This window comes from Pleurodeles waltl, chromosome 4_2, assembly GCF_031143425.1.
Source record: "Pleurodeles waltl isolate 20211129_DDA chromosome 4_2, aPleWal1.hap1.20221129, whole genome shotgun sequence".
Classification (NCBI taxonomy): domain Eukaryota; kingdom Metazoa; phylum Chordata; class Amphibia; order Caudata; family Salamandridae; genus Pleurodeles; species Pleurodeles waltl.
This window is the reverse complement of record NC_090443.1, coordinates 148,363,498-148,599,389: the sequence shown is the minus strand read 5'-3', so window position 1 is coordinate 148,599,389 and position 235,892 is coordinate 148,363,498. Positions and strand designations below refer to the sequence as shown.

Genomic DNA, 235,892 nt, shown 5'->3' with positions numbered 1-235,892 from the left:
TGAGACCAGGGCTGCGGGGTGAAGCGGGGCAGTGCGACGTGCGATGTCCAAAGGTCACAGTGCAGGCAGCGGCGTTGTTGTTGCTGAGGCGCTGTCATCGGTAGGCCCAAGCCAGCGGTGCGGGCGGTACGGTGCTTCGTGACCCTCAGGAGCGGTGTCCACAGGCCACGGTGCAGGCAGGATGCCTGGGGACGACACAAGAGTCGATGGTGCTGGCGTCGGTGGACCGGGGCTGCGGTGCGGGATGGGACGGTGCCTTGTGTACCTCACGAGCGGTGTCCACAGGCCACGGTGCAGGCAGCGGCACCGGTGTCAGCAGGAGCATCGTCATCGGGGATGCCCAGGCTGCGGTGTGAGCAGGCGATGCCGGAGTGCGGGGCCCACAGGTCGCGGTGCGAGCAGCGGCTCGGTCAAGTCGTCCGATGACGGTGTCGGTGAGACCAGGGCCGCGGTGCGAAGCGGGGCAATGCGACTCCGTGTGGCATCGGCAGGTCACGGTGCAGGCCAGCAGCGTTGTTTGCGGCGTCGCAGTGGTTTCTCCTCTTGAACAGCACAAAACACACAGTTCCCATTGCTGCAGGTCGAGGAAACTGAAGTCTTTGGTGTCCCTGAGACTTCCAACAGGAGGCAAGCTCTACTCCAAGCCCTTGGAGAATTTTCTCAAGCAGGACACAGAGCAAAGGTCACCCTTTGCACTCTTTTCAGGTAGAAGCAGCAACTGCAGGCAAGTCCAGCAAAGCAACACAGCAAAGGGACAGTACTCCTCCTTCAGCTTTTCAGCTCTTCTCCTGGCAGGGGTTCCTCTTGATTCATGAAAGATTCTAAAAGACTGGGGTTTTGGGTCTTCTTCTTATACCCAGTTCTACCCTTGCAGTTGGCAAACTTCATAGCAAAGTCTCAAGTGTTTGCAAGATCCTTCCTTGTCCAGGCCAGGCCCCAGACACTCACCAGGGGGTCGGAGACGGCATTGTGAGAGGGCAGGCACAGTCCCTTCAGGTGTGAGTGACCACTCCTCCCCTCCAGCACAGATGGCTAATCAAGATATGCAGGCTACAGCCCAGCCCTCTTTGTGTCACTGTCTAGAGGAGAGGTGTGAACAGCCCACCTGTCAAACAAACCCAGACAGACAATCCACAAACAGGCAGAATCACAGAATGGTATAAGCAAGAAAATGCCTACTTTCTAAAAGTGGTATTTTCAAACAGACAATTTAAAAACCAACTTCACTAAAAGATGTATTTTTAAATTGTGAGTTCAGAGACCCTAAACTCCACATTTTTATCTACTCTCAAAGGGAATCTGCGCTTTAAGGATATTTAAAGGCAGCCCCCATGTTAACCTATGAGAGAGATAGGCCTTGCACAGTGAAAACCGAATTTGGCAGTATTTCACTGTTAGGACATATAAAACACACTAGAATATGTCCTACCTTAAACATACACTGCACCCTGCCCATAGGGCTACCTAGAGCCTAACTTAGGGGTGCCTTACATGTAGTAAAAGGAAGGTTTGAGGCCTGGCAAGTAGGTACACTTGCCAAGTCGAATTGGCAGTTTAAAACTGCACACACAGACACTGTAATGGCAGGTCTGAGTCATGTTTACAGGGCTACTAATGTGGGAGGCACAACCAGTGCTGCAGGCCCACTAGTAGCATTTGACTTACAGGCCCTGGGCAACTCTAGTGCACTTTGCTAGTAAATCAAATATGCCAATCATGGATAAACCAATCAACAGTATAATTTCTATAGGGAGCACTTGCACTTTAGCACTGATTGGCAGTGGTAAAGTGCACAGAGACAATAAACCAGCAAAAACAGACCTCAAAAAATAGAAGGAAGTAGGCAAAAAGTTTGGGGATAACCCTGCAAAAAGGGTCATTTCCAACACTTTTGTTTTTGGTGTGAGGTGGCCGATGGGGGTGCACAGCTTTCTCATAGTGTGGTGCAATCCTCTGCCTGTACTCTGAGACTTAACTCCGTTAACCCTTACCTGGTGTAGTGTCTTGCACTTAATAAAGTGAAGAGTTTCATGATGGGCTCCACGGGCTGTCATTTCTGCAGGTTCAAGCTCATTCTACTCTTACTGAGTGAGTGAAAGACGGATTTATGTTTTACATACTGTGAGTTAATTTCTAGTGTTTTGAAGAAAATGCAGAGCAAAAAAAACATTTATCGTAACAGTAATGAAAAAACCTGGTAGGCCCATAAAAGCCGATTAGTTAGGTGATTATAAGATTTTAAGAATGCACTCATCCCCATAGGCTCAACTTTTATTTCCTTATTTAGTTTTTAGGTTGAGCGTAAGCATACAACCTCTTGTTTATTTGTAAGTATAATTCTTCTGTGGGCTTCCAGCTATTTCATTTGTTAGTTTCAGTGTAATTTAAAAATCCTTGCTTGCTAGTCGTCAGTCATGCCTTTTTGTCCATCCTTCTTTTGTGTGGAAACAGGGACAAACTACTGTATAATTACACTTTGTCCTGTTTATCTGGTCTTTAGGGGACTTTTTTTTACTTTGTTTCCTGCTTCTGTCAAAGGAAGCTTCCCCTTTCATTTGCAGAGAATTCTTCCTCTGAAGTTAGCTGTAAATAAGGCTATAAATCAGTCTGTTATCTTGGTCACATTTGGGGGCATATTTATACTCCGTTTGCGCCGGAATTGCATCGTTTTTTTTGACGCAATTCCGACGCAAAACTAACTCCATATTTATACTTTGGCGTTAGACGCGTCTAGCGCCAAAGTCCATGGAGTTTGAGTCATTTTTTAGCGTGGACACCTATTTTGCGTTAATGATATGCAAGGTAGGCGTTCACGTCTAAAAAATTTACTCCGAGGCATGTGCCGTATTTACACTCCCGGGCAAAATTCACGCCCGGGAGTGGGTGGGTCAAAAAAAATGACATACGGCCGCTTTTGCGCCGTTTTTTAGCGCCTGGAAAAGGCAGGCGTTAAGGGACCTGTGGGCTCTGAAGGAGCCCAGAGGTGCCCTCCCATGCCCCCAGGGACACCCCCTGTCACCCTTGCCCACCCCAGGAGGACACCCAGGGCTGGAGGGACCCATCCCAGGGACATTAAGGTAAGTTCAGGTAAGTCATTTTTTTTTTTTTTTGTGGCATAGGGGGGCCTGATTTGTGCCCCCCTACATGCCACTATGCCCAATGACCATGCCCAGGGGACAGAAGTCCCCTGGGCATGGCCATTGGGCAAGGGGGCATGACTCCTGTCTTTGCTAAGACAGGAGTCATTTCTATGGGGGTTGGGAGTCGGAAAAAATGGCGCAAATCGGGTTGAGGCGAAAAATTTGCCTCAACCTGGCTTGCCCCATTTTTTGACGCCCAAGCCCCATATCCCCCTACGCCGGCGCTGCCTGGTGTACGTCATTTTTTTCCACGCACACCAGGCAGCGCCGGCGGCTAACGCCGGCTAACGTCATTGATTAAATACGGCGCCCGCATGGCGCTTCAGAATGGCGTTAGCCGGCGCTAATTTTTTTGACGCAAAACTGCGTTAGCGCAGTTTTGCGTCAAAAAGTATAAATATGGCCCTTGGTCTTTGAGGGCTCTCTGCACCCTCTCTCAGCTGCCTGGCTCCCGCCCTTCCTTGGCTTGGATTTTCTTTACCAAGTGTGCCTGGCTGAGAGCAAGGGCAGAGGATCGCTTGTAATTGCTTATAGCCTAGGCACCCAGCTCTACCAGGGCTCCGCAATTCTTAGAGACAGTGCCCACTTCTGCTCCATACTGGGGTCCCACTTGCAGCTCCATCAGTGCAACTCAGTTTACACACTCCAAGCCCTCAGCCGTGCCAGTGCCAGGAACCCAAAACACGCTGTCTACCAGAGCACCTCAGTTCTCGCAGTGAGTACACTCTACTGCTCCAGTACTGGGACCTCATGCGCAGCTCCATCAGTGCACCGAAGTTCACACACTCCAAGCTCTCAGCCATGCCGGTGCCAGGAACCCCACACACGCTGTCTTCCAGAGCACCTCAGTTCTCCCAGTCAGTACACTCTGCTGCTCCAGTACTGGGACCTCAGGTGCAATTCCATCAGTGCAATGCATTTCACACCCTTCAAGCCCTCAGCCATGCCAGTGTCAGAAACCCCACACACACTGTCTGCCAAGGCACCTCAGTTCTTACAGAACTGAGGTTCTCACACACACTCCAAGCCCCTCAGCCGTGCCTGTGCCAGAACTCCACACACACTGTCTGCCAGAGCACCTCAGTTCTTACTGTCAGTACACACTGCTGTTCCAGTATTGGGACCTTGGGCGCAGCTCCATCAGTGCACCTCAGTTCACACACTCCAAGCCCCCACACAGTCTGCCAGAGCACCTCAGTTTTTACAGTCAGTACACACTGCTGTTCCAGTACTGAGACCTCAGGTGCAGCTCCATCAGTGCCCCTCAGTTCACACACTCTAAGCCTCTCAGCCGTGCCCATGCCAGTACCCCACACACACTGTCTTCCAGAAACCTCAGTTCTTACAGTCAGTACACACTGCTGTTGTAATACTAGGACCTTGGCCAAAGCTCAATCTGTGCACCTCAGTTCTACTCTGGGGAGGTCACTACCTTTCCTATACTGGGACCCCGTTCACATACAGTTCCTTTACCGTAGCTCAATTCTAATACTCAGTCCCACTGCCAAGCCAATACTAGACCCAAAAGAGCAAAACAAAACTCAGCCAGTGCACCTCAAGTCTAACATCTAACGCCCCTGTTGATGGGAACCACCACAGCTCTGCCAGAATCCATCAATTTTCAACATTCTGTGAATATTACTTCTCAGTATTAAGGCTCACAGACATGGCCTTCAGGACTCCTCGATTCTGTGGTTCAGAGGCAATGCCACTCCCATACTGGGCCCACTCACAGCTTCACCAGAGCACCTCCAGGCTAACACTTTACAACACTGGCACACCATTACTAGGTTCCACACATAGCTCTATTAAGATACCTCACTTCTGACCTTGTGTGCCCATTACTGTTCCAGTACTGCAGCCCACATACAACTATGTCAGTGCACGTCAACCCTAACCTGCAGCGACCCATTATTTCAATACCAGGAATTACACAGTGCTCCGTTTCATATAACTCTCCCGCTGCCTTTCTGTTATTCCAGCAGTGGGCCTGGGCACAGCTCTGTATATTGATGTATTGGGGTTCAAATATAACTCTGCTAATGCACCTCCTGCTGTTCTGCAGTGCCCCCTGCTGTTCCACACTTCTGTTTGAGTACATGGGGGAGCCAATTAAATAAATTCTTAGCTGCCATCTTTATTTGGGAGGATCTGTTTCACCTAACTCACTCAGTTCTTTCCTTTAGTCTGTTTCATCTCAATGTTTCTTTCGCCCCTACTTTTGTCTTTCCAGCTCTTAAAATCCACACATTAACGGTTTGCTCTTTCTTTCAACTGTTTATTTCTACTGCTCTCCCTTTTTTTTATTTCCCTCTTCCTCTTGCTACCTTCTCTTTCAAACCTTCAAAAACTTGGTTATTTCTTTCCTAGTTCCGTTCCTCTCTATTTTATTCATCAGGCATTTATTCTTTCACTATTTTTTCTCTTCCCTTCATTCTTTCTTTGTCTTTTTTATTTGCTCTTTCCTTTGACTCAGTATGCATCATTTCACGTTTTCTTTTTTAGATCTTTCATTCTTCATTTCTGTGGTGATTTTCTTATGTTTATCTGTCAATTCATGTTTTACTATAAACCCCTCTTTTTCTGGGCTGTATGCTGAAGCCAGAAGTTACTTGTCAGGATCCGAAGTGTGAAAGTCGTTTTCCCATTCTGTGTCTGTGGGAAATGTGTAGGTACATACATGCCCTGGTTCTTTCGCCGCTTATTTCTCTTACAATCTTTTTTTTCTCTAATGTTCATTTTTCTCTTTCTTTTCACACTTCTTTCATTAGTTTTTCCTCTTTATCTTTCATTCACTAGCTTCCTTCCCCTTTTTCTTTTGTCTCACACATTTGCTCTATTTCTTCTCTTACTTGTTTTCATTTTCTTATTTTTTTTTTCCCTTCTTTCTTTTATTTCTTTACAATCCCTTCTCTTTCTTACTTTTGTCTGTTGTATTCCATTAACTTCTCTTTTTCTGCCCCATCCGCTTTCTCTCCTCAGGCCTAGTTATCAATGGAGCAAAAGGTGCAGTGGCACCAGGGCACAGACACCAATAGACCTCACTCAACTCTAATTACTGCTGTATTTGCCTACGGAAATTGCAGTCTACCATTTTCCTTTCTTGCTCCAGGGCCCATGACACGCCACTTGTCCTCTCCATCTTTAGTTCCGACTCCCTCTGTCCTTTCACTCTCCAATCTGTCCCAAATTATAATTTTACCGTATTTATCGGCGTATAACATGCACTGGCGTATAACACGCACCTCATTTTAAGAGGACATTTCAGAAAAAAAAAACGTAACATTATATCGGCGTATAACACGCACACATCATTTGCCCCCTATTTTCAGGGAGAAAAAGTGCGTGTTATATGCCGATAAATACGGTATTTATGGTGTTTTGAGCATTACACTCTATTGCCAAAAACGTATTTCTGATAAAGGTTTATATGACGATTGTATATGTTTTGAGATAGAGGAAGAAGGTAAATGGAAGTGCTTTAGTTAAATGCTGGGCCACTGGAATTATATCGCAGGAAAAGGCAAAATTATGAGGCAGAGCTGACCAACTTTTGTGGCAAGAAAAGTCCAGTTATGAATTTACAATGCCAATAGCTCTAACTCAAGAAAATGCGCGACCTATTCCATTGCAAACGCTTGTTTATATTATTTTGGAATCTGCACGCAATAGGGCGACCAGTATTAGGTTTGCATCAATTACTTACCTGGTAATTGCACTACTCTGAGTCCTGTTCCCCCTTCTACTAATTACAAGATTGAGGTAATCCTACCTCACTAGACACCTATTGCATGACCCCCCCAACTGAAAATAAAAAGACCCTTTCCCCCCATCCTCCTGTGTATGCCACATTACCCGACAGAACGCAAAAAACTAACATTTTGGATGACCTGGCCTACGAGGGAGAGAGAGAGGGTAGACCAGGTAGCTGCCCTGCAGATCTCAGTAACGGAAGCCCCCTCAATCTCAGCCCAAGAGGTAGACATGGAACGTGTAGAACGACCCTGCACCCCTACAGGAGAAACCTGATCAGAAGCCTTGTGGGCCAGAGAAATCAATTTCCAAAGACAATGACTCAAAGAGGAAGTGGAAGGCCTCACCCCAGTATATACAGGGCCAAAATTCACAAAGGGAGAACCCCAAAGCCTGATAGGAGCTATCTTATCCAAATACACTAGAAGTGCTCTCCTGAAATCCAGGCAATGCAGCTGCATTTCCTCATCAGAAGCAGGAGACTCAAAAAAGGATGGCAAGATCGACTTCTAGTCCCTATGAAAAGGGGAATCAATCTTAGGAGGAAAGGAGAGAAGAAGCCTCAAAATGATGCGATCATCAAAAATCTGATAAAAAGGGTGTTTGAAAGACAAGGCAGCCAGTTCACCAAATGCCTAGCAGAACAAATAGCCAACAAGAAGAATGTCTTCAGAAACAAAATCCTGAGATCAACAGAATCAAGAGGTTCAAAAAGCGGATCCATCAAAGCTTCCAAATCCAAAGAAAGATCTCAAGAAGGGAAATGCCTACAAGAAGAAGGAAGGACGTTCTTCAACCTGTTGAACAAATGACCATCCAAACCTTCAGGATCGGACAGATTTGTCCAAGAATCCCTAAAGGCCTTAATAGCTGCCCATTGAAGCTTAAGGGTGGCAACCTTCAAACCCAAAGAAGTCCCGCCTTGTAGAAACACCATCACATCAAACAAGTCACAGGAAGTAGGATAAAAAGCCTTACACTGACACCATTTACTGAAGGAACTCCAATGCCTCAAATAAGATTTGTTAGTAGAGGAGCACCATGCAACCTGCAGAGTGGGAGCCAAACTAGCTGGAACCCCTTTAGGCATAAGGCCTAACCTCTTAAACTCCAGGCCACTAACTTTATTCTGGCCAGAACCTCCAACTGCAACACTGGGAACGACAGAGGAGAAGGATTCAGCTGCAACATCAATTCCCTCTCCTTACTCAACTCCACTAGAAGAGGATACAATGAGGAGTGGGGCAGAGCTGGGGCAATCAAAAGAACTGACACCCCGTCCTTCTGCACCCTGAGAAGGAACCGGAGAAGCAGAGGAAAAGGAGGGAAAGCATAAAGAAGACCTAGTGGCCACTTGCAAGATAGAGTGCCGACCTCCATGCCAAACAATCCCTTATCCTTTAGCAAAAGGTCGGCACCTTAGCAGTGGCAGAACTGGCAAAAAGGTCTATTACAGGGACACCCCAATGAGCAGTAATGTCTGCAAACATCTCCTGTTGGAGAAAAAAATCCACAGACAATGGAATCGCCCTGCTGAGACTGTCCACCAGAGTATTGGATACCCCCTGGATGTGAATTGAAGACAGAGCCAACAGACGATACTCTGCCTAATGAAACAACTTGTCCGCAGTCTGTGGCAGAGCATGAGGCCTGGTCACCCCTGCCTCTTCACATAAGCCATGGCCGTACCATTATCTGTCAGAATCAGAACAACCGCCCCTTTTAGAAACCAGGAGAAAGTCAGCACAGACAGCCGGACAGCCTTCAACTCTCTCGAGTTCGAAGATCTCCTGCTCAGAGACTAGGACCAAGAACCCCAGACCTGAAATACCCCCATCCATGCCCCTCAACCTGACAGACTGGCATCTGTTATAATCCTGGGAGAGGGAAGGGAGAGAGGAATACCCTTCAACACATGCTCCTCTTTCACCCACCAATCCAGGTCTCTCTTGACCTAGGGAGAGACAGGAACAGGATAGGACAGAGGATGCCAAACAGGGGACCAAGAAGCCAGGATGTGAGCCATCAGTTTGTGCAAGTCATAGCGAGCCCAGGGGACCAGAAACACAGTCGCTGCCAAATCCCCTTGAACTTGCAGCCAAAGAGCAGCCGTCAGAACAGGCTGGGACAAAATATTCACAATGTGGGCCTTAATCTTTACCACTCTCACGTCCGGCAAGGTGACCAACTCCAAATCTGTATGAAACCTTGCCACAACAAACTGACAGTCTTGTCCAGGAACAAAGCTGGGTTTTGCCAGATTTATAAGAAAACCGTGCCCCCTCAAAATGGGCAGAACCACCTCGGTATGTTCTAGAGGCAATCGCCTCGAAGGAGCATGAGCCAGCCAAATGTCCAGGTAGGTATGAAGGAAGATGCCCTGACAATGCACCAATGCTACCACCAGGGCCAGAATCTTTGTAAACACCCTAGGGGTGGTCTTCAGCCTGCATAGAAACACTGCGAACTGAAAGTTATCCTCTCCTGTCGCAAACCGCAGATACCTTTGATGCCCCAGGTCCATTGGAACATGCAACTAAGCGTCTATAGGATTAATAGAATTAAGATCTATAGGAGTCATAAAGTTGTTGGCGCTTCAGAAGGGAATGATGGCCTGTAACGTGACCATATTGAAATGAACCATCCTGATCCACCTGTTCACCCTTTTCAGATCCACAACAGACCTGAATTTGCTATACATCTTCTGTAAAAGACACAAAATTGAGTAAGTTCCACTTCCTCTTTCTTGCCTTGGCACTGGGACAATAGCCCTTTTCTCCAAAAGGATATGAACCCCATCTAAAAGAGCCTGCCTCCGCACGGATCCCTGGGGACAGGAGTATGGATGGTGCCCCACTCAGGAGGCAGACTGGCAAAGTATATAAGATAGCCGCTTCAAATGATATTCAAGGCCCAATGATCCTTCACATCATTTGTCCATGCCTCCAGAAAAAACAAAAGACTGACCCTACCAGAATGGAATCCATTGGACCATAATTGTCAGGACTTCTGTTGGAGGAAAACTGCTGCCCTTTGTCAACTGTTTCGCAGAAGGCTTCCTGGGCTGGAACTTCCTCCTATGGTCTGAAAATGGCAGTGCATCCTTGTTGGAGGAATGAAAGTACAAAGAAGAAGAAGAAGGCTGATTCCAGAAGCGTGGAGAAGAAAAAGACTTCCCCTTGTATGGCATAGAATGCTTCCTATCTTTGAATGCCTTTGTGATAATGAAATCCAACTATTCTCCAAACTGCATCTTGCCATCAAAAAGGGATTTTCAACAAAGAAGACTTTTCAGAATAGTCTGCCTTCCAGTGTCTCATCCATAAATTTCTTCCTGCCATGGACCCAGTTGCCATGACCGAGTACTTCAACACATCCGAAGACACATCTGCCAAAAACTTTGCCTCCAGTTCCATATGCACCAGTAAATTAGAGCAGTCAGATTCCTCCTGAATAGCAGAGGCCAGTTTCCCAAAGTCAGAAACAAGAGACTGAGCTGCAGAAGCTGAATAAACCCCAGCCTTCAGATTCAGATTAGCAGTGAAAAACGCTTTCTTAAGGGCGCCCTCCAGCTTCTTGTCAGTAGCATTGGAAGGGGAACAATCCTCAGGATTTATGGCTGTACGACTAATGAGAGAAGCCAACATAGCATAACCTTAATGTGATGTGGCAGAGACTCCTCTCCTTCCTCCAGTGAGTACAGTTTCTGTAAAAACCTGGAAACCGAGGAGCGGTCCAAGTCCCTCCATTCTCCAGTAATTAAGTCCTTAATTCTGCCATGAAAAGGCATTGCAAAGACTGAAGGCTTTACATATTGAGGAAACATGCCTTCATCAGCAGCCTGCGAATGAAAAGGAGAAAACCCTATTCTCCCAAATGTACTGCAGAATATCCAGAACCTTGGCTCTGCACACATATTTCCCTGTAGAAGCGGAGGGAATGTCCGCCTCAGAATCTGACGAATCATCAGATGGAGAAGCAACCCTTCCCCCAGAAGAATGACCATTACTGGCCTTGGACTATGGCCTGTCTTTCAGTGTTCTGGCCACAGCTGCCTCAATCAAAGCTTGGATCTCCGCTTCCAAGAGCAATGCTGGAGGTTCAGCCGAACACCTGGACCAGCTACGCCTAGCAGGGATAGGCTCATCAGAGGAATACAAGGCATGTTTCCTTTTAGCAGCACTCTTCCCCATCATCATGACTGAATGCAAGCAGGAAACAAGAGCGTCCCTCTAAATAGGGAGACAAAAAGAAAGGAATCAATCCACATAAAAATAACATAGACACCAATCAAGCAGGCTCTAAGTCATCCCAACCAATCCAGCATGAACACAGCAGGATCAAAAATAGAGAAAAATACCTCATGTGAGGCCCTTACGGACAGATTTACAAGGCCCTAGTGCCTCTTAGTGCTATAATAGCATAATAAAAATTAAAATAAATGTGGCATTCAGGAGGCCATTCTCACTTGCCATATTTACAAAGTAGTGCAATGTTTGCAGTGTGCCACTTTGTAAATACAGTGCATTCATGGTGTCGTAAGGCGGTACAGGGGGCGCAAGAAAAGTGGAGCATCACAGTTAAAGCACCACTTTCTTTTAAATCTGGCCCAGTGCTTAATTTGTGCTTGTTGTTTCCGATGCTGAGCACCGGCACTTATTTCTGAGGGCCGGGGCTTAGTTTTGTGTCTCAAGCATTTACTGCGAGCAAAAGACACATGGGAAAGATGGAGGAAGAGAAAAAAGAAGCGTCAGAAAGGGGAAAAGCAGGAAGCTGCAAGAGTGAGCTGAAGGGGGGGCAGTGACTGTTAATGGATTGAAGAGGCCCGAGGTGGCTTCAGAATTACTCTGCCTCAGTATTATGTGCTCGCAACTTTTAATTGAAGCAGCCGCGTGTTTAAGAGGAGAGCTTTTAGCACCAGCACCTTTTTATTTACAAATTAAGCACTGCTCTGGCCCTTACTGTTTAGAAGCAGTTACTTTTTAGAAGCAGTCAGACGAGGAGCCACGCGTCGTCCCCCCAAGCACTGCTGTAATCTCCACTGCTGAACAGCAGCCACCAGGAATCCTTCGTGACCCGAAAATGCTGCCCCAGTCACCGCGAGCCAGCAAACACCATCTTCCGGCTCAAAGAGGAAAGCAAGCGTAGTACGCACCATGTCGCCTTCCAGCAAGTGCAATCCCAGGGCTGTAATGCCAATCGGCCAGCAGAAATCCATATTGCAAGAAGGATTCATGCAACTACCACATCGTTGAACAGAGAAGCAGCCGCAGCACTGCACATGGCTAATGCAAGGAATTTGTCTGGTAAGACAAAAAAGAACAGGAGGATGGGGGGGGGGGGTCTTTTTATTTTCAGGTGACTGGTCACGTGATAGGTGTCTGGTGAGGCAGGATTGCTCAGTCTTGTATTGAAGGGAAGCGAGAGAGGGGACGATGAGGTAATGCTGGTTGTCCCAGGTCAAGAGAGGAGATGAGACCGTGCTGGATGTCTACTATTTTTTGTTTTTGTTCCCCTCCATCTTTACAAACTGATTGTCCGATAGTGTGCTGTAAAACTCTAAACAGTACTGTAATTGTCCAGTTACCTCACTTTCAAAGATCTTGCTAATAAAGGTGAGTTTGGAGAGTGGTCTCTGGTTATCTAGTTGCATGGTATCAGCTGATGGTTTCTTTAACAAAAGCGTGCACACGTGGTACTTACGTTTGTTGAGAACGACGCCTTTTTGTTGTGGGCCTTTAATGATTTTGGTTACCTCTGTGCTGAGAGTACAGAACCTGAAATTATTGTAGTGAGTAGACAAGGTTGAATTTGGATGTAGAAGGGTTTAAGCTAACCAGCTGCACAGTTCATCAGCTCACATCTCAACACTGCAATAGATTTGGGTCGAGAGGGAATCAAAATGTAATTTCCAAATTCCCAGAATCCTCATGCCACAGCCTGCCTTGTGTAGTAACACTATATGTAAAAGGTGTTAGTATTGCCTATCTTGATACTTCTTTCAGCATCCCTGAAATGATATGCTGAGACTGTTACATGGGGACTTAAGCACTAAACTTAAGTCCATCTAATTTACGGGTTACCTAAAAGAATTATCTGAAGAGGCTAATGTTAACATGTATACTGTGCCATATCATCATCACTGATTTGATTATATATACCCTGTCATATGTCAATCAAATTGTTTCCCATAACTTGCCATGATTTGCCTCACTAAGGCCCACATTACGAGTCTGGCGGTCAGCGTACTGCTGCTGTGGAGTTGGCGGCCGCACCGCTGCAGGCCCAGCGGTGATGACCGCCACATTACAAGTCCCGGAAAGGTACCTGCAGAACACAGGCAAGTTACAGTTCGGCCCACCACAGCAGAAGTGCTGATGCACCAGGCAGCACCCATCTCCAGCCTGGTGGTCAGGCAGCATCCCACGACCATATTATGAGTTTGCACACCGCCAGGATTTCCGGGGCGGAACTACTGCCACCAAAACCCTGGTGGAAACGAACAGGATAAAGGGAATACCAACCTTCAGGAACACAGGCACGTCCATAGGCGGCATGGCACGCGAATTGCAACTCCTTCCAATCCTCTACTTGGCCCTGCAACTCCCAGACCAGCGACGGCGACCACAACACCAACCGTAAGTACAACAGCCTAGTACACACTGGAGGGAACGGACAAAGAACACACACACACAACACACACACACAACATGGGAAGCCATACCCACACACATGCAAACCAACACCTGTACCAAAACACACACACACCCACCAATACCCACAACCACCACACATACATGGAGAATGAAAGCCAAGACTAGGTAGGTAACAACGACACCAACAGTGTAGTGCTTGCCGCATGATAACCATATATATTAAAATATGTGATAAATCGGATGTACATACAGGCCCAAGGGCCAGTCCAAAAACCATGGTGCCCAAGCACACTGGGCACAACATGATGCCCCAACTTGACTTTTGACTGCAAAGTGCAGACCTCCACAAGGCAGGGGCATCAATGGGGAATGCAGACGCCTCAGGGGTGAGGAGGGGTAGAGGCGGGGGTCATTGGGCGTGGAGGGGGGGGTCCTTCCGTCTGGGCCTGGAGGGGTGCCCCTTAGGGGTGCCCTTAGATGGGGGGTCCCTGTGCTTGCCCTTGGATGGTGGAGGCTTAGCAAGGGGCTGCGGTTTGGGCTTGCCCTTGGATGGGGGGGCTTAGCAATGGGCTGCGATTTGGGCTTGCCCTTGAATGAGGGGGGGGCTAACAAGGAGGGGTGGGCATGGGCTTGGCCTTGGAGGTGGAAGGAGTGGGCTTGGCCTTGGAAGAGGAGGGAGTGGGCCTGGGTTTGGCAGCAGGAGCAGTGGACGTGACAGGGGCGGAAGTGGCAGGTGGGGGAGGGGCAGGGGCAGTGGCAGACTGGGATGTGGAATGTTTTTTGGGAACCCATGGGAGGTCACTGGAAAGACGTTTAGGAGTGGAGGGAGTGAGTATGGTTGTGAGGTGTGTGCAAGTGTGCACCATGCGTGCAGGTGCATGGGTGGATGAAATGTGTGTGCTGGGGGACTGTTGGGTAGGTGAGTGTGTGCATTTAGATGTACAGGGAGGAGGTGGGGAGGAGATGCAGGGAGATGGCAGGGGGGAAGTGTGAGTGTATGTTGGGCTGGTGTCTGCAGGTAGGGTGGATGTGCTGCATGCGGGTGTATTGATAGTTGTGGTGCCTGCACCAGTGGTGTATGGGGTGCATGTATAGGGGGCAGGAACAGTGACTGATGTGATGCTGACTGCAGGAGTGAGTGTAGTGTCAACTGTGAGGGGTAGGTCGGTGCAGGGTGTGGATGTTGACATGTCTGCATGAGTGTGTTGAGTGTGTGTGTATGGCGGTGGTAGAGTCTGTGGTGCCTATGTTTGTCATTCTGTCTGTTGATGTGGATGCATGTGGGTCAGTAGGTGTGCCTTGGATGGGTAAGGGAGAGGGAAGTGGGATTAAGAGCAGGTAGCTTGCGGGGGGAACAGAAGAAGAAGGGACACTGGCTGCCGTCAACGAGGAGACCAGAGCCTAAAATGATCTCTGTAGGCCAGACATGGCACCGTGAATGCCTTCCAGGAACGCATTAGTCTGTTGCATCTGGGATGCCAGTCCCTGGATGGCATTCACAATAGTTGTCTGCGCCACAGAGATGGGCCTCAGGAGGTCAATAGCCTCCTCATTGAGGGCAGCAGGGCTGACTGGGGCAGGGGCAGAGGTGCCTGTGGTGTTGGAGATGCCCACCCTCTTGGGTGAGCGGGCACGGGTAACTGGGTGGGGAGCTACAGAGAGGGCAGTGCTGGTATGGGGTGGTTTACAAGGATGGTGCTGGGGTGGTCCCAAATGGGTCCACCACCGCCAGGGATCCGCCATCAGAGGAGGAATCAGAAGATGTAGTGGTTGATCCGGTCTCCCCCATGGCACTTCCCTCACCCTCCGTCCCACTGGTCCCCTTGGCTCCGTTGGTGTCAGCCTCCTGGGTCCCGTTGGCTGCAGCTTCCCCACTCGTCGGTGCCCCTTCTCCTTCACCAGATGATGATGATGCACACAAAGACAGAGTAGGACAGAGAGGGGGGGAGGGAGGGAGGGGAAGAGAGAGGGAGAGAAAAAGAGAGAGAGAGAGAGAGAGAGAGAGAGAGAGAGAGAGAGAGAGAGAGAGAGAGAGAGAGAGAGAGAGAAATTGGTAAATGTCAGCACAACAGTCACAGAGGGTAGTAAATCTGCATTTGATGCCATGCCATGGACACATTTTGCCCATGTATGAACATCCTACTACTTGGTGACACCATGGGGGAAAGAGCAACAATGCACATGTCAACCGCTGATGGTCTAACTGAGGCATATCTCAACATAAGGAGTGTCATACACGCCACACCTGGCCAGTACATGCCCACTACCCATGGCCGTTGTGACACACATGTAAAGGACTGGACACCCAAGAGGATCCTGCATGACTAGTTGGATGGCCTCCTTGGCTAATGTCAAGAAGCACTGTCGCCACTTGGTGCACCCACCCCACCATACATGCAGTGCCAGCCAGCTGACTCAAGCTGACAGATACGCCCCTGGCACAGTGGTTGGCCAGGACCAATCACATTGCCCTGAGACCCCAGCTCTGAAGATCCAGTTGCCATAGGCTGGCAGACAGATCTAGCAAGTAGGTGGGAACACAGAACTTCATTGAGGAGTCTGCCCCACTACCACTGACTGCATGGCATTACTCACACCTGTGAGTTCAATCCTGCCCAGATGGACACAGCCCATAGTGGAATGTTCCCTGAGTTGCAAGTTCAAGTGCTATGTGTGTGCCACACAGGGTTGTTGCATCTGTGCAGCATCCATCCTGGGAGTCTACATTGGGTGGCAGTGCAACATTGTTGTTGGTGGCAGTGGGTGTGGGGCCAGGTCTGATGCTGGGCGATGTGAGGGTGGGACCATTGGGTTGGTATGTGTTGTGTATGTGTGTTGGTACTGGCCATATGTTTTTGGACCTGCCTGGCATATCTGCCCTGGATTCCTGTTCCTACAGTGCATTTGTGTGGAGTTGGCATCTGTGACTCCTACAGTGATTGTTGTCCCTGTCTTGCTGTCCTTTCAGGACAATATTGTGGTGTTCTGTGCTCCCTGCCTGGGCTGCTGCCTCCATTGACACATATGTCCTGCCACTGCCTGCGCCATGATCGACCTCCCAGCATTTTGCTCCCAATGCTGTCACTCTCCCATGAATGTGCTGGGCGTGGGTTACCACTTGTACAGGTATTGGCTGTTCCATACAGACTCATGGGAAATAAACACGTAGACATGGACTGTGCTCAGTTGTCGTTTATTTGTGATATACAAGTGCAAGAGGTGATGAGTGGGGCCATGGCAGCGGAGATCATCAGAATGGTAAGGCCAGCTGTAGATAGTCCAGGTCCAGTCTGCTGGTCATGGGTACATGGTGATATGGCATTGGACAGTCGACATGGTGTCACACACAAGGGATAATTTTCAGGGGAGGGTCACTTCCTGGCGGTGGTTGTAGTCTGGCCATCGTGTCTGGCTGGATGTCTACTTGGGCATCCTCACTTGCGTGCAGGTTCTTCAGCTACAGGGGTAGGGGTGGTGGTGTCCTGCAAGACCTGTGGCGGGCCTCCATACCTCTGGCTGCTGCTGACGTGGAGAGCGGTGATGGGATGTTGCCACTGGTAGGGGCCTGCTGGTGGGTGGTGGACTCACACAGGACACTGGTCAGGTCCTTGAGCACCCCTACAATGGAGACCATGGTTGTATTGGGGGCCTGCCACTGTTGCATGGCCTCCTCATGGTATTGCTCCTACAGCTACTGGGTCTCCTGCATGGTGGTGAGAATCTGGGCCACTGTGTCCAGGGTGTGCTGGTATACACCCAGGACTTGGTTGAGGCCCTCCGGGGCAGTCAGTTGGTGTGGCTGCCCGACCCTTGGGTCACGGTTCCCCTCCCACTATCCCTGGCCCCCTGTGCCCCTGGCACACTGTGCCCACTCCCATTATCAGCAGGGCCGTCATTGTCGGGTGGGTAACCTTGACCCTGGCCGCTGTACTACAGGGCACACCTCTGATTGTTGGGTCCCTGGGGGCACATGTTTGCGGTTAAGGGTCTGGCTGTGGTGTTGTTGCCACATGGGTAGGGTCTTCCAGTGTGTCCAGGGTGGGTGTGCCTTTGGTGGACTGCCTGGTGGCCCCAGATGGCCCAAGCAAGTCATCCTCATCCAGACATCCAGTGGGGCATTCATCCTGGGAGGGCTGCCTGAGCCTGGCATACTTTGCATGGTGTCAGTGGCAGGGGTACCTGTGGATGGATAGGGTAGATGTTAGTTGTGTGACTGTTGTTGTTGTGTCCCTGTTGTGATGCATGCAGTGGCTCAACTTGTTACCCAGTTATAGCAATGACAGCTGCTGCATTGCAGACATTGGTTCGGATTGAATTGTGGGAGCTGTGGTACTTCCACATTGTGCTTGACATCCATGCATTTGGGATGTGGAAGTAAGGACTGTGGGAGTGGATGTTGTGGCATGCAGAGGAGGGGCGTGGGGTGTTTGGGACGGGGTCAGTGGGGTGGGTTGCAGTGGTTCGGAGAGTGGTGGGGAGGCATGCTGGGTATGGGAGGTTGGTGCATTGGGGGGTATTGCTGACTTACCAGTGTCGAGCCCTCTGCTGATGCCAGTCAGGCCCTCTGGATACATGATGTCCAGGTCCTTCCTCTCCCAAGTTGTCAGCTGGAGGGGAGGAGGTGGGGGCCAACCGCCGGTCTTATTAATGGCTATCCTCTGCCTTGACGCCATGGACCGGACCTTCCCCCTGAGGTCGTTCCACTTCTTTCTGAGGTCCTCCCTTGTGCGTGGATATGTGCTGACTGTGTTGACACTGTTGATTTATCCTCTGCCATAACTCCGTCTTTTTGGCTTTTTATGTTTGTTGAACCTGGGCACCCATGAGCCGTGGCTCTACTCTGATGATCTCGCCCACCATGACCTGCAACTCATTGTCGGTGAACCGTGGGTGCTTCTGGTGTGACATGTTGTGGGGTGGGTATGTGTAGTGTGTGTTGGATGCAGTACGGAGTGTGTGATGATGTGGAGGTTTTTGGCTATGTGTGCTGGTGGGCTGTGGTGTTGATTTGTGAAATGTGCGCTGTGTGATGTTTGTTATCTGTGTTTGGGGTATGCTTCTTCTCAACTTTGGCTGTGGCTACTCGGATCTGACGCAAGGGATTGTAGGTGGGTGGGGGGATTCATATGGTGGCGTGGGCAGGTGTCCGTGGTGTGTTTACGGTTGTCAGGTGTGGGTTATTAGAACTGGCCAATGTGGTGTTGGCTACTTTCTGCGATGCCTTTTTGTTCCGCCGCAGTGCGAACTGCCAATGTTTTCTGCTGTGCATGTTCCACTGTTCTGGAGGTTGCCTCATAATATGACGGTTGGAATGAGGTCAGCGTGGCGGGGCCAGCGGTTGATCAGTCACTCTTTCGCCGTGGGCTGACCTGGCGGTGTTGGTTTTGTGTCTGTGTTTGGGCGGTTTGTTTTTTGTGACCCTTAATATGGCAGTCGCTCTACCGCCACCATTGCCGGTATGGTGGCGGCATTTCGCATGACGGTATTGCCCGGAGACCGCCAGGCTCATAATGAGGGCCCAAGTGTAAAACGTGACTGGCTGAAAAAAAGTAGCTCCACACACATCTGGAATGGACCTGTTTTGATTTAGATCTCTATGTTCCAACTACCACCAAAAAGTTAGGATCTGGTTTTGTGAATCATATACACACCTGGTACCCTGCAGAGCCCTCCGATGATCAGCCCTCTCCTGCTTGCTGTGCAACATTTACATTTGTTCCCTGGCCGAGTTACTTGGCCACTATCAAGTCAAATTCCAAACGTATATGGATGATATACAATTTGCCTTCTGATTAGACAATCACCCAGACAGTTCCATCACATGTATGAATTATGTGGTTCACTAAATGAAGAGTGCCAAATGTGTAAACAGAACAACACTGAAATTGTAGTAGTGGGTCACATTAAGCCCAGTGCAATATAGTAAGTGCAAAATGTGTGTAATGTTCTTTAATGTAATTACGCACAATTTTAGGAAGATTATGAGAAACTACGTGTAATTTTGTGAAATGCAGCAATGTCATTTAGCATTATATTTTACCACAAAATGCACCCTCATGTCCAGTTTGGCTACAGTAATACATTTCGCTCAAACAATAATGCCCAAAACACAAATACCATGAACAACAGCTGTTTGTGTTCTGATTAGTGGCCTTTGTGCCACTGCTCCAGCACTCTAATTTTACCGCAAATTGAATGTACTGATGTGGAATAATGGCTACTTTCGTGAATTTTGCATCAGCATTATGAAAATTTACAAAAATTATGGCAGCATAATGGGATTTTCACCCAGGCTTATTCATCAGCCCTAAAGCCTGGAAATTTGCTTTAACTCCCAACTCTCTGTTTGTTCCTATGTCAGCGCTGTAATTAGAGGCATCAAACTCGAGCTCTCCATTCCCTTCAGAGTCCTCCCACTCGTCCAAAATGATCTGGGTGGAGCTGACAAGGGTTCTTGTCTTTGTTTGCCTGCATTACTCAAACACAGGGCTTTAAATTGGATAAAAAAAGTGGAGGGGCTCTAAAAGGGAAGTGTCTATGTAATTGTGGGCATGGCTTAAACAAATAAACTAAATTCCTGTGACTGCCATTGTGTGCTACTTGACAAGTACTTTGGTTCCTCTCTGATCTTTCTGTTATTGTATTCCAAATAAAGAACACAACAACTGACATACACCTCAAACCTTCCTGGACTTTTGACTTTGCAAGTAGTTGTTAGCTGTTCAAGCTAAATGAGTAAAAACAATGATTTTCTTCTAAATAATTAACATTGAATAGGTTTCAATTCTGAAATTGTGAATTGAATTAAACATTACTGAGGCCTGTGGAAGAAGTAGTGGTCTTCAGAGTGTCTCAATCACTCCTGTTATGTTCACTATATGTTAGAAATGTACCCCTTTTTTTGCTGTTTTATATAGCACAAACTCGATCTAAAGGTATTGGAGTGCTTTACATGAGCACCAGTTACGTTACACAAGGACACATTCATTTTTGGTTGGCACAGGGGAGATTAAGTGATTTTCCCAGAATCACAGGAGGTTGAGCTGATGCCAAGACTCGAGCCTCGTTCCCCACCTCCAAAGTTGGCAGCTCTGGTCATTATGCCACATCCTCTGCCCATCCTCTCTCTCCTTTTTCTCTACACCTATCGTCATTGTACATATATATTATACCTCATCTCTTTCCTCTTCAGCAACCCTTTCACTCGCTTCTGAATACACTTCCTCACTCCTCCTTCACGTCACCATTTCCCAAACACACAATGCACCCACTCACCTGTAAGCACTGCATTTTCTTTACTTTCGCCTTGTCAATATTTTCACAACATTGTATCTCCTTCACACACATTTGCACAAGATCACAATTGCAATTGGAATACCTGATCCTTCCTCTATGTGCTCTGCAGAGAGGGCAAGGATTGGATGACCGTGAATTGTGAATACTTTTTGACCCATTAACAGGCACTGTGAGAAACTCACACCTCCTTCATCCTCAACTCCAGAAAACTCATTCATGGCCCATTATAAACAACTGGAGGCGAATCAGTTACAAGTATACACTACACGAAAAAATGCAGAAACACAACATTCCGGAAATAGCTAACACTCTTAGGGAATGCAAGATTAAGCAAAACATATGAAATATATAGCAGAACTAAATCACTAACATGGATTAGTTCAACCTTTTTTACGTTTCTTTGTTCAGAAGTTGACTAGTATTTTTGCCACTAAAATTAAGGACATGAATTTGGGTCCCAGTAGGGACACGTTTCAATCTCCGTTTCAAATTACTACTGGGTCTGGGACTAAGTCCACTTAAAGCCCTTCTGCATCATCACCTAAATGTCCTACCATTGAGAATCTGCACATGCATGCAAAGCCTGCTGATTCAAGCCAAAGACAGATTCCCTCGAGGCCTTCCATTAACTTCCAGTAAAAGCAGGAATCAGATTTAAGGTTCACAAGTCTTACTGGGACAAGGGCCCGGAATACCTGCAAGAACTGACCCCTTACTAAATGTTGCTGGAAACCTGAGGTCATTGTCTGCCCACATTTCCATAAATGGTAATTTAAGAGTGTGAAACACTTGGGCCCATATCTATACTTTTTTAGCGCCGCATTTGCGCCGCTTTTTGACGCAAAAGCAGCACAAACCTCCAAAATACAATTGTTTTTTGTAAGTTTGCGCTGTTTTTGCGACAAAAAGCGGCGCAATTGCGCGCTAAAAAAGTATAATTATGGGCCTTAGATCCTTGAAAGTGCAGGGCCCCAGAATGTGACATGCCTTAAACTCCACCCCAAGATCTAAATCCAACTACCTACATTTCAGGAAACTCCTTAAAACAAACCTTTCCGACCAGTCTTATAAAACAACTAAGAACATCAGCTACCATTGGCACCCATACTATGGAGGGACTCCAACCTTCCTCGCCCATCACTTTTCTATGGACTTACATTCCTTCAACTGCTGTGAAGCATCTGAGAGGACATGTGCATTGTTTTATAAAACTCACAGTAAATAAGTATTTTTACCACAGATACTTGCCATTGCACAAACATCAGTTCTTGCAAACCCCATAATTCAGGTGAATTGCAGTATTCCTGTGAATTATTGATGTGGAAGAAAGAGGAAACTAAATAATGTTTTCCCTTTATAAAAAATAGATAAAATTAATACTATAATGATTTTTCGATTATTTAGTTTATCATCGCATTACTCCTTCTTGATGGCATTGTACACTCTAAACCCGACGTCCCTGATAGGTGTTTTGAAGACTGAAAAAACCAACTCTGTTTGTTGACATATTTATAAAGAGTTGTCAGAGGTGGACAACATTGAAAGGGGTCTCACAGTGATCCCCCTAAGTGTATAAGCTAGCCTTTTTACTCGATCGCCAATCAATACTTGGGACTACAATTCTGGTTTGAAGTGCCAGAACTGTACAAAAAAATCCCTACTTAAGAAAGTACTAAAATGCTATTCTGATAGTAGAAGGTGTTTAACAAATGCTGCTTACATTGAATTGCATTGTAGCATTTCTGTAGTGCTTTTGTTCGTTTGACCAGGCCCAAAGGCGCTTTCTTGATTGTCAAGCCAGTAGTTACTCCATTTGTTGTTCATGGTTGGAAAGAGGGGTTTGGTGACGTGTCCTCACATTACGTATATAAATGCTAGTAGCAAATGCACGTATATATATATATATATATATATATATATACACACACACACACACACATATATATATATATATATATATATATATATATATATATATATATATATATATATATATATATATAATAAAATGATAGTTGGACTAGGCATGCTAAATCCCTCTTCAAATAATGTGTCCAAATGTTGTCCTCGTAGTAGGCACTTCTGTTGCCCAGGGCCTCTCTATTGATAACACCTCCATCTCTTCAGTCAGAAGTGAGGTAATCTGTCATTCTGCCACCAGGCCCATGTCGTAGGCTGATGAGTGCAGACTACTGACACAGTGACCGGGTCAGAGCTTTCCCGAGGCGAGAAAAAATTCAAAAGGTCAGGGTGGTGGAAAGAACCAGGGCGCTATGGATTCGGCTTAAATTTTTATACAAAGTCGGTGGTTTTACCACATAGTAATCCCATCCTCGGAGTAACAGCTGGGACGTAAAATGTATGAAAGCGTACGCGATCTGTGTATACCTTGGCGGCCCACTAGCTGGGGGCGTTCATTTTTTATCTGTTTCATGCCTCTTTAGGGGGATTACGGGCAAGATCCATTTAATGCGTCAATTTGAGAAAACGATAGCTTGCACCTTTGTTCCCACAAAGTTACTTTCCAGCTGTATTGGTGAAATGGATATAATGGAGTGGGGAAACTGCTGGGTTGTCCAGATAAAGTGCCTTCTCGTAGCGTCGGTTAAGATCGTTAGAAGTCAGCCATGACAAATTGCACATAGCACAAGACGTCATAACCATGTCTTGGGGCTAGCTCAAAAGAGCTCATAATATCCGTATGGCCATGCTCGCACATACCTGCAAGAAAAGGTCACCCTCCCTCTATGGTCCAGCAGTCCTGCCTTCTCCAGCCTGGAGCTGACGAGCCCCTTCTCTGTACAGAGACATCCAATCACCTCCAGTTCTGGAAAGCATTACAGACTTGGGGCCTATTGTAGGAAGAGACAGGTTGCAAATAGTTGGTGCAAATTGCGCACCAACTTTTTGTGACTTGTCATTTGTACATGCTGCCTATATATTGATGGGTGTGAAGAGGGTCAAAGAACTACCTTCCTAATGAATCTTAATTAGACAGGCCATTATTTAGGACCCTCTGTGAATTGCTACTGTCACAGGAATCATAGCACGCCAGGGACAGCAGACCTCTATACCTCTGTGTGCGTTCCCAAATGGGAAACATGCTTTTTTTTAAAAGAAGCCTGGGTCCCTTAAAGGGACAGGTTCTACTCTAAAACATGTTTCTTATTTTGGATGACATCCGTGGCAGCATAAAAGGATCCCGCGATATTTGTCTGCTCGCGTCAAGGTCATCCTTTCCAATTTCCAAAGGCGAAGCTGTTCCAACACAATAGCTTCCACTAAGGAAACCAGATACAATCGAAAATTGGTTGTCAGTATCTGAATAAAAGTTTGCGACCACAATTGCACTCGCAAATAGATTGCACTGGGAATAAATATTAGGACGGGATGCCCCTTTCAGGCCCACTCCTAATTGAGGCTTGAAATGAACTGCAGAAACACTTCTGGAAGTCAGGAAGGCATTTCCGACTCACTATAGGGTTAAGTAATTAATACCGGATGCAAACCCTGCGATTTTGCGACCTGCAGGGTTTGCAAGCACAAAAATGCTTTGCACATCAGCCTTAATCAGCCTCGGATTGGCAAGGCAGGCAATCGACCGAGGGCCGATGGACCTCTGGTTCAGGCCCGTTGGTGGGCCGGATTCATGGTGGCCGTCTCAGTCTTATCAAAGGCAGTAGTTAGAGCCTTTACACACACACACACACACACACATTAGGTCAGGTCCCCTTATTGTCAGAGGCAGAGTGACAATGGCTGCTCCGGCTGTCGCAGCATGAGGTGTGCCTGCTCCCTGGCTCCCTCTAGGTGTGACAGAGGCCTCTAGGAGCTGCTGATGGAAAGCCATCACCAGTTTCTTTCCGGGGGACTGGGGAAGGGGAAAGTACTGGCGGGTTGGTGGGGGTTGGTGAGGGCCATTAAGGGGGCCTCAGTTATTTGTGCCTCCCTCACCTGCATTGAATAGGAGTGCAACTCGGGTATATAAACCCATTTTACTTACTCCTTTCATATTTTTAAGGCAAAGAGAAAGGCCAGTCTCTGCTCTAGAGGCAAGAATGTAAAAAATATCTTTATCCAATATACAGATGCACAACCCCTCACTTGCCTTACATAATACATTTAAGTTATTGTATTGTTATCCAGGGCATTGCTATATTTCGTTAATGCCTTGTTCATTTCTGAAGGAGCTTTAGTAATAAAATATATGCCAATGTATGCCATAGGGGGCTCAAAGCGGTCATTGCAAGGTATCTATGTGAAGATATTGCTGTGTTTGAGTGACTATGCTTGTTTGGCCAGAAATTATATACAGAGAGCCTAATTTAAAGGCCCAATGAAAGGAGGAATATGTAGTAATCAGGTTACTGCATACTTTCACATATGCTATGCAGTTTTTATTAAAAAATATGTTTTTTATGAAGCTGTTAATATCACAGTTGTTACATATTCTAAGCATTGTAAATAACAGGTTTTATTGTTCCCAAACTTAACGGTATTTATTTAGGTTCCATTATATGTGGTAACTTATTTAATTACTTATATATGTGGTAGCATTGTAAATAACTGGTTTAACTGTTCTCAAACTTAACGGTATTTAAGTACCGTTATATGTGGTAACTTACTTAGGCCCTCATTACAACATTGGCGGTAAAAGCCGCTTACCGCCGTGCAGAAGGCCGCCAACACACCGCCGCGGAATTTCGCCACAGCTATTATGACCCACGTCTCGGAATCTGCCAAAAGTCAGACACCCACACAAGTCCGCCACACCAAAGGTCAGTGATAAACTGGAGAAAAAAAATAAACGACACCGTCACGCCAACAGAAATATGCCGAAACTATCACGACCAACGAATCCACGCGGCGGTCTTTCAACCGCGGTATTCCATTGGTGGTACACACCGCCGCGCTCAAAATACACACACATTTACAAAACACAGCCACATTGGACGATTCAAAATACACACACCTGAGACACATACACACACCACTCCCACACACCCATTACAATATAAAACACACACCCACATCACCCACAAACCCCCACTACAAAAAATACAGAAAGAAGGCCAGAGAGAGACACCACCAGCAAGTACAACAGCATCCACAGGCACATAACACCATCACCCACACAACTTCCACGCACCTCACACAACACACCACTACATATCACCACACTTATCACCACACACCCCACCTCACACATCACCTACACCACCCCATGGCACGGCAAAGACACCCCAGGTTCTCGGAGGAGGTGCTCAGGGTCATAGTGGAGGAAATCGTCCAGGTAGAGCCACAGCTATTCGGAGCACAGGTGCAGCCCAACTCAATTGCAAGGAAGATGGAGCTATGGCGAAGAATAGTGGACAGGGTCAACGCAGTGGGACAACACCTAAGAAATCGGGAGGACATCAGGAAAAGGTGGAACGACCTACGGGGGAAGGTGCGTTCCGTGGTCTCAAGACACCACCTGGCGGTTCAGCGGACTGGCGGCAGACCCCCACCTCCTCCCCAACAACTAACAACATGGGAGGAGCATGTCTTGGGGATTCTGCATCCTGTGGGCCTCGCAGGAGTAGCTGGAGGAATGGACTCTTGTAAGTCAAAGCTTTACTATTACATCCCCCACCCTACCTGCATGCTATCACATACCCCCACCCTCGCCCTCACCCCCATCACACCAACTCCTCACAAATGTACCAATATCACAAACCACCCATCCCAACACCAAGCCCTGCATGCAACAACAAAGCATGGACACCCATCACTAAAGCATGCACACTGCACATAGCCATACACCCCCCTAAACCATCATCACACAAGCTCCCACACAGGAATGCCAGCACTGGGGTACACGGTCACCCACCATTTGCACACCATGGCACACACAGATGCAATAATCATGCCTTTCCACCCCTGCAGGACCCCTACCCAACGTCACCAGACAGGAGGATCCAGACATGTCCACTTCTCCCACAGAAGAGGCCCACAGTGATGACAGCAGCTCTGTCCAACTGGATCTAGATGACCAGCCCGGACCATTGGGGACCTCTGGACAGTTGGTTCCCCTCACACAATCACAGGCCACCACAGACCTTCCCCCCTCTGGAAACACCAGCACAGCACCCACCCAGCAGGCCCATACCTCCGTCCCCAGGACACGTCAATCAGCTGTGTGTCCACCACTACAGGGAACCCAGGATAACCCACCACGCCAAAAATAACAGGGCCCCGGGAAGCAGTGGCAGTGGGCACACGGTCCAGGGGACGGAGGCGCAGGAACACAGGGGAACTGGGAGGGCTGCCGTGCGACAGGGGGCGGACAGGCCAAGGGAACCCACTCTCCACAAGGCCCTCTCCTCCATCATTGGAGCATACTACCACTCCCAGGAGACGATGGCGACGGTACTGGCCAAGTTTCAGGAGACCCAGCGCATGCAGGAGGAACAGTATTTGGGCTTTAGGGAGGAACTCAGAACCATCAGCTCCACCCTGGGCACCATCGTAGGGGTGCTGAAGGAACTACTCAACACCAGGAGGGACACTGTAGCACTACAAGGGGCCCCTGACAGTAGCATGGATGATGAACTGCCCACCACCTCCGCCGGGGCTAGTGGACAGGACGCCCCGCCACAGGACCACCACACCAGCAACCCACCCCCTGCAGACAGAGAACCACCCCGAAAAGGGTCCCTGAGATCCAGGAACAAGACAGAGAACGATGCCAAGACCCCCGCCAAGAAATGAGGCCACCCTTATTGTCATCCTACTGTCCCACTTTGTCACCCTGTCCATAATTAAACTGCCCCAGCTCCACTTCCTATGCCCATATGGGCAATGCACCTGTGTGACTAATAGACTGGATTCTGCCATGGACACTCCTCCGCCTTCACCCCTTGGCATTTAACTTCCACCTCCAATATTTTGAATTTAAATAAACACACCTAAAGCACAAACTGATCTGGAGTCTGTCTGTGATTTCGAAATATTGTATTTGCAATTACAGTGACAAAAGTTTTTGAAATAGTAATGGCAACATACCTATGTCACACAGCTCTAGTCCATGAGGAATTTAAGCAGATGACACACAGTGGGACCCACATCTGTGAAACCGTAAGGGAAAGTGACAACTCAGTGACCATACACTGGGTGAAAACGACAGACAGGATAGAGGTAGTAGTGTAAAAGTACATGTAGTAGGCAGGATTGTATTTTCACTTGTGTTTCACTGGATATATTGCTGGATCACTAAGTCCCTGTTCTGCATGTCTTCTTCCTCTGCTTCATCCTCATCACTTCCACAGGCTCCACAGCTGCCACAACACCGCCATCTGGACCATCCTCCTGCAGAAAAGGCACCTGTCATCGCAAAGCCAAGTTGTGAAGTATACAGCAGGCCACGATGATCTGGCACAGCCTTCTCTGGTGAGTAGAATAGGGATCTACCTGTCATGTGTAGGCACCTGAACCTGGCCTTCAGGAGGCCGAAGGTCCGCTCGATCACCCTCCTAGTTCGCCCATGGGCCTCATTGTAGCGTTCCTCTGCCCTGGTCCTGGGATTCCTCACTGGGGTCAGTAGCCATGACAGGTTGGGGTACCCAGAGTCACCTGCAAATGGTGAGTGGCAACTGTTAGACACACACTAACCTGTAGGGATAACCCCAGACAACCATTCCCACTGTCTTGCTTCTAGGGGCTCACCTAATAGCCACACACGGTGCCTCTGGAGTTGACCCATCACATAAGGGATGCTGCTATTCCGCAGGATGTAGGCATCATGCACTGAGCCAGGGAACATGGCATTCACATGGGAGATGTACTGGTCTGCCAAACATACCATCTGTACATTCATAGAATGATAACTCTTCCGGTTTCTGTACACCTGTTCACTCCTGTGGGGAGGGACCAAAGCCACATGGGTCCCATAAATGGCACCTATTATGTTGGGGATATGTCCCAGGGCATAGAAATCACCTTTCACTGTAGGCAAATCCTCCACCTGAGGGAAATCGATGTAGCTCCGAATTTGTTTCAGAAGGGCAGACAACACTCTGGACAATACGTTGGAAAACATAGGCTGGGACATCCCTGATGCCATGACCACAGTTGTTTGAAATGATCAACTTGCAAGGAAATGGAGCACTGACAGCACTTGCACTTGAGGGGGATTCCTGTGGGATGGCGGATTGCTGACATCAGGTCTGGCTCCAACTGGGTGCACAGTTCCTGGATTGGGGCACGGTCAAACCTTTAGGTGATTAACAAATGTCGCTCCTCCATTGTCGACAGGTCCACCAATGGTCGGTACACCGGAGGATGCCGCCATCTCCTCACATGTCCCAGCGGACGGTGCCTATGAAGGACAACAGCGAGCACAGAGTCAAACAACTCAGAGGTACGTGCCCACAGTTTACCCAGAACACCAAACATGCACAAAAGGTGGCCTGTATATGTGTTGAGAATAGGCCTAGGTATGTGTGACGCAGTTGAAAATGAGGCCATGTGGGCCCCTGAAATGGCGGCTGCCTGACCTCTAAAGTGAGACAATGGGATGTGAGCTAACTGCGCTGGCGTTGTACACCGTCGCGGTAGGCGGACGGAGACCGCGGCGCAATGCTGCGTTGGTTAACATTGGACCCTATGGGTTCCAGGAGCTAATGACGATCTACGCCGGCGGTGATGGTACACACCGCCGTGGACGTGACTGCCATTTTCTATCACTTCAATCACTCGATACCTGATCTTCGACAGGAGAGGACCTACACTGCAAGTGCTGCTGTGACCTCAGTCTGGAAGAGACAATGGCTTGTGCGTCTGGGGAAAGGGCCCCTGCCTTCACATCGGAGGAGTTGGAGAAGCTCGTTGATGGGGTCCTCCCCCAGTACACGCTACTCTACGGTCCTCCAGACAAACAGGTAAGTACACAGGGAGCATGCTGTATGGGCTATGCCTGTGTACAGAGAGCTGGATGTAAGAAGGAAGGGGGCAGAGTGCTGTGTGCATGTAAGACGGTGAGTGCATGTGCCACATGGCAAGGGTAAGGATGGGGGCCACTCACTTTGACGGTGCAGTTGGTAATGACTTCTCTTCTTCCCCTGTACATTTCATGTAGGTCAGCGCCCACCAGAAGAAAGATATTTGGCGTGCCATCGCCAAGGACGTCCGGACCCTGGGGGTCTACCACAGACGGAGCACCCACTGCCGGAAAAGATGGGAGGACATTCGCCGCTGGAGCAAGAAGATGGCGGAGGCTCAGCTGGGGATGGCCTCCCAATGTGGGGGGTGCCCGTCGAACCATGACCCCCCTGATGTTTAGGATCCTGGCGGTGGCCTACCCGGAGTTGGATGGGCGCTTGAGGGCATCACAGCAGACACAAGGGGGTGAGTACACTCTCATTCAGCTGACTTTGCACGCAGTGGAGGTGTCTGGGTGGGGGAGGAGGGCTGTGGGTTTCCCTAGGCCAGGGCGAGTTCCGTAGGCTAGGCCCCTCTGTAAGGCATGGCCCTGTGGCCCCCCACCCCACCTCTGTAGAGTGCCAAGTACAGCTATTCATGCCCCTGTGTCATCTATGTGTGCAGATCTCGTCCATAGCCTGGGAGGCCATTTCCCAGGAATTGCACTGTGCAGCCCAAGAGCGTGGCGTAGTGCAGGGGGCCTCTGTGTCTGTCTTGTCCGCCAACAGTAGCGGTAATCCATGCACTCAACATGTCTTTCTTCTGTCTCCCCCCCTTTTTTTGGTCTTTCTGTTCTTGTGTGCATCAGCATCATCAGGCGGAGGAGCAGTGGCACCGGAGCACGAGGGAGCTGCATCCCACATGGCCCTGGAGGGCGAGACTACAGAATCGGAATTCACCAGTGGGACGGAGGGCGAGGGGAGCTCCACGGCGGGGACAGGAGCTGACAACAGCGACACGGACTCGTCCTCTGATGGGAGCTCCCTTGTGGTGGCGGCAACATCTGTGCCCCCGCATCTACAGGTACAGCCACCGCCCCCCGCATCTACATGTACAGCCGCCACCCCCTACCAGCACCGCCCTCCCAGCAGCCCCTCAGCCTTCGCCCCGTGCCCGCTCACCCACGAGGGTGGGCATCACCTTCACCCCAGGCACCTCAGGCCCTGCCCCAGTCACCCCTGCTGCCCTCAGTGAGCAGGCCATTGACCTCCTCAGGTCCCTCACTGTTGGGCAGTCTACCATTTTGAATGCCATCCAGGGTTTAGAAAGGCAGTTGCAATAAACTAATGCATTCCTGGAGGGCATTCATTCTGGTCAGGCGGCCCTTTACCGAGCTTTTCAAACTCTGGCCTCAGCACTGATGGCAGCCATTGTCCCCGTCTCTAGCCTCCCCCCTCCAACTTCCTTCACCCAGACCCAATCCCCTGTACCTCTGCCTATCCCAAGCACACCATCAGACCAGCCTGCACACACCTCAACACACAAGGGAAGCTCAGGCAAACATAAGCACCACACATCCCACAGGTACTCACACAAGCAACACACACATGCAGACACACCAACATCCACTGCCTCCACTGTGTCCCCCTCCTCGTTGTCTCCCTCCTGCCTCCCAGTCTCATCTACACTCACACCTGCATGCACTACCTCTACAGCCACTACGTCCCTCACCAGCACACCCACCAGCACACCCTGCTCACGTGCAGTCACCACCCCACCACCATTCACACGTCCCCTGTGTCCTCTCCCAGTGTGTCTGTGATGCCCCCTCCCAAGATACACAAACGCAGGCACATACCCACCCAACAGCCATCCACCTCACGACAGCCTCCAGCGCATGCACCTGCACCCAAAGTCACCAAACGTACACTTCCTACTACCACCACCTCTTCCTCCACTCCCAAACCCCCTCCAGCTACCCGCCCCAGTGTGTCCAAAAGAATTTTCCTGTCCAGCCTTGACCTTTTTCCCACACCTCCCCCACCCCATCCATCTCATAGGTCCTGAAGTAGCACCTCAGCCACAACATCTACGGGACCAGTTGTGCCTGTTGTCACAGGTATGTGGAGTGCTCTGGCCACCAGGACAGCTAGTGTGGTACGGAGCCACAGCACAGCCAGTCCCGCCCCTGTGAAGCATCAGAAGTTGGCCAGTGCCCGGTGGGAGAGGGGGAAGACTCCAGCCACCAAAGCCGCTCCCAGGGGTCCCGGTGGGAGTGTGGAGTCAGCTGTTACACCTCCCAAGGTGGGGAAGGGCCACAAAAAGCCCAGCAAGTCTGGGAAGAGCTGCGCGGCAGAGAAGACCGCCATCATCCCCGCTGCCCAGGAGGCCACCGCCAGCCCAGTTGCCCAGGAGGCCACCGCCAGCCCAGCTGCCCAGGAGGCCACCGCCAGCCCAGCTGCCCAGGAGGCCACCGCCAGCCCCAGCCCAGCTGCCCCGAAGGCCACCACCAGCCCCAGCCCAGCTTCCCAGGAGGCCACCGCCAGCCCCAGCCCAGCTGCCCAGGAGGCCACCGCCAGCACAAGCCCCCCTGGGCCATGAAGGACCGCCAGCACAAGCTACGCTGGGCCATGAAGGACCACCAGCACTAGCACCGCTGAACAGGGCACCGCCAAATCAAGCACCGCTGAACAGGGCACCGCCAAATCAAGCACCGCTGAACAGGGTACCGCCAACTCAAGCAGCGCTAGCCCATGAGCGGCAGGGGCACTGACGCAACTTGGTCCGTCACGGGGTGAGTGATGCACTCTGGGCACCAGTCCCCCTCCAGAACCAGTGGAGACTGTCATCCACTACCTCTGTCCTTCACAGGATGAAGCACTCTGGGCACCAGTCCCCCTCCAGAAACAGTGGAGAGATCCATCCACTACCTCTGTCCTTCACAGGATGAAGCACTCTGGGCACCAGTCCCCCTCCAGAACCAGTGGAGACTGTCATCCACTACCTCTGTCCTTCACAGGATGAAGCACTCTGGGCACCAGTACCCCTCCAGAACCAGTGGAGAGATCCATCCACTACCTCTGTCCTTCACAGGATGAAGCACGCTGGGCACCAGTCCCCCTCCAGAACCAGTGGAGACTGTTATCCACTTGAGAGACTGTGGCTTTGCACTCCCCAGGATATGGCAGTGGGCAACCTACCCACTGTAGAGACTTGTGAGACTGTGGCTTTGCACTCCCCAGGATTGAACAGTGGGCAAACCACCCACTGGAGAGACTTGAGAGACTGTGGCTTTGCACTCCCCAGGATTGAACAGTGGGCAAACCACCCACTGGAGAGACTTGAGAGAATGTGGCTTTGCACTCCCCAGGATTGAACAGTGGGCAAGCCACCCACTGGAGAGACTTGAGAGACTGTGGCTTTGCACTCCCCAGGATTGAACAGTGGGCATTGAGCCCCCTCGTGGATCTGGCGTCGTGCACTCATCCGGCTGAGGTGCCCCCCCTTCCATTCCCCCTGAGGTGCCTGTTGTATTTCTATCTGATGCCCCTGCTGTGTTCTCTCTGTTTTGATCAGGTATTGAGTGTGGGCCTCGCCCATGCATTTTGGGCCCAGTGGTCCACGGACTATAAATGGTGCAATACCTGGACTTGCATTATTGGTGTATATATTTGTTTATAGTGTATATATATTTTTGAGTACTGGATTTTAATATATTACAATGGTTACACTCATTTCCTTTTGTCTTTGCATTCTTCCAGGGGTCTTGGGGGGTGTAACTGTAATGGATCAACATGTATTAGTGTGTGTGTGTTGTAGTGGGTGAGGGTGGGGGTGGGGGTGGGGTGTTGCGTGTGTGTGTCCCTGTTTTTTGCCTCCCCCGTCCCCTGTGTTGTAGGTGCAGTACTCACTGTGGTCTTCGCCGCCGGCGTTCATGCTCCTGGTAGAGGAGCAGGAAGACTATCGCAGGTAGAATTTGGAGTTCCAGTTCCATGGTGTCCTCGTTCCTCGGTGGGTGTGTAGAGGTGAGCGTTTTCCCTTAGGAATTCCTGTTTCCGCCGTGTTTTTATCCACGGTGAATCCGCCCCGGAAAAGGTGGCGGATTGGCCTGTCATAATAGTGTGGGCGGTACATTGTCTCCCGCCTGTCTGTTGGCGGTGACCGCCGCGCTGTTTGTTTGTACCGCCGTGGCGGTCGGAGTGTTAAAGTGGCTGTCTTTGTTGGCAGTTTCCGCCACTGTCGTAATTGCAATTTTTTTACCGCCAGCCTGTTCGCGGTCTTACCGCCGCTTTAACACCATCCGCCAGGGTTGTAATGAGGGCCTTAATTACTTGTAGATGTGGTAACTTAAGTACTATTCAATTTGCTAACTTATTTAGGTATCATCATATATGATAACAGTGAAACCTGCTATGTACCATGCTTGCAAATGGCAGAAAGTGAGACACTGAAGTCTTCATCAAAAAGGAAGCTGGATTTGTCTTTTCCCTATGGATACATACAGGCCCCACCAGAAGCCAGCAGCAAGCAAGAGATAAATTAGTCACTGCTACTCTCCTTTGCCTGCCATGAATTAATTACCGCAGTCAACAGGGAGAGATTGTGGCCTCAGCCCACTTTGAAACTAGGAAAGCAGGTTTGAGTCCCAGCATCAGCTCAACATCCTGTGATTTTGGGTAAATCCTTAACCTGCACGAGCCAAAAAATGAATCTGACCGACTGTAATGTTATCAGGTGCTCATGTAAAGCACTTCAAAGCCTTTGCTCCAATTTCCTGTTATATAAAACTGCATGTATTGGAGGAAAGTGCCACTATTTATTTTATTTATTTTTGCACTTACACACTAACATGATTGTTTTTATTGCAAATTGTTAGTAAAAATAGCAGTAAAACAAAAGTACATCTTTCACCAGTCCCTGAGCATTAGAGTGCCTCTCTTAAGTACTATAAAAATATATATCTAAAAGGCCTGGATGAGAGGAAAGGGCAGTCTAGGTATGTGCCATTAAGGCAAATGTTTGACAACACCTAGCTCCATGATCCGAACCATGCAGTTTATTGCAAAAACTTGCGATCTGCAAATGTGGACCACTTTTTTTTGGCTGTCTAGACCTAATTGTTGCCCCAATCCATTCTTGCCCTCAATTGACTCTTCCCCATCTCTAAACACAAGCCACCGGCCATGATCCATACAAAGATGCACTGCTGTGCTCTTCACACACACTCAGTAACACTTCATACATGAGCATCGTGACATGAGCCACTCCATGTTTGAACCATGTCTCTGAACCTCCCGCTTCTTACCTGGCATCTAACATGTAGGTTAATTTAGAGTCAAACCCAGCCAACCAAATACCTCCGAGAGGACACACAGAAATGTATGAGAATTCGAGCGCTTAGCAGCCTCTTAACTGCATGAAGCACTAGTGCTGCAATACAATGCAAGGCGATAGCTCCTTCCTGCCTATAGTAGCCAACATGGTCATTATTATGATGCAAATTCTGTGTCACGACCAAAAGTGTGGAACACTTTGCCACTGAACTGATTTAGACCACTGAAACATAAATGGTGAAAAGAAATGACATGCTACACATATGGCAAAAGTAGGAAATAACACGCCCAGTTTGACAATTTCAATGTCCCCCTTCTGTAAAGTAATCCAAAAATTGACACAATTGGCAGTTTACCATGGCTGAGTAAGTGCGATCTGTTAATGTCCTGCCTGTTGGTTTTGAATAGAAACGTTTTCTTTGATCACCCTCTTTTGTTACTGGTAGTTGTTATTGGTTTTATGACTACAACAGTGCAAGGAGAGCGGGTCTGGAGTAACGAGCTGCCGACCTCCGAGCTGGGGAACCAGGTTCGGTTCTTGGCATCAGCTTAACATTCTGTGATTCTGGGCAAATCACTTAGGGGGTCATTCCGACCCTGGCGGTCAAAGACCGCCAGGGCCGCAAATGACAGAAGCACCGCCAACAGGCTGGCGGTGCTTCCTAGCCCATTCTGACCGCGGCGGTAAAGCCGCGGTCAGAAAACCGTGGCCGCCGGTTTCCCGCCGGTTTACCCCCGGCTGGGCGAATCCGCCAGGGCAGCGCTGCAAGCAGCGCTGCCTTGGGGATTCTGACCCCCTTCCCGCCAGCCTGTTTCTGGCGGTTTTCACCGCCAGGAAGAGGCTGGTGGGAACGGGTGTCCTTGGGCCCCTGGGGGCCCTGCACTGCCCATGCCACTGGCATGGGCAGTGCAGGGGTCCCCTAACAGGGCCCAGAGCGGCTTTTCACTGTCTGCTTAGCAGACAGTGAAAAGCGCGACGGGTGCAACTGCACCCGTCGCACCGCCGCAACACCGCCGGCTCCGTTCGGAGCCGGCTCCTGTGTTGCGGCCCTCATTCCCGCTGGGCCGGCGGGCGCTAACTTGCTTAGCGCCCGCCGGCCCATCGGGAATGTCTGAATGCGGGAAGCGGTATTTTGGCCGCATGGCGGCCAAATGGCGCTTCCCGCCTGGCCTATGCTTACCAAAATAATGAATATGTCTTTGTGCAATGTAACTGGTGTGCATCTAAAGCACTCCAATACCTTCAGTCGAGCTTGCACTATCTAAAACTGCAAAACAAAAAGGTACTCCTGTGAATTTACATATGATCACATATTTCCAACGAATACAACATATTTGTGATCAGACACGTTCTGAACAGGAAATGAGGTAATGCACGTAAGGTTTTAGAGAGACAGCAAAAGCTATCAATATGAATGGGTGAAACAATTCGACCAAGGGAATATGTTTGGACTCACAGGATTCTGCATCACCCACCCCTGGGAGAAATGCAGTAAATTATTTTTTTGTCCCTTAACTAGCCCACCCATGCAGACAGGGAGGGATCATTTCGGCCCATCCACTTGACCAAAACATAGACAGTGGTGTAGCAAATGTGTCAAGGGTCTCAGTACTCACAAAGAAAATGGCGCACTACCCACAGTTTGGTATAAAAGGACAGCTATAATTGGGTCGAGTCCCTCACGCTGTGTGGTCCTAGTACCTCTGTACTTCCTGTACTATTAACCCAACAATCCAAACAGGATGAGATAGCTGCCGAGATTACCCACCTTCTCCTTCAAGTCCGAGTCAAGGAAGGATTTTACTTGAGCTCTTCAGAATGGATAATGCACTAGTAACATGTGAGCAGAAGGTAGGATCAGCGTTGATGGTAGCATCCACATGTTTTGGACATGGAGCAGGCACTGAGAGTGGATCAACAACCAGTGATTATCAAATGGCAGTCCAAGTCTAGTGGTGATTCCCTAGAACTACCTCCTATGTCTTATCAGCATTCAGATTAAAAAGGTTAGTGGTCATCAAACATGTGACTGGAGCATGACATTCCCATATATTTAAGGCGAATATCAGATTTACAACACGCTGGTGTCTCAGGTATTGAACACCAACAGTGTATTTCAAAACAGTAAACTCAAAAAAGGAATAAAAGCAACTGAGGGCTTAAAGTTAAAGACTCCCCAAAGTGCATAATAATTCATACATTTTGAATGTTCTGTGTTTTTACTTTTTAAAAGAAAAAGTAATTCAGATACAAGAAAAAGTGTAGCCAATGACAAATTGGCACTTTACAAGCACCACTTGAACTAGAACTCTGTGTTAGGTCTCTTAGGCCCATATTTATACCTTTTTAGCGCTGCATTTGCGCCGCTTTATGACGCAAAACAGCGCAAACTTACAAAATACAATTGTATTTTGCAAGTTTGCGCAGCTTTTGCTTAAAAAATATGGGCCTTAGTGTTAAAAAATGCATAGCCCCATCCTATGGCGTTCTTCCTATTGTAATTATCACAGAGTTCTTAAAATAAAGCCCTATCTTTTTTCTTTTCTCAGAGCGTTCACAATGTAAACACCCTTCTTAGTATATTTGTCAAAGACATGAGAATGTCAAAGCTGACTTTCATGGCACTGAGGCAGAGCAGTCCAAGGCTCAACCAGGGAGGAGTTGCAGCCTATAAACTTAGAACTGTACAACACACAAAAATAAAACAAAATGAATCAGTGCCCAGCTAAAGTTTTTTCTTTAAAAGTGAAACATACTTAAATGAAGATGCAACTAAATACTATACTCAAAATGACAGGTGTTTACACGATTTCATGTGGAATTGCAAAGCGAAACGTGTATGGGTCTCAGAGATAAACCAAGATGCAATCACACATCCTAAAAATATCACAGAGTGAAACTAACCCTGCAAATGACATTTGCTCCCATTATCTGCGTTGTACCATCTGGTAATTTGTTTTAATCTTAAAACCCAGCAATGCTTCTGAATATGCCTTTTGAAAAAGAAGAGGCTTTTCACAAGTAAAGTGATTTTTCCTGTAGTCTTTATCCAGTTTTTCAAAATGTAAGATGAGAGGGGTACTGCCTTCTCCATTACATTTATTGGCCAATTTAGCTAATCTGTTGACCTTAGCTTGGAACTAAATAACCATGACTGTCAAAGAATGTTAATGTGAAGAGTAACACAAGGATCATAGAAATGAGATAATCAGGCTGGCATGAACCAGACTCGTGCTGCCTCACCGTGGAATCTCACACTCGTACCATAATGCAGAGTTCCATAAGATCCAGGCGAACAAGGGATCAGGGTGTTGCCAGATTATAAAACACAACCCTCCCCACCAACTAAAACAAATGACCCATACTAAGTAAGCAAAATGCATTGAAAGAAAAAGAGAGGTTTATCAAACATACAATGATAATTACAGATCATATGGAGTAAGGAATAAAACCTAAGCATGTTCAGGATAACCAGCAAACAATAAAAGGCACAAAATCACGTAATGCTGTTTAGACATAATCTTACATTTTCTTGCAACTTCCTGAATGTTCATTCCTAGCACTTAGGCCCTGATTTATACTTTTTGGTGCAAAACTGCACTAACACAGTTTTGCACCAAAACGTTTAGCACCGGCTTGCACCATTTCTGAGCACCAGCTGGGCACCATATTTATGGAATGATGCAAAGGGTAGGCTAGAGTAAAAAAACTGATGTTAGCCAGGTGGGGCTGGTGGTACGGAACAAGGGGGGTTTGCAACAAAAAATGACGTTAGGCATGTTAGAGTGAAAAAAAAATGACTCTAACCAGCGTAGCGTCATTTTTCTGATGCTAAACCATCCATACCACATGACTCCTGTTTTAGAAAAGACAGCAGTCATGCCCACCATCGCAGTGGCCAGCACAGGGGACTAAGGTCCCCTGGGCATGGCCATTGCACCCACTCCCAAGTAGGGGGGGCCCATTCCAGGGCCCCCAATGGCACTTAAAAATATATATATATATATTTACCTGTAATTACCTATACTTACCTGGGATGGGGTCCCCCATCCTCCGCTTTCCCTCTGGTGTGGGTGGTGGTGTCCCTGGGGCCTGGGGAGGGCGCCTGTGGGCTTATTCCTTGGAGTTCCACCATGGAAATAGACCCACAGGTCCCCTAACGTCTGCCTTGACCCAGGTGTTAAATAATGGTGCAAAGCAACGTTTGCACCATTATTTGACCCCACCTCCCCCTTCCTGTGCGTGATTTTTGCACGGGAGGAGAAATAAGGCGCTAGTGCCTTAAAGTCCCTTTTTGCCCGGGAACACCTATCTTGCATCTCATTGACGCAAGATAGTTTTCCGCTGGCAAAAAATGACTAACTCCAATATTTTGGCACTAGACATGTCCAGTGCCAAAATATAAATATGGAGTTAAGTTTGCGCTGGATTTGCGTAAAAAAAATGACACGGATCTGGCGCAAACAGAGCATAAATATGCCCCTTTGTCTCTCTTGACTTCCACATATTCAATTCTACTTTTGTGCACATCATCACATCCCTCACATTTCTTTTCTCTCCATCCTCCAATAAAACCGTATACCTTCTGACCTTAGGAAAAGACCACTTAGATGCCCCTTTCTTCACACCAGTTCCAGTTCTCACTCCCACATAATCATAGACTTTCAGCTTATCGACGATACCACCAACCTATCATGGAACCTGCGAGCAGACGCTAGTTGTCTTTCACGCACAAGTCTCGTTGCCATTGTGGAAGAATGTCAACATGAAGAGTAGCTTAAGGACAAACCTTCATTCATGTAGATATAACATGCCCATTCTAGAAACAGACTCCAACTGCCCTTGTGGAGTCCCACACAAACACAGAATAAGGCAGGAATCCATAAATTGCATGCCACCAACTGATCATGGTGTTGCCAGGTTAAAAAGCACAATAATGACTATGTGGTTTCTGCCTAGAGAGACATATCAAACATTTAAGGAAGAATCAAAGCATACATTTGCATGAACCTTAGATCTCTCACTGGAGAGATCAAGCTTTTTCTGAAGCCAGAGTAGGAAAAGGGACATACATGTTAAACCCCTTATTCTTATATTACACTTATCACAGAGTTCACAGTGGTGAGTCCTCACTCTACTGTATTTGCCAGATAGGTAAAAAGTAAGTCCCTTCAAGAGGTATTTATCCTGGAGTTCACAGTCCATTCCTGCTCTATTTGCCAGTTGTATTTGTAAAACTTCATAGTGTAATACGCATTTTTATTGTATTTGTAATTGTAATTGTATTTATATAGCGCTTGCTGCCCCTGATGAAGCGTCAAAGTGCTTTTCAGCGAGCGAGTAGCACATAACTCCGAAACCCAAGAGGAATTAGTGGTGGATTAGTATAGGGAAATATGAGTACAGTATTAGTATGAGTTAATTTGAGGAGAGGATATGTGAGTTTGTTAGTTGGATTGACTAGAGTAATGGAGGGATAGAGGAGGGAAGAATCCAGAAGTGTTAATTGGGAGTTTAAAGTAATAGGATGAGGCTTGGGATGAGTAATGGAGAAGTGGAGGAAAAAAGAGTCTGTGGAAAGAGGTTGGGGGATCAGAGTAGCAGGAGGGATTTTAGATGAGTCAAAGGTGAGATAAATGAGAGAGAATTTAGTAGGGTTGTTTGGGAGATTATAGTAGTGAACTGAGGTTTGGGGTGAGCTAGATACAGTGAGGAGGGAAGAGCTTAGGCAGGGCTATTTTGGAGATGAAAGTAGTAGAATGGGTTTGGGATTAGTCAGAGTGGGGATGGAGGATAGATTGATAGAGGTATAGGGTGATGGGGAGACCGAGCAAAGCTTTCGAGAGAGTAAAAGTTATATTATTGTTTATTTATCTAATACTTTATTTATATATTTTTTTAATGTAATTATTTATATTTTGAATTTTATTTATAGATTTAATTTAAATAATTTTTATTTATTTTATTCTCTAGTACTGAAGGACTAGATTAATAAATAAATAGATATATAAATACATAGTAATATGTGCAAGGAATGTAATAATGGGTATAACAATATGAAACATAAAGTAGTTTTGTATTAACACAGACTTTCAAGATTGGTAATATTTTATGTTAATGAATAGTGTATTTTAACATTCATTTATCTTTCCTCAGTTTTTCAATAGCGGAATGCTTGTTGTTAAATAGTTAAGATAACATTTGCTCATTGTGATATAAAAAATAAAGCAGGAATTCATAAATATCTACTATAACAACTGATCTAGGAGCTCTGAAATGCCCTATGAACATGTTAAGCTTAGAATAATATACACATAAATATGTATATACATACACACACACATATATATATATATGTGTGTATATATATATATATATATATATGTGTGTGTGTATATATATATATATGTACATATATATAATTCTATATATATATATATATACACCCATACATATATATATATATATATATATATATATATATATATATATATATATATATATATATATTAACCATGAGTAAATATACATTTGTTAAACAGCCTTAAAGATTATGTGTATAATTTATTATTATGAAATAGTAACTATACATATTTCATTCAGAACTATATATATCTAGAATATACACATAATCAGATTATAAATATTTACCAGCACAGGCATATGGAGTACACTGCTGTCTGAATATGGTGGTTATGAATGGAAAGAGCCAACTCTTGAGTAGTCTTCTTATATTTGGAGGTCATGAATTCCATAGTTTGGCTGCTTGAACAGAGAAGGATCTACCACCTATTGTCTTTGTCTTGTATGGTGGTGTTTTAAGGGGGGGTGCTAATCTTGAGTGGAGGTTTCTTTGTTGAATGTATATGGTTATTTTGTTTCTGATGAAAAGCGGTCCTGTTTCATGCATAGCTTTGTGGGTGATACAAAGCAGTTTGAAGGTGGATCTACTAGCAAGAGATTACCGGTGTAGGGCTCTCAAGGCAAGGGAAATGTGGGCTTGTTGCTTTACATGTAATAGTAGCCTGGCAACTGAGTTCTGAATACGTTGTAGTTTTTTCATAATAGATAGAGATGACCCATGGTAGATGCCATTGGCATAATCCAGTTGGATAGTACAAGAGAGATATTAGCCTGCACTTTGTGTGGAAGTCCAAGGTGGGGGAAGATGCGTTCCACTGTCTTTAAGGGATGAAGCTTGATTGTGCTAATTTGTCCACTTGGGTATTCATTGTTAGCTTGGAGTCTATGGTAATTCCAAGGTTTTTAATTTCCTTGGATACTTGAGGAGGTGGTCCGAGATCATCAGGCCAGACGCACAATGGGTTATAATTTTTTGAGTCGCCACATGGGAGTATTTCTGTTTTGAAAGCATTCAGTTTGAGACGGCTCCAAGTCATCCACTGATCAATGGCTCTGAGGCAACTGAATATTTGTGAGTTTTCAATGTCTTTGGGGCATTCCAATTCAACTCACATGCTGCATAGTTGCAGCATGTGAGTTGAAAATCATTGATCAATTCTGGTAATGACATCATGTGGATGTTGACAAGCATAGGTGAAATGGTTGATCCCTGCTTTTGTGAGGTAGGGTTTGGACAAGAAGGGGGAGAATAGATAACATTAGTTCTATTTTGAAGGTAGGATGTGATTCAGTCAAGAGCAGTCCCTTCTATGGTGGCTTCGTGGAGTCTTTGAATTAGGGTGTCATGGTCAACAGTATCAAAGGCAGCTGAGAGGTCCAAGAGAAGTAGTGCAGCAACTCCACTGCGGTTGACTGTGTTCTTACGATTATCACAGATTGCTATGAGTGCCGATTCAGTGCTTCTTCCTGGGTGGAATCCAATTTGGTAGTCTGAAAGTATGGAGTTGTCTTCAATGAATTGTGACATGTGGGCGAATGCTGCTCTTTCTATTTATTTATTTATCTATCTATTGTTTATTTTTTTATCTATCTATTTGTCAGAGAGTTCACAATGCAAAAAAGCATGTTGAATTTGTCAGTGTCCACAATGCATATCACTTCCTGTTGAAGGTGTCAGAAAAGTCACATTGTAAAACCCCTTCATGATTGTACTTGTCAGAGTTCACAACCCTCTCCTTAGTGCGTTTGTCTTTGTGTGCAATGTAGCACCCCTTCCTATTATTTGTCACAGAGTTCGCAATATAAAACACCTTCCTATATAGTTTTAAAAGATGTTCACTGTGTAAAATCCCTTCCTATGGGACTTATTAGACAGTTGACAATGCAAAACCCCTTCCTATTATATTTAAGAACTCTGCTTTAGGAAGTCCCAGAGCTGATAGTAGGGTCCTCTGCCACTATTGTGTCAATGGGGATCTTTCTCCTTTCAGCCACTTCACATCAGCCCCTCAAACAGGGGACCAAGTACCCCTTTTAGCCCTTCAATCTCAGCCTAATGAGACAAATCAGTCCAAAGCTGTCCCAGGAAGGTGACGTGGGTTAAAAAAAAACAATACTCAGCTAAACACAAAAAACAGCAACACCAGAATAACAAAACAAAATCAATGTCCAACCAATGCTTCTTTAAAAGAAAAAAATATTGTAATTAACTCACAACTAAATACTATGGACAAAATTACAAAACGGCAAAACTTTGGAATTACAAATTTAACTCTCTTGTAAAGAAGCCTCACAGAATTACAAGGTGCAAATCAAGTACTCCATTGTATGTTCCCATTATCTGTATGTTGACAGTTATTGAACCAACAGGCTACAACCTTTAAAAAAATGACTCTATGTGGACCACTCCTAATGCTTTTCGGGATCAACAAAGTTAAGCCTAAAAGCTTTAGCAAGTCTTTCATGGTGTAAAATGAGAGACCCTAATGTGTGTGTCACAAATCAATAAAGTAAGCCTATTGACTTTAGTATGATCACTAACAAGACCATGTGGTCTCTACCTAGAGAAAACCATCAGACATTTAAGGCTGACCCAAAGTATACTTTAAGATGGTCATAACGTTTCACTCTGGTAAAAAAATAACATTTAGGTCCATATTTATACTTTTTTAGCACCGTATTTGTGTCATTTATTGACGCAAAACCGGTGCAAACTTGCAAAATATTATTGGATTTTGTAAGATTGTGTCGATTTTGCGTAAAAAAAAGACGCAAATGCAGCGCTAAAAAGTATAAATATGGGCCTTACTGTGGCCAGCCCTAAAAAGGACCTCTATTGTAAATCCTTTTCTATTGCATTTCTAACGCTGATTAAAATGTAAAGCCCCTTCTTCTGGTGTTAGTCAAGGCTTTCGCAATGCAAAACCACTGAGCATTGTATTTGACAAAGGGCTGTAGTGTCAAACCCCTTGCTTTTACTTGAGTTCAGGATATAAAACCCCCTCTTTCTGTATTGGGCGTGGGATTACTTGATACAAACCCCCTTTGTGAGTGTCTTTCACCTGGGGACTGCACGAGAAAATAAAGCTCCTCAGGCCATAACAAAAGGTAACAATCCACCAATTAAGGCCTTCATGCTTTGACATATGCTTTACACAATAAATAACTCAGGCCTACTGCCTTTGTCATAATAAACAGATTAGACCTAGGGCATCAGAGATACCTTTTCCTAATCATACCTATGGCCTTGATCATGGACTTGTTTCAAGACAAATTCAGACTTACTCTGTCTGAAACAGTTTTTTTTAACAGAAGCACAGAAGGTCCACTGAATCAAGTTCCATAAAGAGGACGATAAAAGAACTTCCTCTTGAAGTTCCTTCTGTTGATCACATCAGGTCTGGCAAAAATCGTAAAAATGTTACCTCTATGTGGATCACAAAAAAGACGTTATATTTTATTGTTCTCTAAGTCTCTTTACTGGTCAGAACTTCATTATGCAATATGAAAGTCTTAGACCCGAACATAAAGTAGCAATATATCATCAGCTCCCTGCACCAGTGCTTTTGCAGTGACACAATACAAGGCACTTCATGAAGGTATCTGAAACTACCTAGCTGGAAGCTGCGATTGTTTGGTGGACTACACACACTGAGAAGCCATGACCATCTCCTCCTAGAAACCCCAGCCTTGACGAAATCTAAGTCACCAAACCAATAATTCTCTGGCAATGACCCGCCCGGAGAATGGAACTTCTTACCCCCGAGCATCGGAACCAGTCTGTCCATAAATCATTTCAAACGGTACTGAAACTCTCTCTTGTCAATAGCACTCCTACTGCTGGCCCTAATAGAGGTCCCTGACACCAGGGTTTCCCATCGCTCACATCTGACGCCTGGTGATGTTCTGTGACTGTCAATCTAGAGTACTGACCATCATTCTAGAGTACTGCTATTAGTCTAGAGTACTGACTGTCAGTATAGAGTACTGACCATCATTCTAGACTACTGCTATCAGTCTAGAGTACTGACTGTCAGTCGAGAGTACTGTCAGTCTAGGGCACTGACCATCAATCTAAAGTACTGACTGTCAGTCTAGAGTACTGCCCATCAGTCTAGAGTACAGCCCATCAGTCTAGAGTACTGCCATACATCTGAGGTAGTGACTGTTTACAGGTTTACCATCAGTCTAGAGTACTGCTATCAGTCTATAAAACTGACCGTCAGTCAAGAGTACTGCCCGTCATTCTAGAGTTCTGCTATCAGTCTAGAGCACTAACCGTCAATTAAGATTTCTGACAGATCAGTCTAGAGTACTGCCATCAGTCTAGAGTACTGCTATGATGTAATTATACCCGTATTTCACTCTTGTGATTCCCAGCCTATTTAAAGCGCTCTGCTAACCATCGGTCTTTTTCACGCTACACAAAACTGCCAAAATAAACAGCACGTAAAGCATCACATACAGCGGCGGCTGCCACAAATATCAAGAGGGTACGACAGGGACGGAAAAAAAAAAAAAAAAACACTTACATTTGCCTCCGTCTCCTGCCACCTTGCTCCTCTACTGGTGTCCCAGCATTCACAAGGACACCAACACAGACAGGCTCCTCAGCAATCCTGGCACTGCCTTCAAGCTAAGCCTAGCATGAAAGCAGCATCAAGACTGGTCTGAGCGGCTTGGACTGCCGCTCAGACACTGCCCTGGGGTCTGTGCAGTTTCTTGGAGAAACCTAAGTGCGTATGTGTGTTTGGCCGGCCTGAGACGGCCGGATAAACACACATGCACACCTTGATGCAATCTCTCCTCCTCCCGCCCCCTACATCCCATGGCACAGCCTGTCCCTCTCTTTACACGCTGGCTGAGCCAGCAGATGAAAAATAAAACGATAGTAAGCTGTCCTTTTTTTTCATCTGCTGGCTCTTAGCCAGGGGGCGACGCCCCTCCGCCATTGGGGAGGGGCCGCCCCCTGATCACTTATGCCATTCAAATATACTTAATCAATGACAGAACAAATCATATCAGTGATGGAATGAAAGCACCTTTAATAAAAAGAACTTCTAGACTATTCAAAGGAAAATATTTGCTTAGACGAAGGGGAAATATTTCGCTGTGAAATATTGCCTTTGTAAAAGCACATATTAAAGTTATCAGAGCGTGGGCAGTTCAGAATCTTATACTAGACGAATAATGAGTGAAGAAATGTGCCGCATGATGTGAATATAAAAGAGGAATTCCTTTAGGTTTACAAATTACCATGTCTGGCTAGTCTTCCTTTTAAATTCAAAGCATATTTTGCAGATTTACAGTGGATATACCGAGTTTGGCTGAGATGGGCCCAAGCAGCTGAAACAGTTATCATGAATAAAGTGAAAACCTATGACAAGTGTCTAATGTTATTGTAATCTACATCAGCAATGTATCAGAAAATAAGTTGACGATGAGGACTAGAGAGTCAGCGACATGTATAAATAAGGCCTCAGCATGTAATCCAGATGGCCACCTCTAATCCTCTAATACTGTTTTTCCTAATTGTATGAGGAAAATGAACTTGCTCACCTTGGAGGATCCGGGCGCGTAATCAAGGTGGCCACATCTTGGGGTTCTTCTTCCACCTCCTTTGAGGAGTTGATACAGGACCTCTATAAACTTCATGTTTTGAAGGCATTGCTGCATGTAGAAGCAACTTAGCAAACTGACTCCACCAAAGCTTGTCTTGTACCTGAAATACTATCTACAAAGGCAAAAGGAAGAGGTTTGACAAGTAAATAATTGTGACCACATATTGTCAATGTATGTAGATGTGGAACCTATCTTTTGACGGGCTTGTTAGAGTACAGGTGTGTGACTCAACAGTTATTGTGTTTACATTTGTTCCACTTGAGTGTACCATTCCCACTGCCAGCCTGAGTAGACTGCTCTCCAGATCAGCATTGACTATCTATTAATATAGCTTCGATGGTAAGTCCTAATAGTGTTGCCAAAGTGAACACAAAGTGCAATAGATATCGAAGCCTCTTTAGATTGTTCAGTAGTACTTGGCTGTTTCAAAGGCGGGTGCTTGTGACGTATTTAAGGAGGCATACATTTTAGAGAGTGAGCGTTTATCCGTTTGTCTAGTAATAAGCCATTGTTCGAAAGGCATCAAGGGGCGACTAGCATGTGGGCGTATATTAGGCTGGGTAATCCAATGGCGAATAGCAACATATTGCCAGTGTCCTGAGGAGGGTAGACCATATTCCTGTTGTAGCTGGGAAAATGTCATGAGCCTTGCGTGGTCGAAACAGTCCCCTATTTGTTTACAGTTGTTTTGTTGCCATTGTATGTATGTGTTTCCCTGGCAGGCTTGGGGGAAATCATGATTCCCTATTATTGGAGTTTGGGGGATGATGGGGCTGGCTAGCTCCTTTGCAGATTGAACCTTATCCTAAGTGCCAATAAGGGTTCTAAGAATTGGCACAATATATACTCTAGTAGGTCTATGAGGTTTGGGCAGCCAGGGCACTTTCCAAATATGGATGCCTGCAACTTCTTAGTCGATGAAACACGAATGCTTCTCTGAGCAGGGCTTAGCCCATTCTACCAAGCAGCAGAGCTGTGCTGCCTGATAATAATAGGTAAGATGGGAGATTTCTGTCCTCCCTTTGCTGAGGGGAGATAAGCCTGCTTTTTGGCTATCCATTCTTTCTTGCCTACTCAGATGTAGTTATCTTGGAGACATTGCAGTTTATTTAAGGTGTGCAGGGTAGATCGGGTGTTTTTGAGCAGTGTGTTGTAATTATTCTTGAGAGTCCATGTTGCGGTAGAATTGATTTGGGGACCCAAATATGTCACCCCTTGCTTGGCCCATAGAAAGGGGAAGCTGTGCCTAAGCACGAGTAGGTTAGGTTTAGGAACTGTGCGGTTGAGGATCTGCCATTTCTGCAATTTAACTTTGAACCCAGAGGCTTTCCCAAAGGTGTTCAATTTGCACATTAGAGGAGGCAAGGTTTGAAGAGGGTGTGTCAAGGGTACTATAATGTCATCTGCATACAGCGCACGTTTGTGGTCTCTCCACCCCTACCCCTGGAAATACCGTTTATCTCTGGGTTCATGTGGACACACTATACAAAGGGCTCCATGTACAAGGCAAAAAGGAGCAGCAATTACGGGCAGCCCTGTTGGGTGCCCCGTGCAACATCAAACAATTAAGAGGTTAATCCATTGACACCGACAGCCATCCGGGGACATGTGTAGCTACACCAGATCCAGTTTCTGAACCACTGTCCAGGACCCATCTTGCGAAGTACTGGTTGTAGGTATGGCCAGTGCACCTGGTTGAATGCCTTTTCGGAGTCGACTGATAATTGAAGGGTGGGTATTCGAAGCGTTGAGTTTTGTCTATTAGGTGACAAAGGTGTTTGGGGTTGTCACTGCACCCCACTCAGGTATAAAACCTGTTTGGTCAGGGTCATCTTTGTTCTGCATGTAGGGGGCAAAGCCTGTCACTAGTGTGGAAGTGAAAATGTTTGCATCAACGTTCAGCAACGATATGGGGTGGTAGGTGGAGCGTTGCCTAGAACCCTTGCCAGGCTTAGGTATGACAGTGATGGTGGCCATTTTCACAGTGTCAATGAGTGAGCCGGTGGCCCTAAATGAATTATAGAGGCACGCCAGGGTGGGAGCCAGTGAGGCAGCAAAGAGTTTGTAAAATTCAGATGTGTAGCCTTCCTGTTCCGGTGCCTTGCCCGTTTGTAGCTGGGAGATGGCTGCCAGTACTTCATCTATCTGGATATCCCAGACTAGGTGAGAGGCATCCTGGGATGTAATTTGGTCTAGTGCGGCTTGTAGGTAAGGGGCAGGGTCTTCCTCCTCTAGTGAGTCCGCTGAGTAGAGTGTGGCATAGAAGCGTTAGAAGCCCTGCACAATATGTTAATCCTGAAATAGACAGATGTCCTGCAGTCCTTCAAGTTCAGATACCCGCTGGTGAACAGCCTGGGCACGTAGGTGGTGGGCCAGTAGGCCTCTCGCTTTGTTGTCCCCTGTATAGTATCTCTGCTTGTTACAAATGAGAGAAAATTCTGCTTTGTCCATATCAAGTGCTTTAAGCTGCTTCTTGGCAGTGTTAAGCTGGTGACTCACCTTGTGAGAGCCCGTCTGTTTGTGTGCCTCCTCCAGTTCCTTTACCCATCCCTCTAAACCAGAGTAGCTTTTCTTGTCTATCTCTGTTAAGGCGGGCTGCCACAACTATAAGCCGACCTATAGTCACAGGTTTTAGAGTGTTCCAAAAGAGCACCACCGACGTGCCAGGGGTGCTGTTGGTCTCTAAGAAATCTTTAATGGCATTCTTTACTTCAGTAACAGTAGACTCATGAGCTAGGAGTTTGTGGTTGAGACACCAGGGGCCAGATGTAGCAAAGGGTTTTTCCCATTCTGTGTCATGGGAAAATGTGTTCGTACATATGGCCCCAGATGCGTTAGTGGGAAGTGAGGCCAGGCAGGCATACCCTGAGGCTAATTGGAGAGCGGTGGGCAGCAGAGAAAATGTGTAATCTCTCTCTGTGAGAGTGGCAGCAATGCCATATATTCGAAAGCCCATGGTAATCGATTTGTTGGCGGCCCTGTGGTGTAAGAGCTCCCGTCTGACCTACCCTCTTTACGATCTAGGTTAGTGTCTGGCACCAGGTTGTAACCCCCAATTAAGACATCTGTATCGGTGATGGCCATTACCTGTCCCTCCGCCCTCGTTGACAAAGGACTCTTGGTGCTCTTTCGGAGCATATACAGTAGAGTGGCAAATGTGAATGTATCTGCCTTCACAGTGATGCGGAGGGAAAGGAGTCTGACAGGGATTTCAGCTACCAGTGAGCAGAGTGGGTGGGGCGCCTGTGGCTGTAGTGAGGAGGCATATCTGTAAGAGCATTTGCCTCCACAAAAGGGGAGAAAGGGAATAGCAGGGGTGAGAACAACAATAATTAACATAAATATCACGGTCCCCTCCTGGGATCGTTATGTGTGAGGAGGTAGTGTCCAGGTCGTGGTCGCCAGGTATGATTCAGCATCAGACTATGGGGTTAGGGAGCTCTGACGCTAAAACAGTTTAACTTGTTTGGGGGAAGTGTTTTTTTTATCGTGCCACCATCAGAGGAGGTCATCCATGTTCGTGGTCGCCTTGGGCAGGCCTGCGATTGGGGTGGTGCAGGAGTGTCATTTGTTAGTTGTTGTTGGGTTCCGAGGGAGCCTCCTGATTCTGAAGTCTGCAGGGGAGGGTCGGCCATTCCTAGCGACTCCATTGCTGTAGGTCAACTGTTTCTTTTTCTTTTGGCCTGTGATGAACAGAAGGTGGCCTGCGATGAGAGGCAGGGGGCCTCAGTGTCCGGTGTCCAACAGGTCTGATGCATCTTCTAGAGTGCGTATGATCAAAGTTTCCTTACTCCAGATGAAGGTGAGACAAAAGGAGTGCCCCAATGGTATTTAATTCCCTGTTCCTGTAGCAATTCTGTTGTAGACTGTTGGGAGAGAGGTCTTGATACAGCCATATTTTGGTACCCACGCATTCAATGGTGTTGTGGTCTCGTATAGCTGGCATGATTGCCTCCTTCTGCTTATTGTAGTGCAAGCCAGTCAAGATGTCTTGAGGCATTCCTGGAGATTTAGCAGGTCAGCCAGCTCTATAGGTGCAGTCTAGTATGATGTCCTGAGGTGCATGTTCTGTTACCACGTGGTGAAAGATCTGGCAGATATAGTATTCCAGGTTTCCAGTGTCTGCTTGAAGAGTGACCCCTTTAATTCTAATGTTGGACCCTCTCAATCAGTTTTCAAGTCTTATAGTTGAAGTGTTCCTGTTTTGAAGTTCCAGCAGCTCACGCTGGTAGATGTCCATTTCTTCACGAGAGTCCTCAGTTTTTTCAAGGGCGTCCACCCTCTGACCCAGTTCCCCTAAGTCTCTCGCAACTTGGGTGCACCATGCCAGGGAGCCGTTGAGCATCTCTCTGAGGTGGCTGCTGGTGTCAGATCCACACCATCAGTCGGTAGTGGTCAGCCCCTGTGTTGAAGACGTGCTACACCATCAGTGAGGTCACAAAAGCTCTCCTCTTAAACGCGCAGCTGCTGCAATCAAAAGTGTGAGCACATAATACTGAAGCAGTGTATTCTAAAAGTTCAGGAGAGGCTTCATAGTCAGCCCCCAAAATTAGATCTTCCCCTAGGTCAGGAATTACTCCCACTGAGAGGAACTCTTCTTGTCCTCTCCAATTAACTTGTATTGTAACGACAGGATATATCTTCCTATCTCCATGGACACGGGTGATCAACATGTGGGCATTCAGTACCCATTGTTTGGTTGAACATAGGTTTGTTTAATTACGCTTTGACTGCAACCAGAATCGATGAGTGTCAGTCTTTTTATTTGGTTTACCAATAGAGTTGTTGTGTATCTTGTCATGTTTTGTCCTGACCATAAGACACGTCCCTTGGTCATACCTATTTCCATGGGTTCATCTTGCTCTCTTTTAAGTGGACAGTTTCTCACAATGTGCCCCCACCCGGCACAGTGAAAACATTGGGGTCCCATCGGGAATTCTTTAGCCGGAGCCCAAGAAGAACCGGATTTCTCTGTGATGGGACCCGGTAAAGATTTAAAGGGAAATGTTTTCGGATTAGGTGTTCGAAAGGCGGCCGTGAAGGAATGGAGACTGGAGCCTCTAAAATCGGGGGCTCGTGGTATGCCCATGCTAGTTCGATGGCGGTATTATTATTGAACCCTGGATGTCGACTAATCCAGTTCCTTGACTAGGGTGTTAGGGCGTCTAGGTATTGTTCCAGTACAACTGTTTCAAGCATACCCTCTTTTTGAGGATTCTGTGGGATTTAGCCACTTGCCAGCTGCATAATGGATCCTATAGTAAAGGGTCCGGGGATTTTACTGATGAACCCATTTCGTATGTCGGAACCGCAAAAAGTAGCTCTCTTGTTCGAGAATTGCTTTCTCTATCTCCAGATAAGGAGCTACACCCCCGGGATTTACCGCCTGATAAGCAGCTTGTAGATCACGTGTGAGCAATGGTGCAATGTATTGACCCCATCTATCCGCCGGCCAATTGGCGGAACTAGCAACTCGCATCAAACTTTGTAATGAATGAGTCAGGATCCTCATTTCTTGGTACTTTTGTAGGACGCTACTGGGGACATTAGGGTGTACCCTACTTGTGGCTATTGTCTCAGTTAGTTTTCTAATGGCAGTTTCATGTACTAACTGATTATTAGCAATCATTGTTGCTTGACTTTTTAAGGCCGTTTGTAGTGCCTCACGTTCTTCCTCCGCAAGCAAACTTCTTTTTCCTTTTCTGTCTCTTCTTCCTGCTCATGCTCATGGCAGCCGTGGCGCTTTGAATTGACTTGCTCATTTCAACTGTTTTTCTTTTCATTTTATCAACTGTTTTACTTTTCATTTGCAATTTATATGGCAAGAAAAGTCCAGTTAGGAATTTACACCACTCTAATAGCTCTAACTCGAGCAAACGTTGGACCCATTGCATTTAAATTCTTGTATTTAAATGAAGCAAAAGACATGTAGTCGGGCAACGGGAGTCGGTTCACTCAGCTGTATTTCCGACTCTGAGAGGAAGCGCACACCCCCATACGTTGAAGCCTCAGTAGCAGGGTTTACATGGGAGTAAAGGCAAGATCTAGTAATTGCAGGTGTGCTCACAACTAGAGGCTCTCATTATCCTGGGTTTTCAAAGCAACTGAAAAAAAATGCACTCCGACTTTGAGAAGGAAACGTATGGGAGTGCAGCTATGTCCTATGAACAGAGACCATCTCCAATAAATGTTCTTGGCTGTTTTATCAAATTTCATTGGCTCTTGCTTCACTTAGAGTTATTGGGCGCTGTTACATGTGGCATTCTACTCCCCTGGGTTCTGCTGCTTTTCATCACTGGGCTGTGTGTTGCCAAGCAACCACATGCAGGCCATAACACATAGTTTCACTAATACTCTCCCTACCACTTTACACCCAAGTTTTAGAAATTTGTTGTTTGATTCCAGTAGATTGTGTCATCAAAAATTGTCATCATGTCTTGAGCCTATACAGCAAGCCTGCAGAATGAGGCCGTCGGAACCACAACCCACTGAGAACCGTTTCCGTATCTTGGTACCTCTGAAAGAAGTGTGCTGGTGACTTATGACCCCTTGCTGCAGAGTTCAGCTCTGCTTGTATTATAACTACTTATTGCGTGCATTATTGGACTGGTTAAATGCCTCTATGCTAAAAAAACAAAAAAACACCGGTACCAACCCAGCCCTATCATCCATTGCATTGTTCAGGTAGAAACAGCTGGTTTGATATATTTGAAACAACTCAGAGGTTATGTCATTTTTGCTCGTAAGTACTGTAGATTGTGACAGCCTTTTGTGACATAATGGGCAATACCTGAGTGGTGATGTATTGCCAACGGTATCCCGTTGGCATGGTTTCCTCTGGCACGCAGTGTCATTTTGCTTCTTTGTTGGGTGACTTCCCAGCTCGCACTTATTTCTCCCGTTTGCCATCATTTCGGAATAGGGTCCACAAAAGTTGAAAAATAGCAACGGAAAAAGGTGGAGAATCTTTCTCTTGCAGTGGCAGTATTGTTCTGAAAAGTGTCTGTGCTGTCCTGTCGGAGGAAGATACCGCAGTGGTGCGAGGTTCTTACGCTGCACACTTGTGCATTCGAAATCTGACCAGGGCTACTCTACCTTCTTCAGAGTCCATAATTTGGGATGTAACATTTATTAGAACATTGTAATGTATAGAGCTACACTTGAATATTAAGTAGGTTCCAATGATACGTTGGTTTGTTGTGAGCTTCGTATACATTATTCTACTTCTGTTAAATGCATTGCAGTCCCAGATGATTACAAGACTGACAAAAGTATGCCTGACCGCGACAGACCCCATGATCATCAACCTGCTCGCTTGGGTGTTTGACATTTGGGCTGCACTGTTGTGAGCAGACACTATGAGAGTTGTCTTGTTGCCTCTGTCTCTTCCGCTTCGTCTAGCTGGACTGAGTACAATCTCTGCTAATGTGTACTATTGGCCGTCCCCTGGTATGGGAGGCCCTCTGTCAGTTGTTCTATGCAAAAGAACTCATATTTCTGGTGCGAGCCTGACAGCAACTGCCCACTTCTGGCGTGGACACGAAGGAGGCCTGTCCCACAGACTAGAGTAAACAAAGAAGCTACTGATCTAAAAGTTCATGGTGAAGTATCACTGGCATTATAACATTTGTAGCAGTACAAGGTGCCAGCAGTTTACCTGTTTGACACCATACTATTGGTATTGCTGCAGGGTCCATGCTTCACATGTGAGGAAAACAGCAGGAAGAATGCATTACTGTGATTTAATATCATAATTTATCTCCAGTGTTGATATTTACCTTCCCGTATTGAGGTTTTCGTCTTCCTTTTTAATATAAATAAGGATACTCGATAAATCCATGTCACCAAGGACACGGTGCTCCACTCCTGTTTTTGTTCAACATCCAGTAAAGCAGTCTGCTCTGGCATTGCCTCTTGCTTCACTTAGAGTTATTGGGCGCTGTTACATGTGGCATTCTACTCCCCTGGGTTCTGCTGCTTTTCATCACTGGGCTGTGTGTTGCCAAGCAACCACATGCAGGCCATAACACATACTTTCACTAATACTCTCCCTATCACTTTACACTCAAGTTTTAGAAATTTGTTGTTTGATTCCAGTAGATTGTGTCATCAAAAATTGTCATCATGTCTTGAGCCTAGAACAGCAAGCCTGCAGGCCGCTGGAACCACAACCCACTGAGAACCGATAACGTGGCTTATTCCACACGCGAACCAGCAATAAACAATACTTTGTCGGTCCCGAACATGTCTTCTCGAGCTAGGATGTTGGAAGGTGTGCTTTAAATCGCCCTTGTTGCGTTTTATTGTATTTTTTCCCTTTAGTTGGTGCTTGGCATCAGCAGATCTGTGGTGAGACCCCACAGCTGGGCACTTGGCGAGACGGCTTTCACGCCTTCATTGTGAAACCGATTGGGGCTGCTGGAAAACCTCTTCCTGCTTCAATGAGTAACCACTGGGGGAGTAGTGGAGATGGGTGATATCCAGGGCATCACGTAATCCTCTTTAAAAAATGTTTTTTTTATGACAACTATGTCAAGTTGTAACTGGAAACCCTAAAGTTTTAATGCACCGCGCAGCCTTCACTTGGTCACCCTTGAGTAACAGCTGACCTTTGGAAAGCATGAATTCATTATACTTGAGCTCGATGAATATGCAGTCTTCTATACAAATATCAGAGATGCAATAGTAAGGGAGCACCACAGAATAAAGATGTCTTGTATTTGCACATAAGTCGTCTGCCCTTTTCCCTTCCAGTAGTAACTGCGGCGGCATGATCCTTCTTAGATCGAGCACCAAGCACTCTGACGTGTTGTAATCTATCTGTGGGCTTTTAACCACGTCCACAGCATGCCCATCACTATCACTCGTTCATGGGCTTGCCTTTCAAAAATCCTTTGTTATCATTGGTAAATGCTTCACGCTTGTCCCCCCATGGGGCAGTTTTGTTACCATCTTGGCCGTCGACCCTGTTACATGGCTAATTGCACTTTTGCCGATACATTTGACTGCAAGGGAACTTATTCTTTTGTGGCTCTTCTTCGCGTTCACGCTCGTGGCGGCTGTGGCGCTTTGAATCAGTTTGCTTATGTCAACTGTTTTACTTTTCAGTTCTAATTTAAGTGGAAAAAAAGTTCAATAAGAATTTACAACGCTTATAGCTCTAACTCGAGCAAACGCGAGACCAATTGCATTGAAAATGCTTGTTCCTTTTGGGAGGTAGGGAGGAAGGGGTTCTCACATTCAGGGATGAATGCAGTAGGGCTTAGCAGTTGTAGCTTACCTTTAATATGCTCACAGCTTTAAAAGCACCTGTTCTTTAAGAACGAGGAGGCACAGTATATAAATAGGGGCTTGTAGAGTGTATGATGCACTACACGGTATTAAAAACGAATTCATTCCTTTCTGTTGTTGAGACAATCTCAGTCTTTTTGAAATCTTGCCTGTCAATGCTTGCCTGCATACGGTCTAGGCCTGGCACAAGGATTGTAGCCACTACAGGCATAAGTTTAATGAATCGTTTACAAGATAACTTCCTGTCGCTTCCTGTGATGTCATTGAGCCACATCTTCAAGAGTGGCTTCCTGTGGTGCCATAAATCAACGTTAAGCAGTGCTCACGATTAGAGTTTCTAAAATGTAAGAGCACTGACAGAACTGTAAATGTACATGTTGTGTCCCACCCTGCTCTTTTTCCCCTTCGTTGTGAATATTTTCACATCACAGACGCTAATCAGGGACACCTCATCTCAGTTGCTATCCTCAGTCCTGTTTGCATTGCGTATTTTCATTAGAAGCATATTATGGGTTCGAGAAAACCTGAGGTTTCCAAAATAGATAAGTGCTTTGGGGTATTGACAGCCCCAGCGCTACAATCACACGGGAAAGGGACTTGAGGAGCACTTTGCAAAAACGGGTAAAAGATGTTGGACTCCTTTAAATGTAACTAAAGAACAAGCCTACCAACAGCGTAAGAATGTTCACCATGTGATGCCACGAGGGAGAAGGACAAGGAGTCTCAAGGGGGTGGGGCTATTGGAAAGGGAAGTGCATTGGAGCACCCTCACTGCTTGTGTAACTCACCTACACTATTATAAAGGTGTAAGGGCTGCCTGCCATGTCCTGAGAAAGTCTGAGTAATTTGAGTGTTTTGGATCAGTGCAAAAGGCATACAGACGAGCTCAGCGCCGACTCCATGCAAGGGTTTCAGCTCACCTTCAAGCTCCCCATATGATAAGTAATATCCAGTGGCGGCTTCTCAGCTTGGGTGGAAGAGCATCACCCCCCGCCAGCAGCAGAAGCTGCAAACCTTTCACAAGGAAGGGACATTGCCCCTTCCTTGTGAAAGGGTCTGGGCCATGCGGTGACAAGCAGTGAGGGGAGTGCACTGTGCACTCCCCTCACTGCGCATGTATGTTTTGCCAGCCGTCTCCAGCCGGCCAAACATACATGCGCAGTAGGCTCTCCAGCCCGGCAACGCTGTTACCGGGCTGGAGAGAGCCTGCACAGGCTCACAGTCTGTCTGGGAGTGCCCAGCCAGGTCGCTCCCAGCCAATCCTGATGCTGCTTTGTGCAGCATTAGCCGCAGGGCAGGCTGGGAGCCTGTGCCTGCCTGCAGCCTGAGGAGACGGAGACGGAGGAGAGGAGCAGCAAGAAGGTAAGTTTTTATTTTTATTTTTTTATTTAAATGTATTTACCCCCGCCTCCCCCCAACCCTGCGTGCTACCCGGCCAGTCCCCTGTAACCCTGGCGAGCAGCGACTGGTAATATCTGTCCTCCAGGTGGCCGTGTGAGGTCTGCCCATGTCCTGTGACACAACTCAACACTGTGCAGGTCGGAAACCATAAAAAATGTCAAAAAGTAAGAATGTTCCTGTGGGTGAGAATCACAAGTGGATGACCTGGGGTACCTGAACAAGGGGCCTGGCACTTTGCAGCTGAGCTAGACGCTCAGCTCCCCTCGGTCGTCGGGCAGAAAGGTGCATTATCCACCTTCCCAGCCCAGCAGAGCTTTACCCTTCACGCAGACCCCTCGTTCTTCGGAAAACAGAACAGTCAGCAGATATGGAGATACATCAGTATGCATTTATTGGCCGATTTTACATGTATCAAAGTCTTAAGGTTAAAACCGCATAATTCTTTCAATTGATAGTCCCGGCAAACAGAGGTAGAATTTTACTGTTTGATAAAAATGTTTAATCCAGTCCTCCACCTCCCCCCTCCCCCCAACCAGTGAAATATAATCATTTTAACAGTAGAACCCGACACACGTTGTGGATAAAAAGTCATTTGTCTAGCTGTAAATTGTTCCATATGATCTCATTGTTTTCAATCACATCGTACACCCAACCTGCATTCCTACTGGCATTGCAAAATGTCTAAATACATTTGTTTTTATCTATCTCAAGATCACTTTATTCTGTGGGCCCTATTCACAAGCCTAATTGCAACTTGGATGCACAGAAGGGCTTTTACGCTTCTACATTCTGATTCACAGAACCAGAATAAGTGAGATTAAAAAAAAATCAATACACAAGTTTGGCAGATTTTAAACCGTGATGAATGATGGACAGGAAAGAGTGGTGTTATGGGACATTGGTCATCCACAATTTACAGAATGACCCCAAATGCACACGCTTTTGTGGATTTAAATATATTTGCATGTCTATCCAAGGAGCTGGAAACTCCTCATATTATTGAAAAAAGTTGAAGTATGGGTTTCTAGAGTAGGGAACGCCCTGAAACGTTAGGAAAGTTAGGGATTTTGTTACACAGGGAAAATAAAATAAAACAGTTCCATTTGGAAAAGCACATTTGCACACAACTTAGGAATGACGATTTCCACCTCATGGTAAAGACAAATAAGATAGTATTAGCAAGTAGTAGTACTAAAAATGAATGACATCCATAGATTTCCAAGAGGAAGTGAATCACCAAAAAGCTGGAAATCGGCTGCAAATGTACATATCTGGAGTGAATTTATGACTTTTAAAAGCAGAGTTTGTCAACCCCTATTTGTATACACTAAAGTACAGCTAACACAATAATAAATAGGAATATTTCCTCCGTATGGTTTGCATTATGCAATCAGAAAATGTATCTGCAAAACATTGTGATGGAAATATTTAGCAAATTTTTCTCATTTGGTCTTTGAGAGAAACCGGATTCGGTTAGATGCTTAGAGGATTGTACCAGAAACACAGGCAGAAAACAAACACAGAATTAGTATACCTGTACATGGAACAAAATGAGGCTTTTCACATATACAGTGCTTGTAGCAGCAACAATCATATAGTCGCAAAGTGCACCAAGAAACATTACCACAAATGCAATGTTTGAAGAAAGAAAGATACAGGAAGGAAAATGGATAAGAACGGAGGGAAAGGGAAAAATGACATAAAAAGAAGAGAAAGGAGGTGAAGAACAAAACTCAGGAGGAACAGAGCAGAGGAACACAAGAAAGAAACGACATGTTTAAAATAAAGCAAATAACTGAAGAAGGAAAAATTGAGGGAATGGAACTTTAAGCACGAAAGAGAAAAGGACATCAACGAAAAAAGAACTCTGCAATAAAGCCTTCCCGTTTTTTGTGAAACTTTCACCTGCAACATGCGAGTAAATAGTAGGGCCACAACACTTCCAACCGCAGGGCATTGATTCCTCGTGGTCCACCCTTTATTTCTCAGCATTGAGTCTGTGCAGTAAAGATACTTTGCGGAGATGCTGTCGAGCTGAAGGCTTGTTTGCAAACATAGGTCTTCACAGAGTACAACACTTACATTATTGTGCGTGTATTCTTTCACAGCTTTGCTTTCTTCCAAAATACCATCTTTATTTGTCTCAGATCTTACACCTTTTCCTTCCTGGCATCCACTTGTTTATGAAATAGAGGTGCATAGATACACAAAGCGGGGCTGAGATAGAGAGGGGCACTGACTCCCCCGGTGACACATGGGCGCACCACTGCGTCTCTTCCATAAGAAGTCTCTCGAGTGGCCACGGCACGTGACAGCAGCTTACAGGGGAGGGACTGAGACAGTCCAGCTTGGTTCATATGGAAACAGCCAAAAGATAAGGGTCGACTGACTGTCGAGGCCTAAGTATGGATGGGCCATAAAGCTGCTGAGAAAATAAATCGTGGTAAAACGATTTGTTATGACAAAGGGCACAGAACCTAAGGAAAGACTTATAAAGGGTATGGGTAATACATATACTGCCCAAATCATTATACTGGGACACAATGCAATGAGTTGGGCCCTGTTCTTACTATTGTAAGGATTCTGACATTAGCTGCATGCTGCCGAAGCAATCGCTACTCCTTGATAGAGCCTTGGTGAGTGGTGATCTGGTGCTGAAATTCAACATCTTTTACAGATAGATAGATTGATTTATTTGACTGGAAACAAACTGGTGAAACCCTTTTTTATTATGTAGATGATAGTGAATAGACCCTGAAATATGTCATTAATTTCTAAGAGGTGCTGGTGAATTTGATTTCCTAGTCTGCTACTGCAAGGGTGACGGAAACCTGACACCGTCCTCAATAAACTACCCCCGTGGCCCGCATAGCAACCCGTTCCCTACGCCCCCAGTATCGCGTCCCTTCACAGGACCCATTCCCTATCTCATAAATGTGTGGTAAATTATATCTCGGGCGTCACTTTCCACTTCGGAGCCCATACATTATCGGCGGTAATTTATTTCTTAAAGTGAACTATGTGCTTCTTCACAGCTGCGGCAGATCTAATCGCTAATGAACAGCTCTGTGACGGGAGCGTCTCTACAGTAAGCGATGGCCTACCGAGCGGCTGCGTGGAGGAGCTGCTCAGGAAAGAGGCTGCTCTACTCGGCCCCCATCAATAGGAATGCTGGACCCCTTATCCGATCACGCGCTTGACTCTCGCCCCTCTGCTGGGCGAGCGCTTGTTTCTGGATAATCAAGGCAAATGAGCACTACAAATTCGACACAGAGATCTACATGGTCTCTCAGTTTAGCCTTTTTCGATACTATTAGTCTCCACTTTATGACACAGGCCGCTTTACATATCGTTAATGTTTTTGCATCCGCAGCTTTTTCCGTTGGGAGGTCGTTTAACCGATTCACTGATTTTCCATCAAAAATAACTTTGGTTCCTTTAGCGTTGTTTGAAATGCACGTAAATGGCCTCGACGACATAGCAGGACAAATGGACCAGGCTCACAACTTCATTTACTCCCTGATAAATGCATCAATTAATGTAAAAGGGACCGCTCTGCAGGGTTTGGTGCTTCTACTTCGGTTTGAAAATGGATTTTCCCAAAATACATGTCTTCTCAGCCGAATATGATGATGCACCATGCAGTGTTTCCAAAATGGCCGCCAGAACAGTGTGTGACGTGGCTCAAGGGTTCTTTGGTTATGTGTAAAAGTTTGCTTTCACCCATCTTGTTGCAGGAGAAGTTAGCTTAACGTGATTTGCAAAGGCCAATCTCTGCACCCCACTCCACCTGGACAAATGACTTACAGTCTGACACCGTGAGGTGGTGTTCCTTCTTCAGCAAGTGGCTGGTGCCTGCACTAGCTGCATAGAAGAATCTATATTCTTTTTACCAAGTTCTATCTCGGAAGCTCTTTTAAAAGAGTAAGCTCTACACCGTTTCTTTGGAAAGAGAGATGCCTGCAACACTGTGATTAAAAGAGATGCACATCCTTAGCCATAAATAAAACACATTGCAGGCCTTCTGTGGCTTTCATTGGGAAAAGGTATGTGATTTGTTAACGTCACTTCCAGATTCGGGCTCGTTTGCTCTCACTGAGAATGAGAAAAGTCAGATATGTTGGGTGGCAGAGATAAGCAACAGGGATAGGTTGTGGGTGACCGCTTCTTGAGGGCCTGGCTGGTAGCAGGTATGGGTTTTTTGAGGAGGAAAATTGATAAAAGAGTAATCTATGGTGCTAAGAGACTTTTGGAAAGTAACATGTGCTTGTGTCACACAAGCTTCCTAGGTCAAGGAATGTTGGTGGATGAGGCAGTGTGAGAATAATCTGTGAATTTAGGGAGCTACTAAAAGTGACAGTCGATACTGTCACACATGCAATCCAGGGCATGAGATGGTGGAGTGGTGGGTGAAAAAATAATCTGTGAGTTGGGAGATATTTGGAAAGCGACAGGCTGTAGTGTTGCACATGCCATCCAGGTGAAGGGCTTGGGGTAATAAAAGAAAAGCACCCCAGGGGAAGAATTGTGGCAGAATCAGACAAACATTCCAGGCAGCAAATAGGTGGAGTTTGGAGTCCATTGGAAAGTGACAGGCGGTAGTGTTACACATGCAGTGCAGTTCAGTTCAATGGCCAGGCTGATGAAAAAGAAGCACCCCAGGTGAAGGATTGTGTTAGTGTGAGGCAAATGGTCCTGGTCTCTGAATGGTGAAGTGATGACTGGGAAAGTAATCTATGAGTCTGAGGATCATTGTAAAGTGAAATAAACAATTCAGGACAAGGGCTTGGAAAAGCGTGACACAAACAGGTTAGGTAATGGATGCATGTGGAGGGGGGGGGGAATATAAGTGTTTGAAGTTCTTTGGAAAGTGACCTTGGGTAGAGTCACACCATCTCTGCAGGTCACAAATGGGGCCATAAAAATATCTAAATTGATTGATAACCTGAAGAAGTAGAGAAGGGGTAATGTATTATAGAATTAATGTAGAGCTTGGTGTTCCACACAATGCTGCATCACAAAATCACTCTACTGTTGCAGGCTACTGAAGGCTTGGTATAGTAATCAAGTATGATAGGTACATTTTGGAAAGGGACATGAGGTAGGGTCGACCTAATGCTTCAGGTCATGGGTGGTTGGTGGAGTAATACTTGGAAAGAAACTTGAACTAATGTCAAACTATTACTACACATCAGGGGTGGTGGAAGAGTAATCTTTGGAGATGGACTTGAAGTAGTATCAAGCTCTTCTATTGCACGTGATCAGTGTTAGCAGAGTAATCTTTGGAAACGGTCACCTCTGTTGAGGGTAACCTTTGGGAATAAAGACTGAGGTACTGTCATTGATGCTGGATCACAGAGGTGGGGCGTCACATTCAGTGTTGCCACATGGTGAGGAGGCAGGAGAGGCAGAGTCTGACTTGTCTGAAGATGCAGGATCCTCCTGGCCACTGGGAGGAACCCACTTGAAGGCCTCTCGATCCATCTTCTTCTGCTTCATGCGACGGTTCTGGAACCAGATCTTCACCTGGCTCTCATTGAGCTGCAGGGCCACAGCCACCTCAAGACGTCGCGCACGGGTCAGGTATTTGCTGAAGTGGAACTCCTTCTCCAGCTCGGTCAGCTGCTTGGTGCTAAAATTGGTGCGTTGCACACTCCCACATGGCTCCCCGGGCAGGTGGCAGTCTCCAGCTTTGGCTAAGCAAAGAGTGAAAAAGAAAGATGTCAGTGCCATCTGGACGTATTTCTTTAGAAAAAATGCAGATGTACACATGTTTATGTTTTGATATGAGCATATCACATATTGGGTAATTACAGCATTCAAATCCACCAAGCAGTCAAATACGAGTTTAAATTTATCGGTGACAATGATAACTAAACTAATCGCAGCTTCATTTTTTCACAGAATCCAAAATAAATATGGAAAAAGAGAAAGAAAGTGATTAAAATGCGGACAAATGCAGGAAAAATGTAAAAATAAATAAATATCATAGATCCTGAAGCACCAATTATACTTTGGATTTTATAATGGAGAACTGTTCCATAAAGAGACATGTAGTGCTCAGCGTGAGCTCCGGAAACTGCCCACCAATGTGCAGTAAACCAGCCTTAGCAGGTAAGAAGATACATCGGACTCCCAGCCCTTTCAGTACTTGGCCTCTTTACAGCAAAGGGTATGGGTACATAAGTAACAGTGTTTTTCTACAGCAAAGAAGCACATGAAATGTAAACAATTAACAGTACTGCATCAAGCATGCAACACTCTGGTTGTGAATGGTTACTTTGTGGGATAAGCAAGAAACTAATGTTCAAGAGTTCTTAGTTCCTTGTCTGAAGACACATTTGGTCTCCGTCAGTGCTGTACTGTCCAGTATTGAGTACCTACACTTATTTAATTTGTAGGGGAGAGTACCTGCACTTCTCAGCAGCAATGCCATATATTTAATGTTAGAGTATCAACACTTCTCAGGGGCAAACAGCTACTCTACATACTGAGGGCCTAATTTCCGAGGCCCTTGCGCCACTGGAGTGTCACTTTTAGTGACGCTCTGGTGGAGCAACGCCCTGAGCCAATTTTTGTGGCTTAACGCCACCTTGTAAAAACAGCCCCTTTACACTCATCACTTAGAATGAAAGGGGCGTGGAATGGGTGTTGCTGTGGGCGTGCCACTGCAGCACACATTAAATTTTGACACTGCTTCTAGCATGGCGGAAAAAGGGGAATTACTTTTATTTCTCCTCATTTTTGCTTTTTCTATGTGTGCTGCATTCTGCAGCACATACAAAAACAGCAAAACACCACAAATGATTGTTTATGTGCAGGAAGGTGTCATGCTTGTCCAAAGAGCTTGGGGTATGCAAATACCTTGGCTCTGAGTAACATATATATAATGTAACCCAAAACCATATTATTTATTTTATCAATCTTGGGAGGATGAAACGGGGGTGGACCTGCTAAGGTTGGACTCTGTGACAATGGGCTTAGACACTGTGCCTGCGGTAGATGCATTTGTTTACTGGCCCATCAGACCCATCTGCCATACAAAATACTCGTAAGTCCGGACTTTCACTTAAAAGTACACCAAGTGTGAAACTTTAAGGCATTGTATAATTTCCTAGATTTTTTACAAGAACCATCTGAAGTTCGAGGGAAAAATATTGTGTAGCTTGATGGCTTTTACTGTTTTTCACTGTGGTCAGATCAGAATCACAGGTTATGCTGTTGGTGAGGGTGTAGAAAGGGTCTGTAAGTTAACCCGAGGTGGTGAAGGTCACATAGCTAGACAAGAAAAAGACCAGGAAGCAAGAAGTGGTGTTTAGTTTTTTTTTCCTGCCATGGTACCAAAGGGTTACCCAGAAAATTGAAATACCGCCCACTTTGCTCCAAAAAGCTCTTTTGGCACCAAACAAATGAAGCATGTCATCAGAACCATCCCCAGAGGATCTCTTTTGTTTCTTCCATCCATTCTTTCACACCATTCCATCCATGCTCTGTCTTTCCGCCACTACTATCCTCATCGTCCCTTGTGGACCCTCCCCCCACACCTTTCTAGCATACCGAGAGACAGTCACCTACCCAGACCTACATGAACACAACCTCCCCTTGACAACTTAGACCTACTCCATCTCCTAAACAGTTATGCAGCTTCAAATTCCGCCACCCCTCCTCCTATCTGCCCGCAGCGCCCTCTTTCTACTTTCCCATAGGGGGCTGCCAGATTTCCACTATTATCTTTGACTGCATTAAAACTCACGCACACCACCTCATTGCACGCTTTTTCCCTCCTAACTCTATACAAATCCCAACTAACTTCCCAAATCAGTCATGTCAGAAAGACAACAGCTTCTCCCTGAACTGCATGCTACACAATTGTAGTTCTGCCGTCAAGCATTGTCTTGTGCTATCAGACTCGATCCTGAACCATCACCTTGACATCCTGATCCTCACGGATCGCGGTTCAACACCTCATCTAACCATGCTCTTGACCTTTTTCTTCCTCCCAATTACTCCATTTTGTGGCTCGATGGGGAAGATGGGTACTGTGGAGATCTCGCACTCATTCACTGAAACTCTCAGAAATGCCAAAACCTCCTAACGACTTACTTTCAGTCCTTCAAAAGCATGTCGGTGGAGCTGTTCACATCCATTTCCTCCAACCTCAGATTGAATGTGATTTACAGTCCACTGGGTCAAAACAACACCTTCATCAAGGAATGCATAGAGTTCTTCACCTCCCAACTTTTTAGTTCGGACAACAATATCTTCCTTAGTGACTTCAACATCCACTGGGAAGACATGGGCAATAGTGATGTGGACACTTTTACCTCCTTCCTCAATGCCAGCGATCTCCAAAAGCACTGCCATAAATCTTCACACCACAAAGTGCCATTCCAGATCTGATAATCTCCAATTCCCCCTACCTAAAGACATGCTACCCCCATTACAGTCGACTGGTTTGATCACATGCAGATCCTGTTCTCTCTAACCGGCTCTTGCACCAAAACGTACGGGCAACCCAAGAAAAAAAAATATGATTTAGAGACACATCCAACTTTGACATAGAAGCCATAGCCATCATGGTCCTTCCCACCTTAATTGCAATCATACCCCATTTTGACATGAACAAGGCCACCAACAAGTTCAACTTCTGCATGGAATCCCTTATTGTCAAATGAGCACCACTGAAGTGCAAATTATCCAGACCCAAACCCTGGTTCTCCAAAGGGCTGTATGAAGAATGAAAGCTTGTCAGAAAAGAAGAGAAAGGATGGAGAAAAGCACCATATTTCCTGAGTATGACTAAGCTTCACATAGCGAGAAAACAATACAAAGACCAAATTCTCATAGATAAATCCTCCCACATTAGAGCCCTTGCGAATTCCACAAAGAATAGACCAAAGCGCCTGTCTGAGGTTATTGCACAGTCTACTAAACCTCCCATCAGTTTGGCTCCTAAGCCATCCGTGGCCCGTTGCGATGACTTTGTGAATTTCTTTGATAAAACAGTTAGAGACATCCATATTTCGCTTCCCATCAACGACTCCCTTGAAACAGTTGAATCTCTAGCATGCAAAATCAATACAACAATGCTCATCTTTCTCTCCAATCTCAGAGCAGGACCTACTACGAACTATCTCCAAAATAAAACCATCATCAGGACGCTATTCTAGGATTCATCAGCAAATCTCTTGCCACATACCTACTTCCCCTATTGACCACCTTGGTCAGTTCCTCTCTTAATCAGGGCCTCTTCCCCAAATGACTACAGTGGATCAAATCACTTCACTCTTAAAAAAACAACCTCTTGATCCAGAGAATCTGAACAGTTACTGCCTAGGCTCCAAAATTCCATCTTTAGGCAGTCATCGAAAGCTGCATAGCGTCATAACTAGCCTCACACATCCAAACAAACACCCTCCTACACACTCTCCAATAGCTTTCCGCCAGGGCCACAGTACAAAAACGGTGATCTTCCAGGTAGTTGTTCATTCCCTTTGACTCCTCGATTGCGGCAACTCCGGTTTCCTGGATTTATCTGCCACATTCGACACTGTCAACCAGCATGACCTCCTTCTTGAACTATGCATAGGATGTGGAATCGTCCTCACCTGGTTTTCCTCTTACCTATAAATAACTTCTTTCCGAATTCGAAGATGCAGCAGTATTTTCTTCATCATTTTCTTTCAGGAACAAATAAAGAGCTGCTAAGCTTGATGAAGACGATTAGGAATTAAAACAGGCCACAGCTCGGGCATGCATGGGGTTAACCCGCGGGAGCGCTTTTCTTCTAGAAAAAGGCTTGTTGCGTTAAGCCATCTTTGCGCTTCATCACATTTAAATTAGCAAACATGATTCATTATTAAATGTTCTTCTGCTAATGCCTCCAGTTTGCACCCACCCCCTCCCCTAGAGCCATAAAAGTACATAACCGCGCTGGGTGCAGGGCCCTGGCTAACATAATTCAGAGAACGAAATCCCATCTAGATTTCTACATCAATTAACCCGCGCACGATGAATTGGAGACGGCGTGCTTTATTGGCACCTACAAATAAAACAGTAAATAAGGCCAGAGTGGAGAAATTACGGGCGCCGTTGGAGCTGCGCCTTAAGAAACACTCATAAAATCGCCGCACGGGGTGTGGACAAAGGCGCCTGACCTCTAAATGGCGGCTTCCTGCCGTGGAAATAACTGCTGCTGCGTCGATAAAGAGGAACGTAAGTCCTGCCCTCCAAAATGTTGTGCATTAAAAAGCAATATTATACCTGAGGGCAGTGGTAGAAAATGAATTGACTTTAACTTCCAGACATACGTTGAAAGGTCGTCCCCGGCAGAGATTGTATAATCCTCTATGTGATTGTGAGGGTTCCCTGCTGAGCAATTGTAGGCCGTGCTTTATGTGTCCGGGGCTCCTTGCCCATGACCTAATTTATGCTGATGGTTGCAGGTGGTGGGCAAAGGCGCTCAAGTTTCCCATCCAGAAAAGGACTTTCTTCATCCTGATGACGAGGGTGCTTCCCTGGAAAGCAAGAAGTAATTACTGAAACCTTCTCTGCCTTGGCTCTCAGGCAACTTAACGAGGGAAAACACATTTTACTAAACTATAGAAAACGTGGTGCGAATCTCCTTCTCTTGCATACCAAAGGGCAGCCAGAAGCATCTACAAATACACATGTTCAAGTCCAAAACCGCACATATCAATTCTCTTTCGGACACTGCCAAAAATCACCAAGGACATATGTTTGACATAGTTGAACAGGGTAAGAGCCCCACCACGATTCACCTTGATCAGCCTACAGGGAGTCTCCAAATCCAAATGTAAAATTCTTCACTGAAATGGTCAAATCAATTTAACCTTGATACCTTCCTGCCCTGGCACCCAACTAATGATAATCTAATCACGAAAGCCAAGACATCTTTGTGTCATTTACAGTCTCTTCACAGCATTTGCTTCTCAGGGCCTATACTAATGTCAAACTCCTGAACCACTTCACTGTCACAGTTCTCGGTAGACACTGTAAAGGCTTGGCCAAGCACCTGTTACCGTACTGGACCAACTTGGTGAATTTATTCCATATTGAAGGTGTATTTCACAACAGCTTGAAAAGTGATGAAGCCTCTCCCCTTCTGAAGAAACCCTCTGCAGACTGCAGTGTCCTCATCAATGTCTGCCCCTCATCAGGTCTACTTTTTCAGGGGAAGGTGTTGCTGCTCAATTTACTCACCAAATCCAATAAACAATCTTCTGGGTAATTTTCAATCTGGCTTCAGACAGTGCTTTAGGTCTGAGGCTGCTCTTTTATTCGTTCTTGACAATGCTTTCCACTTTATAAGCTCTGATCACTCCTTCTCGTAGGCCTTTCAGCTGCCTTTTATATAGAAACTATATCACCCTTATTTTTATCATTAACAATTGAAAAGGAATTGCCAGCATATTGTTAAACTGGGTCTCTCCCTCCCTCTAAACTGAACCTAAATGGTGAAAACTGGTGATGCTTTATCTAGCAAAGCCAGCCTGCAGCATGGTGTTCCTTAGCACTTCATACGGTTGCTGACTTTTTTTACTGTCTATCTCTAATCTTTTAGGGCCATCCACAGAAGTTCTGGGTACTGTACCATGAATACACCAACCGTTACCTAGTTCTACATGAAAATAACATATTCAAACAACATTATACCTCCATCAAAAACTCCCACTATCACTCAAAGGTAGATGTCGAGCCATCACCTTGGCGAAACACCTAAAAGACAAGTTTCTGTAATCACACCCAAAAACAAAGCCATCTTATCCTGGATTGACTCTTGTGCCCTAATTGATTGCAAGCCTGCACATTTACAACAACTTTTCCAACCTTTCCAGTTGATACCAGTTTGTTCACATGGGTACCTTCAGGTCCCCAAAGGTCTCTATCACTCGCAGAGTTCCCTAGGGTTCCATACTGTGCCCTGTTATTTTCCACCTCTATGTGGATCAGCTTGGTGCTGTAGTAGCAGATAACTTGTGAACAAAAAGAAAAAGCCTCAGGTCTAAACGTTTTTTGATAATTATATTATTCACAGGAACAAAAACAACTAATTAGTTGATCCTTGTAATATTTCATTCACAGTCATCTTTTAGAAATTATTCATATGGTCATACATAGGTTCAATACACCATAACATACACAGGATAGAAATACACATAATACAGACTTCTTATGTGCATGAAAGGCATTTATAAAAAACATACAGCGCTACAAATACAAGATATATATTACCTACTGGCGGCTACCAGTAGATAGTTATCGTTAGAACCTAGTTTCCATAGAAAAAGCGTTTTTTTGGTTTGCTTATAACTTTGGCACTGTTTGACAAATCTTCACAAAATTATCCCCAAAAAGTGCCCTACTTTGTCTAGTTCTGCATGGGAAGTTTTGGGGTGATCCGTCAAGCAAGGGCCGAGAAAAAGGTGGGTCACCGAATATGTGTTTCCCGTTTTATCTCCCATACAGCCCGAACTGCAGAATGGAATTACACCAAATTTGGCAAAAAGCTAGATCTTGGTCCAGAAAGTGGTGTAAATCCGTTCACTAGTTTCAGAGATATTATAGAAAAAAGAAATATAGACATGGCGGATCCATGGATACTTGTGTCAAAGCAAGGCTCTGATTGGCTGCCCACAACCTGAGAGAAAACTCATGCCCACCATTTTGTTTATCACCTCGTACAGAGGAGGCTATAAAACAGAATAGTGACATAAGAGGTCAGAATAGAGGTATCCTGAACCCATTGGACGGATGGAAGGGTCCCCGAGGGGAGTAATTGCCCCAAAGTTTTGGCTCAGCGCAATCCCCAGTGTAAATCTGCGGCGGATCCATGGATCCAGAGCCCAATGGGAAATATTATTCATCCACTAACACAGTCAGTCACAAACCTCACGTGGGGTTGGGTGCAAGGGGAGACTTTGCAGCACGCGTTAGATGGGCCACAGGCTAGGCCATTTGGCCAACACCCAGCTGCGTTGATAAAAACGTAGAAATTCACAGAAAAAAACAAAGGTTACAGGGAGGTTATAGATAGGAATTAGCATTTAAAAAACCTTAGAAATGTACTAAAAATACCCAAAAGTTGCAGGGACGTTATAGTTAGTTTCAGAATTTACACGCATAAAACCAGCTGTTATAGTTACAGTTATTTGAAGTAACTATAGCATGTGCCCTAAGGTAACTATAACTAGCGCCCTCGCCTTGCACAGCTAGTTACATTACATCATTCATGACATTATCTATGGCTTCATTGATATCATCACTGCAACATTTTCAATAAAATTGTTGATGAGAAAACTGTGCATGGTGGGGGTGCAAGTCATAGTTACCTTAGGGCATGAGTTATAGTTACTTGAGATACCTAGCTAAAACTGCTGAATTTCTGTGATTTTGTGCCTGCAAATTCTGAACCTATCTATAACGTCCCTGTAGCTTTTCGTTTTTTTAATGAATAAAACAAATATATAAAAAAGATATTTGCGATAATGGGCAATTAAATTAATGTCTTTAAAATATTTTTGTTGATAAACCTAAGTCCCAGTTCACAATTTAGAGAATACAAATAGATTATTTGAAGGAATTGCCCATTTGTTCTTTACGCCAAGGGATGAATCAGGGGTAGTTAGTTGGCTGTGTAATTCTGGAAAGCACATTGGTATCCTGTCAACCTTTTTAAAAGGTTTACCTGTTGTTCCTTATCGCCATGTATTGCCCTGGTAGAAGTGTTGACGTGTTTTGATCTGAAATGATTAGAGGGTTTTCTCAGAACAATGAACTGGACTGGCCTGTCACATGAACAAAAGCATCTCGCTTGCTCCTCAATGAATGAAATTGCAAGGGTATACTGTCTGGAGAGGCTTGATCACTTTGCAATGTGGCCTAGCACAACAAATTAACTCACTTTACGTTAATTTCCTTTGGAATACTCTCCCAAGACACATCTCTCAAAGATACTATTCTTTATCTTAAATCAGTTTTTCTTTATGCAGTTCTGGAGAGTTGAAGTATGTTGACCGATAACATGCCCTATGCATAACAAATGCCTAAGTGGTTTGAAAAAGATGTTTCACAGTCCGTGAGGCATCTTATGTGATGCCGCGGACTACTGTGGCGTCCCTTTTGAGGGCCACGAGCAGGCCAGCAGTCTGCGTTTTTGGGGGCACCGGAACTGCCGCAGCCCGTTATTTGATGATTGCCTGGCGTTTTGTGCCACGGTGCGGCGCAGGAGTCAGTCACATTTCAGGTTCTAGGTAGCGCGCGGTCCCAGGCAGCCTCCATGAATTTCTCCTCCCACTTACCTTTCCGTGGGTCCTTTTTCTTTTCTTCTTTTTTCTTCTTTCCTCATGTCTTCTTTCTTCTTAGGTATCCATATGGTCTTCTTCTGTTGTGGTTGTCTTCCCAGCATGCATTGTTTCTTTCCTTTTCTACTTGGTTTTTCTTCCAATTCATTTCTATGTGGCTTTTCCAAATCCAAGATGATGTTGTGCGTTCTTCCTGTTTTGTCACTTCCTGTCTAATGATATTTAAGCACTGCAGTTCCCTCTTTCCTTGCGTTGCGAACACTTCCGTCTTGATGGTGAACCGCGCTGCTGTCTCTAGTTTTTTCTACTCGCTTCATCTTATTTTTCCTGAGGATTTGACTTCTATTTTTTGCCTTTCTTCATTTTTTTTCCTCTTTTTCAGGAGTTCCTGTGATAGAGATTATTTCCCATTACTTGGGTTTTTCCTCTGGGACTCCTTCTGGAGGGTACAGTCTGCCTTGGCATTTTCCAAGTCAGCGGCACCATGGATACTAGAAGAGATCGCCTTTATCTTGGCCAATCCAGAACCAGTAAGAAACTGGGCGTCCTTCCAAGTACTGCAGTCTACAGCGGTAAGAGACATGCATACTGTGACATCCTACGGATTCTGGTATGTTGGAAACTCTTTTCTTTAATGTCATTTTTAGGTCGAGCATGCAAGCGCTCTGACCTGTTGTACTCTACCTGTGGGCTTTTAACCACGCCAACCACACGCCCATCACTATCACTCATTCGTGGGCTTCCCTTTCAAAAATCTTTTGCTGTCATGGGTAAATGCTTTACATTTGTACCTCCTTGGGGCAGTTTGGATACCACCTTAGACATCGACTCTTTTACATGGATATTTGCATGATCGCCGATACGTTTGGCTGCGAGCAAACTTCTTTTTCCTTTTGTGTCTCTCCTTGGCGCTCATGGCTGCCATGGCACTTTGAATTGGCTCGCTTGTGTCTACTGTTTTACTTTTCATTTTCAATTTAAGTGGCAGGAAAAGTCCAGTTAGGAATTTAGAACATTAACAGCTCTAACTCGAGCAAATGCGATAGCCATTGCATTGCAAATGCTTCTTTAAGTTCGTGTTATCTGTCTACTAACAACAGGGATTTTGAAGTTTAGAGTTGCTTGTGTCAGGGGCCATGCAAACGTTTAGCTGAACACTATTAGCAATTAATTGTCATTCCCTGCATTAGGCTCCCTCTCATTTGGGTTCAGGCCCATAAATGTGGTATTGGCAAATAATAGCAATTAAAGGCATCTTCAAAGGGCATATACGTTTGTTAAAGCCATAATTAGAAAGTAATAATGATTAAGTAACATACTGGATATCTGTAGTAAAAACCTGTAGTAGTAACACCCAAGCTCTCCACAGAAACCTCTTAGTAGGTTATTGATGAGTCACAGTAATAGGCAGGTGAACCAGAGGTGGTGATCGCACCCCCGCACATACATGCACATTATTTTATAGCAACGTATAGGATAGTAGGCAGTACTGTGGCCTTTGAGCAAATGATGGTTGGGTAGTTCTTCAATGCACAACACATGTAGTAGTTCCCTGAAACTATTACTATAGGACTCTGTGTCACTAAGAGATGACCTCCGTCTCCACAGTTCATCCCTCTAGTCATTGACTGGCCATCCAAATGATCACTTTCTTGTCCCCCAATATAAGGCTGTCTGCTCGCTTGGAGAAAAATAAGAGGTATCAGGGCTTCTTTTGTATTTATCTGTTATTGTCTTTGCACCAGACATCAACTCATGAAAAAGCATGTGGTAAAATAAATGATATCACAGCCTCTAAAGACTTTACAGGATTTGATGTCTTGTGATCTGTGACACAAAGACATCACAGAAAGTGACATTGATCACTGATGTTCATAGACCTGTCAATAAGTGGAAGACTTAAAAATATCAAATATCTTATTACAGCTCATCTGTCAGTTAGCCACTAATATTTATATCACCTAGTGTGCAGCTATGTCATAGCTACCATATACTCGAATGCAGTTACTATATTGGCAGGTTCAAACTCACATGGTCATTTACTGCACCATTCCAGCTTCAACTGCATACATAAAGCCAACATTTACCTAGACACAGCCTCCAATGCGAAGCCATAGCTTTTCTGACCCAAACATAGGGACAAATGTCCAGCACTCCTTCTAATGCCTGGGACACCACCAACTACTACGAGCACAATATAAAGCCAGGCACAGAATTAAGTGTCCATGAAAGCATCACTAAAACATTGACTCTTAAACCATTATTGCACTGTATAGGTACATAGATCCATAGGTGCAAAAAAAAAAGGGAGCACACTGCCTCACACTCCAGCAAAAAGTTGGCCCCAATGCATCTTGGTAAATGCAGTCAGATTCGTTTCACATTAACAAAAGTAATCAAAGTCTTTCACCTTAGTAGGTGCAGCAAGTGCTGTGTATCTCTGGACACGTGTTTCTGGGTTTCGCCCGTCATCAGCAGAGAGCAGCATATTTTGTGGGGTTGCTTGAAATGCCACCAAACGTCTTCTCAGGTTTATGTACCACTCTGGTGCGCAGGTGCCTCACCAAGGCTCGTCAGCCCGTTAGCTCAAGGGAGCCGTCATTCGACACAGTGCAAAAAAAAAGGGAGCACACTGCCTCACACTCCAGCAAAAAGTTGGCCCCAATGCATCTTGGTAAATGCAGTCAGATTCGTTTCACATTAACAAAAGTAATCAAAGTCTTTCACCTTAGTAGGTGCAGCAAGTGCTGTGTATCTCTGGACACGTGTTTCTGGGTTTCGCCCGTCATCAGCAGAGAGCAGCATATTTTGTGGGGTTGCTTGAAATGCCACCAAACGTCTTCTCAGGTTTATGTACCACTCTGGTGCGCAGGTGCCTCACCAAGGCTCGTCAGCCCGTTAGCTCAAGGGAGCCGTCATTCGACACAGTGCAAAAAAAAGGGAGCACAATGCCTCACACTCCAGCAAAAAGTTGGCCCCAATGCATCTTGGTAAATGCAGTCAGATTTGTTTCACATTAACAAAAGTAATCAAAGTCTTTCACCTTAGTAGGTGCAGCAAGTGCTGTGTATCTCTGGACACGTGTTTCTGGGTTTCGCCTGTCATCAGCAGAGAGCAGCATATTTTGTGGGGTTGCTTGAAATGCCACCAAACGTCTTCTCAGGTTTATGTACCACTCTGGTGCGCAGGTGCCTCACCAAGGCTCGTCAGCCCGTTAGCTCAAGGGAGCCGTCATTCGACACAGTGCAAAAAAAAAAGGGAGCACACTGCCTCACACTCCAGCAAAAAGTTGGCCCCAATGCATCTTGGTAAATGCAGTCAGATTCGTTTCACATTAACAAAAGTAATCAAAGTCTTTCTCCTGCGCACCAGAGTGGTACATAAACCTGAGAAGACGTTTGGTGGCATTTCAAGCAACCCCACAAAATATGCTGCTCTCTGCTGATGATGGGCGAAACCCAGAAACACGTGTCCAGAGATACACAGCACTTGCTGCACCTACTAAGGTGAAAGACTTTGATTACTTTTGTTAATGTGAAACGAATCTGACTGCATTTACCAAGATGCATTGGGGCCAACTTTTTGCTGGAGTGTGAGGCAGTGTGCTCCCTTTTTTTTTGCACTGTGTCGAATGACGGCTCCCTTGAGCTAACGGGCTGACGAGCCTTGGTGAGGCACCTGCGCACCAGAGTGGTACATAAACCTGAGAAGACGTTTGGTGGCATTTCAAGCAACCCCACAAAATATGCTGCTCTCTGCTGATGACGGGCGAAACCCAGAAACACGTGTCCAGAGATACACAGCACTTGCTGCACCTACTAAGGTGAAAGACTTTGATTACTTTTGTTAATTTGAAACGAATCTGACTGCATTTACCAAGATGCATTGGGGCCTACTTTTTGCTGGAGTGTGAGGCAGTGTGCTCCCTTTTTTTTTTGCACTGTGTCGAATGACGGCTCCCTTGAGCTAACGGGCTGACGAGCCTTGGTGAGGCACCTGCGCACCAGAGTGGTAGATAAACTTGAGAAGACGTTTGGTGGCATTTCAAGCAACCCCACAAAATATGCTGCTCTCTGCTGATGACGGGCGAAACCCAGAAACACGTGTCCAGAGATACACAGCACTTGCTGCACCTACTAAGGTGAAAGACTTTGATTACTTTTGTTAATGTGAAACGAATCTGACTGCATTTACCAAGATGCATTGGGGCCAACTTTTTGCTGGAGTGTGAGGCAGTGTGCTCCCTTTTTTTTTGCACTGTGTCGAATGACGGCTCCCTTGAGCTAACGGGCTGACGAGCCTTGGTGAGGCACCTGTGCACCAGAGTGGTACATAAACCTGAGAAGACGTTTGGTGGCATTTCAAGCAACCCCACAAAATATGCTGCTCTCTGCTGATGACGGGCGAAACCCAGAAACACGTGTCCAGAGATACACAACACTTGCTGCACCTACTAAGGTGAAAGACTTTGATTACTTTTGTTAATGTGAAACGAATCTGACTGCATTTACCAAGATGCATTGGGGCCAACTTTTTGCTGGAGTGTGAGGCAGTGTGCTCCCTTTCGGCTCCCTTGAGCTAACGGGCTGACGAGCCTTGGTGAGGCACCTGCGCACCAGAGTGGTACATAAACCTGAGAAGACGTTTGGTGGCATTTCAAGCAACCCCACAAAATATGCTGCTCTCTGCTGATGACGGGCGAAACCCAGAAACACGTGTCCAGAGATACACAGCACTTGCTGCACCTACTAAGGTGAAAGACTTTGATTACTTTTGTTAATGTGAAACGAATCTGACTGCATTTACCAAGATGCATTGGGGCCAACTTTTTGCTGGAGTGTGAGGCAGTGTGCTCCCTTTTTTTTTTGCACTGTGTCGAATGACGGCTCCCTTGAGCTAACGGGCTGACGAGCCTTGGTGAGGCACCTGTGCACCAGAGTGGTACATAAACCTGAGAAGACGTTTGGTGGCATTTCAAGCAACCCCACAAAATATGCTGCTCTCTGCTGATGACGGGCGAAACCCAGAAACACGTGTCCAGAGATACACAACACTTGCTGCACCTACTAAGGTGAAAGACTTTGATTACTTTTGTTAATGTGAAACGAATCTGACTGCATTTACCAAGATGCATTGGGGCCAACTTTTTGCTGGAGTGTGAGGCAGTGTGCTCCCTTTCGGCTCCCTTGAGCTAACGGGCTGACGAGCCTTGGTGAGGCACCTGCGCACCAGAGTGGTACATAAACCTGAGAAGACGTTTGGTGGCATTTCAAGCAACCCCTCAAAATATGCTGCTCTCTGCTGATGACGGGCGAAACCCAGAAACACGTGTCCAGAGATACACAGCACTTGCTGCACCTACTAAGGTGAAAGACTTTGATTACTTTTGTTAATGTGAAACGAATCTGACTGCATTTACCAAGATGCATTGGGGCCAACTTTTTGCTGGAGTGTGAGGCAGTGTGCTCCCTTTTTTTTTTGCACTGTGTCGAATGACGGCTCCCTTGAGCTAACGGGCTGACGAGCCTTGGTGAGGTACCTGCGCACCAGAGTGGTACATAAACTTGAGAAGACGTTTGGTGGCATTTCAAGCAACCCCACAAAATATGCTGCTCTCTGCTGATGACGGGCGAAACCCAGAAACACGTGTCCAGAGATACACAGCACTTGCTGCACCTACTAAGGTGAAAGACTTTGATTACTTTTGTTAATGTGAAACGAATCTGACTGCATTTACCAAGATGCATTGGGGCCAACTTTTTGCTGGAGTGTGAGGCAGTGTGCTCCCTTTTTTTTTGCACTGTGTCGAATGACGGCTCCCTTGAGCTAACGGGCTGACGAGCCTTGATGAGGCACCTGTGCACCAGAGTGGTACATAAACCTGAGAAGACGTTTGGTGGCATTTCAAGCAACCCCACAAAATATGCTGCTCTCTGCTGATGACGGGCGAAACCCAGAAACACGTGTCCAGAGATACACAACACTTGCTGCACCTACTAAGGTGAAAGACTTTGATTACTTTTGTTAATGTGAAACGAATCTGACTGCATTTACCAAGATGCATTGGGGCCAACTTTTTGCTGGAGTGTGAGGCAGTGTGCTCCCTTTCAGCTCCCTTGAGCTAACGGGCTGACGAGCCTTGGTGAGGCACCTGCGCACCAGAGTGGTACATAAACCTGAGAAGACGTTTGGTGGCATTTCAAGCAACCCCACAAAATATGCTGCTCTCTGCTGATGACGGGCGAAACCCAGAAACACGTGTCCAGAGATACACAGCACTTGCTGCACCTACTAAGGTGAAAGACTTTGATTACTTTTGTTAATGTGAAACAAATCTGACTGCATTTACCAAGATGCATTGGGGCCAACTTTTTGCTGGAGTGTGAGGCAGTGTGCTCCCTTTTTTTTTCACTGTGTCGAATGACGGCTCCCTTGAGCTAACGGGCTGACGAGCCTTGGTGAGGCACCTGCGCACCAGAGTGGTACATAAACCTGAGAAGACGTTTGGTGGCATTTCAAGCAACCCCACAAAATATGCTGCTCTCTGCTGATGACGGGCGAAACCCAGAAACACGTGTCCAGAGATACACAGCACTTGCTGCACCTACTAAGGTGAAAGACTTTGATTACTTTTGTTAATGTGAAACGAATCTGACTGCATTTACCAAGATGCATTGGGGCCAACTTTTTGCTGGAGTGTGAGGCAGTGTGCTCCCTTTTTTTTTTTTGCATAGATCCATAGGTACTTCAACATGGACAGACGGGCATATTTTTAATATTTGTTGATTCTGTTTGTGCCTATTGGTAGAGTCTATTCAGTCTTCAGCTCTGACTTTGCGCTTGTTCTCTGTTTAGTTATCTGCATCTGTCTAGGCCTTAATGTTTACTTTGCCCCCTCACCCTCACCACTACTATTCATCCCTTTGTAACACTATATGCAACTCTAACAAACCCACCATTCTGTATGCGACTTTAACAAAACTACCATTTAGGGAAAATGTACACCCTTTCACTTGTCAAGGCTTGTCAGTGCTCAACTTGTACCAATGCAGGTGGAGGACACCAGGACTCATTTTTGGGGACCAGGGCTTATTTTTCGTAATTATATTTTTATCCAGAGCAAGAGAGAGAAAGCAGATAATAGAGCAAAGTAGGAGAGGAACATAGGAAAGCAGTGGCTTGGGTAGAAGGCAGGCATGGAAATGAGCATGTAAGAGTGAGATAACCAGACTGCAAGTCTGAAGGAAAGGGCATTAGTGAGAATCAAGACTGAACCGCTTTGGTGTTTGGTAAGCCCAACATTCCGCAGTGCAAGGCTCTTAGGAAAGACTTTGAGACCCTACACGTATTTAATTAATGTATTTCTTAATTTGTTCACGAATTAAGGATTGCATACATCTACATCATACTAAAATATGCTCAGCTCAACCTGCATTCTATATAATGTTAAACAGTCAAATATATGTATTTATAAATCGAAAACCTAGTGGTGCCATCTGTTGCTTAAATAGTATAAAAAGTATAAGTAGCTGGTGTTACAATCCAATTTAACGGTAACATAGTTTTTGTCTCATATATTTAGTATTTTAAACTAGAGCAGACTTAAATGTTCATATCATTTCGTCCAGATATTGCAGGTTTGGGGTTTTGTGTCTCTGTCGGAGACATATTACCATGTAATTTATAACTGTAGTGATTTGAACAAGTATGAACTAAATCATAGTTAAACGTACTTTAATTAAGATGGTCCGTTTAAAACATGTTATAACACACTGTAAGAATATTGTAGCTAACATATGCATTCCGCTTTTTGTACTGCCTTGTAGTCGGTTTTAAAGTTTTTATAAATTTATATTAACTGGTGCCAATACTTCTCAATTATATGGCAATCATGTTATCAACATCAAAAAGTTGAAAGGCTAAGTTAGCTCTTTATGGATCCAAATATTTTACCCATACTCTTCATCATGGGTGTTAACCAGCTGAGAAGTAGAGTTGGGCTGAACTCGCGGAATTTGACTCTATAGAATTCTGCAGCGTTACAAAAAAAAACAGTGAGACTCTGCAGAGTTCTGCCAATGGGCAGAAGCAGGCACGTTGCGCTGCTCGAGCTATGATTTTTGCCATGAGTGCATTCTGCACTGAGAAATCAGCGCAAACAGCACCCCACAGCATGCCAGAGGGCTTCTACCCAAGCTGATTTTGCTGCAGATTGAGTTAGATTTTCTACTCAAGTGGCAACACTCTGACCACAAAAGTTTGTGATCACCCGTGTTGGAAAAATCCCCCTAGCAACCAAAAATGGGGCTAGGAGGAGATGCCAAATCTTGCTTGTGCTCACTAGGGGATACCAAATCTTGCTCTAGCTCGCCAACTTACCATTTTGGAGGACATGCAAAAAAAAATTCGGCCACATGGCGATCAACGAAAGTTTGTATTTGTTGTATTTCGAAAGCGCATAAGACCAAAAGGTATCGAAGTGCTGGGAGGCAAAGGGCGAGATGAGGCAAACAAAAGCCGACCAGTCCAAACTGACCCCTAAATGGAACTCTACCCACTCCTACAGAGTAAACAACCATGTTTTCCGATGCTTACGAAACACTCAATGAGCCTCCATACTGTGGATATATTTCAGAAGGGAATTCCACAGCCTTCCGGTCGCTACTGAGAAAGCCCGTTCCCTACACCTGCCTTTCTTAGCCCGTGGTATAACCACTGTATATCGTCCAGCTGATCTCAAGGGTCTCCTGGGCACATACCAGTCCACAGCAGCTTTCAGGTAGCACGAACCTCGCGAATGTAGAGCTTTATGCACCAAGCAGAGAGCCTTAAAGGACACACGTTCTTTAATGGGCAGCCAGAGAAAATGATGCAGTCCTTCTGAGATCGAAGAATGTTTGGTAAGTCTCAGAACTAAGCGTGCAGCCAGTTTATTTAAAGAGAGCTGATTGTTATTAAAATACTGTATAGTGGATTACAGTAGTCCGGACAATATGAAATAAGAGCTAGGACCACAGAAACCTTGAGCTTTTTAGGCAACAGGGGTAAGATTTTCTTCCAAATTTGAATCATCCAGAAGTATGAGCTGACTGTTCTGTTCAACTGGGTGTCAAATGTCAAGGCGTTATCAAACAACACACGCAGGTTTTTGGCGAATGGCACAGGTAGCATTAGTTCTCAGGCCACCATTGTTCATTCCAAATTAAACTTTCCCTTCCAAACACCACAATCTCAGTTTTTTCCCCCATTCAATTTCAGCCAGTTCATTTTTATCCAACCACTGACTTCCTGCATACAGGCCCAAAACCTGACTGCTGCCTCATCCAAGTCATCCAAAGTGGAAATGATGATCTGGGTATTGTCCGCAAAGCACGACATCTGGAAACCGAAAGATCATACAAGTTTTGGTATGGGTGCCACATACAGGTTGAATAAGGTCAGGCTCAGGAAAGACCGTTTGGGAATTCCACAGGGATGCTGAAAGGGAGCAACCCTGAAATCACCGCAGCTCATTGTAATCGATCTTTCGTGCAAGAAAGATTCCAGCAGCTTAAGTGCCACATCCTTCAGCCCCACCTGCCCATACCTTTTCACCATCTGAGTTGGAGAGATGGTATCAAAGGCTACCTATAAACCTAGCAGTACCAGGATAGCAGGACCTCCCTGATCCACTTGTCTGCAAATGAAGTTCACAGTGGCAATAAGTGCTGATTCAGTACTGTGATTCTTCCTGAACCCATTCTGTGAGGTGTCAAGGAGATTATGATCAAGGAGAAATGTATCTGAGTCCTGGTTCACATGCTTCTCCAAGATCTTAGCAGAAGCATGTAACAGCGAAATAAGACATGGATTCTTCATGTTGCTGGGGCCCCCCTCAAGTTTCTTTTTCAGCTGAATAACCACAGCTTCCTTCCAGACCTAGGGGGAAACTACAGTCCCCAGTACCTCAGCAAAGGTCTTTTCCAAGGCCTCTGCTATGAGGTCTGGGACTGCCTGCAGGACACTAGGTGGACGAGAGCAGAGTCTTAATCTTAGAAGTGGGCAGCGGAGAGAATCTGCTCAAACCAACAGGTACATGATGTTACGGGGTTGCCCCACCTTCCCTCTGGTTAGGGGCAGAGTCCAAGGGGTCCTCCAAAGGAACAGGGAACTCTGCATGAATCTTCAAGATTTCCTCTTTTAGAAGTTTGTAATTTTGTTACAGAAAACATGAGAATTCTCCACATCTTGGTGCAGCAGCGGAGATAAAAGGGAGAGGACTGTGTTAAAAGCTCCTTTGGAACATTCAGAGAAGCTCTATCAATCAATAGTTTATTCGGTCCAAGTTTAGACCATTTGAGAAATTAAAAATAGTCGTACGTACAGAAGAATAAAAACCATAAACCATCACATAGAAAAAAGACATTAGCAGTTAGTACGCTGCTTATAAAAAAGGTTCATAGAGCTACATAAAAAAGTTTCATAAATAATTAAAACAAAACTTTAAAAATAATGTCTAAATCTTACCCTATGCAAGACGCTAAATGCTAAGATAATGCGAATCAATTGTTAAAAACATATGAACTATTCTAAAACAGATTTATACATAAAATAAGTCATAAAAACTACATACAATAACTCCTATTTGCAAAAGTTAGGGGTCAGCCAATGGAAAAGGGTGCCCTAAGTTGGTCAGTTCTCTTAAGTAAATTGATCAAATAAGTTGCATCTTGCCATTTGTAAAATCATATATGCTAGGGAACTATAAATCACTTCAATTGGGGTAACCCACTAGACAACATGCTCAGAGAAACAGTCCTTTATCCTCAATAGATCACACTAATAATTATATTTAAAATCCCAGACTATTAAAACAGGGTGCTAATCCACTAGCTTCTAGACCATTCTTCAACCAGTGGATTTAGATCTGTAATGATCCTACTGCGAATTGTCCATGCTGCTGCCAAATATTTAGAAACAGAGCTCACTATCAACATGGAAGTGTCATATTTACATATTCTATATACACTGTTTCGGTTTTGTGTGAGCAGTGTTTTGCACAGAGGGATAATCCACTTCCCTCGAGGGCATTTGTACAAAGGACAGAAAAATAGGACATGCTCAGGAGTTTCCTTGCATATATGGCAGTTTATACATTTGTCAGACAGAGGGCTATTGGTTGACCAGCGAGCCGTGAAGCTGTTGACTGCCAATGTTCCGTATCTGAACTGGAGTAGTAAAGAGCGGGCACGGGTTGGTATAGGGAGATCCAGGAAGCTTTCAGGCAAAGGTTCGTGCTTGACCAGTAGAAACTCTGCTGTCAGCCGACCTAACCCATTTGAGCCGAGAGATTCCTCATGGATTTTTCCCCAATATCGGTCTTTGATCAGGAGTCTAGCGTTACCAGGAATCATCTCGGGATTCTCCCAATAATGGGATAAATCCAATTGAACCCAAGCTGCTTTCATCTCCCTTAGCCAACGTACTTTTTCCCATCCATAGCAAGGTGACAATAGTTCCTTAACTGCTGTCCTGAAGGGTTCGAGTTCTTCCGTTTTCCATAGCCTAACCCAGTACAGAAGTGGTCTTAAATATGCTGTATCTTTAATACTATTTAAACCCAGGCCCAGCCTTAGGGGGAGCATCGGCGTGCCCTTCCCTAGTCTGGATATGTGTCTAAGGAAATTATTTTCTTTGATTTGAAGAGTGTCCAGTTGTCTATGAGATCCCCAAAGTTCCGCTCCATATAGGGCAGCGGCACGGATTTGGGCTTTGTAAATTTCTGAGATAAGAGTCAGAGGGGGACTTATTGCAGTGCTAGCCTTACGTCCTATCACTCCACATCTTTGGCTGATGGTTAGTGCCCCTTTCCTTATAGCTGCGTCCCAGCTGCCCTTATCAGATAGTCTAATTCCCAGGTAATCGTATTCCATTACCCTCTCCAGGTGAATTGAATCCATCTTTATATTTGCTCTGAGCTTCTTATTCGGGGCGCTGTATATCATGAGTTTGTTTTTCTTAACATTTATATCTAACCCGTAATCTCTGCAGAATGCACAGAACTGGTTGACCAGATTCTGGATTCCCATGGATGATTTAGACAGGAGGATAGTGTAATCTGCATAGAGTAGACATGGAACTTTAATCCCGGCCAACTTTGGAGAATCATTAGTGCAATTTGCTAAATACTTAATACAGTTATTTATGTATAGAAGAAAAAGGGTAGGGGCCAAAACACACCCCTGTCTGACTCCCCTCTCAATAGCCACTGGTTCTGTTAAATCACCATCCTTACCGCTCCTGATTTGTGCGTAAGTATTCTCGTGTAATCGGGCAATAACTTTCAAGAGACCATGTGGGATACCCATGTTGGCTAATGTCAGCCACAGCTGGTTTCTAGGGACCAGATCAAACGTGGTTCTAAGATCAATAAAAACTACAAAGAGGTTGCCCCCTCCTACTTCCACAGTCTTCTATTTAATTGTTAAAAATCTTAGCACCTGATCTATGGTACTAACTGCTGGCCTAAACCCTGCTTGCAGATCGGAAATGGCATTGGTTTCCAGAATCCATTCTTCTAGACGGGACAAAATTTGCTTTGCAAAAAGTTTTTGGAAGTTGTCGAGTAAGGAGATTGGGCGGTAGTTGGCAGGGTTAGAAGGGCTGCCTTTCTTAAAGATGGGAACTATCTCCACTCCCATCCAGGAGCTCGGGACAGGTGCTCCTGCAGCTACCGCATTGGAAATCAGGTTCAAATATGGGGCCCATATATCTGGGCTCGTCTTGTATAAATCGCCTGGGATTTTATCAAGGCCGGGGGCCTTTCCCCATTTCAGTGAAGCGATCGCAGCCTTGGTTTCTGCCAGGGTAAATTCAATTTTGGGGGTCTCGGTGATCAAGATGTGACTCAATTCCCTGGTAGTAACACCAGTGATCCCAGAATATAATCGGGAAAAGTGATCTGTCCACTCTACGGGGAGTATTGAGGCACCAGGCGAACGATTAGGTTCTTCACCGGCATCAGCCACCAGTTTCCAAAATTTTGAGGTGTCATTTATTTTAGCAGACTCCAAGAGGGAAACCCATCTAGATTCATCCCATCTCCTACGGGCTCTACTTAGTTCCTGTTTATAGTCTTTCCTGGCTTCCCCTATATGGTCTGATTGACCTCCTCTTAAAGCTCTCAATAGTTTGTGCTGTGCTTCCCTGCATGTAGCATTGAACCACCTTGCGTTGCACTTCTTTTGAACTTCTTTTGCAGACTCTTTAGTAAAAAGGTGTTTTAAAGAATTAAATAGTTGTGTGTGGGCTACTATAAGCCCACCACTATCTTCTAAAGGCTGAAGTATACGATCCATGTGATCAGCCAACTGTCTGTACACAGATGCCAAGGTGACTGTGTCGATACTCAGGGATTCCCATCTAACATTTCGTCTATTATTGGACAGTGCGAGCTGTTGCTCGTGGGTCTTGAGACAAGAGACTTCAAGTAGGGGTAATAAATTCCTAAGAGATAAAATCAAAGGCTCATGGTCACTTTCCTCATGTTCTACAATGTTCATGTCAACCATATAGCTCCACAGCCGGATGTCAAGCAAAATATAATCTATCTGGCTCTTCTGTGTTCCACGCCTAAATGTAGGCTGAAGATCAGGGTCCGAGCGGGAACGACCATTACAGGCCCGCAGGCCATGTGCCAGTGTAATATCCACAACCTGATGTGTTAGTCTATTTATTTTTGGTCTTTTGCTTGACACCAGTTGAGGGATACCCCAGTAGGCGTCCTCATCTTTGTATAGTTCCTGGGCCAGCAGGTAGGGTTCAAAAGTGACATTAAAATCTCCTGCAATAAGAATAAAGTGGGAAGGTGATTTACAAGAGAGAAGGCTGTCCAAAATAGTCAATGTGTCAGACTCATATTTACTACCCAGACTCCTATTATAAATATTGATTATTAAAAGTGGTTTCTCAGTGAGGGATGGTATTGATAAACCCATCAAATCGGGGCAACCTAAGTCAATTGTTTCAATCCGACATTTAAGGGAACAGCTAAGCCATATAAGCAGCCCACCTGAGGGTCTCCCTGAATTCACCTTAGTTGCTGGGACCCAGTAACTTTTGTAAACAATTCTGTATTTGGGCTCCAGTGCCCACGTTTCTTGGAAAATACATATTTTATGTTCGTCTATGAATTTGCCCCATTCAGGGTTAATCATTTTATTCTCCAACCCTGCAATATTCCAACTAAGAATGGTATCTGGGCCATCTATTTTGTCTTGGAGAGCTTCAGCCACAAAGTTCTCTCTTGCAAATGGAGTGCCGTGGGGAGATTTTATACCCTTTTCAATCATATCTATACCAGCCTCGTTTGGGTTTCCCACTACAGTATCGCCCAAGATATTTCTTGCCCCGTCTAAATCGGGGGGTGGCGTGAGCAGTTCAAATATCTGAGATGGTGGCGAATATCCATAGTTACTGGGGTCTGTTAAATCCGGGGCTAAATTGGTCTCAATCACCCTGTCCTCCTTGTTTGCTCCCCCAATACGAAATTCCAATCTCTGGTCACAGGAGGAAAACCAGATACTGGTTTCCATCTTAGAAAGATCTGGCTGGGCAAGTGCGGAAATTGACATGGAGTCTCCAGTGTGTGCAAAAGGGGTCTGTTCAGCCTCAGAATTACCTAGCCCTATTTCATGTGTTTCAGTATTTCCAACTATAGGGTATTTCTTATCCCAATTTTTAAAACCTTGAGGCTGAAATGAACTATACACAGTGCTAGCTTTTAGTCAATCAATTTCAGAAAGCGAGAGCGAAAGGGGGCTGCATCTCAGCTGGGGGTCAGGCTGCATCTGCACACTAGTGGGACCTCTAAGTGGCATTATCGCCCCCTTAGTAGCTGGTACAAATTTGTGAGGGTAGAAAGCCTGGAGCCTACATAGAGAGATTACTCCCCCTAGAGGGTTAGATTGGCACACATTCAAGGAAAGCTGTTGGACAAGGGAAGGTGCATTAAAGTTGATAACAATACAGTCCCCCGTGCCGGGGTTCTTGAGTGGACCCACCCAACCCGCCCTCCTCACCATCAATATTGAGGGTATCATATAAAAAGCAAAACTAGCATTTCTATGTAGCCAGTAAATGACCTTATTTTTCAGTTCTGTAAATGATTCGGAAATGTTGGGTTTAAGCTTAGGAACATTCGTGATAACAAGTACATATGGGCAAGCTTCCGGTGGTAGGTGTAAAGTTCTCATGTTGGTTCCTAGATCACTATGCATCCAGTCTGTTGGAGAGTGGGTCTGATCCTTGTGCAGTTTTGTGCCCATATTCTTGGAAGAAGCAATTTCATCAATCCGCCTTGGGAAGAGGGGATCAATCTTAGAGCACTTAGTTTTAGGAGCATTGACCAGTCTAGTAGTTGGAGCCTTCTCTGGTTGATGCAGAGAATCAGGGCAAGATGATTGAGGGTTATGGACCGTGCTTGATGATAGGGGAAGGCTACTGGCACTGTTGACTGGAGGGCATGGGGGAAAATATGGTTTGGAATATTGTGAATCTAGTGAGGAAGAAATGGTCAGCTGTAATGAGCCCGTCAAGTTTCTCCTCGATAGCTAATAGGCGAGTTGTTTTAGGGTATAGCTTTTTAGAGAGCTCATCTCTTATAAAATCTATTATAAAAGCTATGTCTGAGCTGCCGTTGTTAGTAGCTTGGGCAGGTGTACAGTCCTTGGTCCGAGTAGGCACGGCGTGATTGGGGGAGTTCAAAACACGGGCCCATTTATTCTTTAAGTTTACCTCCCCTTGTTTCCTTTTGCCCTTTGAGCTATGCTCTGGGGAGGGTGCAGGCCTATCTGGCAGAGGCTGTGTAGTTTCTGGGGGGTGTGTAACATTATCCAGAGGCTCTGCAGCAGACATTTGGGTGGTTGGAGGTGGAGTTGCCAAGGCAGGCTGAAAAGCGGGTGGGTGAAGAGGTTGTGGAGGAGTTTTCGGTGGGGCCTCCGTCGGTGGAGGGGCAGTTAGACGGCGCTCCACCAATTCGATTTCTTTATCTAATGCCCCTACCGCATTTTGGAGGAAACCATCTAGAGTCTTATTGTTGCCGGCTTTTTCCAGAAGCACCCCCCCCTTCCGTCTACCCATCTTGCTTTGATAAGACACTTTGGTCCAGCCCCAAAATTTGACAGTCTATTTCCATGGATGCTTTTCCTCTCCTGTTCCCACCCTGATTTCGCTCTGCTGAGGCTTTGTTAAGAAAGGCTGAAACACCAGGGGGGCCTAAAGTACTGCTCACCTATGTTGGAAAGGTATCCGGGTGACTAAAGTATATTTGTCCGCTAGTCACCAACCTCGAAAGTCAGGATGAAAATGGTATGGCCCAGCCTGGCCTCCTCCGGTCGCTGACGGGCGCAGGATGGGCCCGCCCTTGGCCCGGGCTTTGCCCGGGCGCGTCCCACAAAGCGGGAGCGCTGATGCAAGTTTTAAAGGGCTCCTGCCCAAAACGAGGGTTTCCGCCTCCTTCCCCCGCCTTCCGTGCGCGTCCCGCGAGGCGGGAGCGCTGATGCAAGTTTTAAAGGGCTCCTGCCCAAAACGAGGGTTTCCGCCTCCTTCCCCCGCCTTCCGTGCGCGTCCCGCGAGGCGGGAGCGCTGATGCAAGTTTTAAAGGGCTCCTGCCCAAAACGAGGGTTTCCGCCTCCTTCCCCCGCCTTCCGTGCGCGTGCTCTAATTTTCTTGGCAAAAAAGCCTGATTTGGCCTCTTTATTTGCAGTTTTGTATTTAGCGGTCATCTCTCTGAGTTTAGGTTTCTCTGCCAGTTTCTATTTCCTCTCCTGTATCCTGCACTGTCTTTGAAGCTCCTTCAGCTCCTCTGAGTACCACGGGCTGAGGGTTTCCCCCCACCTTTGCGTTAATTTTTGTCATGGGGGCTAGCTTCTCCACCGCCGACCTAGGCCATTTATTAAAATTTACCCCAGTGAACCTTTTTCTGACACTCCCAGCTTCTTAAATTTCTCTAGGGCAAGGCCAAGCTCTTTTATTTTAATTTTGCCCCAGTTTCTTCTGCTCTTCTGGGGACTTCGAATATGTCCTGTTGACTGTGTCCCCTGGACCTTGAAGGATACCAGCCTGTGACCCATCCATCCTAGCTGGGAACACTCATGAGTAATACAGACCACTTGACCAGCAAAAATCCCGATAAGTATGTGACTAGCTTCATGAGTTGCCACACTAACTTGTTGGGTGACCAAAGCTGGTCATAAGATCTAAAAACACTCTGGTGTCCTGATTCTGCTCATTCTCTAGGTGCTGATTTAACCTCCCCCCAGAAAAATGAGATTGTTGTGCACAGTGAAAGTCTCCAGTACCTGGTGCAATTTAGAAGTAACTTGTTTTTTAGAACCTGTTGCTCGATAAATCAAGGCTCCTGCCAGCCTGACAACATTCTTAATTTTAATAACAAAATGACCTGCTTCACATCCTTCAATGCCAGTACTGATAGAATCAAGAGTGCAATTCAGCTGCTCCCTAAAATTCATCACTAGGCCACCCCTCCCTACACCTAGTCCTACCCAGCCTCACCACATAATGGTCTGTTGGAGTAGCTATGACGAAGTCAGGCCCTGAGTCCTCCTTAGCCCAAGTTTCGTGACAAACAAACAATCCAGGTGTGTTGAGGCAGTCAACGCACTGATTTCAAGACCATGCTAGATAAGGGGCCGGGCACTGATTAAAGCACACTGAAGGGAGTCAATCCCTTCATGCCCTGCCCTGGTCTTCTTGGGAAACACTATATTAACGGCCGGTGACACCACCTCTCTGAAACCGCCCACCTTCTCATTATGTTTTCCACAATGTCACCTCCTTCCCCACCTCGGGTCGGAAGCTGCCACTCCCTCACACCTTCCCCTGGCCTCCAAATCCATCATCTCTTGCTTGGAATAAGTCTGATCCGTGGACTCCCTGCTGCCATCTGGTCCCTGGACCCGTTTGGGCATAGATGTGCCTTTGATGGGCCTCTGGCAGACCAGTGGAATGTCTGCTGTACGTCCGCATACTGGTGAGCTGACGTGCTGATGTAGGGCTTACTGCCCCCTGCAATTCCCAACCATGACACCATCATTTCTGCGAAAGGGTTCGGGGAGCAAGAAAGAATAGGGGAGCAGTCTGCAGGGTTTTTGATGAGGGGAATGGAGAAGCGGACAGAAATATGTGAAATACATAGGTAGGGTCGCTAGGATTATGCAGCAGTGGAGGACCAAACTATGCCTCAGGGTTGATTAAATTATCCAATGTAAAGCAGCACAGTCTGCGTTCCGCAGTATTATTTCACTTTTTTGTCATTTTAACACAATTAATACTGTCTTGTCAGTATAACCTCATGAGTGCCAGTCTGACACTTGATTGCAGCAATCAGAAACTGTAGAGTGGCGAGGTAACCTTTACAATGGGTTTGCAACCGCGGGACACCACACATAAAGCTCTTTTTTTTAGAAACTGTTAATCTGTTTGATACAGGAACTTTTTTTGGTCGAAATCTGCAAATTATCCAGCAGACTGTGCATTATGTGGCAAGTCCCTTAAATCCATAATTGTGTGGAAAATTTCACTGCCGCTGAATCAGATAATCTCAGTGGCTTTGCATATAATAAACTCGACTCTCCCCCTACTTGCTCTCCATCTTCTTCACCAAAAACCTTGATCTGTTCCATTTTTCTCATGTCTTTTTAGGCTCGAGTCTGGGAGAGCATACAATAGCACATGTGTCTTGCTTGTGAGACTCTGTTGTTAACTAAAAAGAGCTTGGATCCCACACGTTGCTTATGATTTTTTGGCTTACACAGCTCTCTTCTTTAAAGTCTCATAATTCATCACTGCAGGCCCAGCATAATTTCAGTTCCTGTCTGTGGAGCTGGATAGCAAACATTGATTGGTTCAACTAAATAAGCACCCGTCTGCTGCTTCCGACATGATTGAGTTACTTCTATTTAACTTTTAGGGCAGTGCAAACAGTAGGCATGTGTCTGGCAAAAACACGCTCAGCAGGGCAAACAAAATTGAAAAGTTTTGTTTTCTATAGTTAACTTTTTATTTTGCCTAGTCTTCTTTTCTCATTTTGCACGCATGCTTTCTTTTGTTTTTGCTTGAGGGCGGTGTTCTCAAAGATGACAAATAAATTGTTATAAATATTGCAAAGTGACGTTGTTTCTTTCTTATATGTAATTTCCATAATTATGCTTTAACACATAACTGTGCAGTGCACCCCAATCTGCCACGCTCAATCCATTCTGCCCCACTCCAATCCACGTCAATCCACTCAACCTCACCTCACACCAATCCACCCCACTCAATCCAGTTGACCTCAAACTAATCCATTCCACCCCATTCCAAACCATACCACTCGCCCCAATCTACCCCATTCCACCACATTTCAAACCTCCCAAACCACCCCACTCCAATTTACCCCACTCCAATCCTAAACAATCTGCCCCACTCCGAAAAAAACTGCTCTACTGTACTACAAAATTATCTGCCATACTACAATCCCTTACAATCTGCCTCACTCCAATCTGTCCCACACCAATCCAAACCAATCAGCTTCACTCTAATCTAAAGCAATCTGCCCCACTCCACTCTGTTCCACTCCAATCTAAAACAATCTGTCCCACTCCAATCCAAACAGTCTGCCCCACTCCAATCCAAAACAATCTTCCCACTCCAATCTGCCCCACTCAATCTGTCCCACTCAAATCCAAAACAATCAGCTCCACTCCAATGCAAGCCAATTTGCCCCACTCCAATCTGCCCTTTCCAATCCAAAACAATCTGCCCACTCCAGTCCCAATCTGCCCCACTCCAATCTGGCCATGCCAATCCAAAACAATCTGCCCCACTCCAATCTAAAGCAATCTGCCCCTCCAATCTGCCCAACTCCAATCTAAAACAATCTGCCCCCTCCAACCCAAAACACTCCAACCCAAAGCAGACTGCCCCACTCCAATACAAAACATAATGCCCCTTTCTAATCTGCCCCACTCTAATCCAAAACAATCTGTCCTGCTCCAATCTGCCCCAGTCCAATCCAAAACAATCTGCCCCTCTCCCATCCAAACAGTTTGTTCTACTGCAATCCAGAACTGTGTCCCCACTCCATTCTACCCACTCTAATTTACCCCACTTTAATCCCAAACAATCTGCCACACAGCAATCCAAAAAAACCTGCCTCACTTCAATCTAAAACAAATCTGCTCCACTCCAATCTGCCCCACTTCACTCCAATCCTAAATAATTTGCCCTGCTCCAATCCATAACACTATGCCCCTCTCCAATCCAAAACAATCTGCCCCCCTCCAAAATGCCCCACTTCAATCCTAACAGTGTGTCCCAGTCCAATCCCAAACAATCAGCCCCAGTCCAACCCAAAACAATCAGCTCCACTTCAATCTGCCCCACTTCAATCCAAAACAATTTGCTGCATTCCAGTCTGCTCCCTCCAATCCAAAACAATCTGCCGCTCTCTAATCTGTCCCGCTCCAATCCAAAACAATCTGCCCCACTCCAATCTGTCCTACTTCAATCCAGAACAATCTGCCTCACTCCTGTCCAAAACAATCTGCCTCACTCCAATCCAAAACAGTTTGCCACTCCAATCCAAAACAATCTGCCCCACTCCAGTCCAAAACAATCTTTCCCACTCCAGTCCCCCCCACGCCAATTCAAAACAATCTGCCCCACTCCAATCCTAAACAATCAACCCCACTCCAATCTCTCCCACCCAATCCAAAACAATCTGCCCCACTCCATCTGCCTCACTCCAATCTAAAACAATATGCCCACCCCAATCTGTCACCAAGCCAATCCAAAACAATCTGCCCCACTCCACTCTGTCCCACACTAATCCAAAACAACCTGCCCCACTCCAATCTGCCCTACTCTAATCTAAAACTCTCTGCCCACTCCAACCCAAAACAATCTGCCCCAGTCCAATCCAAAACAATCTCTCCACTCCAGTCTGTCCCAGTATAATCCAAAACAATCTGGCCCACTAAAATCTTAAACAATTTCCCTCACTCCAATCCAAAACGATCTGCCCATTCCAATCTGCCCCACTCCAATCCCAAAAATATCTGCCCCATGGCAATCCAAAACAATCTGCGCACACTTCAGTCTAAAACAATCTGCCCCACTCCATTTAGAAAAAATCTGTCCTACTACAGTCCAAAACAATTTGCCCACTCCATTCCAAAATATACTGCCCCACTCCAATCTGTCCCACTCAATCCAAATCAATATGCCCAATTCCAATCCAAAACAATCTGCTCCACTCTAATCTTCCCCACTCCACTCCAGTCCACTCCAATCTGACTCTTTCAGTCCAAAACAATCTGCCCCACTCCAATCTGCCCCACTCAATCCAAAACAAGCTGCCCCAATCCAGTCCAAAGAAATCTGCTGTACTCCAATCTGACCACTTCAATCCAAAACAAACTGCCCTACTCCAATCCAAAACAATTTGCCCTAGTCCTATCTGTCCACTATAATCTGCCCCACTCCAATCTGTCCCATTTCAGTCTGTGCCACTCCAATCCAAAACAATCTGCCCCACTCCAATCTGCCCCATTCCGATCCAAAACAATCTGTCCACTCCAATCTTCCCCAATCCAATGCAAAACAATCTGCCCCACTCCAATCCAAAACAATTTCCCCCACTCCAATCCAAAATAATGTGCCCATTCCAATCTACCCCCACTCCAATCCTCAAAATATTTGCCCCTCGGAAATCCAAAACAATCTGCACACACTTCAGTCTAAAACAATCTGACCACTCCAATCCAAAATAAACTACCCCACTCCAATCTGTCCTGCTCAATCCAACTCAATATGCCCCATTCAAAACCAAAACAATCTGCTCCAATCCAATCTTCCCCACTTTAATCTGCCCCACTCCAGTCCAAAACCAGCTACCCCTCTCCAATCCAAAACCATCTGCCCCACTCAAATCCAAAACAATCGGCCCCACTCCAATCCACTCCAATCTGCCTCATTCCAATCCAAAACAATCTGTCCCACTCTAATCCTAAACAATCGGGCCCACGCAATCCAAAACAAGCTGCCCCAATCCAGTCCAAAGGAATCTGCTGTACTCCAATCTGACCACTCAATCCAAAACAAACTGCCCTACTCCAATCCAAAACAATCTGTCCCACTCTAATCTGCCCCACTCCAATTCAGAAAAATCTGCCCCACTCCAATCTGTCCCATTTCAGTCTGTGCCACTCCAATGCAAAAGAATCTGCCCCACACCAATTTGCCCCACTCCGATCCAAAACAATCTGTCCACCCCAATCTTCCCCAGTTCAATCCAAGACAATCTGCCCTACTCCAATCCAAAACAATTTCCCCCACTCCAATCCAAGACAATGTGCCCATTCCAATCTACCCCACTCCAATCCCAAAAATATCTGCCCCACAGAAATCCAAAAGAATCTGCGCACACTTCAGTCTAAAACAATCTGCCCACTCCAATCCAAAATAAACTGCCCACTCCAATCTGTCCCACTCAATCCAAATCAATAGGCCCCATTCTAATCCAAAAGAATCTGCTTCACTCCAGTCTTCCCCACTTTCATCTGCCCCACTCCAGTCCAAAACAATTAGCCCCACTCCAATCTGCCCCTCTCAATCCAAAATAATCTGCCCTAATCCATTCGAAAGGAATCCTCCGTACTCTAATCTGTTCACTCCACTCCAAAACAACCGGCCATACTCCAATTCAAAACAATTTGCCTCAGTCCAATCTGTCCCACTCTAATCAGTCCCACTCCAATCCAAAACAATCTGCCCCACTCCAAGCTGTCCCATGCCAGTCTGCATCACTCCAATCCAAAACAATCTGCCCCACTCCAATCTGCCCCACTCAATCCAAAACAATCTGCCCCAATCCAATCCGAAGAATCTGCCGGACTTCAATCTGCCCACTCCAATCCAAAACAATCTGCCCTACTTCAATCCAAAACAATGTGCTCTAGTCCAAACTGTCCCACTCCAACCCAGAACAATCTGCCTCACTCTAATCTGTCCCATTTGAGTCTGCCCCTCTCCAATCCAAGACAATCAGCCCCACACCAAACTGCCCCACTCCAATCCAAAACAATCTGCCCCACTTCAATCCTCCCCACTCCAATCCAACGCACTCCAATCCAAAGCTTTCTGACACACTCCTAGCCACTTCACACCACTTCATTGCAATCCACCTCACTCCAACCCACGCACTCCTTTTTCCCCACTGCAAACCACCCCAATTGAACCCACCCCACTCTAGTCCACCCACCCTAATCCACTTCACCCCACTCGTTCACCCCACCCCAATCCACTTCACCCCACTCTAACCTACCACACTCCAATCCACTCCATCCAGTCCACCCCACTCCAGTCCATCCACTCCAGTCCAATCCACCCCACTCAAGTCCAATCCAATCTACCCCAGTACAGTTCATCAAACCCACCCCTGCCCAGTCCAATATGGTCCACCCATCCTAATTCACCCCACTCCAAGCCACCTCATGCCAGTCCAATCCACCCCTCCCCAATGCAATCCAACCCCAATCGAATTTACCCCAGTCTTATCACTCCAGTTCAATCCACCCACCTCAATCCATTATAATGTATTTTACTCCAGTCCACCCCAATCCGATCCACCTCACCCCATTCACCCCACTCCAGTTCACCCCATCCAGTCAGCCCACTCCAATCCACCCCACACCACCCAATCCACCCACTCCATCCAATCCACCCCACTCTACCTCATTCCAACCAACCCCACCCTATTCCAATCCAATCCAGTGGTGTAACAAAGCCCCCTTCAACCTCCCCACCTATGGTGCGGGGCCCTGAGCTCCAGGGAGCCCCCTGAGCACAGTATCCTGGCTGAGTCCGGAGGGGGCCTCCATGTACTTTGCGGGGGGACCCCTAAAATTTTGTTATGCTAAATTTCCAATCCACCAGACTACCTCAATCCACTCCAACTAATTCCACCCTATTCCACCCCACTTCATACCACTCCACTCTATGACACTGCACTCTACGACACTCTCTGCCACTAAACCACTGAACTCTACTTCCCTCTAGATAGCTCTACGACACTCTACACACTCTATGAAACTCTACTCCAACAAATCCACTCTACAACACTACTCTCCTACTGTACTCTATAACACTCCATATCACTGACTTTTAGCCATGCTCAGCTGCAGGCACACTGGTGCACAACATGGCAAAAACACATTGCCAAGCCAGTAACTCTTGTATGGACGAGACCTATTGGCTTTGCCAATGCCTGTTTATTTTAAGGCCTCTAGCGCTTTTAGAATCCTCAACCTCAGAAAATATTACTTATTAAATCATTAATTAATTTTACTGTTCTCAGCAGCCAAAAAAGTATTAGTGTGCTTTTCTGTCAAACAGAAACAAGATACATGTGAAAGGTAAATTACAGAATGAACAAGATTTGGTGTATATCATATATATACACTTCGGGTGGAGCCTCACTCCGGAGTCAGTTTGTGCCACCATAACACTGTTTCAGTCACCTCCCCCCCCCCATTTATTTATCCCTCCGCCGCCTTTGGTTCTCCTACTCACCCTTTGATTCTCCTGTTAGTTCTCTCCTGACCGCACTCAGCACTTTGAAGTGGCCCGAGGGTGACAAAAGAACTACACGAGAAACCAACATGGCACAGCATGGGCGCCCAGGGAATTACCAGAGAAGGGGTTTAGCTATCTTTCAGACGTGTATGTGTATTCTAAGTGCTTTGAACTTTGATGAAAAATATGTCAAACAAATCACAGCTTGCAACAGTTAAGGAGTTGCACAGGGCCTTGGTGGAACTTTCTGGTCATAGGACTGCAACTTCCCGGCCTTCGAAACAATGCTGGGGCGCCCAATCTTCATAGATCCCACGCCTCGTTTTGGAGTCATGTGTTGGTCGTGCGTGCTGATGACGCACGTGTAAATAGAAGCAGCACGTACACCTAGGATAAACATTGCTCTCAAGAAATAGTGTGTGCTTTGAATGGGTGGGGTAGGGCCTAACACAGAGGTTCCGACCATAGTTCAGGTCCGGGGCCACAGTGACAGCTGGGAAAACCAGTTCAAGAGGGTGGCGAACAAACACAAACATGTAAGGACTTGTTGAACTGTGCATAAGGCTCAAAGAAAGTAAGAGAGCTAGTGGGTTTCAAATAAAATACTTACTTAGGCACAGTTCCCACTGTGAGTGAACACCCAAACTCACTCTGAACTAAAACTGGTATGAAACCTTATTAGTCATTATAGGGGCACAAGCACAGGGGGCTCCTGCTCACACCGTGGCACGTGGTCCTTCACCAACATGGTGCATGGAGCTCATATCCCTAGATGGGCGTAAAATTACCAGTTCATGAAACATTAATAAATATTTGTTCTAGTCTTTTATTTAGGACTCGGTAGCCTTAACATGAATAAAACCTACCATAATGCTAGCCCAGCTCTTGAGCTACATATATGCACACAGTACAATTTGAGAACAACCTTTCGCATGTGCGTAAATTCCTTTCATTCATTTAAACATATGCAAATGCACTTTTTTTTAACCAATATGAGCATGCACAGATTGCGAGAAATCATTTATGAATCTGCCCTTTCGTGCTAAAAATTGGTGTTTGGTATTAATAACTTAAATGTATTTATATTGTCAACTACTTGAAGATATGCATAGTGCATATGTTTCTAGGCAGGTGTGAATACTAAAGCACAAGCAATGTGCCGAAATTCAATAGGGTGCTCCGTCTTTCTACGTAAAAATACACATCATCGCGCAATCTGAAGGCTTTCCTTAGTTCTATATGTTAAGTACTATTCTTGGTTATAGGAGTGTAGTGTCGGGAGCCGCCGTTCTTGAATGCCTCGCGCTGTGAATTCTGCCTCGCGCTGTGAATTCTGTGCGCGCACAGAGGTATTTGAGAACGGTGTGGAGAAGGACGGTTATTGAGACGGACTGGGCAGCTGCACTTCTCCCTTCTGCGATATAACTTAAACGAAATAAAGTAATTAGAAAGTCTCTTCAGTGTCAGCAGATTCTTACAATTGGCGACGAGGGAAGTATCGACCCCTACCGTGTTGTTGAACGTCGCGGCATGATGAAGAGCAGCAAATCTTGACAGTTAAGTGCTGGGAGGCACTCACGCTGCAGCTGAAGAACATCTTTCCTGTAAGCTGTTGTGAGTTGGGTGCTGGGCAGCATTTACTGGGCAGCTGATGATCGTCTTCATTGTGTGGGTGTGTACTACTACTGGTACTGCCTCTAACCATTACGTCATTCAATCTCAGCGGCCATTTTGGGATTGGTGATGGTCGGTCACACGTCACTTAAAAGCGGCAGCCATTTTAGATTGGGACAGTTCTGCTGACAGAGGGGCAGCCATTTTAAGTCACACGTGAACAATTTGGAAGACATTTTAAATTGGGACAGTTCATTTAAATTTGAAAATTGGTTTATTAGTAGGTTAACTCATCATTTAAACCATCGTTAATACTGTTAACAGTTATATTAATCTTTAGAAGGGAGACAGTGCAAATACATGGCGGCGAACAACCCTTGGAACCTGTCACCACCACAATCATTTATTCCTGTTGCTGGTACACCAATATTAAAATGGGAAGAATGGAGTGAATATTTCAAGAATTATATTTCTGCCATTGAGGAGGAGGAAGAACTTCCTGCTGAGAAAAAATATAGAATTCTTTTGCATTGTTTAGGACCAGGTGGTCTGAATTTTTTTTAAAATATTAATAAGAAACTTAGGCAAGCTGGTGATGGTGACCTGTATAAGAATGCACTTGAAGACTTGGATAACTATTACAGACCTAGAGTTTGCATAGCTGTGGATCGCTATAAATTTTTTCATCGGAAACAAGGGAAGGAGGAACCAGTGGAGGATTACGTGTCTGCCTTGAAGAATTTAGCAATTAATTGCAGATTTGGCGATTTACATGACGAGCTTATTCGTGATCAGATTGTTATGCAATCATCAAACTCGAACATTCAAGACAATCTGTGGGCCAAAGGAGAAAACTCTTTGCAGGAAGTCATTGATATTGTAAAAAGGGCAGAATTGACGGGAAGGTGTGCGAAAGAAGTTTTAAACGAAAATAGAGGAGAGGAGACCATAATTGCAAGAGTGAAAGGAAAAAAATATAATACAGGTTCTAAAAAGAGAAGTGCAGGAAGAATAGGAATAGAATCTAAGAATTATAAGTCAAATGATAAAAAGAAGTGTTATAGATGTGGCAGTTTTGACCACTTGGCAAATGATAAATTGTGTCCGGCAAAGAAACAGAAATGTTTAAAATGTGGAATTGTAGGTCATTTCCAAAAAGTTTGTCAGAGAAAGGGTGGAGGTAGCAAGATCCTAGATCTTGAAGACACAAACTCTTCAGAGGGTGATGATGATTTGAACATGTGTATTTTGTGTGTAAATTCTTCTGATGAAGACACTATTCTTTGCATGAAACAAGAAGAGAAAAATAGAATGAAAAAACCAAGCTGTGAGATTATACTGGGAGGTGTGACTATGCGCATTGTAGTAGATTCAGGGTCTCCATATACTATTATTAATCAAAATGTGTGGGAGAGGTGTCTCAAGCATATTGTAGGTGAAAAGTTATGCTCACCGGATATAACAATCAAGACTTTTTTAATCAAGACGGTGAAATTATCGAATTGTTAGGCTACAAGGAATTGGAATTCCAGTATAAGGACAGACAAATGACCGGAAAATTGTATATTGCAGTCACAGGTCCTTCCGTTTTGGGATGGATTGATCAGAGGAAATTGGGCATAATATTGGACCCCAATAATCCTGAACCAGTTTTGTCCATTGAAACAGGGTCAGGAATTGGTCAACTAGTTCTGCAAAGATTCTCTAAAGTTTTCACGGGGAAGATTGGAAAAATGAAAGGCTTTATGCACCTCATTCATTTAAAAAAGGATGCGGTACCACAGGTGCATAAAGTAAGAAATATTCCAATTCCCCTAAAAGAAGATGTTAAGCTGCAATTGGGTAAATTACAAGAAGAGAAAGTTATAGAACCCATTGAATCTTCTGAGTGGGTGGCCCCATTGGTCGTGGTAAAAAAAGCTAATGGGGGTTTAAGATTATGCATTGACTTGAGGGAACTTAATAAGAATATACTAGTTGATCAATTTCCCCTACCACATATTAATGAAATGCTATCACGCACTAGAGGAATGAAATGGTTTTCCACTATTGATTTAAAAGCGGCCTATCATCAGGTACGGTTACATCCCAGTTGTAGGGATTTAACTGCTTTCATCACACCTTTTGGTTGTTACAGGTTTCGGCGAGTACCATTTGGCTTGGCGTCTGCAGCAGCCATGTTTCAAAGGTTGATGAACTCAATTCTTGCAGGAATAGATAATACTATGGTATTCCAAGATGATATCCTAGTGATGGGCAGGTCAAAGGATGATCATGATCAGACTTTATTTAAGGTATTGAATACATTGGATGAAAAGGGCCTGACAGCAGAATTTAGTAAATGCAAATTTGCTTGTGACCATGTCAATTATTTAGGACATGTTGTATCTGCTCAGGGAATTAAACCCAAGGAAGAGTTATTGTCCGCAATAAGCAAAGCACCTAATCCTCACAATAAGGATGAGGTCCGTGCTTTTTTGGGTTTAGTGGAATTCTATTCCAAATTTGTTAATAACTTTTCTACGAAAACGTATGATCTAAGGCAACTGCTTAAAGCAAAAAACACGTTTTTGTGGACAGACGCATGTCAAAATGCGTTTGACATGTTGAAAAATGATATTTGCAAAGCTCCACCATTGCAAGGCTTTGATTCTAGTCTTAAGTGTGTTATTACAACTGATGCTAGTTGCAAGGGAATAGGAGCAGTTCTCACTCAAATTAATAAGGAGGGGATTGAAGATACTATTGCTTTTGCCTCACGTTCATTAACTCCTCCAGAGGAGAAGTTTTCAGTTATTGAACGAGAGGCGCTTGCATGTGTATGGGCATTTGAACATTTTAGACAGTATGTGTGGGGTACTACAGTCATATTAAGATGTGACCACAAACCACTGGTGAAAGTTTTAACCACGAAAGGATTGTATAAAGCTTCTCCCAGGCTTGCCAGAATGTCTCTGCGTTTGTTTGATTATAATTATGTGGTACAATACTTACCTGGAGTGAAGAATACGGTTGCAGACTTCTTAAGCCGCATGCCCTTGCCATCTAGCAACAGTGAAGAGTTTCAGAATACCGATGAAAATGGTAAAGATGACATGTGGGTAGCTGTTGTGGAGGAAGGTTTATGTAAAGGTATCATGCGAGATGAGTGGAATACAGAGCAGAATTTGGACGAGGTGATGGAAGAATTGAGTGTCATGATAACTAAAGGGTGGCCGTTAAAGAAAATGATTAATAAAAATGTGTTACCTTTTTGGGAAGTAAGGGATGCATTAACCATAGAAGAAGGTCTATTTTTAAGGAATGGAAAGGTAATACCTCCCTTCACCTTAAGAAGGAAGATTCTTAAGATTTGTCATGAAGGCCATCTAGGCATTGGTAAAACTAAGAATAGAGTGAAACAGTGGTACTGGTGGCCGGGGATAGATAAGGAGGTAGAAAAAATGGTGAGGGATTGCCATGTTTGTGATAATGCAGATAAAACGCATGTAATGTTGAAACCGCCTTTACATCCCATTCCTTCTCCCAACATGTCATGGGAAAGAGTAGGAATTGATGTCATGGGTCCAATTGGTGAAGGTGAAGAGCAAACTTTCCTGTTGGTGCTTGTAGATCACTTTTCCAAGTGGCCAGAGGTTGGTATTGTAAGGAAGGCTGATGTAAGTAGTATCATCAAATTTATGGATAACATTTTTGTAACAGAGGGTTTACCAAAATGTATTGTGTCGGACAATGGAACACAATTTACGTCCTCTGCTTTCCAAGATTATGTGGAAAGAAATGGAATAAAACATCATACTACATCAATTTATCATCCTGCAGGTAATGGTTCTGTAGAAAGGTTTAACCGTGTACTTAAAGGAATGATTCAATGGTCTAATTGCAATCATTTGGTTTGGAAAACAGAGTTATGGAAAACCTTGTGGGCCTTTAGAATTACTGCGTGTAATAGTACCAATGCTAGTCCGTTTGAACTCATGAGGGGTAGAACTCCCATGTCTAAAGATAATGTGGGTTGGCTCAAAGCTGCAAAAAGAGGTGAATGGAGTCCGGAGGAGGTGAAGACAAATATTGAGAAAGCTCAGGATAAATATAAGAAGTATTATGATGACATACACAAGTGTAAGGAGGTGAAGTTGTGTGTTGGAGATGTGGTGAGAGTCAAGAGCAATAAACACATTGTTAAAGGACAAAGTAAGTTATCTTGCCCCATGAGAGTAATCGCTGTATACAATAATTCAGCACAACTTGATGATGGTAAAGTGTGGCATGTATCAGCTTTGTCATTGTGTAAGAGTACCAGAGTTGTCTCAGGAATGGACTCAAGAACGGAGATGCCGAGGAGTCATATGTGGAAAGAATGGTTAGAAGAGAAGAATGAGGGAAGAGAAAAACGTGTTCATCAGTGTCAACATAGAGTGGATTCAGAGAGCACTGATGATCGCCATCTTCCATCAAATGACCTGAGATCATCTAACCATTCCAGAGACTTTAGTGACCTGGAGGGAATAGGCTGTAGGAGTGGAAGATGGAGTAGATTTGGCAGGAGAATTGTAAAACCAAAGAAGTTAAAAGACTATTATTCATAGTAATGTTCTATAGAAATGGGTTATTGGAATGTCCAACTGTTTTAAAGACTATTATTCATAGTAATGTTCTATAGAAATGGGTTATTGGAATGTCCAACTGTTTTATTTATAGATAACGGTTTATTTATAGATATATATAGTGTTTTTTGCTTATATGTTTGTTTGTGAAAAGAGAGAAGATATGTAGTGTCGGGAGCCGCCGTTCTTGAATGCCTCGCGCTGTGAATTCTGCCTCGCGCTGTGAATTCTGTGCGCGCACAGAGGTATTCGAGAACGGTGTGGAGAAGGACGGTTATTGAGACGGACTGGGCAGCTGCACTTCTCCCTTCTGCGATATAACTTAAACGAAATAAAGTAATTAGAAAGTCTCTTCAGTGTCAGCAGATTCTTACAAGGAGTTATTGTATTAGGAACAAATTCTCTATAAGCAGTGACATAAATGAAACCAGGTGAACAAATGTTTCTTTTGAGATATATACACACTCACCATTCAGTGTGGTTTTAGGGATTTTCCTATTTGTGAACACACTACAGAAAAATCAAGGCACAACTCGTATTGTGCTAGGAGCTGCCAGCAGTGGAGGAATGAAGCTCCAGATAGAAAGGATGCTCCATAACAAAGGCAGTGCATCTCCGTATGCCAGGTCGCTTTCAAATTTGCCCGGGAGCTAAAAAAACAAACATTCTAGGTGCTAACCAGTACAGAGGATATTAGATATAATGTCAGATAAACTCAGTATGACGGGCTGTTGTCTGCAGTCTCACAAGTGTGCTGTGGCACTGCTCGGCGCCACAGAGGTCATACTTAAGTATTCCACAAGTGCTTTTGCAAAGGGCTCGTGCCTTGCTGAAGTGTGCCAGAGGTGCTGCTCCAAGTGCTGAGCTTGTTCTCCCGTGTTACTGCAGTGCTGCCTAGACATTTCTGGGGTGGTATTCTAAGTGTCATCAATCATCATACTTTATTCGCTGCATTTCTGCGGTGTAAAAGCACAATCACACAAGTATAGGCATCATTAAAGACACTGAGTTAAAATATAAGGAATACATAAATTGATGTACAAGCATCAGTTCTAACTTTTAAAAAGCAGAAATCCGTCTATGGGATAAAGATAGTCGAAAGATAAAAAAATGTAAGCCATAAGGCCGCTTATATAGGTTATTATATCATAAGATAAATACCAAAGAAACAGAGGCGGCGAAATTCAACTGAGGGCACTACTTCTAACCTTGACACCTGCCAAATGAAATTTGCACCAGTGTAACTGACCAACGGAGACTGCAGCTGTTGAAGAAATAGCAGCGCTGGCTAACAATGCCGTAAATTCAGACTTAAGCAGTGGACACAACAACTGTTTCCTAGGTGTAGGATAGAAAGTACAAAAAACATGATGGCGTATTTGCTTATTCAGGTGGACAGAAGATTTGTGCTGGCTGGCGGACCTCATCGCCCACAAGAACTTCTCTTTCAACCCATGTTTATAGAGGGAAGTACTTGGACAAGAAAACAGCTCTGGCAGCCCAATCCACTCCAACATTAATTTAACATAGGCAAGCCAAGGGATATGTAAGACCCCTGCAAAGGCCAAGCAATCATAAATTACCAAATGGTTCAGTGGCAGAGATTCCCCGGCCCAGATTCCTCGTCATAGCATTGCAGTAAGGGAGCAAGCCTTATCTTATCCTCACTAAATGGCATACAAGTTCCTTATGACTGAAACAGTGGAACATCCGCACGATACTACTAGTAGACTCCTGAAAAGGAATTATGTATATTTTACACTATGGACCTTAAGTTGTGTGTATGCAGCATTTCTTTTGTGCCCATGTTTGGACTGTGTCCCCTTTTGGGGTTGTGCTGTGACAGCACTTATTAACATATATAAGTGCCTGACTTATATGCTTCAGGGCAGAAGATGCCAGCTTGTAAGATGTAACACTGGGATGTGCATCTGCCTTCTGCCTTGGCATGCCAATAAACGTTGGTACCTCAAGACACATTTCATCTGTTCCGGAGCCTTTCCTGGTGTTTGTGTTTTCTTTGCGCCACTCTGGGGAGGGTTGAAAATAGTTTCCTAACATCCACCACGCTCCATATGCCTGCCCCATAACAAGCCACAGAAACTGATTTGGATTCATAAACGAACAGAAACTCTTTTACTGGGGTAATGGCCAGTTTTTTGCTAAAACACTACAACCCTATCAGTCTTTTCCAGCAAAACCGCTCTATTAACCACCATTGGCTCCCATGTCGATATACTATCAAATAACACCCTCAAATAGGAAAAAGTGGGCTTCTCTTCAAATTTGGTATCCTTAATGTGGAAGCGTGGGATTCTCTTAAGGCACTTCCCGGGCCTCATAATAAATGTTTTATTGGGGTTAACCTGAAGATCGAGGTCTTTCATGAAAAAGATCGAGGTCTTTCATTAAACTAACATAATCACCAAATAATCCCTGCAGGGCTCACCCTGTCCTTGCAATTAGTACTGCGTCAACGCATATAGCAGAATCTGCAGGCGGCGAGTTCTCATACGAGGGATATCTCTAGACCTTGCGATAAGAGCTACCTCGATTCTATTCGTGTACAAGGAAAAAAGAAAGGGTGCAAGTAGGCATCCTTGTCTCACGTCATGCCTGATACCAATGTCTTAGTACAACCCTGTCCCCACCATAGCGCACAGATGCTTCAGTCCCTGAATAGAGCTGCCTACTAAAGGTGGTGATTTCTTCCCTCTCAGACATTATGGCCCAAAGCTTTGAGTGGGTAACACAGTCAAAAGCTGCAGACAAGTCCATAAAAGACATGAACACTGTACCTTTCATAATCAGAGAGTATTATAAGATAACCAAACTAAAGTTCACGCAATAGTCGATTGTGCCCATACCCTTCTTAAAACCGTATTATGTGTCAGCAAGAATGTTATTTGTTTCTGCCCACGCACGGAGCAGAAATCGACCCATAATTTTTGCAGTGGAATCCAAAAGTGATATGGGCCTGTAATTCATTGGGAAGGATCTGTTACCTTTTTTGTAGGTTTGGGACAATAACAGATTTATGCTATGTTGCGGGCAACCCAACTTTAGCAAAGCATTGAAAACGTTGGTTAGAAGGGGGGTCCACACCCCCTGGCAGTCCACCGGGACACCAACTGGGCCCAGTGCCTTTCCCCTACAGGACCCCCCTCAAAGCAATATGTACTTTATAAAGGCCAAAAGCCAAGGGCGTAGATGATTTACACACATTTTCCCCATTTTCATCTCAGGTAGAGTACAGGCTATAAAAATGCTCCACCCCCTGCATAACGTGAACGTCCGTGGAAAAGTCAAGCCTCTCTTTAAAATAGGATTGATTCACTACCCTCTAAAAGCTGCACTATCTTTCATTTGGATTACCCTCCTAAGATCGTCCCAAGCCTTCTCCCTAAACTCTATAGCTTGGACCGCCATTGCTAACCAATACTTGACCCGGGCCTGCTTTATCAAGAGATTGTCTCTCGGCTTCATAGGCAAAGGGGACTGGAGTCTGGTTGAGTGTTAGTGCATGCAGAGTTAAACCGCCCCTGACATCCAATTTCGTTGTATTGGCGGGTCTTATGAGCACTGCCCAGATACCCTCTGTAATTTTCCCAAATGCATCCTTAATTAAGCCAGGCTCGCTTCCACATCTGAACCCTAGGAGAAGGCCTGCTCCTTGTCCCGCAATAGGGAGGGCAGGAAATTGGCATTATCCAACCTTGACCATTTAATGGTAAAGCTATTTTTCTTCCCCAGAATGTGCTGATACCCTGTTCTAGTCTGGGGCATCAACGTTCCCATCCGCTTTAGACTGCAGCACAAAGTGGCATGGTCACTAAAGCTGGAAAAAGTGGCCTGGAAGTCTCCCAGGGCTGCACCCACCAGCTCTGCGTCAAATATATAATCAATTGTAGTGGGTTGAGTTCTGCCTGAAAATGTCGAGATGAACCCACCCCTTCCCCTGCTTCGCTCAACATTGTAAGATTATGCTTTACGATTAAGTTATTAAGGGTATTACCATAAGCATCAACCTTAAAATGAATGAAATAATTATTCTGCATTCTGTGAGCCCACAGTTTGATGCCAAGAAAACTGAGCAATAATGTTTGTTAAAGTCTCCCACCCATATAATTTCCAACGGGTTCTGTAGATACCCCTTAAGGCGACTAATGCTATTTTCTAGTGGTTCAATCACTGTATGAGAGGAGCCTCGTCAGGGGGTAGTAAGCGCTATATAAATACTATTACAGTAAATAAATACTAAATACTGTATGAGTGGAGCCATCAAAGACATTGTTATAGTAGCTAATCAACAAAAGATCTCAGTCTAAGTTTAAATCAAATAATGTACATTGAAAATGGGGAGCATCACTAAACTGTCTGATTATTTTCTCCACAAAGGTGTTAGCTACAAACGTAGCCAAGCCTCCCTTTGCCCTGCCTGCCTTAGCGGGACAGGCAGGAATGAAGTATGACTGGTGCCAATCAATAGCATATTAGTCAGTTATCGATGGTTCCTGGAGGCATATAAGTTGGTAGTTTGCAATAATTTCCAGCCATTCAGGCTCCCCCTGTCGCGCCGCGCGGTGCGGCGCGAGCCGAGAGCTCGACTTCTGCCGGGCGTTCGGCTCGGGCCGCGCACCGCGTTATTAAGACGCGGCGCGCCCCCAGCCTCTCTTGCGCGTTTCGAGGCCCCAGATTTGCTTGGGGCCTCGTTCTTCCTTCTGCCTTTCACTGTCCCAGGGGTCTCTGAACCCTCTTACCTGTTTTTCTTCGTTTCTTTGTCCTTCTTCTTTTTTGCAGTCTGTTGTGTGCCTTTCTTTATGTTTTTTCCTCCTTCCCAGATTCCTGTGCTTTCCCAGCATTCCTTGTTCCCTATTCTCTATGGTTCCTCTACTATTCTGTTCTATGTATTGTTTCCCTATCTAAGATGGTGTCCTTTTACTTCCTGTGGGTCACTTCCTGTTTTTTGGTATATAAGGGCTGTGTTTTTCCTCTTTCTTTGCGCTGCAACACTTTCTGCTCAGTTAGTGTCTTCGCTCCTGATTTCCTTGCCTTTTGGTTTTGGATTCAGCATTCTGTGTTTTCTGATTTTTGCTCCTTTTGGATTCCTGTTTGTTTGTTCTTGTTTTTCTCCAGGAGTCTTCCTGTTTGGAGGTTTTTTCCCCTTTTTAAGGGTTTTTTTCCCTCTGGCGCTACTTTCTGAAGGAACTTTCTGTTCTTGGTGTCTCCATTGCCTACAGCACCGTGGCTACCAGAAAGAGTCGCCCCTTTTTGGGCCAAAGCCGAACATTGAAGATTCACGCCACCAGATCTGCAAATTCCAGGCGCAAGCAGCACGTGAGTCGTGACAGATTGCAGCGCCCAACCATTCCGACGTCCTCAAACACCATGGATAATACAGTGGCGGCTGCTGCAGATCCGGAGCAATCTCTGTTGACCACGATTCAGCAACAAGCCCAGGAATTGCAACAACTACGTAATGAAAATGCTGCGTTACGACAGGCTTTGGCCCTCCGCACCAGTGATGTTCCGACAATCTCCGCTTCTACCCCTTGTTTCTCTGGTGAACCAACCAAGCTTCGCGAGTTCTTGGATGCTTTAAAGGTGTATTTTGCCTTCCGACCTACTGAATCAGACAGTCGTGATCTACCTAGACGACATTCTTATTTATTCTAGAAATCCTGAACTCCATACTTCCCATGTTAAACAAGTTCTTCAAAGACTTCGTGATCATCAACTATTTTGCAAACCAGAGAAATGTGAGTTCGACATGACGGAAGTCAAATATCTGGGCTATCATTTAAGTCCCACCGGCATAGCTATGGATCAAGAAAAGGTACAAGCTATCCTAGAGTGGCCTTCTCCTTCTACCATAAAAGAAACACAATGTTTCCTAGGTTTAGCAAACTTCTATCGACAATTCATTCTAGACTTTGCCAGTCAGACTAGCCACATAACTCACACCTTAAAGAAGGACAATTTAAAGAAGGGGTTTGTCTGGACTGAGGCTGCTGAAGCAGCCTTTCAAAGCTTAAAGAGAGCCTTCACCCAAGCCCCCATCTTAAGACATCCAGATACCACCAAGCAATTTATAGTAGTAACTGATGCTTCTGAGAGAGCCATCGGAGCTGTCTTACTCCAACGACAAGAGGATGATGGCCTTGAACATCCTGTTTTCTATTTGTCTCATATCCTTTCCACAGCTGAACAACAATATTCCGTACTTGAAAGGGAATTATTGGCTCTGAAAACAGCCTGCCTTGAGTGGAGACAGTTTCTGATGGGTTCCAAGGAACCATTTGAGGTGAGGACAGACCACCGTAATTTACAATGTTTAAGAAATTTTGTATGCCAGAATAGTCGTCAGGCCCGCTGGGCCTTTTTCTTCAGTCAGTATGATTTTTATATTACATATATTCCAGGATCTCAAAACATTCTGGCTGATGCTCTGTCTCGCCGATATCCAGAGTGTTCTCCTTCCTCATCCCAGTATCTTCTAGAACCCAGTAAGATCATTGGAGTGGCTCAGTCTTTCCTGGAAGAAGTACAACAAGAATACGCCAACCTATCGGACCATGACATAGAGGAACTAAGACCATTATTGTACAAGAAACAAGGATATTTTTATTACCAAGACCTGATATTCCTCCCTACAAACAAGGTGCAAAAGAAAGCATTACAAATGTGCCATGATTCCCCTGTAGCTGGTCACAGAGGCATCAAAGCCACACAAGAACTACTTTCACGATTTTTCTGGTGGCCTACCTGGAGACTGGATGTGGAAAAATACGTTCAGGCCTGTCCCATATGTGCCCAAGTCAAAATACCTCACACCAGACCGGCAGGATTACTACAGCCTTTGCCTGTTCCATCGGCCCCATGGCATACTATCTCTACTGATTTTATGTGTTCGCTCCCACCATCAGCAGGAAACCGGGTTATCATGGTCACAGTGGATTCTTTCACAAAAATGGCTCATTTCACTGGCCTAAAAAAGCTGCCTACTTCTCAAGAACTAAGTCAAATATTCATAGATCATGTCTTCCGTCTCCATGGACTTCCACATACCATAATATCTGATAGAGAACCTCAGTACATCTCCCGATTTTGGAAGCATTTTTGTAAAACCCTGAATATAAATAGAGCCTTGTCTTCAGGGTTCCATCCTCAGACCAACGGACAGACTGAGCGTCTGAACCAAGGACTAGAGCAATATCTTCGATGCTTTTGCAATTCTACCCAAAGTAACTGGAGCACTTACCTCTCTTTAGCTGAGTTTTCCTACAATAACTCAGTCCATAGTGCCTCCAAGGTCACTCCCTTTTTCTGTTCCTATGGTTTTCATCCTACCTCTTTCCCTACTTCTCCACAATCCAACTCTCCTCTACCTGCTATTAACTATTTCTCCAAACGCCTTCTCCAACTCCATAAACTAATTCGATCTAATTTGTTACATACCAAGAGGTATATGAAGAAGGCTGCAGACAAGAGACGTACAACCAATCCAAATTATAATCTGCAAGATAAAGTCTGGCTCTCCTCCAAATTCTTGCCCTCACGTCTCTCTCAAAACAAGTTCACACCTCGTTACTATGGGCCTTTCCGTATTCTCCAGTTGGTCAATCCTGTCACTGTCCGTCTTCACTTACCCCATACATGGAAGATCCATCCGGTTTTTCATGTTTCTCAGCTTAAACCTTATGTGCCTGATCCTTACTCACGTCAGTTTCCTTGTCCACCTCCTGTCCTTGTGGATGATGCTCCTGAATATGAAGTGCAGGAAATTTGTGACTCTCGTCTTTTTCATAAACGACTTCAGTATCTGATTCATTGGAAGGGTTATCCTCTCAGTGAATGTTCATGGGAAGATGCCTCTTCCGTTCACGCTCCTCTCCTGATTCAACGCTTTCACCGTTTATTCCCTCTTAAACCTGGGCCTTCGGGAGGGGGACCTACTGTCGCGCCGCGCGGTGCGGCGCGAGCCGAGAGCTCGACTTCTGCCGGGCGTTCGGCTCGGGCCGCGCACCGCGTTATTAAGACGCGGCGCGCCCCCAGCCTCTCCTGCGCGTTTCGAGGCCCCAGATTTGCTTGGGGCCTCGTTCTTCCTTCTGCCTTTCACTGTCCCAGGGGTCTCTGAACCCTCTTACCTGTTTTTCTTCGTTTCTTTGTCCTTCTTCTTTTTTGCGGTCTGTTGTGTGCCTTTCTTTATGTTTTTTCCTCCTTCCCAGATTCCTGTGCTTTCCCAGCATTCCTTGTTCCCTATTCTCTATGGTTCCTCTACTATTCTGTTCTATGTATTGTTTCCCTATCTAAGATGGTGTCCTTTTACTTCCTGTGGGTCACTTCCTGTTTTTTGGTATATAAGGGCTGTGTTTTTCCTCTTTCTTTGCGCTGCAACACTTTCTGCTCAGTTAGTGTCTTCGCTCCTGATTTCCTTGCCTTTTGGTTTTGGATTCAGCATTCTGTGTTTTCTGATTTTTGCTCCTTTTGGATTCCTGTTTGTTTGTTCTTGTTTTTCTCCAGGAGTCTTCCTGTTTGGAGGTTTTTTCCCCTTTTTAAGGGGTTTTTTCCCTCTGGCGCTTCTTTCTGAAGGGCACGGTCTGTTCTTGGTGTCTCCATTGCCTACAGCACCGTGGCTACCAGAAAGAGTCGCCCCTTTTTGGGCCAAAGCCGAACATTGAAGATTCACGCCACCAGATCTGCAAATTCCAGGCGCAAGCAGCACGTGAGTCGTGACACCCCCATCTTCCTTCCTAGCCCTGCGATATTCCATGATAGAATCTTCACTGGATCCGGTGGAGGGTAAGCTGTTGCACTTGGGCCACATTGGGGCAACTCCTTAGTATTACTGGGAGGAGAGGGCTCAATGAATAGCCTAACAGGCCAGCCAGTAGCTAAAGCATATTTGTTAAGGGAAGCCCTGGAGGGCAGCCAACAGTCCCGTCCTGATTACTTAAACCCAGGTTTCATCTACTCCGCCCACCACTCTGTGCTAAAGGGCACCGGGGTTTATAAAAGAAGCCTAATGGGAGGGCAGTAATAGAAGATGCCTGATTGCGCAGGAGCAATAAAGACTGTGATAAATTGGCCAGGATTGGAAATTACTTAGGTGCCACACCCACCCAATACAAACTCCTAGCCATAAAAAATTATGGTAATACATTATATTCCCGGGCTGGAGCTGCTCAATGGTTTCAGGCTGGCCTGGGCTAAGATGGGGAGCGTTTACCAATACAAGCATGCACGGGTAGATGCTGGGGTAGCTGGAGTCTCGCGTAATCACTACCCTCCCTCTGATCTAGCTCTTCAGTAGGCCCCTTAAACTTACTCAGAGAACAATGAGGCCTGCTTCCCTGACTGCCTTGTTCCTATGAGGCACCCGGCTTGAATGAATAGCTGTGCCCTGGGAACGAGAGTGCATTGCAGCTACACAGGGAATCAAAGGCACTGTAGCCCTCGTCTGCTGGGACTCAATCGCCCCTATCGGAGCCACAGACTTAACCCATTCCTTTCTAGTATAAGGTGCTGGGGGATCGGAATATACACAGGTGCCCCCAGCTTCATGGCTACTGATATCGTCACCGGTTTGCAATCGCTCCCCTAAGGAATCAAAAGGGCGCTTCCCAGTGGAATGACCTACCAAGGACAATAATTTGGCCTCAATATCATCCAGCCGACCTTGCAATGGTTTTAGAAGGAGCTTCATCATTAATTTGGCCCTTGCCAAAGCACATCACAGTTATATACTGAGAGACCGCCCCTGCCGGTGCTGCATCCCCTCAAAGACCCTGAGGTTCAGTAATAGAAGTGGGCCTTTTTCGCGTGGCCCCCCTTCTTCCTTTTTACTGGAGGTTCATTGAACCACGACGTATCCTGCTGTTGAGGGCAGGGACCTTTGTTATGGGAGAGGAAATGAGTGCACCCTAGGTCGAAGGACACTCCACCTGGGCCCTACCCACAGCCGATACACATATTGGAGGGATGTCCACTCCCAAATCCCGTAAGTGACGTTGCTCAGTAAGTGCGATCTCCATGGACAAGACTCCTGTGGCTTGTGACAAAAAGGAGTCTAAAGTTGTGATGGACTCCCTCGCAGAAGCAACAGCTGCAGCCTTTTTTCCCCTCATTATCTGCCAGCACACCACAAGACAAAGAGGCACCTGAATGCAGAATCCACAGGCCAAGAGGGGTGGCCCGGCACAGCCTCTGTCAGAACATGACAGGCTCAGACAAGCCCGCTATTGGCCTGGGCACACGCCCAGGTGCGCCCCGTGGGCAAGGGCCTTAAGGCGCTTGTAGTGCCAACACAGCCTTGACCCTCCTCCTCCTTGCCTGCAATTATGGTGCGGTGGTCTATGGGGGATGAAGTCCCACCCCAGGGATCTGCCACCTTGACTTCTGCTGTGTTGCAGTCCTCTTCAGTGGAGTCTTATGCACTTCACACTCTGTAAATTGGATTGTGACCTACAACCAATAGGGCCCTTTAATATAAGACCAACTTTCTTGGGACTGCTCCATTCTTTCTCCAGAAGTGTTACACCCAACATATTGAGAGGTAGCTGGGAGAGTAAGCCTTCCTTTCTTTTGTGGCTTTGTTTTGGGTCTCCCTCACAGGGAGCTCCCAACCCCATCCACTTTTCCTCATATCACTAAAGGACAAAAACTATGGCTTGATCAGTTGGTGAGGCCTACATAAATGCCAGGAACTGCTTGAAACTGTTGCCAAAGTTAGACCAGTAGAATATACATTGTTGTTGGCAGAACACAGGTAAATACAGGGTAGAAACCAAGGATGTGTGTGACTTTCTTCAGTACAAGAGCCGGGATCTATGATTCCAGTCTTCCAAATCAAGTTGGGGACAGTCTAGGGAAGTCCAACGCCAGGAGAGCTGTATACCGCCTGGAGAAAAGTAGGAACTGTCTGCTGGAACGTTGAGATTGGTGGAGAGTATCCCTCAGATGAAAATACTTCCTTGTGGAGCCATCAGCCCAACTGCCTGTGCAAGGGACCTGGGTTTTAATCTTGCTTGAAAAGCAGAATGTGCCGTTCTGGAAGCGGCTAAATAGCTGTGAGAAAGAGTGTTGAAATGTGCTTGCAGTGAGATGCATTTTAGAAAAGGAGAGGAAAAGAAAGAAATAAGGTCTGCCACATTCTAATGTCCAGTGGGCCCCTGGAAAGTGATGCTGGTTGATGGAGCCAGCCACAAGGATTACGAGGCTGAAAACCCCATGTAAACAAAATAGACATTTGTGTGTTACATCTGCAGTGGACACCCTGGAGTTCATTCCAACCTGCAGCGACATGCAATCCCAAGTGAGATTTACTGTTTAACTTGGGGGATCTGAGTGCCGTCATACTCATTTTTAAAATGCGCCCATAGAGATTTGGGCACTGCTGTCACGTCGGACCAGCCCAGGGGAGTCTCTTGGCATTCCCAGAGTAGCCCTGCGAAGCCACTTCAAAGGATAGCTAGCTCTCAAGGTTGAAAACATCTCACACACGGTGTCGTGAAGCTTTAAAATTTAGATATTTTCCCTTCTTGTTCCCCAGAAGACAAAGCTGCAAGCAGAAGTGTTCCTTTGATCTGGGGGCAACCAAGCAGTAGTGATCAGTCCTCCTCGAGGTTTCCTATGATCAAGTAGAAACAGAGCCCAGAGCTCTCGGGGCTAAGCATTAGTGACCCCATGAGAAGATGGTGTCAGCTTCAAGAGCACCCATGGCTTTACTTATATGAATTATGGGACCCTTAGTCAGGAGCCTGTAACCAAGCATAATTTTACATGTGTTATTCAGCTGAAGTGTTCTTAGGAAAGGTATGAATATTGCTAGTTGTGGTAGTTCTGTGAGATAGACTATGGCGGTCATTCTGACCGCGGCGGGCGGCGGTAGCCGCCCGCCATGCGGTCACCGCCATTTGCCCGCTCCGCGGTCAATAGACCGCGGCGGCCATTCTGGCTTTCCCACTGGGCCGGCGGGCGCCCGCCAAAGGAGCGCCCGCCGGCCCAGTGGGAAAGCCCCTGCAACATAGAAGCCGGCTCCGAATGGAGCCGGCGGTGTTGCAGGGGTGCGACGGGTGCAGTTGCACCCGTCGCGATTTTCACTGTCTGCTAAGCAGACAGTGAAAATCATGCTGGGGCCCTGTTAGGGGGCCCCTGCACTGCCCATGCCAGTGGCATGGGCAGTGCAGGGGCCCCCAGGGGCCCCACAACACCCGTTCCCGCCATCCTGTTCCTCGCGGTAAAAACCGCCAGAAACAGGGTGGTGGGAAGGGGGTCGGAATCCCCATGGCGGCGCTGCTTGCAGCGCCGCCATGGAGTTTCAGCCCTGCCAGGTGTATTCCGGCGGGAAACCGCCGGATCCCCTTTTCTGACCGCGGCTTTACCGCCGCGGTCAGAATGGGCACTGAAGCACCGCCAGCCTGTTGGCGGTGCTTCCGTTGCCCGTCAGAATGAGGCCCTATGTGTGTTTTCCAGACTCTGGCGAATTTTGCAGTCCTGCAGCATTAGCACTGCCACAATCTTCTCCACTGCCAGTGTCTACTGAGGTCTTGGCAGCCACGGAGAAGTTTATGACACCTCATTTTGCTTCTATTAGCTGGGTGCCCTTGCTCCAAAAGTGATGTATAATTGTCCAGTCTGATGAGTGTAGGAAAGTACCATCTTGCCTGGCATGTTACCCCCATATTTCACTGTATATATGTTGTTTTAGTGTATGTGTCACTGGGACCTTGCCAGCCAGGGCCCCAGTGCTCATAAGTGTGCCCTGTACGTGTTACCTGTGTTATGACTAACTGTCTCACTGAGGCTCTGCTAATCAGAACCTCAGTGGTTATGCCCTCTCATTTCTTTCCAAATTGTCAATAACAGGCTAGTGACCAATTTTACCAATTTACATAGGCATACTGGAACACCCTTATAATTCCCTAGTATATGGTACTAAGGTACCCAGGGTATTGGGGTTCCAGGAGATCCCTATGGGCTGCAGCATTTCTTTTGCTACCCATAGGGAGCTCTGACAATTCTTACACAGGCCTGCCACTGCAGCCTGAGTGAAATAACGTCCACGTTATTTCACAGCCATTTACCACTGCACTTAAGCAACTTATAAGTCAGCTATATGTCTAACCTTTACCTGGTAAAGGTTGGGTGCTAAGTTACTTAGTGTGTGGGCACCCTGGCACTAGCCAAGGTGCCCCCACATTGTTCAGGGCAAATTCCCCGGACTTTGTGAGTGCGGGGACACCATTACACGCGTGCACTATACATAGGTCACTACCTATGTATAGCTTCACAATGGTAACTCCGAATATGACCATGTAACATTTCTAAGATCATGGAATTGCCCCCCCCCCCCCCCCAATGCCATCCTGGCATTGGTGAGACAATCCCATGATCCCACGGGTCTCTAGCACAGATCCGGGTACTGCCAAACTACCTTTCCCGGGGTTTCACTGCAGCTGCTGCTGCTGCCAACCCCTCAGACAGGTTTTTGCCCTCCTGGGGTCCAGCCAGGCTTGGCCCAGGAAGGCAGAACAAAGGACTTCCTCAGAGAGAGGGTGTTACACCCTCTCCCTTTGGAAAAAGGTGTCAGGGCTGGGGAGGAGTAGCCTCCCCCAGCCTCTGGAAATGCTTTGATGGGCACAGATGGTGCCCATCTCTGCATAAGCCAGTCTACACCGGTTCAGGGATCCCCCAGCCCTGCTCTGGCGTGAAACTGGACAAAGGAAAGGGGAGTGACCACTCCCCTGACCTGCACCTCCCCTGGGAGGTGCCCAGAGCTCCTCCAGTGTGCTCCAGACCTCTGCCATCTTGGAAACAGAGGTGCTGCTTGCACACTGGACTGCTCTGAGTGGCCAGGGCCAGCAGGTGACGTCAGAGACTCCTTCTGATAGGCTCCTCCAGGTGTTGCTAGCCTATCCTCCCTCCTAGGTAGCCAAACCTCCTTTTCTGGCTATTTAGGGTCTCTGCTTTGGGGAATTCTTAGATAACGAATGCAAGAGCTCATCAGAGCTGCAACAAAGTAGCAAAGACGACTACTGCGACCTTGTAACGCTGATCCTGCCGCCTTCTCAACTGTTTTCTGGTGGTGCATGCTCTGGGGGTAGCCTGCCTCCTTCTTGCACCAGGAGCTCTGAAGAAATCTCCCGTGGGACGACGGAATCTTCCCCCTGCAACCGCAGGCACCAAAGAACTGCATCACCGGTCCTCTGGGTCCCCTCTCAGCACGACGAGCGAGGTCCCTTGAACTCAGCAACTCTGTCCAAGTGACTCCCACAGTCCAGTGACTCTTCAGTCCAAGTTTGGTGTAGGTAAGTCCTTGCCTCCCCACGCTAGACTGCACTGCTGGGTACCACGTGATTTGCAGCTGCTCCGGCTCCTGTGCACTCTTCCAGGATTTCCTTTGTGCACAGCCAAGCCTGGGTCCCCGACATTCTAACCTGCAGTGCACGCCCTCCTGAGTTGTCCTCCGGCGTCGTGGGACCTTCCTTTGTGACTTCAGGTGAGCTCCAGTTCACTCCACTTCGTAGTGCCTGTTCCGGCACTTCTGCGGGTGCTGCTTGCTTCTGAGTGGGCTCTTTGTCTTGCTGGACGCCCCCTCTGTCTCCTCACGCAATTGGCAACATCCTGGTCCCTCCTGGTCCACAGCAGCATCCAAAAACCATAACAGCGACCCTTGCAGCTAGCAAGGCTTGTTTGCGGTCTTTCTGCACGGAAACACCTCTGCAAGCTTCTTCACGACGTGGGACATCCATCCTCCAAAGGAGAAGTTTCTAGCCCTCTTCGTTCTTGCAGAATCCACAGCTTCTACCATCCGGTGGCAGCTTCTTTGCACCCACAGCTGGCATTTCCTGGGCATCTGCCCACTCACGACTTGAGTGTGACTCTTGGACTTGGTCCCCTTGTTCCACAGGTTCTCTCGTCTGGAAATCCATCGTTGTTGCATTGCTGGTGTTGGTCTTCCTTGCAGAATTCCCCTATCACGACTTCTGTGCTCTCTGGGGAACTTAGGTGCACTTTGCACCCATTTTTCAGGGTCTTGGGTTGGGCTATTTTTCTAACCCTCACTGTTTTCTTACAGTCCCAGCGAACCTCTACAAGGTCACATAGGTTTGGGGTCCATACGTTATTCGCATTCCACTTTTGGAGTATATGGTTTGTGTTGCCCCTATACCTATGTGCTCTCATTGCAATCTATTGTGACTTTACATTGCTTGCACTGTTTTCTATTGCTATTACTGCATATTTTTGGTATTGTGTACATATATCTTGTGTATATTTGCTATCCTCATACTCAGGGTACTCACTGACATACTTTGGCATATTGTCATAAAAATAAAGTACCTTTATTTTTAGTATATCTGTGTATTGTGTTTTCTTATGATATTGTGCATATGACACCAGTGGTATAGTAGGAGCTTCACACGTCTCCTAGTTCAGCCTAAGCTGCTCTGCTAAGCTACCTTTTCAATCAGCCTAAGCTGCTAGACACCCCTCTACACTAATAAGGGATACCTGGACCTGGTGCAAGGTGTAAGTACCCCTTGGTACCCACTACAAGCCAGGTCAGCCTCCTACAATGAGGTGGCTCGCTCAGCGCTTCAGGCTTTTAGGCACAGTATAAGAACTTCTGCAGTATTATTAATCAGGAATCCCAGAAACCTCACGGTATGGCTCAGTATTTCCAAAATGATATGAGTGCTCCTCATGATCTCCATACATGAGTCACTGTCTCTTTTTCTTAGCATCTCCAATTCCTCCCTTCTGTGGTACATCAACCTGAGATGTTGGGACATCTTTGTGTTGTCCTTTCACCTGTTACTCATTCCTCAACCCTTTGGGATCATCCCATCACTCTTCACCCCTATTTCGTTTTCAAGTACCCTGTCCAAGTCTTATTATGCAGACACAAATATTTCATTTACTCCTGCACCATTATGGTGTGGTAAAGCACGAAATGGGTCACGTAGAGCCTCCATTTTGGAGTGCACATTTTAACTTAAACTTTCCTTCTGATGGTGACGTTTTACTCGACTTTTCGCTCATGTGATAATATACTGCGAAATCACTGTACATGCAGTATGTTTCTTGTAAGCGTTGCAGTCATCCAGTCCTGACACTCAGTCCAAGGCTAGGCATACAGAACGCAGTGCCCTAGTATTATGATTGTTCGATGGTGACAGCTTCTCACCTGTAGACATATCATCACATCGGGTCTGCTCCTCTGACAGTGCGATATGAAAGGTGCTTGTATTATAAAGAATTGCCTCTGTGCTACAATCAGCGTAGGATCACTTCTGGTTGGATTACCCTGAAATGCGGTGCACTGTGGCCGAGATGCAGCCCTGGCTTCCCGGTAGATCTTATCCTGGTGTGGGAGGTTAGGCTGTCCCAACTGACCTGGGAGAGGGTATTTGCGCTATGCTCTCAATAGTATTGATAGTAACAGATAGAAGTGTACCAACACAATCACATTATCAAGGTTGAACTGTTTATCTTTTTCACCATTTTCGTAATGCTGGTTACCATGCTTTCTCTCATTTGCTTAATAATCACAGCTCATATGTTTTATGCAAGAATACAATTGTTGCGATAAATGTTTGAAAATACATTTTCGTTTCTTTCTTGGGTACCCAGAGAGACAACGAAAGGGTAGATATGTTTCCATGTGTTCCTTGGGAATCTGAGTAGTCATGTTCGAGGTTGGAGATACCATCTAGTACACTAGTATGTTTAGGGGTTTATCTGTGGTACTGTGAATTAACTAGGAACCGTGTCATCACTTCCTGATGGCTTAGGCCGACTGAGTCCTTATACCCTAATGTTTATGTTGACCAGATACACAGTCCTACCTGATTCGTAGGAACCATATGGCATGGCACTACCAAAGTTCTAGGCCATTTACTTATTTAATGGGTCTCCTGAGTAGTCCCTTTTTTCACGTTTATATTGAGACACCTGTGGTGTTGGGGATCCTCCGCAGCTTAATAGAAAACCCCCATTTTAGTATGTAGGTTGTTCAAGCTTGAACCTTTAAAAGTATCACCTCACTATAGTATTCCCTCTCTGAATCCCATTCTTTAAAATGGCGAACGTAATTAACATTCTGGGTAATTGTATAAATGCTGTTACAGCATACTTGGTGCAACAAAGACTCAGTCTCACAAGGGAGATGTTACCTTCTTAGTAGAGATTATGTTTTTTATTCATGGATCATTTTTCATGTATTAGACTCAAATATACAAACATTTCACAAATACGATGAGACTGCAGCACCTAACCAATACAGGCCTTATCAACAATTAGAAATACCATTAACCTATTAGGAACATCATAATTGGATCCAAGACCCATTTCCACATGCAATGCAAAATGCAAGACTGGGTTCTCTCAGCAATGATGGGGCGACCTGGCCAGTCCTAGCCGGTTACACACCATACCCAAATTTGGGACCATTAAATGCTGGTGAACTCCATACCCTATGCACAGGTTTAGACTATATAGACATTTAACACAGTTTTGTACGCAAACATAAACAACTGCCCCAGCGAGGGCTATTCAAGCTGTGCAGTCACAGTTAGCTGTGCCTGCAATTAGCCCTACCACCATGGACACCCACAGAGGGGGAAAGCGGAAGGTGCTTGCCCACTTGGATTTAGGTACAGCCTGGTGTGCAGGCTCATAGTGCAGCGTAACACTATGGCTGCCGTAGTGTTACACTGCCTGCAATAGTATGGCTGCACCCCCTCAAATAACAGTCTGGGATGCCCCCACGTAAAAGATTTCTGCGGGTGCCCATGCCTATCACTATTTAAGCAATTATGGGTATGGTTCCCATCAGACAGGATGAAATTCCGTTCTAGATTGCACAAATAACAAACCAGCTTGAAGCAGTATTTCCCCATAAGGGCCCCCAAAATAAACATAGGATTCTCATCATGAACCTACCATTTGGTATGATTCCCCAGAATGAAGCTTGTGCCACTTGGGGCACTGTCTTTGCTGCCGTATAGACCATAACACAAAGCACACCATCAATAGACGTTTTTCCTAAAGTGCTAAAACAGAATTAAAATGAATACGGGGCTGACCCTTCCCCAGACTTGGGGATGAAATTAATTGGCAACTTTTCTATAGTTTCTTCAATTATATTAAGTAATATTAAAAGGAAGGCAGCAGCACTAGCAGTACACCAACCCCTTGCGCAAGCTTCTGTAGTAGACCAGGAGCGCAAGTTACCAAAAATAATTGTGGACACCTATACCTAGAGGTTGAGATGATTTGGGAGCCAGACCTAACAAGTCGCAGATTAAAGGCAAACTTGAAACAGATATTTCCAAGCAGGCACCTCAGTCTTCTAAAAAATGCTGGGACAAACAAAAAAATAATGACAAAACAAAAACACAGGTTTGATATCCACAACCGGACCCCACTAAAAAGCGTTATAATTTACATAACCATGATACACTCAAACAGCCTGATCGATATTATACGCGTCCTTCTTGTTCTTTTCAGAACTCACCAGACAAACATTCTGAGAGAGGAGGATGACCCAAATGCAGGCATAAAGAGTATAAGAAACCAAAAACAGACTCACAATGCTCAACTGACAGGACAACTCTCAACTGACAAGAAAAGAAACTTCCACAACAAAAACTCCAGTTTAAAAAGAAGAAAGTGGCAGGTACTACAGCCAAATATGCCACACATATTGAGAACGCTTCTTCAGAACAAGACGTGGGCATTGACACTTCTAGACAGTGCAAGAGAGGCCATAATAATTTGCTTGAATCTTCAAGAGTTTCTGGTTTCGAGAGCAGCTAGTAAATTTGCTCAAGCTGAAATACCAGATCAGCGGGTGAGCTTTCCCAACAGACTTTATGAATTGGACATCCAAATTGAGGGTAATATACCACGCACTTTTAAAACGATTCTCTGGGAAAAATTTATATATACTTATGACATTCTCTTGGCTGAGGTAGATTGGCTGCCTTAGTTTGTTAGGAAAGTGCTGAAGGAGAAAATGTGGTATTACCGGCCTCTTTTGTTGAAGCAGTTAAGCGTATACCGAAGATTGGGCTCTTGTACAAGCCCCGGCACTATACAGCCATCATGTACATTGGGATAAGGGTTCCCCCTACCATATAATTATGCTATATGGTCTGGTCCACAAGTGCAACCACAAAATTGTATCAAATATGAAGCAAAAGGTCAAGTGAGGGAAATCCTCTCACAGTTTGAATACCAGGGAGTAATTTAACCCTGTGTCTCCTATGAATAATCCTCTTTTTCCTGTAAAGAAACCAGATCATTCTTATCACAAAGTCTTGGCCAACAGATGTTTAAACAGTCACACACGCACTTTTGCAATTCAAAATTCACACGTATGACTTTAAGGAACAATATAGTTCATAAAAAATATAAAATGACATTGGACATTTTCAATGCTTTTTTTCTGTCAAAATATAGCGCCTGAAAGCTATATTTTGACAGTGAAATTTGACAGTGTTTTCCGCCCTAGGGTCACAGAGATGGTCCAGTCGACCTCTTCAAGGGCATAGGAACAATCCTATATTGCTCACTGCCTTAGTAACATCAGTTTTACAAGAAATTGACACAGAAGCATTGTCCTATGTTGATGACATCTATCTGACGGACAATGACTTGATCACACACTTATCGGGAGTAGATTTCATAGTATTGGGATCTGCCAAATATGGCTACAAATTCAATTTTCAAAAATCAAAAATTGCCTTTCTCAGTGTCCTGTTTTTGAGATATGAGCTGCCCAGTGAAGGCAAACGCCTTGCTCCACATTTCCTGGAGAAATGTGCTCTTTTACAACCACCAAACACTATTAAAAAGCTGCAATCACCGTTAGGCTTTCTGAACATTGGTAGAATATACCTACCAGATTATGCACAATGGACTAAACCTTTGTATGATTTAATTCGCCCATATTTTTCAAGTACATACTGGACATCATAAAAAAGAAAAATACTCAGATCATTGTAAGCTGACATTCTTGCATTCAGACACTTACACACTCAGGTCAACCCAGCCAATTCAGTGATCTGTATAATTGCAGGACTCACTGGCTATACATATATCACCTTCAGTGAGGGCGACACAGTGTGAGAGACATTTATGAACATAGCAAAGTGTCTTAAATTGAACATGACTTTCAATTGAAAGCCAATGAAATTCATGAAGCATACTAGTGGTTGAGAAGAATTTGAGATTTAGTAGAAGTCAAGCTGCCACCGTATTTTGCACAATCTGGAGTCATCCAAGCAGGCTCTTCTTGACTTCCAAGTAGATAATATTTCCTCAATCCAGCCTGGAAATAACCAAAGCCTGGATAACAGTTCTTTGTGCAGAATTAGGGAGACATCCAAAGATTTTCTTAAGCCATTGTGGAATGCCAGAACACATGGCAGCTACCTTGGTAATTTGATGACTCATGGATAAGCTTTCATCAAGCCACACCCCAGATTCCTGACTACTGGAACAGGGCTAAGAACTGTACACATAGCCACAGGCCACAAGTGAGAGCCCCAGAGGTGGGGATGGTTGCCCACCAGTAACATATCAGTCTAATCCTGTTAACTTGAGGGAGTTCGCATTCATTCAGGACAACACTAGAGTGAGGCAATTGTTCAAAGCCTCTCAACGGTGGTTCTCCTGAGATGACAGGGAGACAATAATCTGAGTGTCATCAGCATATGTGAGAAGGGTGAGACCACAGATTTCTACAATGTCCTTAAGTGGTCTTATGTATGCAAGCTAAACATGGTTGGACTGAGAGTGGATACTTGTGGGACCCCCAAAAGAGAAAGGGTGTGGCTCTGAGTGATTCTGATGTGAGTAGGCTTAAAAAGCCTGATCTTGGAAGGAAGAGGCCAACCACAACAGGGCCATATGTTGTTCACCCATGGCCTTCAGTCTTTGAAGTAAAGTGTTGGGGTTGACCGTGTCAAAAACCAGCGGCGGCCATCGAAAATCTCAAGGCGGAGGTGAGGCAACCGGAGAGAAATAATAAAATAATAACTAGCTAATTTTGTCCGAAAAGAGGATGCTCTAGTTGCTCGACATTTTTGGGGGGGCAATCTTTTAAGGCCAACTTGTATTTACTTTATCCTGTACACAAAATGATTTGCGCAAGATTCATTCAGGAGATTTACAAATTCTTTTGTTTTTTCTCAAATAATCATTGAACAAGGGGGCTGGTGGACGGGTTCTATGATGTTTTTTGACCGCAACGGGGATAACAGAGTCAAGTGCAGACCTGATGCAACTCTCAGTGATAGGTGCATCAGGGATTACTGAATTCTACAATGTAGGGCAGTTGTCCTCTAACATGAAATTGAAAGCAGGTGCATTAAGCTTCAGAGGAAGCTAGAGAAACCGAGCTGTACTGCTCCAGGTCAGAATGCACCGAGGATGGCAAGGGAAAAGGGAACTGCAAAATGGTCTGACCAAGATAACGGTGTTGCCTAGACAACCAGCAAAGTCTTTAAATTTGAAAATAAGGGGTCAAGCAGATGACCAGCCTCCTGAGTAGGGACCTTGTTAAAGAGATGAATATCAAGGGCCATAAAGTCCTCAATAAGGGCGGAGGCAGTATTACACTTCCTGTTATCAAAATAAATATCTAAGTCTCCAAGGACTGAGAAAGTAACATATTTTATGATAAATCGGGATGGAGCCTCAGTTATGCTTGAGCTCCACTTGCCTACAGGACCTGGGGGATGATAGATCAAGACCCATGAAAAGGGGAGGTTTTTAGAGAGGGATAGGGAGAAAAGCAAAGCTTCACAGTCTAGGTTGGTGAGGTTGTCAATTTTGCAGACATACTATCATTTTAAAAAAATAGCAATGCCTCCCCCCTTTTTTCTCCATACAGTCCACTCTAAGAACACGATATTCAAAGAGCAAAGCCACTACAATCTCCGGCACCGAGACCTCATTTAACAAAGTTTCAGTTAAAAAGACAGCGTCTGGGCCTATATTTCATTAAAAAATTTAACATTTTGAACGGATGCTTGCCAAATGAGTGACAGTTAATATTAAAACACTTAAGATGAGTAGGGCTGCCTGACTGCATGACCCTACTTACAGAGGGAAAGCGGAAACTTTTAGGTAGGACTTATGGTACTGTACTAGGAATAGGTAGCGCAAAATCAAAGTGTGAACACATTCCCCCAGTGTCAAGGTTCTGAAATGCGAAGGCAAGTCTCTGATATAGTAGGGCGGAGTGCCAACAGCTGTGATGCAGTGCAAGACATCCTACCTGAGGGCAAATGCTCATAGTTCCTGGCCCTTGCTCCTGTTCGGGTGTTGATGGCAGGGCTGGCTTTAGCGCTGGTGGTGCCCTGTGCGACAGTCTTTTTTGGCACCCCCCCCCAACCACATGACCACCTCCTCGGATTCATTCACTACCACCAGGAAAATATGCCCCTGATCAATCCATAGCCCCCCTTTCATATCCATTCATTTATTTTAAAGTGCTTGTAAAGGCTGGCTTTACTAATCCACTCAGCTATCCACATAAAATATAGCTCTGTTCTTTGCAGCAGACACTTTAACCCTCTGTGCTACTTTATGGTGAGTCTAAGCTGCCTAAACAAAACATTTATCTCTCTCCCTAGCAGGAACATTAATCACAAGAGGTATCTTGACATTTTAATCCTGAAAGCTGGACGCACAAGAAACTTTTCAGCAGGTTCTTTTAAATGGCAAGTTTCATAGGTCATTGCTAAACACAGCGTCCCCCTGAGGTCAGCATCCCCCAATCCAGGTCAGCACCAGGTGCGGCAGCACCACTCGCACCACCCGAAAGCCGGCCCTGGTTGAAGGGCACAGACTGGCTTGCTTCTGCACCACGACCGCGAATAAATATGCATACCGGGAGCAAAAGAGAAGCTAAAGGCACTAGAGCGTTAAACGCTCTTGAATGGTGCCCCAAACAAAATCATGGCTCCAATTAAAGTTCTCCCCAACAAAGCGTCAGTTTTTGGCTTTTAATTCCCTAAGCAGCATATACAGATAAAACAGTTTAAAAACACAGGTACGAAGATTATAAGGAGTGCAAAATATGCCCCAATGACCATAACAGTTGCGGTCCAATGCGCTATGGCTGTGAATAGATATGCAGGCCGGGAGCAGAAGAGAGGTTAAGCACACTAGAGCGCTAAATGCCGTAAACAAAATGATGGCACCAATTAAAGTTCTCCCCAAAACAAAGTGTCAGTTTTTGGTTTTTAATTCCCCAAGCAGTACATACGGATAAGACAGTTTAAAAACATAGATACAGCGAATATAAGGATTGCAAAATATGCCCCAGGCACCCTAACAATAGCCTCTTGATCAGTATGATTACATAATACATAGAGATGGTTCAGGTCGTCGTTGGCACTCAACAGCAATATTCTGCCGCTTGCGAAGCAGTATGTGGAGTCATGAAAGCTAGAGTATTTCATTCACAAATAAACTTTACACAGTCTTTAGGAGACTCCACCATCTAGCTGGCTGAATTGAAAGCACTGATTCTGGTACTGGAAAATACAAATCCTGAATTCCCCACATTCATAGTGGGTGATTCATATTACTGTGTCCAGTATTGTAATGAAAATTTGCATTATTGGCACCTGAATGGATTCAGAGACTCCAAAGGGAATACTATCAAGCAAGAACTGCTTTGGGGGAGGAAAGGTGGCGCACCTTAAGCATTACTTGCCACGGTCTAATGTAACTCAAACATTGAATCATCAATATACTGGAATACATGTTGCAGGGAATTCACTGGCTGATGTAGTAGCTGTGATTATACATTCTTGCATGGATGGATGATGACATCATGGCAGCCATCACTGCTTCACGCAGTGGAGCTCCCTTACCTAAAAATATCCAGCAAAATATTTCTATCTGTTAAGTGCTTAAAACATTCCTGATGTTGCATCCCCAGGGTGGGTGATCGAGTGATACCCAAGCAGGACCGCAAGCTAGAATTAATCATAGCAACACATGAGGGGTTAGAGTCTGCACATGCTGGTGTGACCGCTACAGTTTCCTTACTTCAGAAATGCTATTTGTGGCATGTTCTGCACAAGCAGACAAAGCACTATCTCGTCAGTTATGACATTTGTCAGCAAATTAAAGGTTCCACTGCGGCATACCCACCACAAACACCCCCCCCCCATAGTTTCAAATAAACCTTTCCAATGTGTGTTTAGATCTCTGCAGACCCCTGAATTAAGATGGTGCATTTAAATTTATTTTGCTAGCCGAGATTCACGTTCTAGATTTCTATGTGTGTGGCCACAGTGATTGGCTGACGCTGTAAGTCTTACAGGGATAACATGGGAACCCTGGGTGTTGCTGTGCATTATTACTCTCCCTGTCATCCTGAAGGACATTCAATAGTGGAAAGGAAGAAGTCAGGTAATGGTTGGGTTCATCACCTGTATGGAGCCCAGACAGCTTTAAATAATCTGCCTTGAAGATCTATGGGGTCCTCTTTGGCATCCAGATGTAGGTTCCAGGTCTCAATAATCCTGCCACAGTGGCAGCAGGCATGCTTTTTGACATCAATAAATGTTTTGCTGTCTTAGAGGAATCACAAAACTACTGAGATGAGCTCGCGAATTAAACTAACAAACATTCTGCCACTGATGAAGTGAAGGAGCAACCAGCATCTTCTGGCTGGATTCCTAAAGTTGAGGATCTAGTTCGAGAGAAGATTATGGATAAAAAATAGTTTGGCCCATCATACCGAGCACCTGTGCCAGTCCTTGGTATTCAAGGTACCAGATCTGTGATTTTGCCTCTGATTGCTGGCTGTAAAAAATGAAAGCTTTATTTCAATTGACCTAATTAAGCTACACCATTTGGCAGTCCTGCAAGGTAGGTCACGAGAGCTCATGGTTAGTTTCCTGCCTCGTTTCACTTTCCTGAGGAAATCTCTCAACAAGCATAGAGTAATACAAGTATTGCTTCTTCCAGCTGAGGACTTCAGATGCTGAATTTCCACTAATTCCTGTTGCTACTGCTAATACAGGACAGTCTCCAGATATGAGTTTACAGTTTTCAACTGCTGTTTCTAATAATGAAATTGTTTATTACCAACCACCTTTGGAAGATACTACCAATTCTTCCTTTGATATGTGCAAAGAGACCTGTCCTTGGTGAGCATTTCTGCATTTCCTGTCTATGATGGAACTGTGTGGGATAAGGTCCCATTTCATATTTTTGGTCGTACAGAAACATTACAAATATCATATATTTTCAAAATAGCTGTGGACGACATCATTATGCCTGGTGCTATCCCCGATGAATGGGATGTGGAGACTGTAAGAAGCCTGCTTTTGGAATGGAAAGCTACACTATACTTGATTCTGAAAATATATTTGTATTTCAATTCTGCTAATTATGGTGAAATGTTTTGTTATCATCAATATGCTAATCACTATTTACACAAAGCTAGTTCTCCACATGCAGTTTTCAATTACACACAATGGGAACATTGACTGACAGTTTGCATATTTTTCAGGCCACAAACCCATAGACCTGGGTTCTAATTATTATAAGCTTACCCCTTCCCCAGCGAATAAAAACATGCTAACCCAAACTGAATTGATCTATTTAGACTCATTTAATGTCCCAACTAACCCTACAGGGTATGAATATTCGAAAGATGATATTGATTTGAAATCAATTTAGGGAACACATCATTGGCAAGTATAGGGCATTGATGCTGTGTTTGGATCCTGTCTCATACCTAGACAAATTATTTTCCTGAACAGAACAGTTCAACAAACAACATGTATGGGTCTGGCTAAAATGAGGGAAATTACTACACCTAGCGTTCTTCACATTGCACATTTTGACAATTATCATATTTTGCAAAGTACACGGAAGAGCAATTAAATGACATGATTCAGAATGGTACATATAAGTATTTCCATTCCAATAGGTACAGATAGGTGGTTAGTGTGTGCAGTAGACACTAATGTTTGTCATGGACATTTTTTACCTCTTCCTTCAGGTTTTGAGCTTGAAGTCACAACATTAGGGGTAGTCGCAATTTATAGCATAGGGAAATTATGCCAGCAATGGTTATAGCATTGCACATTACCTGCAGTTAAGGAACACCTATCTCTCCTTTTTGATAACATGGATTTACAAGATTTCTTGTTAGGTCCTGGATCACCATGTCCAAAACAATTCCTACATACCAAACATAATGAGATTTGGAAAGTACCTCAGCATGTCGCTGCTGAACGACTAAGACAGATTGACAGGAAAAACTTAGAAAAATCATTAGCTGTTGTGAATAATCATATGACTATGCTGTCAACTTGTATTTATTCACTGAATAACATTATATCATCTGCATTTGATATCATACATAATAATATGTCCCTATTACAGCATGGACAAAACCAATGGAGATCGATTATGCAACTGAGTTGGACAGTCCAGGTTTTTAAAATCAAACTGTGCACCAAGGAAATTTCTGATCACAACAGAGTTGTTTTTGCACTATAATTTAAGAGGCATACAGAAACTGATGGTGAAAAAAGATGCAACCCTTGCCATGTTGAACAATGAGCTTTTACAGAAATTACCCTTTTCAGTTACTGATGTGTGATTGATCCACAGCTTTATATCATTACTAATCTCTAAATTTCATTTTTTTTCTTGTTTGAAATATTTATAAGTAGGCAGATATGAAGGTTTGGGGGACAGTTTTGTTCACAAGTCCTGAGTTTCAACTTTCAATTACAAATGCATGAGACGGGAAACTGAAGTCTTCTATAGCGGAAATGAATGTGAAACTTCATTCGGCCATTCATTACTATGTAAAGAGGTAATATCACATGGAGCATGCAATGCATCCATAGCCAACTTGACCTGTTACCTGGAATGTGCACCAGTCTCCTTGATTCTCCCAGTGCTCCAATTACTCTCAAATAGGAGTTATTTGGTACGAACAACAAAGGTTGTTGTAGGGTGAAACCAGGTGTCCCATATGTGGTGATGCTTTCCAGGGTCGTGACCTGCTGTGACACCCATACACACACAGTTAGGGAAATTACTGTATGGCCTTCCATCCCTATTTTTTGAGTGAAGTTTGATATATTGAAAACGTCAAAAAATATGATACACTGTTCCAGCTAGAAGGAGAGAAAGGATACAAAAAAGAGGGGCCTAAAATTTAGGAGCAAAAAACCTCACACATCCAGAAGGATGTCATGCTTCATCATCGGAATTGCTCCTCGTCAGACCGGCACTGCAATGTCTGACAGGCACCACCCCAAACGGGGGGGCTCTTTGCCGGAGATCTTCTTCAGGACCTAATGACTATGGCCCTCATTACGACCCTGGCGGTTTGTAACCGCCAGGGCCGCGGCACGCGGGAGCACCGCCGACAGGCCGGCGGTGCCCCGCGGGGCATTCTGACCGCGGCGGCTTAGCTGCGGTCAGAGAAGGGAAACCGGCGGTCTCCCGCCGGTTTCCCGCTGCCCCCAAGGAATCCTGCGCCGGCTTGGGGATTCCGACTCCCCCTCCCGCCATCCAGTTCCTGGCGGTTCTCCCGCCGGGAACCGGATGGCGGGAGGGGGAGTCGCGGGGCCCCTGGGGGCCCCTGCAGTGCCCATGCCAACGGCATGGGCACTGCAGGGGCCCCCGTAAGAGGGCCCCAAAATGTATTTCACTGTCTGCCTTGCAGACAGTGAAATACGCGACGGGTGCAGTAGCACCCGTCGCACCTTCCCACTCCGCCGGCTCGATTACGAGCCGGCATCCTCGTGGGAAGGGAGTTTTTCCCTGGGCTGGCGGGCGGTCTTTTGGAGACCGCCCGCCAGCCCAGGGAAAAACTCATAATACCCTCCGCGGTCTTCTGACCGCGGAGCGGTATTATGGAGGGCGGAATCCTGGCGGGCGGCCTCCGACGCCCGCCAGGGTCGTAATGAGGGCCTATGTGTATCTCCTAATCGTGTTTCCCGATGACGGACCCGGGTAGGTTTCCCTCCGGTAGTGGCAGCAATAACAAATTAGTTTCGCGCCTGACCACTGGTCTGTGTGGTCCTATGAAGCGCGCTCCCTAATTGGGATGGGCGACAGTTAGGAATAATATCTTTCCCAGACTAATGTAAGTGATTGGATACTTTTTACTGAGAATTTCAGGTTAATAGCAATCCACACATTTTACGATTAGGAGATACACATAGTCATTAGGTCCTGAAGAAGCGTCACTGGATCCGTATGGACCACAGGGACGCGAAACATGTTGACCCTTGGTAGGGATGGCTTAGAAATTCCCCACCCTTACTTCTCTTTTGGTATAGAGTGATTGATCATTATCTCTGTTTCACTCTTGTGACCACTTTTTAACCTTGGCCTCCATCCCTTATCTGGACTAATAAATTGATTACCCGCTACAGGTTTTGAGAGCCAATTTTAACCCCCTTCGCTTATCTCCTTTCTCTCATACTCACACTTGGGGTCGTGGCATCATCATTCAAAAGATCTCCGGCATAGAGCCCCCCGTTTGGGGTGGTGCCCGTCAGAGATTGCAGTGCCGGTCTGACGAGGAGCAATTCCGATGATGAAGCATGACATCCTTCTGGATGTGTGAGGTTTTTTGCTCCTAAATTTTAGGACCCTCTTTTTTGTATCCTTTCTCTCCTTCTAGCTGGAACAGTGTATCATATTTTTTTACGTATCTATCGGGAGGATATACACTGGACCATTACTCCTCCCTATCCCCTTGTTTATTTGTTTGATATGTTGAGCCTACTGAAAGCCCTATTATTTCAGAAGAATGTTGCTTTAACATCTGCCCTAGAGACCTTTGATCTTTCAGTTGCAAGGTCTTCCTCTAAAGTCCAATCTCTATTGCACACTAACTTGCTGCAGCACTTTGGTGAACTTGTTCCCCGAATATTTAATGCATCAAATACTGAGGGAGTGGTACACTTTTTAAAAACGATTGGGTCAGGCTTTGTAAGCACTTTACAGGACTGTTGCACAATGATACAGTCCTTTCTGGACTCTTTGGTTTCAAGTGTTTTTAGAGACATTCTGATTGATTTATTCTTAGGCTTTGCTATTTTGGTCCTATTTTTGTTGCTCCACAATTGATGATCCACATTGAGGCCAAATGGTGTTGAATCTGACACGTCATGCTGTGCTGTGAATGCATGATACCGTAATTCGGAGAGTCTTCGCAACAGGAACTGAATGTGAACTGGTCTTTGTCCTTTAGACCTGTGTGGTTACAATGTGTACAGCCCGTGTTCCACTACCTTGCCCTGTTGAGCATGCACTCGACTTGTGTCTGAAAGTGCAATTGGTTCAATTTGTGCATATAAATCTGCATGTGACTTCATTGAGGACCTTGAGTGCCATCCTATGAGGCTGTCATTGCTGCTGTATGCACACTATGAGCCATCATTTTGGGTCGATATAAATGCTTCAGCTCCTGGGATCTGGCTCTAACTTTGCATTTACACCATCGACTGTCTTGGCCCCAGCATCTGCTAAGTTGGCTGGATTTGACCATGTTTGTTCATTGGAACTTGCTTCTCAGGCCACGGTGGATCAGTAGTCTGTGGTTGCGGGTTCTTTCCTGGATTCCATTACCTTTGGACATAGATGTATGTTGAGATCCTCTTAGACTTTTGATTCAACCCCTTGTTTTTAAGAAATGTGTTTTATTCATTTTGTTGGCTTAGTATATTTTAATATGTCTTTTGTTTGCTTTTATTATTAAAGGTAATATGATATTTTATATACTTATTTGTTTAATGGCCATACTTTAGGCTAGCTTTTGTGCTTTTATTTTTGTATGAGCGTAGTCTTCCACAGACAAGGGGAAGGTTTTGTAAAGCACAACAGGGCACATTTTAACTTAGCCTTTTCTTCTGATGGTGACGTTTTACTTGACTTTTCACTCTTTCGATAAAGTACTGAGAAATCACTCTACATGCAGCATGTTTCTTGTAAGCATTGCTTCATTCTACTCTGTACACTCCATCCAAGCCTAAGCACACAGAACACAGTGCCCTAGAATTATGATTGTCCGTTGGAGACAGCTCTTCTCTTGCAGACATATCAGTGCATCGGATCAGCACCTCTCACACAGTGCGATATGATAGGTGCTTGTGCTGTAAAAACTGCCCCTGTGCTACATTCAGCAATGGAGCACTTCTGCTGAGCTTATCCCGGAACACAGTGCACTGTGGCCGAGATGCAGCCCTGCCAATTCTGACCTCCATTCTGCAAGGGGCGATAGCCTGCACTACACCAGACTGGCTTCCTAAACCAGGTGTGAGGGTTATGCTATCCCAATTGATCTGGGAGAGCATACACCCGCTATGGTGTGAATAGTGTAGGTAGTAACACATAGGAGTGTACCAACACAATAACCTTATCATGGTTGAACTGTTAATCTTTTTCACCATTTTTGTAATGCTGGTTACCATGTTTTGTCTCATGTGCATAATTATTGCTGCGCATGTCTTTTATGCAAGAATACGATTATTTCAATTAATGTGTGAAAGGACATTTTTGTATCTTTCTTGTGTCTCAACTTGGGTACCCCATTTGACCACAAAAGAGTTATCTGTTTCCACGCTTTCCTTAGGAATCTGAGTAGTCATGTTCGAGTTTGCAGACGCCATCTGGTACCCTGATATGTTTAGGGGTCCTGGTGGGGCACTGGGAGCTTACTAGGAACTGTGTCAATATTTCCTGATGGTATAGGCAGACTGAGTCCATATACCCTAACGTTTATGTTGACCAGATACACAGTCCTACTTGAGTCATAAGAACCATATAATAATGAAATATATCCTACAGGTCAAGCGTAAGCGTGGCATCCATTATTTTTCAAACATGGTCTGTGAATGCTGGACAGCTCCTTGAAGGGTGAGATTCACCAGCCAATGGTGTACCTACTGGTGCTTGCTTTCCTTCTCTGAAGCTTAAAATCTTGTTTAAGTGGTGTATGAAGTTCTGACCCTGCCTCCCTTAAGCATGCCACACAGCTTCCTACAGCCCCTTTCCAGGCATGTTTGGTATGTTTATAGCTTAAGCCAGTATGAAACTTTTGAACAGTAAAATATGTCCATATAAGTTTGATCTTCGACATCTGCATCCAAATTGTTCATGTGGATTTATAAAATATGCATTTCTAATGAAAGTTTTAATTATTAAGAATGCAAACAAGGCTAAAGCTGTTGCCTGTTTGCTACTTATGCAGTACAGTGGTCAAAAGGCATGGCAAAATCCACTGCCTATATGCACATAGCACTTCTGCAGTCTATACTCATCGCTAACTAAGGAATATGTTCCAGGCCTTACCAAAAGTAATACCAGCAGGCACTGAAGGCAGAAACAATGGCACAGAGATGGCTGATGGCCAGGCCCTTCAATTGCTGGAAATGTGTTCAATGAGCCCAAGGCAGTCCTGAACGTTAATCCCTATGCACGAGTTAGCAGGAAATCATGAAATATGTAGTGGTCCAGTGTGTGGTTGAAGACTATGCACTGTATCTTCTGGAACAGGCATGTTCATTTGGCACAGAAGGGTGGGATAGCACGTTCAGGGGGAGGAGTATGTCAATATAGAATATTCCCAGCAGCCACTTCATGTGGGGTAGTGAGTGAGACCAGAAAGGCTCCAGTTTATGCTCAGCAGGCATTAGGAACAGGAAAGTAGGCACTGAGAAGATGGGTAGCTGGTGCTGTGTCAGCCCACTTTACCAAATGGCTCCCTTCACTTTGAAGCGGCAAAGTTGGTTTAAAGTGTGTTTTTTATTTTATTTATTTTGCATATTAACTTTAAAAAACAGCTGTTTATTTTGCCTGTACTTTGGGTGCACAGTTAGATGGTGATTTATTTTTCCTCTCCTTTTTAAAATTATAAAGTATTTTAAGTCACATTATTGTTACCTCTGATTTGAGTTGTTGGTTATTTGGTAATTTCTTAGTGTTGCTAATACTACTACTACTACTACTACTAATAATAATAATAATATATAATAATATGCACGGCACAACTGGAAAAAACATCACTAGTAAAACAGCCACATGAATGCTATTAAAGGTATTTTTTTATTATGGAGGAGATATGAATCCTTACAGAGAAGAATTTCCAATAAAAACATCTGAACAAAGAAGGTACGTTTGTTACCCCATCAAACAATTGTGGATGCGTAGGTAGAGTCGATGATCACAGTTCATTAGTCAATACATGCAAGGAATTAAGTAATAAATAAAAACCCCTAGGTAGTCTGTTTACTTCTTAGTTCTAGATCGCAACTAGGTGAAAGGTCCAAAAAACCTAGCCTGACACGCTCCCACATTTTTCTCAACTTAGAGCAGCTGGGAGGGTTCTGAATTACTTCTTGTTCTAGCTCGCAGAGAGATACAGACTCCTGCTACCAGGATAGAGGACCCTAGGCAGAGGTGCAAGCACTCCCAGGAGTCAGGACAATGGCCTGAACATGAAGGAGGTCACACCTGCCTCCCTCCCAAGAAGGCTAGTGAAGTGGCACATCAAGGCGTTGAACTCTGTAGGGTACACCGCCTCTGATATGCCAGCAGGTTGTCCCCCAGTGGAGGACAAAGCTGTCTCCCTGCCCCCAGGCACATTTGCACCCAGGCAGGGGGGGAAATTAGTTAGGTAGGAGGCGTACATCCCTGGAAGGCTATCCACACCTCTAGGGTGGGCAGCCCAGTCTGTACAGTCAAAGAAGACTTCTGCCATCTTCAAAAGTGGCAAAATAGAGCTTTCTGGGTAAAAGAGGTGCCACATCAGGGGCAAATTAGCCACTGGGGCAAACACCCCTATATGTAGGATTTGAGTGGCTCCCCTGGCACCAGAGCCTCAGATCCGTAATAACTTGGGAAGAAAGGACATGAGAAGACCCACATCGATGACAACAGAACCCTGCACTAACAAAAGGTAGGATACCTTGAACCTGTGGCAACCTCCTGGAACTGCTTGACTGCAGCCAAAGGCAAGACCTGACTCCCTTTGACTGGTGGCACTAGTCCACTGTCCATCGCAGGCAAAAAGCACTCACAGGATCCAAAGATGCGCTGGCTATCGGGCCCTCTGAGGGATCGCCTAAAAGCAGGTGGTCCAGTCCTTTGTGGGAAGTGCAGTCCAGCTCCCTGCTAAGTTACAGTCAGCTACCGTTGTCCCCTGGACCTCGGGAAGGGGCGATAGTTTCTCCTCCACCTTACCAGTGCCAAGGCTTGTTGGTAGCCAGTCCAATCTTCACCACCTTTACTCAACGCTGCAACTCGAGAGCACACTGAAACATCTTCACCCGACTTCAACTGTGGCTTCGTTGTCAAGTTTTTACATCCGCTTCCTCTCCAGCACCATCTCACTGGTAAAACCAGCAACCACAGCTCCTGTTCAGTACCAAGGATACCCAGCACACCTCTGAACCCGAGATGCTGAGACGATTTGGAATTGTTCTGCCTGGTAAATTCTAATTCAGGGGCCCACCCAAGCGTATCCCCAGTGAGCTTCCACAAACTTGACCTGCAAGTGACCAAGGGCCATATGTACGAACACATTTTGCCATTGACACAGAATGGGAAAAACCCTTTGCTACATTTGGCCCCAAGTGTCACAGATACTATTCTCAGCACCCGTGGATCTCACTTTCAGCACTAAGGACAGACAGGACACCTCTGCACCCAGGCCCCAGGAGTCAGGTAAAATTGTTCTGACTGTTGCAGCTTGGTCTTGAGACCCGCACAACCTTAACCACAAGTGTGTTCCTTTGAACTCACCCTAAAAGTGACGGAGTGTCACTAGTATCTTTTCCCATTGACTGGTAAGAAGTGACTGCTTATAAATGCACTGATTTTATTTATTTCTGAGTCATGTAATTTACTTATTGTCCATGTTGGTACTCTGAAATGCTTACCACATGTTCCTCCAGTAAGCCTCCTGCTCCTTGCCACACTACCAGGACTGAGCTAAGGATTTATTATTGTGAATCCGAGGGACCATCTTTGGGGTATTGTGACAGTATTACATAGTGAGGCCTAACCGGCATGACTGCATAATACTCCACTTTCCTACTCAGAGGAATTTACAAGTTAGCAAAAGAGAGGGGTCAAAGTATTTATAAACAGTTTATAAAAGTCTTACAGGATGGATGGAGTCTGGGCCTGCAGCTTTAGCCATTACGATCTGTGTTACAGCTGTATCAATGTCTGCCCTGTTTATGGGGGCATCTAACCCATCCTTCTGTTCTGTCCTGAGTTGCTTAAGTCTCACCACTTCCAAATAGCAGTCAATCATAACTTGAGTGGCTCAACAGTCTTTTTTTTACAGATTAGTATGATATTGATGGAAGACAGATTGTATCTCTGAGCAACCGATGACAATCTTGCCATTAGCTTCCCTTGTGCCCAAAAGGCCAATAAATTACCCATCTCCTCAGTATTCTCGAAAAACAATACACACTCTGCCTGATATTTAAAACATGCATTGTCCCAGATGATCTTGTTAAGCTGCATATGCAGCAGTATTATCTGTCTAAGTATATCTGAGATGCTATCTTGCCTGTTGAGTAACTGTATCGTAATGATGAATCCAACTCCAGTCTAATAAGCCTATCCCATAGATTAGCCTTCTTGGCCCGCTCCTCTTTACCTTTGAGGGTGGTAAAACTGGTAGTCATACCTAAAACCAAAGGCATTCAGGGCATCCCAAACCATTATAGGACTAGCAGACCATATATTTATAGTAATAATTTCACACAAGCAAGACCTCATAAAATGAACCGTAGTCAGGAGCCAACAATAGCTTGTATCGAAAGTCCATCAATGTGGGGATTGTATAGGGACCAAGTGACTTGACTTGAGGAATAGTGATAGAGGGATGTGATCTAAAATAATCCTAGGATTTAAACACAATGGGCAGAAGATTTGGCTGACAAAAACATATCTAAAGGAGAGAATGTGTCATGTGGTATATAATAAAAAGTAAACCCTTGTTCACTACCCTAACAGGCCCGCCAGACATCTTGAAGAGCATGTGTGACCAGAATTTGTTGAATGGCTGCCCTGGATTTTTTCACATGCCCCTGACTGATATTTGCGTATGTTATTGGTGTTGTGGGTGCATAGCCAGGTTAAAATCCCTGCTAATTTTGATTGGATCTGGCCACATGCTCTCTCCAAGAAGAAGATTAAACATTATTGGGTCATCAGTGTTTGGGGCATAGACCACACATAGGGGCTGATTTAAGAGCCCTTAGTACCTCCTTGTGCCACATTTGCATCATTTTTTTACGCTAATGTGGCCCAACGAGGCCAAAATCACGGCGCCAAATTTACAAAGTGGCGCAATGCATGCATTGCGCCACTTTGTAACCCTTTGTGCTACATTCTGCTGTGCCAGACATAATGTATGCAAAGGGGGTGCTCCCCCGGTAGGGAGGCAAAAAAAATGGCACAAAGAAATCTAAAAGATTTCTTTGCGTCATTTATTTCGGCACTTTTAACACTGCTCAGAGCAGTCGTTAAAAAAAGGCATGCCATTGTTTTCAATGGGCCTCAATGGGCTTTTCAGGATTAGCCTCAAAATTATTGATGCTAATCCTGCAAAGCTCCGAACTAGCGTTAAAAATGTAGACGCTAGTTCCCCTAACTTCCACCATGGTGCGCGGTATCTTAGATACGTTGCACATATGGTGGCGTTAGCGGGGACATTAAGGGGCACCAGGAAAGTGGTGCTGCACTGAGTGCAAAACCACTTTTTTTAAATCAGGGCCATTGTGTTAAGTCTAGGTTATCGTTCCCTATACGTGCAGACAGCCATCTTCCTGTCCTATCAAGCTTGACCCGAAGAGCAATCCATTCCCAACCCTTGGAAAGTAATTCCACCTATCTCTTTAGAATGTCTATTCCCAATGTAGAAAAAGTGTGATACACTAAGCTACTCAGCTTATAAAGCTCACTAGTAGTGAGCTGGGCTTCCAGGATGCAGAGACGATGAGGTTTAAGGATACAAAGGGGCATATTTACAAGAAAGTGGCGCATCGGTCTTGATGATCCACTTTTCTTGCGTTCCCCCCTGCCCCACCTAACGACATTATGGTTATGCTGTATTTACAATACAGTGCAACATGGCAGTCATTAGGACAATAGCGTCAAAAGATGTTATGCTCTTATGGCGCTTTGCTTCAATAGCGTCAACAATTATGATGCTAGTGCAGCAAAGCACAGGGAGGGCCATTGATTAAAATGACTGTGTCATTTTAACACCAGCTCTAAGCAGAATATTGTAAATTTCACTGCGCCACTTTTTTCAGGCCTCCCTGCGTCGAAATGCCCCCCTTGCATGCATTATGCCTGGGGCAGCCATAATATGATGCAGTGTTTACAAAGTGGCATGGGAGAAAGGCCTTTTTAACGCTGCCTTAGCATAAAAAAAGTGTGCTAGGGCGGCGCAAGCTGGCGCTAGGGGCATGTAAATATGCTGATATACTTAACCTTGGCAGAGGTACTCATACCATTGCTATTCCAACCAAGAATCTGGATCCCATGGTTGCGACCACGGTCAATATTATCTGTGGTTAGGTGAAAGCCTACTCCTATGCATGATTTCTTGATAAAACTCCACAACCTCATTTAGTACTATATGTCCTCTTTTTAACCTTGTGGAGCCACATTGTCCCACCCAGATTATTTAAACTGACCTGACATCTTTTGAGTCCTCTTTCCTTCCCTACTGACTCAACACACCCAAACCTCCTGCCCCATTCTCGTCCCACCCCACCACCCACGCCCCAACCCATTCCTGCCCTGCTCAGCCGAGTAGGACTTAAAACCTTTGATGTGAAATCACACAAACCTTTCTGCCCCAATTGGATGATTTAGTGACATGGCTGTCATCAAGCCTCCACCTACAGGGTTGCTCAATACTACTAGAAGTGTTAGTATGCTCCCCAAAAAAATATAAGGAGGAAATAAGTGACGCCCAGCGTAAACCCATACACATGTACTGACAAGTGATTTATCCCAAACCAGCATGCTAAAACAGAAGAAGAGAAAGGGAAAATGTGGCCTAGGCAACAAATTGTATTTTTGATTCCTTTTTGTCTTCATTTCTCTTCCCCTTCTTTCCCCCTTTTATTCTTTTTCTTTTCAAAAAACAACAGTACCACTCCCTCTGGGGTCTACCTGTAGTAGGCAAACCAAGTTATAGCATGAAAACACAGATCATTAGATGTGTGGATTTCACACCTTTGCTGGATCTTGACAGTACATCATTTGGTCCTTGAAGCGTATCTTTAGATTGGCAAGCTCCAATAAGGAAGCCATGGCACCTACTTCTGAAGTGATGAGATGCCATTTGCATTCCACAGTCTCTTGACCGAAATTTGATCTCACAAAGAACTCCGCTACACAGGCTTTCACCAGCTTTTAAATGTGGGCCAGCTGAAAATGTGTTGCCTGAACAAAACCTTTCCAACGTATATCAGAATAGTCAATAAATAATTGCCTGCCCTAGCCTTTTTTGGCTTGCAAAATGGGAATCTATGGGCCCACTGTATCTGGCAGTCAATGTCCCAGTCACTGGGTTAGGGCAAAGACTGCTGAAATAGGTGGACAATATAAGGTCTGGGGTCATCCCCCTCGTTCCCCTCTGGGATCCACAGTACGGAAAGGTTATTGTGCGACATCCGTTTTTCAACATCTTCCAGTTTCTGCTGCATGACCTGCAGTCTATCATCATGCTGTTTTATTTGGTTTTTGACACATACTAGACTCGCAGATTGAGATTCAATGTCATTAAGGTGACCGTGGAGAATATCCATGTTTGTAGACATTTTTCGCAATACCACTTAGATTTTCAAATGGGAGGTCTTCAGAGCCAAAACTTATTTTTTGTATTCCTTCCGGTGGAGTTGGAGCAAGTTAAAGATTGATGCAAGGGAAGGGGGTGGTAGGGAGTAGAGCCTAAGTTTGTCTGAATGTCGGGATTTTGCCATCAAGGGGGTAGTAGCTCATTGCACACTCTCAGATGTATCAACATTGTTATCAGGAGACAGGGGAGATGCCCCAGTACATGTCTTTCATAGTGTTTTATTGGTGGGAGTTGGCTCTATCCCCCTGGGAATACCAAAGTAGCTCGTCTTCTTTGATCTTTCTAAACCTTTTGGTACCTTTGAGGTGTCTTTCTGCCATATCAGTATGGGTTGAATCCTTTGTGGGGACTACGGCATTTCTTTCTCCCACCTCACAGAATGGGTGATTTCACACTCACAGTCAGATCACATCATTCATCTGAGCCTGGCTTAAATGTAACGAAACTGTCACTCAGACGGGCCTGAAAAAAAGAAAAAAGCTTCCAGAGCCTCTTGACTTTCATAAGAATCATTAATCCTACAAGCCCCTGAGCACTCACCCCCTCTAGTGGAGTAGTCAGCTGAGATCAACCCACCCCATGAGATCAGTGTCTATCGCAGGCATTGAGGACACCTGGGCAGTACTGTTGCCAGTGCTGACATCCGCCCCAGCCCTGGTATCTGCAAAACCATTAATGTTGGTGGCAGCCTTGGTATTAACTCCCAATGGAGGCACCAGCTGTCTAGACAAAGATACAAGCCACCAGAGTTCTCTTGACAGACGGTTGTGAAGAGTCATTTAAAGATGTAATGGCAGAGGAGAAATCGGAATGAGTGCCTACCTTTGAAACCAGTATTATGAACTCCTGTGCTGGCTCCTCCATAGACCCCAGCCATTGTGACTATCAGCAAGTATGCCCACCGTGTCACAAGCACCACATCTAGTGGGGGTCTCTCCCCCTGCTTGAGACATCTCCAGTGACGCAGACAAATCCGTATTGGTTGACGTCCTATGAGGCTGTTTTGGTGTTTTTGCTCCTTGGATTCCTTGGGCTCCTTTTGCGGTACCCTGGGCTCCATGGGTTGTCCAGGCTCCCTCGCTCACTCAGCTGTCTAGATGAGATAGTGGCGTGGGTGTTCACCACACCCATCAGTGGGCGATCTGCAACGGCCCTTATAGCTGAACGACTCGACTGACCCTCAGGCGGCTGATAAGCATCTTTGCTCAGGCTCAGGCTGCTACATCTCCCACATACATAAGGGGGCCGGCATCCCAGCCTCCGTCTCCCTCCTATGAGTGCACCTCAAGATCGCGAGGAGAGCTAGAGAAACAATCGCTGCCACCCTCGTCTCAATGTCAATACATCCCGTTGAGATATTGAGTGCAAGACTTACAGCCAAAATAGTGAGAGGCCTCAACCGCTCGCTGAACACCTACCCCAGGTAATCTGTTGTGGTTTCACTGGCCAATAGAGGACAGTCAGGTAAGTGTCACGAGAAGTATGACAAGTGGTGAGAGTCTTGCATATGTGAATAACTGTGGGCAAAAGAAGTGCATAGCGGTTCACAATAGACAGGCCATGGTGTTCCTTAATTGAGCATACAAACAACATTCTTCATCCTATCCCCTGAGAGGTGCAGGATGTAGTCAGCCACACGCCGCCATCTTGCCATCATTCAGGTTTTCTTTTTTTCTTTTTACTTTAGTGGGAAATGCTAAACATTTAAAATAAAAAGCTTACAATTACACATCGTGGGCAGGACACAGCTATTGGCTTTGTCAGTGCTTGTTCCATCAACGATTCTGGGAAGAGTTCCATTGCTTTTTGCACAATTAATATTTATTTATGTTCCCTTAAAAAACACTAGTGAAAGTTACATTTTGGTTACAGTGAGAAACCAAAAACCCGCTTACACTTTCAAGTCATACTAAGCTATGCAACCCTTGACTCATTCCCCTGCCAAGAGGTCATGACCTCTCACATGACGGCACTGACAACACCTCAGATAACATCATCAATGGCATCACTGATGACATTGATAAGTAGAGCGTGTGAGGAGTATAATGAATGGCAAAGAGTTTGATCATGAGAAGAATACTCACGAGATGGCCTATACCTCAGATGAACTGAAGGTGACCGAATTTTATGAGCAGTCGATGCTGGGAAGTAAGGGGAAAATTGTAGATATGACTCTGACAAAAGCACAAGCTTAGAAAGCAGTGTGCATGCAGTCCAAGGCGATATCAAGTGAACACTTAACACAAACGGTGCCACCGTTGGTCACTCCTTTCAGCCACCCTCATTTCTTAAAAAACAACTGTGCATGGCCTTTGTCTGTGTGCAACATGGTCGGGATGTAAAATATCTACAGAAGTTGCACAAGTCCTTCGAATAATGTGCCAGGTGGAGAAAGCACTAGAATTGGTTAAGACCGAACTTTGGCCCTAATTTAAGAAAAGTGGTGCTGCATCAAATGCAGAGGCACTTTTATTGCCCCCCTTAGCGACCCCTATTGCCACCATGTGTGCATTGTATTTAATATCCGGCGCATCATGGCACAGGGTAGGGGAAATAGCGACAACATTGTTTAAGCTATTGATATACTGTGCAAGATTAGCACCAAAATGTTGGTGTTAATCCTGCAGAGTACATAGAGGCTTATTAATAGCAATGGTATGCCCCCTTTTAATGCCTGCTCTGTGTAGGCGTTAAAAATAGCCGCTAAAAATGGCACAGTGGAATCTCGTAGATTCCACTGTGCAGTTTTTGCATTCCCCCTGCAGGCATAATGTGGTGCAAGGGGTTACAAAGTGGCGCAATGCATACATTGCGCCACTTTGTAGATATGGCGCGTCGAATTTGGCCTCATTGGGCCACATGAGCATCATAAAAAATTATGCAAATGTGGCGCAAGGAGGCGCTAGGCCCTCGTAAATCTGGGCCTCTCTTCAGAAAACTGAATGTGACAACAGGGCTGTAGCTTCAAAGGGTGTTTGGGTGTTACACCCCCTAATATATGTATTTTCAGATAAATAGTTGGGTACAGGTGCTTTCAGTTGGGTATTGTGAGATGTCAGTAGGATTTCATTTGGAATTTTTTACATAGACACAGACAAAACATACACATGCACTCAACCTCTCTGTTTTGCAAGTCCTCAAAAATATTGGTTACTTTGCACAATACTGTGATTTCTCTCTTAGTAGTCCTACCATTCCTCATTCCTCTACCTTTCCACTGCCCTTAGGCCCCTATCATACAACCTGCTTCTATCTAAACATTATGGGGTTTAATAATAAGTCCCTAGCATCACTTTTAGCTATGCTCCGGTGGCGCTGTGCCATTTTCCATATTTGCAAGGTGGCAAGTGGCTTAATGCCGCCTTGTAAATATGGGCCCCCCAACACAGTTTTCTGTGGCAGGGGGGTGTCCAATGGGTGTTCCATTTTGACACTGCCCGAGATTAACGAGGATTCGTAAACCTGAGGCAGAGCCAAAAACTAATGTCACCCCAAGGGTGGCATTAGCATGGCGCTACGATGAAATGAGTCCCTATATGCCAGCCGGAATGTCGTAAAATCTGGAGCTCACACCCCCCCAGTCTAACTGACCAAGCTACACCCCTGGTGACCCAACAACACTTTGGGCCTCATCTACAAGAAAGTGGCGCAGTGCGGCGCTGCACCAAAATTGGCATTGCTGCGCCACTTCAGAAATGCAGGGATGCGCCATATTTACAAAAACACAGCACACCCATGTGTTTCCCCAAGCACTGGTGCTAAAATTAGGGGAAAGGGCCTTTACTACATGGCCGTAACCACGCAGTCCATAACCACACAAGCGGTACCACTCTTGCCTGAACCACGCACGTGCCTGAACCACGCAAATATGTGGTTAAGGCACCATGCATATGCGTGGTTCATGCACACAGCCAGAACAGCCAGGAGAGGAACACAGTGCCAGGTAAGTGTGGGCGGGATGGGTGGAGGGGGGGTTTAAGGACAGGGTGGGGTCGGAGGTCTTAGAGGGATGGGGCAGTTTTTTGGGGGGTCAGGTTATTTTTAATATTATTAAAGGGGTTGGTGTTAGGGATCAGTGTGAAGAGAGGCCTGGGTAGTTTTTAGAATAGGGCGAGGTAGGTTTTAGGGTTCAGGGCGGGGTGGGGGTGTCAGGGTTGTATTTAGGATAGGGCAGGGTAGGTTTTAGGGTTTAGGGCGGGGGTCGCGGCAGTTTTAAAAATAGGGTGGGATAGGCTTTAGGGCTAGGGGCGGGGGCAGTGTCATTTTTAGGACAGAGCAGGGTAGGTGTTAGAGTTCAGGGTGGGGGGTCCAGGTATTTCTTAGGACAGGGTGGAGTAGTTTTTGGGGTTCAGGGTGGGGCGGGTAGTTTTTAGGACAGAGTGGGGTAAGGTTTAGGACAGGACAGGGTATGTTTTAGGGTTCAGGGTCAGGTGGGTTGGGATAGGTTTTAGGGTTTAGGGTGGGGGCGAGAGGGGTGTTGGGGATACCCTCCTGCACATAATCATTCATGGCATTTTGCTCTTTCTATGTATGTTGCAGATTTCAGCACACATAGAAAAAGCAAAAACGAGGAGAAATAAAAGTATTTCTTCTTGTTGTGCCATGCTAACGCCACCACTGGGGTGGTGTTAACTTTTGGCACTGCCTCAGGTTTACGAATCCTCATAAATCTGGGGCAGCATCAATATGCAATGGGTGTTGCAGTGGAACGCCCACAGCAGCACTCATTGCAATCCCCTTTCATGCAACGTGATGCGTGTAAAGGGACGTATTTACAAAGCAACATTAAGCCACTAAAAGTGGCTTAATGCTGCCTTGTAAATATTGCGCAGGGCATTGCACCACCAGAGCATCGCCCAAAGTGGCAATCTGGTCGCGCAAGGGCCTCATAAGTGAGGCCCTCTGTGTGATTGATTCTGTTGTGAAAGCGTGAAACTGCAGATGTGACATCCCGTAGATCGTGAGTCCACAGAGCCCACCATGCATGCATGGCCTTTGTCAGTGCACAGTGAGGTTTTAGCACAATAGTTTGTCTTTGCCGACACCATGCACTCCTATTTATTTCCTATTACTATGCATGGTGGTGTCAAATGGCTGGGGAAAATGCACATGCCCTTCGACAATGTGCAACAGTTCCATTTTTTACCTTTGAACTCCATAATGGCAGCTTCAAAAATGAAATGCTAAAGTTTTTTAGTCGTGTGCAGATGGGGCTGGGAAGGAGATGGGTCCTTTCACCACATCCTGTGGCCAGGCCCTGTTCCTGACAAACCTTGTTCAATGTCATATTGTATGTGGTTTCATTGATTAGGTCCTTTGAGATGTTAGTGATATCAAGTGCAAGGTCATGAGCGGAGTATGGCATGGTGAGTGACGTCTGTGCAGTTTCACTATTTTCCTTCCCTAAGCAGAGTATAAACATGATTGCGATTGGTGCCCATCATGTTTTCCAGTACCAATTTTCAGTAATGAGTCTCCATATAAAGTCAAAGTAGGCAGACCAAACGTCACTGTGGTCAGAACACATTCAATGTTTGACACCCACTCGCATACACCAGTATGATTGTATGGTTTGAATTTAAAATATTAAAATAGTAATTCGCAAAAAATACACAAATAAGTACACACCAAACAAATATTCAAATTACTAAAGATATAATTATTTTAGATTGAAAAAATAGGCAAATATCGAAAAATATTAATGGGAGGGTCGGTGCTGCATCTCAGTGACAATTTTTTTTATATTTTGTTTTATTTTGGAAAGTTGAATCCCCTGGTCAAATTCTACATTTCCCAAGCGATTTCTATATTTATTTTTTTAGGCACAATAGATCCTAGAAAGCTTTTTCACATAAATGTGGTGGAGAAAGGAGGTAAAAACTTAAGTGCCTCTGATCTCTCCACAGGCCCTCTGTCACATGTATTTCATTTGTTTTATAGCACCTCTCATACCAGTGTAGGGTGTCGGGCTGTTTACATCACACACATACAGAGACAGTGAATCATATGTGTGTAAATCAGTGTATAGAAAATGTTACAGAAGGCAAAGGGGACCACAAGGTGTAGGATTCACATGTCATCCAGACTGGTAGACATTTTCTAAGGGCTTGGTCTGGAGAAGCACAGACTCAGGATTCAGAACATAACATATAGGTTAGTGTTGACTTTAACACTGCGAATGTATTTTTACGCAACCAAACCTTTTTTAGCAGCATCAGGATAACGAAAGACTGAGAAAAAAACATAACTTGTACAATGCAGTTTGCATGCAGCTCTTTGATGGAAGTTCATAGCTCACTGTGCTAGATTACAATTGTAACTGATGAACTGCTCAGTAAAAAAATAATATGTGACAAAACCACTGTGCTATGAACATAAAATATTGTTTTTGTAATATGCATGACTCATGTTCTTTGCAGTAGGCATGTTAACCATCTGTGCTAACTCCGATGAGTTAAAACTGCCACTAGACAAAACTCTGATCTCTCTCCAGCAGGTACAATAATCATCAGAGTTATCTTGGCACTTTTATTTTTGCCCCAAAACTGCTAGATATACAAGGAACTTTGCAGTGCTTTTAAAACTGCTGCACAGATCAAGTAGCAAATATTGAGAGGCCCTTGCTTGAGAAGTGCCTTCCTGCCGATCTAGGCCTTGAGATGGCTGTGGACCCCTGGTAATGTGTCAGACCCCTGGGGGTCCGCGGACCACAGGTTGGGAACTGCTGACATACACAACTCAAAATTCAGTTTATAGATCTAGAATCAGCGAATTGCTGATATTAATCAATATATTCACTCATGTTCCCTCACTTCTTTGGGTAATTTTTTTTAAACAAACTGCGATAAACATCACACACGTTTAAAAGGGGTATATCTTTTGGCCCAGCCCAGACCTGATAGTAAACTCCACAATGTAAATCTCAGAAGTATTGGTTTCACATATGAGGAACTTTTATAAAGTTATGTGATTAATCACGCACCCCATTAATAATGAGGATTGTCTGAGGTAACGAAAAGCACACTAAATGATATTCTGAGTAGGACTGGCTGAAATTTGCAGAGTTACATGAAAACTCCATGACTTTTCACAGAGTTCCGCAAATGGAAGGATATCGGTATGTTGCGTTGCTTGGACTGATTTTTAGTGCTGGGAGCCTGTTCCACACTGAAAAAATCAGCTCAAATAGCACCACAGGGTGCGCCAGAGGGTGCTGCTGCTTGAGATGATTTTGCCGCTGCTTATGTAGATTTTCTACTTGAGCTGCAGCTTTCTTACTATGAACATTTTTGGCTACCTGCAAACACCCACGATGAGAAAATCTTGCCGGGTACCCTCCTAGCACCCAAAAATCGCACTTGGGGATGCCAATTCTCACTTGCAAACTTACCGTTGGCGAGCCACATGCGAGAAAAAACTCCGCCATGTGGCAGTTGGCGGAATTTGGCTTGTAACTTGCAGTGGCCAAAATTCTGCCAATTCAACTGGTGGAGCAGAATTTATCACCCACTCTTAATTCTGAATTACAGTACTGTTGCGTGGTGAGGTACACTGCAGACCAATGAGTAAGAAAAACAATGCATTTATTTAAGAAAGAGTACAGCCTAAAAACTGGCAAAAAGCTTCCCTTACCATTCAGCTCTGACACTCCGTCTTGTGATTGTTAACCTCATAGTTATCCACATTCCACAACAGAGGAGAGAATGTAAGGAAGCTCAGACAGGACATAGATAGAACATAACTCACCTCCCCATTTCCCAAACAAAAAAACAGAAGAAAAGCAAACAGAATATGCAGAAAAGAAAATGAAAGCCCCAAACATCAAGGATAGGTCTGAGAACAAATTATACTTAGAGAATAAATAGACACAAAAATTGTAGAGCTGTGTACAATGATAAAGATTCAATTCATTACATAATCCATGAACATGGAAGGGAGTTTGTAGTTGAGTCCTTTGTGTGAAATGTCTAAACTAGGCTGTTTGAAGCACTCTTAAGTCGGAGATCTTGAATTGTTTGCTTCAACAAAAATACCCCAAATTGGGATCAGATCAGGCCCACCGTGTTGACAAGCACATTCATCACACACATTCATCACTCGTGCACCGTTTCACTGCTGAACATGTGAAAGACTTACAACACTACATTCTATTTAAACTCCACCATCCTGCACTGAGGACCAAACTTCAGTCTTTCTTTTTTCACCTTTGTATCGGACAACTTCACACAAACCAAATCTCCCTTCGCTAAAGAGCAAACTTTGGTTCTTTTTGTCATATTCTACCTTTTCTTACTTTTCTCTGACTAAAAGCAGTTTTCACATGTTCGTTCTTTATGCAGTGGGTAACCTAAAAACATCCCCATCAGAAAAAACCTTTCTCAACTGGCTCTACCATGCAAGACAAAGTAGACCTTGTGTCATTCTTCACGTCATAGCTTTTAAAGGAGAATCTCCAATGATGCTAAAAGGAGTGCTATGATATGCCCACAATATAGTCCAAATGGCATTCTCCTCATCCACACCCTCATAAATTGCACCTTTGACACACTCATTCATACCCTGTTCGCTCTTTCCACCTATCCATTACTTACGAGTGACACATACTGCAACTTTTGTGGTTGATTCCAACACCCACTAAGAATTGCCTCATCTCACCCGATGTGAACTGCCCACTATTGTCAGACACCAACTTTTATAGAAATCCTTCTCTGCCAAAAATATCAGTAAGTAATACGGTCACACTTTAGTACTTGGTTCAAACATAAACCTCACTTCCAACCACTTGCATTGGCTGCCCACCAGAACAAAAGCAAATCACATGTATACGTTCTCCTATGCCGCTTCAGGACAGCCAACTTCACTCATGGGCACATCCTACACTTAGGTCCAATGTCATTTCACATGCATATCATACACTTACCAACCAATCTCTGGACATCTCTGTCCGTTGCAAGCCACCAGTATGTTTGGTGTTTTCCTCAACATTTTCTTATTAGGTGTTATGTCAAGATGCCCCTCATTACTAATATCCAACAGCATATTTAAGAAACTACAAAGTGAAACCAGTTTGTCACTTTTAAATAACAGCCCACTCTGTAATGACAATTCAGCCTGCACTTATTTGTTTGATTGTAGTTCTGTGGAGAGTTTCCCTTGTTTATGCAATCCGTCCCTTGCATACTCCATTATTTTGCTTAAAAGAAAGTCATCAGCAGAGTACCTTCCTCCAATCCTCCTCGCAAGACATTTGTACACCACACACTTGTACAATGCAGTCAATATCTTGCTGGTCGCTTAACTTTCTATCCAGAGTATCACAAGTCTATACAGAGAAGACAAGAGATTCAAACCACCTTCTTGTTTCTTCCCTGGGGTATGTACTCCACATTGAAATAATGCTCTAGCTGTTTGCCACTTAATCTTAATAGACTAAGATGGCCTTGGTGGAGTGAATATTAGTCCCATTCAAGATTTGAACAAGCGGTTTATGGTCTGTGTGCAAAATAAACCTGGTTTGCCACATATATGCTCTGAACGTCTCATATTTTAACATACATGCAAGCATTTCACACTCAGACACTGAACACAACTGTCCTGTGGTCTAGGAGTGCAGGATACAAACATATTGGAAGTATCAAACTCACCTGTCCCTTGGGACACCACAGCTGCTCACATCCACAGTAAAAAAGGATTCCAGGACATGTAAGTGCTAGGCAGAGGGGGCATTGGACATCTTCAACTTAATTTCATTGAAAGCAGGCACTTTTACCCACCACCCACCATCCCACAAATAAACTTGTCATTCTTATTCAATAATCTTTGAAGAGGTTCTGCTTCGGTTACATTTTCACTTAAACTCACACATTCCTAAAAATACCTGGAGTTGTCCCCGATTGTCAGGAATTGCTACCTCTTCAATAAGATTTAATAGGCTGGTCGTGGAGCAATTACCTGACCAGAGATCACATTCCACAGATACTCCACCTCATACACACCAAATTCACCAAATTCACAGCTGTCCTCCCCTCACTATCCTGCAAGCAAAATTAAGGTAGCCCAGCAGTTTCTGAAAGCCAGCATGACAGCATAAGGTCTCTCTGAGTGTTCCTCAGATCCCTTCCCATAGACTAAAATATCATCATGAAACACCAGCACAACACAGAGCCCCTTGGTCAATGCACATCCTTAGTTTGCTATTTTTTTCTTTGTAACAGCTATGGTAGGCAACACAGTGATGATTCAGTGGGATCAAGCTTCTCAAGTAACTTATCTGATTCACCCTTAACAATCCACACACATCTCAATGTATGCTGCATTGATACACTTCCCTCTTTCAGTTTAATCATGTGTAAATCCTTCCAGTTTCTCAAGATTTTGCTAAATAATTATTGAGTTCTGCTCAAGAAGTGCCTCCAACCAGCTGCATGTTCACTCACCTGCCTATCCTCTATCCATAGTATGTGCTAGGCCCATTCTGGTCTCAGAAATCCCTAAAAAAAACCTTGGTTATGCCACCCCAAAATGTTTAGTCTACCAATAGAAACATATGGTTTGTATTGCACCTTATGCCTTCTGAACCTGGCTGTCTTCTCAAATTACCCCTCTAGATTCATCTTAGTGTTATTGTACCATTTGTGACTAATAACAGGGAGATGCAAAGATTGGCATAGTAGTTTTCCCTCAGCAGGGTCTCTTGAAATAAGTGTTATGGTCGAGCCAGAGTTAGTCAATAACTAAACTAAACCACAACACCACTCACTATAAACTATTCGACTGGTTCACTTGATTCTTCATATACATTAACACAAAGAACCAAATTGTTCATGTTGTTCATTAAATTTTCCTCAAACTCGGCCATCACCATATTAACCCTGCCACTCTTCGGATTCATCTTACACACTCTGGCGACCTGGGGAAGTTCTGAATTCCATTCAGATGGTATGAAATGTGATCTCACGCTACATCTACCAAGATGATGGAATGGTAGAAGAAATGGTAACTCAATTTCCTCAAATTTCCATTTTTTTATTTCCTTATCTTTCAACATTTATTTTTATTTCAGCAGGACTGAAATCTATGGCGCTTGTTTGGAACTCAGGGGCTTGAACATTATGTTATGATTTCTATCTGGTTTGTGCTCCAAAATCCTTCTTTTTCAATGCCTTTTCTCAAAATACAGGTTGTACTAAAGTAAACAGTCTAGTGGAAAGATTCCACCAATATTTCAATCCCCCTTGTTAATTTAGTTAAATGTTAAAGCACAACTGTTATAGAAGTACATTTTGTTCTGTTTGTTAAAGGACACCGCTGTAAAGGAGGCAAACACAATTGAAAGCTTTTTAATACCAGAATGATGTTGTCTATCCAGGTTGTCTATTCTTGCAGAATTTCAAAACCACTGATATACATACATCACAAAACATTCATTCAGAAAGAAATATTAGTTGGAATAAATAGGATTCCTTATTTCCAACTTTATTCAAATTAAGCCATTGACAATATCAAGGGAGGCTTCTTAAAATAATGAACTGAATTACGGATATTTAGTTGAGGTTACATCAAATGTGTTGCTTTCAAGACATATATCAGGACTTGTGCAGTGATTGTTAAAATCAGTCACAAAGTTTGCTGAATTACGATTTCTGAAGTCTTATATTGGAGAGGTCGGCACTGGATTGTTAGTTTGGACCACATCTCCATAGGAAATTGATTTTGGGGTTTGAGAATAACTTTTGCACTGTTTGACAAATCTTCATTAAACTTTCCAGAACAATGTCTCATCCACCTCAGGTCCTTCCTGAGGATTTATGGATCCAAAAGCTCAAACGTTGTGATCTGATTGGCTGGCCACAACCTAAAGAAAAAAGATGTGGCCACCTTTTTAGGACTCAGACCCCGTGTCCCATGAAATTTTTAAAAAACATAGTAGTGGGCAAGGCATATGTACACTGTCATCTGGGCCTTGTGAGAGGCTTGTGATCAAATAAAATATTTTTCCACAGTCCATGGAACCAAGGACGCACCACGATACCCATTGCTGCTCCTGTTTAAATTCTTTGGGGAACTGCAGATCCACAGCGTCACACAAAAAAATGAGGAGAGAGGGCATTGCTCAACTATAGGAGTTGGGCACAGGGCCTGACCACTGTCCAGGCTTGGCACTAAACCACAAGCCATTGCACAGTTTTGGTATAGAAAGATGTAGTAATAATCTATTTCTTTATGTTAAAAAATCCATGCTTACTCTGCTTAAAGTGTCACAACCTCCTACACCTGGCTCCGTGCTACATGCTTGGTTTATTGGACATCCCACCTTTTTTTACAAAATGGCTCCTCTTGCGATTACTAGTGGACAGAAAATTATTCTGAAAAGCCCTGGTTATGTTTAGTTTATTTATATTAAGTTTAAGGTGATGGACACTGGTGGCTCTTCAAGACATCCACACTGTTACTTCTTACTGTTTCTCTTCATGCCTTGCCTCCTTTTCACTCTATGTCTTTTGCTACATGTTCTCGACCCATTTTTTTCCTCTTACCCCCTCCTACACACCCTCTAAAGACACTAAACACTAAAAAACTCCATGGGGCATATTTACAAGAAAGTGGCGCATCAGCTCTGACGAGCCACATTTCTTGCGTCACCCTGCGACCCCCTGACATCACCATGGTAGCAATGTATTCACTATACAGCGCACCATGGCGCATGTTAACACAACAGTGTCATAATTTATGATGCAATTGTGGTGCTTTGCTGGATAAGTGCCATAAATTATGGCGCTAGTCCAGCAAAGTTCAGGGAGTCCCATAGGTTATTATGGGAGCGTCACTTTAACGCCTGCCCTGAGCAGGCGTTAAAAATGACACAAAATTGCGCAGTGAAATCTTGTAAATTTCACTGCGCAATTTTTAGGGGCCTCCTTGTGAGGAAACGCCCCCCTTGCATACATTATGCCTGGCGCAAGCATAATATGGCGCAAGGGGTTACGAAGTGGCGCAAATATGGCGCAGGGAACGGCCTCCTTAACACCGCCTTAGCGTAAAACAATTACGCTAGAGAGCCGCTAGGAGGTAGGGTCTTGTAAATATGCCCCTTCGAGTCCTTTGTTTGTGTCTCTGCAACACATCCTCACACACATGTAGAAAGTTCTCGTATGATTATCATTTTAGAACTCTAGTTATGAATGAGCAATGACAGGGGCTTGACCAATAACAGATCTTTTTATTACCCAACTTACATGTATATCAATTAAAGGATAAGTGTATAACAACAAAAGTGTACCTGTGCGCGTGTGTATGGTGTATTTGCACGTGCTTTTGTGTGTATATATGTATGCATGAAGATTTCTCTTGAGAATTTTAAATGTGTGTGTGTCTTAGCTTACATGTATACATGTATACCTATATATACATGTATATAAATACGCATAGATATTATATACAAACACGCGTATATATCCTAAGTTTATTTAGTGGATAATGCTAAACAGGAACCTTGGTGCGTGTGCGCGCGTAGGAACAGTAGCAGCTGTGATCTCCGGGGTGTATCTCAAACACTTGACTTTTGAAGTTATCTCGAAAGCACATCTTAATCTTCAATTAGGTCCTTAAAACCAATTCTCGTAATGCGGGGATTAAGGAGGCACATGATACAGGGCTTTGAGGTGGGGTGTGGGAGGTGGGGGGACTTAACGTATGGTTGGCAAGTAAACTTCCTTTTGGGGAAATGTTGGGCCCGGGGTGGTAGGAAACACGATCACGAAATTCCTTTTTGTTTGGGGGTACTTCCGCTTTAGATTGCCACTCCCTTCCCCAGGCACACACACTTTCTTATAAGTGTTACTCTTTAAAACACACATATATATAACAAACTTGCGGATTGCAACATTATTTTTTCTCCGAAGGAAAGTAGAATAATGTTTGTGTTTCACTAAACTAACTGCTCTTTTTTCGTCAAAGGAAACAGGATTTCGTTAAAATGTGCTACTTTTCTCTGAATTCCCCCTGGAACTTCAGTGTTTGATGCGTTTTCTAACAACAACGTACATTATGTTTTCTTTCTGCGTCTTTCACCCACTTAAACACCTGTGCGTAATAAACTCGTAATTCCGATTCTCTCTCACATATATATTATATACTCTCTCTCTCTCTCTCTCTATATATATATATATATATATATATATATATATATATATATATACACATATATATATATATATATATATATATATATATATATATATATATATACAAACATAGATACAAAGATAGATAGATAGATAGATAGATAGATAGATAGATAGATAGATAGATAGATAGATAGATAGATAGATAGATAGATAGATGCTTGCTATATGAGGTTTCGGACAACCTGAAATCAGGACGAATGAGCTTATGCTCTATATTGTGTGACAGAACATGCAGAACTACGCAGGTCGTATTTTCATTAATTGGTAGGTTTGCCGTCTTATCGACCGGAAAGTTAGTTCGTCTCACCTAGTCTGGGCAGATTCCTTTTCACTCTCATCCAGTCAAAAGTTCGGGCGTCGCTGTGGGTGTCCTGGGAGAAAAACGCCCTCTCATCTTCAGCGGGCAGGAGAAATCCGAAGTGGTCGTGCCCACATCCTGTGTACTGGAAGGCCTGAGGGGCGCCCAGAAGCCCGAGTGCACCAGACGATCGGCAGGCAGGAAAGGCTGGGTTATAGTGGGCGGGTTGGCAAGAGTGGGAACAGCTGGCATGGCTCCTTGAGATGGAGAAGGCAGCGGTGGCACCTGGGTGGGGGGAGCTGTAAGGGGACTTCGGAGCCTGCTGACTGGGTGGTTGCCGCAGGTGGTGTGGGTGGGGTTGGTGAAAATGGAGTGACAGCGGAAGTTGCCTTCCTGTGCTAGAGGCTGCCCATCCTTCTCCTCTGCAGCTGGCACTGTAGGACCTGTGCTGCAGATCCTGCTGCCTGGGCACCCCCTCACTGCCCACCCCTGGGTAGGGGGCACTGCCCTCCCCAGCACACAGCAGGTCCTGGGGGTAAGTGCTCATCCTTGTGGTACCTGCCTTGGCAGCCTCACCCTCGCATGGCCTTGCATCACCCTGTCAAGTTGGACACTTCCTTCGCGAAGCCCACTGAGGGGTGGAGGGTGGGGGTCAGACGCAAAGATGAAATTCGATATATTGGCAGGGCATCACGTGAGCTCCCCCCGGCCAATGGCTTAGGTCCCTTGGCAGGGGCCATGTGATGGGCTAATGGCTGCGATTCCTAACTTTCATACTAAGCTCTCTCGCTTCCACTCAGGAAGCACTCAGGGGAACGTGAGGCAACTGTCTCTGCAACAGATCGCCCCCTTTGCCGGGCTGTGAGGCGCGGGGAGGCATATGCCGGCTCTTTCGGACTGGACCACCGGTGGAGCCCAGAGGTAGGCTCATTCTGAGGGAGACGGGTCTGGCTTCGCTTGCCCGGGTGCTGTTCTGTGTTTGTGGAGAGAGAACGTGTGAGTTTGTGTGAGCGCGTGTGTGTGCTCGCGCGCTCTTAGAATTTGTGTTTGCGGTGCTCTGTGTGCGCAATATCAGAGTTTGTGTGTATAGCGCTGTGCTCTGAGTTACACACTCACACACTGTCATGGAAACAGATCTAGATGACTAGGGGCGTGAGGGTTTGATGGGAGAGCACAAGAAAGTCTCTGAGGGACCATTTCTTAAATACAGCTCGCCTTATTTTTAACTTCCCCATTCATATAGCGCCTAGAGACAACCTTGTATTTTAATGCGTTGTATCAATTGCGTATCGCTGGAGACCCCCATTGGCTCGCTGTTCCAGTTTCACCATTGGACTTTTACTTCAGCTGTCACATTTGGGGGCAATCACGTGCCTGTGACTTTTCCGCTAGAGTCGCAGAGCTCTTACCAGCGGACCCCAGGCTACGCGCTCAGCGCTGAGCACATCTTCTGAGTGCGTATCTGGGGCTGCCCGCAGTGTCCGCGTCCTGTCCGCACGATGCGTGGGGAGAAGGGGCGGCTGTGTGTGCCACCTCCTGTGTGTGTGCCCTGAGACTTGGGTAGAGGACAGCGAACTTTCCGCCCGATCGTCACCAGTGCGTAAGTGGCGAGTTGTGCTAACGATCCTCCGTATCGGTGCTATCTATAGAAAACCCAAGGCGCTCTTTAGCCCTTCATAGGATAAACGCTGCGAGAGCCCCAGCCATGCTGCACCGAGGCGCGCAGTTGTTGCAAACTTCTGCTTTATTTAAAATAACTTTTCTTTCCCTTGTTTGTAGTACAGTGGACGGTGTTTTTGATGCGTGCCCTTAAGTGGTGTGGCTTCATACTTTGCAATAGTGCTGTAAGGTATTTTAAAGCTTAATACTATGTGTACTTGATGTGGCGCAACTTTGCACGCCTAATCGCTTTGAGGCGCTGTTTATATTTTTGTTGTAAATGTGTTTTTTTGGTAAATAATTGTTTATACTGTCTAAAAGTGTTGTTTGTCCTTGGTATGTTTGGGCGTAGCAGAATCCTGCCCCTAGTGCTCTTGCGCCCCCCCAAAAAATACACTCAAATGCACACAAAAATTCCTTTATTTACATCTCTGAGGTGTGCATAATTGTACGCAGGACTTCAAAAAGCTCAAAAATTCAGGCATGCATGCCAATGTGGCTGGTAACAGTAACATTGATACCACAGCAGCGCCTCGATACCCAGGTGTTCCATGTAAAAGGCGTCATTGCTGATCTTTGCCCACCGGAGCACTCACTGATTGTTGTTCTTTCACAGATGAGGCCTTTCAGCTCGCCCCCTTCTTCCCTGGAGGTGCTGTTATTGTCCCACCGTGCCTTCTGCTTTTATGGGGACTTCTCGTGATTAAAGCGGCCTCCGCCAGAGAGCTGCAAGTGTAGTCAGACTGCACACTGCTCCCCCTCACGCATCCATCATCCTGACACGCACACATGGCAGGCTGCGCCTGGCCTCCCTGCTTGCACTGCGGAGCTCAACTTTTAATAGCCAGGCTGAGGCGACGGGGCCTATTAAACCCCCGCATTAACAGATTCATTCACAGGTTTACAGCCTGGGGTTCGTTTGTGAGCACGCTGCCTGCCAAACATGCACATGACAGGAAGTAGTAAGCTTGTACGAGGGAGAAATGACATTCACCAGAGACGGATTTCAGAAAGGGATTTTTTGCCTCAAATAAACATCCATTCATATAGATGGTTGGGTCGCGTTCTTTCTGCGGAGTTATCTCTCTTTTGTGGTGGGTATGCTGGCAGGGAGATGATTGATCTCTCATCTTTCTAATGCCTGTCCCATAGATCACTAGGTTAATGCACATGCAGCAGAGTATGACCACTGACGCTCAGGCGCAGGACCACTATGTGGGCTGCCTGAAACGTCATTTCATTGAAGCTGGTAACATATATCAGTGGGTTTATGCACATGCCGCAGAGCTAAGCTTGGAAACTTAGAGGAAGGGTCTGACTCGGCCTTTCATCCTCCCCCAGTGCCACTAAGCAGAAAGAACAATACAACTGCTGTTCTGCACTAGTAAATTGAGAAACGCTATTCTAAATTACGTATTTATTTATTTGGGATGTTTGTTTAGCGAAGCTTTCACTCGCTTGGCGTGCCCTGGTGCTGCGTAGGCTCTTGCTGACTCATTTTAGACATAATGTATTGCACTGTCTGGGCACACGACTGAAGCAGTGGAGTGTCCCTTCGGTTAGTCTGGCACATGCTAAGTTGTGCCAGCACTCATCTCTACAGGAAGATTTGACGTGGCGTCACACGCGAGGTAACGACTAGTACGTAATCACGTACACTCCAACAGCCAGAGAACATACCCCAGAAATCCGTCTGGCCTGTCATACTGTCTTTAGCTTTGTGACCTTTACAGTCAAGCAGTCCCAGGCTGGCGAGGTCTGGCTTAAGTGCCGGTGCTTGGCTGGGCGCAGGAAAGTGCACGGGTGAATTATTTATAGCCTTTCTGAGTATTTAACTTAACCCCGCGCCGTGAAAAGCAGTCACGTGATGGTTATTTGAATAATAGATGGATGGCAAGGAGTTGAAGAGGGTGGTGGAGGCATGGCCTGCGTGAGTGTGCTTGACGCTGATGGTCAGATGCTTATTCCTTTTTACTGGGGAGGGATGGAGAGGCTCTGTGTCTCATTAGAGACCCTCAGTCAGCCTAGCCCCAAACCCAGTCAGCGTTATCGTCCATTCTTGCTGAGCATGAGCAGGCAGCGCCCCTGAGATCCAGTGGGTTCTGCGGTTTAAGAGGGGTGGGGTAACTGGTGTTCAGTGCAATCTCCGGATAGATCCGTAAGTAGCCTAGTCCCAGCTGTGACTCCTCAGACAAGGAGTAGAAGGCTATTGTGCCTGCTGCGACGCGCCGCTTGGAGCAGCCCTACATAGATGTGTATCTTAGGAGGACGGCTCAGTGGGTTACAGCCTATGTTGCAGAAACCCTACAGTGACACACATTACAACCCTTTTAAGATAGAGTTATAAACTGGCATCAAGAACCTTCGTGCAAACAGCAAGGCATATGTTTAGAGCCTTGGTTTTTTATCCTCAATGTTTTTTTATTCCATGGTTGCTAAAAATGCCTCCCTTGGGCAGTGCCAACTACCTATTAGGAAGTGCTATATACATGGTTATCTGCCATTCTTACAGTGGGCTTATAACTTCCCTGCAAAGCTTAGAAAACTAAAAACCTGCCCCTAAATGATAGTTTCTCTCTCTCCCTCTTGAGTACCTGTGAAGTGACAAGATGATTGTGTCTGCTTTCTGGCATCAAGGTGTCAACGCTCCAGCTAGCCCGCCCAGAAGAAAGACTCTACAATGGACATCTGATGACCCTCCATCGAAGTGTGTACATGGCACCCAGTTGGAACGGAACTTAAGAGGCCCTCCTGCCCTCTGCAGGTAGATGCACTGAATACTAAACATACAAAGTGCCACACAACTGAACACGCCCTGGTGTCTGCATCAGGACAAAGGCTGCATATTTCACTGGCGGGGGGGCTTTTCTGGATAAAAAGAAACTACCGGTTCTGGGATCCGAATGGATCCTCTGCATTTCGAGCACTGGTAGGAGGTTAACTTTATGTACATTCCATATCTTTTCTGTCAGAGGATGGCACACCAGAGGAGAAAACCACTCTAGCCCAATTATTAGATCAGTGTGGCATTCAAGGTCATCAATTCATACTACAGAGGACATTATTTCATAGGCAGAAGGCAGTCACTTCATAGCTTCTTCATAAAATCCTAGAAGACAATCGCTAAAACCCATTCATGCTACAGGGCAGCATCATAGGGAGGAAACAGCCACTACAATCCATTCCTCATTCCACTCAAATGCGAGGATTACTGCCACCAGTCCCTTTCCTACAACAGCGTGTCATCAGGAGGAGGGGGTAATCACAGCCCACTCCTGTTAGAAGATAACTTGTCAAACCAACTTTCCCTGAAATTGACCAAAATATGTCTTGTAACAAAAGTTAGTTTGCAGAATCGTGGTTGCAGTATCAGATGTTTCTATTTGTTTTTCTTCGTTGTACACCAAGTTGAAGATTTCTCCCAGTGCTTAATTTGTAAATAAAGAGGTGCTGGTGCTCAAAGCCCTTCTCTTAAACACGCGGCTGCTGCAATTAAATGTGCGAACATGGAATACTGAGGCAGCTTAATCCCGAAGCCATCTCGGGCCTCTTTAATCCATTTAAAACCACTCCCTGCCCCTTCAGCTCACACTCCCAGCTTTCTGCTTTCTCTCCCACATGTGTCTTTTGCTCGCTGCAAATGCTTGAGGCAGAAGACTAAGCACCGGCCCGCAAAAATAAGTGCCGGTGCTCAGCACGGGAAACAACAAGCACAAATTAAGCACTGATTTCTCCACGAGGTATTCCCTTTTTGCTACGTGAGAGCTAAGGCTATGTTTTTTCCCCCACTGCCCATGCTCAGCAGTGCAGTATGGTCTCCACATCTGTTGTGTGGGCCAGTTGAAAAATCTTTAAAGCAGAGCTCGAGTTCATTTTTAAAAAAATACGTAAGAACCTGATATATATATATTTTTTTTATTAAAGCCACATCGTGGTTTAAAGGTGTTGATGAATGCTGAGAACGTGTTTGACAGAAATCATCAGGGAAGCCTAGTTAAAAATCTTCATAATAAAAGTATTAAGGCCCTGATTTATTCTTTTTAGTGCAAAACTGCACTAACTCAGTTTTGCACCAAAAAGCTTAGCACTGGCTTGCAACATTTCTGTGCACCAGCCGGGCACCATATTTATGGAATGGTACACGTCGGTGTAAAGGATAGGGTAGCTTAAAAAAAAATTACATTTGTCAGGTGGGGCTGGCGGTATGAAAGAAGGGGGTTTTGCACCAAAAAATGACATTAGGCAGGTTAGAGTAAAAAAGAATGACTCTAAGGCCCATATTTATACTTTTTTAGCGCCTCATTTGCGGCATTTTTTGACGTAAAAGCCGCACAAACTTTCAAAATACAATTGTATTTTGTAAGTTTGTGCCACTTTTGAGTAAAAAAAATCACACAAAAGCAGTGCTAAAAAAGTATAAATATGGGCCTAACCTGCTTAGAGTCGTTTTCTGACACAAAACCATCCATTCCACATGACTCCTGTCTTAAAAAAGACAGGAGTCATGCCCACCACCCCAATGGCCAGCACAGGGGACCGTGGTCCCCTGGGCATGGCCACTGCACTGTGTGCCATGTATGGGGCCCCATTTCAGGGCCCACTATGGCACTTTAAAAAATAAAATGCAATGCTTACCTGTACCTACCTGGGATGGAGTCCCCCCATCCTCCGCAGTCCCTCTGGTGTGTGGGGGAGGAGTCCCTGTGGCCTGGGGAGGGCACCTGTGGGCTTATTCCATGGTGCTCCACCATGGAAATAGGCCCACAGGTCCCCTAACGCCTGCCCAAAGCCAAAGCAAGGTTTGCACCATTTTTTGATCCCTACCGTGCACCATTTTTGCATGGGAGTATAAATATGGCGTTAAGGCCACAGAGTCATTTTTTGCAAGGGAACGCCTACCTTAAATCTAAAAAAAATGACTTTAACTCCATAAATTTGGTGCTACATGGGTCTAGCGCCAAACTATAAATATGGAGTTAGTTTTGACCGAATTATAGTAAAATTATGACGCTAATTCAGTGCAAACAGAGTATAATATGCCCCAAAGTAAGTTTATGTAGCACTCCGTACTGCGCTCCTTTGATTTCCAAGCAATATATTAACAAGTGTCGCTATAAACAACTTACTGATGTTCAATTTACAGACCTCAAGGGGCACAAAAAAAAACTGTCATTCTTGCAGCATTCAAACTGGTGGCTTGTTGCCCACTAAGTCGGAGGTGAGCATTTAGCTCACTGAGGCATTCTTCTACCAATGTCTAATTCCTTCATATCCCATATATGCTCCACCCAACATGGTCTCCTCAATCGGTTTTACAAGCCTATCCATCATTAGTCATAATGCTATAATGGGCAATGTGCATCATATCAGCTGTAAGATCAAGACAGTCTGCACATGTCTTAAAATGTACTCCGCTTGCAGGCACTAAAACTGACCATCCCAACCCCCACAATAATAAGGCACCAAGGGCCAGATTTATGGAGCCCTAGCGCCGTTCCAACACCACACTAGCATAATTTTTTAATGCCAATTGATGTTGGAAGGTCAAAAACGGTGCATCATATTTACAAAGTGGCGCAATGCTTGCATGCTTGCGTTGCGCCACTTTGTAACCCTGTGTGCCACATTATGCCTGCGCCAGGCATTATGTATGCTAGGGGAGGGTATTCCGGCGCTAGGGTGGCCATAAAAATGACGAAAAGAAATCTAGAGGATTCCTTCGCACCATTCTTATCGGCATTTTTCCACCCCTGCTAAGTGCAGGTGTTAAACAGAGGCTCTCATTCATTACAATGGGCCTCTGGGTGCTTTGCAGGATTAGCGACATACTTTTTGACGCTAATCTTGCAAAACGCCGGACTAGTGTAAAAAAGTATGACAATAGTCATCCTAACTACTGCCATGGTGCGCCGTATTTTAAAAGGGGCAACCATGGTGGCATTAGGGGGGGCGCTAAGAGGTGCAAGAAAAGTGGCTCTGCACTAGGTGCAGCACCACTTTTAAAAAATCTGCCCCTAACTTTTGAATCATTACCTTTTTTAGAAATAAATAAGTAAATGCAATTTAGTGTGGCTACCCATTGTGAAGTGATCTTAGGGCAGAATCTATCATGAGTTCGAAAATGGAAACAAGCATAGTCAAAACCAATAGGTCCGGCCTTGGGAAATTGGTGTGATGTTATTGTTTTTTTTATTTTTTATTTAGCCATATCACACCAAAATGAAAAACCAAAAAGGAAACACGCTGGCTAAACATGGTGGCCATATGCTTTCAATAAAAAAAAAAAGAAATAAAAATATAATCACCTCTTATAATTGTTTTAGCACAATAAAGGTGCTTCCTAGCAGGCTGGAAAATATGATTTTATTTGCGTAAGGAAAAGGTACTACCGGCTTTAAAATACTGTAATCTGCAGGCATAGGTTTAACACAGCTATTACTAAAAAAACAGGACAAGGAAAAGCTAATGGAAATATTAAGTACTGGGCTCACCAACCCTGCACTGAAGTCTGTGCCTCTTTAGGCAGAAGTGCATATGTGATCACGTAAATGCAGTCTTTAAGAGTGCAAGGGAGCCAGTGTCTGAAAGTGCTAAACCACTGCCCCTTGCTGTATGCTGTGGTGGGCAGAAGCGAGATGTGGATGAGAACTTCACAGGCCAATGGGTTTAGAGTGCTGACCAAAGCCCCTCTTTACATGCACATTTGTATGTGTCTTTTATATGTATTTTTTATTACACGAGGCTAGAGAGATAGCAAAGCAGCCTCAATGCCAAATCCAATAATACCTTGCACTATATTGAATTGAATTGCATTGGAGAGTTATTTATGTACACTTATAATGACTATGCACTAACATCAGGTCAAACCAAAAGAGTTCAAACTATATAGATGACGTGTTTTCCACTTAAGAAAAAATAATGTGGGTTGTCTAATAAATTATTTATTTCTTATAAGATTATAACTGAGGATCGGGGGTATATTCAGTCCGAGAATTTGAGTATGATAGAGAAAGAAATTAGCCTTCTTCCACCAAAATCTTGCTACCCACTTTGGGACTACCATTTACAGGGCAGGAGCAGAGGCAGTTAACCGCTGAACATCTACCAATTTTGAATATGGTAGCAGTTTGCAACTCTCAATTTAAACATACTGGCGCTATCAGATGTCCCTGTGGTGGCTGTGAGACCTGACAACTCTGAGCTGGAAGTAGCCAAAATATAACACAATTTTGAGGGTTTTTTTGGGAGAAAACTAAAGAAAAAGTGCTCCAGGTAAAAGTGTCTGTTTTTTTCCTAAAAATTGCATTCATGAACGGTTTGCTGTACTAAAGTCGTCATCTTCTCATCTTTCAGGGACATGCAGAGCTGAATCAAAATACGTAATTTTGTACCACAGTTTTGGCCTTTTTCTAAGAGGTAGACCATTTTTCCTATTTTTTTGTGGTCTCAATCTACTTCCAGTTTGCAGTGGAAACCAGTGTGAAACAAGTAGGTGATCCAAAAAAGCTATAGATTTCTGAAAAGTAGAAAAATGTCCAAATTTAGCAAGGGGTCATATGAGTAGATCCCTCAAGGTTTTCCAAGGAAAATAATTTTTGAAATAAGGAAATATTGAAAATGTGTTGAAAAAAAGGGCATTTGGTAACAACATTTTTATCTGTAACGTTTTGCCACAATGGGCAGTTTACAAAAGCAATATACTATTACGTCTGCTAGACCCTTCTGGTTGCGCAGATATTTAGGGTCTGTAGGTTCTCCAAGAACCCAAAGTACTCCAAACCACTAACTGAGCTGCACCATGCAATGGTTTTTCATTGAGTACCCAGTAAAGACCAAAACATAAAGTAAAATAGGCAGAGTGAACAATGGGTATCAATGAAACCTATGTATTTCTGAAAAGGCCACAAGATTCAGAGTTAAGTAATAAAGATTTGTACATCTTTGAATTTGTGGGTACCTGTTCAAGCATATCATTTAGAGGGTATTTGCCAAAATGTCACCTTTGTTATACACTAGCTTACATTTAAAAGGTACAAATGCAGCGAAATCCAAATGGTGACAACAAATGTTCTACTATTCTGTGCTCTCACAAGTCCCCCAATAAAAATGTCACCTCACTCGTGTAGGCTTAGTGCCTGTGACAGGAAACAGCCCAAAAAACAACAAGGACGCATCCAATATTTCCACAGAAAACAGACCCTTTCTACCAATGTGCTCTAAATATTGGACCCTGGCTCAGCCAGCACCTAGGGAAAACAAGCCAACCTGTACATTTTTGAAAACTAGACCCCTAAGGGTTTCCAAGGTGGACTGCATTGTGCTGGTCTCACTAGGTTTTTTGACCCAGAGACCGTGGAAAACCTCAACCTTGACTAAAAAACACATTTTCCTCACATTCTGTAATGGAAAGTTGTGGAATCTATGAGGAGCCACAAACTTAAATGCACTTCACATTTCCCTAAGTCTCTGCCTAATGCTTGCAACAGGAAATGACCCAAAATGCAACATTGAAGCATCACATTTTTCCACCAAAAACGGACCTTTTTTTCTCAATGTGGGTGACTCTATATTTTGGACCCTAGCTCAGCCAGCAACTAAGAAACCTAGCCAACCTGTACATTTTCGAAAACTAGACACCTAAGGGTATCCAGGGTGGACTGACTTGCATGGGTCACACCAGGGGTTTTGACACAAAATCCCTTGCAATCTTCAAACTTTCACTAAAAAGAGATGTTTTCCTCACATTCCTGTGCTGGAAAATTCTGGAATCTGTGAGGTGCCATAAACATCCTTCCACGCAGCATTCCCCCAAGTCTTCTGATAAAAATGGTACTTCACTTGTGTTGGTAGGCCTAGTGCCTATGGTAGAAACTGATCAAACCAAGGTCTATGGGAGTCCCATGACAAAGGCTCCCGTTGTCCTATTTTGAGCCATTCCTATAGAGGGCACTAGGCCCAGCCACACAACTGGGGCTTCTATTTGTATTGGCACAAGTAGGGTGTTGCAGATTGGTAGGATTGTTGTGAATATCTGTGCATTCACAAACTTTCCATCACAGAAATGGAAGGTAAATGTGTGATTTGATTCAGAGGTTGACATTTGTGTAGCACTGTGGGTAAGAAAACCTTGTGGGATTCATGCAAGGCTCACCATCCCGGACTTTAAAAAAATGTCTATGGTTCTTAGATTTATGTAGGTGGCGCAACAGCAGGGCCTCAAATACCGCACCTACCCTTATTGCCTATCTTACAACATAGCAATTTAAGGCCTTTTGTGTCCTTTTCTCTTGGGCCATCCACACAAGTGGGGTACCGTACTCTGGAGATATGTGGAAACTCAGGATAGTAGGAAACCTGTGGCTACATGGGAATTCCATGTCTTTCTGTCACAGAAATGTGATGGAAATGGGTGTTGTGTACCAAAGTTTGACGTTTGAAAGGGCTTCTGGCTAATATAACTCGGTGAGAACCACACAAGTCATGAACCTGGACTCCCCTGTCTGTCTAGTTTTAAAAAATGTGCAGCTTTGCCCAGGTGCCAGCTGAGCTAGGACCTAAAATCTACAGTTACCCATAATGAGAAAAACAAAACAAAGGGGTTCTTAGTAAGAGACATCTTATTGCCACAGACATAAACTTGGTACTATTTTCGTTAAGTTAATCCACCACTTTCACTGGTTGGTTTGAAAAATCTTCAGAAAGGATGGCTTCAAAGCACATATACTTATCAAAGTATCTGAATAGTGAAACCAAGACTTCTGAAGGTGAACCATAAAGCCAAGTCAAGGCACCACCCACTTTATGGTCCATTAACACACCATTCATGCACCACACACAAGACTTTCATACCTCCAGACGTGGCACAATCCAACTGATCAGTGGACATATATCAACACACCGCTGCCATGCAAGAGCCCATCACATTCATATTCCACAAGATGGAATCTGTTTGACTACATTTTACCATCTGTCAAGTAACCACCTCCTTCTTTTTTAACATCAGCAAATGCATGCCTAGTGAACCTTTACTAATAGCTCCCATGCTAGACATATGAGGCTCAGAAAGACATGTCTTACATGCATCTTTAGCACACTCAATGTGATAAATCCAACTCCTTCCTGTAGTTGTCTGACGATAAACAACATACGCATTGTATGTTGCTATCTGGAGCATGTGGATACACAGTTTCTTGTACCAAGTGTGAGTTTTATGACTTGCATTGTATGGCTGAAGAACCTGGTCGTTCTTATCCACTCTGCCCATGTACTTGTTTTAATCAAGTATACAGGTGGGCTTGTGAACTTCGACCACCAGACTCCAAACCGTGATGAGGGAAGTGCTCTCATCACGAATTGTAGTGAGCACATACACATCACGCCTGTTCGAAAATTTGACTGTAAGTAGTTAGTTGCAATGCAACTCTGGGATTTCTGGAGCTTCTTACAAACAAGCTCCTGCAGGAATCCGTTGCGTCAACTATGAACTGTACTGCAGGCCACAGTTGCCACCTTTGTACATCTCAATGAACAGCTCTAAACCCGTATAGAAATTGTTCACATAAAGGTTATAACTTTTGCGAAGGAGTGGCTGGACAAACTCCTATACAATCTTTCTGTGACTCCTAGGGTGGGACGGCAACCTACAATCGTCACAGTGGAGTCCTTCCCTGTATATACTCTCAAGCTGTCCACTTTGCCAATAGAGCTGTTACACAGCATGAACAGCTTGATGCTATTGTGAGCTCTTTTGCTTGCACTGTACTGCCTGAACAGCAGCTGCCCTTTGTACAGGATCAAGGACTCATCAATGGCTATATTATTTCCAGGAGGGTACATTTCTGAAAACCTGGCAGACAAATGTTCCACAACAGTCCGAATTTTGAACAGCCTGTCATGGTCTGGATGATCCTGGGCCAATGCAGCAGAATTGTCATCTGGGGCAGGTGGGTAAACAGTTTCTTATACCAAGTCACGCTTATCCACTCCGACCATGTACTTGTTTTAATCAAGTATACCGGTGGGCTAGTGAATTTCGGCCACCAGACCCTAAACCGTGACGAGGGAAGTGCTCTCATCATGAATTGTGGTGAGCACGTACACATCATGCCTGTTCAAGAATTTGACTGCGAGCAGTTAGTTGGAATGGAACTCTGGGATCTCTGGAGCTTCTTACAAACAAGCTCCTGTGGGAATCCGTTGAGTTGACAATGAACTATACTGCAGGCCACAGTGCCATATTTGTACTTCTCAATGAACCGCTCTAAACCCGTATAGAAATCGTTCACATAAAGGTTATAACCTTTGTGAAGGAGTGGCTGGACAAACTCCTATACAATCTTCCTGTGACTCCTAAGGTGGGAAGGCAACCTACAGACTTCACAGTCCTTTCCTGTATATACTCTCAAGCTGTACACTTTGCCAACAGAGCTGGCACACAGCATGTACAGCTTGGTGCCAAAGTGCGCTCTTTCGCTTGCACTGTTCTTCCTGAACAGCAGCTGCCCTTTGTACAGGATCAAGGACCCTTCAATGGATATATTCTTTCCAGGAGTGTAAATCGCTGAAAACCTGGCAGACAAATGTTCCACAACAGTCTGAATTTTGAACAGCTTGTCATGGTCTGGATGGTCCAGGGGCAATGCAGCAGAATTGTTTTTGCAAGGCAGCATGCACTGCAATAGCAAAAACAATCTCTGATCATGTATGGTGGGAAGTTGTGAAATACACAAACTGTGCATGTAGACCAGTAGGACTGTAAGGTTGGTTTCTATACTAACCCCAGTGTGAGCATAAGGCCCAAAAATATCTTCAACTCCTCAAGCGAAGTGGAAGTCCACTGGCATGCCCTAGAACGAGGCCCTAGAGTGTCTCTATGCTCCTTCAGAAATTATTCAGCAAGCAAATTTGTTTGCTGTACAATTTGCTCAAGGAACTCAATATCCAAAAAGAGATTGACACAGTCAATTGGCAACAAGTTGGCTGTGTTGACTTTACATCCAGCATCGCCAGTGAAAGGTGGAATTGGGGCTGAACTAAATTGGGGTCTGTCAAGAGAGCACTCCATCCGTGCTCGCCCCTACATGTGCCTGCTCTCTGAGTTACCCTATCCTGCTATGGTCACTCCACTACACAGACTGTGCTTGTGAAGGAACAGTACGACTGTCCCATGCAATCGCTGGAAGATGAGTTGTCGGATGGAGCTCCACCGACTGAAAAATCACTTCCAGATTCTGCTCCGTTTTCCTGTTCCTCTGATGCTGTTTCAGCATCTGCTATATCTGTCTCTGATCGTGCCTCAGAGCTGACCTCCATAACCTGAGCTGGGGGTGGCAGCAGTCATCTGAGATGCCATCTCTGCTGCTGGTAAAATTGTCCTTCTAAAACACTGTCCTACATAGAAGGTAGATTTGTTGTTCTAAAACAGTTGGTGTGTGTGTGAGTTGTGTGCAACAATACATAAAGAGAAAGTGACCTTATCTTTTCTTTCCTAAAATAGGCAGCTTCTCCAAAGACACTAACCCCCCCCCCAAAAAAACAGTATTACTTCACCTTGCCACATACCCAATATCACAGCAAAACTTTATCACATAATTACAAATCTACCTTTGATCTCAAGATTAAAAGACTTATTTAGAAATATATATGTCCCCCCAAAGAGGGTTGGCCATTTGGCCTGGGGTGAACCCCTACCTACATTGAGGGCAGTGGAACTGATGCACCCTCACTTAAAGGGTTAATATTCCTGTTGCACAGAACAGATTTTTATTTTATGCAGCTAGCTAGGTGGATTATTAAAGCCAGCCTTTAAAACAAATTAAATGTATAAGAATGAAGGGCTATGGAGATATCAGGGACACTTTTTTGGGTGCTACTGAGGGAATCCATACAGGAGGTCATGGGGAAAGGGGCACCAAAAAAGACTGTGATACCAGATGCCATCTGCGCTAAAGCCAGACTTGCCTACATTGCTTTACTTTTGTTTTAAAATGTGTGGCTCCCCTGGGAGCCGATCGCAACCCCCAAGGGGAACCACACATTTTCAAAAAAAGATACAGGCTCACAGGGGGTCCATGCCCAAGAATGCTGACTTTTTACATTTTTTTCTTTTTAAATTGCCCTGAGGGGTGTGATCGCTCCTCCCAGGGGAAAAAAAACCTTTTTAATTTAAAAAATGTATGCCCCCAGGGTGGGGACCAGCCAATGGCATGAAGGCAGACCCCACTACACACCCCTGGGGCCTAGTGGGTTTTCTTGGCAGTGGATTGCAAATCAAATCAAATCATTAGCATTTATAAAGCGCGCTACTCACCCGTGCGGGTCTCAAGGCGCTAGGGACAAAGGGGGTGGTTATCGCTGCTCGAACAGCCAGGTCTTTAGGAGTCTCCGGAAAGCGGAGTGGTCCTGGGTGGTCCTGAGGCTGGTGGGGAGGGAGTTCCAGGTCTTGGCCGCCAGGAAGGAGAAAGATCTCCCACCCGCCGTGGAGCGTCGGATGCGAGGGACGGCGGCGAGTGCGAGGCCAGAGGAGCGGAGGGGGCGGGTGGGGACGTAGAAGTTGAGGCGTCTGTTGAGGTATTCCGGTCCCTTGTCGTGGAGGGCTTTGTGTGCGTGGGTGAGAAGTCGGAAGGTGATCCTTTTGCTGACTGGGAGCCAATGCAGGTGTCTCAGGTGTGCGGAGATGTGGCTGTTGCGGGGTACGTCGAGGATGAGGCGGGCTGAGGCGTTTTGAATGCGTTAGCAGGCGATTTTGGAGTTTGGCGGTGGTCCCAGCGTAGAGGGTGTTGCCGTAGTCCAGGCGGCTCGTGACGAGGGCGTGGGTCACGGTTTTTCTGGTGTCGGCGGGGATCCAGAGGAAGATCTTGCGGAGCATGCGGAGGGTGAGGAAGCAGGCGGAGGACACGGCGTTGACTTGCTTGGTCATGGTGAGAAGGGGGTCCAAGATGAAGCCGAGGTTGCGGGCGTGGTCTGCGGGGGTCGGTGCGGTGCCGGTGCAGTGCGGTAGAGATCCGCAGCCAGGAAACCATTTCAGGAATGCCTCATTTGAAAGAGGACAAGGGTTAGAGATACGGAAGCGATTCTGCACCGCTCTTCTGCTTAAAAAAAAAAGGACTTGTCTGGTGCTGTGCACCTGAGGATACTTTTGATCCCTCACCGGTGTTGGCTAATTGCTAAAAAACACATCAGTGAGGGTGTGCGTGTGTCGGTCATTGGCCAACACACGCACTAAAGGGGTTAAGATCTCTGTGACTAAACTTATCAATATTTCTAATAGCATTTCTAACAGTAATATGTGACATGTATTGCAACTGTGTAAATCCCACTTTGATGTTTTATGACATGTTGCTATTCAGCTAGATTTCACTATGAATGCCCATTCGTGGATAACACTGAGGGCTGGGTCATATTAGTTTATGCAAGAAACTACACTTCTGTAATGTGCAATAATACTGAATATATTAGCAGTGATTAACGAGCATACCAGAAAATCAATTAAGTTAAAGGTGTTCTTATTAACTGCTTTTCTGGGCTTTGGGTTCTCAACGATCTTGTGATTTGCAGGCCATACACAAGTGTCTACAGCCTACACTTAACTCTAGACCAACTTGAAAAAGAGGGCTGTTATGGTATAAGTCATAACAAGGAGGAAGAATTTTGCTACAGTTTTCTTGAATAGAGCACTCAGCAAAACGTGGTGAGGGACGTCTGATAAAATGGCTGCTTCCCTGTAATCACATGCCTGAGACTGAGCATGGTCGCTGGTGGGTGGTCAACACCCTACCTGAGTGGCGCAGGGGCATAAGTAACGTCCAGTGCTCCATGTTAAATAATTGCTTGGCTCAAAGTGTCCCTGAGGAGATTTCTGGGGGGCTGCTGAGTCTAAGGCTACTTAATCTTGATTCTGTCAGTAGTATTGTGCCATACTAAAGGTAAGGAGACTACTGGCTCTAATGTATTACATGTTCTGATGTTTTGTATGTGGCTTTGGTTTTTATGTTGTTATTACTCTTTTAGATTTTATTTTGATGATGTTATTGTGCCGCCTAGCCGCTGTTGGCTATCTCACAAATGAAGTGTAACACAAATCAAATAAATTCTAATAGAAATACACCTTATGTCTCTGTTTTCCTAAACCCAACATTCCCGATCTCTTTCTAGCCCTTGAGAGATATTTTCTATCCATACTGTCTCCCTTTCTCACTATTTTCTTATTTTTCTCTTCAGCCTTCTCTCTCCCTTTTCTGCCTTACTTGCTCCCTTGATGAAAAATAAGTCCCGGCCCCAAAAAATGAGCGCCAGTGTCCACCACCTGCCACCACACACACAAATAAATAGTTTTGCTATTTGGGCACGTTTAAAGCAAGAGACAGAGACCAGATCTTTTGATGGTTGGTAAAGTTTAGTAAAGTTTTTCAGTTTCATTTCAAGGAGTGTTTAACACCACCAATCCCAGCGTAGCATAATTTAGAGGTAGATGACTTAATCACAAGTAGGCACCAATCTGAGGGTATAGTAACCTAGAGTTAGAGAGCTCAATCATAAATGTAGTAGAGCGACACCAAGACGAGAATATTGTACTTTCTAGTTTGATAGCACCAATCCCAAGGATGGTCTAAGACACAAACCAGGTGATACTGGAATTAAGTTTGGTAGACTTAATAGCAAGAAGTATCGATGGCGTAGAACCAATGATAATTTTACTTAGAATTATGAGGGGGTAAAGGACAACACAATCCCCACTGTACACTCATGCATACCAGATGGGATGCAATCTCAAGATAAATGTGGGAAATCCCACTTGTGCAATGTGGCACTCCAGGAGCTATGGTAACACAAAACTCAAAAGGGCCTGATTACAAGTATAAATGTTATTTATGGCACCTGATAAATAACGATACCACGGGGTATGTTATTCATCGGGTGCGACAAATAACACCTATTACGAGTTGGCAGGAAATAACATGCGGGGTTTTGGTGTTTAACACACTAAAATCTGCACCATACAGTAAATGCCCTATGCTTTACCCTGTTACATTTCACCAGATGTGACCTGTCAAAATTAAACGAACGTTGATGTATTTAATGACCCTGATAATTATATGATGTGTTAAATACCTAACAGCTCATAATTCTGACCTGTCCTCAAACAGGGGTTCAGGCAGGGGTCAGTATATCCCGACAAACTCGTAATCAGGGCTAGAGTCAGGTGAGGTAATCCCAAGTAAAATGTCACGGTCTCGTAGACATACTGACCACCAACATCTTCTCAAGATGTATTAACCTGTATTGTTTCGTGTGCATTACCACTTTTTGTAGCATTTCAGTTTTACTATTTAAATCTTGGCAAAAGCACTATAAAAGTTCAACACAGTGAAGGTGAAATGAATAATGTAAATAAAGACCTAATTTAATGAGCATGAGGACATAGCACTATGGAATGATAGCAAGATCCCATGTTTGAGATTACACATTCCAGAGGGTACAGACACATAGAGCCAGATATACTAAAAAGTGGCGCAGTGTGGTGCTGCGCCAAAATTTGCAGCACTGCGTTACTTTAGAAATGTGGGGATGAGCCGTAGTTACAAAAATACAGCGCATCTCTGTTTTTCTTCCTGCACCAGCGCTAAATTTAGATGCCAGGGCAAAATGCAGCACACATAGAAGTAGCAAATTGTTATTTTTGAATGATTGTTTATGTGCAGGAAGGGACACCTGCCTGCACATAAATATTCATTCATGGTCTTTTGCTCTTTCTATGCGTGCTGCAGAATGCAGCACACATGGAAAAAGCAAAAACGAGGAGGAATATAAGTATTCCTCCTCGTTGTGGTGTTAGTTTTTGGCACTGTCACAGATTTACACTTTCTTGTTAATATGGGCAGCGTCAAAAGCAATGGGTGTTGCGATGGAACACCCACAGCGACACCCATTGCACGCCCCTCTGACGCATAAAACTCCATCGGAGGGGCCCAGATTTACAAGGTGGCATTAAGCCACAAAAAGTGGCTTAGCGTCGCTTTGTAAATGTGACGCACTGCACAGCACCACTGGAGTGTCACAAAACGTCACGCTTCGGTGGAGCTAGGGCCTTGAAAATCTGGCACATAGTGCACATGATATAACGAGCCAGTCCTAAAAGGTGTGCTGGCACAAGCTTCAGGAAATGATGACACATCAGGCAAGTGCGAGCTGAGCATCCACCTTGAGCAATCTTGTGCTCATGAGGATATGATGAGGTTTTTGTGATGGCATACTGAGAATATCTGAAGGATACAACCATTGAAGTTTATCTTCAATCAGCTCAGCAATTTTTTCTTGGAAGGAAAACGTTCTGAATTGTTGTTCAAATTCTGTTTTAAAAGCTGCATAATAATTTCAATTGTACGGTATAAATTCTTTAAAATCTTCCAAACGTGATATTCTCCGTTTCTTCTTTTTAGTGGAAATTTCTTAGGAAAACACTTTTGTTTAAGTGATAATAACAATCAGCATGTACATCAAGTGCATGTATATTTTTCTGGTTTGCTGTCTGGTTTTGTCTGCCGCATAAGGTTTTCATGAGCCCTAACTATTTGGACTGCTTATCATCCCCGTTAGAACTTAGGCAGAGTTTGGTGGAAGAACCGCCGTCGTTGGGCCGGGACCTTCACACCCCCAGCTGTTCCAGCCCCACACCTCCTCCCTGCGAGCTACGGAATTCTGATTTACATACCTCGGAAGATGGATCGCCTGATGAAATATTTAAGCCTTGTTTCCTGCCATTGATTTTATGTAAAAACGTCGTGTGAGGAGCCAGGGTGGAATTCATTAGGCCCAGGCCTACTCCTTGCTCCTGGATTCGAGGAGAGGTTGGTCCACAGCCCATCTGGCTCCTTCCTGCAGAGACCGATGAGCAGGGAGGGTTGGCATTGATGATGTTCGAGGGGGGTTCTTAATTAATATTTACAGTGCTCCCTGTGTTTCATTCAGCTGCATTCTCCTGGCCTGTCATCTACAGATGGGCGGTTGACGCGAGCCGCTCGATGAGCGTGGGCACCATGTGTATGCAAAGCATGGCAGTGTACCAGAGAGCGTGACTAGGCCTAATGCATCACGTGTCCCTTGGGACCCTCATGCTCAGCATTTGATAACCTCTCCCCCTTTGGGAAAGCAGAGGGCTTAACATGACCTACACCTATGTTTATTCTTTCCCGAGGTGTCCAGAGGTGGCAAAGGGCAGAGGTCAGCATCTATTAGGTTTGTGCCATGGTCAGAGCGAGCTATCCTGCTGATGTAAAGATCTGCGCAGAAAGTCTTCTCAAGAGGACTCAGTGAAATGCCACGATGCAGGTCATTTGGAGGTCATGATAGGCAACCTGTGGCACACTTTCGCCTACACTCATTCACCCGCTCAGTCACTGAAGCTCTACCATTTCACTCAGACCAACTCACTCGCACACCATCTCATCCACTCGCCTACCCGAACTCTTAATGAGATACCTACCACTGACTACAAACTCATCTGCTGAACCACATGCGTGCCTGTTCACTTACATACTCATACACCCAAACATCAACCAATGTGCTCTCCAATGATTGCTCACTCACATTTCCTAGTAATCCCACACCCAAATTCCCCTACTCACCCATCAAGTCCCTCGCTCATCCATAGACCTTCCCACCCAAATGCATCCCAACCACCTACATATAAGGTCAAAGCCGGCAATACTCTCATCCAGAAACCCACCCAAAAAGCAGCTCACCTTGTCACCATTTCACTGAGCCACACACCCACTCAAGTACGCTGTCACTCTCTTACCCTATAATCATGTCTGAAAGAAAAGGTCCTTATGCCATAACTGCAAATTAGAAGAATTCCTTCATTTAAATACTCGTCAAACGCTAAAAGACAATTATACATGTACTTCATCACTGTGACAGTTCTGACTTCTTGGCAACAATGGTCCAAGTTACAATTCAGAAAAACAAATTTCAATAATTTTCGGCATCATAATGCTTCTGATAATACCTGTGAAGCTGATAAATTAGTAATATTAAGGTAAAAAATTACAGTAGTTGAATTTAGGGTCCAGTCTGTTTCTGAGTACTCTCAAGTTTTGCAAATCAAGGATCTATTCCAAGAATGACAGCATGGTTCATATAGAATTACACTGTGAGATCAATTGGCCAAGTCAAGATCAGAGCTTGTTTCTCTTGGTTTCATTGCCAATATCTAAGCTACTATGTAGGCTCAGAGTGGCCAGCCTAGACCCATGAGTACAGGATCCATGTCGGGAGACTAAGATATCTCTATGAGATGCATGTGCATCAATTCTGCTAAACTGAAATCATTTACTGTAGGGGTCAGCCAGGAAAATCTGCTATGGATTGGTCCTACCTTTACCCACTGGTGTATCATCCCATAAAAAAACAAAATGTTACACCTGTTTTTGCAGCAAAAATAAAGTTAACCCCATAGTCAATTAGTATTTCCAGTCAAGCAGTTCATTACAACACACACAGCAAGGCAAGGACCCTGTTTGTCCACTGGAAAGTCATGGCCTTTCCATTAAATGTATGTTTTGTTGGGGTGGGTGATGGTTCACTGTACTGCCATGTCAGGACATATAGAGAAATGGTGGACAAAAGGATCATACACAAGTGTGCAGTTACACGCAAATCACTGCTCACAATTTTAAGAAGATCATCTTGTCATTCTTGCCTTTAGAAATATTGAAGATTCAAGATCCAACCTGTGGAAGAACTAGTGTTGTGTCCCCATTCCACCAGTTCTGACTTTGTAGGCAACAGAATTCGCTATGGTTGGGTTTTAAAATAAATATTTATAATGGTAAAATAAAACTACAAATTTCAGACGGGAATTTAACAATGGGTAGACAACTAGCATTATATGAAGACACCATCCATGTCTGGTAGATACTGAAATGGAAAACATCTTCTGGATTCATACTAAAGAACAGCAGAACACTACCACTACTGGTCTGAAAGTGGTGGTGGATACAGATTACAGATGCAAATAGTGATATCATCTTGTTCAATCACTATATTGCCCAATTGAATAAACACATAAAAATAAAACATTTTTAAAAGTTACTCTACCACTTACAAACTGTGTTATGTCCTATTGTGACCACTTTTGCTCTGGAAATTATGGTAAATCAAACTAGGACAACCCAGTTCCATTAGGCAACAAACATTGCATAATACAATAACTTGTAGGAAAACATAATTCAGAATATAAAACCTACATCCACCCACATGATACTAATCTGTGTTCTCTGAAATCCTGCACAGCTTTACAGTGATTTTAGGTACCTTTCACACAAGCACTACGACAACAAAACTTTAATACACTTGATTTAGGTCAGTTTTCCCCATATCAGGTGCCTTTGTATATTTAAAAATAATGCAACTAAACCGGTGTCAGGTTTCCCTGATGTTCGCACATTAACCTTTTTGTTAACTGATTCTTTAGCTCTTCCAGTGGTCAGGATATAGCACCATGTAATGCTAAAGCGGACCTACCTAAGATAAGTTTGAATGCCTTGGGACAAGAAAGAACGCAAAATGTTGGGTCACGTTTTTATAGATCATACCTTCAAGTACAGAACGGCAAGAATAGAGCTACCAAGAAGAGATTCAGCCAGTGTGACAAATCTTATAAACAGAGATGCACAGCCTGCAGGAGAGGAGAAAGACAGTTAGTAGGAGGCACCTATGGGTTTAAATAAAGTAGAAGAGCTAATAATATTTCAGTAGTCATGAGCTCTTGAGCAAGGCTCAGTCCAAGACAATTTGGAGGAGGGAGTCTGTAACATTATAAACAAAAGGTGCTAAGAATATTGAACAGTGCTCTAGTGGGATAATTTCCATAAAAAACACTACCACAATGTAAATCGGCTTGCAATGGAGACATCATGAGTAATCGTAGCAGAGCTGGAAACAAGTTGTGTCTATAGTAGTTCATCAGCTTGAGAGATGAGTGTGCTAACTGGGCCTGAATGTTTTGATCTACCATCAGTTTCTACACATTTGATTATTTAAGATGAATCCTACCAGAACTACCTTCTGGTATGGCTTTGGGTGCAGATTTAGGAGCCCCTAGCACCTCCTTGCGCCACATTAGCGTATTTTTTTTTTACACTAACGTGACCCAAGAAGTCCAAAATCACAGCGCCAAATTTACAACGTGGCGCAATGCATACATCGCACCTCTTTGTAACCCTTTGTGCTACATGATGCCTGCGCAAGGCATATAATATATGCAAAGGGGACGTTCCTCGTTAGGGGAGGCCGAAAAAATGGGCGTCATTTATTTTGGAACTTTAAATGCAAAAAGGAGGCACATTATTGTTTACAGTGAACCTCAATGGTCTTTGCAGGATTAGCATCAACATTTTTTACGCTAATCCTGCGTAGCTCTGAACTAGCATCAAAAATTCTGACACTAGTTCCCTAACTACCACCATGGTGTGCCATAATTTAGATACGGTGCACACATGGTGGCGTTAGGGGGACACTAAGGGGCGCAAGAAAAGGCTTTTTTCTTAAATCAAGCACTTAGTATGAGAAAGTGCTAGACAATGATACAAACAATAACCACTTGACAGATTGCCACAGTACCCTGTTGTTGACATAAGCAACTTAACAAATGTTTCCCTGTTTAGTGCAACAACTCTAAATAAAGTCTAATTTATCCCATTGTTTATTTTAAAAGGAGCTATGTGTAGCTACTGTAGCAAAATGCTTAATGCCTAATGCTTAATAGGTTAATAGATATTGCGCCTTAAATAGTGTTCTAACTTAATCATATCAATATTTTTATGACAATGATTCTATTCTATTTTCTTAGTATTTGTCAGACATGCACTTGAGCAAATTGTAAACTTCAGGCACTACAATGGTATATTTAGCTGTCTTTTTTAATTTATCACTAGAATTAAAGGCTATGGGTATTATATCTGAATTTGTGCATTTGTGCTATGACACTAGGGCTCCTATTTATACTTTTTTAGCGCCACATTTACACCGCTTTTTGACGCAAAAACAGCGCAAACTTACAAAATACAATTATATTTTGTAAGTTTGCGCCGCTTTTGCGTCAAAAATTGATGCAAATGCGGCGCTAAAAAAGTCTAAATATGGGCCTAGGTCTTATTTTTACAGTGGAACTCATCTGGCGTTTTAAAAAAAATGAATCTGTGAAATATGAAAATTAATGCTTTTGAATAGGATACAGTTCCAACTGAGAAATTTGTAATTTAAACAAGATGCCATTTTAATTTATAATGTTATGTATATAGATTTGTAAATCTGATGAAAGATATCGTGACCCAATAAAACTGATTTTTCACTAGCACCCCTTCCCGTCAGGGTGTTTTTATTTTTATTCCTGGCTAATCCAAGGGAACAAATTATCAAAGGCAAATTTGATATTGATGCAAATGTAAATAGTCAGTTTATATACCACTTATTAACAGTTTTCTAATCATTTTTCCTGTTTCAGGTAACAGAACTGATGCACACAAAAGCAGTGTGATCTGGCCATGTTCCACAGTTTGATCAAGGTTGGGGAGTCAGGCTTAAAGTCCAAGTCTTGACTATTTCTTCTTCTTCTATTAGGGCCTCATTTCCTTCCCGTGAAGATGGAACCCTGTTACTCTGCTTTTTGATGGCCTTCGACGGGGATTTTAACTTCTCTTGCTGAAATCGTTGAGTAAAAATGGTTAATCTCGAAAAGTAGGACATAATTGAGCTGGTCTGTAGCCAAGCCAAAAAGCAGGGAATTCAGGTAACAAGCTGTTAGCTGTGCCCTTTGGAAGATTCTAAAAGAGTCTCACCGAGCAAGAAAAAGATTATCTACAAAGAGAAGGTAGAATGAAGATCCTTCTCTTGAGGTTACTCAGAAGAGTCTCAATCACTTCTTCGCCATTGTTTTTTTAAGTGTTATATTTACATTTATTATATATCTATGTACATGTCTAGATGTATATATGTACATATATTTGTCTTTTTTATATAGATGCCTTTGTATTCAGTATTTTACACAGTAGCAGTAATGATAATTTTCGCATTGTTTGATGAATCATTTAAAACGTTTCAAAAAGAGAGTTCATGCACCTTAGCTTAGTCCTGGAAAATGTTGTTCTGATCCATCAAGTAGGGGATGAGAAAAAGGTGGGACCTAAGCAATTTAAATAAGAAATATTAGACAGCAATATTGAAAAAAGAGCAGAATAGAATTAGATCAAATTTGGCAGAGAGCAAGATAATTATCCAGAAAGTGTGCTTTCTGTGATTAGATGTAAATTTGCCCAGCTGTTTTAGAGAAATTAAGATTGAAAAAAATAGCCATATCTAGAGCTGCAGGACTCTAACTGGACTCCCACAGGGAAAAACGAACAAAAAATGCATTCTGATTGGCTGGGCCCATGGGACACCTGCTAGACAAAGCAATATGATTGGCAGCCACAAAATGAAGAAAAATGAAAAAAAACGTTGCAGTCACCAATACAGAACTCACAGACTCAGTCCAGAGTACTGACAAATGGAATGATAAAATGTATAAGGGGGCAGTGTAAAGATACCCTGACTCCCTAGCCCTTGGGAAGCAAGAGGGGCCTAGAGGAATCCTCTGTTGGTGCAATTTGTCAAATTATGGAATGTTACCATCTTGCAAGATTCCCATGATAGTCAGCGCTGGCCTTCGTGTGGTCCTGTGGTATTTTTGCAGGAGTCACACAGGAGGACCAACAAATAATGTGAGATGCTGGTCTGTGGCTGGTTGGCATGCTGCCGGGATTGGGCAGAGGCCCTGAAACCAACCATATGGTTGCACAGCAGGTTGTGGCCCAAAACGTATCGTAATAAGATATTACTTTATGTTATAAAAACATAGAAACTCACTCAAAAAATGTCAAAGTGGAAGCATACATAAGTAAGATTTGAACTTAAGTTAAAGAAACCCTTGCAAAGTCACTGAAGAGATTAGAGGTTAATTTTGAGTTGAATGTAAGGCTTCTAATTTAAAAAAAACTACAGTTCTGAAAACAAAGAAACCACTGAAATTCACCAGTTACATATTTTTTATGTTACATATTAATTTTTTCTTCAAAGCACAGGTATCAATGAGCACTGATTATGTTAAGGTTTTGTATAACTTTTATGAATACAGTGTTGATAAAACATTGGACAGCTGTTATGTGGTCTTGAGGCTGCAGCGTTTACTGCATAACTACAGATGTACCAAAGAATTTGGAAATAAAAAAAAACGTTCCTAGCTCCAGTGGTTGAAAATAATCCTGCTAGAGAAAGTGACACATACTTTCCGTTATATTTTTTTCACATTTTGGCTTTTATACCTCTGTATAAATATAAATATATGTGTATCTTTAGGTATGTACATGTATAGCAACATTCCAGCGTACCTAGTACACTGCATTTGACATTCATTTTCCCAGGAAAATTACAATGGTTTTTCTCTCAGGAACATTCTGCACTTGAACTAAGATATATTTAAAAAGAGATCTCATAATTGAAATCCTTTAACCGTCTACCTTGTAACCCACTTTCTGCAAGTACCTTTTACGACCAACTTCTCCTCAGGGAGAGTTAGCGCTATAAAAATGCAGTTACATTTCACCAACTCTTTAGTGGTCGTATATTACGTTTATGACAGCTTAACATTTTCCACTAACACGACTATAGGTCTGAGTAAGAGCATGATTATTCAAAGCGGGGCGCGTATATGGTGAACCCCCACAAGGTCGTAGCTTTCTGGAGTTTTTACAATTTGCGCCCCTATCTTCAACGCCAATAGCGTGCTTGAATGAGCTTAGAAAGTAGGTGTGAAATTATACAAAACAGTTACATGTTTTCAGGAGATACAGGAGAAAGAATTCTCCCGAGTGAAACGTTTTTTTCAAGTTGAGAATAAATTAAAAAAATGCGAGGTACGTTTCCCCTTTAGCCCTAAGCAAAGGTGCTAGGTTTTCCAGTACTCTAGTCGTAGGTATATATATGCATCGAAATGTGTTATTTGTGTTGCTAATCTCCATGAGCAAGAAAGGGATTTTTTGAAAATCTATAAAACCGAGAAACTCTGAAATAGATGATCCTATGAACTTACTATTATGCTCCTTTAGAATCTGGAGTGCGGCCGACCAGTCTACCAGGTCAGTGAGGTCATGGCCTCTGCTGCCCTGGCAAAGGATGCCGCCATGTTATGAGACCCCCGTCTGCCAGGCACGGATCTCTCTCCCTTTACAGCATCCGCTGAATTGGCGGGCGCACGGAGGATAGCCACCCCCTCAGCACCCCGCACTAGTGGCGTTCGGAAGGCAGTGCATCCCTTTTCCTGTATCCCATGAAAATGTGTGGGTATTCAGTACTAATATCCACACTTAACTCAGGCATTTTACTAGCTCTAGAGATACACCTGCAGATGTGGTGTTAAAGGCCGTTGGTATGTAAGAGATGGGTGTTTTGTGCAGCTGTGCATCTGCGTACAGGGATATATGTCTATGTACAAGGGTGTATATCGGAATGTCTGTGAGCAGTGATGTGCAGGTCGGGTGTTTACTGTGGTGCATGCAGCAATGTCTCTCTGAACATGTTTGTTCAACAGTCTGTAGTTATAGTTCTCTACAGCTCTCAAGTGTCCAAGGTCCAGGTGTGAATAGCTCATCAGCCCAGGTTTTTGCTTTACATTCTGGGACCTTTGGTCCTAATTTAGTGATAGCGCCACCCACCGCAGCTGGGGAAAAGTAACTGAGAGCCAATGGGCTCAGGCTCTTAAGCACCACACCACCCGACACGTCAACCAACCTCGACCAGGCCGTCCACAACTTCTCTGCCTGGATCAGCAAATGCACCAACAAAGTCACCACTCTGAAACTGGCAAAAACTAACAGAACACCAAAACAATTCAGCTGCTACACCCCGGAGCCAAGAACCACCAGGCATAGCTGTCTTCTACTCAATAAGCGATGGTGCACCTCCAAAGACCCTTCAGACAGAGCCCCAAACAAAACAGCACTCAAGGACTACCATCGGCACATCAAGGAGGCTAAAACAACAGCCATAACTGACCGCATCAGGGCCACAACCAACACACCAAGGAACTCTTTAAGATCATCAAGGAATTCTCCAACCCAACTGCCACAGAAAAAACAGTGCATCCCTCCCAACCACTCTGTGATTCACTATCTAACTACTTCCACAGAAAGATTGCCAACATCTACAACAACTTTAATCCTCAACCCACATTGATCAGACCCAACAACCTCATCAAACCAGCGTACCTCAGCCCAGCCAAAACCACCTGGTCCTCACTCGACATCCAGACCACCGCTACCACCATGTCCCCCATCCATTCCAGGGCACCTATCGCCCCTTTTCCCCACCATCTCTTCAACCTTGGATCCAACTTAATCAGCTCCGAACAAACCAACTTACCCAACATTTCCATCTCCACAACATCCTTTCCAGATGAACGGAAGCATGCAGACATCAGACCCCTCCTAAGGAAGCCCTCAGCCAACCCCAGTGACCTCAAGAACTGCCGGCCGATCTCTCTCCTCGCATACCCAGCCAAAGTACTTGAGAAGGTTATCAACTGACATCTCACCAACTACGTAGAACGGAACCACCTACTCAATGCATCACAATCAGGTTTCCGGCCCACCTATAGCACAGAGACCGTGCTCATCACCGCAACAGATGACATCAGAACCCGCATGACCAAGGAGAAACAGGGGCTCTGATTCTCCTCAACCTGTCTGCAGTATTTGACATCGTCGCCCACCATATCCTCCTTGACAGACTCCACAACATCAGAATTCAACAACATGCCCTCAAGTGGATTGCCTCTTTCCTCTCAGGACGCACCCAGAACATCCACCTACCTCTGTTCTTATCTGCTCCCAAGATCATCATATGCGGTGTGCCCCAAGGATCATCGCTCAGCCTCATGCTGTTCAATAGCTACATGACCCCCTTGTCGGCCCACGACTCAACATCATCTCCTATGCTGATGACACCCAGCTTGTCCTCTCATTCACAAAAGACCCCTCTAACACCAAAGCCAACTTCTGCAACGCCATGACCGATATAGCCGATTGGATGAGACAGCTGCTTCAAATTGAACTCTGAAAAAACGAGGTACTGATATTTGGAAAGAACACCTCCGCTTGGGACCACAGCTGGACCCACTCCTACGCCGAGGGACCACACTTGTTACCTCTTCTAATCTTGGACAGCCAACTGACCATGAAACAACAAGTCAATGCTGTTGCCTCCTCCTGTTTCCACATCGTCCACATGCTTTGCAAGATCTTCAAATGGATCCCAGTAAACACCGGAAAGACTGTCGCACAAGTCCTCTTCACCAGCTGCCTCGGCTACGGCAACGCACTCTACACCAGCATTCCCTCCCAGCTCCTCAGAAGACTCCACACAATACAGAATGCTGCACCAGACTCATCCTGGACCTCCCCAAGCATACCGTTATCACTCCTCACCTCAAGTAACTCCACTGGCTCCCTGTCCAGAAAAGATGCTGGTTCAAGACACTTACACATGCCCACAAAGCCTTCCACAAACTGGTACTGTCCTATATCAACCACCAGCTGAACCTCCATCTTCCTGTGAGACAGCTGCGCTCCTCTTCACTCTCCCATGGACATTTCCCCCTCATCCATCGCACCTGCAGCAGGGGCGGTGCCTTCTTCTGCGTTGCCACCAAAGCCTGGAATAACTTCCCCATCCACCTCTGAATGGCATCCTCACTAGCAGACTTCACGTGCATACAAGCCTTGTTGCATGTGTGTGTGCTTCTGTCAACGTGGACTTCTGTGTACGTATGAGAAAACCATGTCCGCGGAAATATTTCCAATCTAAAGTAGATTAATAATCAATTTCCAAAGAAAATGCATTTGAAGGAGACTCGGATTTACTCTGTTCTCTACATTTGTGGCCAAAAATCTGTTTTTTCTACAGTTCTCCATGTTCCAGGTAAGTCTTTTGTAAACCCTCTAAGATTTAGCAGAGAAACTGACCGCAGCTCAGATAAATAAATGTTATCTACCCTAAAATCACACACCTTCACGTGAGTAAGCTGAGACTGGAACAAATAACTCTTGTTCCTCAGGGTACCACACAGCAGCCCAATTCAGAAAGCTTTGTTTTCATCAGTACTACTTCCCCACGAAATCCAAGAAAATACCTACGTCAGGAGTAAGTCACACCTAAGTCGGGAGTAAGTCACACTTATTCAAGCCTATGCCTCAAGCCCTCAGTTGTGAGACCAATTTTCCGAATTAGAGTTCATTTTTGGGAACAAAATAATGCACTGAAATAAACCCTATCAGCTTTCACAATTGAAGAAGTGCTTTGCCACTCAGTGCGTGCACGTTTAAAACGAATCGTCTGGTTGTGCAATTGTCCCCGTCTTGGAAGGGAAGTCAGGAAGGATGTGGGAGTTGGCAAGGAGTGGCGGATCGCATGAATTCTTTGTCTACCAGGCTCCCTAGCCCACCACTTACCCCCTTCACTTCTTTGCACTGCTGTATGATTGCAAGTGATTAATTAGCTGTCGAGCCTTGCCTGCCAGTGTGGGTGGGACAGGTGGGGGGCGGTGAGCAGGAAGGGAGGGAAAGTGGACAGCAAGGCTGGAATTCACAGGAGAATTCCAAAAATCTTAATTGCTAATGACCTGGAAGATGCATCCCATACCTGGCACCTGCATGTGTGTTTCCCATCCATCACTCTCAGTGTGCATTTCAAGGAGTGGAGGATATTTTATGGAAGCGTGCGAGGAGTTAGTGGGGGGCTGCCAGGATAAAAAGGCAAAACACAAGTATTCCGGAACTTGCAGAGCTGCTAGCTAATTTCCCCAAATCTCCACCACTCCTGTAAGCTTCCCAGATTTCCTGTTCCCCCTCAGCAGGCATACCATAATATGTCTCCCTTGTAGAGCAGGATGGGTGTCTGTAGCTCCCCTATACTGATATTTTGTGACACTGCCAAACCTTTGCTTACGGGTTCACTGGTTGGTATCCCAGTTGCAATGTCCGTAGGTAAGCGCAGTGATGAAGAGTAATCCGGAACACGAGGTTTTGGGGAAGTGTATTCTGGGTTGAAGAAATTATGCAAAGGGCTAGCAAGTCTATTTGGTTTCTCTGAATTGCAAATGCTAATCTTATTCTGTGTGAGATAGATGTAATTGGATGTAGGAGCCAAATTTATTCTCGACAGACCTCGGGGAGAGTGGAAGGCACAGCCGAGGGAAGGGTGAAGAGCATAGGTTAGTATACAGTGGTCTTCTGAATTGTTGGGGCGCAATTTTGGTGTGCATTCGGGGAGCATTGAATGTTGGTCTACAGGGAGCAGACTCATGCCTGATCCTCTGGATGTCCAAATGAGATAAATTTACATACAATTTAACATAATTGCAGTCACTTGCATAGACAGTGATTATCCTGAAACCCTGGTCTGTCTCGGGCCCTTACAGGGCAAGGTTGGCCAGGCCTGGTGCACAGCACAGGGGCATATGATCACTGATTGATGTCTGTATGTGAATTTCTATAGCGCAAACGTATCCAAAAGGCAGCAAAGCGCTGTACAGGCCAAAGATAAGCATTATGTAAAGGAATGATAGGAGAGTTAGCTGGTGTTTGGGCAATTAATGTATTGTGATGCAGTGTTCTTTAAAGAGGCGCATCTTCCAACTCTTTCTCATACATGATGGTGCTTCCGGACTGAAGTACAAATCAGTTTGGTGGCGAGAAAGGGGACTGGTCATACACCATGATTAGAAGTTTCCATGCAACTGAGAAAGGCATCTTCTTCAGGCAACCCAAATTCAGAAGATGTGATTTGGAACCTTTTTGCTTCAGTACAAATGCTTTTCTGGTTTTGGAAGATTTTTGTGAGAAGGTTTTGTTCACCTTTATCCACTGTACTAGCAACTGGAAGGCAAACTTTGGCAGACAGCAGGGATATCAGTGTGGATTCCAGTTTAGCCTGTTCTAAACCTTCTCAATAGCCACGGCCACTGGAATGATACAGCTGGAACGCACCCAATTATGAGGCAGTGTTGACTGAATTATGCAGCAAGAAAACAAATTATTCAGCAAAATGCTGTCTAGGCAAATGGTTTTCATCTCTCGTGCCAGTCTAACACTCAAAAAGAGCAACAAGTGACCGAGAGGGGACCTGTCAGACCTTGCGAATCGCCTTCCACTGCCTAGTGGCACTTGTCACTATGTTTTTATTAACTTTTGATCCATTTGGGGCATAAGCAATTTTTTGTTAAAATCTGCAAATTATGCATCAGATGATGGATTACGTAGTAAATGTGTCAAATCCATACTTATGTAGAAACATGATAGCTGTAAAATTGCATAATTTTGGTGGCCCTGTGTATAGCATGCTGATACCACCAGGCCCGCTGACTAACTCTTCCTTGCTTGAACCATCCCACTTGTCAGTCCTCCCTCACCAATCCCCTTTCCTCTACATGAAGCTGTAGTCTTGGATGCGCACTATGGATGCTTGGCTTGTGCTTCCATTAATTCGCATAGCACTCCAGAACTGATGGCCTTCCCATATTACCATGAAAGAGCATTCATATGTAGAATTTGCTGTGCTGCAGTAATACTCAGAGTTGACGCTATACAAATGTGAATAACAGATAGATAACTCAATAACATGAAAATAATTCTATTCTGAATAATAATGCTTGGCACAATTGGCCAATACTCTCAGGGTATTATAGAGCAGACTAACATAAATTCCTCACGGTCGGCAAGTTATTGCATGGCATGATGTTGGGATAGGATATGCAATTACGGTAAATCTACTCATTTGAAATCAATGCACATTAATTTGAGTACACCACCTCTGGCACCTCTTCCATTATACACCGGTGGAGTAGTGTCCACAGAGAAGATTTTTTCTCTCTAATTACCCCAAAATAAACTATTGAGAACTTTTACCCAGCATGCTCTCAGGGTAAGCACTCGGGAATCCCTACCTTACTTGGAAATCAGCATGTCTGCCATCAAGATGGGCAGGTGAAGTAAGTGGTTGCATCTGACATCTGAGTTTGGATTCAGGTGACACCAACTCAGGTTCACATTTTCCGAATTGGGCAATATAAAGTTCAGTGCTTAGAAATGTCAAAATTGTGTTATTGAGGCACCTGGAAAAAACCTATGTTTTATTATTATTAATTCTCTTGATGTTCCTTGCATTTTGTCGGAGGAGGCGTTGCCTCCTTTGTTCTGAGCCACTGTCAACTCACAGGAGTGCTGCACCCCCGGCTCTTGCCTTCGGCACCCACTTTGCTGCCATTAGATTCTGAATCATTCTAACCGTTTTTATTTTGTGTCAATACAAATCAATTTTCGTCTGGCACCCCAGGCTCAAAAACATATTGCGGACAGCTGGATACTGACTAGAATGTAGGCATTCTAAAGAGGAGCGGTAAGAAAGGATGAAGTTGTGGAAAGCTTTGATTGCAGAGTTGTTAGGGGGAGTGGAAGAGAGGAGTTAAGATATCTGACATGAGATGCTTTAGGTTTCCCTAGTGATGAAAGCGCTGTCTGCACTACAATTTATTTTGTTACAAGCTCTTTAAAGAAACCACTAGATATTATTGTCTCCTCAAAGCAGGTTTGTGCATCTAGAATGCCGACCTGAAGGATTTGGTGGTGAGCGCTGGGCATGGTGGGGTCATTGAGGTACCAGGCAACACAATGGACAAGAGATCGAGTGTTAGAAGAGTTTTGATGCCTTTCAATTGAACCTACCACTCTTACCCTTGGACGAGATACACTGTCTGAGTCACACAGCCATCAACCTATAAGACCCGTCCCGGCATATTAGGATCCAGTGGTATCGCCAGATTTCTTTTGACCCCCCCTCGGCTACATACACCACACATGGTGGAGAATTCCTTTTATACGACAAAATAGTGCCAAACTCAGCCAACACGTTGGCAGGTTTGCCACCATATACTAAAGGTAAAACAGTGTTCTGACTTAAAGTTCCATTTTGAAACTGAGCTCATTCATTCCTTCTGCTCCGGGTAATTGGGGACCCCTAATCTAAATCATTTTAACATCCAAACCACCCATATTGTTCTGACCACCCAATGGCATTTAGACTTATGTAGCACCTTATTTCCAAGATCATCATCATCAATGGATACTGAACCCAAACATAACACCATACTTTTCCCAATAGAACCAGACCCAATGGACGCTTAGTCAACATCGCCCAATGCATTGACAATTTTTGCATTTAACATCTCTGCACCTCAACACATTTTATCGAAATACATCTTAGTTTTGCATTTATTACACATTCAATCTGTTTGACAACACCGGACATTGCCCAACTCAATATTTCTACCACATCTGAAGGACCCTTAAGCCCTTAGGTCTACTGCCTGCTAATGTTTCTATTATCCTCTTTTTTTCACTCTGCCAGCTACATTCATGCTGTGGCCACTTGGGGGATGTAGTGTTAGCAGAAATATTGCAAGTATGTTGCAATGTTCTAAATACCTGAGGCAACATTAATTGCTTTGTCCAATGCCACGTTCAACCTGGAGTTTTCCTGTTGTTAGTTTTTTTCCACCACCTGATCCCATATCATATCCTCTCAGAGAGCTTTGTAGTCACACGTGGGGGTCAGAACTCTCAGAGGGGTGCACAAAACTTTCAATGGGCTCCCTCAGGATGTTGATGTTTCTTATAAAACCTGTGCCTCTCACTTTTATGAAAGGTGAGTCCAACATTATTGTGCCCATTGACCACATTTCCCTTCCCCAGTGCAGTCTCCTGAGGAAAACGTTTTTGTAATTTTCTGCCTTCGGACCCAGACAATGATTTAGTAAGGAAGATACTTTTTTTGGTAAAGGCATCTGCTTTAAATGCATCTAAATATGCTTTGAATCCTTCTTTTCATTGGTCCCAGTCATTAGCTGATATATCCAGATTGGGCTGGAAAGATGGAGGAACGTACTTCATTATATTGCATAATAGCTACAAAAACAACACTCATCAGTTGAACAGTGCCACACACACTGCACAGAGATGTTTCATTTACTAATGATGGACACCCAGCAGTTTGCTTTCTAACTCACACTAGAATACACGGAGAGCTGTCACAAAAACTGAAATGATCATATGTGCTGTCAAAGTACCTTACAAAGTGTAGACACAGGCTTGAGTAAACAGAAGATTGTCACAAAAAATTAGAAACTGAAGTGCTTGATGTGTGCATCACTGAAATGTTGAAGACCTCTTCCTAATATTGGTGCAACAATGGATACTCTGCAACCCAAGTTCGTGGGGTACACATGCCTGATAGAACAATAAGCAGACATTTGTCTTAAAAGCCCACTGTATGTATGAGGTTTGTGTCACCACAAGGAACACACATGCAAAAGGAACTGAATAAAAGTTATCCAGATTAGTATGTTGCCACTATGAGGTCAGTGCATCACCAGTAGAAGTAATAGGCCCCATGTCAAATTTCAAATGACTCACCTACATCCTCTAATTGATGTGTGCATTAAAGTGAACATACCACGTCGATATGTATAAGCACACTACAATTCCACAGTGCCCTTCTCATGTTTAGAGGCCAACACCATTGACCATGATGCAACACATTGCATCCAACATGTTCACATAAGTACGCGTTACTGTCAGAGTGCATAGAGCCATTTGACATCTATGCTGGAATGCATCCGCATCCCAGCATGCAAGATCTCTAACCATGTGAGGCCACACTGAATTTTAAAGAACTTGGCCCTGATTTATGAAAAGTTAGCGCCACCTTTGCATCATTTTTTGACGCAAAAGTGGCGCAAACTTACAAAATATAGTTATATTTTGTAAGTTTGTGCCACTTTTGTGTAAAAAATTGACACAAAGGCGACGCTAACTTTCATAAATCAGGCCCTCGATTCCCAGAAAGATGGATGCTTCGATCGATGCTGAGACCAGAAAGAGGTGCGCTTCTCCTGGAACAGAATATCTGGCCGTTCCACAGATCTCTTTGCACTAAACACAGCAAAATCAGAAATAGGCGTTGGAGCGCTCTCCTCTGTAAATGGGTTCAAAAACTTTTTCCAGTCACTGCATTTGTAGAGAGAGCTCTTAATTCTACAATTCTTAAATAAACTTTAGCCTCGCAGCACAACCATAGGTAAACACAGGAAGAAACACCAAGAATGATGTTTTACCTCATGTATGGAGTGCCCTGATGGTCACTCCTACAATCACATTGTGATTTTTGTAAACTTCGCTCAACTGAACCCGTTCATTAGCGTTGTATATGTATAGCAACTTTTGTCGTAGATGTTCCTCTAACAATAAAATGTTTCTTTGTAAAACTCTTCATGGCTTCTTAAGGCTGTAGAGAACAGAAGATAAAATACTTTAAAATAAAAATTTAGGGCCTGATTTAGATCTTGGCAGACGGTTTTACTCCGTCACAACGGTGACGTATATCCCATCCACCAAAATATAAATCCCATTATATCCTATGGGATTATATGTCATCGGACGGGATATCCGTCATGGTTGTGATGAAGTAACCCATCTGCCATGATCTAAATCAGTCCCTTAATCTGGTAAAACAAGAAGAACACCAAAAGCAAGGATGCGTGGCTTAAAAATTCATCCCGAATAATTAGGTGAAATATGGAAAATGTTACTCTTCTAGTAAGTGGATGAGGTTTTTCGTGGGAAATTTTCACAAAACAGTTATATTTTAGTTCCTGCAGCCTGGTGCCTGTAGTATATCTGACTGTAGGGAATTGTTTTCCCCACTGTCAGTGTGGGTGGCAAGCCAAAGAGAGAAGCAAATTTCCCTCTGTTAATGCTGCACTGTCAGCCATATACAGATTTCATTAGTATTATGGATTAATACGTACATATTATACTATAGCAAGCACATGTATTTTTTCATATTCGACTATCCCAGAAAAGTAATACTGGAAGGAGATACGGCAGGGTGCTAATAATCCCTAAATCCTCTGTTATAGGATGTTGTACATTTTACTAAAGGTGATTACATTTTATTCTAAAATCATAGGTGTAGTGGTAAGATATGAGGGGGCACATGTACGTACCATTTTTCCTGCATTAAATGGCCCGATTCGCAGAATCGTACCATATGCGACAGGAAAAAAACATTTTGGTATGTACAGAGCCTATTTTGCGATTCGGTAATCTATTTACTGAATCGCAAAATAGGTTTGCGAGTCACAATTAGGAAGGGGTGTTTCCTTCCTAATTGCTAGTCGCAGTGCGATGTAGGATCGTTTTGTGACCGTGAATGCGGTCACAAAACAATCACAGTTAGCACCAGTTTCAAACTTGTGCTAACCCATGGGACCCCTTTGTGAATGGCAGCAAAAATATTTTTTCAGAGCAAACAGTGGTCCCACGGGCTACTACCTGCTCTGAAAAAATGAAAAGAAAGCTTTTCATTTTTGTTTTTGAAATGCATCTCGTTTTGCTTTAAGGAAAACGGGCTGCATTTAAAAAAAAAAACAGCTTTATTTAAAAGCAGTCACAGACATGGTGGTCTGCTGTCTCCAGCAGGCCACCATCCCTGTGAGGGCAGCCATTCCCAATGGGGTAGCAAATTGCGACCTACTTCATAAATATTCATGAGGTAGGTCATTTGCAGCCCCATTGGGAATCGCAAACAGTGTAAAGTACACTGTTGTACATCCTTTTTTGCGACTCGCAGTTTGCGAGTCGCAAAACCGAATCTTTGTACATGTGGCCCGAGATGTATAAACTGCATGGTTACATTGTTTACATATTTTCACTAATCTCTTTGTGGAAATCCATTACACACAGGGTATAATGTGAATTACTTGAAAGATTTGGGAACATGGCTATGAAGTAAACCAGACAAAGATAGAGGATATTTATGAGATCAAAGTTTAAGAAGTGGTTTTAAATATCAGCTGGTTAATGGAAGAGGGAACATATAAGTTAAATAAATACACTTAAGAATCAAACGCCCACTGCTAGCCTCCTTTGCACTTCAAGGCTCATCTCTTCAACCTGGATCTAATCCAAGCTTGTTCCCTGTCTTCTCTATGGATTTGCAAGTATGTATGTGTGTAGTATGTCTGTAGTGCAAGCCTAGTTAAAAAGCCGGGGAGCCCGGTGCTGGGTCAAAAACAAGCATAACAACAGCAGTTGATAGGAGTGGAAGCAGAGTTGTGGACGATGAATCTCTGTTCTTCAAGTGATACAACTCTTACAATGTATTGTTAAGGATCCTGGGGTCCCTGGGCAAGAAATATGTTTAGAGCTTCTATTTGGAAGACGTTTTTCATTTTATTACCCAGTTTTTTCTAACCCAAGTCCTATGTTGCTGAACAATATGTGAATTATACTAAAAATGAAGATACAAAAATAAATAAAAGTGATCCAGAGAGGAAGTTTACTTTCCTAGGGGTGCCATTGGAAGGTGGGGCCCAGGGCAATTGCCAGTGCCTAGTTTGTAAAATAACGATTGCATGTGCCAAAAGCACTGCTTGGAAAGCCCGACCGGTGGTATTAAATGTCAGCATGCAGAATACCAAGGCTGTGTAGTTCTGAATCCATCCCACACCTGTTTAATGCACTATGAGGCACTCCCTCCCCCCTTAACTCTCTCCAGCAGATTCCTGCTTCTAACTTTGTGACAGACATTCCGATTGTTTCTTTCCGTCTTCCCATTTGTGTGTTTTCCCTCTCTTGATCATAGGGTATGCATGAAGAAAAAAAATAAGTGCTGGTCCCATAAAATGAGTGTCAGTGCCCCCCAGCAGTAACCACGAGCTCAAATTAAGCTTTGGCAATTGCCCACTTCGCCAACGCCTTAAAACATATCTGAGCTCATGCAGCCTGTAGTTCATCAGAGCTATAGGTTCTCTTAGCAGTCTGTTCTTAAACCATTTGTGGATATGATTTCTTTTGCGTCAAACTTTTTTTTCAGACAAGGTACAATAGCCATACTCCTCTTCATGGGTATTTGTGCATTAGATGCACATAATTGTATTACCAGGTAATGCCATGATTTTCATGTTCTGGAGTCTCCCAATGAATGTAAATCACCCTTGACCAAGAGGTGGGTAATCTGCTAAAGACCCGAGCCAGACACCTGCTACTATGATCTCCCTAATCCTTTCCACAGATTCTTCCCTCCTCCACCCCCCCTTTACTCTTCCCAAGCCTAAATCCTATTATTATAAACTCCCAATTAACACTTCTGGATTCTTCCCTCCTCCACCCCACCATTACTCCAGTCAATCCAACTAAAAAACTCGCATATCCGCGGCTCAAATTGACTCATAATAATACTAAAACTGTACTCATATTTCCCTATACTAATCCACCAATAATTCTTTTGGGCTCCAGAGTAGCGTGCTACTTGCCGAAAAACGCTTTGACACCTCGTCAGGGGTATTAAGCGCTATATAAATACTATTACAATACAATACACTTACAATACCTGGCTGAGCTCGAGGTCCTTGTGGAATCTCAATCCCAACACAAGCCCTGCTCAAGCCCCCCTCCTTCATCCTCTGCAGCCAGGGTCAGAATGGCCTGTGGCCAGTCTGGCATGTCAGTGTGAGGGCCGGTTTTGTTACTGTTTCTGGGTCTGTTTTGTATATCAAATATAGATCTTGGAAACTTGGCATGGCTGATTGAGGCATTGGAAGAAGAGAAGCAGTCAAATGGTAAACCAGCCTCTGATGATTTTTGTGGGACATGGAGTGCATTATGAAGTCTGACCTCTGCGTTACCTGAAGATGAGTCCACGATATGCAAGAATCCATTGATTCTGGAGAGGTTTGTGCTTATGGCACAGTAAGAAATCACAGAAGTCTCAAATCTCCAGACAGAGTGAGTAGATCATACAGTGTATATATATATATATATATATATATATATATATTAATATATATACAACGACAGTCCAAACCGCTGGATGGAATTGCACCAAGGTGGCAGGTTTTGAGGGTCACAAAAAGGAGAACATATAAAGGGTGATAATATATTTTAGTTACAATATAAATCATTTGTTGATGGTACCATACTAATTATAGGAATTGTGGTGTGTTCAAAGGTGATTTTACCCTGTGAAAAAGCCATCTGCTATGATTTCATGAATCATGTTTGAGAGAAAACAGTTTTCTCATGATTTTCCCATAGAGGTTATGGAATGTGCTCCAGAAGGTAAAATGAGAGCATATTTTCTGTAAATTCTATGTCAGGGCCCGAGACTAGGATTATGCATTCTCTTCTTCACTTTAATCAACAGCAGGTTCAAAGTCAAAGAAAAAACATTTACTACATTTGTCATGAACACACAGTCTTAAGTATCCATAACGACCAATAACCAATCATAGTGCAGTCCCCAATGTATATATGTCCATGACGTTGTTTCCTCTTCCTTCTTCTTCGCTGTAGGAAGATAAATTTCAAGCACTTCTAGTCTTTGTTCGAGTCCATGCTTACGAAAGAGTTGAATCTTTTATTATACTAAATTGACATCCATTGGAATCCACCACACAAACTTTATATATGACCAAGAAGAAGGAAAACGTCAGATTTAGATCATCATCTGTTAAAATGAATCAACACCATATTGAACTACAATCCTCGCCTCCGTGTCCTTAATAGAATGGAAATGTTTCATTGTATGTCAGGACCGGAGATGAGGATTTTGAAGGTTCAAAGCTTACTTACCATGAGCGATGCGGCCTCTATGATAGGTTTAAAGTAAAACCTTTTGAACGTAGACTTGAAGGACCAATCGGAGGATGCTCCGCTGAAATGGCTGACCTGAATGAGTTGACTGTGCAGTATTAACCCAGGTTGTGCTATCTCTGCTAGGAAGTTGATGATGTATGTAACTTCTGCGCCCATGGGATCAAGATGCCTCTCCACACACCAACGCATCCATCATGATCAAGCCGACCACCCCCCCTTTTGCTCACCCCCACCATGGATTGCGATGTGCATCGTACTTAATGTTAAAAAACCCTAGAAATTCACTGAAAAAAGGAAGGTTACAGGGACCTTATAGTTAGGAAATAGAATTAAAAAAAACGTAGACATTCACTAACAAACTAAAGGTCACAGAGACGCTATAGTTAGGTTCAGATTTTACACACGCAAAACCATAGAAATGCACCTGTTATAGTTAAAGTTATTTCAAGTAAACATGTCCTAATTTAACTATACCTCATACCCTCGCCATGCACTGCTAATTACCCCAGTTATTACATCACTAATGACATCTTCTGTGACATCATTGATAATATCACTGTAACATTTGCAGTAAAATTATTGATGAGAAAACTGTGCATGGATAGTGCACCGTCAGTCGTGCACACCTTCTGGGGTGGGGCAGTTAGTCTCTCAATTATGTTGAACAAGCTTTTCTGCAATTCCATTCCTTTCTTACACCTTGTTCCCCTGTATTTGATAAAATCACCCCATCATCAATCACATTGGCCTATGAAATCCTGATCTGCATGGCATAGCATTTCTTTCAAGTACATTTATATCAGAGCACAAACCCACTCGATTTGTATCAATGAGCTTTGCCTATCACCAGATTTTAGAATGGACTCATTGTGTTTAGAAATACCTGTTTAAATCTTTTGTTATGTAAGATGCAACTGCATCATGAACTTATACTCTGACTCACTGTGCTGCAAGCCCTGAAATCTCTTTTGTGCGTCCTCCATATTTGTTCCTAATGCTGCATCTAGGATCTCTCTCAGCAACTCACCAGCCCGTTGCTTTTGATAGCCCCCTACACCCTTTCCTTGTTTCACAACTACAATTAGAATTGAATACCGTCTCAATATATGCCCCCTTGCCATCAATTATATTCTCAAATACTTATTAGGGGGAGCGATCTGCCTAGTGGCTACATCTACACTAAGGGGCTGCGTGACCCAGTGCCTGATGTGGGCATCTTGAAGTCTGTCCTGTTGCGTGACCCTTAACCCCATTTGATAATTTTTTTATGTTTGGCATGGGCTCTGGTGAAAAAGTCCCTTAACAGGAAACATTGACCCCTCTCAATATCTCAAACTTGTTACTATCCATCGCTGGTGTGAGGTGTGGGGTATAATAACCCAGTGAACAGAGAGGAGGGAAAAGTGGTATCTCTTCTTCTAACATAAATCTGGTCCCAAAACTCCAATTGAGTTCTGAAAATTTCAAAGATATATAGGATCCATGGTTGATATTCTTTCTGTATCCTTGAATGACGTTTAGGGATTATCTTGCTATCACTTGTGTCATGTGGAGCTATCTTTTCTCTGACTGCTGTAAGGGCCATTCAACAGTTATGAGTAGTTGTAAGGCATCTTTGGTAAGATATCTGGGCCTACCAACCCCTCCCTTTTCATGTGGATCCAACAATACTTTCTTGTTAAATCAAAATTGCCACAGCACTGATTAATGTAAAAACAAGCTTTCCTGTTGCCTCTGCACTTCTATTGCCTCTGTAAGGACAATTCAACAGTTATGAGTAATTGTAAGGCATCTTTGTAGTGTAAATTATCTGGACATATCAATCCTCCCTTTTCATGTGGATCCAGCAAAACTTTCTTGCTAAATCTAAATTGCTCCAGTACTGACTAGTTTAAATACAAGCTTTTTTATTGCCTCTGCACTTAAAATAGGTTTCGGGAAAGCCTAGCAGGTATAAAGCAGCCAGGACACAATGTTTATTTTTAACAAATTAATACCCTCATGGCATGATATATACATTTGGTCAAGTCCTAAGTTATCTGTCTCGGTAATACTGACCCCTAGATAGCTTATTGATTTTTTACCCAAGTTTATTCGGCTAATCAGTTTAAGATCCCTTTCCCTTGCTCTCCATATTGAGATATGCAGAATCTTAGCTTTGTCTTTGTTCATTTAAAAGCTGATAAGTTCCCAAACTTCTCCAAATAGTGCAGGATCACTGACATTGAATCCTTGGACTCTGTGAGGGAGCTGAGAAAACTGGCCACAAAGAGGTTAATTGTGTGTTCTATGCTCCCAAACTGAATGTCTTTTTTATCAGTGGTTTCCCATATGTGGGTTTCCAGGCAGCAGCAGCCCATCCCTACGGGCTGAGGGGTCACGCCCCCTACCTTTTTCCTGACATGAAGAGTGTCTGTCAGGCTGAACAAAATCAACCTGACAAATACTCTTCTGATTTAAGTCAGGCAGCCAGGAGCTGGACATGGGCTAAATGCGCAGAACTCCATGGCTGCCTGAGCTGAACTGTGCTGAGCAGAGGAAGTCACAGCTCCTGTGGGTGTGACCTCTTCAGCCTGGCAAAGTCCTTTCAAGGCCCACCCCCTCTAGAGGAGGGGGTGCATCACCTATTGCTTGAGACCTGCATGCTTCAGTTTTGAGCCCTGAAGTGCCCTGGGTCGAGTGTCAGATCAGTGACACCTCGTCACAGAATGAGGTGGGGTCAGCAGTCTTACTGACCCCATCCCACTCTGTGACGAGATTGGGACTGCTGCCTTCCCTCATTGGCTGACCATAGGTCAGCCAATGAGGGAAGGTAGACAACAGTCCCAACCCTTCTGAGACCTCTGAGGCTTCCCTATTGGAGCTGCTGCTCTTGAGGTAAGGTTTTTTTAAATGTTCGGGGTGTGCATGCATGTATGAATGTATGTTTATTTGTCAGTGACTGTTGTGAATGGGTGTGTGAGTGCGTATGTGAATGAATGGGTGTGAGTGGGGTGCATGTGTGCAATCTCCCCCTCCCTCATAAAATTAATGACCACCACTGTTACCAGGTGTTCTAATGCAAGGGCAATGAGGTTCGGTGGCTCGTTTCCTTCTGAAGCCTCAGCAAATCTTGAGCAATGCCACCTCCAGGAACTCCTAGTGCATGCTAATGAATACTCTTTTTGCATCCAAAGCCATGGGGAGAGCTGACACACCTCTCCACCAAGCTTTTCCCTCCAGATGGGCAACTTTACAATTGTTATCTCAGTCTTGTCTTCGCTCCACAAAGTCTACCTGGTCTTTGTGCAATAGGTCTGGTAAGATCCTGTCTAATCTATGCATGAGCACCTTGATAAAAACTTGTAGTCAGTTTTTACCAATGTAAAGGGACAATATGACTTACATAATCAAGGTAATTTCTTGCTTTGAGAATAAGCATGTCAGGAGCCTCTTGCATAGTGGCATACCCCCATTTTTCCTGAGAAGGCGTTAACTAGATTAGTGTAGGCTCCAATAAGGAGGTTTGCAAATTCCCAGTAAAAATCAGCCATAAGCTTTTCTGAACATTGGGCCTTATTCAGTTGCTCTGACTTAATGGCCACTAGTATTTTGTGTGCTTCGATAGGCTTATACAGCTCCTTTCTCCACTGGCGAATGAGATAGTTTACTGATACACTAAGAAATGCCTCATTTTGGTGCTATTGGTATTTTCTACATTGCAACCTGCCTGTGGAATGAGAGAAAGAGATGCTTCTTCCCCTCCTCGCCTGTTACTGAGGAACCATCAAGAACCTGCAGTATTGCCATGCATGATCTGGATCGCTGCACCTTCAACTTAATGGTCAGTAGCATGTCCATGTTGTCAATTTTATATAGAAAGTTTGTTTCAAGCAAAGAAGGGCACCTCCTGCTTTATTAATTCTTACTGTTTGACACTGGCCCTAAATTGTTGCAATCTGAATAGCCTGTTTCTGAAAGGGCTCTTGTTTCTTTCACATGCACTGCCTCATACAACTCCTTTTGTAGCTCATTCTCAGCAGGCTCTTTCTCATTTTTCATTACAGCTGTTAGGACTATGAACGCTCCCCAAAGTGTTGCTTTATATGCATCCCATTGTATTTTAGAGGATATGCTCCAATGGTCGTTTTTTTCAATGTAGTTTTGATCCGCTGACCCAATTCTGATCTATTGGCTGATTGTTTAAGCACCATTTGTGTACAATCTCCAACCCTTAATATATTTGCTTCCTTTCCCCCTCGGTTCCAGCTCTAGGTGGGCGTGAACTGAATTCGTACCTCCTGCTAATGGTAGGTTTGTTGTACTTTGATACTGAGTGGTTCACTTTTTATAGCTGTTTTGTGGTTTTATGTAGATTGTTTCATTGTGTGCTGATGAATGTGAGGCACTGAGATAGCAGAGGTGTATTTAGATATTGTTGTTTGTTTAGCAATTTTAAATATTTGTATATGGGAATAAACGTGTAGGTCTTTCAGTATAAAGTTATTTTTTATATTATTCTAGGTGCATAAGTGTATGAAGAGAAATGTGTTTCTGTAATAGGGGGACCAACTGAACGGTTATAGGAATATGTTGATGTATTTTTGAAGCCCTATGTTAGAAATGTACCTTACCATATACAAGATGTGAAACATATTGTCAGGAATCCCCAAGGTGCCTCCTGCATTATCTGTCAGCATCCCCAGGGAATAGGGTTAAATAATATCTCTGTTCTTGGTTAAACCTTCATGTTTCTAAGTAAACATAATATGCTGTGTTACACAATTGGTTTTATCAATGCTTGTTTTACCAATGCATGTTTGCTAATGTGAGCAGGTGTAGACATGTGCTTCTAATTGGGTGTGGTGTAGAAATGTGCTTCTAATTGGGTGTGGTGACTCATCCACATGCAGAAAATCAACTGATTTCCTGATTGGCTATAAATAGCAGAGTGAAGCATGCCTCCCTGCTTGGCTTTGTTTTGCTTCCTGATCTCAGCATCTGATTTGGCAGTCCAGCCCCTCCTGTCATCCTCGTATTCAGGACTTTTGAGGCAATTATTTTCTTCATTCCTGTAGCAGCTGACACCAGACGTTCCTCCAGCACTCTGGAAAAGACTGCAGCTAAGTGACTAGTATTCTCCAGGGAGTTTGTTCTTTGAGTGCCGCGCTTTCCTAGAACAGCTGGTATATTTCAGACCTCGTATTTTGGCAGAGTGCTTATCTTGAAGAGGCAAATGCATTTCTGAACATTCTACATTATTATTGTAGTTACTTGCCTAAATGTGCTTCATGAAATCTGCTTGAGCTCAAGTTCTGCAAAAAGTGACAGTGCAATTTTAAAAGAGCATTTACGTGACTTTTCTTTCTCTAATAGCATAACTCTTGGATTTAAATTGTGTCATTCATGCCTGTGTTTCAGGTTTGAGGAGTTTGCTTTTGAAGGGTTTTTCACACACACAGTGAAACCAAACCAAACTGTGCCACCCTAACTGTTTAAACCCAGAGTGGACATTTGTATTTCTTGGATTGTTTTCGTTCCTTTTAGTTTAACCCTATGCATGCAGGAAAGTTAAATGTGATATACTTAATGCCCTTTTTTTTCTTTCTTGTGCATGAGAAGTGCAACCACAGTTCTAATTGTAGTGTGCAACAGTGAATCTCTGTGAAGCCAGCCCTAGGGTTGCAGTCCTTATTGTTATGGTACTCAGTTTGGGTTTTTGGTAATGCAGTGTTAGTAATTGTGCCAACAGTTATTATTATCCGAGAAAAGTGCTGGAGCATCCCGGTGTTCTTCTACCGCTCCCGTGCCCATATTAGAAAGACACAATCAGTTTCAAGGAAGTTGAGTGCACTAATTCTACTAACACTCTGTCAACAACGACCTGCCCCCTGAAGATATGGAGAAGTGTGGTACAATGATTAGAGCAGCAGACCCTGATGCAGAGATCTGGCCCGGGACCTGGGTTCAATTCCCACCTCGGTGGGTCTTGGGCTCAATTCCCTTGGACCAGATAATTCTTGCCTCAGTGCCTAATCTAACTCTGTAACTCTGGGCAATAGCTTGTTTAATCTCCACAACGGTCCTTACAGTGCTTGGATGCCTGGCTTCACCCTGGGGCTGTCCAGGAGTGGGTTCCTCACATGGAAAGCCAGGAGGGGTTCTACAGTGGTATGCGTACAACGCCTTGAGACCCTAACGGGTGAGTAGTGCGCTATAGACGTGCGAAGTTTACAGTTTTTTTTTTTACAGGGTGCCTGGCTGGACTGGCAAGACGTGGCTGTGTTTTGTCTCTTTCTCTTCCACTCGCCCTTTCCTTTTGGGACACCTGCTGGGGTTTCTGTGTCCACCAGGAAGTGCTGAGTAGTGTTCCAGGAGGTCAGGGGGCATACCATCGCCCCTGCAGACATCCTGCTTTTCAGGTGAGTGGTCCTGTCTCAACACATATATTGAGTTGTTTGAGTGATATTACATGGGAGCCAGGACTGCTGATGGTGACGCTGTTGTGTCACTCTATATGAGAATCAAACATGATATGGGAGTGAAGGCTTTACAGCACACTTAGAATAACTAGTCTTTGGGAATATACAAACACGTTGCTAGAAATGACAGAGCTGATTATGAAAAATAATATGTTTATTTTTAAGGATGAGTGATACAGGCAATTGCAAGGAACTGCAATGGGTTCCAGGTTCGCTCCTTCCTATTTATAGAGTGGGTGGAGGAGGAGCGGGTCTGGGGCCCATGTGGGACTAAATGGACAGAGTACATAGTATATTAGTTGCTCTATGTACAACTGTTTCATGATATGGACAGGAAATGTGACACTGTTTGAGACTTTTTGTAAATAGCTAAATGATAATGACTTAAATATACAGTTTACTTATGAGCATCTTCCTAGCTGTATGACTTTATATCAAGGATTATCAAATACAAAGTAGACTTTCGCATAAGATTGTAGTGAATCCTAGTTTGTTTTAATGGAATAACAGGTGTTAGCTTTGCCTTTGGCTTGCAGACTCATGCCCCCGTCACCTCGTGACTTTTAACCTACTTAGCTTGCTCTGTCTTAGCCCATTTATTTAATTAATTCTTCTAAGATGGCTGCCATGTTTATAGTTAGGCCATTTGTTTAAGTTGATGTTATCAGTGCCACCGCGCTAAGGCGTCAAATCAAACGACAAAGGCAAACAAACTCTAGGTGTTCACATTAGGTACTTTCCCTCTTCATGCTTTTGAGGGAATTGTTTATATTAATTACCGTCTCAAGCATGCTGTGTTATTTATTGTTTGAGAACAACCTACATCGAAGGTCCAAGTAGATCTGTGTAAATACACCTCACTTTAGACAGATAATCAGAGGGATTCCGACCAGATACCATTGCTGCTATCGATGCTGCACGTCGCCTTGACGCTGACCTGGACTTTGTGTTCCTACAGAGTCTGAGCTAGAGACCTCATTTCAAGGTATCAAGGATTGGGGGCTCTTCTCAGGGACATGGCATTGGCAGATTAGGTTTAAAATACCCAGCTCTACTTTAGGTAGAAGGTTAGGCCTATCAGAATGTAGGTGTTAGGACATATTATACACTCTGGGGTTTATTCCAACTTTGGAGGAAGTGGTAATCCGTCCCAAAAGTGACGGTAAAGTGACGGATATACCACCAGCCGTATTACGAGTCCATTATATCCTATGGAACTCGTAATACGTCTGGTGGTAAATCCGTCACATTTGGGACGGATTACCACCTCCTCCAAAGTTGGAATAACCCCCTCTATGTCTTTCTATGTTACTGCAAGATGGTGGGGGTCTTTGTAATCATGACTCTTGTTTTTACCATTCTGTGTCTTGCACTGTTCATTATCCTAATCAATGCAGCCCATGCAATTTACCACAGATTGCAGATTGTGTTGAATAAAAACTAGTGAAACCTTACTGCACCTTCGTTATTGCCTGTGTTTGGTTGAGACATGATGTATCTGTGAGAAAGGGGTAATCTCTGTTCAACCACGACACTCCCTGAGATGTCATACTCTTGAGTCCATGCGTAAAGGCTGCCACAAATCACCTTTAACTGTTTGAGTTTTGGTGAGGTACTGCTAGTGAGCCTGAAAGGTTGGGATTACAGTTGTGACTTATTGTAGGATAGGCCTACAAACATAAGTACTGTCATCCTTAAACCAGCAGTCTTGCCTAGAGCAAGAGACCAACTACGACAAGATGACATCATGCAACTCAGTATTACATGCATCCAGTGCACCTCCCAGATTAATGCGATACCCTACAGGGAAGTTTTATGAGCTAGACATAACTGTAGTGATATACAAGACTTTCACAAATGCCTACATGATATGGAGAAGAGATTTTTACATAGGGGCTATAGTGGTTAGAAGGGTCATGAATATGGCTATGAAGATCAATGGAGAAAGTACAGTAAATGAGACCAAGCATGATAAAGAAGAATAAATAAGAATAAGATTGATTACGGATTTTAATTGCACGGAACAGACATTTCGTGAATGTCTGCAGAACACTGGCATGTCTTACAAGCAGATAAAATGTTACTGGAGTTCATATCTAATAAACTGGATATTACATTCAGAAAGGGTAAATAGTTGAGGAATTTATTGAGTGCAAGTTATCCTAAGTGATTTGATAGCACAGCACATGTTAGGATTTTACAAATGGGGACACTGTGGGATGTGTAGATGGTCATAGGACAAAACCAAAAGATTTAGAAATGATGATACACAAGAATTTGCGATTAGATCAAACATCAATTTTAATACTAAATTTGTGGTTTATATTATAGTTTGTAAGTGTGATCGTGTCTATGTTGGAAGCACAATTAGAGCCCTAAAAGACATGATAGGAGAACATATGAGTGCACTGAAATCAGGGGATTCAAGATATCCATTGGCAATTCGTGCCACAGAATGTTTGGCACAGGGGGAGTACAAAACCTTTTGTTTTTTTGGAATAGACCATGTAACAAGGGATCCATGAGGTGGTACTAGAGAACTGAGCCTTAGACACAGGGAAATATCATGAATATTGAGATTGAGGGTGGTTGAGAACAGATTAAACAGAGATAATGTATTACAGTACTTTTTGGGAGATTGAAATAGAATGATTATGTTCTGAATCAATTTTTGAAGGTTAGTATCATGACCATCCCATCAGGATTTGTATATAATTTCGAATTTATAGTGGAACTTTTTATTATGTTCAGTTTGGGGTGAGTAACTGTATGTACTCACTCATTTGAAATGTGGCAATAGCGTTATTGCCATTCCATCACAGGAATAATGTTATATATATATATATATATATATATATATATATATATATATATAATGGGGTTATTTTTACCCATTAGTAGGCACACTAGTTATGAGGATGGTGAATACTATGGTGGAATGTATGAACTTATTTTGTTACTGGAATATGTAATATGGGGCCAGATGTATGAAGAAATGGGCTTGCGAATCGCAAATAGCGATTTTTAGGAAATCGCTATTTCCGAGTCGCAATAGGCCATGTACCATAATTTTCGCAAATTGCAATTCGGTAATTGAAAATCGCAAATTGTGAGAAAATTTCGAGAAAGCACATCTGGAGGAGCCTGATGACATCACAAGCAGGAAGTGAGTCATCCCAGGCAGTTTCAAGTGCCACAACCAAACCAGCATCCAGAAAGAGCAGCCCAGCCACACTGAGCAACACTCTGAAGGAGGCAGCACACCTGAACAAGGATGGACACCTCAGCCCAAGGAAAGGAGAAGGGAGAAAGAAAGCGGAAGCTCAAATTTAGCGAGCAAGAGCTGGAGGTGCTGACAGAGGAGGTGGTCAGGAGCCATGACCGCCTTTTTGGTAAAAGCTCACTGCAGGTGCCGAAGAGTGAGAAAAGGAGACTCTGGGCAGATTTACAAACTAAGATCTGCGCTATTGGAGTGTCACAGCGCTCGGTCGACGAAATTAAGAAGAGGTGGTATGACCTGCGGTCCCGTGCAAAGGAGAGGGTGGCAAGAAGACTGCAGGAGGCCAGGAGCACAGGAGGCGGTCCACCCACAGAGGCACCATCCACCCCGTTAGAGGATCTAGTGGAGTCCACACTCCTCCCTGAAGCAGTGAGTGGGGTCACAGAAATAGACACCTCCGGCTCACCAAGTACCAGCAAAGGTAAGTGCAATATTGATTTGTAACCCCATATGTGTATGCACAAAAGCCCCTTAGGAATTAGCAAGTAACGTAAAACATTGTGAGAAGTAGTCCATTCCACATCTTAGAAGCAGCACAAGAATGCTTTATGGGAGTGGCAGTCCACAACCCAGAGCTGAAAGTAGCACATACAATGTATTTAAGTAGAGCAACACCCAGAGGAACACAACACCCACAACACAGTGAAGAGAAGTACCTGTACCTTTATTACCATTGTGTGCCCTTACTTGCAACAAACATAACTGACATGCTGCATATTGTCGTTGCAGGTGGGCCAGGCCTAACAGCCACAGCATGTGCCAGCTTGGGGGAGACTGACACCCATCCAGCCTCAGACTCAAACACGAGTGGGTCTCTCACCATTGCGCCACTCCGACGCAGGCCCAGGGCACTGCCACTGCCAGAGCTCAGTCAGGACTCGGATGAGCAGCAGGAAGGGCCACATACACCATCCCCAACTGGCAGACGCACCCAGATGCAGGAGGCCAGTATTCAGCAGACCACAGCACCCCGCAGGATGGCGATAAATGCCGGTGCACAGGCGAATGAGGAAGGTGAGGGTCCCTCCTTCTTTGGTGGGCTGGAAGCAGCTATGTTGCAGCAGCAGCGCCTACAGAACAAAAAGATCACTGGTTACAGAAACAAATGCAGCAACATAATGCCAACATGGGGGGCCTGCATCGCCAGCTGGAGTGCCTGAATGCAAATATAGAACAGCTGCATGAGGGACAGGTGCAGGCATCGCAGGACACAAGGGAGCTCACTTCTGCTGTGCGGGAACTATGCCAGGAGCTGCGCCATGACAGGGTGAGCCACCGCAGGCATGAGCGACGATTCATGAACATGTTTGGGGGATTCTGTCGCTCTGTCAACAGGCTTGCTAATTCAACCTCACTGATTGCACGTTGTGCAGTGGCTGCACAGGTGGAGGCAGCACACAGCAGCAGGGATGTGGCTCACGGACTTGTCCAAATCACAAATGTGATAGACAACATCATGGGACAGAGCTCAGCCACACCTAGTGAGCTTGGACTGGGGGACACGGAGGACACTTCCAGCCTCAGCAGCCTACCTGTACCTGCAATGGACACCAGACGGCGCAGTGCCAGGCACACCACTGCCACTGAGGCATACAATCGAAGTGCCAGCGAGGTAACTGGGCACCCGAGTGGTGTGCGTGGCCGCAAGAAGTAACTGTAGCGGCCAGAGGGGTAACGAGTACACTATGACGTAATAGTGCATTACTCTGAACTTCTATTGTTTCTATTTTTTATCACACTTTTGTTGCTTTTCGTTGGACTCACATTACCTGACATTAAGGTAATAAATTTACTTCACTACAGGTACATTTGTCAGTGCATTTGTCTTATTCATACTTACATCTGAAATGGTTGTGTGTGATGTCAGCACGTCTTTGCCTTCCCTCTGCTGCACTGGTCCTGTCTGCTGGCTGTAGGGGTGGTATGGGATCATCATCCTCATCAGATTCAGATTCACATATTTCTACAGGTATGTCCCTGGTGGTAGCTATGTTATGCAAGATTGCACAAGTAGCCACTATTCTACATGTGGTCTCTGGGCTGTACTGTCATGCCCCTCCACTTTTGTGGAGGCACGGCAGCGACTCTTCAGCAGTCCAAAGGTGTGCTCCACCACGTTGCGGGTAGTCCTGTGTGCTGCATTGTATCTCCGTTCAGCAAGTGTTTCAGGAGTGAGGTAGGGCGTCATCATGTAGGTGCGCACTGCGGAGGCACTGTCTCCTGGAAGGGACAGAGGGTATATTGAGTAACTGAGCCATCTGACATCAGCACGCCATCAATGCGCCATTGTACAGAGGGACAATACCTAGTAGATATCCTTCTCCAAACTCCCCAGCTAGCAGTCTTGTGTGAATGCCGCTATGGCGAAAGATGTAGGAATCATGTGTGCTCCCTGGGTACCTGGCCACAAGATCAGTAATGATGTAGGAGGCATTGCAAATCACCTGTATATTCATTGAATGTTGGTATTTACGGTTGCGGTACACATACTCTGTGGCTGATGGACAGATTGCAACATGTGTCCCATCTATGGCACCTACGACGTGGGGGAACTGTGCTATCTGGTAAAAATCTATTTTTGTTTGCTGTATATCCGGTGGGGTGTGGGGGAATCTGAGGCACTGGTGTATCCTGCTCAGCATGGCGTGGATATATGCATTGAAAAATCTAGAAAGGGCACTCTGTGATATCCCTCCAGCTGCTGCTATGACCCCTTGATAGCTCCCTGAGGCGAGTAGGTGGAGGGAGCATAATACCTGCACATGGGTGCATATGCTGTGAGTCCTTTGTGTTCTGCGCTGCAGTATGGGTTGTAGCTCAGCTATCAGATCAAGTATCATGGCTGAGTTCAACCTATACCTCTCAAATATTTCCTCCTCTGTCTGGTTAAAAAGTGTAATGTGCACTCTGAAAATGCGCTCCTGTCTCCTCCTCCCTCTCCTCAAACCTGCCAAGATCCTCATCCCCCTCGCCATGACGTAGAGTGCAGCCATTGTGGAAAAGAGTCTGAGGCATTCTGGGCCTCTTTATATAGGTTGCACCTGGTTACCACCTGGTTTCACTTAGTGGTATTTTGCATGTGCAAAATGCCATTCTGTGAAAAATCGCAATTTGCGATTTTTTGATGCATCGAATTGCGACTTGGATTTTGCGAATCGCATTTTACGCCTCGAACTTTCCTACTGGAAATACCGAATCGCAAAATGCGACGCGCAAAACCAGGTCGCAATACAAAAATTCTCAATTTTTGCGATTTCTTATTTTTGGTCTGCGAATGCCTTTCATGCATCGCAGACCACGTTTTTGCATTCGCAAACGGCCGAATTTTGCGATTCGCACCGTTTGCAACTGCAAAAAAGTTTCATACATCTGGTCCATGGTGTATCAAAGAGGTACAATATTGAGAAGAAGTATAATATATGTTGTTTTGCTATTAAAAATGTAGTCATGTTAGCGGCAGTAAATAACAAATGTGGGTATCCCTGTAATGCTGTTCTTGTCTAGGGAATAATGATTTTGTGGATTATGGATGTGATGAATAATAGGATTCTGTAGATTACGGATTTATATTAGGAAAGTGCCATTGACTGAAATAGATGGAGAGCTATATTGTGTCTAGGACTTAATCGATAGAGTACCACTTTTTTGCAGTTTCTGTCTGGATGAACATATGTTTATGTACATTACTGATACAAATTAGATTATGCCAATGATTTATTTGATTGGAGAGCCAGAAAGTGTCTAAGACCTGACAACAGAAATTTCATCTCAACAGATTGCAATTATTCTGGTTTGATGCTCTATAATGGCAGCTAAATATTGTAGACTTTGGAGTCCTTCATCTATGTTATGGGATTGTGGTATAATAGTCCTCTTTTACTTTTTATTACATTACAGTTATAAATAGATACTCAAAGATGGCGATCTAGAAAGTGTCTAAGACCTAATGATAAAGAATGGTATCTTAATAGATTCTAGTTATACTGGTTTGTTGCTCTAAGATGGCAGCAAGGTATTGTAGACTTTGGAGTCCTTCATCTATGTTATGATGTTGAGACATAATTGTCCTCTATCACTTTTCATTACATTACAATTATAAACAGACCCTCAACGATGGTGTTGATTCTCGACAAGAATCTTCTGACTCAGGTGAGTTTAGTGTGTTCTGGAGGGTTCATTTAGATTGTAATGTACCCACAAGTGTAGGAAAATAACACAGGGTCAATTGTTATCCCTTTGCTTTAAGATCAAGCAGGTTTACACTGGGATAGCAGGGACAGACATAACTTTATACTACAGTTTGGAAAACATAGGTGAGTTTTACTGTTTACTGTTTTATTGACATATCGAAACATAAAATATCATAGTCAGACAGGAATCACAATTTTTAAAAACACAAAAACTAAAATTCTCAGTGCAAAATATTTCTTATACAATAATAAACATAATCGTTTGGAAACTTCCCATGTTTGTAATACTAACAGCTTTAAACCTGAAGTGGTAACAAGCCAGAGAATCAAAGTGCACTGTACCATGCTTATCGCAGTGGGGACATTATAAACACTCAAATAATTGGCATAGGCTATAATTATTATAATCTTAAAATTTGTTTAAAAAAAACCTAATAAAATCATTCCTGTTCGTAGCTGAGCTAGTGACCATTTGCTAAATTTTGCAATTATATCATAATGTAAACATTGATGATGATAAAATGGAAAGTTTCAAATTCAAGCTTTTAAGACTGGGCAAATTTGTAGTACTAACATCTTTAAATTTGCAGCAATAAAAAAGCCATAAAACCAAAATGCACAGTACTGTATATATTGAAATAAGGGCCATATAAATACACAAATAATTGGCATAGGCTGTAATCGATGCAATCTTAAAATCTTAAAATTTGTTTCAGATGAAACCATATAAAAAACCATTCTAGCCAGAGGATGAGCTGGTAATCATGTGCAAAACTACGCAAATATAACATTGTGTGAACATTGATAATGGTAATGTGATAAATGGAAAATTCCAATTTTGAGCTTTTAAGACTGAGCCAATAACCTTATGCAAAACAACACAAACTCTTTTCTTGAACAATCCCATCCTATGAGAGCTCTGGACCATTACAGCCAAAGGTTCTTTTTATAAGCGGTCCTCTACGGGTGCTTTGAGGGCTCTGCAACAGATAGACCAAGCAGCCAACAGATATTTAGAAACTGCACTTACTACCACTGTAGATGTATCCTTTTTACAAATTCTGTAGTCATTGGCACAATTGTGGAGAAGCAAAGTTTTACAGCGTTTTTTCCTAGGGATCTTGTATTTAGGACAGAAAAAAGGAAAATGTTCAGTTGATTAGACACATGATTGACACAATTTGCATTTGTTGCCTTCAGGGCTGTTTGACAACCATCGGGCAGTGAAAACATTAACAGGTAGGATGCCAGATCTAAACTTGAGAAATAGGGAGCGAGCATAGGCCGGTATAGGCAGGCAAAAAAAAAAGTTCAGCACATGACTCTTGTTTGACAAGCAAACATTCTGATGTTAGCCGACCCAACCCGCTCCTCTGGGAAATCCGATCATTTACCTTCCCCCAATATCGCTGCTTAACAAGCATGGCAGCATTGGTTGGGATTGATTCAGGGTTCCCCAAAACAGGGGGAAACCCAATTCACCCCAAACGGATTTCATTTCCCGCAGCCAACCAACCTTATGTAAACAGCTTGAGTTCCCTAACAAGTCTCTGATTGCCTCCTTGAAAGATTCTAGTTCCTCAGTCTTTCAGAGCCAGATTTAATATAAAGGGGGCTTCAGAGCTACATGGTCTTCAATGTTGTTCAACCCAAGGTCCATTCTTGGTGGAATTAATTGATTGCCCTTTCCCAGCCTAGGCATGTATCTGATGGAAGTTGTTTTCTTTGGCTTGTAGGATGCTCTGCTGTCTTTTGAAGCCCCAAAATTCAGCTCCATATAGGGTGGCTCCCCTAGCCTTAGCCTTGTAAATTTCAACAATGGGGTTAATTGGGGAACTAACTGCAGCTTTAGCTTTGCGGCCTAAGGCCCCCCTCTGTCACATATGATATAGGCACTTTTATTAATATGTGCATCCCATCTACCCGAATCCATCAATCTGCTCCCCACTAGTCGATCTCTTTGACTCTTTCTAGAATGACAAAATTCATTGTTATGCAAGCGTTCACCTTTTTCTTTCCCTGGCAACAGATCACCAATTTTGTTTTTCAGACATTAAACTCAAGGTAAAAGTCTTTACAAAACAAGCAGAATTAGTCGACTAAGTTTTGTAATCCCATAGGTGATTTTGCCATAATAATGGAGTCATCTGCATAGAGCAACCCCGGAAATTTCCGACCAACCAACCATGGCGAGTCATTCGTGCAACTATTTAAATACCTAATACAGTTGTTAATGTACAAAAGAAAGAGGGTGGGGGCAAGAACACAGCCTTGCCACACCTCCCTCTCCGTGATAACTGGGTCTATCAGTTCACCGTCCCTGCCGCACCTGATTCAGGCAAAAGTACCTTTGTGGAGTCAGACAATTAAGTTCAAGAGTCCACTAGGAAATTCAATTTTACTCAATGTGTACCACATCTTATGTCTGGGGACCAGATCAAAGGCTGCACGGAGATCGATGAAGGCAACGTATATGTTTCCTCCACCGATATCCACAGTCTTCCATCTGATTGCATTAAATCTCATCACTTGGTCAATTGTACTAACTGGAGGCCTAAGTCCAGCTGCAAACTCGAAAATGCCCTGCTCTCCTCAATCCACTCTTCCAAGCAATTCAAGATCTGCTTTGCGAACATTTTTTGGAGGTTATCTAGCAGGCTTATAGGCCGATAATTAAATGGATCACTGGGGTTTCCTTTCTTGTAGAGGGGAACTATTTCAACTCATTTCCATGTATAAGGGATGGACATGCCTGCATCCACTGCATTACAAACCTTATTTAAATAAGGTGCCCAGATGTCAAGGTTTGACTTATAGAGGTCACCTGGTATTTTGTCAAGGCCGGAGTCTTTGTCCCACTTAAGGGAAAATTTTGCCACCTTGGCTCAGCCAAGGAAAACTTGATTGAGGATACACTTTCTTCCCTAATAAAGCTCCCCTCTGTGAGATCAATCTTGTGTCTCTCAGAATAAAGGAACTGAAGTGCTTGACCCAATTTTCAGGAAGAATTGATGCCCCTAACAGAGGCTGGGATGCACCACTTTCGTTTCAGACCAGTTTCCAAAACTTTCTGGAATCCTTGTATCTTGTGGCTTCTAAAAGGGCTATCCAATGCTTCTCTTCCCAACTTCTCCGCGCTTTGGTTAACTACAACCTATAATTTTTCCTCGATTGTTTGATTGGATCTCTAATCCTCCTTCTGAGATCCCTCAATAACCTATTCTTAGAGTCTCTACAAGATTTATTGTATCACCTATCATTTCGCTTGGTTCTAATTTTTCCTGCGGCCTCTTTAACAGATAGTTCTTTCATGCAATGGTTTGCCAGTAATCTATACATGATTGCGATGGTGAACGGGGAAGAATTGCTCAATTCCCACTTAACATTCCGTCTATTATTTGTCATAGTGATATGCCGATCAAAAGCCTTAAAAACAGGGGCCCCAATTATGGGTAGCAAACTCCAGGTAGTGAATATCAGTGGATCATGATCACTTTCCTCATGCTCCACTACCACCATGTCTTCCATGTGCCCCCACAGGTGTACATCCAGTAACAAGTAGTCAATATGACTCCTACATGCTGCTCGTCTAAATGTAGGCGAGGGAATTACATATAATCGAGAGCGCCCGTTAAATGCTTGGAGACCATGGGCAAGTGTGATATTAACAATTTGGAATGCCGCCCTAGTCAGTCTTTGTCCTTTACTCTTTAGTAATTGTGCAATACCCCATAGACTATCCTCTTCTAGATAGAGCTCCTGCACCAATGGATAAGGCTCAAATGTAGCATTAAAGTCCTCAGCAATCAAAATGTAATGGGTATTGTATCTGCTACCTAAAATATTATGCAGAGCACTCAGAACTTCGGATTTACAACTTCTTCCCATGCTCCTACTATAGATGTTTACTCGTAGTAGCGATTGCTCTCTGTGGGTAGACAGAAGTAAGCCCTGTAAATCAGCACAACCCAAATGCAATTCTCTCACTTGGCACTTAAGTGAGCCACTGATCCAAATAAGTAGACCCCCGAGGGTCTCCCAGAGGACATCCTGTTTGCTGGAACCCACTAACTCTTATACCCTGGTCTATTCTTGGGCTCCATAGCCCATGTTTCCTAGAATAAGCAAATCGTATGCTCCCCAATAAAAATATCCATTCTGGGATGGACAATTTGGCCTCTAGCCCTGCTTTGTTCTAACTCATATTATTAACTGACTTCTCGGACATTGCTTGTATTAGAATCTGAGGTGAACTCTCTTGAATTAATTTTTGCATCGGTTCAACCTCCGGGCACACATCTCCATCCCTAGAAGCATCATGCACAGCAAGGGCTACCATCAACACCCCTCCTCCTGGAGGTCCCTGCTTAGCCCCATCTTTCAGTCAGTCCACTTCGGACAATATGGATGGAGTCCACCTACGCACAATTTGTTGGAGGGGGGAATCACCATTTTGAATTCTAGAACTAACAGGGCCTCTGGGGCCAATTTCCACTCTCCTAGTTAAGAAGGAACCTGTGTGGGGATAAAAAACTACAAGTCTGCACAGAAAACTCCCTCTAGGCAGCGGACCAATTTTACAGCAATTTAGAAAGATCTGGTTAACTGTGGCAGGACAGTTAAAATTTACAATAATACAATCCACTTCACAAGATTTCTTCAACAAGCCCACCCAGCCCACCCTCCTCACCATTAGTATTGAAGATACCATAGAGAATGGGAAGTTAGCACTGATATGTAACCATTGGATGACCTTGTTTTTCGGTTCTGTGTAAGACTCTGGACTGTTTAGCTGTAACCTGGGTACATTAGTAATCACTGCCACAAGGACTAACCTCTGGGGAAAGATGTAGCACCCGTGAAGTCTATCATTGCTTCTTGCCATCCCCTTGCTGTCTGCAGCCTGACTTTTAGAAGACACCCTGTCGTGATCAATCATTGAATTTGTACTATTCTCTCCCATGTTAATAATGGCTGCACCTCTAAAATGACAGTCCTCCGAAATGTGTCTGGAACATCCAGCCTGGTTCTTTCTCATGGGAAGTCCAGGAGAGGCACTTTTACAGGCATGAATGTGACATACCTCGACATGTAATGAGGTTCCTTCTTTATACAACAGAGCCCCATCCTGTGGCCTACACAATGGTGAGTTGCTCTGGGTCTGGGGCTTAAGGGATGGGGTTGTAGGCAGGATCCTCCTGGATCCTCTCAGCCATCCCTCTTTCGATTCCAGAGCTGTCGGGGCCCACAGTACATGCACATTTGTCAGGTGAGTTCAGATTAATTTAGGAGGTCGCAAGGGCTTTCAAGTTGAAAGAGTGTGAGAAAGAACACACTAACCTTATGAATATGTGGTTTCATTTTAGATAATATTGCAACTTTGACGATTGAACTCGAGACTCACAAAGAAGATACCACATAGATTCACGGGTAGGAAATAAGAACTGGCATAACGATATAGGGTGTCGGTGAGTATGTTTTGAATTTTGAGTGTATGTTTTTTAAATGTTACAGAGTAAGCGAAGACAGTGCTTACATCTTACAGGTATTTCTTTGTCAGCATAGAATTATGTTTTGACACATGGCAGTTATTATAGGAATTTAACATGGTAAAATGGAGGTTCTTGAATGATGTATTCACTGTGGTGATACATGAGCCGGACTAGTGGATGGACACTTGAGCATGTTGTTAACACACTGAGTGATGGAGACGTAATCTTACATATGACACACAGCACAGTATTTACTACTGGCTCACGTAAATATCAGTTTGTCCTGCAATATATGGACTAAATACTAGTGATGGCTACATTTCAACCAGAATGGAGTAGATCTATTTTTTTCATATCTTTAATACTGGGCACGAGTTTTACAATACTCTCACAGCTTTTTTTGCAATTGGATTTGCACATTTGATGTCAGATGGGAATGTGTTGCTGGAGTAGGTTAAACATATAGCCTGTGTAAAATGGAGGATGTTGTGTTTCACTTTTCGCCCTGATGATGTCGGGATTACGACGAAACACGTACTGGCTAATCTGGAACATGAGAAAAATAAATCTACATGAATTTCAAGACTGAAACGCAACCTATGGAGAATTTACTGATTATACCAAAGAGATTCTGAGCACCACCAAGAAACAATGGGCATTGTGCCACCTTTGTTTTAAACAGGTACTGGTAATGGGAGCCAGAAAACGTTTATGCAGATGTTTTTGCCAATGCTTAAATTGTGAAAATAATGAGTGCAGGGGGCCAAGGTTTCTCCTAGAAGCCTTCCTTCTGTGCTGCCAAATGTTGGCATTACTAAATACCAAGCCTGCCTTGTCATGACGCCATCTCATCTCTTTTTTCCATCCCCCTGCACTTCTTGTCTCTTTATCTCAGGTTTGCAGATTATTTGCATCATTTTTTCTACCATAGTCACTGCCTTTTCTATCTCTCTCTTCATCCTTTATACCATAGCACACCTCTTACTTGCTCTGGGTCAAAGTCTGATGATGAAAAATAAGTCCCAGGCCCAAAAATGAGTGCCAGTGTCCATGACTTCAAACCACCTGCACAAATTAAGCACTGTATATGCGGAACCTAATATTGAGATAGGCTCGTGACAATGTTATTTATCCAGGATCACACAATTTGATCAAGCAAGGAAGTCGGAATTTCAGTTCAGTTTCATGGTCCATTTGTGATGTATTAGAAAATGCTTCTATTTTTGCATTGTCCTAGTGCGTAAATGTCAGAGCGTTTTCCACCCCAAGGTGGCTCCATGGTGGGGCGGAAGATATGAGGACAAAAATAATGTTTCTCTGTAGATTCATGTTAAGGTAATTATTTTAGGCTGGAAGTTATTTTCAAGGTCTGCCGCTAAGCAACCTGGATGGTGAACAAGTTGCTGAGCTCCAACCTGTTATCTTTAAAAATATTTTTCTGACGACGAAAATTGCCTTCCGGCCCGCCTTCTCGTATCTTTACAGCACGCAGCCGTCTCTGAGGTGGTGAAAGAATGGCAGCAAGTTGTGGCTAGCATCCTAGCGCTGATGGAGGACTCCTCAGGCCTGGGAGGAAAGTGCGTTTCACCAAAGAGGCGGGAACGCGGAACGGCATGTTTCACTTCTATGAGTAATCTCTAAATAATGCTTTCTTCAAAGAGACATACCTGACAACATTTTAGAAGAGGATAGTGGGAGATTAAAAAAAATAATCCGGAGAATGTATTTCCCCCATTGTTTTCTATTGAATCCGAGACAATTTCAGGCAAGAGACAGACAAAACAAAGCAATTTTTCTCTAAAAATAGGTAGTCTTCGAACTGATTCGGGAATATTGACATGTATGAAGAAGGCTGTGGGACATTTTCAGAAAGTGTTAAATCGTCTTAATAAAATGTTAGAAAAATACTAGAGAAAAAATATAAAAGATGATTCTAGGTGCTAGACGTTTAATTGGGTGCCTGGAAATGCTGGCTATGGATGAAACATTTTGAACAGATCTTGTATTGAGAATGAGTTAGAGATCTTCACAGAGCTAGTTGGAGCTCTAAAGGACTGAGGACAGGTGAATGGAAAGACAGAGAACTTGAGGACTGTTGGTGACAAAAGAACTAAACACGAAAGAAGGACGGCGAAAAGTAGTGAGCCAATAAGAAGAATGCAGACAAAAGGGCGGCACCAGAGCAACTAGACACTGAAATAAGAAGAATGAGTACAAAGATTGAGAATGTGATGTTAAAGAATAATTAGGATGCGATAATATTTTTTAAACGGATGTTGTTTTGCAGGTCAAATGATTCTACTGCACAGGACCAGACCACGGAGCAGTGGATTGGATGGGGTGAGAACGACAGAAAAGTGGAGCAGGTGACAAAGGAATAAAATGGAGGAGACGTGTTTATTTGGGGGTACGATTGATAGTGAGAGAAAGAAAGATTTTTTTAATGAACTTTATAGAGTTTTGTATTGAGGCAAACAATAACAATGCCGCGTGTATAAGCAGAAGATAGATGTGTCAAATAGTCTATCATAAGATCGCATTAACACATTTAACCCCCACTTAGCTCATGTGCAAGACATTTCATGTAACAGAAATCAGAAACAAGATACATAGTAACGGCAAGGGCGCCCCCCCCCCCCCCCCACGAGAGCCCCAGAGCTGAAAAAATAAAATGGTAATAAACTTTATTACCATTTTATTTTTCAGCACCCTCTCCTGAACGGAGTGTCAGGACGGGGGTTGGGCCACTTCTGCTCTGCTGCTGAGTGGCAGCAGTGGGCAACTGCGCATTTATTTAAAGTGGGCAGGTCCCTTTGGCCGGCTATCTTGCGATGATCAGCCTAACATGCGCACTTTAAACTGCTCTCACCCAGCTGCCTCATGTGAGCGCTGAGAGAGGCCGCTCCCTTCCAATCCTGATGCTGGTTTTATGCTGGTTACCAGCATAAAACCAGCATCAGGATTTGGTGGCGCTGTTTCCTGGTCCCTGTGCCGCATTGGAGCCATGACGAGAGGAGAACGCCTTGAGGAGCGGGAGACCCGTCGCCCTCAGGTAAGTATCTTTTTTTTATTTAAATAAAAATATTATTATCCTCCCCACCCCCTGCCCTAAATACAAGCCAGTCGCCACTGAGTAATGGTTCAGCATAGCTACTCATCTCTTTGAACATGTGCAGTATGAGGTAGATGACCAGTGAATAAATCAGTGCAGGGTTCTCAAATGTCAGACAGCATGGCTGTCCAGGCCAAAAGATTGTCCTCCAATTTATCATCATTGCGGACATGCTTCATTCGGACCTCCTCTGCGGTTGCCCACTCAGTGGCATCTTTGAGCCAGCCGGCATACTCACGGGGGGTAGCACTCATCCATGTTATGGCTATTCTGAGTTTTTCTAGTGTAACGCCCAGTAAGACAAATTTCCTGTTAAGCTTCTTACCAGAGGGAGAGGGGATTAGGCCTAGTATCACTTGTCAAATTTCCAGTGGTATTCTCCATCCAGAGGCTCTACTGAGATTGTCAAGTATCAGTGGCCAGTATGAGGAGAGGGCCACGCATTCCCAGATCATGTGTATGAAGTCCGCTGTGAGTTGTGCACAGGGGGGTACATGTCAGAACATGAAGGGTAAATGATGTGTAAAGTCTTGGGAGAGAGGTAAGTTTGATGAGTAAAGGGACATTGTGTGAGTTAAAACCTAGCATTGGAGCTGGTCGTGCAGACCTCCTCATATACACGCTCCCAGTCCATCCCTGTCAGTGGGTCCAGCAGAAATCCCTCCCACTTAGCCTTAATGAGGAAGGGAATCTTCGGGAGGTCCTCATGCAGTGCCTTATACAGATGTGACACCAAGCGATGACCCCCGGCCAGCTCCAGTAACTTAGTGAGAGTGACAGAGCTGGGCAGGGCTTCAGGGAATGTGGTCATATCTCTCTTGCCGTGGCAGAGATTTTTTGGTATTGTAAGAGCTGACCTAGGCCCAGGTCAAAGGATTCCACCGCCTAGAAATATGTGACAAAATGCCTTTCCAGGTAGAGATCCCCTAGTGTGTGACAGCCTCCATCTTTCCATTGCTGGAGCGACATGGATGCTTCTATCCTGCGGAAAGGTTGCACTATCCAGAGCAGCAAGTCTGGAGCATATGGGGCCCGTCGCAGCATCCTTTTAACCACACCCTTGCAAATCCCTGCCACTTAGCGTATCACATGAGGCGTGTCAGGGGGGACCAGAGAGCCACTCATCAGTAGTGCTAGGAGAGCTTCATCTGCATGCGAGCACTTCAGAAGGGGTTTTTCCCCCCAGGAGTTTTCCATATCTAGCCGGGAGAAGGCATGATGTAAGTGTGCCGTTAAAAAATAAAGTTCCATCTAAGGGACTTCAATAACCCTTGGGAACATGGTCTCTTTAACATGGAGAGACACACTCGCCTACGCTTGTCTGCCCATAATATGTCGACAAGCAGGCAATCCGTCATAATAAAGTAGTGATATGGGATCAGAAAGAATGTGCTCTGAAGGACATACAAGCATCTGGGGAGTAATATCCTTTTTGCGATGGCTAGTTTCTCCATAAGGGAGAAAGGCTAGTCTCTCCAGAAACATAGGAAAGCTTGTAGACCTTGGACTACTCTCTCAATATTGAACTCTAGAAATTTCGCCTCAGTGGGTGTTAGGCGAATTCCTAAATTTCGGATGGTTTGTAATTTCCAAGGAAGCCCCACCGAGGGAAGATCTTTGAGGGAGGTTCCTGTGAGGGAGCCAATAAGACAGAGTCAGGATTTACAGGGGTTAACCTGCAGACTAGAGATTTCCTCAAATTGCTGCATTACTTGCAGGAGTATGGACACAGAGTATGTTGAGTGACGAAGATATATTAGAGGATCGTCTGCATAAAGGGAGACCACATGGGTGGTCTCCCCTATTGTAATCACCCAGGGGTCCATTATGTTATTAAGTCTGACAGGCAGAGGCACCATTGCAAGCACAAACAAGAATAGCAACATAAGGCAGCTGTGCCTGATACCCTTGCATAAATTCATCAATCCAGCAACCTCCCTACCAGAGCGTACACGGCACAAGGGTCCGTACATAGGAGCTGGATCCATTGTATGAATTTGGGTCCCATCCTGATCTTTCTCAGGACCTGCCATAACTAAGTCCAGGTGAGAAAATCGAACACCTATTTGGTATCTAAAAGGGCCAGCGCAAACGAGTTATCCTGGCTTTGCACAGTGTGGTATACATGGGAGAGCCGTCTCAGATTATGCAGTGTACTTCTCCCAGGAATATATCTCGACTGGTACGTGTGTACGAGAGATGGGAGGTGCGGAAGAAGGCGGGCTACTAGAATACTACTGAGTATCTTAACATCAATATTTAGAAGGGAAATGAGTCTATACACTGAGGCAACAGTAGGGTCCTTACCAGGTTTGTGGATCATTACTATATGAGCCTCATGCAGTGTGGGGGGAGGCTGGTCTTCTGGAGGGCTTCCTCAAAGACCTCTAGGAGCTTGTCAGCCCGGATATCTATATCTCTGCAATAAAACTCAGCAGGAAGACCATTATTCCCAGTTGTTTTGGCCATCGTCATCATTCGAACTACTGCAAGAATCTCCTCACATGCAATGGACTTATCTAGGTTATTACAGTCGTCATAAGTAAGGCTGGGGAGCGAAGTTACCAATAAGTAATCTATAATGGATCATGGCTGGATTCGGCTCTGGCGAGTATAAGTGCCTCTTAAATGAGAATTAAAAACCTCATTAATGGCTCTTTGCGTGCAAACTGGATGCCATGCGCAGTCGTGTAAAAGCAGGGTTTGGGTCCCGGAAGTTTCCTGTTTCACCAGGCAGGCTAACATCGCTCTGGTTTTATATCCCTCTGCATGTAGTCTCTGGTGGTGTGCAGTAAGGGTATGTTTTAATAATCTATGCCAGTCATCTAAAAGGGTTTTACGGGTCTCATGCCAATCCGTCAGGTGCTCCCGGTGTGAGGTAAGTACTCTCTCTATATCGCCCAAGGTCTCTTCATATTTCTCTATATCTTTACAAGCTGCTTTCAGACTCCATAAGACTTCACGAAGGACAGATTTAATTGCCTCTCAATCCGTAGCCCTACTGCCTGAGGAGCCAAAATTCTCCTGGAAGTAATGTGCTAATGTGTCTGTGATTTTAGCTGCAAAGAGAGGGTCTATAAGTGCCTCCATGCAGAGTTCCCAGAGCGGTACCACAGGTTTAACAGTCATTTTCCCAAGCACCAACAGAACTGGAGAGTGGTCTGACAGATATCTAGGTAGGTAAGACATTCCAGAGACTAGAGGTTCCAAAGTATCAGAGACCAAGCAATAGTCCAATTGGCTGTGGGTGCCTGTGATTGGTGTATAACAGGAAAATTGTTTAGTATGTGGGTATCTAACGCGCCAGAGGTCACTAGGGTGTAATTTTCGCATTAGGTTTACGTAATGCCCTGGTCATACAAGGTTTGGTGTGCTGTCGGGGTGGAACACAGTCAAGCTCACCATTTAGGACACAGTTACAATCCCCCACCAGAATAATATTGGCCACTAAATATAGGGAGGCAGCTTGTGCCGCAGTGGTGTAGAAATCCCCACAATCATTGTGAGGTGCATATACATAAATAAGACAGACCTCTTGTCCATCCAGGGTACCACATAGGATTACATAGCAGCCCTCCAGATCCAGGATATGATTTAGATGAAGAAAGGGCACCCTGGGGCCGCCCAAATCAATACCCCTCAGGTGTAACCGCAGTAGGGCGTGGCATATAGCTGTCCTATCCGAAGCTTCCGAAGAGCAGGAATGCATTTCCCCAGATGTGGGTTTCTTGTAAGAATGCAATGGATATCTTATAGTGTTTTAAGTAGGCATGAACCCTCCAGCATTTTTCTAGTTGAGGAATACTGCAGACATTTATGTCATAAATTTAGCAGTATTGTCCGTCATCTATAAATAGTGGTACTCCTTCTCCTCTCTCCAAGTATGGGAGTGTCATGCCCCTAGTGTCCCTTCATGGCGCCGTTTCTGAGGTAGTGATTGTGTCTGTGGTGCACAAGAGCAAGATACAATATCCAGTTTCAACAAATCCATTAACTCAAAATAAACACACAGCTCCCTCCTCCCCACAGGCAGCAGTGCCACATCCACCCACCTAGCGCCGTGGCAGTTGGGGGATGGCAACGGCCACCTCATTCCCCAATAGAAAAGCAAATTAAATCAAATCAGAAATAATACAAAATGAAGGTATGACTTGCTTTGCTAGTGATGTGGGCACAAAGAAGGTGCAAGATCAAATACACACAAACTCCATTCACTATACCACACAGCTCTCTCCTAAGCATCCTGTCATTAGAATCCAGCAGTAGGATAGACATACATTTTACAGGGGTATTAACCATCCGAGCTCCGTCCCTTCGCCTAAGGTCAGTGCTAGTCTTTATGTTCAAGTGGATATTTCTTTTGGCCGGGTGCCACTTCAGCCAGCCCAGTTACAGGGGTTCAGAATTCTATGTAGTAGAGCATAGTCCAAAATGTACACTGTACTCACTGTTCATCGGGCAAATATTTAAGGTTATTCCACGCCAGTGCTATCACTAGCTGTGCCTGATGTGCTACTGCATTGTTAATAGGACTCATTCGAATCTGGAATCACGTCTGTGGATCGGAGCATTCCATCTGGACATACCACGATCTTCTCTGAATGCCCATTGTTATTCATGCTTTTTCTTCGTCTTCCTCTTCGACTGGGATGGATAGCTTGTCGCCGTGAGTGAGGAGTCTCCTGATCCATATTCTGACCAGAGTATGGAGGGAGAGTGTCTTGCCAATAATTTGCGTCAGTGGGACTGAAAAAGAACAGAACCGACCCTCCATGTTGGACCCAAAACTTTGCTGGAAAGAGGAGGCTGTATTTCAAGTTAAGATTGCGTATTCTTTTCATGACAGCAATGCAACTTTTTTCTTTGTTCTTGCACTAGCTGAGTGTAATCTGGTAATATAGAGATGGGCTTCTTCGGGTATAATGAAGGGTCCTGTACCCGGATACATTGCAGTATGGCATTGCAATCGTGGAAAGTTAAACTGAGGGGCGATGACAGGTTGTGGGGGAGCCCCCGGTTTCAATGGAGAAGCAAGCACCCTGTGTGCTCTCTCGATCAAGAAAAACTTTGAAAGTCTTTTTGGCACAAGGACAGTTGTGATCCATTCCTCCAAGAACAGTTCAGCAGATTGTCCCTCTGCCCTCTCTGAAAACCCCTATGAGGCAGAGGTTGTTCCTTCAGGAGCATCCTTGGAATCCTCTGTGTGTTCATCCAAGCATGTTGTCTTTTTTATTTATGTCTGAAACCGTAGTACAAAGGCAACAAACTTCCTGTTGAAGGGTGTCTATGTTCTGCTCTGACATGCCTACCCAGTCCTATACTTTGTGTAAGCCCTCACAAAGCAAATTGACATGCACTGCTACTGTTTTGATTTTGTGGACCACTTCAGTTTTGGATCCTTGAATTGCTGCCATGAGATCCGTCAGGGAGAGGGTAGAAGTCTTCATTTCCGCGACCGGTGTCCCACAGTAAGGTTCCCCCTCAATCTTTGTTCTGTCAGGGGGTTGCGCTGGCTGGGCATAATTGCCAGGGGAGGGCCTTGAGGCACCTTTGCTGAGTCAAATAGGTCATGCCCATTGGAGCTGTGACCTCCTCAGCCCAGCAAAGTTCAGCTCAGGCAGCCAGGAGTCTGCGCAAATCGCACGTCTCCTCCTGGCTGCCTGACCTGAACATGAAGAGTGTCTGTCAGGCTGACCTTTGTTCAGCCTGACAGACACTCTTCATGAGGGGCAAAAGGTGGGGGGGCGTGGCCCCTCCACCCTAAAGGACGGGCCGCGCCTGTAGAGAGGCACTGCTCAGCGGGGCCATGCGCAGCCTAATGCGTAACTACAGTCCATATCATACTATTGAGGCTCAAGGACCGCCCTTCATCACCAGGAAGCAGCTCTTCAGTAGTGTTGGTCTTCCCTAGGTGGGTGCACAGATCTACAGATAGTCCCTACCCTGAATCTGGGCCATCGACAAGGCTATACAAATTGTCAGCAGGCTCCATACACCACTCTGGAATCAAGGAGCCCCGTAAGGAAGCAGTCGCCGGGAACAGGAGCAGGCCCTGCCGAGTAGTCATCTGTCTTTAGGGTGCAAAATTGACCACTACACTCATGGCTGGCCCATAACGTGGCCCATAGTCGGAGCCGCCCTTCAGCAGAGCCTCCGACTGATTCCACGACTCCAGAGTTTCAAGGCCGCCATTTCGACTAATAGGACTTTCAGTCTTTCCCCAACAGCTTTTCCCACTCAACTTACCTGACATATGAGTGCTTTGGGGGAGCGGATTGCCAGAAGCAAGTCAGGATTTAGCAGGTTACAGGTGAGCGTCTATTCAGTATGGTGACCAGACATCTCGGATTTCCCCGGACGGTCCCAGTTTTTTGAGAAGTGTCCTGACACTTTTCTGAAAAGTACAGAAATGTCCCGGTTTTTGAGGAGCGTGCAGGATATTTTCATAAATTTCCCGGTTTTGCGATCCATTTTGTGTGTGCATGCTCACTTTTCGCCGCTGCAAAAGTTGCGGCATGGCGTCACTTGTGTGAGCGTTGTAGCTGGAAGGGAAACCCTTTAAAGAGAGACATTTTCTCTCTGGATTTCCCTTCTCCTTCTACAATGCAGGAGCAACGTAGATGTGCCAGCTGTCTGGAAAGAGCTCCTCACCAGTGGCCAGCATGACCCTGCTCTGATCACAGGAGTCACGGGTCACTGCCTGCAGGAAGATCGATCCAGCCACCTGCGTGACTCTGCTCTGCCCTTTCACGGCGCTCAATGTCCAGCATCTGCCAAAGTCTAAGGGGGCCTGGCTGGAGTAGAACCATCCTGTGTGATCCTTCCCCAGCCATAACAACACCAGCAAGCCGGGACCGTGGACCCATCCTCTGCATCGGAGCTGGTCCAGCCAGGAATTGGATCCTGCGGCAGCCACACAGACTTGCTGTCTATGACAACTGTCAAGTTGTACTACTTTTATGTCGATGGTTGCGGCAAACTGTAGTCCTACTTCTATGTCTATGACCTGTCCCGATTTTTTGCTTTGAGAATCTGGTCACCCTACTATTCGGCCATATTGCTTGGCCACACCCCAAGAGAAAGATATTAAGCTCAAGTTGTATTCCATTGACTACTACACTTCTGCCCTCCACCCACACTATGCGATGCACCTCCAGCCCCACTATGAGATGCACCTGCGGTGCATCTGTTTGCCACTACCGGTCATGCATAGTTTTAATTAAAAGTTTTGTGAATCGACAAGTACAATATAGTTTGCAGTTCACAGGCCAGATTGAACTACTTTGGACCCAAAGATGACTAGATGAGAAGTGCAAACATGACATGTGCACCAACTGATCAGGCAAAAACAATTTTTTGTACCACCCAGTGGGAACAAATGTTGGTTCAAGACTAGTTCAAGATCGCCCTGCTGCCACCGCCAAACGCTCAGCACTAGAGCTTTTTGTGATCTCACCTCCTATTATTTATGAAGAAGAGGGTCACTAAAGCACAAGCTGACAGCTTTATGATTTTTAAATTCCATGTGATGACATTTGTGATGATCAGTGTTTTGCACTGAACAGCAGTTTCTGATGTGATCTGAAAATATAAATATCTATATGTAAGCACTTCGCTCCACTTACTCTGCCCTTTCTCCTATGTTCGAGTTTCCCCCTTGCCCCCCGAAATGAGCACTCACATTTGAACTTTAATTCAGAGGACACCACCAAAGCTCAGAAATTTCCCAGTGGTCACGTAATCCATTTAGAGAGCGCGACATAAAAATCTATCACTGTAAAATATTTCCCATGCAAACGTCTCTGTGGCACGGAACCGAGAATGGGAAACTGTCGTATCTGACTGAAGCAAAGCAGGAGTGATTTGTTCTTTGATTGTGATAATCTGTCACAGACGTCAGCAGGAATCCTACTCCGAGGACCTCAGCAGAACGGAGGGCAGCTTTGTAGCCCTGGACAGAACTTTGGGACTCTGCCCAGGTCAGGGATGATTGACAGGACCCTGTGTTACACAGTAGGCCATGGCATGTTATTTCATGAGTATGTACTTTGAATTGAATAGTAACATTACATTTCACATATTTTCGTTTTAGGTATAGGGGCATAAAGAAATTTGCTCAGAATCGCATGGTTTTTAATCTAGTGCTAAGGCCAGGGTCGAACCCTGGTCAAAAGTTGGAAACTTAACTACTTATCCACATGTCCTTGTATTTGTAAAGGGCACTTAAACCATTGCCATGACATCTAAGCGAAAGTTGTCTTATTGTGGGTTGCTGTATGGCTGTTGAATTGATGTTATTATTTAAGCGGTTTTGTGTGCCATGCTTGGCTAACTCTCACTTTTTCATTGGCAGGATAGTTCAAATGGGCCAGAGATGGGGGGGGCTTCATGGGTGGCATTGTGGAAGTATGATGGGTGCAGGCGTTGAGCTGCTACAGTCAGGCAGAGAGTTGTGCTGGGCTTGGTGTGAGATGTTGGAGACTGTTGAATACCTGGTGTATGTGTTTGCGTTTGAGAGCAGACTAGGCAGCATAGAGTGCCTTCGTCCAGCGAACTCAGAGGATCAGTGGCCTTTCTTTGTCAATCAGTGATTGATTTTCAATGTTCACAAGGGGTTCTAAGTGGCAATGGTGCTGGAGTCTGTCCTGGAAGAAGGGGCCAGTGTCCGGTGAAGGTGGATCGGAAGTTCCATAGCAGTGTGAAAGTGAATAAGGTAATTTCAACTCCTTTTTGAAGGTAATGATACCTGGTAGAACTTTCAAAGGAGGCCTGCGCTCTGTTAAAGGTGCATGTCCTGAACCATCGTCACTTTCCCTCTGTATCTCTTAACTTGAGTTGGCTGGTCAGATTTGAATTATTGGACCTGAAATCTGACCTGGATTGTAATACACTTCTGGATGTACTGCGGCTGCATTCCATAGGTGTATTTATAGATTGTGCAGTTGTCTTTGAATTTAATCTTTTGCACCAATGGAAGCAAGTGGATACTAGGACACCAACGCCACCTTACATTTTTAAAGCATTGTGTATCTCGATTTTTCAGGGTTTGTGCTGTTGATATCACCACATCACAAGTGTTATAAGTGAGTCTATCATTTAGTGTCTACTTTAGAGCCACTTATTGATGCCTTTATGAGCTACTTGTATTTTGTGGAACTGCATTTTATCTACATACTTTACGTAAAGCTTTTTAGCTAGAGCCCCCCTGGACGTTTCAGTGTTGAACCCAGTGCTGCTGATGTACTTGAATTGTGTCAAGATGCACTAACAATAACATTGAGTTCCACCTGGACCGAAGGTAGCTTCAATATTTTGCAGGTCTCACAGTCAACCTCACAATGCCACCATGTAGAAGACTTTTCGACTACCACTAACACCACTCCGCAAGGAACATTAGTCTTAATCGTGAGTTCAGAGGTCAAGGACTTGATTACAAGTTGGCCTAAGCAGATGCTATCATTGTCACATCCAATAATAACCACTGAGATATTTGGAATATATCAGATGCAAAAATGATCTGTGTTTTGTGGAAAACTTCAGATTCTGGTGCTTACCACACCAAAATCAACATGCCCAAGTAAATAGAAAGCAGAAATGGTGACAATGATGTAGTGTCCGCACATCCAAATAAGTGACGGAGGTAGTGTGCTCACAAAGGACTCCTGGAACATCCATAGACAAGTGCACACAGGTGTTTGAAAGGTACAAATCACCCTGTCACCGTGAGTGAAGATGCTTACCATGAAGAGATTCCAGAGCGGATTATTAACGTTAGAAGTGCCACAGCACTCTGATAATAATGTTAAGTCCAATAGTCACACAGTAGTTTTTCTTTAAGATGGTGATTTACTTTCCAAATTTCTAGAAGAGTTATGTACATGTGAAAGTTTCCACAGAGAAAAACAGCCGACATGTGTTTCGTCCCTTGGACTTTGTTAGAAATGGGGCCTCTACTTGGCAGAGGTTTGCTCCCTGGCCAAGTAGGGACCCTCACTGTTGTCACTGCCAAGATAGCCCTGCTCACCCCCTTGGTAGCAGTCAGGAGTATCTCAGAGGCGATGTGTACATACACAGAGTAACACAGTGAAAACACCACAAAAGTATTCCGCACCTGTTAAAAAAAGAATAGCCAATATTTATCTGAGTAAGACAAGACCAAAACGACAAAAGTCCAACATACACAAGTAAAGATACACATTTTCAAAGATGAAATATCAGTATAGCACTTAGAAACACAATAGTTCCAACTGGGGCTATCACAGCGTCATGACAGAGTCGTTCCCAACAGTCTCATGCCACTTGCGAGGGACTATGGGCCGGTCAAGGAGTTGCACAGACCCCAGGTACAGTAGCTTTGAAAACAATGAGGAAAGAAAAACATTGCACGGAGTTGGGGAGGTGAGGCATCGCTGGAGGCGGCAAGCTGTTGGTTCCTTACTGCTACTGGAGAGGTGAGGTGTCGGTTCCTTACTGCTGGGCAGGGAAGGTAAGGCATCGGTTCCTTACAGTTGCAAGGGAGGAGATGCGGCATCAGGGGTGAGCCGTCGGTTCCTTAGGACCCGTCGGTGTCGACGAATCCAGCAGGTCAGGATATGAGGCATTGACTTTGCTGTGTCGCGATCACATCAAGGGGCCAAAGGTGCTGCAGCAGAGTCGGAGTCAGGTGCCATGGACGTCGGTGACACAGTACTCAGGACTCACGCTGTGGGTGGACTTCAGAGGCGCAGCAGCGTCATTGGGCCTGTGTTGCAGTCATGGTCATTGCACTCAGCGGGGACCGTGGCTCGGGTGCAAGCAGCGGCATGGAATTGGACAGCTGCGCTGGTCCCAAAGTTGCTCTGGAGTCGATGTGCTTCGTTTCTTTTAGGATGCACCAGAGCTCACTTCCAAGGGCTAGGGACTGGATTTGGTACCACTTAGCTAGTCAGGAGTCTCAGCAAGAGAGCCCAGGCCCTGGCAGATGAAGTCTTTGATGTCCCTCAGACTTCTTAACTGGAGGCAGGCTCAGTTCAAGCCCTTGGAGAACCCTAGAAAGCAGGATGTAGAAAGCAAAGTCCAGTTCATTCACTCCCAGGAGAGAAGCAGCCAACAACAGGCCAGCATAACAAAGCAGCAGGCAGAGTGGAAGTCCCTCCTACAACATCCAGCTATTCTTCCTGGCAGAATGGCCTTAGTCCAGAAGAGTTCTGACTTTGTGGTGTCAGAGGTCAAGTTTTTGTACTCATTTCTGTGTTTGAAGACAGAAAACTTCAAACAAAAGTATTTGTAATGTGCGAGACCCTGCCTTTCCCTGCCCTCGCCCAAGACACACTCCAGGGGGTTGCAGACTGCTTTGTGGGAGGACAGGCACAGCCCCATTCAGGTGCAAGTGTCAGCTCCTCCCACCACTCTAGCTCAGGAAGACCCATCAGGAAATGTAGGGCACTCTTCAGCTCCCCTTGTATGACTGTCTAGAGTGAATGCACAAACAGCATAACTGTCATCTTGCACCAGACGTGTATTCCACAGTCAGACAGAGGCACAGCATGGTTAAGCAAGAAAATGCTCACTTTCTAAAAGTGGCATTTTCAAACTTACAATTGAAAAACCAACTTCACCAAAATATGTATTTATAAATTGTGAGTTCAGAGACCCCCAAACTCCATATTTTTATCTGCTCCGAATGGAAAATTACACAACAGGTATTTCAAGGCAATTCCAAAGGTAATATATGGGAGAGATAAGCCTTGCAATAGTGAAAACCTAATTTATCCATATTTCACTATCGGGACATGCAAAACACACCAGTACATGACCTACCTTTAAAATACACTGCACCCTGCCCATGGGGCTGCCTTAGGCCTACCTAAGGGGTCACCTACATGTAGCAAAATGGAAGATTTGGGCCTGGCAAGTGGGTGCACTTGCCAGGTCAAACTGGATGTTTAACTGCCCATGAAGAAACTGCAGTGTCAGGTCTGAGACATATTTACAGGTCTATTCCTATGAGTGGCACAATCAGTGCTGTAGGTCCAATAGTATCATTTGATACAGGCCCTGGGCACACATAGTGCACTTTACCAGGGACTTACTAGCAAAGCAAATATTCCAGTCATTGGTTAACCAATTACCAATACAATTTAGACAGAGAGCACTTGTACTTTAGTGCTGGTCAGCAGTGGTAAAATGCCCAGAGTCCCAAAGCCAACAACAACAGGTCAGAAAAAATTGGAGGAAAAAGGCCAAAAGTTTGGGGATTACCCTGTAAGAAGGGCCAGGCCCAACAGACTTTCTCAAGGTTGAAAACTTCAAGGATCTGTAGCATAAAGTAAGATGTAACTCAGATGTCCGAACATCAATAGAGTAAATATAGTTTGTAGCAGAGGTGTGCGGAAAGTGTCCATTAATCAGTATGAAAGGTTGTTCTGTATAAGGCAACAGGCCATGATAATCCTAAACAACGAGGAGCAAAATCATGTTTCCATACAAGTTGATATATCAAGATGCAACAATTATCTGGGTTTTTGAGGAATAACTTTCAGATTCTTGTGCTTATCACACCAAAATCATCATGTCTGAGCAAATACTGTGCTGTTTCTCCTTGTTAAATTTCAGCAAGTTTGGCCTTTCCGAAATTTAATGAAGAGCTCAATCTTCACCCCACCTAGTAAGTACCAGGTACGATAAACATCACACCACTTGTAATTGTGATCCCTGCACAAACAGGCGTTTATGCAGGGTTCAGAATTTAAGGGACAACTTGTTACCAGGCCCTCCGGGCCTTATTGAAAGCTTGGCAGAGTGGGACATCCGCCAAAAAGTAACAGAAGTCCTCCACACCATGTTTAGAATACCATTGACACCAATACAATCGTAACAGCGCACACAGACATCCAACACTTTTAGGTTGATGTCCTGCATTCACCCAACTTTATATAGCCCCCTAAAGCCTTGCACTCCATTTAAATTGGATGTTAATCGCATCCCAAGCCTCTCTAAACCAGAGACTGTCGTCGGTCAAAGAACATTTCACAAACGCTACGTTTGATGTCACGTTGGTTTCTTATATAGAGAGTTTATGACACTTTGACACTTAATGAGTGCACCAAGGGGAATGGTAAAAGAGTCGGCAAGGAGCCACAAGGAGAACAGAAAGGAGGAAGGGGGATAAGGGTGTGTAAATGAGAATGGAAGGGGTTTGCCTAGAAACTTTCTTTGTCACTAGATGGCGTGATATGGGATGATAGGTACTTGAGTTCAGAATCTGGTCATCTCGATGGGAGTGGGCAGAGCAGGAGGGCGGCAAAATGAGAAAGGGCAATGTGTGACAGTGCGAGGAATCAGGACCTCCCCAAGAGTTACAAAAAGTGGTTGATCACTCAAGATAAACTAGATTAAGTTAGAGTTAGTACTGTAGTCAAACCTCACAAGTTGCCTCTCTCTTTTCTTGATACATTTACCTCTAAGCACAATGCTTAAGGGGGATCTGGAGGGAGGAACAGTTAGTGAGCTCAGACTAAACTATCTTTAATTTTCCTTTTAGATCATACGCCTGGCAAGACTGTGGCATCAGGGGTGGATGAGAGAACATCCCACAGGGTGCTGAAGGCCAGGATGTGGCAAAACCCCAAACAAGGGTGGCCTAAACAGGACTTCTAGGGAGCAAGAGTATATCCTGTGATGAGTAGACGACTGCCCCAGTGAAGATCCTGTCACTGCGGCCCAGTGACGGATTTAGCTCACTTTTAGGATGTGTTAATGCACACATGGAGAATGCCGGCACCAACTTACTGCTTACTCTAGAAGTTTTACCGCATATGCAGGAACACAAATCAGCATGACCTACGCTTGTATCTCGAGGACGAGTGGCTCAGTAGTGGTAGAATCTCACTTTGAGACGTGTGCCTAAGCACAGAAGTCTTGTCCCGAAAAATGTGTACACACACAACACCGCCTGGCTAGAGGCCTATCCCGAACTCCTCCATCACGCTGGTCCTGACAGAGGAATTCACGGCGGCATACATCATGTTGAATAGGTGTATGAGGTTTTGGAAAATGGTCTCTGTGCAATAATTTCCCAGTTCCGTGTCATCGTAGGCGCAGATCAGTCGGCAGGCATTGGAAAGTTTGAATCATGTCTCACCTCTCCTTCCTGCTGTCGACCTTGATGTCATTTCCCATGATTCACAGTATCTGAGACATTGATTGAACTAAGCAATCTATTTATCTAGCCACAATTGCAGAGCAATCACCTGTAAGCAACATCGATGACTGGTTCTATGCCATGACCTATAGATTTAATGCAGAACAGATTTGCAAACGTCTTGATGCGCGCGAGCATGGAAGCATAGCACGTGGAAAGCATAATTCCCGTCGAAGTGTTTACCGCCAAGGATTTCAGGGGTCCAAGAGTATTTACAAATGTAACAAGTAAACTTCGATCAAACACAAAGCAATGATGGCCGAGTAAAGGCTGTGTTTCCTCTCTGCAAGGGTGGACAATAACTTTAAAGATTGTCTTTTTGTAACACCCCAATAAACAGGACACCAGTCAGTGTTTCAAGTGGGATAGAATAGGGAATAGGTCTTTAAATGGACAGGGTTCGTGATGCGTTGCAAAGGAAGCTTTATGAGAGACCAAGCCAATGCAACTATGGACGTGGTTGCAATAAACTTCAATCAATTATGTGATATAATCATAACTGAAAAAATAGATGAATAACAGTTTATATAGCACTATCAGTCTGGCCATTAGCAATTCTGAAATTATGGCTGACTTATTTCAAACCATATATCAGAGATGAATACTCTCTGCTATCCACTGTCTAGAACATCTCCACATCCCACCCCTGTCCACTTCTATAACTCCAGCCCATGTGCCTGTTGGATCTGAGTTAGATTGTTCCTGTGTGATCCTGTGCCCTGCAAGCGCACAGCCCTTGCTTCCACTGTTCTATGACTACCCAAAAAGGCAATGAGCCAATGGGAGAGAACATGTTCAATACAAAGCACACCTTCACTTTTGCAATTCATTATCAGTGACTGAGAAAAATAGTATGATATGTTATATGTATTTGTATAGCGCAAAATTCACCCAGGGGAGGTTATCTTTGCACTGAAGCAGGAGCCTTATGGTCCAAGTCAGGTACCGGGCTAGGTGAAAGGTCAGGTCCTCGGTCTCTTGTAGAGTTCAAGAACTGAGCAGGAGGCCCTGATGTACAGGGGCAGGTCGTTCCAGACTTTGGGCGCTAGGCAGGAAAGGCATGACCACTGAATCTGGTTCTGTGTATTCAGTGTGTGTGTGTGTGTTTGTGTGTGAAAGTAGGAGTCTGGCCGAGTGGAGGTGTCTGGTTGGTTTGTAGAAGTTTATGCAATTGTTGAGGTACATGGGGCCAGTGTTGGGTAAGGCTTTGTATCATTGCATGGGGATTTTGAAGACTGCACATTTGTGAATTGGGAGCCAGTAGAACTCTTTGAGGTGTGAGTGATGTAAGTTTGGGGTGGGCATTGAGGGTGAGCCTGGCCGCTGAGTCTTGCATGGACTAGAGTCTTCTGGTCAGAGTTCATGATAAATGTGTTGTGGTAAGGATGTTTTTGGCTATACATTTGTGATATTCATGTAACACAATATGACTACCAGAACCTTCTGGAAGTAGATTGTAGTACAATCTGTCGCAAAACAAATCTTCATTCTCATATTAACACCGAGAACGACGAACAAGTCACTGTAGACTTTTCCCTCTGCGTAAAGTCTGGTACTAAGAACCTGGAGTGGGTGCTTTCCTCATATCTTAACAAATAGCTTTAGCGCTAAGGGACTCCTGGTATGACACCAGAGAGTGAGCTACCAGGCTTGAGAACTCCTTTTTCAAAAGGTGAAAGAGAATAAGCATACTTTGCTCTACCCTAAACTATGACTCACTTCCAGCATACTTCTATCCCATCCTCTACACCAGGCTGCTCCTAACCCATACACAGCTCAACTTCACTTGCATTCACAGTATTTATAGCTTCCTCCCATGTCCACTTGCCTATACTTTTGCATTTCCTGGAATTATTGATATATATTTGTACAACATTCTGCCACATTTACGGGTTAGGATTTATCTTCATCAATATGCTAACTTTAACAAACCTACCAATATGGTTTCTGATGGGTATGAAACATGACACCAGTACTCTGATTTAAGCTTGCTTTTCGAATCGCGAACGTGCTCCAATCAAGCCAACCCCACAGAATACTAGCACAAGCAGGTAGGTTATGTCGAGGGCAACTGAAATTATTTGATGTTGTAGTCGCAGCATTTTCCACATAATGATGATTTGGGAGCCTAATGGATCAGCTGCGGTATAACCTGCAGATTGTAACAAACAAAATTCCTTCCTGGACTCAAAAGTCGACGTGTGTTGCCTCACGACGGATGACTGTGCAAGGCCTTCACCTTCCGTAGCTTATTTGGTGTATTTGGGTGTCCAACTTTTGGTAATTACTTGAAACCTTTGCCCAGATATTGTTAACCTGTACAAATGACACAAACAATATCACAAAATGTGGAGTACTATGCTGCATAATTTATTATTCTTGCCACATAATTTAGTAAACCCTGCCACATATTTTGATACTCTTTTGTTGCATAATTCTAGTGACCCTGGTTATGACAGATAAAATGCCATGTAGTGCCACAGAAACTCAAAACAATTGTGTATAAAAAAGCAAACTTTTCTATTCATTCTCACTTTAAATTCAGGTGGTTTTACACTTTTGTTTTATGAGTGTTATACTAAAATTGAAAGTAATTGAAAAGGCAATGGAAATTCGTATAGAAACTCAAAATTGTAATATACAGCGGGAGAGCATTGAAAATAAAAAATAACATGTCAGGTGAAATGAGCACTGCTTAGGATCCAAGAGAAAGGTGCTGTACGGTTTGCATTTCCCTTTATAGCTTGTTTTCGAGTTATTGTAGTCTGGCTGTCAATTTGTTGTAATTTTCTTCAGATGAGTTCACCAAGAGTTATGTTAGGGTTTTACTTTGCCTTCAATCTCTGTTAGAAGGGTGCCATGCTCAAATTCAGCATGGGGGATCCATGGCAAAATTGTCAGTATATCTATCACTGATACTACACTGCCACCACCACCTCCGTTAACAGCATTTGTATGACACTCATTTTCAGTAACAGTGTCTAGGCGCTACATAAGAAATATTTGCAGATAATGAATCTAAATGCATCTTCTGTCTACATAGCGGTTATCCTGAAAATAGTGCATAAATCTGGCCCGCCGAGACTTACACCAGTATGGATTGCCCAGAATAATCAGTTATCCAGTAAGAGTAGAGTTGGTCCGTGTTTCTCTTTGATCAAACAATGGTTCTGCTGGAGGGGCCAGAGGGACAGTGAGATACTGAGAAGAAATATAGTGTATAAGGAGACACTGGTGTCAGTGATCATACATCCTTTTCAGAGAATAGACAGTGAACTCCCTTCTGAAGATGCTTTTGACAATGTACTCGTAGCCACTAATGGCTTTGTAATATTCTGTTATTTCAGTTAGAAAAAGATGTAGTCTAAAATCTTCAAGTTGACAACTTCCTAGAGCAGAATG

General features: G+C 44.6%; 1 protein-coding gene and 1 long non-coding RNA gene across 2 annotated transcripts; one reads left to right on the top strand and one right to left on the bottom strand.

Moving 5' to 3' along the window:
- Positions 1–59,314: 59,314 nt before the first annotated feature.
- LOC138292418 (homeobox protein Hox-A1-like) lies at positions 59,315–155,875 on the bottom strand. The gene is made up of 2 exons (XM_069231002.1): positions 155,323–155,875; positions 59,315–63,453 (listed from the first exon to the last, which is right to left on the bottom strand). The coding sequence occupies exons 1-2, from the start codon at positions 155,858–155,860 to the stop codon at positions 63,110–63,112; spliced, it is 882 nt and encodes a 293-aa protein (XP_069087103.1). The 5' UTR covers positions 155,861–155,875; the 3' UTR covers positions 59,315–63,109.
- A 202-nt stretch (positions 155,876–156,077) lies between these two features.
- Positions 156,078–181,255, top strand: LOC138292416 (uncharacterized). Its single transcript, XR_011202678.1, has 2 exons — positions 156,078–156,234; positions 179,477–181,255. It is a non-coding gene; the product is annotated as an uncharacterized lncRNA (long non-coding RNA).
- The last annotated feature ends 54,637 nt before the right edge of the window (positions 181,256–235,892 follow it).

Bases quoted from the DNA above. Each gene is read 5' to 3' on its own strand.
- LOC138292418 (XM_069231002.1), bottom strand. From the start codon at position 155,860: ATGAGCACTTACCCCCAGGACCTGCTGTGTGCTGGGGAGGGCAGTGCC. The intron at 63,454-155,322 runs GTGAGACGAACT...CTCTTTGCTTAG, and splicing joins AAGGAATCTGCCCAGACTAG to CCAAAGCTGGAGACTGCCAC.